The sequence below is a fragment of the Nymphaea colorata genome, chromosome 13 (genome assembly GCF_008831285.2).
Source record: "Nymphaea colorata isolate Beijing-Zhang1983 chromosome 13, ASM883128v2, whole genome shotgun sequence".
Classification (NCBI taxonomy): Eukaryota; Viridiplantae; Streptophyta; class Magnoliopsida; order Nymphaeales; family Nymphaeaceae; genus Nymphaea; species Nymphaea colorata.
Window position 1 is genome coordinate 4,534,151 of NC_045150.1, and position 288,358 is coordinate 4,822,508.

Genomic DNA, 288,358 nt, shown 5'->3' on the forward strand with positions numbered 1-288,358 from the left:
TCTCCTTCTTGAACTGAGATAATGTCGTGATCTTCTGGAAGTTCTAGACTCTCAAAAATTGCCGCCCTTTTTACATTTTTGTAATCATTGGGGCATTCTCTGGCAAAGTGGCCTTCCTCGCCACATAAGTAGCACTTGCATTTTTTGTTTCAAAGCAGGTGCTTTCTTTTTTCAATTCTTGCATGCGTTGGGTGTGGTTTACCTCTGCCGTATTTCTTTTTCTTTGTTTCTCTGTAGTAACCTGGGATTGGGATTTGGGAGCAAAACGATAAGTTCTTCAGAGATCGCTTGAATGCCGCATCCTTGCATTCTTGCTCAAGGTACTGATAAAGTAAATAGGATTCGAGGGGTGAGTCCTATTGTTACGCCTGGGTATTTGGCGTCACATCATTTGGTGCGAAGCATAGATAACACGTCTGAAAAAGGAGATTCAATACCTCAAGGATCAGCTCTTGATCAAGCATCTCTCGGATGGCCTTGAAGAACTCACTCTAGCAGACAAGAACAGGCAGCACAAAGGTAAAAACGTTCTCCTTACCGACGATGACTGTTTTATCCTACAGGGGGAAACTGCCATCGCAACCTCAGGCAGTGGGGGAAAGAACACATCAAACTGTTCTTGTAGGACCCAGTGAACTGCAACATCTGCTTGATTAGAGCACATGTTGCAGCTCCGACAAATGAGTTTTCAGAAGGCTTGACGTATGCGACTGCGGGGGACTCAATGGCGTTTGTGACTGACAGAGCCCTTTTGATCGCAAGGTTATCGTTCATGAGAGTTGCTTCTGAATTTGAGTGATCTTGGTTTCGATGGTTTGGGTTCTTCCTTCTAGAGACTCGACGTGACCTAAAACCAGACTTTGGATAGGGGTTTTTGATGGTATGGTGGTGGTTACAGGCTTAGCTTGGGTAACTAAGTTGGAGAGATGACTAACCTGAGTTTCTGGTTTGAGAAGGTGGTTTTTGAGGGATAAAAGTTTTGCCTGGACAACTGCAAGTGCAGAGAGGATTTCTGAATTTCTTCTATCTTGTCAACAAGGGTTTAGGATTTTGGGTTTAGTTTTCCAACATCTGTGCGCAACCTATGGTCGGTTGTAAGGGCTTACCTGATGCCTCTTTGACCTGGGTCTTTAACAAAGATTGTTGGCTTTTGGACTCAAAACCACAAACACTGTGATGAAATAGGTGAAAGGAATAATAGGAATCTTCACTTACTTGTAAATGTCAAGCTCTGATACCAAGAAAGCGTTGGTGTGGCTCCGAAGCAAAGGAAGCGAAAGTCCCGAAGTGGCTCCGAAGCGAAGGAAGCGAAAGTGTGAAACACACTAGAATGAAGGAAAAGCCTTTATTGAAAGAGGAAATCCAAACTTTCGTAGATACAAGTAAGGACCAAAAAAAAACTTTGGAAGAGAAAAACCCTTGGGATCGCCAAGATGTGTTTCAACTTCAACTTGTCATCTGGGTAGACCTCAGAACTAGCCCATTCTCTTTGCATTTTTCTAGCAAGATGCGTAGGTGTTTTGGATGCGCATCTTCTATTTCAGAGAAAACTAAGATATCGTCTATTTAAACCACAATGAAGTTTTCTGTCCCTTTGAAACAGTTATCCATCTTTCTTTGAAAGACTGCTGGGGCATTCTTCAGGCCAAATGGCATTACTAGCCATTCGAAGAGTCCTTGGGGTACCCAGAATGCTGTGAGGGGTACTGACTCAAGGTTCATCATAACTTGATGAAATCCACTCTTCAGATCAAATTTGGAGTAGATTTTGCTACCTGATACTTTTCTGATAATTGTATTAATACCTGGTAGCGAGTATTGGTCTTTTTTTGTGTTGTCATTAAGACATTTGTAATTGAAGACCATTCTCTCTTTCCCTTTCTTTACTTCCCCTGTTTTTGGATCTTGGGTGGTTCCAGAATATACGATGATGACTGTTGTTCTGTGTTGACTCTTTGATGGCCGGATCACTCCTAGCTTTAGTAGTGATGAGATGTGTCGTTCAAAGGAGTCCTTCATTTGTGGCGTGACATGCTTCAAGGGCTTGTCTTCAATGATAAATTCTGGATTTTTCAAGGTAATTGTACATGTTACCTTGTTTTTCGACCAATGTTTGAGGGGATCTTCTCCTATGTAGCCTGCTTCCTTAAGCCTTTCGATGATAGGCTGGAATTTGATCTTGAAATTTTGGGGTGTTGGTCCTGCTATGTATAGAACCGATTCCTGGAGTTGGATGTATTCAAGATCATCGATTTCTTCGGTAAAGGAAGAAATGGTTGCTTGTTGCTGCGTATTGATTGTAGTGACGTTTTTGTAGAAGGTGACAGTATCTCCTTTGATTCTTAGTCCACCTTGCATGGCCCGAATAAAGTTGCAGCCGATGATCATTTGAATTTCGCCTCCTAGATACATGGGAAACACATATGTGTAGGGGATTTTAAATTGATTTTCCCCTGTTTGCCACAATATGCAGGAAATCGAAGACATCATCTCCTACATCAAGAAGATAATGCAGGGGATTCGTAGAATCCATCTTTATTCCTTTGTAGGCTGAAATATGCTAGTCTGTACAAAATAGTCTCATTTTCATGCATAGTTAAAAGACTTGTAATTACGCTCACACCCTCTCCCTACAGCATAGTAGGAAAGGATGGCTCAAGCCCGCAGAATCTCAGAACCAGAGTGGGAAGGACCAACTTCTATGCAGCCAGGCCTCATGATCGCACAGGTACAGAACAGTAGCCCAACTTCGCCACCCCGAAGTCTCCGAATACTGGGGGTACCCTGTCAGTAAAGAATTCAGCATCTCCATACAAAGATGCAATGAGCTCGGACGTGAACTCGACAGCCTGGAAAATATCCTCTACAATCATATTGAAGATGATCTAGCCAGTCTAAAGGACCTACAAGGAATCAAGTTTTTGATCTGTTCCAAGTTAGCATCCTCTAGCAACTACTGGTCCGATATCAAAGGAAGCGTCAAAGCTATACTCGATAGCATCAGAATACTCTCCCAGTACATCATCAAAACCATACTCTCATATGCAAAACGATGCAGAATCTGACGGAAGCGTGTGGACCCATCTCAAGCAGTCTTTGTTTTTGTCGGATGCGTCGGCGTCTGTGCTACACACCTTACTTTATTCACGCGTCTTTGCTTTTGTCGGATGCATCGGTGTCTGTGCCATGCACCTTACATTATTCACGCATCTTTACTTTTGTCGGATGCGTCGGCGTCTGTGCCACGCACCTTACTCGGTGAAATAGAAAAATTAATCTGGATACAATAGAGAATGGAGTATCAAACCGAGTATGAAGCTCAGATTGCCACCGCCGATGTCAGCGAAGGCACTCAAAATATCCTATCACAAATGCGCAGGGTGTTCTCGTTGGAAGATCCCATACAAGGCAACGGGTATACAGGATCAAGCATATCGAGATCTTAAAAAACTATCCTGCATCAACGTAAAATATATCATTCAGTACATAAATGATTATCTCCGATTAGCAGCAAAATCCGGGAGAATGTTCATTAGCCCAGAACTTTCAGAAAAATACTGGATGAAAATGCCAGGGGATCTAGGGAACAGAATCAAACGGGCATTTGACGCCAAATACCCAGGCGTAACAATAGGACTCACCCCTCGAATCCTATTTACTTATCAGTACCTTGAGCAAGAATGCAAGGATGCCGCATTCAAGCGATCTTTGAAGAACTTATCGTTTTGCTCCCAAATCCCAATCCCAGGTTACTACAGAGAAAAAGAAATACGGAATACGAAAATCTACCACTTACAGAGGTAAACCACACCCAACGCATGCAAGAATTGAAAAAAGAAAGCACATGCTTCGAAACAAAAAATAGAAGTGCTACTTATGTGGCGAGGAAGGCCACTTTGCCAGAGAATGCCCCAATGATTACAAAAATGTAAAAAGGAAGGCAATTTTTGAGAGTCTAGAACTTCCAGAAGATCACGACATTATCTCAGTTCAAGAAGGAGAGGATCTCAGTGACGCCATATACTCTATCTCAGAATTGCCATATAAGGGCGGCAATTTTTGAGAGTCTAGAACTTCCAGAAGATCACGACATTATCTCAGTTCGAGAAGGAGAGGAGCTTTTCCCCTGTCGGGCTTGTTTTGCCATATAAGGGTGCAAGTAACCTGGCAAGATTAGGAATGAAATTTCTGGCGTAGTTTAGTATTACCTAACTAGGATCGCAGACCGGTTCTTGTTGCTAGATCTGCTTCTTGTTTTTCTACAATCCTTTTGATGATGTTGGGCTGTAGTCGTATTTCTCAATTACCGATAATGGCACCGAGAAATTCTATTTGTTTCTGCCCGTTTGTCATCTTGGAAGGCCTCAGAACTAGCCCATTCTCTTTGCATTTTTCTAGCAAGATGTATAGGTGTTTTGCATGCGCATCTTCTATTTTAGAGAAAACTAAGATATCGTCTATGTAAACGACAATGAAGTTTTCTGTCCCTTTGAAACAGTTATCCATCTTTCTTTGAAAGACTGTTGGGGCATTCTTCAGGCCAAATGGCATTACTAGCCATTCGAAGAGTCCTTGGGGTACCCAGAATGCTGTGAGGGGTACTGACTCAGGGTACATCATAACTTGATGAAATCCACTCTTCAGATCAAATTTGGAGTAGATTTTGCTACCTGATACTTTTTTGATAATCGTATTAATACCTGGTAGCGAGTATTAGTCTTTTTCTGTGACGTTTGTAATTGAAGACCATTCTCTCTTTCCCTTTCTTTACTTCCCCTATTTTTGGATCTTGGGTGGTTCCAGAATATACGATGATGGCTGTTGTTCTGTGTTGACTCTTTGATGGCCGGATCACTCCTACCTTTAGTAGTGATGAGATGTGTCGTTCAAAGGAGTCCTTCATTTGTGGCGTGACATGCTTCAAGGGCTTGTCTTCAATGATAAATTCTGGATTTTTCAAGGTAATTGTACATGTTACCTTGTTTTTCGACCAATGTTTGAGGGGATCTTCTCCTATGTAGCCTGCTTCCTTAAGCCTTTCGATGATAGGCTGGAATTTGATCTTGAAATTTTGGGGTGTTGGTCCTGTTGTGTATAGAACCGATTCCAGGAGTTGGATGTATTCAAGATCATCGATTTCTTCGGTAAAAGAAGAAATGATTGCTTGTTGCTGCGTATTGATTGTGGTGACGTTTTTGTAGAAGGTGATGGTATCTCCTTCGATTCTTAGTCCACCTTGCATGTCCCAAATAAAGTTACAGCCGATGATCATTTGAATTTCGCCTCCTAGATACATGCGAAACGCATATGTGTAGGGGATTCTGAATTGATTTTCTCCTATGGACATCTGTCTATGCTTCAATTTCTTGTTGGCGTTCTGTTTGGAATTGATGCCAGTGAACTGGACAGTGAAGGTGTTATCTTCCAGTGCTTCCCGGGGTACAGAGTTTTCGTCAATGTAGCAGGTTGTTGCGCCGGTGTCTAAGGTTGCTCTGACGGAAAATATTTTGACTCTGGGAATAGGGCTGTCAACTTGTCGCCTACAACAGATGCAAGTGGGGTTGTCAACTTGTTGATTATACTGCCATTCATGGCTGCAGGTCGTCTGTTGTAGTGGCAATTTGATCTGGGGACGGTAGCCTCCATACACCCAACATGGCTTTTGCCTACCAAATCAGCCATGTCACTGATTATCTGGCAAGTCATGGCGTAACAGCCATCCCAGGTAGAAGACTAAGAAACCAAGGTATGCAGGTTCTCAATTGGATTATCCGACCCTCAGCAGGATCCACCCCTATGCAACCAACTGAGATGGAATCTACAAATTTAGTTGACAGACGCATATCCCTTCGGTTTTGAGTACGAGCTTGCCACTACTGAAGAGGAGAATGACGTTGAAATCACAGAGCATACCATACTTGCCCTCCTCAACACGCATGAGGAAGAAGAGGAGGAGGAAGACGAAATGGCATATTACCAATACCTAGCAATCCAACAGGAAGCAGAGCAAGTGCCACGGTATGACACCGATAATGATTCAGACGAATTCCTAAATCCTTGGGCTTCTGACAAACAAGAAAAACTATTCGTTCTTGATGAATACAACTATCCCCAAATGAAGGAGTTATCATCAGTTATCGCCTCTGCAACATCAGGGACTACCACAGCACAGTCCCCATACAACCCTCCTGCGGACATATCCATGAGTATGCCAGGGTACGCCCCGGCCACAGGAAGGACTCCTCCCATCAAACCAGATGTGGACATCCCCTCCAGCAGCCGCATAAAATTCAGAGGAGGAAGAAATGACGAAATGTGGAATTTACCCACAACTGCGCAATCAACATGGGTAATTTTCATCATCCCAACACAAATAGGATTATTCCATGATGTGTATATGGCGTCACTAAGCTCCTCTCCTTCTTGAACTGAGATAATGTCGTGATCTTCTGGAAGTTCTAGACTCTCGAAAATTACCGCCCTTTTTACATTTTTGTAATCATTGGGGCATTCTCTGGCAAAGTGGCCTTCCTTGCCACATAAGTAGCACTTGCATTTTTTGTTTCAAAGCGGGTGCTTTCTTTTTTCAATTCTTGCATGTGTTGGGTGTGGTTTACCTCTGTAAGTGGTAGATTTTCGCATGCCGTATTTCTTTTTCTCTGTTTCTCTATAGTATATAGTAACCTGGGATTGGGATTTGGGAGCAAAACGGTAAGTTCTTCAGAGATCGCTTGAATGCGGCATCCTTGCATTCTTGCTCAAGGTACTGATAAGTAAATAGGATTCGAGGGGTGAGTCCTATTGTTACACCTAGGTATTTGGCGTCAAATGCCTGTTTGATTCTGTTCCCTAGATCCTCTGGCATTTTCATCCAGTATTTTTCTGAAAGTTCTGGGCTAATGAACATTCTCCTGGATTTCGCTGCTAATCGGAGATAATCATTCATGTACTGGATGATATATTTTATGTTGATGCAGGATAGTTTTTCGAGATCTCGATATGCTTGATCCTATATACCCGTTGTTCCTTGTGTGGGATCTTCCAACGAGAACACCCTGCACATCTGTGATAGGATATTTTGAGTGCCTTCCCTGCCTTCGGCGGTGGCAATCAGAGCTTCATACTCGATTCGATACTCCATTCTCCATTGTATCCAGATTAATTTTTCTATTTCACCGAGTAAGTTTTCCATGAACTCAGCTTTGTCCCTGGCGTCTGAGAATCCTTTTTCTGAGATCAGATTTTTGGTTATGGATTCCCATCGAGAAAATACATCATGGAATAATCCTATTTGTGTTGGGATGACGAAAATTACCCCTGTTGATTGCGCGGCTGTGGGTAAAGCTCCTCTCCTTATTGAACTGAGATAATGTCGTGATTTTCTGGAAAGCCGTCCCATTAAATCCTCTTGTAAGGATCAGATTTGCTTCCTCATTTCTCCAATTGGTGTACCCTCGGGTTTGGATGCAGATTTGAAAATGGCGGTAGAAGTCTCCTAAGGTTAAGATCGTGTCAGGAATGATAAAAATAATTTGATTTCCTCTTGACAGATCTACTTCCATGGTGGCGAATATAGCTTGGTCATTCTGCCGCCTGTTGTCAAGGAAGACAACCAAGGCTTGGGTGCCTTCGTCTCTCCTATGCAGGATTTGCAGCCGGACTTGTACTAGTCCGACGTGGATGAATCGGAAATTGCTTCGGTATAATGCCTGAAAGCTTTCTGGTTGGATAAACGGCCGGTCTACTTGCTGATCATCGAGGCATGAGATTGCTTCTTCTGATAGGTGTTGGTAGACACGGTGTTGGCTGGTGTTGCTACGGGCGGAGTATAGTACCTATGCCGGTACCATGTTTGCTCGCTCCCGTAAGGATCTTGCTAGCTGCTGTTCTGGTTGCAGCTGTTCTTCTAGGACCTCTTGATGATTACGCTGTATTATACAGTTGACTCTTCTTTGGAAATTGAGGCGTCTTCTTTGTCCCGTGCGGTAGTCTCGGATCTGATCCTCAAACTCTGGTTGTGAGTTTGAAACCTGATTTTGGGAAGAGCTAACGGATGGTCGTCGATCCATCTTTGATTTTCTTTTTCTCGTCTGCGAGGATGGGGTAGGGATCTTTGACGACGTGCAATTTTCCTTTCTTTTCAACTAGCTTGCCGATTGAAAGGTCCTTAAATTTCTTTCCGAGTTCGTCTATCAGAGAATCTGACAGAATATCTCCTTTTGAAGTTACCGCCCTGAGTATGGTAGAAAGTTCGCTCAACTTTGCTATGAGTTGTACTTGGTTGTCGATCACTTGGGTGACCAACTGAATTAGGGTATTGTTCTGCTTGATTAGAGCAGATGTTGTAGCTCCGACAGATGAATTTTCAGAAGGCTTGACGTATGCGACTGCGGGGGACTCAATGGCGTTTGTGACTGACAGAGCCCTTTTGATCGCAAGGTTATCGTTCATGAGAGTTGCTTCTGAATTTGAGTGATCTTGGTTTCGATGGTTTGGGTTCTTCCTTCTAGAGACTCGAGGTGACCTAAATCCAGACTTTCGATAGGGGTTTTTGATGGTATGGTGGTGGTTACAGGCTTAGCTTGGGTAACTAAGTTGGAGAGATGACTAACCTGAGTTTCTAGTTTGAGAAGGTGGTTTTCGAGGGATAAAAGTTTTGCCTGGATAACTGCAAGCGCAGAGAGGATTTTCTAAATTTCTTCTATCTTGTCAACAAGGGTTTAGAATTTTGGGTTTAGTTTTCCAACATCTGTGCGCAACCTATGGTCGGTTATAGGGGCTTACCTGATGCCTCTATGACCTGGGTCTTTAACAAAGATTGTTGGCTTTTGGACTCAAAACCACAAACACCGTGATGAAATAGGTGAAAGGAATAACAGGAATCTTCACTTACTTGTAAATGTCAAGCTCTGATACCAAGAAAGCGTCGGTGTGGCTCTGAAGCGAAGGAAGCGAAAGTCCCAAAGTGGCTCGGAACCGAAGGAAGCGAAAGCACACACTAGAATGAAGGAAAAGCCTTTATTGAAAGAGGAGACGATGCTCCAAACTTTCATAGATACAAGTAAGGACCAAAAAAAAAACTTTGGAAGAGAAAAACCCTTGGGATCGCCAAGATGTGTTTCAACTTCAATTGAAGCCTCCTTATATAGAGTTGGGGGCTTCTAATTGCACGCCGAGAAAGCGCATGGAGAGATAAGAGTGGTGTTGCGTGGCATAGACGCCGACGCATCTGACAAAAGCAAAGTCGCGTGAATAATGTAAGGTGCGTGGCACAGACACCGACGCATCCGACAAAAGTAAAGATGTGTGAATAAAGTAATGTGCGTGACACAGACGCCGACGCATCCGACAAAAGGAAAGACGTGTGAATAAAGTGAGGTGTGTGGCACAGACGCCGACGCATCCGACAAAAACAAAGACTGCCTGAGATGGGTCCACACGCTTCCGTCAGATTCTGCATCGTTTTGCAGATGAGAGTATGGTTTTGATGATGTACTGGGAGAGTATTCTGACGCTATCGAGTGTAGCTTTGACGCTTCCTTTGATATCGGACCAGTAATTGCCAGTGGTTGCTAACTTGGAACATATCAAAAACTTGATTCATTGTAGGTTCTTTAGACTGGCTAGATCATCTTCAATACGATTGCAGAGGATATTTTCCAGGCTGTCGAGTTCACGTCCGAGCTCATTGAATCTCTATATGGCGATGCTGAATTCTTTACTGACAGGGTACCCCCAGTATTTGGAGACTTCGGGGTGGCGAAGTCGGGCTACTGTTCTGTACCTGTTTGCGATCATGAGGCCTGGCTGCATAAAAGTTGGTTCTTCCCACTCTGGTTCTGAGATTCTACGGGCTTGAGCCATCCTTTCCTACTATGCTGTAAAATATGTTGTAGGGAGAGGGTGTGAGTGTAATTACAAGGCTTTTAACTATGCATGAAAGTGAGACTATTTTGTACAGACTAGCATATTTCAGCCTACAAAGGACTAAAGATGGATTCTACGAATCCCCTGCATCATCTTCTTGATGTAGGAGATGATGTCTTCGATTTCCAGCATATTGTGGCAAACAGGCTGGCGTGTAAAGCGCCAGTAATTGGTTTTGCTGGCTGATCGAAAAGTTGTCGTCCACTTCAACTCTTGGATTTTTTGGATGCACTCGAGAACTTCAAGGACACGTGTGAAGATCTCAGCTTCAATTTTAGATAGTTCTTCTAGCAGTTCATCCCGACGTGGTCGGGGTAGTTTTCAATCTTCACTAATGTCTTCTGGATAGAGCTCGTTAAGGATTCTTCTGTAACGCTCAGTAATTGACTCACTTGGTTGCACAGGTAGTGGAACTTCTGTTGCTGGGATGGCGGTCCCGGATGGTCCTGCCATTCCTGTACACATTGTTCAAAAGTTGTCAATAGTTGAGGCTTAGGGTTATTGAGTGGCGAGATTATCAAAGAAGTGATTATCCGTGAGAGAGAATCTGCTAGGATGTTGTCTTTCCCGTTGATGTGTTCGAAGGACACATCAATCCCTAGCCCTGTAATAAAATCTACAAAGGCTATCCATCTGACTCTGGAGGGTTTATTGATATTCGACTTGTTGAAGAAACTTATAATGGCTTGACAATCTGTCCGTATAAGGATTTCCTTCTGCTCCAGATAATAGATCTTTAGTGATTCAAGGCTGTTCATTACAGCAAAGATTTCTGCATCTGCGCCGGTGTCTAAGATTGCTCTGACGGAAAATATTTTGACTCCGGGAATATCAATAAACCCTCCACCTGAGGCTGCGTTGGCAGTTTTTCCCTGTAGGATAAAACAGTCATCGTCGGTAAGGAGAACGTTTTTACCTTTGTGCTGCCTGTTCTTGTCTGCTAGAGTGAGTTCTTCAAGGTCATCTATCAAACCAGATGTGGACATCCCCTCCAGCAGCCGCACAAAATTCAGAATAGGAAGAAATGACGAAATGTGGAATTTACCCACAGCCGCGCAATCAACAGGGGTAATTTTTGTCATCCCAACACAAATAGGATTATTCCATGATGTGTTTTCTCGATGGGAATCCATAACCAAAAATCTGGTCTGAGAAAAAGGATTCTCAGACGCCAGGGACAAAGCTGAGTTCATGGAAAGCTTACTCGGTGAAATAGAAAAATTAATCTGGATACAATGGAGAATGGAGTATCGAACCGAGTATGAAGCTCTGATTGCCAACGCCGATGGTAGGGAAGGCACTCAAAATATCCTATCACAAATGCGCAGGGTGTTCTCGTTGGAATATCCCACACAAGGAACAACGTGTATACAGGATCAAGCATATCGAGATCTCGAAAAACTATCCTGCATCAACGTAAAATATATCATTCAGTACATGAATGATTATCTCCGATTAGCAGCAAAATCCGGGAGAATGTTCATTAGCCCAGAACTTTCAGAAAAATACTGGATGAAAATGCCAGGGGATCTAGCGAACAGAATCAAACAGGCATTTGACGCCAAATACCCAGGCGTAACAATAGGACTCACCCCTCGAATCCTATTTACTTATCAGTACCTTGTATTAATACTCGCTACCAGGTATTAATACGATTATCAGAATCTGCCTACCCTGTCAAGTGTTTTATCATCCTGGAAACAGACGGATGTATGGAGGGATGGGGAGGTATATGCAAGTGGAAGCCTCAGAAATATGATTCAAGGAGCATGGAAAAGCCCTGTGCATATGCCAGCGGCAAATTCAGCCCACCTAAATCAACAATCGATGCGAAAATCTTTGCTGTAATGAATAGCCTTGAATCACTAAAGATCTATTATCTTGAGCAGAAGGAAATCCTTATAAGGACAGATTGTCAAGCCATTATAAGTTTCTTCAACAAGTCGAATATCAATAAACCCTCCAGAGTCAGATGGATAGCCTTTGTAGATTTTATTACAGAGCTAGGGATTGATGTGTCATTCGAACACATCAACGGGAAAGACAACATCCTAGCAGATTCTCTCTCACGGATAATCACTTCTCTGATAATCTCGCCACTCAATAACCCTAAGCCTCAACTATTGACAACTTTTGAACAATGTGTACAGGAATGGCAGGACCATCCAGGACCGCCATCCCAGCAATAAAAGTTCCACTACCTGTGCAACCAAGTGAGTCAATTACTGAGCGTTACAGAAGAATCCTTAATGAGCTCTATCCAGAAGACATCAGTGAAGATTGGAAACTACCCCGACCACGTCGGGATGAACTGCTAGAAGAACTATCCAAAATAGAAGCTGAGATCTTCACACGCGTCCTTGAAGATCTCGGGTGCATCCAGAAAATCCAAGAGTTGAAGTGGACGACAACTTTTCGATCAGCCAGCAAAACCAATTACTGGCGCTTTACACGCCAACCTGTTTGCCACAATATGCTGGAAATCGAAGACATCATCTCCTACGTCAAGAAGATAATGCAGGGGATTCATAGAATCCATCTTTAGTCCTTTGTAGGCTGAAATATGCTAGTCTGTACAAAATAGTCTCATTTTCATGCATAGTTAAAAGCCTTGTAATTACACTCACACCCTCTCCCTACAACATATTTTACAGCATAGTAGGAAAGGATGGCTCAAGCCCACAGAATCTTAGAACCAGAGTGGGAAGGACCAACTTCTATGCAGCCAGGCCTCATGATCGCAAACAGGTACAGAACAGTAGCCCGACTTCGTCACCCCGAAGTCTCCGAATACTGGGGCTACCCTGTCAGTAAAGAATTCAGCATCTCCATACAGAGATTCAATGAGCTCGGACGTGAACTCGACAGCCTGGAAAATATCCTCTACAATCGTATTGAAGATGATCTAGCCAATCTAATGGACCTACAAGGAATCAAGTTTTTTATCTTTTCCAAGTTAGCAACCTCTAGCAACTACTGGTCTGATATCAAAGGAAGCGTCAAAGCTACACTCGATAGCGTCAGAATACTCTCCCAGTACATCATCAAAACCGTACTCTCATCTGCAAAATGATGCAGAATCTGACGGAAGCGTGTGGACCCATCTCAGGCAGTCTTTGTTTTTGTCGGATGCATCGGCGTCTGTGCCACGCACCTTACTTTATTCACGTGTCTTTGCTTTTGTTGGATGCGTCGGCGTCTGTGCCACACACCTTACTTTCTTCACGCATCTTTACTTTTGTCGGATGCGTCGTCGTCTGTGCCACGCACCTTACTCGGTGAAATAGAAAAATTAATCTGGATACAATGGAGAATGGAGTATCGAACCGAGTATGAAGCTCTGATTGCCACCGCCGATGGCAGGGAAGGCCAAAATATCCTATCACAAATGCGCAGGGTGTTCTCGTTGGAAGATCCCACACAAGGAACAACGGGTATACAGGATCAAGCATATCGAGATCTCGAAAAACTATCTTGCATCAACATAAAATATATTATTCAGTACATGAATGATTATCTTCGATTAGCAGCAAAATCCGGGAGAATGTTCATTAGCCCAGAACTTTCAAAAAAATACTGGATGAAAATGCCAGGGGATCTAGGGAACAGAATCAAACAGGCATTTGACGCCAAATACCCAGGCGTAACAATAGGACTCACCCCTCGAATCCTATTTACTTATCAGTACCTTGAGCAAGGATGTCTTATTCAAGCGATCTCTGAAGAACTTATCGTTTTGCTCCCAAATCCCAATCCCAGGTTACTACAGAGAAACAGAGAAAAAGAAATACGGCATGCGAAAATCTACCACTTACAGAGGTAAACCACACCCAACGCATGCAAGAATTGAAAAAAGAAAGCACCTGCTTCGAAACAAAAAATGCAAGTGGTAGTCCCTGACGTTGCAGAGGCGATAACTGATGATTACGCCGTATTATAGAGTTGACTCTTCTTTGGAAATTGAGGCGTCTTCTTTGTCCGATGTCAAAGATGGATCGACGACCATCCATTAGCTCTTCCCAAACTCAGGTTTCAATCTCACAACCAGAGTTTGAGGATCAGATCCGAGACTACCGCACCGAACAAAGAAGACACCTCAATTTTCAAAGAAGAGTCAACTCTATAATACGGCGTAATCATCAAGAGGTCCTAGAAGAACAGCTGCAACCAGAACAGCAGCTAGCAAGATCCTTACGGGACCGAGCAAACATGGTACCGGCAGAGGTACTATACTCCGCCCGTAGCAACACCAGCCAACACCGTGTCTACCAACACCTATCAGAAGAAGCAATCTCATGCCTCGATGATCAGCAAGTAGACCGGCCGTTTATCCAACCGAAAAGCTATCAGGCATTATACCAAAGCAATTTCTGATTCATCCACGTCGGACTAGCACTAGTCCGGCTGCAAATCCTGCACAGGAGAGACGAAGGCACCCAAGCCTTGGTTGTCTTCCGTGACAACAGGTGGCAGAATGACCAAGCTATATTCGCCACCATGGAAGTAGATCTGTCAAGAGGAAATCAAATTATTTTTATCATTCCTGACACGATCTTAACCTTAGGAGACTTCTACCGCCATTTTCAAATCTCCATCCAAACCCGAGGGTACACCAATTAGAGAAATGGGGAAGCAAATCTGATCCTTACAAGAGGATTAATCGGACGGCTTTCCAATACACCCAACATGGCTTTTGCCTACCAAATCAGCCATCTCACTAATTATCTAGCAAGTCATGGTGTAACAGCCATCCCAGGTAGAAGACTAAGTAACCAAGGTATGCAGGGTCTCAATTGGTTCCCATCTTGGCCTCTAAGGTAGCTATTTTCTCCGTTCAAGTTATACCTAAGTTTGTCACATTGGATGACCTAGTATAAGCTCTTGCCATTATTTGATTAGGGCTAGATTGATCTAGATGTTGCCATCTTTTTATAGCCTCCCTCATAAAAAAAAAAAAAAAATCTTCATAGGCATATTGACAATTTGCTAGCGATATGCTCTATAGTTGTGATTCAAAACTTCAAATTGGATGCCCTAAAACTAGCCTTATTTCTTTTCTACTAAAGGATCAAAGAGAGTATTGGCTTAAAACTAGATTATTTCCAAATAATCTCATGTGATCAAATGGAAGAGAAGTTTTTGAATAAATATTTTCCCTATAGTTGGAAGATGTTTCTTCTAAAGAACGATGATGAGGCATGAAACTTATTTGAAATGCTAAGTTAGAAGTCCCTTCACCATATCCACCTCTAGCACCAACTGGAACACCTCAATGGGCTAGAAGAAAAGTGGGTTCTATTAGATTACACCAAAGCTCCGTGCTGTGTACCAAAGTTAAAATGCTCAATGTAAGGTTGGACCAATTAGTTTAAGGCCCTTGGTGCAACAGGTATGTACAAGGTGGATAAACTTCATAGCCTTGTATAATTTAGTGCAGAAATACCCTGAACTTGTTCAAAAGCAAGTTCAACTAAACCAAGTTCACTCTAACACCAAGAGGACCCAGTTTCCAATGATTGCGACTCTGGTTGGCAAACCACAAATTTTCAAGTTGAAATCTATAGAGACAAGCACTTGCAACTTCCCATAATTAGGCTATGCGTGACACGTACAGCCAAATCTATGCTTGGTCTAGCTTATCCAACTCTCATATAGTTAGTTATCTTGGCTATTCTTCAGAGAACCCTAGCAACCATCTTTTGGGAACAGAATGGCCATGGCTACTTGAAGGAATAATCATTCTTTAAATGAACCTGACATACTTTGTGGAACATTCTTGTTAAAATTTTACTGAAATTGTGTTATTCAAATTGCATTTGTTTCTTTCTTACCATAGCTGAAATCTGTTGGAAGTTGAGAACCTTAATTGGCAGTAATATCACAGCCTCTAAGCACTTTTATGGAGTTACATCTGTGGAAATTTTTCCTACCAATGGGATATTGTTTGAATTTTTCTACATGTTGGAGAATGCACATGATCGCAAGTCTTCAAAAATCTCAAGTGCAATTTTATTCTTCTGGTGCCACATTTTGATCTTGATTTATAAAATACGTGTGTGATTTTATTGATTAAATGAGTTTTCTGCACTTTTAGGTTATTTTCTACATGTTTTTTGCCTCACAGCTAGACATAGGAAGCTCATAGTGTAGATGATGGCTCAACTGCAGATAGTGCAATACCTTCATATAAGCACAGACACAAAACATTAAATAGTAAACCTAGTAGATGAACGAAAAGATAGTTGCATATGTTTTTGTGCAAGCATTCAATCATATTGTTTTTCTTTATGTAACCAAATTGTTGCAACACTAAAGGGATCTATAAATTTAGTATTTTTACTTGAAGGAATTTTATTCTATACGTGCGTTGTCTCAAAAAGCATTTTTTAAATTTTGCATTGACACTTTCTATGTTTTTGACATTCAAAGCTAATGCCACTATATGTATTCAAATTTAGTATTACGGTTGAGCTTTTGAAGCAATTTTTGTGTCACTATTGGATTTTGGGCAATTTAATTTTCTGTTACTCTTCTTTCATGTTAGTTCCATGACCTTGGATGTAGCATCACTAAAAATTATTTATGACAAAGTGAATCTTATTTTTAATGTAGATACTTGTTGACACAAATTGATACATAGTAACACAAATCAATGCTACTGATATCAAGCAGCCTATGACATGTACTTTGTGTATGTGAAGTTAGAGTTGCATTGTATGTACTAATTTATTGGCAGCAGTTTGACTAGTGTCACCTACTGTGACACTCAAGTAGCATCATCAAAAGTTATTAATGATCCTGCATATGCCATAGAACATGAATCCTCTTGTAGTAGTGGTAATTCTTTATCAAAACAAGTGTCCAATTTAGAGAGAAAGGATATGAAATGGATATCAAGCGTAAACAAGGTGGGAGACCAAACTACTCCTTTTAGAGTGTGACTGAAAAAGAAGTTCATGAAAAACTAGACAGATGCATTTTTTTTTTATTTTCACAAAAAAAACTAGGTTAATGCATGTTTAGTTGATTATGCACTAACTCGGCCACAACCATGATTGCATTAAATTGGTCATAACAATTATCAAGTATTGCCACTGCACTGCCAACCACCTTTACCTCATTTAGTGTTCATTAATAGCATAATGAACCTTGTTCCACTAAAACACATACTTGAAACATCGAGCTGCCTTGTAGCTCATCTATCCTAAACTTAGGAGTTTGATTGCCAAAAAGAGCATCATACATGTTCGTAGTAAAGTCATATAAACAACAAGACAACATAAAAACAGATGATGGGGAGAACATATGTTTCTAAACAAACATAAATGCGTGAAGGCATAAATGATGATGAATAGCACACTCTTACTTATAATGTATTATTAGAGCTAAAATAAGTCCTTACCTCAACGTTCACTTATTTAATTAATTTGGGCACCATTTGACTGGCTTATGCCATTTACTGAGGAACAGTATGAATTACCACCTTGAATTTATGTTGATCTACGACAACATGAGAATTTCCATCCATCTAGTAGAATTGTCTAGACATCAACACAAATATTTATTTGGTTACAAACTGCCAGAATGCTAAGGACAGAGGCATGGAGCCAAAAACAAAGGAACACTTGACTGAAAGTTGTACTTATGATTCCATTAAGAAGAAAAGAGCACATGTGTGCGATACTCTCCCAGGGCCCAAATTGGGAATATATTCCTGTATGCAGAGTACATGATCATGGAATGTTTGACGCCTACACCCATAATTTCCTAAACAATGACAAAAATCAATAAGTAAGGATCATGAAAGAATAAATATGTAATTGCATTCATGATGCTGGTGTAAGTGGAAGGATTAAGCAACATGGTAATGTGCATGTCATTTCATAAGAAGCTTAAGAATTATCACCGACTCAAATCCAAACGAGAAAGCATGAAAGGAAGGAAGGTTTGATAAACAAATTCTAGAAATTAAAAGCTCATGATATGGCATACCTGTTGTGGGAAATCACCATTATCCATTTGACCATTAATTAATACTTTTGCTGCACGATGCAATGGCTCTGGATCTCTCTCAACCTATACATAAAGTATTTCAAATTTAATCGATTAGAAAGAACATAGCATCATTTTAATAGTGAATAAGGTATAGGACAAACAATTCTCACTACAAGTTGTTCAGATTGTACTAAGAATTCAATCTTCTTGCTTTCACAAGCAAAGTTATTCATTTGCATCTGGCAGGAGGTTGAAGAAAATGTGTGAGCCATTGGTTGAGACCCTTATGGTAGAGAACCCTCGATTGAATGGAAGATCACTTTTGTGAAAATCAGCGATTACTGGATCCTGAGTGGAGACGGTGATGAAGGAGGCAGATGCTACAAATGGAGAGGATTCTGATCTTCAAATTGAAATGGTGGAGAGCAAGCAATGTTTGGTAATATCTTATGCTTATCTAGCTGTAATGAAAATCCCCTTCACCTATTCAGCGATTGGTTGTCTGGTGGGTGATTCAGAGATGAAGAGCATGGAATATTCTTTCATTGTGAATCAATCAATTGTAGAGCCTATGGAAAGATATTTGAAACCCTAGATTCTACATTGTGGGGAAAGGAATTTTCCTGGTTTCTGTTGGACAACGAGGAAGAGCTAAATGTGGTGTTGCAACAAAGTAGATTGGTGTGTAGGAGTAAGAATGCTTGTGGCAAATCGTTGGAAACCTGGAAACTCATTAACTATTGAGGGATCTTTGTGTTCCTCTTTGGCTAAGTTTATCAAACCTTCCTCTACTATAGTGGAACCGAAAAATTTTCAGGGGAGTGGCAGGCATGTTGGGAGGAGATCTGATAGAAACTGATGTTCACATGAAAACCGTAATGTGGGTAGGGTTTGCATGCATATGTGTTAATGTGCCCCTAATATTTTCCCAAAATGTGCCGATGAATTTGAGAATGGGGGGAAAATCTTCTCTCAAGAAGTGTGTATGAAAGAATGATTAAATTCTGCACTGACTGTAATGCGGATACCCATATGATAGAACAATGCAGGGCAAGGAATGTGGCAGTGACAATCAACTATGCACCGGCTGCAAGAACAGGAGGTTGGGCAGAGGTAAAAATCATTTTAGATACAAGACAAGAAAGGAGGCAACCAAACTCATTCTTGGTTCTATCAAAAGGGAAACAAGATCAACAATTAGAGATGGATGTCGTAGAGAAGTAAGATCTTGTTCAACAAGCATTAGAGGATTCTCATAGTACATTGCCAAGACTGTCAATTAAGGAGAAAGGAAAACAACATGTGGAAAACTTTACAATGTAAGAAAAGATTGATCAGGTTGATCAAATGAAGGAAGTGACAAGAACGAGACCAGGTATGCCACTTTGTTTCCCTATTTTTAATAAGGTTGCTAAAAATGTGTGTGAAGAATATAATGTGCTATGTGATGACACTTAAATGAATAGAAAAGAAGGGGTGGGGTGAAAGGTGAGATGGGAATGTCTCCTTCACCTCCAGGTTTCTCTTGCTCACGTGGATGAGAGTTTCTTATTATACAAGAAGGATCAAGTGGTCCAATTATAGATAATCGAACACCAACAGTGAAGGGGAGACAACACAGAAGAGCAAAATATGTAAGAACTCAAGGACCATACGGATGAGCCAACAAGAGAAGTTATAGCCCTCTCATGGATGTAACAAATATTAGTGATATGCGATCATAGCAAACAAATCAGGGAGAAGGGAATCAGTGCCAAGAAATTTTGGAAAATGAAAGCGAACCAGCCATAATAGAACAAGAGGGATGTGAGGCCAAGGAAGGCCACTCAAAATGCTTGCGTTGATGAAAGTACAATTTTGTTACATAAGAGGCCTTGTACGCAAGGGTGCACAAAGACACTTGGATGATTCCATAAAAAGAAACCATTTGGAGATAACTTTTTATGATTCTATGCTGACTATTGACCATTTTGAAAGCTGGAAACCTAAACATCCAAATTACAATGTTGAGGCTAACATTGAGGAGTCATGACAGCATGCCCGCATTATTGTAGGTGGCAATCAAAGCACATTCAAATTGAAGCAGTATCTAAGGACAAGTTTTGAATAGCAATAAATTGTAAGGATATATGATCTGAACTTTCTTTTAGCCTCGTAAGGGTGTATCTTCATACTCATATCATGATTCGCCATGAATGTTTTATTTTTCTATCCAAAATGATTAATGAATGCCAAAATCCCCTGTAATAATGGGATATTTTAATGTTGGAAGGGGGTTAGGAGACAAGCCGAGAAGATACACAGATCCCAATTCATGTGCCGAGTTTAACAACTTTCTATGTGATAACAATTTAGTGATTATTGATGATAGTGAATGCTCATTTACCTGGTCAAATAACAGAGAATGGGAGTGGAGTTCAAGTTAAAAACGATGGCCAGGTCAACTATCGATCATTGTGTGATGTTGTTTTCTGTTCTTGAAAGGAACACGTAGCTGTTTGGTAAAGGACTGCCTACATATTACAATTACTGGGCTTCATGTCCTCAATATGAAAAATAGTGAGAAGAAGCTGGTCTACTCAAGCTAGCAGATGCACAATGTTGAAGGTCCATAAAAAGTTTGAAATCACACATATATCCTTATCTTGGTGGAAAAATACTATGTGGGCCATTTTGAGACGAAAAAATATGTTGTAAGAGGTGAATTAGCTTGTATCTAGCAACAAAGAACAAGGAATGAACTTTACGAGTTGGGGTATGAAATTACCTTGAGGAAATAGTTGAATAAAATTATTGAGGAGGAGGAATACCGCTGGAAACAAAAATCTAGGGCAAAGTGGATGCTTCATGGGGACAAAAATAAAATATTTTTCTAATGTAATAAAAAGAAACAAAAGGAAAAACAACATATTTGTAGGATTGTGGTCAATAGGGAAGAAAAGGAGGAACCAGATCAGATTCATGATAGCTGTAACCAGTTTTTTCAGGAGGTTTTTGCAAATCTAGATGACAGTGAGCAAATGTTAGATCACATAAGTGATGGGCCATGTGTTTCTCTTGAAGAAAATTTAGAATTGTGCAGGTCTATTACGGTGGAAGAAGTAAAGAAGGAAGTCTTCTGTTCACCCAATGGAAAGTCTCCTGGGCTAGATGGATACAATGCTGAGTATTTTAGAACTTTTTTGTCATATTGTAGGTGATGAAGTGGTAGCAGCTATACGTGACTTTTTTTTAACAAAAAAAATTAGTTTGCCAAGTAAATAGAACTCATATCATGTTGATTCCCAAAATTTTAAATGCAGTAAATTTAAAAGATTTTTACATATCTCATTGTCTATTACAATCTATAAAATCATTACAAGGTTGATGTTGAAGAGAATGAAAAATATTTTGGCTACACCTATCGGAGCAGAACAAGGTGCATTTTTGCCCCAACAAGTTATTTAAGATCAAATCCTGTTCATACATGAAATGGTTCATAGTATAGAGAATTAAAAGAGAAAAATCAGTCTTACTGAAGTTAGATATTTCCATGGCATATGATAGGATAAGAGGAGATTTTTATGGAAATCCCTAGAAGTTTTGGGCTTTAATGAGGAGTGGATACTGCTGATCATGAAGTGCCTCACTTCCCCAACGTTTCTTTGGTGATAAATGGTAGACATGGTAAATTTTTTTAAAGTGCTAGAGGTATCCGTCAAGGAGACCCACTTTAACCCTACCTGTTCATTAGTGTTGTGGAAATACTTGCAAGAAGACATAAGTGGGAGACCTACAGGAAAAACATCTTGTTACCTAATATTCAATGGTCGGGATGGCTATTACGAGATTTATACTTCACAGATGACATAATTCTATGGAGCATATTGAATAGAAATTCTCTTGAGTGCCCAAAAACTGTTCTCAAGCAATTGGAACAAAAGGCATGTTTAAGTGTGAATGCTACCAAATCTGTCTTTGTGCTAGTTCAGTTAGATGCTCAAGAATGTAAGGTAACATCTTCTATCTTTGGATGGCAATGTGATTCCTTCCCCATTTCCTTCTTAGGTCTACGGTTACTTTTAGGACAAATGCAGGTTGCTCACTATAATGCTCTGATAGATAAGTATGAAAAATACTTGCTATATGGAAATCAAAGATCTTTTGGTTAACAGGTCACATATTATTAATCAAGTATGTGATGAACCATTTGGTGGGATATTGGATGTTGTCTTTTAGACTTCCAAATAAGGTGATAGCTATTATTGAGAAAGAAAGCTCGTACTTCTTGTGGGTTGAATCTGATGATGCTAAAAAATACCATGTTGTTGGGTGGAAGAGGCTTTGTGGTCCAACTGAAGAAGGTGAAATTGACTTAACTGATCTATATGTTGCTTAAAGTTTTTGTGGTCTAGCTCAAACTGGGCTATGTTCTTCAAAGAGAAATGTCTAGGAAGACATAGATTGTGGACCATTAAGACAAGTTCCAAAGGTTCATGGGCCTATTAGGGATTTATGTGGGGCTGGGAAAAAGTGAGCCATAGGGTGAAACAACATATCTGGAATGGAAAATCTGCAAAATTTTGTGTGGATAATTGGGGCTTCGGTATTCTAAAATATCTGGTCACAGATCTTCATACGAGCTGGTACAAAGGTTCAAGTGGTTTCACAATTTTTCAAATGATTTGTAGAGTTCTAAGAGAAAGGCAGCTGGCTATGAGGGCCCCTTGGATTGAATGTAATTAGACATACTTCTATAGAAGCAGAGGAGGATGTTCTGAAATGAGGAGATAGGGAGGCTAAAGCGATAAAGAGGAGGGAGATTTATAATTCTATTAAAGTGGTTAATCAAAAACAACCTTGGCAGCATGAAGCCTGGAACTGTGAATTCCACTCGAGAGGCAAATGGGTTTTTTTGCTAGCCTTGGATGACAGGCTACTAACCACTGAAAAGCTCAAGCACTTTGGTATCAGTATGGCAAACAGTTGTGCTATTTGTGAAAAAAGGGAAGAAACGACTGCTCACTTGATGTTGACCTGTGAAAAGGTTAGACCAGTGTGGTACAAAGGTACAAGTGATTTCACACTTTCCCAAATGATTTCTAGAGGTCTGAGAGGAAGGCAGCTGGCTAGGAGGGCCCTTGGATTGAACATGTAATTAGACATACTTCTCTAGGAGTAGAGGAGAATGTTCTGAAATGGGGAGATAGGAAGGCTAAAGCGATGAAAGAGGAGGGAGATTTATAATGCTGTTAGAGTGGTCAATCAAAACAACCTTGGCAGCATAAAGCCTGGAACTGTGAAAGCCCGCTCTGGAGGCAAATGGGTTTTTTCCTAGCCTTGGATGACAGGCTAGTAACCTTTGATAAGCTCAAGCACTTTGGAATCAGTATGTTGAACAGATGTACTATTTGTGAACAAAGGGAAGAAACAGCTACTCACTTGATGTTGACCTGTAAAAAGGTTAGACCAGTGGAAGCTAGTTGCATATAGGTTTAATGTATCATTAAACCTAAAATGTAGTGTAAAGGAGACTATGGAATGGTGGTGGGATTGTAGATTTCCATCAGTTCAAATTATGAAGTGTTAGAGATTGACATTCTCAACATTATTATGGAATGTCTAGAAATTGAAAAATGCTATTGTCCATGATCAGAAGACAACTTGTAGTAGAGAGATAAATAAATGGGTTTGGGAAGATGTTAAAACTGTTATAGGAAATGTGAGTTGGTGTTCAAAGTTTAAGGCCAATATTATTCCTTGGATGAAATCAGACATTCGACCAGATCCATGGCCATCGCTTAAAAACATGGTCATGATCATTCAGTCAATATGCATTTACTCTTGTGGATTTCAGAAAATAGCATTTCTAGTAAAGTAGAGCAAGGGTGATCAGTTTAGTTAGGGGTAAGAATTAGAAAATATGGAAAATGAGATAGTGATGATTTTATGAGTTTTATCTTGAGCATCAATTGGAAAAGTGATGAAACCATCTGCTTTGTGGGTGGGCCATCTTCATGGAGAAAGAGTTTGAAAAGAGCATAAGAACGACAAAATCAAAAGGATGGGAAGGAGTTGGAAATTATAACCATAAAAAATATATAATCTTCCATGACAATAACCTAGCAAGGGAGGTATTGGAGCTGATGTTGAAATTCTGGTTTACCAACTATAAGGTAGGAGTAATCATGTTTATCTAATTAGCATGATCCACAAGCCATAATTGTAGGCTAAGGTGGAGTGTATCATGTAATAATTGTATGATGTTCTTACGTCTTGCTAATAAAAAGGGAAGGGAGCCCAACTCCCAGCAGTCTTGCATCAGTCGGTTAATAGTGAATAGGGAAAATGAAGAAAAAGAAGAATTATGAGATGAATGGAAGAAAATTAACTTCTGATAGGCTAATGCTTGACTATCAAATGGACTTAAAAAAATAGGCAAGTTACTCTGTAGATTTTCCTAACCACTTTATCCTCAACTTATGTATAGAATAAACCATGACTGATTAATTTTTCAACAACTAACATTATGATTTCAAATAGAAAATATAATGAATTGGGATGAAATATCATCACTAGCTTAAATATTCTTTGCAGATAGTGTTCTTTTACATTGCTATACTTTTGATATTATATGTTTCGTAAACAAGGACTCATCCGCTTTTCTTGTGTTCTATTCATTTTCTTCAAAATTTATAAAAACATATTCAATTTGTTGTCATATAATAAAAATATGTTTAAATTTAATCTTAAAAGACACTTAAAATATTCAAACATTATCTATTCATATTATTCCATCAGAACCTGAGCATGTTAATTTCCTAAAGATGCTTGACAATTCTAGTAGCTACTGCAATGTTGTCACTAGCATCTCACCGTCACCACTTCCTCATCAGGTTATTGGCACTTCGCTGCCGCCATCATTACTATTGGTGATTTACAACCATTATCCCCATCATTGCCAAGATGTCAAGCATTGCAACTACAAGTATAGGCGATAAATGCTGGCTTTTATTATTTTCATTGCAACTACCGTCATCATAGTTGATGGAAACTTTTATTTGTATTCCTTAAACATGGGAGGAAGTTTGGTCAATATATTTCTCACTTTTGGGAAGCTGATTTTTTGAGAATGAAAACCGACTTCACAATTAATCATCATTTGCTTTTCATTTCTTCCATTGTGTTGTCCTTATTTTTCTTCAATGCATCATAATAATTCTATAAGATACTTGATTTCTTGTCAACCAGTACTTTACTTTTGATGCATTTTAGTTTATTTTAATTATTTACATTCTTTTGCTATTATTTTCACTCATACACCCTTTGCTTTCATAATTATTTGACTAGGATATATCTCTTTCTTGCTTCATGGATTCTTAATTTAAAGCTCATTTTCCTACTTTTTCAACATCCGTTCTCATCCTTGTGACTATTTGCACTACCAGTGTTAGAATGTTTTCTCAAGCTTGCCCGCATTGTCACTGCTACCATTACTATGAACACATGCTTATCTATGTTTTTATATTTTTGGTTATTCGTATGATCTATCCAAAAGGGTTAGTTAATTACATTATGGCCTTTGGCATCGTCTGCTAAGATTTGTGTTATGCGGGAAAACCCATTCCGGAGGCCAAGGTTGGATGACAAAAGGGAAGGGAGTTTCATATCAAATTAGTCATGTGCTACACCTACCCACTTCATGCTTTTGGTCTAGGTCTATCTATTTCCATATCTTTATTTCAAATAAAAGGAGGTCGCTGAGGCATTCAATCAATTGTTGCTGTCCTCTATGGTTTCTTTCCACTTTTCCATGTTGTGAATTCTTTTTTTAACCTTTTACCGATTCTAGTTTTGGGATCGTTATTATCTGTTTCTCCCTTCTTTTGTCTCAAGTGGGATGTTAAGATGTCCCACTCCCATATTTATTTTCATTATAAGGGCTGTTGGTTTGTCTTTCACTAATTTATTTTATGTCATGTTGGATCCCCACCTTTATGTCAAATACTTTAGTCTCATCATTTTTTTTTTTTTGCTTCTTTTCTATCTTTATGTGATTTTCATTTGCAAAATGAAGTCAAACTATTAAATTTTGTTTTGATGATATTCTTCTTTCATATTCCCACTCTAATTGTTAAATTTTATATCAATATGCAAAATTCTCATTTACTTGTTGCGAACCTTGTTATTGAATCTTAAATCAACATAAGAGTTGTTTACGAATGCTGATATGGTTTGTTCTTTTTACTATCTTTATGACAATTTCATACTAAGGTTTTAAAACCCAATGAGTCAAGACTCGACTTGGAGTAAATTGACTTGTGACTCATCGGATCAGCTCACTCACTTGGCCTTATTTTGATAACATCATATTTTGCGTAAAGTAGATTTTCATATGCATTAAATAACACTTTTGAGTTATTATAAGACTGGCGTGTTAGACATAACATGCATGTTAATGTATATTTATGTACAGTTCACAAATTTTAGTTATATATTTACTATAATTATGTGGAATTAATATATATACTATATATATGTAAATATATATACTACCTAAGAAATTGATAGAACAAGTGATTTTAGTATCATTTGCAACTATATTGTTATAATATGTACACTTAGATCATATCCATACATGACTTACTTAATCTCACCTCTGTCTCAGCCAGAACTCGAATGACTCGGCTGGGTCATCCCATGACTCGGCCCAGTCTTGACAAGTCCTGGTCTTTTTTTTTTTTTTTTGCCTGGTTGATGACTGAGACATTGAGTCAGCCAAGTCAACTCGGCTAGGTTTTTAAACATTGTTTCATACTACTTTTTGTCTGATTTTTTATTTCCTTCTGTGTTGTTAGTTTTCTATCCTTCCAAAACTTGCACAAAATTCTTATGTTTCTAGTCCTTGAGTTATCTATTTATCTCTTCCATCTCCATGTAGTTTTCTTTGTTTTTTTTTCTGTTTTCCTAGTTGGTGTCTAGAAAACCTAATGACTATTTTTTTAAACTTGGAATAAACATATCACTTTATTCATCAGGAGTCATGATCCATCTAGATATAAATTTAGGTGGCTCAGTTTGAGTTCTACCAAAAATTATTTCATATGAATCGGAGGTATATAAAGGTGTTGGTTACTTATACGAAAAACTCTAAATATGTTATACATGGATTAAAAAAAAATCAAGTTCTGGTTGCCTATCTCACATGTAACATGTCTTGAAAGTTCCTATGGGCACATTAGATGAATGTACAACTAAAGGCCTGTGGGATGGTTTAGTCATTACATGTTCTTAAACTACCAATCTAAAGTTGTGTTTCTTAAGAAAGAATTCAAAACCTCAAAAAGGAATCTTTGACCATAAGGGGTTGTTTGATTTATTTGAAAAGTTTTCCTATTGAAAAAAGCTTTTTAGAGTAAATTTTCTATGGAAAAAAAAAAAGAATTTCTCCTATTTGAGTGATGGAAAAAAATGTAAAACTTTTCTCATGTTTGAATGTGTTAGATGCAAGTCCTAGTGGAAAAAATGATCAGTTTAAACAAAGTTTTTCCGAACTTGATGAAATTACCTTGTCTAGAAAAAGCCAAAAAGGAACCCAAGTGAAAATTTCCTGCCCTGTGTGACGATAATAAAATCAACAAAGGGAACCTGCTGTTTTGGAAATACATTTGCCTTTATATGCTTTTGCTGGTTTGGTGCTTGGGCACAGTGTTTCCATATTCTTCTTTCTTTTAAAGAACTCAAGCCAAGACTATTTCAGTGTTAGACAAATCTCAAAACTATTACTAGAGAACATAGGGGCTATAGGGGTGGATCCACATGGGGGCATGTATGGGCAGTTTCCCACACAGTCCCATTCATTATATTTACTTTCACATAGGTGGTGTTCAAGAAATTGGTTATTTGTATATATATGTACCTTGTTTGCTTTGTGTCCTTTCATATTTTAATTATATCTAATATTTTATTAAATGAGTGCCCCTTGGCAAAATTTTTCTGGTTTCGCCACTGATAGGACATGTATGTTTAGACAATTTTCAAGATATCCCATTGGCCAGTATGACTAGAAGTCTAGAAGAAGAGGAAGGGAACGATATCATGGACATGGAAGTTGTGGAAGGGGTAAAAATCAAGGATGTTTTCACATTGTATTAACTCCAAACAACTTAAAGTCTAATATAATTAATATTTGAGGCAAAGGGTTGCCAATGTGTTATATCTGCAGTAACTTGGGTATTTTAAGTGAAAAACTTTTTAAAAGAAGATTCCAGCTATATTAAAAAAAAATCCAGCAATTCAACAAAAAGGTCAGAACCCTAACCAAAATTTGAGCAATTCTCAAGCTATAGTTGACAAATATTCAGATGATTTAAATGTGCTCCTTGTTGACAAAATAAACAAGGTGCTTGGTAACTTGGCTCTAGGCATCGAGTCATGTCACTTGCCTGCAGGTAAATTTTCAAGGACTCCTTATATTGGGAAAAGAATGGTAATGGTGGGAGATGGAATTAGACATCTAGTCATATACATCAATCTTGTTTATTGTTGTTCTCCAAAAATATAAATATATTTTTTTCTTTTAAGTATGTTTCCAACTTTGTTTCTGCTCCTTATTTTATGTAAAAAATCATCTTTATATGAACAAAACATATGTTGAAGGTGGGCAGCAAGGGAACCTGAACATTTTCAAGGAACACTGTATGTAGAAGTGTTGTCCATCTCAAAAAAATTGTTTATACATATAGTCAGTCTTTTTGATAATGTACGTTAATAGTATATTAGCCATTTTTTTCACAAGTTTCTTGAGTGTCTTCTCTCGCGTGAGTTAATTCCATGGTCTAATTTGGACCATCATTTAAACAAAAATTTATATTCTAGTAATCATTCAACAAACAAACTTCAAAACTTTATGAGATCATTCTCTATGACATTGGCTCCACCTAAAAAAACTCACTTTCTAGAAGCAAACACCATGTGTTTTTAGTTGATGATTACTCTCGATATTTTTTTAATATATTTTATAAAAGAAAATTTTGAAACCTCTGGCATCTTCTAGAAAATCCTGGCATGTGTCAAAACACGTTTTTCAATTATATGTTATATTTAGTTATTAAATGATGGTGGTTGATAGTGTAAGAATATGTGTAAATACTATTAAACTTGTATATAGATAGAACTGAATCATGTTTTGCTATTGTTATTTTTTTGTATTTCATCCTTTATCTGTTGAAATTTTCTATTTGATTCCAACTCAAGGCTGCACCAATTTAGTTGTTGCTTTGGTCCCAAGGGTAAGTTCTCTTGACATTAGGGACAAACCAACAGCTAGCTTAGTTGGGCTTTCTCTAAAAGTAAGGGCCTTTCCCTCTTGTTGACTACTCTTATTCATTCAATATTATTCCTTATCTTTCATTTTGTGCTTCATGGATCATTGAGCGATTGGAGTGAACCTAGTTTATGCCTTAGTGGACATTGAGTGACTGAATGATGGTACTTTCGAACCTTAGTTCTTGAGTTTTGATGCTCATCGTTTTCTTCTCTTCAAGATCCTGAGGTTCATTCTCAGCAAGTTGTTCTTTCAGTTTAATATTATTAGAACTTGCTTGAATTGATTTGTTTATCTTGAAGTGCAGATTTCATCCTTAATGACATGCCAGCCTTTGAGATCCTTGTGGGTCTGTCATCTAGAGGTAGCTTTGACACTTGAGGAGAAGTAAGTTTACAGCTACTCCATCTCTAATTGACCAAAGTTTAAGCAGAAATGATGGAGAATTGCATTAAGATTCTACTAATTAACATAGCATCACCAAGTAGTTTAAATATTTTACTTTGACTAGATTAGACAAAGTTTATGTTGTCAATCAAGTAGTTCACTTCGTCATATGCTAGGGCCTGCATAGGCTATAAAAAGCATTATCATAGTTAAAGGGTATCAAGTGATGAGAAAAAACTTAACCATTATATTGTTCTATTGGTGGGCTGAATAAAAGGTGATCAACATCTAGATTTTGTATTTTTATTAGAGAAAACATTGTTATATGCAGCAACAAGAAACAAAGAATAATTTTTAGATCAAGTACTGAATTGGAGTATAGAACTGCGGGATTGGTCAGATCTGAATTAACTTGAGCTCAACACATTTTTTGTGGAGCTTGGTGATGTTTTGCAGTACCTGTTTCTTATGACAACCATAGTGCAATTAAAATGACATTGAGCCTCATTCAGCATGGCATAACAACACATATAGAGAAAATGAGCATTATTAAAAGAAAGATTGGAAAGCAAGAGCTGAAGCAAGATATATTGGAACACCATATCAAATTTCTGACACATCCATAACTGGGTTGGTAAAACAAAGGCTCTAGTTTCTTCAAAAACAAGCTGAGATCATCCAATAACACACTCAGCTTGATGGTGGGAGCCTTACATGCTCATTTTTGTCTTTGATGTTGGCTATAGTCTAGATCCATTATGATGGAACTATATATTATAATTTGGTAGGGGCATCCTAGTTCTTGGTGTTCTATCCAAGGTTTTGCTTTATACAGAAGAGCCCATCGTGAATGCTAAGGCTGCTGGATTATAAAGCAAGGGGAGATTCAAATCAAATTGTTTCGTGCTTTTCTTGTGCACTAGAAGAAATTTGATCCATGCATTGTATGTTATCTTTCTTTTGTTACTTTTTATCTTTCTTTTGTTACTACCTCTGCCACCACAATCATTGCAATCATCATAAGTGCCATGACCACTATCACTCTCTGTCACTACTTCATTGTGTTACATCAAGGAGTTTTGAACAAGTCATACAACCATTGTACCTGCTACCCGATTTGTCTATATTAGACACTAATGCAAAGTGAAATGGAGTAGATGTTCTTTGGAGAGTGAAGTAAGACTTAATTAAAAACTAAGAAACCACTCAGCTGGAAATATAAAATGTAAGGAACTATTCTGTAGCACTTGAAAGAGATATGTCATGCTCTTGGATTAGAAGAACCACAAGGGACATCTTGCTATATGCATATAGTTTCGTAAATTCAAGTAGAAAGTTCAACAGCAATTACAACATGTTCTGACATAGAAAGAACATGAGAATAGCAGGAGTTAATAAAACTTGCCCTAAATGTTTACAGATGTTTTCCTAGCCATGAGACAAGAATGAAGTGGTTACTCAAATCTCTGAATTAATATGCTTCTCCGACAAATTTCCAATATAATCAACCATAAGCAAGCAACACTCCAGTGAATTTGTAGCATGGAAATCATACCTGTCCAGCTTTAATCAGAGCAAGCATAGCCCAAGATGTATTTACCAAATGTGAGTGGCTCCCCTCCAAATTTGTGTATATCTTATTCCGCATGTATCACAAGAAAAAAAAATCACATCAACAATATGCACAAGTTTATAAAAGAATGGTACTCTAGTCGAGTCACAAATAAATAATGAAGTTGCAGTTATGGTAAACAAATATGTATAGCTGCTCTGGATGCATATGAAGTAATGAAGCCTTGGGGTGTATTTAAAATATTGATCTTGATAAATGTGCATAGGGTTCATAGGATCAGAAAACTTCCAAAAACGAATGCTCTTGTGCACTAATCTCAACCATCGTTGTATTAGATTATGTACCTACAAGGATTGCATAGTCTATCAAATAAAAAAATTAAGTATCATTTACCTAATTGAAAAGTAATACTTTTGGGTGCCCATTTGCTAACCATTATTCGTCAGACAACTAAGGTCGGCCTACCCAAGTATTGCCTATATTCTGTAAGCTCTCTCTCTCTCTCTCTCTCTCTCTCTCTCTCTCTCTCTCTCACACACACACACACACACACACAGACACACACACTCACATATATATATATCTCTCTCTCTCACTCTCTCTTTTCTCTCATTTATATATAAAGTAATTCAAATTTGTCAAATTGTAGATGTTGTTGGTTTGCTAAAAATAAAAAATCTATTGTTGAAGATACCTTAAACCATTGGTAAAAGTGTCATAAGTGATTGCTGCACCATAAAAGATTTGCTAATGTTCCTGTGGTGACTATTTTTCTAGTGACAAATGTTTGCTTTTTTATCATCTGATGGCATCTAGTGTCTTACAAATTTGAACTTCTTATAGGCATTCACACACACACAAAACATACATACATACATACATACACATATATACATATATATATATATATATATATATATATATATATAACGCAAAACATATATATATATGCAGAGAGAAAGGGAGAGAAAGACAGGCAAAATTTTGTATAAACCAGGCCATTGGGGTAACGGACAAAAAACAGACCCATTAAACTAATTTGTTTGCAATCTAACCTATAGATATGATCCTAAGACTGATTTGGTGAGAAACATAAATTAAGTTAGTTGTTTTCAACTTAAGTAATATTTTTTTAATAAGAAGTAATTACTCTTATAACACCAAAACTTTGATAGTAGAAAGATCAAATTTTTTTTACAAGTATGACTTGAACTAAAGCAGATTTATATTAAATTATTATTTATGGACACATTAAAATGTTTATGTTTTGTTTAAATCACTTTTTAACAAGAATTTAAGAGGTCTGGCTTTTATCCCTTACCCAAGTGGTTTATATATATATATATATATATATATATATATACACATATATATATATATATATATATATAGATATATATAGGAAGTTCTAATTTTCTATATATTTGATGTGATTGGATGGTCGAAAAGTAAAAATCCATCTATGTGTGGAGTACATCAGCCATTGTGGGTGGACAAGGTAAAAGTCATTGATGATATTTTGTCCTATCGACCAATAAATATTCAACTCCTCGACCCCTAAGAACTGCCATGTTTTCCTTTTTTTTTTTTCCATGACTCATTGACTCTCCCCTTCCTCTCAAGGATACTGATTGATCATTCCCCTTCCCCATGAAGAAACCAAGTGGCCATTTCCTCAAAGAATCACCTATTATTGAAGATTTTCCATATGACGGTGTCATATGTCAATAAGAAGATTCACCTTCACGTCTTGCATATTTTCTTCATCTTCTAAATCACAACGTCATTCTCCATCTTTATCAGATTATCACACATTAACCACGACATTTGATTTCTCCTATTGGAACTCATTTTTGCCCAAAAACAACCATTAGAAGGGGGGGTACTTGTACAAGAAACTATAGCAATCACTAAAGAGAATTTTAGATGTGAAGAAACCAGCAAATCTCAAAATCAAGAGAGATCATTGTATTGACAAAGTGAAACTTCTTTTACTTGTTCATTATGGTTTGTTTGGTATTTAGATGTTAAAGTCATTCTTCTATTCATTCAGAATGCTGCTAATTGGTTCTTTGGGGATTTCCTTTTTCTTCTTTTCTTGGAGAAACAACATCCTGGTTATTTGTTAGGATAACCATGTAGTGCAGAGAACAACGAATCAATCATGAACTACAGGTCTTTAAATAATTTGGTATAAAATATTGGATATTCTTGAGTATGACTATACAAGATCTTAATAGTTAAAATGTAGGAAAAGTTTTGTTGTAACTTCGTTGATGGTGAGAAGGAATTCATATGAAAACTATTTGCAACCACTAGCTTCATAGCTGTGACCTGTGAGTAATTTTTCTGCCAAGCCTTAATTTGTCTTGAACTTTAAAATGAATATTGACTCATGATCAAGTATTGCATACTAGTTTGCTGTAACCTTTTTTTGTAAAGTAGAAAAGAGTTTGCATGACATTAGACCTAAAACTAAGCATGGAAAAGGGTAAGTACAAAAAATTGTTGATGGTAAACTACAACTATCTATGACTAAACAAGGAATTAAACAAGAACGTGCTCAGGTTGTAGTCTTACTGGGGTTAAACTTATGCCAAATTAAAATCCATTTTTCAATGATCAACACTTCCTTCTTCCTATTTTAAATCATCTGGGTTCTCTCTGTAAAAATTTGTGTTCTCTTGGAGAATAAAAATATTTATGGTTAATTGGCTCATTTCTTAAACATGTAAATATGGTTTCCTAAACATATATTTTGTTTGTTAACCAGTTACATGTGAAATTGTTCCAATTCAATAGTTTAGATGTGGATGCATAATGAGGGAGGTGTTACTCGAATGAATATGCAATTGCCAATTCTTCTTCTAAAGTGAATTGTTTAGTTCACATAGGAAAGAGTCGAAAAAGTTTACATGTGAACAATAGTCTATAAGGATAAAGGTTCCCAATGAAAACATCACTCTTTATGTAGGGTTGCACAATGAGTTGAGCCAACTCAGAACCAACTAAGATCACTCCTATTTACTTGACTCAAGTTCTAGTTGTTGAAGCTCGGATCAACTACGTAAATGCATCATCAATGAGAGTTCTTTTTGTTGCTAAGTTTTCTTTAGGGGATATTTGGCTGTAGAAGATGTGCACTCTTTCTTTGAATTTTTTGCTAGATTGTTGTTCATAGTTGAATTAGTTAAAAAAACTAGTTAAATGAGTCAAAAGAAACAATACAAGTTTACATAAATGAGTTAAGCGAGTTGAGCTCAAGCTCAATTCTGTAAAGTTGAGTTGAGCTCAAGCTTGTTCAATTAAAGCTCGACTTGAGTTTGAGCGAGCTTGAGCTCGAGTTTTCTGAGTGAAGTCTGTGGCTAAGTTTCTTTGGTGATGTTGATCTTCCTATGCCACTGAAAACCCAAACACATCTTTTGTTTACTCCTGATTGAACAAGTGCTATTATACCTTAGTTTTTAGAAATATGTTTTACTTGTTCACCTTCAACCATGTCATGAAATATTTGACCACAACGTGGTTAAATTTTGTCGCATACATGTGTGTTGCAGATATACATGCAGCAGTTTTCAAAAAACTTTAAATAGGTTCATCTGACAATAAAATTGTTGGATGCCTAATGTTGTCGGATGGCTAAAATTTAAAATATAATGGTAAAAAAGGTCTTTAGAGGGGTATTAACAATAATTTATGGTGCAACAATAGTTTATGATGTTTTAGAGATAATTTTTAATTTTTAGCCATCTGACAACATCTGATATCTAACAAATTTGAATTTTTATGTGTGTGTGTGTGTGTGTGTATGTGTATGTATGTATATAACATGTTCTATAACTACTTTATGGCTTCCTTTGTTACTCATTATATTTTTTAAATAAATGTTTATAACAAAGTTACTAAAAATTTAATTGTCGGCCCTTTTCAACAAATGAAATGATGGTAAGGATGACACAAACTCATTTTTTATGAAAAGAAGGAGAGGGAGAGAGAAAGAGAGAGAGGCATGAGGATGTTAAGTTGTGACTACTGTAAAATTTTGGGGGAAAATGGAAGAGAAATCTAAGAGAGGAAGAATGAGAGAGGGGAAGCAAGTTCTTTGGTGGTGTCATTACCTCATTGTTGCTAATCACAAGTAACTAGAGACAAAGAAATAGGAGGAACAAATGCCACTTGGTCACTAATATTGCTAGTTGGTAGTTAGTAGGGAGAGGCAAGAATGGTATCGATGAATCGTGATGAAGTGGTGAGGTAGGCCCTTTTTCAAAGGAAAAAAGAAAAAATTCAATGCATAGCTATGGTAATAGAAAAGGGTGTGCAGTTAACAGCACCCAACTTACATCTCACATCTATACCCCCACTAGCACCTATATCTCATTGCCATGGTGTGCACACTTATTTTGGTGCATCTGTGTAACATATCGAAAAATGAATGTAAGGTTAAAAAGAATATTTGAAGAAACTAAAGTGGAGAGAGATGTAGAAATTATTTATCCTGGAAGTAAGTGAAGATTACTTTCTTAGGAACTTATACATTAAAACTATTTCATAAATGTGAAAAAGATGAAACAAAATATATGTTTATTTGACTATATAGTGATATTACAGCTTTTAAAGTTTTTAAAGTATTGTGAGCTTAATATTTCAAAATGCCTCATCTTTTGTCTTCTTTACTAATGTTTTTTCAAGTGCACTGAAGGTCCTTTTTTTTGTGGTTTCATGAGACACAAAAGTTGGACGAGTAAATAAAGGTATTATTTGGTCATAGATTAAAATAGTAAAGAATATCATAATCATTTTATTAATTGGTCATTTTAAATATGCCAATGGAGGAAAAAAACCTAATGAATTTGCCGTGGCCAATGATGTTATAAATAAGGACTTGCTATACTTACAATGCAGTCATTGTTTGTGATAACCTTGAGCATTGTTTTTATTATCAGAGATAAGTTTCATCTTCATTTATAGCTACCATTGATAACATGTCTCTTGAACCAACTGATCATAGCATAACTAAATCGTTGATCATGATGCATCCACAATTTGGAGCTTAGGTGTTAGGTTAGGCAAAGAAAAGCATGTATGGTTCTATGGATACGCTCAAGGTAGATGATTTACTATGTTGTTCATGGAGGCCATGAAGTAAGGACTACATCCATGTTGTAAGCAGTTTATAAAATTAATTGTTTTTGGTTTGGCTTTGTCAAATAAATGCCTTGGTAGATGGAGAATCAAGTCGTTTCCCATATTGGTAGGAAACAAGTGCTTTTGAAAAAGAAAGGCTTTCAAAGCTAAATTATGAGACGAAAAGATTATAATAGAATTGGCTATTACTTATACAACGAACAATTCATGTCCCAACTGCTGCATGTTCAATTCGAATAATACTATTGCCAAAATCATATGGTGTTTGTGATGTATTAAGATGAAATAGTAGATAGATAATTTGGGCAAAACACAAAACAAAAATCACTAAAATTGTATGACATTTTCCTTTAATTCCAAAGCACCATAGATATGTCGTCCACAATGTACACCTTATATGAGATGACATGTTGAGAAACACAATAAGGAAAGCATTTGCGACATTTAGCAAATTCATTGGACTCAAAAACTTTTGATGTTTGACAAAGAAAGCCTACTTCAGATCCTCACCACTTTCGAATTTCGATTGACAATAAAAAGTGACGACTTGAACCATTTGCCAAAATAGTGCAACTAATAGCATGTGATCAATTGTTTAATTCACCATAGTATCCTCCTTGACATACATGAGGTAGCCCTTGTTCTGGCACTCATTAGTTATTTGTTGCAATATGGTGCAAGATATTGATCCATATTTCTTGATATGGACAAAAAAGTTAAAAGAAACAGAGAAAGTTTGTGCGAGGACAAATCATGCAAAAAAAATGGGGGTACTTCAGTTGCATATAATATTAATTTAGACCATTAATTATTCCCCAACATATGAAAGTCAATTTAGATGGAGCACTAAGTCAATTTTTATCCCGGTTGTCATAAGGAAATATCTTTTGTTTTTTATAGGTTTCAATAAATAGTGTTATATGACACATAGATAGTGGTTAGGAACAGTGTTTTAAAGTAGCCATTTAACTCGAACCACTCTAGCAGTCGTTTGCACGGCAAGGCACTTGACTCAGCCTCACTCGGGTTAACTCTACCTGACTCAGCAAAACTCAGTTTGACTCAGCTGAAACTCGGTTTGACTCAGCCAAAACTCATTTGACTCGGCAATCTGGTGATAAACTTCACATTGTGCACAATCAACAAGGGGTTGGCTATTTGCTACTTAATATTTTACATGACTTTCTAACTTATATTGGAACATGATATTTTAAAATTATGGCTCATTTATTAAATTTGCATATTGCAATAGAAAAGTTAAAGATGATTATGCTTAACTTCATCTTTGGTTATCTACTTATTTCAATTTTTAGATCATTTGGCTCTTTATCTTTTGGAATGATAGTTTTAGATAATATATACATACTTGTTCAGTTAGTTAACTATTGGATAGTTGTAGATTTTGCTAAACAGTTATGTTGAAAGATGCGACTGCAAAGTAGCAGCAGCAATTTTATTGTCTACTTTCTTGTTACCATATGAGTGGATATGACTTAATGATTACTTAAGTTAATTTATTTCTTAGCCTTACATATGTCCAAGTCATTTTGCAAATTTTTTTACATTTAAATGACAAATTAGATATTATTTTTCTTTCAAAAACAATAATTAACAAAACCCAAACTGAGTCACGGAGTTAACCTATCGAATCACGAGTCAAGGATAGATGAGTCGAGTCCCAGGACATTGGGTTTTACAGCATTGGTTACGAATGACTCGATAGTATCTTTGACATATATGCTTTTCAATAGAATCATATAATTGAGCATGCCCCTATAGGTTTTTCTTATTCAAAATTATTATCTATTTTTAAAATATCAATAACTCATTCAGACAAATATTTCCATATAGCACTTATCATATAATTGGAGAAACAAAAATATTTTGAAACTTCCCTTCATAACATCTTATGAAAAGACTTGAGTGTCATGCAAATTGAGAAAATATGCATAGTTATTTAATTGGGACAGTCAAATATAGAGGGAAATCAAGAGACTGTATATGTTTGACATGATCTGCAAGCAGACATTCACTATAAAGTACTAAAAAATATCAATGTTCTAACTGCTTATCAGCAAATCTCTTTTAATATGTGCACACACAAAAGAACACAAACCTTCAAAGTTAAAACACAAACTTTCACACTTAAGACTTGTGATTATCATACTATAATGTATCAATTTCTTCCACTAGCCATATGTCGATCATTGCCAAAAGTATGAACTCACTAATTATGGACTTAGTTTTTCCAAGGAGTTTCATTTAGAAATTTTATATGAAAATGAATTGAAAGGAATTAAGTGAGAGATTGTCACTGAGGCAAGTAACGACACCATTCATTCATGACATATATACAGATAATAGATAGGTTGTCAACTAACTCATTGCTTCAAAGTGTTTCTTACAAATTATTCATAAGTTTGGATAAAGAGGCAAATAGAATGTTTGTTACCTAAACATCTTTGTACATGGAAATAACAAAAAATAGAATAACAGATCTATCAAGTAATGTAACTATACAGCGAAGGCCCTTGTATATAATGAATGATGATGACAGACAAAGCAGTAATGCATATGACAGCATAAAACGAGGTTATCACCCTCAAGTTCTAAACACATTTAGGGTTATCTAATTTGATTTCTTTATCATTTTAAAAATCAACTTCCACAAGTGGATTGAGAAGAATGAATGTCAAACACATAGGAATCAAAGTGCCCTTCAATATCTAAACTTGCTCATATTTTCTCTGGCCCTATAATCTTCCGCTGCGACTCTTAATGCCTTCAATCACCGAATAAATTAATGACAAAAATCTTAGGCATGCAAAATTGCAATATGTTGTGATACCAGTTGAAAAGTCAAGATAAGGAAGGGAAAAGAAAGGCAGGGAGAGAGAGAGAGAGAGATAGCTAACTTGATTTTAGAAACTAAAATGGAAGTCTACAAGAAGTGGACCAAATAACACAACATAGAGAGAGAGCTAAGAAATGAGGAGATAGAATATAAGAAATAGTAAAACATTATGGAAATAAGGCATATGCCAGAAGGTCGCTAGGGAGAGAGAGGATGGAGATGAGAAGAAGCCTTGCTATCTTTTGGCTTGTAAGAAAGCCACTAGCTGAAGGCAGCCTGCAAACCGACCAAAACGCTAGCGACCTTCAATGCAAATGGTTGGACATCAAGGTAGGTGAAGAACATGTCAAACGAGGCTACTAGCAAAAGGATGGGGAGGCCTGTGTCTCAAACATGATGCACGAGAGCCACAAAGCAACACGAGCCCATTGTTCGCGATGCCGATAAATGACTCCGTTCACATAGTGATTGTAGAGGTGATGGATTGCATTACTTCCTCTAAATGGTGGATGTCGAACACCGAAGTGAGCTACAGTAGTAAGAAATCTCCAATAAATAAAGAGAACTCGTTGATGTTCTATACACCTAAAAGATCCTTCCACAAAGATGGAAGCGAGGTGGGAGAAGGAGAAAATGCAGCACTAGGAACTAGAGGAGACAGGAATGAGCAAGAAGGCTAAAAAGGGAGAGACAATATAGAGGAGTAGGCAAAGGGGAAAATAGCCTCACAACAATCGAAAGAGGAGGAAGACAAAGTAGAAAATAGAGGTTCAAGTGACCTCTAAAAAGGTCAAATAATCTGCACACATAAATAAAATAATGGGAACAATGAATGTAGGACAAAAGCAAGAAACTACAAAGGATGGGCAAAGCCAAAGGGAGTTGGCAAGGGCCTTGCCCCACCCCCTTACCTTCAGTTTTTTAGAAAAAAAATCTACAAGTAATTTCTGAAATCAAAAAATTCCTAGCTGATATAGAAATTTTGAAAAATTATATTTTGGCCCTTGTCATAAATTTGCAATTATAGTTTGGCCCTTCTACTGACAAATTTCTAGCTTTGTCCCTATGCAGAGCCAAAGAAAGCAAAGAAGCAAAGGAAAAAAATTGGGAAAGGAAAAACATTTCCGCAAGTGAGGTGTAAGAACATGAGAAGTCTGGTCACAAAGGGAAGAAGAAGGATGTCGTGAAGGAAGGAAAGCAGGAAGGAACATGAAGACTGTAATAGAACATGTGCGGTAGAAGAAGGCAGATGACAGCGTTCACCACTCCATGAATGAAGAAATATATTGACAGCAGGGACTGCAGGAGAAGGTAGGAGCATATAGAGAGGGTCAAGGGTTACATAGATGGAGCCAATGTAAATTGCATTGGCAGGAGGTAGTAAACGTGGCTTGGGGACACAGTATGCCACCATATGAATGAATGGGCGAGGAAGCCTGAAAGACGAACACGAAGGGGGAAACAAAATGAATCTTGTGTCCTTGCGGATGATCACGTCTACAATGAAAACATGCAAGTAAGGTGTGTTGGAATGACTATAAACAGCAGGGGCAATGAGAAGAGCATGAGCCATATAAAGATTGTCTGCTTGATGAATCGAAGAAACCAGCATTACAGGAAGGAAAAATGCCATTAGCGAGAAAAACCTCCAAAAATATGGATCTGAAGAAGATGTGAATGTCAAGCAAAGGAACAACTCATCAATGTATGCACCGATTGAGAAGGCAAAAAGATCTACGATGATGCCTTGTCGAATATGGAAAGGAAGCCTGGCTATGATATCCATTCTTTGTCGTGTCCATGTGAGACCCCACAAGTTAACATTGGCTGCCAAGTGCCACATGACCTGAGCATTACTTATGGTGGAGCGATGAAGGTGAATCCACCAAAATCTGATAGAGGCATGAGCATAGCGAGTATGCACCATGAGGAGGCAGAAAGACCGGAAGAGGGTGAAGTCTATGCACACAGCAATTGAAAGGGCAGAAGCAGATTGGTCAACACCAAAAGGAACCATTGTGGAGAAGCCTACCAAAAGGAAACATAATCTACCACTAACTAGGGTAACCGGGGAAAGGTCATCATCAAGAATGATACAAGATAAAATGTGGGGGAGGGAGATGGCGACCAAGGCAAAAGACAATTAAGGGTTGATAGCATAGGCCGGTCGGATAGCACTGTGCTTTAGGAACAAAGAACTGGGACAAGGGAAATGAGAACATAGGGCAAAATGTGGTGGGCCATGATATGTGAAGGTGTAGCAGCAATGGGAGAGATAGAGGGGGATACAACACCAGCAGATGGCAGGGTGAATATGGGGCTCCAGCTCTTAAGGGTGGCAAAAGTTTCATGGCAATGCAAGGCGACGAGGTGTGCTCTCAAAATAGCAACTAGAACAAAAAACTAGAGAAAAGTGAGGACAAACTAAAGTGGAGCGAAGGCGGATAAGCGGTGCATTCCATATACGCCAAAGGAAAAAAAAAGGGATATTTTGGTAATTATTTAAAAATGAATATCTTTTTTGTATTTTCATTTTTAAATTTTTTTTTGTCCTAGCAAAAAGTTTTATTTTTCTATTAACTAGAGGCGTTTTTGCACGAAAATCTCATGCACAGTAGAAAATACATAACCTGCTTCGGCGGATAGGAGGCGATTATTGCTGTGTCAAACTGGAGGAAGACAGCCTATGGTGGCTGGCTGGCAACAAATGGGAGGCAGCTAATCGTGGTGGGTAATGAGGCATAGTGGCGGCCTCGAATGGGAGGCGCCCAACCGATGGCAGCGGGCTAGGGGAAATGGTCTAGTCCATCGCCATAAAGCATGGTGCAATGGTTCAGTGCTTCTAACACACCCCCTTTTTCATATATATATATATATATATATAGACAGGCAGAGAGAGAGACATCATGGACTCATTAAGCTTAATCCCATTGTAAATGCCTATAAGTCAATAAAATTTCAGTGCCCACCTTATTTAAGTCACTAGTAAAAGGCTTTCATGAAGTTCAACAAAATATCAGCATCATCAACATAATGGTAAATAGTTATTCCAATTTGATCATCCGAATATTAGAGGGATGATCCCAATCAGAAATATGAACCCTAAAAGAAAATGCCCATTAAACCAATCACAAGAATAACCGCTATGTATCCGGCAAAGGAATCCTCTAGTAGTATGAGCTATTTACCTTCGCTCCCCATTACATCAAGTGGTCATGCTATAAACACAAACAATCATGATACCTATGGGTATGGCTTCTTTTCGAATGATATAAAAGAATTTTCCTTTTTTTCACTAAATTGAAGACGTAATGGGAAAATAAAATAAGTACAAAAATAAGTAATACCCCCAGTAGAGACTGGTACGACTGTTGAACTCTTTCTTCTCCTAGTTTAAATTATTACACAAGCTTTCCATTTCATTTAATTGAATAACATAAAAATTATATGATTCAACCACTTGGAAGGAAATGCCTCTAAAAGTCTACTTGACTAACGAATGCGAAGGAAAGCAACGTTCAACAAGATTAATATTCAGGGTATAAGCCATTATATAGATCTAACATGTATTCCCATGTAGAAAATGTATGGTTAAAAACCTCAATGGCTATAGTTTTCGTACTCATGGCCATCATTTCAGCAACATCACTGAGCCGTTTTCCTACTACAGTAGCATGATGATTGATTACTAAAATATTTCAGTGCATATTCTTGTTAAGTTCCTTTAAACAAGCCATAAGAAATATAAGTTAAATAGATTGTGATAACCTGCTGGATCGATCACTTAAATTATGACTACAGGTTCTTCGACATAGTATTTAATACTGGCCCGAGACCAAATAAATTATTTGAAATTTCCTTAAACTCTGCATGAAATTAAGTGTGCTAGAATATTTATGTCATACTCACAGCTGTTGGCCAAGACAATGGTTTAATATATAAAGAAAGAATCTAACCTGGTCAGTACATGAAAGGTAGCTTTCACCCCAACCTCCCGATGGTAGTTGTTTTGATAACAGAAATTTACATGCTTTGCGAATTGCAGAGCAGTCTTTGTAGGTCATGCCTGCAGCCACCAGCCCCTCAATCCCAAACCATGTGCCATAGGTGAAGCATACGCCCCAGTTGCCATACCTATTTGGAGAATATAAGTTCCCGTTGCTAAGTATTAAACTATCAAAAGCACTGAGAGAGAATAACTAGGAAGAATTAAAGAAGGTAAAACTATGTGCAATTAAAACACATAATTCACATTACGATGACAGATAACTTAGGCCTCCAGCTTCACCAAGATTTCAAAAAAACTGGGTGACTCTATTGCTGATATTAAATATATAGGTTGTCTTGTTATCCTTTATTATGGTTTTCAGGTCAAGTAATGTTTGGTCTTCTTAAGTGGGATAGATAACTTGAACCCTCATGCAAAATTTCGGGAAGGAAAGCCTTGATTTTACTTTTGGAAAAAACTAGAACAATACTTAACGCTTACAGTAAAATCATCAAACAAGTTTTCTGCATGAATTGATGTCTACTTCAACAAGGAGCTTTAACATATATATATATATATATATATAGCAATAAAAATCTCTAAATTTTTGAAGCTATCCTCACTGCATTTTTATTTTGTTAACACTGCCATATTTTAAAATATATCACTAGGAAATAAAAGTATCTTGAGGTTAACTATCACACTTTAAATCCGGAGGTACTCCCACTATTTTTTTTTTTCAGACTTTCAAATAGACTTGTTTCATTATATTTTGGAGCACGTGATTTTATTACTTTGCTTCTTTTCTATACTCAAAAAGGGTCTTTCTGTGAAGGAGGCAGTGGATGGTAAAGATGAGTCAAGGAGGGTCTGGAGGGATGCCAAGGGCATAGTTGATAGTTGTGATGTAGTTCTATCACAGGGAGAAGATGTAATCAGTTGGAAGGATGATGGAAGGGCCATTAGAAATCGGAGACAGGTCTGATAGAGTATAAGGGTTAAAGTGGGTGGATGCAAAATGGAGAAAATACATTTGCTTGACCAAATCCAATCCTAAAACGTGCCAGTTTGCCATGTTTGTAGTTTTCACAGGCCTCCAACTGAATCAAGAGCTCAAAAAGGGGGTGCAGACAGTGTAGGAGAGCTGGTAAAAAGCAGGATCACCTTATCTTTTCTTGTCCCTGCGCAACTAACAAATGGAAGTTTATTGTTCCTTGGTTTGATGAACGTAGGATCCCAGTTCGAGGGTTTGTGCGAGAAGAAGATTTGGTGGAATCAAAGGATGAGATCTAGTGAATAAATAGATTCAGCTATTCTGGAATTTATGTCATAGCTGGCAAAGTCATAACCCGACTGGGATTGACTGATGACTCTGTCATTGGGTCAGATAGTTGACTCAATGACTCAGCCATGTTAAGTCATAAATTTTTATAGTACATTTTTGTTATAAATGGATGAAGAAGGTAAATATATCTGGACTTTATATTTGGTTTTTTCATAAAACTAAATCTGAATAACATGTAATATGAGTATATGTGTATATTTAGTACAGTTGGTGATATTTAACAATTCAGAATATTACAAAATTCAATATTTAGCCATGCACGACAAAAAAAAAGGATATAATTACTTGACGATCCCAGTTGTCTCAGTTGGCCTTGACACATGACCCAGTAAACGCATGATCCTAGTCTCAACTTGAATGACTCATGAATCAGATCGACGAGCTTGCCAACTATGATTTATGTTTTAACATCATGATTTGGAAGGTCTTGTGTATGTAGAATCTAGCAAATGGATAAAGTGGTGAGGACATCTGTTGGTAAAGTCAAGGGAGAGGTGTGGAATGCATGTGAGGAGGCGTTCCTTAAGCAGGAACAGTCTTATCAAGCTGCAGTGGTGATGAAGTAACAACTGGCTCAAATATAGTATCAGGAAGCACAGCTTTTGGAATGAGATTTCATGAGTGGTATCAACAATACACTCAGTTGTTTCTCACATATTTTCATAGCTGAGATCAAGAATTTTTAGCCCATTTTAGTTGATTTGTGACATGAGTGGGTGCATAGTCGAAGTAGCTATGGGTGTTAGAAATAGAGCTAGTGTGTGTGTAGATGCGGTCTGGATTGACAGTAGGGTTGTACATTAGGAGCAGTGGACAAGGTAGAGTAAATGAAGCATTTTTGTTTGAGAGACTATTGCAGGAGGTTCCCAAGGGACTAAGATGGTGAGGATTAGGTCAAATAACTCCAGGTGGAGGAGCGAATTGAAACCCAAATACCTGGAGGCAGTTTTTTTTTGTCTTAAGGACTTAAATGTTTTGCTGCAATCTGGGTAAAGATGATGTGTCTTAATCAGTTTCTAGTTTGTGAAGTTGCATAGGATTTGGTTGCAAACCTTTAGAGGCTGGTTAGCAACAGTAACATGTTATTGTCTAATGAATCTGCCCCTAAGATTGAGGCAGGTTCATAAAACACTATAACGCAATGTTCTACAAACATGCCCCAATTCTTGGGAAAGATTTATGGAACAGTAACAAACTATTCACATTACCAAATGGCCCCTTAGGGTATTGATATTTTAGTTGGTTGAACATTTTTTTTATTCTTTTATTATTTATTAATAAGTTGAGGGGTGATCCCCCAGCCCTATTTTCATAGGAAGGTTGGATTGTACTTTTGAAAGATATCATGAAGCTTATCTGATAACCTTTTTGTCCTTTATGTTTCCAAGATATAAGACATTCAAGATTTTTTAAATACTTCATTAAAAAAAGCTATATTCTGGTGCTTTCCATATGTCTTTAGTTTAATATCCTTTTTTCAGAATTTAATTTAAAAAAAAAAGATAAAAATATCATCTACATGATATGGAACATATAAATTATTTAAAAAATAGTTTTGCTGAAGATGAAAGAAGAATTTAAGAGCCGAGAAAATTCAAACTATTAATTTTCAAATCCAATAAAATTTAATCTACACATATAAGAAAATATCTTTATATAGATGTGTAATCATTTCCACTTAAAGGTCACATGAATTAGGTGAATCATAGAAGAAAAGGTAGACTAGAATCTTAGATTTTAGCACGGTGTGATGTTTTCTAAAATCCTATATAGATATTATAGTTTTAAAAAAATCATGAAATATGTATGTGTAATTTAAATTTTTATGTATTAAAATTAACAATATTAATTCTCTGTAGATAATTCTTTCTTTTACAATATTTTCAATCATTTTGCATCCACCATGCAACTGCAATTTAGAAGAAAAAAACTACCTAAAACACCATAGTCAAATGTATGGAGGCATAGCATTTTCACAATCTGTTTTGCTAGTAAATACTTATAACAAAGGAAAAAACCTTTTGCATAGCAAATGAGCAAAACCACTTCCACACTAATTTTTTGCATGTTATATGCACATATAATGTCTCCAATAAATCATCCTAAGTATTGACATGGTTATGAAAGGAACAGCTTCTCAAAATAATTTTATTTAGTGAATAGCTTCAAAATGACATTTAAGCATTAAAAATAGTATTGTATCACTAAATATGATCAAGAGACTCTTTCATTTTTTGCTTTGTATGCACACGTGTGTGTATGCGGATGTGCATAGAAGGCAGAAAGTCGAAAGAAATAAATGCAAACAAAGACAAAAGTAATGTATAATAATGACTTCTGTCGGTGGAGATAATTAACAACATAAAGGTAGAGATAATATCTCATAAGTTCAAGATGACACAATTTTAAGTAATTTTCAAACTGTTTTTTTTTTTTCACTTCATGGCAGTGGCGGAACTAGAAAAAAATCCTAGAGGAGGCACTCTTCACATATTTTCATGTTTGAAGGGGCACTCATATATATAACATAACCAAGTTAACTAACTCATACAATTCATAAAGAAACCTTGAGGAGCTGGTGCAGTCAACTGCCCACACCAGCTCATATGTGGCTTGGTCTTGCTTCATGGAAATTTAATTGACAATTTGGCATACACATGGACAGTCCAATGATATATATATATATCAAAGGTGCATAAGGGGTACGCTCCAATTCACTTTAAGTCTACAAAAAGTACGCAGCACGCACCCAATGCATGTGGTTTGCAAGGAACAGCGGGCCTCTCCTACACCCGACAACTCACTGTGCATCACCAGGGCAGTGGAGGGGAAGCGACAGCCTCTCCCAAAAAAAAAATTGGGAGTAGAAATCTAGAAAGGAAGAGGAGGCCACGACCCCCCACTGCTGTATAAAAGAACTTAGCAGAAATTTCAGAATGAAGTAATTTTTTGCAAATAAAAATGATGATCACTAGCTTCAAACTTCACATTATATTTTAAATAACAAATATACATACTCATAATTATGGAAGAGAAGGAAAAACCTCACCATGATCCATCAGCTAACTGTTCCTTTTTGATGAAATTAGCAGCTTTTGAAATACTATCATTGATAACTTCCTTTTGAAGCCCAGGGTATGCTTTTTTAAAAGCTGTTAAAGCTTGAATGGCAGATGAAGTGCATTCTACATATCTAAGAAACAAGATAAAAAGACTTAGTGCATGTTGAATTATTACCTAGTACGTTTGTAGTTTGAACAAAGCATAAGAAAGTACTCACGGATAGTCAAGAACTACATTTTCAATTGCTTCAAATGAGTTGAGTAACTGAAAATGACACAAAAACTTCATTTAGGTTTGAGAAAGCTACGAATCCAACGCCAAAATTAGCTGCATAAAAACATACTAATCATCATGTCTACTATAACCAAGGATTTCAATTAACCTATTTCTAATTGAATGGACTTAACTTCAAGAACCTAATTCATATTTGATTGCTGAGAAAAACGAAATAAACCATTTTGCCATGCCTATGCTATTATCTCCTTGTAATATAGCCCATAGAGATGGATAAAGAAATTGATTCCTGTGCTACATGTGCATAGTTAGCATAATTTATATTTGTTTTACTAATAGAACAACAAGCTGGATCTATTAAACAAATATTGTCCATCAAGTAATATATATAACTAATGAGATATGGGAACCCCTTTTCTCATGTTATATGGCAAAGCAATCATTTGGATCCTTTCTTAATGCCATCTACAAAACCTAGCTTGCATAAATCAGGTTTTGAGGAAATTAAGTTTTCGCAACCTGATTTTGTGATATGCATAAAACCAAGTAAGATTTTTGGTTGGCAATCCATGTTATTGGTTTTAACAATGTCAACCATAATTTTGTTACTTTTCCTATAACTTTTATGTATATTGAGTTGCATAAAGAATACATGCATCTTTTTTAGAATATGTGGATAAATTGTTTAGATGTTAATATTAAAACAATTCGTCATCTATTAATTTGAACTTAAAATCAAATCCAAATATCATACATGAAATATCTAAAGGTATCTTACATAGTCAATTATGCCATCACATGTCATGGTACACTATTACATGGCCTTTCATATATTGAAATCTTAGCCATAATATTTATGGCCACAAAAGCCACAATGATTATGTTCCTCTTCAATAATTTATTAACATCACAACCACAACCATGTCTTATTTTATGGAAATTGTAACAATAGCTAATAAGTGGTGTATTTATGTCATCTTGGGGTCAGGAAGTTTAGGCTAGAAATTAAAATGAATCACAATAATCTACCCAGACCAGTAATGCACTAAATCTTTGACTTTATTGACAAAAAATATTCAAAATGTCTAGCAAGTAGCTATAGCATATGCAGTTCATTCTTTTATAAGCTTGTATGCCTAGATCATTATCAGTCCAAGAGCTATGCCTCACGTAGGAAGATCTTAGCAAAACTGACTCATTCACAATGAAGAAAAATAAGTGAAAAGCTTAATATGGAACATAAATATTAGGAAATACCAAATTCACTAGCATCACAAAAAAAGAGAAAAAAAGAAGTTACATGCTTGTAGCTGGAACAAAAATGATTAATAAAAGAATAAACTAATCAAATGTGATTATAATTTCCTATTGCACAAATGAAAGGACAACCAATGTAATGGGCAATGGGAAAACCAAAATGAAAGAAGAAATGATGCACTAGTAGAAAAAATACTACCTTTCCTAGAGAAAGGTTAAGATTCTAAACTTAAAATGATGTCAAAAGCTAAATTCTTCAGCTTTCCTAATTGTAGCAACAAATATTGGCATTTTCAAAATATTAGTTTTCTGTTTATATTGAATGAATAAACCTAGCAACCAAAATAATGTTAGAGAGAAAGAAGGATTAAATTAGGAATAATTATCATGTTTCTTTCACAAGTTTCTCTCAGTTAATTGTTGAGGCCTGCTAAAGAGAGTTGTTAAGTTAATGGAAATATCACCAAGTTAAACTCCACCCTATAAAAAGGGAACCTGATGTTGAAGCAAATTGGGTTGCAGATGTTCATGATAAAATTTGTAATTTTAGTTAAGCACACAACATAAAATAATAAAAGCAAGAAATTCTTCATAATATACAACTATATGTGGAAAGTGGGTCATCAAATGATATTGTGCTTCTGAGTGACTTATTAAGGGCTTTAGAGGATTTTCATTATGTGATACTCTTATACAAGTCATCTTTTGTATCTACAATTAATAATAAAATTTCTACTATATACTATGTATTAAGAGCTTCGGGTGATCTTCTTCTTGACTTCTTTGTAAAGTTGGACTTCCTAATCATAGATCCTATGCAATTACTGGCTAGTCCTCCATAAATTATTATTTATATAATTATTTTCTTCTTGTTCTCTGCCAACTTATATGTTCCACAACAAGTTTTTGTGCTTTGTACTCTTATAGGTGATGAACTTAGTCATACAATATTTGCTTTTATTATCAAGGAAATAATAATCTAGTGCATAGGTTAAAGTTGTTACCTCAAGCCATGCATATGACCTTTTTGGCTCATATGTTCCAAAACCACCACCATCATTCTATAACAAGACAACAAAAAGTGGTGAGATCATGGAAAGTACAATACAATAAAAAAACATATATAACAAATAAAAGCAAAGGCTTAATGAAAAAAAAAAGGAGAAGTACATGTGAGAATGAGTTTAATAACGGTTTCAACTCCATTTCAGGTAAAGTTCCTATTTGACTCTCACAAATGATCATGTTGGAAGTCAAGACACTTGTACATTCCAAAGGAAAGTTAGTTTATCAACATTAATTTATTTATAATTCCAATTGTAAATTTCAATTATCATCAATTGGAAGAAGTGCAAAGTTTGCATAGTTGATATGACCCACATAAATAAATTAATGTTACACTTAAAGTTTTTTGTTATATAAGGATTGTAAAAAAATGCTGCACAAATATCTATAAAAACTATGCATGCCATCATGTGTACAATGTCATACATGTCCTAGAACTATTGACTAAAACAATAGATTACATAATGCAACCATCCAATGGAATGAAACATCACACTGTAAGTAGTTTTGTGCAAAGCAAGAATAAAATAATAGCTTTGATGGTGGACCTTTTCTCTTTTTTCTCTCATATTGCTTTATTTGTTGTGAAAGACATTTCTATTATTATTATTTTATTTGTCATTCCTGTTGTCTATATTATTATCATTCTTTTGAATAGTTGATTTTGGGAGGAGAAACATGTCATCTACATTTTTTAGATTTGTATAATTAATTTCTTATTTAATTTCTTGTTTATTTTGGCTTCATGAAATGCTAACAAGTGAATGATTTTAACTTTATTTCGTTTTAACAGAAGGACACATGATCATACTTTTTCTCCTAACATTTGTTTCCATAAGTTGTATGATGCCATTAGCATGTAATCCATTAGACTCTCAAGATGGAGCAAGCAATGTTAAAGGTAATTACAGATTGAACATTTAACTCTTAGAGAATTTTGCATAAACCATCCAACTTGGTGTTGGAGGGACCTTCAAAAATGCATTGGGTATCACTATTACAGCTTGCCTCAATCGCAATCTTTGTCATTCCTAAATTAAACTTTTCAAACGTACAAAGTGCATAGGAAGTTTCTTGAGATACAATCCTTCTTCTATGCATCCATTATTGGACTTAAGAACCCAATTTCTTGCATTACTATATTTTTTGTGATACAAAGTTAATTTCTTTGTATATTTTTCTTTATAGCCGTATGTTGATATATGCATGTCTAAATTTCTTTGCATGTTTTTTGTCTATTTGGTAAGTCATGCTCCACATTTTGACCATAACTTGGTTTAATCCACATAACATGCGCAAATATAATGTTATTGTCAAGTTGCAATTATTTTATAGTCCTAGGGACAGTTTAGTTCACGGAAATAAGTTATACTCTATAATAAGAACTTAAGTTGTTCATAGCTACATTCAGTGACACATTACATGTGCTTCTTGTTTCCTCCTACCTATTTTATGTTAATCTATAAATGTGCTGACCTCTTTAGGATCTGACACTAAAAATATTTCAAGACATTAGAGATAGGTGTTGATCGCTTTCAAAAGGTATGCCTAAAGAGGTCAAAAAGTTGTTCTTCTAGTTAAATGGTTTTTTGTTTTCCCTTCAATACATATTTTATTCTAGATCTCTATCTTGCTCTTGTTTTACTGCCTGCAGAATAATTTATATTCATACAATAACACATCATTTCAATTTTGTGTTGTTCTTTAACTGAATTGATCTTCTTATTTTTTATATCAAATTATTGAATTCCATCAGTTTTTGATTCATTTTCTCTTGTTTGTGTTTTAAAATCTAATCTTATTTTGTTCATCATCTTTATGTTGGGTGATGTTGTCCTCACAGCAATATTCATATTTGGCTAACATTGGATTAGATTCAATTAGTCACAAAATATTCTATAAACTTATATTTAAAAAAATGAAAGTCCAAAAGATTGCTTTGCATGCTTTTGTGTCTACTTTACAAGACATACTCTAGATTTGGATCATATTTTGGTTAGAAGCAAAAATAAAAATAAATATAATGTGTCTATCATATTTTAATTATTTTATAGTAATTGATGTTATTTTAGTTCATGGCAATGCTTTACATGATATAATGAGAATTTGGAGTGTATGTGGCTTTTGCTACTACCTTACATGTTCTTCTCATCTCCTTCTATCTACCTTATGTGAATCTATAAATGTGGTGGCCTCTTTCTGACAGTAAAAATATTTTATGATATTATATCTAGATATGAATCACTTACAAAAGGTATGTTAGAGATCTACAATTTTCTCTTCCAATTAGAAGGTTTTTCTCCTTTCCTTGACTACATATTTTTTGTTGCAAATTTCCACATTCCTCTTGTTCTTTACCTCCTGAGTAATCTATTCAAACAACACCAGATCTTTTCAATGAGTTCTTGTGTTGATTTTGAATTGAAACCATCTTCTATTTGCAACATGCAATTGTTGGCTTCATCGATTCTTGTGTCAACTTTTGGCTTATTTTTCTCTTATTTGTGTTCTTAAGTACAGATTTAATTAAGATCATCATCTTGGTGTTCATCACCACTTTTTTACTTAACTGAGTACATCTTGGTTGACATCAAATTATATTCAATCTATCTTAGACTACATTATTTTGACTTAACTGAGTATATTTTTTGAAACTAAATGTCTAAAATGTTGCCTTGCATGCTCTATTTAATAATTATATTGTAACATTGATTTGTGATCTTTGGATGTAATTTGTCCGCCAATGAAAGTTACACTTTTGACCACTAGTCCATTCTCCAATTCAACTTAAATAGACAGTTAGAAATTATATTATAGTTACTTTAAAAGATATCAGATTTGAGGAAGTGCAATGATAGTCAATGTTATGTTCAAAGAAAAAAAAAAATCCTACCATATATACTAAAGAACATGGTTGAAGCCAACCTATAAAGAGATCAAATAGACTTCATCATCCAATCTTCCAGTCGATGAGTTATGAAAAATTCTCCATGAACTTTTTGGTTGTTTATGCCTCAAATTAAAACAACATGAAGTCATCAACTTCAAGCAGGCCATCAAACTTCATAAGCAGGTAGAAGCCATGAATAAGAAAATAGAATCACTTCACAAATATATGACTTAGGAAGAAATGCCTAAAACTCGATAAAAAAAATAGATTGTAGGTTCAAAGTGCATTTACAATATAACATTTTGTCAAACCAATGAAAGATATAAGAAAAAACTTGTGCCATACTATTCTACATAGAATCATGGATTAGGTAACAGACTCTTAGCACCATGGTCAAGCTGGAAATGATTCACATCATTATATTTTTCATAGTTATTCATGTTTGAAAATCAATTCAATTAGTTGTGAAAAACATTTTCCTACATGAAGACCTAAAAGAATAAGTGTATATGAAGCAATGTCATGGATGTGTAGAGAAGGACCCCAATACTTGAATGTATAAGAAAACTTATTTATATTTTGAAGCAAACTTCTCAATTTTTGTTTTAAGAGTTTCTCTTTCAAAATTCAGGGGTGCAGATTTTGCAAGTGTTCTCTTGATCAACTTTTTCATTTTTATGGATCACACTACTTTTTCTTCATATATGTACTAGGCATTTTTAGTACAAGCATTTTAAACAATCAAGGACAAGCACAACAATTGTGAATCCAGACTTCCACGATGAAGCATCCTAGGAAACAATGATACTTTCTTGGGGTTGAAGTAGATATATAAGGAGATGTTTTGATACTCATATGCAACATAAATATAGTTTTGATCTATTTAGTATAGAAAGTATGACATATTGTAAACTTATAAATACATCCAGTGTATTACATCAAAGGCTAAGCTCTAAAGGCAGAAACTTATATGATAGTCCCACTAGACATTGGTGCATTGTTGGAATGCTCTATTATGTTGTACTGAATTAAACATTGTTTATCTTATTAATCAAGCATCCCAATTTATCTATGGCTGAAGTACAAGTCATGTTAACATTACAAAAAGAAATTGGGATATTTAAAAGACACCATAAACTATAGGCACGCTATGAAAGCTAGTCATATAATAGAGGTTAAGGGATGACTAGTTATTTATATGCCTAACAAGCGATCAAATGGGAAGAGATATGTTTTATATTGCATATGCATTGGACACAATATTACATAATGGAATAGTCCAAAACAAAGATTGTGGCAAGGTCAAGTATAGAAGTTGAATATAGGTCCATGGTGGCAAGTGTTGTGAAAGTTACATAAGTCCCAGATCTACTAGGAGACCTATGAAGAAAGTTTATAAATTGGCTTGTTGTGTGACAATTAGAGTGTTATTAATATAATGTTCGACGTTATACACTATAGTTGCAAAATGCATGTTGAAATAGAGCACTTTACGTAGATGTTTGAAGACAAAGAAATCAAGTTATGTCAGGTTAAGCCATATTGTCAATTTGTTCAACAGAGCTCTAAGAATGGATGTATCCTCAATTAAAGAGGTGCATGATGTCTTACAAAATGAAGATCTCCATCAAACTTCAAGCATTGGAGGAAGCTTTTAATATTGTCTATGAAAAAAAGCAATTCTACTCAAAGTTCATGGCATTATAAATTGAATTGGGAGCTATGGGGGAAACATAAGGATAAGAAAATACTTGAAAAAAATTAAAGAAGCTTACTAGAAAAATATGATTTTACTATATCTTCCATAGAAGAATAAATCCTTTGTCAACTTTGTTATAATATAGTTGACGGAATCCCTCAAGGCATAGAAATTTATTGTGGACTTGAGTTGCATTTTAATCAGTATGTCTAATATTTTCATATGGATCATAACTAAATCATGTTAAACTATGGTTTAGAAGTGTGTATGGTCATCGCTTGCATTCTAGTGTTCTTAAACTATTTTTCATTAGTGAAATAAAAATAATAGGTCCAAATTTAGGGTCATGATAGCTTTAGTAGTAGAGCTAGTCTGATATAATGGGGGAAGTCCATTATCAACTGGCTTCATTTGTCAGTAAATTTGGACTCATTAAAATTTGTTGTACCATTGAGAACTGAGTTATGCTTGATTTTCTCATACATACATGGCTAACTAAAGTGATATGATTCAACTAATGTCTTAAAACTATAACCATGCAAGCTTATGATCACAAGATAGTTTCCTAAAACTACATATCAATGAGTGATTTGTATATTTGTGGGCCTCATCACCTCTACCTATCAACAATGAAGACACCCCACAAAATGTTGCATAAAGAATAGCATGACAATGATCTTTGGTGCAATAAGGTCAAAATCTAACAATTTCATCCACATGAAGTGCATGATTTCCTAGGATAATGAGGAGAGCAGCATAAGTCTTCCTCCACTGAACTACTTTCTCAAGAAAATGAAGGGTGTCACTAAACAGGATTGTGTGAAGTCAACAATCTTTATCTAGAGTAGAAGAGCTAAAACAGTGGTACCATCTAACCACTATTGCCAAAGGAATAAGAAGAGTAAACTCAGGTGGACAAATATATTAAGGTAAACCAAATCATGCCCATTAATAGTTAGCTTGAGGACAATGGAGACTTTAGCTATTAAAGTTAGGTATATATTTTGTGTTTCTAGTTCATTTATATACAAATCAGTTTTTTTTTAGCAATATGAATTGATTGAATTTTAATTTTTTTTCCTCGCATGTGAATGGGAGGCATCCATGGACTTACAAATTAATTTTGTTAGTTGATGTCTTCGTTTGAGATAGAGGAATAGCATTCTTATGAATGAATCATTTTGAAATATAATCAATTCAGTAAGATCTTATCTAGAAAATAGGTCTTTATATAGAAAAGGGTTAAAAATGTGCAAAATATCTTAGCTAAAAGAATTACCAATTATTTTGTTTTTCCTTTAATTTTTCAAAGAAAAACTTTCACTGAGAATTGCAAAGACTAATAGCAAAATAATGAATGCACAATGGAAAGGAGAAATAGGAAATGTGAGTCACAATAATAGTGATGCAGTGGAAATTTTTGCTAAACCTTACCATCTCTAAACGCAAATTTGGTTATGACTTACTCTATAATTTCTTAAAAAGACTCTTATCTGCTCCAACTTTAATTGCTCACATCTATATAACAAAGCAAGACTGCTTAATTTGTCATTGTTTGATCTTGAAATTTATACCCATTTAAAAGTCAAATAATGATAAAACGTCCAACTTGCCTGTAGAGATATGAGCAAATTCACAGCATCATTCAATTTGTCTACAGCCAAAGGATTTCCAACCATTGTTGATGGCAGTTTAGCAAGCAGAAGAGCAGCCTACAAATGACATGAAAGCATAGTTGAGTACGCTTAAATTAAACATTAACATTTATACTAAAATGTGACACCTTCAATGCTTCAGCTGTGCAATCTGAGACTTGCCATCTGCAATCTGCTGTTGAAAAAGTCCATCCACCTTTTGATATATGGCGATACCAAAAACTAAGGTCACCAGGGCAATTATCTTCAACCTTTTGAAGAAGGAACAATGTCACACTTTGAAAAACCAGCATATATCATTTAATGTATGGGCATCAGATGAACCTGTGAATTCTTTATGAAATCATGTGCTTTCTTGAGCATTAGTTGACAATCATCAACAAGATTAGTTGCTATTATTGATTGAACAGCAAAAGCAGTATCCCACAATTGACTGCCATTGAGACCCTGAAAAAAAATTGTCTTAAAACCTAGTCCCTAGGAATTACCAAAGACTTAACTCAACAAGTTTGAGCTATTAGATATTAAATCATGTTACCTTTAGTTTCATGCCGTCCTCTGCAACCCAAGGATAATCTGGTATTCTAGAAAGGTGCAATTTAAATGCTTCTGAATTTGGATCTTCGACCCAGCAACAAAGCATATTTAGTACCTATTAGTTTGATCAAACTTGTTAGGCATGACTTTGACTAATAAACTCACATAAGCTTAATGATGTATCATGAAAACTTATGATGCATCACATTTAGGAGGAATATCCCTAAACATGGGGTTGGTTTGAGTCAATGTTATTGTCAATCAATATAATTCAAGGCACACTATGTTGGCCTCCAACAAAGATGACCGAGCCCATGAAAGTCATGCTTTTTCATGTACTTTATTTCATCTACAAAAGAAAACACTATCTCCAAGAAACTATGTTTAGGAACTAACAATACGTCCGAAGGTATTTAAGGTAATGGACCTTGTGCACTGCAGTAATGCAGATGTATTGAGTATTTTCATCCTCATAGTGTATATGTCGCATTACTGTATTCAGAGCTTTCTCCCTCAAAATGGACATAGGCCAATGCGTCAAGATTGGTTCAACGATCTTTTGAAGAGTTGCCCAAAGGACATCTTGGATGAATGGATGTGCATGGTTGAGATCCTCCTAAAAACAATGAATAACACAATCTTTAATATATAGAGCTGCAAACAAAAATATAAATAAATAACCACTACAAATTCAAGTTTATCAAAATAAGCAGAAATTTCAATAAGCTTGATATTTGTTTTTACTAGAAATTTAGATATGTAACAAGCAATATGACAAATTTGAGTAATTTAATTCAAATGCTAGGAGACTACCTTTAACATGAAGATATTATATGTTCAAATGCATATAGCGGAAAATTTCTCATCACCATGAAAAAAAATTATTTCAAGAAAAAATAAGACATTAATTTCAAAACACAATAAATATAGTAATCTTTTATTTTTCATGTGTGTGGATGTTAAACAAGATTTAGTTGATATGTGGTATTTAAATGATAGGTGAAACAAACACTTTACTACCAAAAGGATATGCTTGGTCAAAATGAATGAAAAATACCAAATCAAGAGCAAGGTTTGGAGTGAAAAATTCTATTGAAGACAAATCACTTATGGTTATTACTATAAAATTAAGTTTATGTAAGTGCTTATGGTTATTACAACTAAATTAAGTGAATTTAAATCCATCCATTGATGTTCTTTTAAATTTTAGATTTAGCACAAATTATTTCATACATTACTTAGCATCTTTTTTCTTTAGTAATTATCAATATCTGTTACTTGATAATACAAACGAGAAAACTGATGCCATTTAATGATATCACGAAAAAGCTTTTCATCTTACAATAAGTTCTTTCAAAGTCAAGTTCTTAAAATAAAAAACCTAATAGACTTGAAGATTTATAACTTACAAATGTTTCCTATTGTATAAAGTTTATAGATCAATAATGCCAAATAATATGGTGAGAAAGCTTCCTCATGTAAATGACAAAAAGTGATATGTAAATGAGTCATATATTACAGATTTGAAGATTTACATTTCTTTCGTAGAAGTCAATTTGATTCATGCAAATAAAGGTGGGTCAATGTGAAGTGAGTCATATAAAGGGAAAGAGTACTTTTTATTTTATTTTTTTTTAAGAGTAATGTAGAATGATGTGACTGTAATTCTGCTTTAGTTAGAAGCGTTTTGCGTTTGAGCAGTTTAAAGCATATGAAAATAGGTGGCTTCAAGCTGAAAAATAGAGACCTACCTAACCATGGTGTACAATTGAAATAGAGTGCCTTACATTAAATAGAAACTTAGAATAGCCAAAAGTCCACAAGATGAAATTGCAGAATGTTATCTTAATGGACAACATTGAAAGGTTATCATAGAATGCTATAACATGGCAATCATTGAAGTTCCAAAATATGTTGAAGGAAAAACATCTTTCAAATTAATTAAGGATTGAACCTAAAAATATTTCTTTTCATATGAAGTAGGGCACCTGCTAAATTCATTCACCAAAAGACTCATTACGAAGCACAGTATGAATAAAAAAAAAAACCAAATAATTCAAAGTTTCTTAATTTTCTTATAGTTGACTATGTCTGAAAATTTAAAGAAAATTTTGATAAAAAACCTATATACAACATAGACTCTCATTTCTGCTGCTATGTCAAGACAGTTGTAGATGATTATAGTATTGAACATCACTTAAAGAACTAAAGAACTGCATATTAAGTTAATGCCCTTTTTTTTCTTCTGTCTAAATTCATAGTTAGTAAAGCTTGACTTAAGTCTAATTTTGTTTAAAAAGGGAACTTATTTGTTCTTTTTAACGCCATTTTATTCTACCTCAATAGCTCAGAAATATAGATTTTGTCTCATAATGAAATTTTAGTACTACAAACCCTCTTACTATTTGCTACTGTACTTATTTGTTGTTTCACTTTTTTGCTTGTAAATATGTTGTAGTTGTGAGATGTGAATGGTGGGTTCCTCTATTCAATTTAGTGAACCAATCCAATAATATAATATTGGTGTAATATTTATAGAGCTGAGTGACTAATCTTGAATTTATGCCCAAAAAAAATTACTTTTATGTAATTTTAAATTGGCTAACTTTTATTTGGTTATTCAAGAGATTTTAAGATTTCATTCAAAAATCAAGTTACATGGAAGGATGCAAAAGATGTCAAAAAATGTAAGATCTAGTTAAAGAAATTATCAAAATCCACATTCTATAACATTTTACATGTTCATAAAACTAAGACAATTAATTCTAAGAATTCTATATGATCCAGTATAAACATTGGATTTTATTAACTTTTTTAATCATATAAACTGAACATTAGGCATCCACGTTCTCCCAATTAGACATAGATGAAAAAGGAGAAGATTATATTTTTTCTGCCAACAGTGACTTTTCTACCACATAGATCTCTATAACTTCAACCATATGAATTAGCCACTTCAAGTTGACATAATATTTGATGACAAAATATAATTGAGTTGAGTTGGAACCTATAACTACTACCTATATATTAAAATGATTTTGATGATAACGAATTTGAAGAAAATCAAGAAAAAGTTGCCACAAATAAAATACATATTGACACATATTTGTAAACTTTCATGAAAAGGTTAAGAAAATCTTCAAAATTTATGAAACATGTGATGGACATTTTTCTCTGATGTCATAAACTATTAAATAAGTTATGCAATATGATGCTAAAAAAATGTTGTAACAACCTATCCCACTTCCACATGGGCCAAGGATCCTGATTTGATGGGTCCCAACCTGTCCACTAACTTATTCGGTTGCTGCCCCAAAGGCTAAGGACCAAGGCAATTAATCACATAGCAACCCCTTAAACTCTCAAACATTTCCATGAGTATTCAATGTTGAACAAAACCATCATAATTTATCCCCCATTATGGCATGCATGTCCCATCTTCATGGGACCCCATGTCCGAGTGATAAACCACCTCCAATATGAATAACCTGACTCACTCGCACACCAAGCTCAGGCTCCTAGTTAGGTAAATTCCAACCCATACCCTAGCGGCCAAGTTTCCTACGCAAAGACTAAAATCAAGGTAGTTACTCACTTAGCCAATTTCTTTATAATCCCTTGAAGGTTTATACAAATCTTTAATAAAAGATTAAACTTACATAATAAGGTGTTCTATGTTAGGAAAGAAAAATTTGCTATAGAGAAAAAATCATGCATGACAATTGCTAAAAACTTGTTACCCTTATTGCTTGAATGAGAACAACAATAATTGTCCTAGTATTAGAATAGGGTTCAAAATTTCAACCTACCAACTTGATATTAAATTAGTATTTTTAGATCAAAATCTCTAGTTTGGATAGGTTCTTGGATTTGAAAAGTGTATGAATGAATTACAAACTACTTGCCAATGCAACTTTATATGATTAATTAACAGAAAATATGTTTCATTCAAATTGTTTTCATGAAAATGATTGGTTGTTTAATTACCAGTTTTGATGTTATAATACCATTATAGTTTTTAACTGTTAAATGCACATTTAAACCAGAAAAACAATTGACCTAATATATTTTTCCCACGAAATCACTCTTAACAACATCGTCTTATAAATTTAGATTGCACAAAAATATATCTTAGTAACTATGTTCAAGATTTAATTTTTGTCCATCAACCTAAATGCTCTGGACCATGCATAAAGGAATGATGAAGACTCTTCATCATTCCTTTAACACAGCTTACATGTAATATGATTTTCTTATTACTCTTATTTTAGGAGTATTGTTGTGATGTATCCTTATTGTGTTCCCCATAAGTTAAATACTTAATATAATCTACAAATCAAAATCTATAAGGATTTGGAAATTAATCTTTTGTTTTTCAATATTTTACATTCATTTATGTGGTTAGACTTTCGAAGAAAATGCTTGAAAAATATTGTCTTAGAGCAATCAGAAAGTAGAATTCACATTGCCTACATACCAATTCATTTATTATCAATTAAACTACTGATATATCAGAAACCAACTTAAAGAGTCCAACACATAAAAGATGGTTCAACATCGATGTTTTAGAAGCAAAACATCATATGGTCCTGCAAGATGGCAACATCAACGACTCAAAGTTGAACCATTGAGCAGCTAAACATGTCGTCCTTGGTGTTGCCATCATTCTTTTGGTGTTGTTCCTTTATGACCTTTCATTTATAATTAGTCACCTTATAATTTGTAATGTAATTGTTCTCCATATAAGGTAAATCAAAGGACAGTGCTAAGCTGATAATGGTACTAGAGAACCCATAGGGCCTAGATAACGTGATGTTAGTAGCTAACCCTTTTTTTACAGTTGTTTTAGTGAGTGATGTTGGAGATGCAATGACTAACCTTGGCACAGAAATTCCGCACTCCATTCCAATCAACTTGTTCATAAGGTAAAGGAAGAAGCTCCATTTGTAATTCTAAGACTGTTGTCGTTATACGGCCTACAAACCTCTTCCCATACAAATAGGACATAGGTAAGTAAACCAGGCGACAGTGACACCACATCCTTCCTGCATGAAGAAATATAAAAAATAACCACCATAAACTCTTGAGTCCAAATTTTTAGATTGCTGCATTAAACTCTAATCTTTATTGAATGCATCTAATGGTTCGTTAGTTTTCATTTTTTCTTTTTTGCCAACTTTGTTCCCTTCTCATTAGGCATGTTTCTAGATTAAGGTTCATTAGTTTCTTTTCTTTTTTGTTAGCTTAAGTTGTTATTGACTTACCAAGCAAATCCCTTTGTTTCATTCATTTCTTATTTTGTGATCTATATTTCCTTATTTTTTATTCAAAATGAATAGGAAAAGCAGCATTTTTGTTTTGTTGTTCAACTACTCAGTTGCTAAGTTATTTCTTTTGGACTTTAGAAGCAAATAGAAAACTAAATTAATTTGGTAAAATTGCTGCTTGAAACCAAAATTTGGTGTTGTGGATTGATTGTCCAGGTCCACTAGAGTCTCCATAGTATATGTAAAAGGAGAAAAAGGAAAAGGATAATTAGGTAGACATGATTTGGCTATCTAACATCTTAGAATAAGTATATAGACATTAGGCTATTTGATACTTCAGAAGAAATTGTCTTCATTTTTTTTCTTACTTCTTTCTCTTTAGTCCAATTTAAAGAATTTCTGCTTAAGTGTCCTAAAAAACTTCAAAACACCACATTGAAGAATCCCATCTCCTTGTTTTCAACTTATCACATTATTTTTTTTCTTTTCTCATTTGTTCTTTCTTGCTGCTAAATGGTCCTCGTGGACACAACCTTGATGCTAGGTAAAAAAAAATTGGTGATATTTACTTTTTATTTGTATTTTTCTTCCTTTTAAACTCAATGCAACTGTTCTTTTTGTTTTGAGTCTACAACAAAAAGGCCCAGCTTCGAGGTCCTACCATTGGTTAAGACTAGCTATTTTCTCTATTTCATGAGTGTTACACAGTCCAAAAACTAAATGATTGTCTAATACAGGATCCAAATCCACCCTTGTAGTTATTCTCAATATGCTCTATGAGAAAATTTAAACCAAACACATAGTAGCATGGACAAAAGTAGATAAAACTTATCAAAACATTTAATATGAAAGCATTTTCAAGTCTTCCTTTCATAAGGTATTAAAACTCATTATCTGAAAAAAAAAACATGTGACTTACCATATTGGATTCAAAGTGACCAAAATCTATATTCACTTTGTTGTAAGACAGAAGTACACAAACTCTTTAAAAAAAATTCAATTTTTGAATATGAAACTATTCTCAATTGTTTCCCATATGTTGGGCATTATGATTCACCACCTCAATAAAAATGTTTTTTTATTGTTATGTCAGTAGGTTTTTGTTTTAAACTAGAGCTATGATATGAGTCGTAATGAATCATAATTAGCCCAACCAAAGTTGTGTGTGAAACTTGGCAGATCCAATCCACCACCATCATTGACTTTATTTCATCCTCTAAGGAAGTTGTAACCAAAATATATGGTCGGGTATGAGACACGAATATATGAACTCATTTGTAATAGTTTTGAGAATCTTCAATACAATGATTATTTTCAATTAATTTTTTCATTCACAAAGTATTACAGTTTGCGCTCTAAAAATACACTTATTTTTCATTATATAGCTTCACGTGATTGTAAAACTTGACTTGCTACCAATTTCAATAATCAATCCCAAGCAACCCAAATGTTCTATATGGTACCCTTATGCTTGTGCCTTTCATGCAATTTGAAACTTGCTTGATAAAAGAATTGCTACTTTTGAACTGTTTATAGTTATGGAAACCATTCTTTGGGGCTTTAGTCAATAGCTTCCCCATCATCAGGTCACCAACTTACTTGATCTTCCAATATTGGGCATTTATCAGCCTCCATTTATGGTTTTACAACTATGAAGACTTGGGTTTGATAACTTGTCTCTTGCCTAGACACTATGTCTCCCTTTGTGAGGGGCATCCCTTCTACCTAAGATACAAGTTATAATATTGAGTTCCTTAGAGAGAGTGTTGATTGCCCCTATTGCAACTCATCTGATACCGAGAGATAAAGCCAAAGGGTGTCATAGCTGTCTTTGGGTTATAAAAAATGAGACTAATAAGACTTAAGCTATTTGAAGAGCTCCCCTTGGCACCTCCTGCCCACTAAAAGTTAGAAATATGCATTATCACCCTCTTACATTTTTGTACACAACCAAATTTCCTTCAAAATGATTTTTCTTGTTGTCACTACCAATAGTTACCTTCTTTATATATAAACGTAGAAATAAAACTTGGTAATATAAGGCAGAAGTATATAAACCCTTCAAGGTTTCCACAATGTTCAATATATAATATATCTGAAGTTTGCCTATGCATGGTGGTTACAAGTCTGGTGTGGGATCTTTGTGCACAACTCCGTCATAAATCTAGAACCATGTTTTGATTATTTATTGTATTAGATTAGGATTCACTCATGTCCTTTTTTGTCTTTTCCTTGGTTTTCTTGATGTAATTTGTAGTAACAAACACTTCTACTCCTCCTAATATGATAAATACATGCATAGACATATTTAAATACATAATATATAAACCATATATATATCATATCATAGTATGGCCTTTTGCTTTCATGGTTGTCTTGTGTTTCTGGGTTATAAATATGATACATTTGATATGAGTTTAAATGTATATATATACATGTCTAAATCATGGGGAACTTTAATGGGGAATTGAGTTTGTGGGTTTCTTTTTTTTTTTTTTTTTTCATCTTGTTATGGTTAACAAACTGACCTATATAATTTATGTTTTATTAAACATTACATTGCATTGTCGGACGGTTTGTCCTTTCACGTTGATCCTCTTAGAACTTCTTAAATGGTGACTATTTTCATTGTGATCACGTTCCTATCTTTTTTCTTTCTCTTTCTGTTTGTTGAAACATCATGTTTCATTTGTTACTGTATCATCATATTTATCTACTATGCAATCATCTAGACAATATGTTGTGATTCCATAAAAAAAACATGCTAAAAAAATAAAAAAAGGCAGAGCTTCTAGCTCCATTCACTTGTTGATGTGAGCTCATTAATGATGAACCATGTTACCTTTTGAATCCTTCATTTGGTTACTTTATGTTCATTAACATGATATTAGAGCTTTGTTTCAACCTGTGATATATGTGATTTTCTCTTATTCTCGGATATCTTCCTGCATCAGTGGCTAACGACTCAAGCATCTCAAAGCTTGGGTATAGATGATTGCTCTCCTATCTCAAGAGTATCAAAAACATTGTTCTAGAGAACAACAAAAAGAAAGAAGAAATCACACATGACCAAGGTGTAGATATCGAAGGTTGAAATGTGAAAACGAAATTTTTCGCCCAAGAGGAATTTCCAAGGTCGAAGTCAAAAATTTCTTCCAAAAATTCTTCAAGGCCAATATTGTCAGATCTCATATGTCAATAAATCTAAAGGTCATGGTTTCACATTTCTTGCAAATGTTAATAAGGAAAAATGTGTCATTGATTGTAGAGCGACTGATTGTGTGACCAGCACTCTAAATCATTACTAAAAATTATTGTTTTACTAAAGACTCCTATATCTATTGAAGAAATTGGCAGCACAATTTTTTTCCAAGAAAATTGAAGTTTATAAGTTTTATATATTTCCAATATATCTTCTAACATAGTATATTTGAGCAACCTTACCATAAAATATAAATCTTGCGATGCCATATAAATTGCCTTGTTATTTTCTCCCTCAATAATGTGATATTTCAAAAAATGGAACAAAGAGGGAGAGTGGTAAAGGTTTGAAAGGGTCTTGTATTTATTGACAACTGTCTGCTTAAATTATATTTTTTGCTGCTTATGATGGGAATAAGTCTTACTAACATTGGCACTCACATCTTGGTTACATCTCCAAGGTGTTGAATAAAATTTGATACCAAAACTTCACCCGAATAATCATGCATGTCATGCTTGTGAACCAAAAACTCTACCACAACGCGATTTGAAAATTGAAGAAAATGTCTACATCATTGTTTGAACTAGTTCACTTATAATGGTGTTGAGTATGCAAATGATGTCTTGCTATGACGAATCAAGGATCCATCTCCAAGATACTTTTGTATGAACACTGCAATAAAATGGAATGGTTGAGTGGGGTAATAGATGATTAGTTAATATAGCTTGTTTGCTTCTACTTCTTATGAATGTCTCAGCTATTGTACAACAAGCTACTTTGCAAATTGGATCCCAGTTCTAACATAAATGACAAGGTACTATTGGAATTATTACATAGACAACCTGTTTCTATGTTAAATCTTTAAGTCTTCAATAAGTGTCATGTGCTTGTTCAAATTACCTATAGAAGTAAGTTAGAAGAGAGAGTAACTAAGTGTATATTCCTCACATCAGTTCTAATAAAGGGTATAAATGTTACACTAATCCCATCAAAAATTGGTTATTTTATATCATGTAAATTTTTTTGAAGAACAACCATATTTCTACAACCTAAGATAGGGATAGGCAACCTCTACCAAGCCTACTCATAGTGATCTTGTTTTACATATTCAAACCATGCCAACACCTACTCTTGGAAATGAACCACAAGCCAAGTTCCACCAACATGTACCCAGCCAAACTGAACCTATTTCTAAACCTGTTAGCCACTCACCTATATCAAAATCAAATCTTATACCTGGTTTACCCTTAAAAAGGTCCACTGGATCTACTTGACCACCAGGTTTGTTTTTGATGCCATCCCAACCATAAAGGTTACAGTCTTTGTCACAAAAAGGGGTGATTCGAGTTCCTTTGCACGAGTAAGAAACCAATGTATTTCCACTGGTCGCCCAATTGAGTGATTACCAACTTTTACATCTAAGACCACTCATCCTATAGAAAGCTACATGAATTTTTCTATACTGTCCAAAGACATATCGTACTCATATTCTTAATATCTACCTGCATCAAGAACTGATCAAATTTGAGGTTGCCAACAAGGACCCCAATGGAAAGCTGCACGACATAGGGACTATAAGCCCTCCAAAGAATCAAATATAGTTGAAAATGGTACCATATCTAAAGGAAAAAGGGTGGTAGGATGATGATGGACTTATAGAATAAAATACAATAATAATGGTAGTATGGAATAGTATAAAACCCTCTTCCTTGCAAGAATTCACAAAGGACATCATTACAATGAAACTTTTGCACATGAAAGCACGATCAACTCAGTCATGACATTCCTCTCAATTGCCTCTAACAAATATTGGAACCTTATGGAGCTTGATGTTAAAAACACCTCTCTTCATGAAGATCTACAAGAAATTTGTATGGAGTACCACCAATATAAAAGATGAACATGGTTATGTTTCTAAACTTGAAAAATCTTTGTCTAGTTTAAAAAATTTGTGCATGCATAGTTCTCTAAGTTGATTATGCTCTCATGAAGATTCATTTTAAGAGAAGTATGGCTAACTACAAATAAACAAAGAAATGGTATAGAACTATTGTGTTGCTAGTATATGTGGAAACTATTGTCATGGCAGGTGATGATATGGACTTCATGAAGAAAGTCAATCAACTCTTGAATGAGAAATTTGAAGAGGGACTCTTGGAACTAAAACCATTGAAACTCTATTAGAGATGAATTGCGAATTTCAAATTGATGAAAAGTAGAAGTAGAAAGATATCTAAAATTGGTTGGTCAACTTGTATACTCGACTACAACAAGGCCAAATATCATGTACACTCTGAGTGCCTTCATTAAGACTATAGCCATATACATATTATAACTGCATACTTACTTTAAAGGAAAAAGCATGCATTGCGTTTTAAATAGTATCTATTTGGCAAAGTTCTAGATTTTGTCAAAAGTCTTCTAGAAATTTTTTTAGTATAATAGGAGACACTTGTGGTTTCTATATACCAAAACATTGTGTAATTGGATGAGTCTATTATATGTATATGTGTACAATCATGGAGATGATGACCTACGAACATCAATGTTGTATTAGTTAAGTGCCCTCTTTTTCACATCAACGATTTTTCTTGTACTCAAAGGTGATGAAAATAAAACTTGTGCTTTGTGGGTAGTGCTTTTTCAATGACAACATGATCACTTTCTGAAGCATTTGAGTTAGTATTTTGTCACTAATTATCATAGTTAGTAATACTGCTTGTTTCAGCATCCATTAGAATGTATAACATACATTTAGCAATTAGCATCGGAATATGCAATTCCTAAAATAGAAGTGGTGTTGGATTGCTACTCAGACAAATAAAGGATATAAAATATTCTACTATATTACCCGTTAGAGAGGCCTATGACAATGCCATAGAGACTAAAATGGAAAGTAAATGGATAATGTTTTCATTAAATATATGCTAATTTTTTAGGAGAAGGATATGTAATTGATTTGTTTCATTTGCCTTTACATGTTTACAAAATTAAGATATATGGATCCTTATTCAACTTGTCATTTTAGCAAATTTCTATATTTTGAATGCAGTGATATATATTGTTGAAACACATAATGTGATGCTTGGAGTTAATTTTAGATTTTCTACTCCCCAAAAGCTTGTTCTATCTATTCAGGCTTTAGGTAGGGAGGCCATTGTGTAATAGTCATGGCAATCAATTACTAAAAAAATAAAATATATATCTGATAATAATGTGACCATGAGCAGTTGACGATTACCTGGATGCATAGGGATGAAGTAAGGAAGAAGCCATATCTCTGGAGGAATGGGATTGTTGCCGGACCAATCAATTACACCCAATACCTACAGTACGTATCAAATATATAAAATGCCACATTTTTTTGTGAAGATCAATTTTAACTTTAGAGAACAGCTATGAATGATGAAGAAAACCCTTTTGTAGAATATACTAATATAAAGAAAATTTCTTAAAGCAACATCTTCCCAAACACAACACCTAAAGTTTTAGTGTCAACAGAAAATGCACAGAAATTTTTTATATCGTGAAAAAACGCAAATACAAAGTTTTATACAAATGAACATAAACACATTTTCATCATGGTAACTTTGGCTTTCTTAAATTAGAGGCCTATTAATGAGTTGAAATCTTTACAACACCTTCTACTTGAATATTAAAAAAACCGATATTTGAAATTTTTTTAATATTTTTTTTTTGAAAAACCACATTTTCAAGAAAAAATGGCAAAAAAAAAACTTCTTGAAGAATGTTATTGGTGACTATGACAGTTAGCAATCAATATGTCAAAGCTTGAACCCACTCTTCTCTTTCACGAACCTCACCATTTTCTACTTTGTGCTTTATAAGAAAAAAAGGTTAGTCCCCACACTTAATCACAAACTTGATGGAGAACATTTTTAGACCTCTTTCTATTAACAATTGGGAACCAGCATGGACATGTTCGGTTAAGGTGAAGTTGGTACAAATGTCCAACAGGTAATAGTCGGGACACATAGGACAAGGAACAGCGTGCATAAAAGACCGAGTCATTCCAACACTTTTCATGGTTTACCACAAAGTAGTGTCTAAAATAGTGTCTCGTGGAATGAAAAAACAAGTACCTAATAAAAAGAACATGGTGTTTTGTTCTTAAAACCATCGAAAAATTGACAAAAAATACCAATGGCAGGATGAATAGGATAGGGGTGTGGTAGATAAGGCATCATGTCTATTGGACACATAGGACAAGGAACAGCGGGTATGAAAGGCCAATCATTCCAACACTTTTCATGGTTTACCACCGAACAATGTCTTGTGGAACCAGAAAAACAAGTACCTAATAGAAGGAACATAGTGTTTTGTTCCTAAAACCATCAAAAAATAACAAAAAAACACCAATGACATGATGGATAGGACAAAGGCGTGGCAGACAAGACATCATGTCTATTTTATTTAGAGGAACAGTTATCAAATGACCTTACATGTGCCCAAGTGGCTACGCATGCATCCATGCACTATAATGAGGTTATTGCATGAGTCACATTTTATATTCTCTATTGCATTATGACATAAAAAATGCATGATCTACTGTACATCTCTAGTTAAATATGTAGGTAACGAATAAGGTCATTTGTCCTTGAATGACATAAATACATTCCTGATGGAAAATACTTTTGAAAGCAGCAATGTAAACTTTCTTGTTGTCAATATGAAATAACTTAACGCAGAAGTCAACAGAAAGAAGGAACCAAAGGTCTAGCCCCATACCGTAAGCCACATCTTCCCCCATGATGGTATTGCAGTGACACCACCCCTATCGAGGATCCACTTTCGTGCTTTCTCCAATCGACCTGATTCCTTTCCTTCAAGCTTTTCACCAAATAATCGTAATGCGACATAGTTTAGTGCTGTACAAAACATGGTGCTGTGTCCTTCAATATGAAGGCCCCAACCTCCATCTTCATTCTAAAATCCACATCAAAACTCTTTCAAAATTCTTGAAAATTAAATCTTAAACAATATAAACAAGTGCTATCAACAATAAAGAAACAGATTATAAAGAAAAAGAGACAATGAGAAGGATGTATGTCCTTGCCTGATGGTTGTACATGTACCGACGCATTTCTTCCACATGCATTGAAGATAAAACGCTGTGCAGTGCTCCAATAACGTATAAAACGATCACCTGTAATATATCATGTGAGAACATCTGTCATTCCCAACCATTTCTTTTCTTGTGATGAAAAATAGATCAAACTCAAGCATGATTGTTTGTTTGGATTTTTATTACGCTGCATCAGCAAATATACAGATTTTTGTTTTTAAAACTCAAACAAAGATCTTCTAGATGTGAAACAGTGAAAGAAGATAATTTTAAGAAAAATTTATGAAAATGTTTATGGGTGAAATGCAACTGATGTTCAAAAGTTATTCATGTAACTATAAAATAATTAAAAATTAGGTGCCTTCCTGAAAAAATTCTAATCTTCGACTAGGCATTGGGAGAATAAGAAGCTGAAAATCTAAACGTTGGAAAATTAAACTTCAAATTGTGAGATGTTCAGGTGTCCTGTTCGAGTTGAGTATACACGAACCAAGCAGCTTGTCCCCCTTAGATAAGGGCAACCAAATACTCGTTGGACTCACTCCTTTGGCCATCGAACCTACTGAATGGGAGTTGTGCTTGGTAGAATGCGTGTTGTGCACCAACCTAGTGCATGCACAAAAATGCAGCAAAGGAATTTTGGGAAAATTTCAGCCGTTTATGAAAGAGAAATAGACATTTTGGAAATTTCATTTTTTTAGATTTCTATCTTTTGTCCTTATAGGGATGCATTACCTTCATTAGGCCAGGGGCATTCTAGTCATTTTATACTTTGCACATGAAAAGTCATTGCGTGCATATAGCCAGCTTCAAGGCTTGAGAGAGTGAGTTGTGTGCACCATGAAGATGCACCCAACTGATATGCACAAAAGAAAAGCAGAAATTTGGGATATTTTGGATATTGTTCAAAGAGATTTTTTTTTTGTTTTTTATTTTCACTTATCCAAAATATTTTCGATATTTTGTGTTTCACCCCTCATAAACCAAACCATTGTTGTTGTTGTAAAAAGGTATATTTTTTTTTCTCACCTTTCAGTTTGGTCCTTATAGTGGTGTGGTTTTAGCTTTTGTTTTAGGAGAATTTTGGTCATTTCAAGCACCAAGCGCTTTAGATGTGTCTACTCTAGCTATGGAATGTTAGGAAGGAGCTGGCGTAAATCTTGGTGGAGGATTTGGTTCTGTTGGGCTTATCTTGGAGATCATTTTGCCATATGAGATGGGAGTCTTTTTTTTTTTGTTAAGATAATCATTGTTATTTTTCTTTCCATCATTGTCTTATTTTCCATTGGCGAGTGATCTCCAAAGAGGCAATGCCTTTGTAATATGGTTCCATTGTATTCTTTAGCAATTAATGAGAAGATCACCAAGACAGCAACATGCTCCTTCTACCCTGGACGTAGGCAAATTGCCGAATCATATAAATGCTTGAGTGCGCTATTTTTCATTGTCTCACATTAGTTAACAACCTCTTAAATGCTTGATTGCCTTGTTTTTCAATATCATATTTGTTGACATGGTATCAGAGCCAAGTTGGTGTTTGTGACATTATATCTTGTGTAGTTGTTCCTTGCTGCTTTCTTTTTGGATAACATGGCTAGTTCTTCCAACAATGGTGAATTTTAGCAAGAAACCACCAACACCTTTCGGCGCAGTGGTGGTGACAATCAACAAGAGAACAATTCCAACACCCTAAATTGTCACTACCCAATTGTTGAATGAATCAAATTATTTGAGTTGGGCTAAAGCTGCTAGACTCTTCCTTAGTGTGGCAAAGGAAGATTGGGGTATATCACCGAAAAGATCAGGCAGCCCTCCTCCACCGATTCCAGGTAGGATGATTGGGTTTCACAAAATGATCATGTCATGGGATGGCTAATGAATTCCATGGAACCTCATATTGTGCACTCCTTTATGTACCAAGAATCTGCTCAACAGATTTGGGAATCCCTTAAGGAACTCTATGATGAGAAGAATGTTACGGCTCTAGTGTTTCAACTCCAGCAAGAAATATTTAAATGCAACCTGGAAGATAAATCTATCCCTGTGTACCTGAGCTTGCTTAAGGATCTCTGGGATGAATATGTTCAACATAGATAAGCGACATCTAAGTTTGACAGAAGGAGACTTGAACAAGATAAAAATTTTAAGGTATTGGCTGGTTTGGGAGATTATTATGAAAGGTTAAGGAAACAAATTTTAATGACCAAACCACTTCCAACATGTTGGGATATCATTAGACGACCCAGTCATGATAGATAGTCAGAGAGGAATTCTGAAAAGACCAATTGTGTGGCCAAGGAAGATCTAGAGAATTTCTTCTAGAAGTTTGCCAAATCAAATATTTTGACGTCTGCTAAAACTGAAGTAACGATTTTGTCTTCCTTACCAATGCTAAGCTAAGATGGGTGATTGACTCTGGGCTCACTGATCATATGACCAGCGTCGAAAATCAGATAGGTGATTTTTAGGAAGTTCATGGTAGAAGTGTACATACTGCCAATGGAACACCCATATTCGTTGAAGGAACAGGGAACAAAATTGTTTTCCCTGGATATCAAAATTCTGAAGTTCTTTATATTCCTATTCCTGATTTTTTCCTCCAACTTGATGTCTACCAGTAAGCTTACCAAGAAATATAACTGTTTTGCTATTTTTTCCCATAAGAATGTGATATTTCAGGAAGTGGGAACAAAAAAGGAGATTGGTAGAGGTGTGGAGCGCAGGTATGTACTCAATCAGGTTGGTGCAAACTTGCTCACCTAAAGAGAAGGAGAGTAAATCTTACTAGCATTGGCGTGCTCGCCTTGGACATGTTTCCAATAGTCTTAAATAAATATAATGCCTGAGTTAATTATAGATAATTTAGCAAGTGATGCATTTGAATTTTCTAAGTCTACCAGATTACCCTTTCCTAAGTCAGAGACTAGGATCATGTTTTGGTTACAAATACTATGTGACATTTATTGATGATAAGTCAAAAATAAGAACGAAGTTGCTAGGGCGTTTGAAGAATTTGTAACTCTTGTTTATATCTAGTTTAATGTGAAAATCAACTCTCTTAGATATGATAATGGTGGTGAACATGTGAATGATCTTATGCAAACTATTATGAAAAAGCATGCTATTCAACCACAAAATACGTGTGCATGGCATTGGACAGAGTAAGAATAGGCAGTGTCTCAATATTGCTCGGTCTCTCCTCTTCCACATGGATGTGCCATTGAAGTTCTGGTCTGATGTGATGGCCATTGCATGTTACATTTCCAACAGGATTCCTAATTCAAGTATAGAAGATCTTGTACCATTGGAAATTTTGTACAATAAACCTGTCTCTCTGAATCATTTAAAAACTTTTGGTTGCAAGTGCTTCGTCCATGTGCGAGCTGCTCTCAGAAACAAGGTGGAAGAAAGAGTTGTGAAATGTATAGTCCTCAGGTACTCCAACTATAAAAAGAGGTTTAAGTGCTTTAATCATGTCACTAGAAAAATGATTATTTCCTGCCCCTAACCCCTGAAAATGAACCTAATGGTGTATCACTTACAGCTGACCCTATTTCTACCGATCCCATACCTTCTGACCAGTCCTCGCCCAATCCTAGTACACCCACTGAAACTATCTTGAGAAGATCTATGCGTCCCACTCAGCCTCCTCACTATCTTAGTAATTACCAAACCTATGCCATTATAAAAATCGGTTATCCTATAGACAGCTTCATGACCTATTCTAAGACTTATAAACTGTATCAGACCCCTGTCCTAAACATGTACTCTCACCATGAACCTTCGAGATTTGATGAGGGTAACAAAGACCCCTTATGGAGAAGTGCCATGTCTGAAGAGATATCAGCCTTGAGAAAAAACAATACCTAGGATTTGTTCCATTTCCTCCTGGCAACAAAGTGATAGGGTGTCGGTGGATCTATAAAATAAAGTATAAGAGTGATGGCACGGTAGAGTGATATAAGGCAAGTTTAATTGCAAAAGGCTACACACAAAGGAAAGGAGTGGATTATAATGAAACTTTTACTGCCGTTAGTAAAATAAATTCTGTTTAGACACTACTATCTATTGCAGCTAACAAAAAATTAGCACATTATGCAACTTGATGTCAAAAATGCATTCCTCAATGGAGATTGACAAGAAGAAATCTATATGGAAGCACCTCAAGGCATAGAAAACAAGCACATGCATGTTTGCAAACTCAACAACTCATTGTATAGGTTGAAACAGTCCTCACGTGCATGGTTTTCCTAGTTGGGTGATGCTCTTATTAGGATAGGATTCACAAGAAGTATAACTGACTATACCATGTTTACGATTAAAAGGATTAAAGGAACTCTAAAATTATTGTTCTCCTTGTGTATGTGGATGAAATCATTCTCGCAGGTGGCAACAGTGACTTCATAAATAATGTCAAATCTTATTTGCATCTACTATTCGAGATAAAAGATTTTGGTAAATTGAGATATTTTTTTAGTATTGAAGTCGCTCTTTTGGATAAAGAATTTTTTTTTTTTTGTCAAAGAAAGTATGTGTTGTAGAAACCTCCTCAGAATTAAATTGTAAACTCAAGAGAGAGGAAAGAGAGGAAATTGACAAAGAATCGTATCAAAGGTTGGTAGGTAAATTAATATACCTTACCATAACTCGCCCTCATATAACTCACACCATAAGCTTGGTGAGCCAATTTATGCATAGTCGAAAGAGAAAGCAACTTGAAGCAGTTCAAAGAATGTTGCAGCCCTGGAAGAGGAATATTGATGAGAAGAAACAACTATCTTACATTGATAGGAAATGTTCATGCAACACATTTGTTGGAGGTAATCTTGTGTCATGGAAAAGAAAGAAATAGGGTGTAGTTGCTAAATCAGTGTTGAGGCCGAGTATAGAGCAATGGCTACCTGCACTTGTAAAATTGTCTGGTTAAAGGCTTTCTAAAAGATATGGGTATAGACATTACATGTCGAGTTGAGTTGAAATATGGCAGCCATATTTCTTGGGCCTAACCCAATATATCATGGGCGGACAAAACATATAGAGGTAGATTGCCACTTAGAGTAGGATCATCTCCGTACCTCATGTTTCAAGTGGAGAAAAACTTGTAGATATCTTTACCAAGTCATAAGTATTGAACGACATAAGATACTCACCAACAAGTTGGGGCATATTGAGATCTGCGCACCAACTTGATGGAGAGATTGTTAGGAAGGAGCTGGCGAAAATCTTAGTGGAGGATTTGGTTCAGTTGGATTTATCTTGGAGATTATCTTGCCAGATGAGATGGGAGTCTTTTTTCTTAAGATAAGCATTGTAATGTTCATTTCCATCTTTTTCTCGTTTCCCATTGCCGAGTGATCTCCAAAGAGGCAATGCTTTTATAATATGGTTTCATTGTATTCTATAGCAATTAATATGAGATTACCAAGAGAGCGACAGGCTCCTTCTACCGTGGACGTAGGCATATTGCCAAACCACGTAAATGCTTGAGTGCCTCATTTTTCATTATCTCACATTCGTTAACATGGAAGCTTTCCATACTAGAAACTCTCAAAATGCAGATGCCACATAGGAGGAAAACAGTAAAGCTTAGAAGCTCACCAGTGCTGGGATAAAAAACAGGTTGCCGCCAAGATCAGCAGGCCAATGCCCATCATGTGCCTGTATAGTTGAGTAGAATTTAAGAGCCCTTTGCAAAGTCACTGTCACAGCCTCCACTGAAGGATCTTCACCCTCCGATACGCTCACCGACGGCAGCATGGACAAGTCGCAGGGATTTTCTTTTGCAAACTGCATTAATTTCCCAAATAAAAAAATATTTACGAAGTTGGTAGATGTTATTCCAATTTATATTAAAAGGACAGAACGATGACCATGAAGTACATCAATGTTATTGGTGGGTTTAAATTTAAGAAGCTTATTCATATATTGAATTCAATTCTGGTTGTATAAGCTGAACTCAACTAGCACTATCCCTTTCACGACTTTGGAATGTAAGCTTGGAGCCGTACGAAGATGGAAAATTAACAAATGTTCCTCACATGAGAATGAGAGCGAGAGTTGTATTCTGTGATGAGGTCATCAGTCTTACATGAATGTACATACTCATTCAACTGCGTAATCATAAAGCATTGAAACTTTTCATAACGCTTCACCGATATTGACATATGCACTACCAAGTTTGATGGCGTTCAAGTTAATGTACTGTATTATTTTGAAGGTGAGATATGGAATGAATTTGCTGTCAGGAATATTGCACTGATTTTTATAAATTAAGCAAACAATAAAAGGTTATGCAATTTGCAAGTCTATATATGTTAGGCAAAATAAAAGTTCACAAATCTCCAAACTCCAACAAAATTGCATACAAAAATGCATCCCTTTGATGATATTAGTGAGCTCGTCAAAGGGGGTTTGATTGCGACCAAAGAAGCACAAAGAAGGTAAAAACTGAAGGAGGTCATGAGAGTTGTACTGCAGAATATGCCTTCTTGCCCACTGGGGCCACAGCCAAACAACTAACAAGTGAAACTGGAGCCCTAGCTGCACGTATAATGAGTTGCAGAGACTTGCCAACTGTTTGTGAGGGAGAAGGTGCAGAGATGGCTAAGAATGAAGTGCTGGGTTGTCCTTGACAAAAAATACGGGGCAGTTCTTCCTTGGCAGTCCAAACCCTCACTGTTGATGAACAGTTGCAGGCCATTGACATGATTCGTCCACGACCAGAGGGCCGACTGCTAAAAGGAGAATTCCCCGGCGATTGTTTATGCACAGAAAGGGATTTGTGGTTCCGACAACTTATCTCAAGAACGTGTCGTTAGAGTGATTAATCAATGAATTTTGCTTCAAGGGACATAGATAGCTGGCCGGACAGGCGGTGTGCCATCGGTTTTATTTTGATGGGTGCTATTTTCTTAAGACTACAAATGGTAGGATCATAACACCCCTTAAAGGCAATACTATACCCCACTAAGGTCTTCAATGCAGTCCAAGACCTGAAGCTCCGGTGAATTTCGGGTGGTTGAGAGCTTCCGGTTTCTTTCCTAAGTCGTGAATTGTTAAACCTCCCACTCACGTGCGAGGAATGTATTTTCTAATAACCAAACAAGTAATTAGGTCAATATTTCATATTCACATGAAGAAGCTGAATCTTAGTTAGATTAGCTTGGGGAGGAATGTCAGAAAGAAGAGTCGGCAAGTACTCGAACGCGTTTTATTTGAACATGAACAAATAGTTGCCAATGATTGGCAGAGATGCATGAGGTTGCCATATGTATACAATGCATGCCATGTCTGATAAGCATACCATACATGATCATGAAATGCAGGATCTTGTGATTTGTACAACATAAATCACAAATGGAGTGGCGTCATCTCCTCTACATGTAAGAAGAAAGCTAAAGAAATTGGACGTAGACGCTATCATCGAACTAGCTAGCTAGTTGCCTGGATAGGAGATGCCATCCCACAATAAATGAACTGAATCACATTGAGAATATTTAAATAAAAAGGGAAGAGTGGCGTATGAAATGGCATCTTTGGGGAGAGGATTTGAAAGCAAAAGGGAAGAAAAGAAGTTGGGTTTGCGAAACCAGAGAAGGCGACACAATTCTCAAGGTTATTAAATCTCTTAGATCGAGGTGCTCAAACTTGGTAAAAAAGTCAGTCTTTTCTCGTAAGCAAAGACAGGTAGGTCAGTCTTGAACTGGATCCTTGAGTGGTAGGGTTAGCTTCAGCTGGGTTATGCCCAATTTCCCACGCCCTTTTATTGAGCACATTTCATTGCAAGGACAGTCAGTTGTATGTACCAGTGTTGCATACGACAGCACCGGAAAAAAAAAAAGAAAAACAAAAAGAAGGGACGGCTGAGATATTTTTGTGGTTTTTTTTTAAAAAAAATTCAATTTTAAATTTTTTTTGTTCTTAAAAAAAACTTTTTCTCACCAAACATATTCTATTTATACCCTTGATGTGCATTTTTTCTTCTTTTCCACCGGACGGTATATATAACCAGCTTGACACACTCTTGATATATATGAACAAGTTATTGCATGCAACTGACGCATTTGCCTGATTGAAAGTGTGATGCACGTCATTTTGTGAAAAAATAATTTAAGTTATGTTGTTGAAAAGCTAAAAGTCTTTGGAAAACCAAGTTGTACGTTCTCTTTCTTTGTCAATTGATTAGTAACACGTTTCAAGACTTACTAGTCTTTCTCATGCATTCATGGCCATTTTCACGTCTCTGAGTCTGAAACACTCGGCTTTTTAATGCGAGGAGCGTGGAGTTTGTCGGCATATTAGTATTTGGCTTACCTTGTCTTTGAAGTGATACCCATGAGTAGTAGCACATAATTAACTACACTCTAATTCCTTAGCATCTCTTCATGACTATATATATATATATATATATATATATGTGTGTGTGTGTGTGTGTGTGTGTGTGTGTGTGTATAATCTCCTTTCTTGTTGATATTATCAAATTGCATAGTTAAGGAAATTTAGGTTTATTACACAAAAAATAAGAATGTGTTCCATTTTATTCTTCTAAAGTAAAATGGTAAATTTTCACCTATGTAACAGCTTTCTTAATTAACCATGGAAAGACTGCCGCCCGCGTGTGTTTAACAACATTGAAAGGTTAGCAGTGTTTTCTGTAATTGACAAACCCCAGCTTGGTGTTCTTTTGGAATGTTTTCCATTATTTGTTTCACTTATTTCAAACTGGTACACTTTGTTTTATTTTTTTGGGGAGCTCTAAATTTGTGATAAGTCAATATCAAAAATTTTCATAGAATCCAGTATTAAATGTTTTAGATTTTCTAGAATTTGAAATATTGATTCTGCATGGGACAGACCTAAATGTAGGATAATATAGTCAATCTAAAATTCAAAGACATTATAAATCTATATATGTGTTTTTCATTTAATAAGTTTTTTTAAAAAATAAAGTAATTAAAGTTCTGAAGAGCAGCTTGGCGACGCCAGCCGGTCACTCTGCTGCCTGTTCATCCCGGTCGTAACCGAGCCTTGCACATCCGGGCAAGTAAACTGGAAGATCAAGAAGCTACGAGGAAAAAATATCCCACTAAACTGGAAGAACTAACTGAATATCAACAGATACTAGGCATCGTCCGTCTCACAATTAGCTAGCTAGAAGAAAAAAATTCCCTGCATGCATGCATGATATATAGGAACAGGAGGAGATTATCTCTCTCCATCCTCACCTGCATTCTCATGATGAGATCGGAGCTGTGCTTCTTCTCAAACCGATGCTTCGTGAAATTCTCCCGTGCCTCCTCGACGGCCTTCCGATCTTCCTCCGACCCGAAATCGGGATCGAACTCCCACACGTCCCTCCCCACGTGATCGTTGGTCGTCCTCAGCCATGGATCTCCGCCTCCCTCCGCCACCTTTAGCCTCCACATCCTCCTTTTGGATGGAGAGAGAGAGAGAGAGAGAGTCTGTGATATACAGCAGTAGTAGAGAACTCTTCCTCCCAGCTCTTTATAGCGCAGCTCCGTGGGATGAACGGCCTCAAGCGGAAGAAAATTATGAAAGGAAAATTTTACAATTACACACCTAATAAATATCACAATAAGACTTTCATATAGAAAGGCTTTCTCCTTTAACCACTCGATATTTCAAAGCTTAATTATTTTAGAAAGCCCTCTTTTACTCACTTGGACTAGCAGTCTAGCATGAAACCATCTGATTTGAGTTCAGATGACTAAAATGTCCTTGAGTAACACTTCACTCTTCTCTCTCCTTTTTTCTCTCTCTTTTTTTTTCCATTGAGAGGGTGTTGTTTGACTGAACTCCTGTGTCTCACAATATTCCTACACGATCTATGTAACATAGGATCAAACTTATATTTATGGTGTTGCCATACTCATCCACATTGCCCCTTAAATCTAGTACGTGGTACCTGTACATGAAATTTCGTTCGCTAGTACACCTAATGATGAAAGTACTTTTATTTGATCGAAAAAAAAAAAAATTGTGATGACAAAAACGGAAATGAAAAAGAAGTAAAAGGACTCAAAAGGACAATTCTTTTTTAAACATTTCAAAAATGTCCCCACTACCATTGCGGTTGCACAACCCCTCAAGGACTTCATATAAATATATTACAAATTCTTGTGGTTGTACATACGTCTTGACTTTAGAGATCATCCATAATACTTATTAAAAGACTCCTAGATCCGAGATCCTTACTTTCCTATATGGTGCACGGATTCAGATCGTCTCTTATGTACCTTAAATAGAGATTCACATTCAAATGCCGGTTACAACTTGGTTCGTTGATGAGGGGTGGGTGAGAATTCATGCAGTTGGTTAGGGTAGTAGTGTTTTGGAAATGAAAAAACTTTGATGAGATGCATTGGAGCGAGCCAACCTGGTCATCTCTATCTCTCTCTCTCTCTCTCTCTTTCTCTTTCTCTCTCTCTCTCTCTCTCTCTCCTGCACGCATACACATGAAGGTGTCATGCATGCAGAAACCTGGTGCACTGGTGCGTCAAACTAACTTGATTGCTGATTCAGATCTCTCTCTCTCTCTCTCTCTCTCTCTCTCATATGCACGCAAACACGTGACGGTGTCATGCATGCAGGAATCTGCTGCACTGGTGCGTCAGATTAACTACTAAACGAATACGTGGGCATGCCTCCCGGGTCGATATGCAAGTTGGGGATGATTAAGCACACCTAACGCTATTGTTCGAGGTAGCAGTGCAGATTTATCGTTCCAGGTGCCAGTGCAAGTTGGGGGAGATTTATCATTTTCTTTCTTTTATTACAACTGCATAATGAATGGAGATGTGAACGAAAACCGACGTTCATACAGTTGCACTATCGATGCGGATATTAATGTTCTTTGTTCTTTTCTGTGTAACATTTGTCTCAGTTTTGAATTGGATTATGTACTGCTTGAGAAGAGAAGGTTAATTATCATCTGTGAAGAGAAGAGTTGACCACCTCTCCTTCACTTTGCTCGATCCCTTGGAAATTGTTGATGTCACTCCTAGGTCTGTTGGTTTGAACCTTTTCTCTGATTAGAAAACTTTGATCTTTTCATTATGCGGGAGGCATGGGCGTTCTAATGGCACCTGTTGGTTAGCGCTGTTTAATTGGCTAGAATATTTTTTCTTTGGGGTTCTTGGAGGATTGATAGTCATATATATAATGGAAAACTTTTTTACCTCCTTTTTAGTATATTAGGCATCATATCTTTGGGTATCCATCCAAACTTCAACATCTGGGATGGAGCTTCTTTCTCTTCACCGTATCTCAACCTCTCCTTCTTCTCCTAGATCTTCCTCCTCCTCTCCTCTCTTCTGTTCTACTTTTTCCTTCCTCCTCAAAGATTATCATACCTTGACTGAAGCCAAAGGAAGATGAGCAGCTCTGTGCTCTAAGACTTCTCCCTTTTCTCCCCATGAAAAGGAACTCTCTCACCCATACTTATCTCTCTCTCAAGTCTCTCCCCAGAAGGAGTTGAGCTCTCCTTTTTGGCTGAAACAAAAGGAAAACCCAGGCTAGATCAACCCCGGTCGGGTCCAGCACATGAATGATAGCTCTATTACTATTCTATTGTCTTCATTTAAGCTAGGTAGTTGCAGTCTAGAAAGAACTCTTCTGTGAGCAAACTACCCACAATAATTAAGAACAATTACCATGTCTATTTCTAACAAAAGTTTTTTTCTCTATATCATGCATGATGGAAGTTGAATTTTCTGTTTTACGTAAAAAAACTCCACCGATGAAAAATGACCGATAACAATGGGATCTTTTGTTTTCTGCATCCATGTAGTTGAAAAAGGAGGACCTAATCTAACATTAATATTCAACTCAAATATCCTATTGAAAGCAAAGTATATATCCTTCTTGTGGCCTTCTTACAGCTGGTTTGGATTGTAGAGGGAAATTAAATGCTTTGTTTGTTAAATGAAATTATACTTGTTATTGTTCACGATCATACCAACAATATTATGCGAAAATGAAAAATTAAAATTTTCCAGCATGGCAATTGAGAGAGGCGATAGAGGAAGCAAATGAAAACGAGATATTCCAATTAAAATCGGCAGTGGTAGAGGCATTATTCTAAACTGAATTAAATACTTTCCTTTATTTTCCTTTGTTTTCTTACATACAACTAAACAGACATGACCTTTTATTATATCTTTCATTTCATTCTCTTTCAATCCAAACAAATTTTTAGAACAGTTTCTTTCCTTTTCTTTCTTTTCCTCCTCATGGCTACTGTCTTCCATTATTTTCTTTTCCTTACATCCTTTATAATCTTTCCTTTCCTTCCATCCAAACATAGCCTTAGTTCTTTATAGGTGATTTTATAAGAACTGGTTTTCCTTTGTTAATCAGATAAACCACACCATCTTCCACTAGATCATCCTTAAGGTACTTGGTAACCGAATAAATTATAGTGGTGGTCTTTTTTTTTCTTTTTTTTTTGCAAAAAGCAAATTCTAACTTCCAAATTCATGCCTTCCAGAGGCCATAAAATAAAATATGTCAATATGTTTCAAAAACGATACGAAAGTTGATAAAAAATTACATATGTATTAGGCCTAAACTGGTTATGTGCACGCTCCTGAAATGTGCACAGCGGATGCAATATTGACCAAATACCTTAGTTTAAATTAAAAAAGAAAAACGAAACTTTTCAAAAGATGAAAAGGGACTGTTAAAAAGTAGAAAAAGACTAAAATGAACATTACTTTATAAAAAAATTTAAAAATACTCCAACCTTTTTTTTACTTTGGTGCATACTTCTTGGTGTACATAAATGCGCGTGCAATTTGATCTTGTACTGGAACTCCCTTTTTTTTTCTGTCAACTGACACTTTTCAGCAGTGTTACCAATGGTTCGAGGCAGACACATTAATAATGCCATGTGTCATCTTCTTCATTTTCCTGGTATGTTCAATTTTTTATTTGCCAATTGAATTTCAAAAATTTTAAAAGTAATATCATTTGCGGATTAATAAACCACTTCGATCTTATTCCATTCGATTCAACCAATTGACTGATTTTTTCTTTTTTCCGCAAGAGATCTCTATTCATAAACTGATATTCGTGATATTGTGTTTAAGGCCTACACTATAGGATAAGCCCTTCCATTGAATGCGAGACCTTGGAGAGCTACCAACCATCCAGTTTTAACTCTAATCATGGACTGGATGACGGGCACTCTAAGTTTAAACTTCAAATTGTAAGGAACACTCATATGTAATAAAACTAAAAATTAATAGTTTTTATTTGTTAGTAAAGTAAATTTTGTAGGCTGGTGTAGGCGTTCAAATACAAGGTAGCTCCATCACTGGACAGTACCATAGAATCAAGAGCTCTAAATTGAACCATTAAAAACAGCCTTGTTGACTTTAATCGGGAAACGTAGCTCTACCACTGGACAATACCGTAGAATTAGGAGCTCTTAGTTGGATTATTAAAGACAGCCTTGTTGGCTTTAATCGGGAAACGTGGCTCTGCCACCATAGAATTAAGAGCTCTTAATTGAATCACTAAAAGCAGCCTTGTTGGCCTTCATCGGGAAACCAGTGACCACTGTCGCAAATATTATTCCCAAACATCCACTATTGATTGTTGAATTACCACTTGACCTTCTTTTAGAAAAGTGCAACCACTGGTGTTCAGCTAGCCTAATTATATATTTAATTAGGAGGTAATTAAAGAAAGAGTAATGAATTTTTAAGCCTTTTTTTTTCTTAATCCTGGGGAATCTTGACCGTTCGTACATCAAGCATTATTAAGACAACGAAGCAAGGCAACATGCATGAAAGAAAAAGTATAAAATATTAATATACAAACTTTTTGAAAACGTGCAATCAACGAGAATAGCGTAGTTGATTGGGTTAGAAGTCTGTGAGAAAGCAGATCTCTAGTTCGATTGTCATAAGCATTATGATCTTGCATCTCAAGATAGTGAGACGTGACATTCAAATTAAAGGGTGCACCGCTGCCATTACCTCACTTGGAGCAATAGAGATGAACTTCTCACTTACCCAAAAACTTTCAAAAAATGTCCTAGAACTCCCTTAAAATTTGTAAAAGAAAGAAAAAAAAATGTGTCCCCAACACTACCAATTAAGGCACCAAGAGTTCTAGAAACTGGGCTTTAAAAATTCTCTCTAGGCAGTAAGTGCTGTACTTCATAATTGGGAAAATTTCTGCCGCTATTCTCGATTTATAAAGCTCTAAATATAATATGTAAAAAAATAAAAATAAAATAAAAAACAGGAGCAGACCTTTATGTAACTTATCTTATATTAATTTGTGCAGATATTATAAAGGTAGTAGAATTGATAGCAAATGCAACCAAACTGCAACTTGTTTTAAAATAGATATATTACCTATTCACCCCAGAATTTTCTTTCTTTGCTGCTGAGGGCGAGGGTGACCCATCAAGAGATTATGTGTATTGAATTCCTCTTGGCAGAGTCCGATCTGGGCACATGAGTTTATGCTTCTTGCAGCAAAATACACTTAAAGAAGGCAGCCATCCGTCTGCAATAGTACTTTCTAACAAAATCAAACCTCAATCTATTAAAATCTAAACACGAGGTTGTAGACCTGTTGGCCGGAGCTCCAACATCCTGCACTTGTGAACCAACTGTAACAGTCTGGCGGCCCTCCGCATTGCTCCGCCTTTCATTAAACTTGCTAATTAAGAGATATACATTTTCCAGCATTGAGCAGCATAGCTAGTTTGGGCTTCCATGCTAGTTTGGCTGATCAGTCGTTGGATTTGCGTTATAAATAACTTTTCCTTCCATGCTTTCATGAGCTTGTTGGGCCTCAATTCCGAAGGAGAATGTAATAGTCCAATATCCTTTAAAGCAAATTCATGTCCCAATCTATGAATAAGTCATAAATCTTTGGAATTTTATAAAATGATAATGATATCAACGTTCGTGATAGAACCAGAATATAAATTGACAATTTTCAACCATAAATATGTCGGACTTCAATAAAACCAATAATTTCAAAAGAAAAAAACTTGCTCTTAGCTGATATATTAAAATGGCATTTTGAAGGCAAAATGCCGTTTTGTCTCCAAAATGCCATTTAAGGTGTGTTTGGGAGACAGTCGAAGCTAGGTTTGTGAATAATATGATGCCCTAAGTTTTCCCCATAAAATGTTGTTTTGAGAATGTTAACACACAACAGGTTGCATAACTGATCAATAACAAGTTATTAAAACTTATTTTTACAATCTCTAGGCGTATACTTTTTGGCTTTTAATTTCTGAGTTTGCCATGCGTGGTTTATGTAGAGAAAACTAAAGGGTTGTCTATGGTAACTTCTTAGATTAAAATTCATGAAAGAAATTATTTTCAACATCTAGTTATGTGGCTTCTTATTAGTACTTATAGCTACAACTTCAATTATTCTGATAGTTGTTGGTTTAACACCACTAGGCTGAATGTATCAAAATTGTTAAACATTCTTATTGACCATAGGATCTTATATTGTCCTAAAGAGTTGTGAAACTTTGCTTTGATTTTGTATGTCCATTTACATCTAATGGCATGTTTAGCAACAAGGAACAAATTCCCAAGTCAAATTATTACTAAGTGTCTCTATTTCCATTTTGATAGCCATGACCTAATTTTAGTCTCTTTTGTTTCCTAAAAGATGACCTCTCTTTAGAAATGAGATTTATTTCCAGTTTTAGTAATGCATAATTATGCTGCATTATGGTTAGTAATATATTCACTAACACACAGGCCAATGTGTGTTACAGAATGGACCACATGGCCATGCGATGCCATGTCATCCATAGATGTACCTCATTTGTCAAGAATCCATGCACGCATGCATATATAGGAGATATAACATCACGTCATATTCATATCATGTAATTATATAGTCCATGCATCCATGCATACATGATATCATCATATGCATGAGCCATATGTCATCACGCATCACATACATCCATGCATGACATGTCATTTCTTCCATTCTCATCCATTATCCATATGCATGTGCACATATCTTCACACATATATACACGAATCTTGTGTTCATATCTTATGGTATAGCAAATGAATGTACGTCTTGTGTATTAATGCGTCCAGTATTCATCATCAGGATCAAAAAGCATCACAGGCATGTCATATATGCTGTGCGTTCACTCATGCCAAGTTTCATTGCATGTATGAAGAAGCATGCTCGCTAGGCATGCAGGCTTATGTGTTCTTTTCAGGTAAGGTCGCATTAAACATAGGCTGTTTACTCTATATTTCAGGTGTTAGTTTACCCATATCTTGGGTTGAACTCTTTATTATACAATTTTTATACTTGGTATGATCTGATTTAGGGTCAGATGAGGGAGGAGGAGGGAATCTGACCTTAAATCTATATATCTGAGATCCTAAAGAACTTGTATCACCTTGGATCTGAGATCCTAAGGAACTCGTATCACCGTGGGTGGATTTCATATCCGTAGTGAAACAAACACAGCCCTTTTGAACATAAATAAATATATAGTTTTCTGAATTAAAATGATAGTCTCAAAATATAAATGATGTTTCAATTCATAAAAAAGTGATGGATTCTTTGACGTGCCAGCTTTGTGAAGAGCCACAAATACGAGCTTTTGATACCATTGGCCCCCCCTGTCCAAGGCAAATTGCAGTAAGCAATCCTGAATTTCCACATTGCAAAAAGAAGGGTATTTTTGTCAACTATCTTGAGCACTTTTATACTCCTCTCGTGAAGTCCACAGGGTTATGTCTCTGATCTGATCTGAGTGTCTTAGGTTTAGTTTGAGTTAAGTGTACTGTCACTTTTGTCTCTCTTGAATGATGCATTTATCATATAGCTTGCTTCCCATGGCTCATCTATTGTTCTCAGGGTTAGGGTGGGGTGGCGTCCATTCATGTTGTTTATGTTATAAGTTTATCCAAAGTACTTACTTATATTATATATGCTATTTCTTCGGATCGTGACTGTGGTAAAGTGCTTGAGTTATTGAGAGGTTGAAGCCCGGATTGGAGTTCCAGCAAGAAGAACAGATAGGAGTAGTTTAGGATTGTGTCTGCCCATGTTGATCCTTCTATTTGCCTGTTTGAACTTGAATGAATGTTAATGTGCTGAATTGATGCTTTATCTTTGTGAGACATTCATTTTTGTTCGATCAATATGGTTAATTCTTTAGTGTTTGTAGAATTCATTATAAACTTTATTCCTATTCACTGTGGATTGACTATTGCTCACTACTTGATGAGAGTTAAGAAAATTGTTTTATTGGTGCATGACTGTTACTTGATTTAGAAATTAAATCCATTTTAAAAAAATATCTCATAATAAAAGGTGCGTCTGCTAGCCACTACCATAATTTTGTTAGTCATTCATAGATAGGGGAAAGGTATCTCTTCCGCCTCAATGGCCAGCATTTTGGAAACAGCTGTTGTCACTCTGTTATGCTCTGGCAGACTTTACTCTTGCGTCTCCTGGACCGGCGCTTTACTACTTACTGTGGCCATTTTGCTAGCCATCACTGGAGATGTCAACGTATCTGAATTGAATCAGGTATTCGTCTAAACTGTTCCCCAAAAAAAAAAAAAAGGATATGGAAAAGAATTTAATATCTGATTAAAAAAATAGATTAGATTTGGATTCAGATTTGGATCGGTTTAGTTTTAAATAAATATCACATATCCAATGCTCTTACATTTGAAAATCGGTCAAATTCGGTTCAAAGATTCGGATTCGGATATGAATGTAAAGAAATCGGATTTGGATTGTAAATTCAAATTTAGGGTTTAGATTGAGATGTCATTTTTTTTTATTCGTATTTGAATCTAAATATGTGAATATCCAAAAAAGTGAATATGGTTAAGGATATATCCAATTGAAATCAGATCGGTTGACAGCCTTACCTAGCAACATTGCTTTTTCTACACCTCATCAGCAAGCATTTTGCTACCCACAACTCCTGCTTTGCTTGTCATCATTAGCGAACTCTGCTTCTCCTATGCTCTAGCCAATGTTTTTGCTATTTTGCTACCACTCGCCAGCAATCTCTGCTTCTCTTGTCCCTCACCAGCCGATGCCTTTTGTAGTATCAACATACTTTGTTGCGGAAAGTTGGCCTTCCCGCAGTGAGGGCAACATGGATGGTGATGAAGCACTTCTCTATTGACTGGATATTTGCATTAGTCTATGTCAAATAATTTCATAACCACAGTCACAAATAACGTCTTGAAGTTTTAAACGGTGAGGTCTTTCTTAGGTATAATATGCTAAACTTGAAAAAAATAAAAAAATATAATCAATTTTTAAAAAATTTTAAAAACTAAAAATAAGAAAAAATAAAATAAGTGAGAAACTAATAACACAAACATCAAAAGATAAGTAGATTCGCAACAAATAAAAAATAGAAAATGAAAAATGAAAAGAAAACTGTCTCGCATTAAAAAAACTAAAAAAATAAAAAAAGTGAAAAAATGAAAAAACGCATTAAAAATGTGTTTTTTTTAATTTTTTTTTAAATGCATCTTTTTTTAAGTTTTAAACTACCATTTAATTTATCACGTTTTTTAGCATTTTTTTCAAAAAAAAAAGCATTTCTATGACTATGGTCTTAACTCTATCATGCCCTCTAACATGTCATGATAAATAAACTCCTCTGACTTCATCACCTTTCTTAGTCGTTTAATTCATCTTTTTCTGGAAGAGCTGCTGAGGATCCGTTGCCACCCATTTGGATCCTCTTATCTCTACCATTGCAGCCAACCTGCAAAATCTATAAAAGAGCGATTGGACAATCTCGCCAGCACGGTCGAATAGTCCTCCGGAAACCCCAAGAAAAACATACAAAAAAGAGCATACAAAAAGGGCAGATGAGGCAAAATCTCACAACGTTCTCACCAGAAAATCCTTTTACCAAGTTCTCATCGAAAACTAATTAATCACGTTCTCAATTTCTCTTTTTTTAATATTTATTTAGGAGAAACCGTTTCCTCCTTACGTGTAAAACCTTCAATGTCATACACTTACACCCCATGGTTTTAGCTTGCTGTATACAATCCTATGTATCTTAATATACACTAAAAAAAAAGGTGGATTCACCGATGAATGAAAGGGCAGACAAAGGTGAAAGCATTTTTACTGATGTCTAGGAAACTGTGTAAAAACAAATCGAATTTCACCGATAAAAATCAGCCTTCACCAATGAGTGACAAGAAAAGACATTGAAATTCAGTTTTTACTTGCAGAAGTTGAGAGGACGTCGATAAACACTATCTTTTCACTGACAGGTGTTGAATCTGGTGTGGGCGACCTTTGCTCCCTCCATCAGTTGGAGGGACAAAAAAAAAAAAAAAAAAAAAAGGCAATCGAGGTGTCACGCTTTCCACCGTCGATACCTTTAGGGTGAGTTTGATGCACGGGGTGAAATGTGTTTTTTTCGAAAAAATGGTACGCCCGCAGCCCTTCTCTGCCTTGCCCTGCTGCCTTCTCCCATTGTACCCTTCTCAGGACTCTCTCCCCATCGCCACCCACGTTCCCTCTGTGCGGGCGTCTCTTCCACGAGGAAGGAAGCACTAGCTCTTGCTGCCGTGGCCTGCGATCGAGTTCGGAGGTAAGCAGCTTTCTTCGAGAAGAATCGTGGGGATGTCGTGGTTTTGTGGTTCGTTTATGGTTTTTCTGTTGCTTTCCTGTGCGTAGGGGGTTAGTTGGGGTTGCATTGAATCAGAGGTTTTCGATTTTGGGGCGACGGAGAATGTTGGATTTTGGTTACGGGGTTTTTGGGTTTCACTGCCTTATGGGATAGGTGGGACGGATGAGGAATGAGTGCGTTTCGGGAAAGGTAGGGTTTATGGGTTTGGGATGTGGTTTTGGTGAATGTGGAATCGGGTGTGATGTCGGCATTGTGAATGTGAGGGGGTTTCGTGTTTCTTGAATTGTTTATGGTTTTAATTTTAGGGAGGGAATGCTAAAGGAAGATTGCAGGATTCTCAATTGATTGCAGGACTTTGCTGGGAGGGGAGACTCGGGAATTCAGGATACAGTGGTTATGGATAGTTGAAGATGTGAACATTATGGGAGCTTGTGTATTCTGGAACCGCGGGTGGGATTCAAACCTCTGCCCCTTTGAGTATGAGCTGCCTTGCCACTCTCACCCTTATTCCCACATATAAAAATTTGAAATCATACTTCAATTTAAATAGGTGTTTGAGCTAAAAATAAATCCACTTACCTATCTTTAGTGGGGTTAAATTGAGTTTTTGTAGTGTGCAAAACTTCGTCTGTATAGTAGATGCCATCAAGAAGCTAATTTGCATTTAGATATCCATATATAACAAAATCAAGAAAAGAAACCAACCTCAAAGTTAAGTTGATGGTTTTAGTTCAAAGGGAGGCCCTTTTTTGGGTATTAAACGTCAGTATACAATAGGCTTGGAACATATCATGTAAGGTTTACTTGGGTTAGGGGACGGGGAAAAGTCAAGATATGAAAAACATTGATGGTTGAGAAAGAAAACATTCCAAACTAAAAAAAAAAATTACAATTTCAACACAAACGATCAAGTTTATCCAATTTGATGAACACAAGATAAATGTGTTAATGTGTTATCCTCAAGATGCAAGAAAACCATACTAAATGTGATTCAAACCTACAGACTAGAAGTATGCATATGAGATCAAAATGTGCATAACTTAAGGACCTCATCCTGGGGTGATTGTCTAAGATTGTTATTGTTAAATAATTATCAAAATTCATTTTGGAAGGGTTTCAAAACAACGGAAAATGGATTCAAAATCTTGACTTATTCATGGCCTTCTGGCAAGGTTTCGTGGGCATCTATTTTGTGCTTTAAATATGTGCATTCTCCAGATCAGACTCCCTTTTAGAATTTTGCTAAATTCTGATTTCTAACAGTTTTTACTAGGAATCCCATTTGCCACATTTTATAAAACTAATTTAGATTATTAAATTGGATTTGAAAGGTAGCATCTTTTGCAACTTCTCCACATACGGTTTTGACATCGAAAGTCTGGTTCACAATCTTCAAAGCCTACTACAGGGAAAGAATTTTTAATTACTTTTTCATCTTATAAATGTATTTGTATTCACAAATTTTTAGTAAATCATCGGACATCCAAATAAATTCAATCTTGAAATTAGCTTTAGGACAAACTCAAATTGCACCATGTTGACTTTGAAAACACTTTCCTTGAGAAAATGCCTCTCGAAATGAGTTCAATTTCAGACTTACTTTTGTGTAATAGAATAAGTTCGGAAAATTATTAATAATGAGCTCTTAATTGAGAACTAGATATTTAATCCTTGACCCACAAAAGACCCTATATCAGATTTAGCTTTGTTAATGTAATATTTAGAGTTGTCCTTTCAGAATATACTGCATTAACTCGAAGTTTGTTTTGATGAACTGGCCTAAGATGGCTGTCCAACGGGAGCCAAAAATCCTACCTTGGGATCTTTTCTCGTTTTTTGGCCTACTATATGGTTGGCGAAACAATTTTAGGAAATTGTACATATCATCAAAATATTTTTGCACACTTTGAGAAGGGTTGTTGCACTAAAAATATTTGAATTATACATGCGACTTTTGTTCATATTGTCCAGACGTTTCAAACTATTTTTCCTTTATATGTTCGTCGAATTGGAGAATTTCAAAGTTCCTACCTTGTGTGTGGTGTCCAATAAATGAAGATATGGTTTGAACCAAGTATTAAAGATCTGATTCCACAAATCTATTATGGTTTAAGTTTTCCATAAACTGTGATTTGAAACAATAAATGTTTGGGCCGATCCTTGCAAAGAAATGATGGCTTGCTTTTACTCCTTTTGACAAAGAAAAATGTTTAAAAAATTGGAACCCTACAAAAATTGTATAACTTCACGTACTGATTTAGCGCTCACATAATTCTTGGTATGTGTTTCACCTAAATATGTAATACATTCCATTTAAGTTAAGCAAATCCTCTTGGCCATCAGGAACTATGCCAAGTATCTATGAGATTTGGAGGATATATCCAGTCAAATCTGATTGATATTTCATCCAAAGTTTGAAGAGCATAAGAGCAACTTCAGAAATCTGCACATACCATTTCGTTAGCCTTCGCACAAATTTCTGAAATATACAGCCTAGATTGTCAACACGGGAAAAAACGCATACGGTACATTGTTTGACCAACACCAAACAGTGCAACTTCCACACGTTCTCATGGAATGCCATGAGATTTTGCTCAATCTAAGAGGACAGCAAATATGCGCCCCATGGTGCATTAACGTTCACCGTGTCTACCATCACACTATAGGAATATGCACCGTTTGCATGTCCGACCATGTTGTTCACCATGTAATTTGCACAGATTGCCTGAGCACGCAATATGATTTGCCTGGATTAGGGAAACGCAAAATATTCGTTAAGTACTTAGTCATTATTTTTCAATCAAGTTTATCAGAGTTTAAATTTGATTGTTCATGATAGCAATCATTGCACTAAATTTGGTTATTCATTTAGCAATCACTCGTGGAGTCAGAACAGCCAGATCTTGTACCTGTCAACTAGTCTCATATCTTTGCTTGTCCAGCAAAACTACAAAACGGAAGTAAGTCATTTCAAAAGCATATTTCCAGAACTAATGAAAGCGCGCCCATTTCGAGTAAGTGCCTTCCCCGAAAAATTTGCAAGAGAGTTGGTAAAAACATTTCTTATGGAATTCATATGCCTACAGTTGACCTTTCCACTTGACGGTTTCCTCCAATTGTCCTTAAAACGTTTCTTTGGGTATAATTTCACAAATTGAAGGATTCAGTTAACATTTAGTTAAGTGGAACCGCAAAAACATCCGAGCACTGATATCTGATTAGGCAAAAAAACAGTGATTCTAATTTTAGCCAGAATACTCTCACGGTGGTCTGATGGGGAAAAAACTTCTCACGGTGATCAGGTACTCTCACTGAAATGCTGAAATAACATCTACCTCATGTAATTATCATTAATAAGAGAATCAGGTTACACTAGGATACACAAATACTCTACTGCAACTCTGAGGATGGAAGACAGAGACCTGCAAAATATTACTAAACTAAAAGCTAAGGGTGGGAATAAGCAACTTAAACTGTTTGATCTAAATTAAACCAAAACTAAAGTCCAACATGCTGAAAAGGACAGTAACTAAGAAGCTGAAAGCACACGGGTGCGATATTCTCCCAGGGCCCATATTGGAAATATATTCCGGTATGCCGCATAACTGATCATGCAGTTTCTGTTGAAAACACCAATAATTTCCTACAAGTAAAGAAAAACCAACCAATAAGGAGTAGAAGACTCAAAATAATTTTTTTGCATGTGTTACAACTAGAAACATCACCTAGCAGATCACATGATAAGATGTGAAAGAAGATTAAGAACCCATTTACTCAGATAAACATTAGAAAGATTACTAAAAATCCCCTTCACAAATAAGATATTGTAGAAAAGGCTCATGAGATGGCATACCTGCTGAGGAAAATCACCATTTTCCATTTGAGCATTAATTAATACTCTCGCTGCACGATGCAGAGGTTCTGGATCTCTCTCAGCCTAACTCCAAAACAAGTTCAGTTATCAAGTACTTCAAATTTGACACGATAATTTCATGTCAGAAAAATAAATGACATACATGTTCAAAGGTGAAAGCAAAAACAGCGAGGAAAAATGAAAGCAGTCTTTTCTTGAGTTGCAGTTCTTCAAACGGGCCAACATATGAATATCACGAAAGTGCCTTTCTAATCTATTTGATCATCAGTTATTGTAGAAATTTTATTGGCTGCATCATGCCTGGCCTTTATTTTGCATAAACCATGAACAAGTGTTGTTGATGACTTAATTCAAAATAAACAAGATTATCAATATTTTATGAATTCCATCCATGTCCTGGATATGTTCATAGATAGGAATCCTTCATATTAGTCAATTTTTGCATTTTGAGGTTTCAATTTTCTAAATGAAACTTTATAAACATTAGTAGAAATTATACATATTTCCATAAACTGGAAGAGATCTTTTTTTCCCACTTCTGTTAGTTTATCATCCTCCATCCACATCAACATATCCACCAATGGGTCCAAGCCCACCATTCTACTACTATCAGCCCTATCATAACCACAATCACTGGAATCACCTTCACCGCTAGCACCTTACTGATATACATTTGGTATATGCATGTGTGTTCTATATACCCACAGTATCTATCATATGTCTGTGTGTGTGAATACTATATTATGTGACTATACATTTTTCCCTTGTAATTCTTTTTTCCTTTGTTTACTTTTCTTTATTCTTTAGGTAAATTATTTTTTTTCTTTTTTTTTTTTGTTTTTGGTCAAGTATAGACTTGACCTTGCTGACCTGGTCGTGTGGCTAGACCAGCATCCCTTTGTTGTATATATCTTGAATCTCTTGCCTTTACTAAGCAATTTTATTCTTATTAATAAAGCTTTTATTACAAATATGTGTGTAGAGCACTCTCATTGCTTGTCTTGGGACTATTTGTCTAATTATATTTGTGGTTGCATACTATGGTTGAAGTATGTGTGAGCTTAATGTAAAGAATGCCTTTAATTTAACAACTTGCATGAGACAGTTTACATGCAGCAATCCCCAAGGTTTGAGGTTCAAGGGCAGTATAGCACGGCTCAAGTTACAAATGGAATATATAGTTTCAAACAAAGCCCTTGTGCATGGTTTCAAAAGTTGTCTGATGATATGTCTACAAGAAATGAAATGAAAACTGCAATGTGTCAAGCACATCAAAGTCAATAAACAAAATGTTAAAGGCACTGAGTTTAGCAAGGATTTGAGCCAGAGACTAAACAATTAGAGCATGTGTTCGTTTAACAATCATGCCCATCCAATAACTAGGTTATACTCTGAATATTATAACACTTGGACACTTTAACAAACACTATCAACCAAAGAGCTGAAACATGACTTATAGGATGAATGAACTAAAAAAAGTGAAAAATAAGTAATGGAAAATCTTGGATCAGTAGAAACACAAGAAAAAGCATTCTATATGCATAGAATGTCACCACACCAATCTTTAAATTTAAGCAGATAGGTCAGAACCAATTATGCAATTTTGAGACACAAAAATAGCATGGAAATGTTCTAAGATATATCTTGACCACTTAACAGGGTACAAGGGCTAGCAAGGAGAACAAGTTGCTGGTTTTCTAAACAACAACTAACCAGAATCACCAGAATAACAGAAGCAGTCAAAATATCTATCACAGTGAGCACATTCCCAACACAACCAATTATAGGAAATCTGTAACACAACTAAATCCTGAGTATAGAGCATACCTGTCCTGCTTCAATCAGTGCAAGCATTGCCCATGCTGTATTGACCACATGCGAACGGTTCCCCTTTAGATTTGAATACACCTAATTCAGTATGCATTATCCAGAAAGCTTCCATCAGTGTCTACTCAAATACTGGAGAAGGCACTCTTTTTTGCTCAAAGAAAATGAGAATTTTAAATTATGAGCCACCTATTGCACATAGGTATGGTTAGAGGTACGGACCATTTTCAAAAACTTGGGTGTGGGGTAATATATATATATATATATATATATACAACATAAAAATATCTATGACAAGTAAACAACATAGAAAACATATGTCAACATAAACAAGGAAACAACATAGAAGATATATACCAACGGCTCTTGCAGCAGTGTGTTTAAAAAACCTATGAAAATTGAAAAACTATAAGCTTATGAACAAATTACTTATCAATCTCAAAGTCATCTGCTGCATATATTGCAAAGTTGCAATGGGATGAGGCTGAGCAGCCCCTTAGACAGTCAAATACAAACCACGACTCAGCATTGTGGAACTGGAATCTATGCCCCAAATGCTGAAACGGAACAAGTCAGTTACAGAAAATAACATAGGAGCATGCACAGACACACGTTATCTGAAAAAAAAATGTGGTTGCATACAAATGTAAAAGAGAAAGGGCAGACAATATGATTTTCAAAGAAGAAAAAGAAGAACAGTTGATGAAGGTCATAGAAGAAGGGCAGACGATTCTAAACCTACCACCGGAAGTAAACGGATAGACTCTTGGATGACAGGAGACTGCCGGAAAAAAAAGAAGCTTAAGTATGAAGCTTCAACAAAAAAAGCCCAAATCAGTGGACGGAGAAGTCGCTGAACAACAGCAGCTGCATCGCTCTTCGCCGGAGACATTGCCTCTCGCCAAAAACTGCCGGAAACCAATTGACGGAGCAGCCAACGTCGCCAGAGAACTCCATAGCCACTGCTGCTGTGGGTAATGCCTAGAGCCCTTGATAAAAGTCAAGGTTTCTGCATTTTGTTTAAAAGTTCACAAAAAAAGGAAAACAGAAGCCCTAATTTAAAGACGGTTTTGGACTCGGTCAACTTTTACCGAGTCCGAAAAATACCAGAGACGTACCTGGGTACATTGATCGTATCCGGTATGGTCAAACACGTACCTCAGCCACACCCAATGCGTACCGGTACCCATAATTGTACTGCTCCTTGTGACAGAGTGAGCTACATAATTGGGAAGAAATTTATGTATCTGGACTTAAATTTCTCTAGAGACTCGCTTAACGAGAAATTAGGTCCTGGCAGACAGCAATACTTATGTTTGGCAGCCTAAATCACTCTATCGATATATTGTCGAGCTGCTTATATATTTTCATAAGAGCGGCTAATGTTTCCTAAATATCCTTGTCAGTTTCATTTTGGACAGTAAGCCAAAAATAGACCAGGTGACATGAAAAATGCCCTGCTGAGGAAAAATTGATTTAGGTACAAGCAAATTCCATATGAACACTTGTATAAGGAGCTTAAGGGGTTGCTCTTTTGTTGGAGAAAGGAAAAACTTTCCCTGAAAATGTGGGACCTATGCATTTGAAGATCCATAGTCAGATCATTTTCAGAAAGGCCCTTTCACCTGAAAAAGACAAAAAGTTTGACCCTCAAAAATGTTCACCTATATTTTGCCTAAACAGAGGCTCTTCCCATTTAGAAACTCTTGTCAACAACAGAATTAGCATGAAAAAACCATCCTGCGAATATAATTGCATTCACTGAGAGCTGGTAGTGAAAAACCAGCATTATGATATAAAACCTAGCTTGGTCAGTCCTATAATAACATTCCGGACAGTATCTTCCTCCAATATCATAGATCAACAGTGACGTACAGACAAATCATGAGTCCATAAATTTCAATATTGAAAAATTTGAAGTTATACAAAAATGAAATCTTATTTTCTGAATACAGTGAAACTAGAAGGTCAAACAAGAAAATTAGACTATTCATAGTATTAAACCACCTGCTGTATAGTCAACAACTATGGTCTACCTACTTAGGAAAACTCATCTTTTTGAGAGATCAAGCATATTCCTTGTACTTGAGCAACATAATTGTGTTATCTTTTTGGCATAACTAAAATCAATTTAAATGATTGACCATAGGAAAATAAGCTCAAATCATGCATACAGTAAAAAGTAATTGATTCTGTACTACAATTTAGGTCACCAGATTGAAAAGATAATTTCTGCCGTTGTATGCCAAATGATAGCCACGAATGTACTGATGGCTGGATGAATCATATGGAAAAGCCCACCAAATTATTCATGAGGTTAACTGAATAATCACAAGCTCTGGGACAATTCTGTCATATTCATAAGTCTTGGAAACATAACAATTAGATACACTTGATGTCAAGAAAGGATCTTACCTTGTCCTGGGAAGAAAGGTAACTTTCACCCCAACCTCCAGATGGTAGTTGTTTCGCTAACAAAAACTCACATGCTTTTCGGATTCCAAAGCAATTCTGGTAGGTCATGCCACCAGCCACCAGCCCCTTAACACCAAACCATAAGCCGTATGTGAAGCAGACACCCCAACTACCATACCTATATCATGAGTACAATTGATGAGTCTCAAATTGTTACGTTGGTAAAGATCACAACTATAAATTTCATCAAAAAGTTCATTTCCATTCCAATTGAAAAATGTTAACTACCCATTATTGAATGGTAGAGCGTTGTCACAAATATTGTGTTTTGTTCGAAAAAAACACGATAAATACATTAAATATAAGTCAGCTGTATAAAACGTCAATAAAACGCATCTTTTTCAAAAAGACGTCAGAAAATTTAAAAAAAAAAAAGCAAAAATATGCACTTTTTTCGCATCTTTTTTGCGCTTTTTTACTGGATGTTAGATTTTTTTTTGAAGTGTTCAGCCAAACTGTGAGTTTCTATCTTTTAAATGTATTACATAAGAGAGAGAGGTGATTAACCAGAACATTAAGCATAATAAAGAAGAGAGTGCTGAATGGTGCATGTAGTAATGAAGATTAATTATGTAATAAAGAGAAGAGAGAGATGGATTACAGAAAATTAGTAGCAATAAAGAAGAAAGGGAGAGAGAGCCCAGCTGCTCCTACGAAACCCCTAACCCATATCACTAACTCCTTCATTAACTCAGCCTTCATATCATGTCGCTGAATAAATTGGGTCTAGCATGGAGACCAACAAAATCTATTATTTCCTAAATCTTACATATGACTATTATTTGCTTTTAATGTACTACTTTTCACCCACATACTATCATGTTTATGATTTTATCTAATCACTTTTCAAAGTCTAATTATTAGTTTTTTTATTTATTGTACTTTTACATAATTTTTAGGATTTTTTAATTTACTTAAAAATTTCTCAAGATTTTCCCGAGATATATAATTTTTCCCTATTATACCCGAGAAATAACTCGCCGTATAATACCCATACATGATATATGTGACAATGGTAGAGAGACATTTTGAGGAAGAAAACTTGATTTTTCTTGTGGCCTTCTGATTCCATTACTTTCTTCTTGCCCATGCCATTTTTCTTTTGACAAATGTGACACAAGTTCATCCTTTTGTTGGAAAATTTTAGAAAGCACAAAAAATATTATTTTCCTTTTGAGAACTTAAACAACAGAAAATATAAAGGTGAATAACTTTTAAGAGGAAAGTTTTCAAACATTAAAATTAAAAAGCAGCACAAATCTTGTCCGTTTCTACAAAAGAAAGCTCTCCTTGCAAATCAAGATACTTTGAAAACAAAGAATGGAATAGTTTCATGTTGGCATTTTTTCAGAATATTGTGATTTTTTCCTTTCTGTTTTTCTTCATTTTTCGAATTTTCACTTTTTTTCCAAAATTGGTGATAAAAAGTAGTGAGAATCCCTGAAATTTATCATTTCAATCAAGTTGTTGTGTATGAATATTGGAGAAGGAACATTCATCAAACCAACAATATACACTCTGATTTTCAAAATTTCTTACATTTTTTATTATTTATTGAGATTTTTGTAAATGGGGGTAAAAATGGAATTTGGGGCCATAGGGGTAGCTGGGAGTGAATCTATACCCATCCATCCCAAAAACAGGTTTTTATGCATATAAAAATGCACACAAATTCCTAATTATAAATATTAGAGTATGAAGGCAAAAATGGAAATTTAGACCACACTGAGTCTAAATTGGAATAGATTGATGATTGATGAACCTTAAAAGCCTCGTTAAGGAAAAAAAATCAGATTTCCAGGTTAGGAACTAAAAAGAAGATTTGAAACTGTATATATATATATATATATATATAGACACACACACACATTTGTAAAAAGTATATAACATAAATATAAATAAATATATATATACACACACACACACACACATATAGAGAAAGGTCATTTTGAAAATAGATTTTTTGAAAAAAGGAGAGGCAGCAGAGGGATGTGATATAAATTGGTGCTTTAGGGAAAGTTTGAGATATTTTTCTGCATTGAGGGTGGAGAAAAGAAAAAGTAAAAAAAAAAAGAGAAGCTATGTTACGCTGTTGTAGCAGCAGCGTAGGAAAAAGAAGGAAAGAAGGAAAGGATAAAACAGAACTATCAGAGAAAAAACAAAAAGAAAGAAGAAAGGGGGACGAAAGAGTGAAAGGAGGGAGAAAGGGAGAGAGGGGGCTCTGACCTTTCAGCCATCATAGGGCAAGGAAAAAAAAAAATTAAAAAAGAGAGGGAAAAGAAAAAAGTGTGCTGCATGGCAGCAGCAGAGGAGAGAAGAGAAGGGGAAAAGAGAGAAGAGGGACAAGAAAAAAAAAACCAGAGAGAAGGAAAGTACATACATACATACCTACACACAGAGATCATAGCCACAAATATCATTTTTGGGTTTTAAATAGCAAGGTGTTGTAGGGGCATAAAACAGCAAAGTTCTTTTTGAGGGGATGAAAAGGGAAAAGTTTTGGTAAATTTTGAAACAATTAATCTTTTGACAAGAACAAGAAAGGTGGCCAAAATCTTAAAACTAAAATGCAGAAAACATGAAAATAAAAATCTGTAACTAAAAATTGCAAAAACCACAAAAAAAACAGTGAAAAAACATGAGGAAAAGGGAAAAGGGGGAAAATGCAAATAAAACGTGTCTTTTTCTTTTCTTTTCTTTTTAAATGAGTTTTTTGTGTTTCATTTTGCTTACTAGTTTTTAATGTTTTAGATGTGTCTTTTTAATAATATGTATTTTCTATGGCTGACTCTGACTTTGTGGAAGTCCACTGGACAGCCCATCAGGGCCATGGTGCTGTCCAGTTTTGAAATTTTTATATTTTTTCATTCCATTTTCTCTCACACCTAGCCTCTCTCCCTCCCTCCCACCGCCATGGTGTTCCTCTCCCCTTTCCTCCGCCATCAACGCATCCACCCCCTCCAACGGCCACGAGCCACCGGCCTCCTCTCACCAGCAGGCCATTGGAGGGGATGGGATGAATACCTTAATGGAGGAGGGAAGGGAAGAAGGACGCCCCCCACCCCCCTTCCAACCCTCTCTTTTCCCTTTCTTAGTTTCCCTCCTTCCTCCCTCCGTGCTATGGCATTTGGCCGCCTCCGACAGCAGTCGCTCTTCTGCGCCGGTACCGTCACCACCACCCTCCTGTTGTTGGTGTCCTCCTGTTGTCGAGCAGAACGTGCAAGGGGAAACCAAAAGAATCCCCCTCCCTCCTCCCCACCATGGCATCCGGGTGCCACCGTCCTCTGGCCGGCACCTACTGCCTGCTAGAGGATGGTGGTAGCCGTCAAAGGGTGGCCAGGCACCATCGTGGAGGAGGGAGGGGGAATCAGACATGGTGGTGGGAGGAGGGTAGAGAGGGTCAGGGAGAGGGAAAGCAATGAAAAATAATTTTAAAAAAAAATCTAGACAGCATCAAGGGCCATCAACTCAGATGATCAGACTCATTACACATACATACACACACATCACACTATATATATATATATATATATATATATATATATATATATATATATATATATATATATCTGTGATATGTGAATCTCCAATATAATATGCTCCACTGTAAAATAATGTTCTATTGTGCTAGATAGAATAGTGTTTTACAATAATGCACATCCCTCAAGGGTCTATAAGAGGGCTGGTTATCTGTCATATGATGAATAAGTTTGGGGACCTGTTGGGCTTTCAGGGACCTGGCCAAGGTCGGGCTGGGCTGGGGCCGTAAAAATGGCCTCAGGCCAGATTGGGCCTAACAAGAATTGGACCAGCCTCGAGCCCGAGTTCGGGTTGACATTGGACGGTGCCGAGCCAGGCCCGATACAAATATTTTTATTAATTTAAAATATGTTTTTACACATTTTTCTTACTATATATACATAACATAAATATTTTAAATTTTTTTATTAAAATTGAACCGAGCTGGGCCGAGGATCGGGCTGCCAAAATGGCCTGGGCCCAACTTCGAATCGGGCGGACCCGGCATGGCCAAGCCCAATGCCCACCTTCTGTTGTTATTTCATTTTCAAGTCCCAGTAACTTCGGGCAGGATAGCATATTGGAGGACACAGGTCAAATCTTATCGGCGAAGATTGTTTTGTGTGTCGGCACATCATTTTTTGTGTTCGCCTTTTGTTATTAACGTGAACTTTTTGAATACATTTGTTTTGTATGAAAGGATCTGTAGAGGCATGTTTGCATGTAATGAAACTGAAAGACCTTTGATCGAAGACTTGTCATAGCTCCAAGGGATCCGTTGCATTTTCGTGTATATATATAAAAAAAAGAGTTAAAATTTAAGGTGTGACAGAACCACTTGGCATCATGAGATCCCAAATACATTATATGAACAATTAACAAATTCTCTAAGAAATATACATCACATATATGTATGTACTTGTGTGAATGTGCATGTATAATAGACCTCTGGCTATTAATTATCATTATTTTACTTAGTTAATCAAACATATTTGTCTTAAATATCTCATTACTGAGTATAAACTTAGACAACCTTTGACGGGTAAAAAATACAAATAGGAAGTTTTAAAAGCACCTTATGGTTGGTAGTAACAGAAAAGGTACGCTGTTATTGTTATGAGCATAACTATCATAAGATACTTTCTGTTAAGAACTTAAGCCAGCTATGATAGGAGTGGAAAATTTTAACATGTTACCCTCTTAGGAATTGCAAGAACCACAACTAACGTTTGAACACTTTGTTTTTAAAATATCTTCAAAACACACAATAATAATGAGAGTTGAAACTTGAAACCATGCCTAATTTCTATGACTCTCAAAAGTGTAATGCTCACACGTACTATAAAAGAAATAGCTAAGTGATTTAGACATGATTGAACATGCATTAATGATATCAGATATACTTGAAGAGCTTGATGCAAAAATAATGAGGACAAAAACTTATTTGAGTGTATCGATCTATTTATCTCAGCAACTTAGGCTAACAATAACAAGGTTTCAATCAGAACAATAACCAATTACCTTTTGATAATGTTGATAGTTTAGTTGCTATAAATATCATCCAGGTTAGGTCTATCTTAAGAACCAAATAATGCTCACAAAAAAAAATAATGATTCTTTAACTTCAAGCCTCCTGGTATCTTAAAAACGAAGTGTGGAAGAAGTGGCAAGAACTCACCATGATCCATCCGGTAACTGTATCTTTTGTATGAAATGAACACCTTTTGAAATACAAGCTTTAATATCTTCCTTCCGATGGCCAGGATATACCTTTCTAAAAGCTGTTAAAGCTTGAACAGCAGCTGAAGTGCACTCTACATATCTGAAGAGAAACTTGAAGTTGTTAGCACACAATAAATTATTACCCAGCAGATTGTAGTGACCAAAACATGGAATCAGAAAACACTCACGGGTAATCAATAACTATGTCACCAAATGTTTCAGCTGGATTGATCAGCTGAAAAAGAGAAAGGATTCATCAGGTTTTTAGAAATCCTAGAATGTGAAACCAAACAAAAGCAAGCATACCATATTAATCACCATTGGTGATTAATATGGTATGCTTGGATTCACCATGATGTTACAACTAATAATTGCATGAGGCTATCTGTAACTGAACAAATTCTCAAGGATCCTATATTCCTATTTATATTTGTTAGCAAAAGAAAAAAAATTTACACCTTGCAGGTTGCCAACATACCCTAGGTAACACAGCAGAGAGCTGGAAAAAGAAAATACACCATTTCCTATGGCATACATTGATTAAGTTAAGAGAACTAATCTTTGATTAACCTCGAAAGAATCCCTAACTCCTCTTTATATAGACTAGAGGAGAGGGATAAGTTACAAGAAAGTCATTAAAAGAAACATTATTACACAAGTGCCCTCTCAAGCCTAATACTGAGTATAAACCATTGTCACAAAAAACGCCGTTATTTTATAAAAAACGCGTATTATACGTTAAAAACGTTTTTACCGTATAAAACGGGAATAAAACGCGTTTTTTTCAAAAAAACGTTTAAAAATAAAAGACGCGTATAAAACGCGTTTTATACCCGTCTTCCACGTTTTTTAAGACATATGTTTTTAAAAGAAATGGCACGCGTGTAATATTTGTAAAAGAATTGGTTTTTTGTAACTTGGATGCTCCTTTTAATGGCAAAAACGTCTTTTTAAAGGATGGCATGCGTGTAATATTTGTAAACGAATTGGTTTTTTTTAACTTGGACGTTCCTTTTAATGGCAAAAATGTCTTTTTAAAGGATGGCACGCATGTAATATTTGTAAACGAATTGGTTTTTTTAAACTTGGATGCTCCTTTTAATGGCGAAAACGTCTTTTTAAGAGCGAAAACGTCTTTTTAAGAGAGAAAGGGGCTTATTAACTTCCCGCCATCCTCTCCTTTTTCCGTTTTTGATTTTCTCATTTCCCGCCTCTTGCTGGAGTTCACTTGCGAGGGGAAGGGGAAGAATTTATTAACTTTAAACTTTATTTTCAATTTCAACTTTATTTTCAATTTTTAAGTTGGCAAATTGTTTGAGACATGTACCTAAAATTTGTTGCTTATCTAGCTATTTTCCAATGTTTTTTTAATTTCTCATTTATTTTATTTTTATATAATTGTTAGGATTTTTTTATTTATTTTTTAAAAATTTACCGTCTTTTTCCCGTTTTATTCCCGAGATTTTTTTCCTCGCCGTATTATACCCGTTTTTTTTCTCGCCGTATTATACCCGTTAACGTCTTATGTGACAATGGTATAAACACGTCTTAACACTCCCCCTCAAGTTGGAGCGTATATGTCAAACAAGCTCAACTTGGAACAACAACTTTGGAATGGTCCTCTTGCAAGAGCTTTAGTAAAAATATCAGCAGTTTGCCCTGTAGTTGAAATATGGGAGGTACTTACAAACCCCTTTTGAATCATGTCTCTGGTATAGTGACAATCTACTTCAACATGCTTGGTTCTCTCATGGAAAGCAGGATTATTAGCAATAAACAGAGCAGCTTTGTTATCACCTAACAATTGCATAGGAAGAGGCACTTCCACAGTAAGATCCAACATCAGAGATCTAACCCACATAACTTCAGCAGTAGCCTGAGCCATAGCTCTATACTCAGATTCTGCACTTGATCTGGCAACCACTGTCTGCTTCTTACTCTTCCATGTAACCAAGTTGGATCCAATAAACACACAAAACCCAGTAGTGGATTTGCTGTCAAGGTGACATCCCGCATAATCAGCATCAACATACACAGATATAGTGAGAGATGTACCATTTTGAAAGAAGAGTCTCATTCCTGGTGAATTTTTCAGATACCTGAGAATCATCATGGCAGCATCCCAATGGACTTTCTTGGGCTTATCCATAAATTGACTCACTCTGCTGACAGCATAGGCAATATCAGGTCGAGTAACAGTGATATATAGGAGCTTCCCAACAATCCCTCTATATTGTCTAGCATCAACATCTTCAGTATCATCATCATACAAGCGAGTATTGATGTCCATGGGTGTAGAGGCAGGTCGACATCCTAGCATACATGTCTCTTGCAAGACATCAGTAACGTATTTCCTTTGGCACATGATAAGACCTTTCTGATTTCTGGCAAACTCAATACCTAGGAAATAGCATAGCTCACCAAGATCCTTGGTGACAAAGTGTCGTCCAAGGACGCCCTTGATGTTGGAAATCCCCTGAATATCATCCCCTGTAACAATGATATCATCAACATAGACAAGAACTATCACTGTACCTGTAGAAGTTTTCTTGACAAAAAGGGAATGATCAGCCGAAGAACGTCTGAAGCCCTCATTCTCAATATTCTCTGATAATTTTTGAAACCAAGCTCAAGGACTTTGTTTCAGACCATAAATTGCCTTTCTCAATCTACACACTTTCTGACACTCTCCCTCAGCAACAAACCCTGGTGGTTGCTGCATATACACTTCTTCATGTAGGTCACCATACAGAAAGGCATTTTTGACATCAAGCTGTGATAGAGACCAATTCTTGCTGACGGCAACAGCGAGAAGAACCCGTAAAGAAGCATGTCGTGCCACAGGAGAGAAGGTATCATAATAATCAACCCCATAAGTCTGAGTATAGCCTTTTGCAACCAGGCGAGCCTTATATCTCTCAATGCTGCCATCTGCTCTGTATTTAACAGTAAATACCCATCGACAACCAACAATAGCTGCATCAGATGAAGGAGTAACTAGTGTCCAGGTGCCTCTAGACTGAAGGGCATCCATCTCTTCTTGCATAGCTGCGGCCCATTTGGGATCAGAAAGAGCGTCCATGGGAGTCTGTGGAAGAGCTACAGCCGACAGTCCCTTGACAAACTGTCGGTAAGTAGGAGTGAGTCGAGCCATGGACAAATGACCAGAGAAAGGATGCATAGTGCAACTGCGTTTGCCTTTCCTTTGAGCAATAGGCATATCAAGTTCATTAATATGAGGACCAGTAGCATGCTCTGGAGAGTCCCCTGTGGCATCATCACATAAAGAATGGTCAGCAGGATTTGTGTGTTCAGGAAGTACCTTGGGCATGCTGGGTGAAGGCACAGGAGCACAGGGGGCAGGTTGAACAGGTTTAGTGCGACGTTGGTAGATAGCCCCAAAACGCGAAGCAACGGGTTGTGGATAACTCATGAGAGGTAAAGGAAGGTGGACTTCATCACTAAATTCAGGCACCCTTAATTGAGTTCCATTGGGAGAGAAATAAGAGGTGGACTCAAAAAATATAACATCAGCACTCACATAATATCGACGAGTAGAAGGATCATAACAACGATATCCCTTTTGAGTGCGGGAATAACCAACAAAGATCGTTTTGATAGCCCGAGGGGATAACTTATCTCTCCCAGGACCAAGCAACTGAACAAAGGCAACACATCCAAAAATACGAGGTGCAACAGAAAACAATTCTCTGTCAGGAAAAAGAACAGAGAAAGGAATAAGATCTCCCAACACGGATGACGGCATGCGATTAATAAGATAGCATGCTGTAAGAACAGCATCTCCCCAATAAGAATGGGGAACATGGCTGTGTATGATAATGGTTCTGGCGACATCAAGAATATGGCGGTGTTTTCTTTCAGCAACCCCGTTTTGTTGAGAGGTATAGGCACAAGAAGTTTGGTGAATGATACCCTTATCCCTGAAAAATTGTTCTAAAGAGGAAGCACAGAACTCAAGAGCATTGTCAGAGCGCACAATCTTGACACAAGTATCAAACTGAGTCAGAATTTCATTGATAAAATTTTTGATTACATGACCCGCTTCAGATTTGTGTTTCATAAGAAAAACCCAACTAACACGACTGTAATCATCAACAGCAACAAGATAATACTGATGACCCTGAAGGTCAGGAGTACGACTCGGGCCCCAAACATCAAAATGAAGTAACTCAAACACAGAGTGGCTACTTCTACTAGACCGCGGAGGAAAAGATGACCGACGGTGTTTGCCTAATTGACAAGACTCACATTGAAAAGACGACTTATGAGACAGCTGAGGGAGAACATGCAGCAGTTTCTGAAACGGGAGATGTCCAAAACGTAAATGCCAAGTATAAGCCGAGGATGAGGACGACCCCGACGAGGTAGATCCAGCAAAGGGAAAGGAGTGCACTAGCCTGTAGAGACCTCCCTGTTCACGGCCACTGCCAATCACCCTGCCCGTCAGTATATCCTGAAACACAAGAGAGGAAGAGTCAAATATAGCACGACAATTTAATTCTCTGGTAATCTGACTGATAGAAAGTAGGCTATGGGGGAATTCTGGTGCATGAAGAACGTGCTGCAGCGGCAATGATGAAGTAAGTTGGACCTCTCCATGTCCAACAACTGGTGAATCTTTTCCATCTGCTAGAATAACCGAACGACCCGGTGGAGTAGGGACGTAAGAGGTGAATTGCGTCTTATCCCCACAGAGATGTGTCGATGCACCAGAATCAATAAGCCAATCTGTAGTGTCAGGAGGAGAGCAGACTGTACAGGCAGAATACATACCAGATGAAGAAGCACTCGCAGCGGTAGGAACAGTAGAAGTGGTCGGACCAGGGGATGGATGGGCGCTGTCGCCAATCAAGTGCCTCAACTGAGAGAGAATGTCATCTACATGCAACTCACTGGAGGAGGCAGTGTGCTGAGGCTTAGGCTGCTCAGGAGAATCAGTAGATACAGTCTGATTTGCAAAAGCTGGACGACCATGTTTCTGCCAACACTTATCCACAGTATGACCAATGCGGTGACAAAACTGACATACAGGGCGCGAAGGGGTATTGCCACGGCCACGGCCCCCTCGTCCTCTGGCAAAAAAGGGTCCACCTCTGCCACGAGTAGCAAGCATAGCAGAAGTGGTATCAGGAACAGTCGATGCAGAGATCGGAATTCTGCTGAGCCTACTGTAAGCCTCATCAATAGGAGGAATCGAGGGACTAGTAAGCATTTGGTTCTTTGCGGATTCATAAACAGAGTCTAAACCAGAAAGAAAGACCCCTACCATAAGCATATCTCTGTATGCCTTTTGTTGTTCACACTTGCATGCGGGAAAGTAGCTATTCAGTCTCTCAAACATGGACTTGAGACTAGAATAATAAGTGTGAAGAGGTCTGCCATCTTGTCGCATCTGATGGATATCATGATGAAGCTGCATAATGCGCGTTTCATTTCTTGCCTGTGAATAAGTGGCAGCAAGGGAATCCCACATATCCTTTGCACTGTCCTTGTGCAAGACTTCATTTGCAATTTCTTGTGAGAGAGTACCAACAATCCATACCATAACCAATGAATTATCTTTAAACCAAGTAGTATATTTTCCTACCTTCTGTACGGGCTCGGGCTCCAATATGAGATGTTCCTTCTCATGGGCGATCAAAATTCTTTTTACTTGCATGGCCCACATCTCGTAATTACCCCCATCCATTTTGGTGATAATGCTGGAAAATGGGGAACTCTTCATCTCTCCCGACGATACAAAGGAAGAGGTATTAGCGCCACTACTAATTTCAGACATCTTTCAACACAAAGGAGGAAACCGAGCCACGGAATAGGAAGTGCAGGCAAAAGAATACAATCACATATCGAAAGACAACATGCTGATCATGAAGCAATATGCAGTTAACGCAGGTAGCAATCCAGAAGTCTGATCGGCGAGAAGAGGCAACAGCAGAGCTGAACGAAGAGAGATACCAGAGACGACGCTGAGAAGAAAATCAGCGTGCAGAACCACGGGCAGAGCAGCGGCGGAACAGCGGCGGAGCAGCGTGCAGCGGAGGAGCAGCGTGCAGAGCAGCGGCGGAGCAGCATGCAGCGGAAAGACGCAGAGAGGAAAAATCAGCGTTGAGGCGGCGGTGAAGGCAGACGGGCGGCGGCGGCGTAGGCGGACGGGCGCAGGCGGACAGGCGCAGACAGACGGGCGGCGGCGGCGCAGGCGGACGGGCGCAGGCAGACGGGCGCAGGAGGCACAGGCGGAGGCGGCGATGGACAGCGGGCGGCAATGGACAGGGCGGCAAAGGGCGGCGGCGGCGACTGACGCCGATGAGGCGGCGGCCGGCGCCGCTCAGTCGGCGACAACTCGCTGAGGAGGAGACGGCTGGAGCTCTGATACCATGATGAAGTTAAGAGAACTAATCTTTGATTAACCTCGAAAGAATCCCTAACTCCTCTTTATATAGACTAGAGGAGAGGGATAAGTTACAAGAAAGTCATTAAAAGAAACATTATTACACAAGTGCCCTCTCAAGCCTAATACTGAGTATAAACACGTCTTAACATACATAATACTACAATTGTTTCTATGTAATATGACAGATTTCATGTTCTATGTTTTTCCTTTTTTCATATGCTCAACAACCACTTTTTCTTCTTCTTCTTCTTCTTCTTCTTCTTCTTCTTCTTCTTCTTCTTTTGGCTACACGAGTTATTTTCATATTGATATATCTTTAAGGAACAAGTTTCAGAGCAAAGCAATAAAATGCAGATTCATTGGGCGTGCAGATGAGTATAATGGATACCAATGTTATGATCTTGTTGCCAAGCAGGTAAAAATTTCTAGCAATGTGGGGGTTTCATGAACATAATGTTGAAGATTACAACAAGAAATGATGGCACTGAATGAAGAAAGCCAAGGGATGAACCATCTTTGATAAAAACAAAAGATTTGAAAGAACTATTTTGCAATTTGTAAGAATATATTTGTTTGAAGTCATATGAAAAGAGACACCTGGACCAAGACTCGATGAGCACATATTGGGAATTGATGATATAAATATAGAAGACCTCAGAACAGATCCATTGAGAAGAGGTTGTAAATCTTCGACTAATTTAGAAGGAGCTGTTGCAATATTGGTTGAAGATTATTCTTCTTTGTTTGGTGGGAGGTCATAGACACAGCCACCTTCTTCTTCCATTTAAGATTGTTAAAGATACAAAAGGGGTTTTCTGAAATATTAAGAAGTTAGAGAGGATCTCTTTAAATGTTTTGTTATTTTTATTGGACTTCCTTTGTAATTTCCCTAACCATAATCTCTTAATAGAGATTAGGGTCACGTAATGGAAAAACACTTTTCCGCCTCTTTCTCTCTCTCTCTCTCTCTCTCTCTCTCTCTCTCTCTCTCTCTCAACATGGTATCAGAGCAGGAGTTGGCGTCGACGGCAGGGTGCATTTTCCGGCGACCACATTCTCCGGCGACCACATTCTCCGGCGACCACATTCTCCGGCGAACAGCCAAGTGAGTTCCTTTTTTTTTATCGTCCTCTCCCTTGTCATCGCTACTCTTTATTCCCTCTTATCACCCAATAAGCAGACGGTGAGGGAATAGGGGTTGGGCGTGCCGTGTGAAGGAGGACCTGATCACGCATATGTGGAAGGCGTGATCAAATCCTCATATTGGTCGTATGAAGCAGACTGTTGTGAGTGCAACGTGACGTGTGACGCTGTGGTTTGTGGAGTTCGTGGAGGCTACTTCAACGGTGACTAGAACTTCATGTTCATCGTGTGAAGTAAAGTGTCGTGGATGCTTTGTGGATTCTATATGCTGCCTATAAACTCAGTTTTGATATGATCAGAATTTTTCTATAGATCGTGGTTAAAAATTCAGTAAAGTAAGGCTGCGTGAGGACTGCTGCTGATCCTTAGTACAATTTTTTTTATTTCGTGGATTCCTTTGACACGTGGACAAGAAGTTTTTATGAGAACCAGCTGCTGTTATTAGTCGCAGCAGTCTTCAGTCGTTGGGAGTTCATTCTTTTGTTTTCAGTCATCGGCTGAAACAGACCTGTAAGTGACTGAAACAGATCTGTAAGTGACAGTGATTTCCTACCCTCTTTCTTTAAACTTGTGCGTCAATCTGGTCTTCTTTATTTACTATGGCTGAAAACAGTAAATCTGAAGGGTCTATTGACTACAAGATGGCTGGGAATTCCTTCTCTTATGGAACCACGATTAAACTTAATGGCTCAAATTATGAAATATGGTCTAGGGTATTCATAATGTCGGTGGCTGGTCATAGGAAGAAATATATTCTTGAGGAAGATGAACCTATTGAGAAAAAAGGGATATATGCTGCGTGGGATGAAGATAATTATATTGTTATGTCTTGGATTATGAATAGTGTGGAGTCTCATATAGCCCCAACTATTGCATATTATACCAAGGCCAAGGATATGTGGTCTTTCTTGAGAAAGACATACTCGCATGCCACTAATGTAATCAAAATCCTACAACTAAAAGAGGAGTTATGCAACATTCGACAAGGGGATCAGGACCTATCTCAATATTTTGCTACATTGACTGCTGCATATGAACGGTTAAAGGCTCTTCGTCCACCTTGCCAGCATTGTTATGCATCACACGTTGAGACTGGTATGGTGGCGAAGTTCCTATCTGGCCTATCTTCAGAATACTCTGTGGCAAAGTCTCAAATTCTAACAGGCAATGAACTTCCAGATTTAGCAGACACGTATAATTGGCTGAGTCGTTTTACAGCTACTCTTACTCAAACTACGCATGACACACCAGTCTCTGCACTTGTGATATCAGGAGGACGGGGCCCTAGTTCTTTTGGAGGCACTAGGGGACGTGGTACAGGCCATGGTGCAGGACGTGGCAGATTTCAGTGCTCTTATTGTGGCAAAATTGGTCATCTAGAGGGTCGTTGTTGGGACAAACATCCTCACCTCAGGTCTAATTTTTCCTATGGACGTGGTGAAGGTAGAATCACCACAAGTAAAGGGCCTTCTTCATCCCAAGCAACTCATTCAAAGGCAACAATATCTATGGTTGAGTCTTCTACTGATCCTTCTATATCTATGTCATATTCTCTTAACTTAAGTAAGGATGAATATGATCGTGTTCTTACTCAGAGGTCTGCCTCTACATCTACCTCTACATCTACCAATGCTACTGTTATCTCTCATGCTGCCTTTTTTTTGTAGCATCACTCTATAGCTTTCTCTCTTTCTTCACCTTCAAGGACTTTAATTCTCCATTCTCTATCTTTGCAACCTTCGGTTTGTGTTTGGATATTTGACCCACAATCCTCCTCCCTTAATATGAGTCTCAAGAAAGCGAGCCCAAAGACAAGGATGTTGCTAGGAAGCCTCTTAATACCAAAAAAACAACAGAGATCTTATGATGGCATCCTTCATGAGGCAGCTTGACAATGCTTTCACAGCATGAATAAAAACCAATAGCTTGGACGCCATGTAAAAATAACAGCTCTAAAAAAGTTGGTGGAAAATAGACTTGTAAAAATAACTGCTCTCAAAAAAGAGATGGAAAATAGACTTGAAGGAACACTCAAGAAAGTAAACAAATGATTTCTCACTTCTCATAGATTCACAAAGAAGATAAATAGTGGGGGAAAGCATCCTCGCATTATATATATATATACATATATATATATATATATATATATATATATATATATATATATATATATTGCCTTACTAGCCATTGGGGCTTTTCCAACAGATCTAAAAGAGCTTTCAACGCCTCGTCCACTTTGCCAAAAGCCACATTTGACCAGACCAAGAAAATATAAAATAGAGAAAGTAAAACACAGAAAAATGCAGAAGTACAAAAGAAAATATATTACATTAACCCTAAATACAAAGTATAGTTAAGATATACATATGTATATATATATATATATATATATATATATATATATATATATATATATCTGTGTGTGTGTGTGTGTGTATAGATTCCATGTATATATACATATATATAAAGAAATTCAAAATATAATTAGTATGTACAATACAGACTATGAATTTAACAGGTAATTCCATAATCAAAACAGGGTAATGTTAAAACAAGTGGAAACTCCTGTTATCAATCTTTTCCCAAAACAAAAGATTTGTTGTCTAATAAAACTGCAACGATTTCCTTTTAACCAGGAATCAATAAGGGATATCTACAATGGACTGTCAAACTGAAGGCTGCGATAAGGAAAGCTTGAATTCGCAAAACACATTAAAGGAGATGATTTCAAATCAGAATACAGCAAAAGAAAAGAACACCAACTTAATCTGTTAAAGGAAATAACCAAGGAAGACAAAAAACAGTGTGCAAGATGTTACCTCCAACCATTCATATGATCTTGTTAACTCATATGTTGCAAAACCACCACCACTATTCTGTGACAAACCCCACAAAGGAATCAGCAAGTTAATTCAAACGTACTTCAATCAGAAGCGTAATTATGCTTGAAAACACAGTCCCCTATGAGAGAAGAAGTGGAAGGTTAGAAATTTAAAAGTTGCTTAACAATGTTAAGATTAACTCCATGTCAAGTTTGCTGATTGTCTTCCAAGAACAATGTAGTCAAGATATTTACATGTGCCGATAGGAAAAGGAAAATAATTGTTGTATTAAAGGATAAGCTTTCTTCTTAGGAATAAATCATTTTGAGTCACAGTCTTATGCAGAATCTAGTCTAAAAAATTAGAATGATCTCATCAAAAAGAATTAGCTGCTTATTCTTTAATTTGGAAGGAAAACTCATTGCAAATTGCAAAAAACTGGATCAAGAAATAGCATAATCCTTAATCACATCAAGTAAAAGAAACATTCTCATCTATACAGATAAGAAAGCTAATACGAGTTGCTGCATAATATACTGGATGGCCTACTATAATCTTCATCTGCATCCTTCCATGTCACATACCTCAAAGCATGAAAATGAAACTTATGATCATTTGAGATTGAAATCAATAATCCTTTAAAGTCAATTAATGGTAAAGGATCCAGCTTGCCTGCAGAGATAGAATCACATTCACAGCATCATACAATCGTTCTGCAGCCAGAGGTTCTCCAACCACTTTTGATGGTAACTTTGAAAGTAGAAGAGCAGCCTACAAATGAAAGAAGAGCCTAAGTGAATATGTTTGAGTTAAAAATTAATATTCAAGGCACCAGATTTTGTCACCTTCAATCCTTCAGCAGTACAATCTGAGATTGGCCATCCATGATCAGCTGTTGAGAAAGGCCATGCACCTTTTGATATGTGGCGATACCAGAAAGTAAGATCACCAGGGCAATCATCTAGAACCTTTAAAACAAGAGATAAAGCAGCAATAAAAAACTAGAAACCACAAAGTTAGCTTCAAAAGGTTAAAGAGTATCACTGAATGACATGACAGCAGACAAACCTGTGAATTCTTTATGTAGTCATGTGCTTTTCTAAGAGCCACATCACAATCCTCAAATAGTTCCGCAGATATTATTGATTGAACAGCGAAAGCAGTATCCCATAACTGACTTCCATTATAGCCCTGTCCAAATATATTGGAAACAAATGATACCCTTTACAAGTTATGTAAGGCTCCTGTCAACAGGATTGAACTATTAAACACTAATTATGCTTACCTTCATTTTCATGCCATCTTCAGCAACCCAAAGATAATCTGGTATTCTTGCAAGATGCAATGTAAATGCCTCTGAGTTTGGATCTTCGACCCAGCAACAAAGCATATTCAAAACCTGCCAATTCAAGAACTTGTTAATCATGTCTTTTTGTTAAAGAAACCAGTGTAACCTAAGGTTGATTGAATACTAAGGAACTTTAAGATGTCTTAGGAAGGGCTTTTTTTGGCATGACAAGGGATGCGAAGCAGGATTCCTTTGGAAAAATACACAATACAAAGATGGACAGGCATTTATTCATAAAAAAAAAAAGTATTCTGATTCTTATAGTAGGAAGACATTGTGCAATCTGGTAAATGTGTCTTTGTAGGAGTTTTGGAAATTCACATCCAGCAGTTCCAAAGGCAGGCATTTTTAGCAGTACGCATGTAGGAAACATGTGTAATTGCTGAAGTTTTTGTATAATGTGATTGTTATGTTTGATTGATGTGAACGTTATAAGCTTTTTATTTGTAGTGCCATTGGGCGGTGATGCAATTGAATAAATTTGAAGGGTAGAAGTATTAATAATGTATGACGGCTAGCTAAGAGTATTGACTGAATGTGTAACCCTCTTATGGAGGCCTTTTGAGGTATGGGTGTACTCGTCAACTCGTGAAGTGAACCAACCTCGTGGAAGCTAGTCTTATTGTGAATATGCCCTCATAATGATATTAAGAAAGAATAATTGATGGGAGACCAATGAGTTATGGCAATATGTTTGGAATGTGTCTCGTCCTCACTATTGGACTCGCCTACTTGGAGCACAGGCGATACAAAGCCCTAGGATAACGTTGTGTGATGTGCTTAGAGCGTTGGGTTTCCGCCTTCCCAACCTGGGTGTCCTAGGGAAGACTGAGCAACTCTCCTTGGAATTCACACATCCATAGATGATTGCTCTAACGCTGCAGCGTGAATAAATCAGTATTATTTCGGGTCACCACGAAGGTTGTTTCCCGACTGTAGGTCGTCCGTGGTGTGCACGCGTCTGTGTTTGCACCCACATGAGCTGTCAATTCACTGAATTGAATGTAAATGAAACGAATGTGAATGAAACGAATGTGAATGTGCTTAATTGAATATGATCTATGGATTGTGGCTATTGATAAGTCCCTACATATTGTGGAATATGTGAGCAACTCCCATGACAAGTCTTATGATTGCATATGCTTATCATGACAACGTAGTGTTTTTGTTTCTGTATATGTTATATCCATATTTGAGTCCTATAGAGGGTTAAGGATTCATCTGGTTTGTTGCCATAGAAGGCTAAGCCTTTGATGTTTATTTTTTTTTAGGTTTTGGTGTTGGCGCGTCATGTTTTGGTCTCATAGATGTTTTGTTTTTGTTAGACATCAATGTTGTAGTTTTGGAGCATTTTTGTCGTGTGTGTCATTGAGAAAGATGAAGTGATTTTGTATAAACTGAACTTGCTACATAATGGAATGTTTGCCCCCCATTGTCATTTTGATGTGCATAGCTCTTTTTAATTTTTTTGTCATCGCACCTTGACGTTTTACGTTTTTAACGAAAAAAATATTTGGAGGTAAAAGGGTTGGGGTGGGACACTTTTTCATCTACTAAACCAAAATATCCAGCTATGATGACTACCACTATGGAGATTGTTCGGTTGAGAGGTTTTCTCAATGACACAATGTGCATATTGAAGAGCCTTTAGAGATTTATGCGATCACAATTGTGCAATATAAAATCAAACATTTTTTAACTACATTGCAATTGAACATCACTAGGTTCGAGAAGAGTACCTAAAGAAAACCATCAGCCTATTTATATGCACTGAATGTCAGTTGGGATACTTCCATATCAAAGCTTTGGCATCACCTTATTTTTCTTTTGTCCCCGAAAAACTGCCCCATTAGACTGTATATTCAAAGTTGGTGTCAAAATACCTGGTTACCTAATTTTATGTATATACTATATATATGAGTAGTCTACATGTATATGCATATGACTGTATGTATACATCCAACATATGCACATGATTAAGTTCTGTCAGCTGTACTTCTTTTTTCATTGCTTCCTTTTGTTGATTTTATTCTTCTTTCTTTTTGGTTGATCCAGTGAAAGGCTGAACTAAGCTAGTTGTTGATTTGTAGCCATTGAAACTTGCTCAACAGCTAGGTCCTCTATCTCTTGTATGGATACACCTATGTCACACAGACTCAACCAAACAGCAAACCACCCGAATCGACACAACTCGGGTGCAGGTATGGGTGTGCTTCCGACACGGCAGCAGGTGCGGTCAACACAAAGCCGGTGTGAACAAACCACCTCAACGTCATTTTTGTCCTTTTTTTATTTTTTTTTTAAAGTAGCTGGTATGGGTGTGCTTCTGTTTTAAAGTTTTTTCTGTTTTGCTGCATCTGTTATATTGTTTTTAGTATTTGACTGCATACTTTTGTAGTTTTAATACTAGATATTATATGATTCTCACAACCTTTTGCTGTTTATAAGTTTTCTTAATCCAGGAACATGTTTTCTTGTGTATTAATTGCATAAATATTGTTAATCAGTTTTGTTATATATACATATACATATGCAGCTTATAATTTCTATAAATGTATTGCCAGTTTTTTAATCAGTCTTATATATGTTATTTGTAATATATATGTATATTTATGCAGTTATAAATTTATAGTACTGATATCAGACTCCAGAGTATATATATTACATAGCAGAAATAGAATGCTACAGGTTTTGGAATCTAGGATAACTCTGTTATACTGTATATATATATATATATACACACACACACACCACACCCTTGCAGCATCCGCACGATGTTTTTTTGAAATTTGCCACACCCCCCACCTGCATCTGCACCTGCACCCACACCCATGTGACATTGGTATATATTCAGACTGAGCACATCTGTATTATGTGGCTTGTGAAAAAAAATTTTGATGTTTATTGAATTATTATTTCATTCAGATTTACTTTGTGAGTGTGTTACCCTTGCTGAGCATTGTGATAATGCATTTAGGTTATTATGAACTTATTGCCAAGTGTGGGTTCATGTTGGATCTCTTTGTGGACTTCTCCATACCATGTCATTACACAAAGAAGACAAACTCAATTAATACGAAAGGCATAAACCACATTATTCAGTGTGACTCTCATTGCATTTTATTTAATTTCACATGCACACTAGAAGAAAAACACTATCTCCATAGCATCATGTTCAGGGAATAGGAAGACGGCATAGCATATTTGAAGTCTTTTCATTGTAACATACCTTGTTCACTGGACCGATGCAGATATACCGAGTATTTTCATCCTCATAGTGTATATGCTGCATTACTGTATGTAGAGACTTCTTCCTTAAAATGGACCCAGGCCAATGCATCAGGATTGGTTCACCGATCTTGTGAAGAGTTGCCCAAAAAATGTCCTGTATGAGTGGATGTGGATAATAGAGATCCTCCTGTAGTAAAAAATGACAGCAAAAATATTTAAAAAGAGGGGTGAACATGAAAATACAAAGACTAGAGTTTAAATAAAGCGAATGCTAGAATGCAGAAATTTTCTGCCTTTATGATTCGACTTTCACTAGAAGAGAAACACATGAGACACCCTTCTTAGACAACATGAAATTGTTGAGCTTGTACTAAAATATCCAGGACCTTACAAATTGTTGACATCTGTATGACAGGGTTGGGTCTGGGCCAGACCCGAGACTGTCCCTTAAATATGTCTTCTAACCCTAATTTTATGAAATGAATGAAGTTTAAGAGAGAGAAAGGGTGTGGCCGCAGCTAGTGAGCACTGTCCATTACCTTCTCGTGTCACGTGGTTTTTTACCCTCGTTCTTGAGGGGTTTTTCCACGTTACATCATGTGTTCGTGTGTGGTGCTTGTTTCCACATGGTATCAGAGTCTGCCATTGCCGGTGTTGTTTGTGTGTGAGACCACCGTCCGTCGTCTGCCTGAGCTGCACGGCGTCCTCAGCTGCCATCGCTGCTGCTGGAACTCTTCTTCCGAACCCCCGAGCCTTTGACCTTGCTCGTTCCCATCTACTGTCTGTTTGCTTGTTCCCTTCATCCTCAACTGCCATCGCTGCTGCTGGGACTCTTCCACCGAACATCCGTTGTCCGTATGCTCGTTCTCGTTGTCCTCAGCTGCCATCGCTGCGCCCAAGCCGTTGAACTCACTCGAGCTACCTGCCGCCTTCGCCTGAGCAACCGTTGCCTGAGCTACCACTGCCTTCGCCTGAGCGACCATCGCCTCAGCTACCTGCCACCGTCCGTTGCTGCCATCGCCTGAGCAGCAGACTACGTCGCCCGAGCTGTCGTCTGAGCCTTCGCCTGAGCCTGCTGCGTCGCCCGAGCATTCAGCCGACCCCTCTGCAGCCACCAACGGAGTCTCTCACCCAAGCCTTCTGCGCAGCTGTTGTCTGTTCAGTCATTGCCTGAGCCACCTCTTATGCTGCCGTGTGCGCCACTGCGTATCACAGGTGTACTCTCTTGGATTCTTGATTGTTAAGTTACTTGTGATGGCGGAATCAGACTCATCAGCAGTTAGTATTAACCGTGTAGATGTTGGGGTCTCCAAAACTGACAATATTTCAGTTCAAGTCACTACTATTAGACTTACCAAGGATAATTACACGCGATAGTCTGCTGCCGTTACTATGGGAATCACAGGTTGTGGACAGAGGTATGGGTGCATGTGCCGATGTCGGTACCGGTGCGGGTATGGACCATTTTCAGAAAACTTGGGTGCAGGGGTACGGCTGTACACACACACAGAGATATATATATATATATATCAAAAAATTACAAACTGAGTAGCATATTCATAAATAATGATCCAAAATTTTTAGATACTACAAGTAATTAACAAACAAAATATATCAGCTTCGTTGATTCTCCTTAGTCGCATCATCAAAATTAAAAGGAACAACAGGTTTCGTAAGGTCCATATTTAGAGCATGCAAATCATGTTCTCCTTCAAGTTCCACATCAATGTCCTCTAGATTAACATCCTAATACTTCGATGATCCTGAACTGCAAGTTGCAACAAAACCACAATATGATTTAAGTAAATATTAACTTTAAAGAACCAACATAATATGCATATGTATACATATCAAAGATGACAAAAAGAAAAGGAATACCTGTAATCATCTGAAGTATGTGAAAGTAAGCGTAGGTTGGAGTAGACATAAACTACATCTTTTGCTTGCTTACTAGTTAGCTTATCTCATGATGTTGTGAATTTAAGAATGAGTGCTCCAGTTTCTTTCACAACATGAAGAGGTTGCAGGATGAGATAATAACTTCAATGCAAATTGTTGGAGATTTGGTCTCGATGCTCCAAAACAAAACCACCAAGTAATAGGATCTTCTTCATTTCTTGCCATTACAGCTTGCAATGAATCACTTCTTCTACCAGAGAAGCTCGCAAACTCATTATTTATTATCTTCAACCTATGAGAATCAGAAAATAGTCTTCCCAAACATATCTCCCTATTGTTTGATATTTATGGATCTCGATTAGGAGAAACATGATTAGTACCTCCTGCCAACCATGTTTGTCCATAATATTTGGGATTTAAGGAGTGTGCCATACAATGCAAAGGGTTATTGCTTTTGTTTCATCTTCTTACTAAAATTTTATGCACAAAAACTCAGAATCATCAAGTGCAACATTCTTCTTCTCGTATCTAAAAATGATGTTTTGAATTTTTTCAATCATGTTATCCCACATATCGTAAACTCTATGAAGCATTGGCCCTTCTTTATCAGCTTCTCTCAGCATCTGCCAAATAGGCTCTATAAAGTGCAAAAAATATGTAAACCTATCCCACCATTCATCATCTAAAATACATTTTTTAATTTCTTGAGCCTTGACAATGTCATCACTCCCATAAAACTCCCAATGTCAATCACCATAAGTGTTAATTCATGTTTCACCTACTTTATTCTTTTCATCATTACAATAGTGGATGCAAAACGAGTCTCTGCTACCTTCAACAATTTCAAATCAGAATGTTTATTGAATATAGCAAGAGCATTGTGGTGGTTTACAACAAAATTTCTGATGTTTCTGACATCATGCTCAAGCTCTTCAATCCATGAACACAATTTGACAGTGTTCGCATCTTTTTTTGATAGGTTGCAAACACTTTTAAGTGCTAGATTTATACGGTGTGTCACACAAGGAGTCTAATATGTGACTATACTTGGGATCACTTGCCAAATTCATCCCTGCTCGTTGGCAAACTGGAGCATTATTAGTAATAATTTACACAACATTGTCTTCACCCACTTCTTTGATGACTTCTATGCCTTTTTAAATACTCTTCATTTTTATACTCCCCAGATGCATCAACACAATTCAAAAAGATTGGTCCATTGAGTGAATAAGCAATAAAATTTATCAGTGGTCGTCTTTGTATATCAGTCCACCCATCAGAAACAATGGATACTCCATATTGTGTCCATGAAAATTTCTTCTTCTCTAATGATTTTTCAATGTTTGCTTTTTTTCTGCAAGATTTATTGTTCTCAACTTTTCTAAACTCAAGGTACATAACCAACCAAACTTCTATTAGCCAAACCTGTAACAACACCTTCCCAGTAAGGACTTCTGGCTACATTAAAAGGAAGTGAACTTGCAAAAAAGAACCTTCCAATCCTCTATCCATCTCTGCCCTTCTTATATTTTTGAATGCTTGTGATAATGTTTTGGTAAGTCTCATCCCCATGTTTATTTTTCTTTTCTTTGAAGCATCTTCACCTCCTTCAATAGTATAAAGAGGAACAGATAGTTCATCTGACTTGGCTAAAGATTTTTTCATCTCGGGTGCATCTTGTTTTTTTTTTTCAATTGCTTCATCAAATCTTTGCTAATTCTTTTTGCAACCTCTAATTCCATGGCCTTTGATATGCAATAAATATGTCTTGCAATGCATATAAGAGCCAGTAAAATGTTTATGTTAAAAATTGCAAGAAAAAATCGTATTCCTACCACCACCAGTAGCTTTCGTAGTTTAGTCACATATCACCAAAGAGGCTGAGATGAATCCATCTCTACTACAGCAGCGGTATTATCACTACTATCAGCTTGCTATATTTCCCCTTCCACTTGTAGGCATCGTTCCTTTTCCTTTATCAACCATTGCCATATTTTCACTTTTACTTGTAGGCATTGTTCCTTTCCCTTTATCAACCATTACAATTTATGTCTAAAAAGCAAAAAACTATAACCAATAACTGAAAATACATATCAACAATTCAAGCACGTAAAAAAAAATTTGATGTAGCTCTATTGGTCTGTGGCTGCCACATGAAAACAGTGCAGTCATTGGAGTTACATCAAATAAGTGCACGCTCAAATTAGGTGACTAGAAAAACACAAAAATCAGATGATGTAACATACTAGAAAACGCATAACCGTCTAGACAAAAGTCGACGGAGGATGAAAACACATACTCGGGTATGTTGACCATACCCAATACGGTCAAACAAGTACCTGAGCCACGCCCAAGTGCATACCAGTACCTGTACCGGTACCGTGCGGGTACTACTCCTTCATAGCAGTACCTGTGTTACATAGCCTATATCGATGAAAGAAAGGTTGAACCACATGAAACAAATCATGCATGGGACACATGGTTTCTTGAGAACAATTTGGTTAAGACTTGGATTGTCAATTATGTGTCTTTGGGATATTCAGCCTCTTATCCTTCGTAAGAAGACTACTCATGACATTTGAGTGATCTTAGAGCAAATGTATGGTCAAAAGAAAAAGGATGTTCATGTGCTTTAGTTGATGAAAGATGTATATGCTCTGCGGCAAGGGGACAGGTTGGTTGCTGATTTTTATGCTGCCTTGATGTCTAAGTGGAAAGAATTAGACTATATTACTGATGATGTTTGGAGTTGTTCGCAAGACCATACTTTATACTGAACCAAGGAATGGAAGAACATGATGTTTGTGCTCCTAAGCGGCCTGAATGATGATTTTGAGGGCATAAGAAGCCAAATCCTCAATTCATGAGATATGTTTAGCATTGAAAATGTCTACTCTCGTATTGAAGCCAAAGAGCAGCGACGTTTTATCATGACTGGGAAGGAAGTGTCCAGCTCCTCAGGTAGTGAGTGGTCAGCACTGGTTAGCCGTGGTAGGGTCTCTTCGTTCTTCCCGAAAATGTGGTCACTGCAAGAAGACTGGTCATACTATTGAGTTTTGTTGGGATCTTCATCCAAAGAAAAAAAATAACCAAAAACAAAACTCTAGTGGGAAGAAACTAATCTTCAATTTTTTGAGACGACTGGTGGGAAGCCAAAAATTTCGACTGATCAAATCCATGAGCTTCGTGGTGCATACCTGAGTCACATCGAAACACAAAATGACGAGTCATCCGATGATGTGAAGGTCAACCGAGCTCTTGCTATCACTTGTGAAGAAGGTAATTCTTGTGTGAGAGAATGGATTGTTGACAGTGGTGCTATGCATCACATGACTGAGAATCTCAAGGTCTTCCTTGAGTATAAGCTCTCTTCTAGCAAGGAGATAGTGTCCCTTGTTGATGGACTATGGCTGAAAAAGGGAGTCTCTCACTATTGAATAAATCCTTGGTTCATAATGCACTGCATGTTCCTCACCTTCCTTTGAATCTTTTGTCGGTTAGCAAGAATACAAAAGAATTGAACTGTAAACTCATTTTTTTTGTTGATCGATGTGTCTTGCAGGACTTGGTGATAGGGAAGAAGATTGGGATTGGTTTGGCTTCTGATGGTCTTTATCGGCTACCCATGCATGTCGCTACAGCTCTTTTGACAGTGATCAATAGGACGAAGAGGAGTTTGGAAGATCATATTCAGCTCATTATGTAGTGGCATGAGAGGCTCGAGCATCTTCCATTTGCTTGGCTTAGGCGTTTGTTTCCTAATTTCTTTTCCAGTATTCATATGAACTTGTTATCATGTAAAGTTTGTCATTTTTCCAAACATATCCAAGCATCATACCCTGTCTCTGAAAGTTGTTCTAATACAGCATTTGCTTTGATACATTCCGATGTGTGGGAAACTTTTGGAATACCTTCTTGTCATGGCTTTCAATATTTTATTCATTTATAGATGATTATTCTCGGACCACCTTTGTTTACTTGTTGAAGGATCGTAGTCAAGTTCCTAGTGTCATCGAGACCTTTATCACACTTGTAGAAACGTAATTTTGTGCTTCTTGTTCAAATCTTTCATTCTGACAATGCACGTGGATATGTGTGTCACTTTGTCACGGTTTCCTTCAAAAAAAAAGGGATTATTCATGAAACATCATGCAGTTATACCCCACCTCAAAATGGGGTTGTTGAACAAAAAAATCGTCAATTATTGAATGTTACCTGAGCACTCTTCTTTCAAAGCCATATCCCAAAGAAGTATTGGGGGATGAAGTGCTGACCAGTGCATATCTAATCAACCGTATGCCTAGTCGAGTGTTGAATGGCTCTATGTCGCCCTGTGTTAGTCATGATCCTTTTCCCCTTCCACCTCGTCTATTTGGTTCTGTCTATTTTATTCACAATCATAACCACACTATTAGGAAATTTGACCCACGGTCCATTAAGGGAGTCTTCCTTGGGTACTCTCCTACTGAGAAAGGGTACAAATGTCTAAAGACTCTAAACCCTTCAACTGGTCATATTTATGTGACAAAAGACATCATACTTTTAGAACATACCTCCATCTTCAGTGTGAATCCTCTTCAAGGGAAATTGTCAAAGAGGAATGAAGAGTATTCTCCAAATCAAGAGATTCAATTTACTGATTTCCTTAGTTATAGAACTTAGGAATATTCGGATCCTAACATCAATGAGACATGAGCAGTCAGGTATTGAGGAAGGGTGTGACGATCACTTGATTCGTAATGAGGGGCAGCATAATCACTTGTTTGGGCAGGTATATTTGAGGAGAAGATCGGCTAGAGCAGAGCTTAAGGATGACCGTAATCCCAATCTTGAACCTTCCCCCAATGATCCAAGTCTAGCTTGTGAGGGGTTAGCTGAAGGAGGTCAAAAGGGAGTTGTTACTGAAGAGTTGCCCGTCGCTCTCAGAAAGGGTACCAGGTCATGTGTCCAACATCCTATTGGTAATTTTATATTGTATTCTAAACTAAATGGAAATTACAAATGGTTTATATCCTCTCTCTCTCTATGTCTGTGATTCCCAGGACTGTTGTTGAGGCTCAGGTTGATTCCAAGTGGGTGTGTACAATGCAAAAAGAAATGGAAGCATTAGACAAGAATAGAACGTGGGAAGTTGTGAGTATACCTGAAAATGTTCATCTTGTAGGATTTAAGTGGGTTTATACTTTATACAATCAAGCAATGTTATCCGTATCGTACGATACGGACGCGTATCGTACGATACGTATCGTATAGGTCAAGAAAACCTATACGATACGCTGTTTAAAGACGATACGCGTCTGTATCGTACACGTATCGCACGATACGTGCGATACGGGGGCCGTATCGTACGATACGGGCGATACACCCCCGTATCGTACGATACGGGCGATACACCCCCGTATCGTACGATACGGGTTAAAACACAAAATTTTTTATTTTTTAAAGTTTAAACACTCCTCCCTCTCTCTCTTCTTGTATTTAAAGACTCCAAGAAACGTAGGAGGGAGAGATTTTGCACATTTTCATCAAAAATAACCAAGGATTCATCGATTTGGAAAATATTATCGTTAAATCATGAAAGATGATAAGTTGATAACTATATGTTTTGAACTTATAAAATTGTGATGTAATATAAGTCCTAAAACTCAAAGTCCTAAGACTCTAAGTCTTAACTATAAAATTTTCAAGTTTAAAATTGTGATGGATGCTTATTATGTTATTTTGAATATCTAATTTCTAATTTTTGCATGCGTTGTTGACACACATGAATGTTCCTTATGTATGATGATCTTTTTTATATTTGAATATATTTTTCTTGATTTCTTATTTTTTGTTTATTTTTTCAGATTTTTAATAAATTTTCTCTATTTTTTCTGATTTTTAAATATTTTTTAAAATTAAAAAATTAATTTTACGATACGCTACGCTACGTTTACGATACGTTACGATACAGCGTATAGGTCAGCCCGACCGATACGCGATACGCTACGCCTTTTATAACATTGCAATCAAGTATAAGCCTGATAGTGGTGTGGATGGAAAAAAAGCCCGGTTGGTATCCAAGGGTTTTAGTCAGAAATATGGAATTGATTATATGGAAATGTTTGCTCCTGTTGTAAAGATGAAGACTGTCAGGGTTATTATTCTAATATTGGCAGTGGTGAAGGAGTGGCAATTGTACCAACTCGATGTCAAAAATGTTTTTCTGAATGGAGATCTTGAAAAAAAAGTATATATGCATATGCCTCCTGGATATGAGATAAGTGAAAAATTCTACAAGTTGAAGAAGGCTCTGTATGGACTCAAACAATCTCGGGCGTGGTTCGAACGTCTCAAAATTATAATGAAGAAGTATATATATCATTAGGGTAATGGGGATCACACTCTCTTTGTGAAAAGAAGGGGGCACAAAGTAGCTATTCTCCTGGTATATATCGATGACATGATTGTAACAGAAGACAACAAAGATGAGGTTGTGTGACTGAAGAAACTGTTCGCTACTGAGTTTGACTTCAAGGACCTTGGGAAGTTGAAGTATTTCCTTGGGATAGAGATTGCTCGATTAGGTATGAGTCTTGTTTTAAATCAAAGAAAGTACACCCTGGATTTGTTAAAGGAGACTAGGAAACTTAGCTGCAGACCTGCTCCTGCTCCTACTCCCATAGAAGCTGGAAATAAAATCAGCATCAAGGATGGAGAGCTTCAAGATGAAGAAAAAAGAGGGAGATATCGACGTCTTGTTGAGAAGTTGATTTATGTTACTCTCACGAGACCAGATATTACTTTTGCAGTTAATGTGATGAGTCAATTCATGCATACTCCTTGATGTTCACTTGAAAGCTGTAGATAGGATATTGTGTTATCTGAAGAAAAATCCGGGTAAGGGCCTTTTGTATGTTAAGCAACATCATCTGGGGATTGAAGGATACTTTGATGCAGACTGGGCAGGTTGTACAGATACAAGGAGGTCTACTACAAGCTACTATATTTACTTGAGAGAAAATCTTTTGTTTGGAGAAGCAAGAGACAAGATGTGCGTTCTCACTCGATTGTTAAGGCAGAATATCGGACAGTTGCTATAGGGGTCTCAGAATTACTATGGTTGAAAGTTCTGTTGTCTAACATAGGGATTGAAATTGACAGTCCTATATTGTGATAACAAGTCGGCCAAAAGCTTAGCCAACAATCTAGTGATTCATCAAAGGACGAAGTATGTGGAGATTGATCGTCACTTCATCCATGAAAAATTGACTCGAAGGAACTTGTACTCTCATACATTAAATCTGAAGATCAAATTGCCGATGTCTTGACCAAAGCCTTGTCATCCACTTTATTTGAAAAAATGTATTCAAGTTAGGCATGTTTGACTTTTATGCCCAACTTGAGGGGGAGTGTTGACGTCTGTATGATTGGGTCAGGTCTAGGTACCGAAAAGGGGTAAAGACCGTCGGCCGCAAGTGGACAGGCTGGCTGGTCGCTGGCCGCAGGAAGCAGGCTGGCCGCAGACGCTGGCAGTTGATTGCCGGCAATCATCAACAGAGGCTGGCCACAGAACACTAGCAGACACCGGCAGAGTCTGGCCGCAAGAGTCAGGCCACAGGCTGTAGGCACCGGCCGCAGGAGACAGGCAGGTGCCGGCAGAGACAGGCCGCAGCAAGCAAAGACAGGCTACGGCGGCAGGCTGCAAGGCTCGGCAGGGACTGGCCGAGAGTGGACAGTGCTGCAGGAACGGCCTCGGCCCGCCTGGCCGAGGGAAGCTGATGTAGGTGCTAGGGAAGAAGCCGAAGGAGCAGGCGAGACGGCCCTCCTGGACGAGTGCGATGGGAAGGTAGGCGACGGGCGCGGCCTGCCTGGCCACGCGCTAGGCTGAAATGTTAAGCTCAAGGCCGGCAGTAATGGTGTGCGCTGCTGGCTGGGTCCACAGGCCACGAGGTTGCCAAGGTTGTGGAGATGTTCACGGGCTGCCTTGGGTGCTAAGGTTGTGGCCGACCCGTGATTGTGTCCCTTAAATATGTCTTGTAACCCTAATTTTATGAAATGAATGAAGTTTAAGAGAGAGAAAAGGTGTGGCGGCAGCTAGAGAGCACCATCCACTACCTTCTCGTCTCACATGGTTTTTTACCCTCGTTCTTGAGAGGTTTTTCCACGTTACATTGTGTGTTCGTGTGTGATGCTTGTTTCTACACAAATATAAACCAAATAATCATAAGATAGATAAGGACATTAATGGCAACCATATCTGTTTTACACCTCTTTCATGCCAATCGGACCTGTGTAGATCTGAACTATACAGATCTGATGGCCACCACAAAAGTTCTGTGGAGGTACTGCAGATCCACAGCCTTCAAGTAAATTCTGTCTACTGCTAAACAAGTAATATATTTTTTTTTTCAACATATGTGAAGCAAACTTATCAAGGAGTTTGCTATTTGTACTATGGGGTAGGAACTCATGTTACAAAAGACAAACTTTTTCCTATTTGGATTATGGGTAGCAAAATGACCAAGGACTTTTCACTTGTTTCAAGATTTTCACTCTTCATTAAGAACCATTTCTCTGAAAACATTCAGCATTTCCAATCTGATGGTAGAGATGAATTGTCTTCCAGCAATTTTATTAGTTTCCTCCAAAGTAACAAAATAGGTAGAAGTGTCACTTGCTGACATACACCTCAACAAAATGAAATTACTGAAAGAAAGTACCAACATATTGTTGAGAGCACAATTAATAAGATGCATATCACTAACGTGCCTATGTCTTTGTGGACAGAGGTAATCCATCGTAGTATACATGTGATAAACAGGCTGCCTATGACCATTTTGAAGAACAGATCTCCATGTTTTTTCACTTTCTAGAGTTCATCCTAACAGCCATGAACTGTGTGTGTTTGGGCATGTTTATTATTTACATATGCTTGATTATTTTCGACATATCAAGGAATATAACTTTTAATGAACTAAACCTTTGATCATCAGCCCACAGATGAGTGAAGCTCTGATACCATGTAAGAAAACAAAACGGAGATACAAACCTATATTCTTAAGTTTTTGGAATTACACGAGAAACTGATATTGTCTTCTCACAATTATCACTCACAAAAGGAAGAAAAAGCAATGCCCTAAGGCATTAAAATAGTTCACTCAAATGGAGTTCAAATGGCGTCAAAAAAGCCTACATAGAATGGGACCAAACAGCCCCTTAAATAGACTAAAAGAAAGAGCTGTTGGAGACTAGACAGCTAGGTACTGGAGTCCCCAATAGCTCCTTCAATAGAGCACAAGAAAAGCAAAAAAAATTGCAGGAAAAATGAGAAAATATACAGGAAAAAATACAAAATAATAAAAAATACAGAAACATAAGGGGGGAGGAAATACAAAGGTAATACAATGATTTGTGGAGGAGAATATGATGATTTATGCAGGAAACTCTCACAGGATATGCAACCAGGAAGTAAGGCTAACTACTTAGTCCAATTCATTTGTTATTGATCAGAAAAGACATTTATTAGAAAGCTGATAAAAAATGCACCAGAAAAGAAAGATGAGGCTACAAATACCAATTTATCCAATATTAGCCACAGAACCCTTAACAGAAAGTGAATTGAAAGGGTGCAATATTGAACATGGCATCAGAAAATTTGGACTTGTGCTATTTCCTGAGTAAACAACCCTTCCGTCAGAATTACTTTACAATGAGATGGCTGAGATACATTCACCAACCTTTGCACATAAATTTCGTGTTCCATTCCAGTCCACTTGATCATAGGGTAAAGAAAGAAGCTCATTTCGTAGTTCTAAGACCGTTTCTGTAATACGGCCAACAAACCTCATTCCATATAAAAAGCACATGGGTAAGTACACCATGCGACAGTGACACCACATCCTTCCTGCATGAAGAAGCATACAAATAAATAATTTCCGCAGAAAGTCACAGTTCAAATCCTGCTGCAAACAGAACCTTTATGGAATGTTATTTTAGTGGCACGTCCACAGCGGAGAAGCAAACAGCTGATACTCAAATCCAAGACTGTTCAGAAATTCCTTAGCTTCTCTTTTAATGGAGTGAATAGACTTGCATGCAAAGTTTCCTTGTTATCACGTTAATTATTAAAGACATAATGGAGAGGGATCGAAAAATAGAGTGTTTGTACCACAAATTATTAACGAGACAATTTTTCTCTAGACATTGATGTGTTTAATGAATTTGTTCACACATTGTGACCATACCATTAAACAAATATCCTCATCAGGAAATTTAATTTCCAAGTATGCAAAAAAGGGTACATAAACTATTATCAATCAGATCCACAATAATTCCACTTATCCGTTTTAACCCAATCCTCTTTATTTTTTGGGTCCATACCAATATGATAGCTGTACGAGTTCATAATTTTAAATTTATTGAAAGTCCTTAGCCTTGTAGGCATAGTAGCTGTTCAGTCTATTGGGGTCAGCTGGGGCCTGCGCAAAGTGTTTCTGTCCCATTGTCAGAGATGCTTGTAAATTCTTTTGATAACCCTAAGGAATGATATGGCTCATAATTTTAATCTCCATTTGGGGATTCTTGGAGGCAGCATGTCCATCCAACAAGAGGAAGGCTAGTTAGCTTCTGCGTTCAGGTAGTCTGTAGCTACAGTAAGATAATTTCACTGATAAAAGCAATATACTTTTGGTTTTGATGGTTATACATGATTTAGAAAAAGTATGTAAACTTTACTGTTATTGTTAAAATAAGAATGTTTATGTTTTTAAGTGGTTCTTTGTAATATTAAAGAGTTATAAGATCTCTTTAATATTTTCTTTATTTTAGATTGATGTAATCTGTAAATCTTCTTTCTACCCTAATCTCTTTATAATAGAGATTAGGGTTAGTGAATTAAACGTGTTCTTTTCTTCTCAACTCTCACGTCTTCAGCCCCCTCTCTCTCTCTCCACGTTTCAAGGCTGCAACATGGTATCAGAGTGGGACGTGACTGGCGACGCAACTTGAACAGCCGGCGATAGGCTGCAGACGTCCGTGAATCTGGCGACGTGACGTGAACAGCCGGCGACCCTCCTTCTCCTTCTCAGGCTATCTCTTCCACCGTCTTGTTCTCCTTCCTCTTCTTCCGTCTCTTCCCTCTTCTCTTCTCAACTGTTCTAGTTGACTGATTTCCAGCAACGGAACTAGGTGGAGGAGTCTATTCACGCTAGGAAGTATGCGTGAATAGACTCCAGTCGTCTGGACTCTTATGGGTTGATGTGGTCTATGATCAAGGCAGCCAAGTGGAGGACTACTCTTTATGATTTTTTTTTTGTGGCAGTTTACGTTGACTACATTTATCTGATGTCATTATCCATGATGTGTGAAAATTAATGTGTAGTACAGCTGCGTTAGATACATAAATAGACAAGTTGTTGGTTGGTTAAGACTGGATTTGCTTGTTTCCTGCTGAGATCGTGAGGAGGAGCTGCCCTGCCCTGTTCTGAAACAGCCTGTGACAGGCGACAGTCCAGCTCCTTGCCTTGACAACGAGTGGACCTTAGGGTGGGCATTTGCCCCCCATCTTTTGGGCGTCTGTAGATAATCATCCCAGCAAGCTTCAGTCCATAATTCAGCTCGATCCGAGCTCTGGATGAATTTTGGCGGATTTTAGAAGATTCAGCCCTGTTCTGCCTTGAAGCTGCCTGCGACCAGTTTTTTTTTATTGCTGTTTTTTGTTGGCCGTGGGTTGCTGTCAACAGTTGGACAGCGGTTTGCTTGCTCTTGTGCATCTAACGTGGCTGTGTGGGATGTTTGGTCTTGCTGATCAGTCTCTTTTTCAATATATATATATATATATATATATATATATATAATTTCTCTTGCCTGTGGTGGCTGATCCCTTGTGGATAGATTTGCAATAGCTGAAAATCTCAGGACTGATTTTTCTCATAAGGTTAAACGTGGAGCAAACCCATTCTCTTATGGTTCTACGGTAAAGTTAGATGGATCTAACTATGATATTTGGTTTCGTGTGTTTATGATGTCAGTGATTGGACATGAGAAGGAGCATGTTATAGAAGAAAATGAGCCTGTCGAAAAGAGTGGAAAATATGTTTCATGGAAGGGAGATAATAATATTGTCATGTCACGGATCATGAATAGTGTGCAACCACAAATCGCATCAACTATTGCATACTATACCTCGGCCAAACAAATGTGAGATTTCTTGAAACAAACTTACTCAAATGACAAGAATGTTAGCAAGATATTGCAGGTGGAGGAGGAATTACTTAATTTGCAACAGGGTGATCAAAGTCTTGCTCAGTACTTCGCTTCCCTCAAGTTCATCTATGAACGACTTAAAGCATTACGTCCCTCATGTCCAACATGTCATAAAACTCATGGTGAATAGTCTATGATTGCGAAGTTTTTACAGGGTCTCTCCCCTGAATATGCTGTAGCAAAGGCTCAGATGTTGACTGGAGCATAAATCCCTGACCTAGCCGATGCCTACAACAGACTCAGTCGTCTTGCTGTGACCCTTTCTCAGCCCTCTAGTGACTTACAGGCTTCGGCCTTGGTAGCCTCAAGAGGTCGTGGACGTGGTTCATTCAGGGGGAGAGGCATTGGTCGTGGGTTAGGAGGAGGTAGGGGAAGATTTCAGTGCACCTATTGTGGTAAAATAGGACATTTAGAAAACAGATGTTGAGATAAACATGGTCGTCCTTCCGGTGCATCCCTAGGAAGAAATGTTGCATCTAAGCAGGGCAAGAATTCTTTACCATCTCCTATTGGGTCAGTTCAGGCAGCTTCATCAGTTGTAGATGGGTCTTTATCTCCTTCTCACCCTGAGACAGTGACAATGAGTATCAACAAGTCTGAGTATGAGGACTTCCTAGCACTCAGATCTTCCCAGCCATCGGCCTCTACTTGGACCCACACGTGATAAATTGGGAGCCCAAGCCATTAAGTGTATCTTTATAGGCTACTCCAAAAACCATAAGGGCTACAAATTCTTTGATCCCTTAACTCAAAAAGAGTATATCAGTGCGGATGTCACATTCTTTGAGTCTCAGCCTTATTATAGCTCTTCTTCCATCCTTCCTGAGATGCCACATCACCAGACCCACTACCTATTCCTCCTATTCCTTTGGAGTCGTTTCCTTCTGAATCTCCTTCTAATGTAGTCTCCAAGTTTCGTGATCCTCCGCTGGTCTACACACGTCGACAGGACCTGTAACGCTCGTTGGTTTTGGCAGGTCGGGTCGAGTTAGGGTCCAGACCCGAACCCGACCCCCACTCGCGTAAGGAGCCCGACGCGAGGCCCTTCTCCCTTGCCTTTCCCTTTTTCCTCCTTCGTCGTCTCCTGGTGGTCTCCCGTGACAGCGCAGAGGGAGGAGAAGTGGCGGTCGGTGTGGTGGTGGCTGGATCGGCATCGGCAACGGAGGTGGCAGCGGCGACGGCAGCAGCGGCTTGGTAAACCCTCTCTCTCTCGTGCGATTTTCCCTTCTCTGCCACTCATGCCCTCTTGTTTTTTTTTTCTCTGCCGCACGTCCCCTCTTCTTCTCTCTCGCCACTCTCTTTCCCCTTTTCCGTTGGTTCCCTACCGCTCGACCCTCTTCTCACTCACCCGCACTCCCCCACCTGCTCTTTCTCTCTTTTCTCACCCCCACTGCCGTTTTCCCCCTTGACCGAACTCCTCCTCTCTCTGTCTCTCCTCTCTGTCAACGTCCCTTTTCTCTTGTTCATTTCAGTTTTTCCCACTACTACCGTGGGTCTCTCCTAGCAACAAATTTTATGTTGAACTTTTTTGGGCGTGTGTTGACTCTTTCTATTGCATTTTGGGGTTGGATTGCAGTTTAGGGACGTTTATCCCCTCTTACCAGCTAGTAGGGCGTATGGTGAGCAGCGACAGCAAGTAATCTCGAGCATTGGCACTTGATCGGACGTGTGAAGTGGTTGCTAGAAGGGTTGTAACAGTTTGGACGTTTGTTTTGGGGTGAGCGATACCTAATCAAGCTCAAAGTAATAAATATTATCTTCTAAAGCATGTATAATTATTGTTCGAGCATGCTAGAGTTTAGAATTGATGATTTTGGGACGCATGTTAGTGATTTTGTTTCTGGGGGAAACTTAGGATTTGCGTTGGAAAGTAATGATTCATGTATTTAATGATCGTTTAAGCATGATGGATTAATTTTTGAAGCTTTAAGGAAGCATGGTAGAGATTGTGAGGTTGTGGGGAAGATTTAAAACCGTCTTAGGGAGTGTAGCGCAGACTTTTGTGAACACGGGTGTATCATGAAGTTAATTAGGGAAAATATACGTATTGAGATGTGACTTGGGGTTGATGTCTTACTTAAAGAACGTTATTGAGGAAGGAATTAGTGATGGATTAAATGATGGTTGAGGGTTTTGATATTTCGAGGCAACGTCAAGACGTAAAGGAGGAGGCCTATTGGAGAGCTTGTTGGTCGACACTACCTGTCGACACCCTCTTGAAGCGACGACACGTGCTTCAAGGATTTTATTTTTGTATTTGTTCGTTTCTGTTTGAATGGTGTAGGTATCTAGTAGAAACCTTATTCTTGTTTATGTTTGCAGGTGCACCGGGCACATCCCGTCGTCCTTGAGTTCGAAGCTTGAGGCATTTTGAAGAATTTGGTGAGCGCGCCACAGGTATGGCGACATTCCAGGCAAATCCCTGCCTGGGGCAAATGTTTGATTGTGTGTTCCTAGGATCAAGGGATCCTAGGATTGTGATGTTAATTGATTGACTGTTTTGTGAATGAGTATATGTATGTTGCTTATATGATATGAATGGGTTAGAAAGATTATTAGTCATTTGTTTTGAAAATGTTACGCATTGGCATGTGCATGCTAGAAATGATATCTGTTTAGGACAAATGAGGCGGGGTATCGAGTCGAGTGTCTCCTCGACCCCAATTGTGCATTAGAAAGCATCATAGAATGATAACTGCATAGGACAGCTACGAGCCAACCGTAGATCGAGACTACTCTCTGTGGATTGGCTAAGTTTTTCAAAAAGGTGATTGACGTGATTGATGAGGATTGATGTGATGATTGATATGAATGTGTATGTTGTTGCATATCCATTGCCATGGGCAATGATGCAAATGGATGCTTTGGAGGGTAGTTGTACCCGTATGGTATGACAGCTAGCAATGACTGTTACTTTATGTATAGACCTCATGTGGAGGTAATCGAAGGTGTGGGTGCACTCGTGAAGTGTACTAACCTCATGTGCTAGCCAGTCATCTTGTGAATGTGTAACTATAATGATAAGAATGAATAACTAAGAGATGAGAGGCCAGTGGGATGTGAGGCCAGTGGGAGACGTCCCCCTTATTTGCCACTGGTCTCGCCTGTCAGAGCGCAGGCGGTGCAAGGCCCCAGGGTTCTATTGTGTGTTGTGCTTGGAGCATTGGGCTCCCGCCTTCCCAACCTGGGTGTCCTAGGGAAGGCTGAGTATCTCACCTTGGACTTCACACATCCAGGGATGAGTGCTCTACCGCTGCAGCGGGTGAAATGGATCCATACTGTTATGGGCCACCACGAGGGTTGTCTCTCAGCTGTAGGCCGCCCGCGGTGTGCACGTGCCTATGTTGCACCCATATGAACTGTTAATGTACTAAAGTTAATGAAAATGTAATGTGTTTGATAGAATGCATGTGACTGACGTATATGTGATTGATATGAATGCAAGTGTTATGTTTAAGCATGCTTCGCATGTGACTGATGTTGTGTTAGTGTGGCCATCAAGTAGCTTTTACGTGTCGTACTCTGACAAGACATGACGATAGATGGGTTGATATTTGTTCTTTTATTTGAGCCTTACTTGAGAGGGTTTGGACTTTTCCTGGCTTGTTGCCATACTGCGAAGGCTAAGCCTTCAGTTGTTTTCTTTTTTTCAGGTTTTGGTGGACCCGGGGCAGCAGGCTGAGCAGATGGCTATACTCATGTCCTACTGGGGAGGTTTTGGGTTTCGGTTTCTGTAGTGCCGGCACGTCGGGTTTTGGTTTTACTGATGCCTTGTTTTTTATTAGGCATCGATGTTGTGATTTTGGGGCATTTTTGTCAAATGTACAGTTGAACTGAAATGCTATATAATGGAAAGTTTGCCCCATTGTTTTGAATTGTTTGGCTCATTTCTTTTTGAACTATTGTGTAGTCACACCTCGATGTTGGATGTTAGAAAAAAAAATGTTTGAGTGTCAAAAGGTCGGGGTGTGACAGGACCCTTCTCATAATCCTTCGCCAACGGTTTCTCAGGAGGTAAGTACATCTGAAGTGCATAGCCCTAGTCATTTTGATCCCTGTCAAGACTTACCTATTGCTCTTTGCAAAGGCAGGAGACAATGTATTTTACATCTTATATCTCATTTTGTGTCTGCTGATGGTGTTGGTAAATGTTGAAATTAGAAAGTTTGTTTTTAAATGTGGTAGTTATTTGATTATTTAAGAGTTAGGGTTCCTTTTTGTCCTTTTAATATTTTATTTGTTCTTCTCTTGTAACTGTCTCAGTCGTGCCCTAATCTCCCTTTAAGTTGAGATTAGAGCACGAGATTAATCATAAGTTTTCTTGCCTCTCTCTCTCTCTCTCTCCCACTCTCGTTCTTCCCTTCTTCATCACGTAACATGGTATCAGAGCCTACGTTGGTGTGATCGACTCAAGTTTGCTGGCGTGATCCTCTCGTGCCTTCCTTGCGGTATTGATTCAGTCTGCTGGTGTGAACCATTCATCTCAGATTTCTCGTACGTGAGCATCTCAAGTTGTTGCTGGCGTGATCGCTGGTTTCTCTTATTTTTCTTCTTGAGTGGAAGAGGACCTGATCTCGCCTATGTGGAAGGCGTGATCAGATCCTCTAGTGGAGTGCGTCGACAAGGTTATGGGCTGTTGATGGACGCTGTTGAGAGTATTTGAGTGGAACGTTATGCTATTAGTGGCTGCGGTGTAAGGTATGATAGAAGTTTTGGTGACGCATAACAGGTTTTGCTATTTTTTTTTACGAAAGATATGGACCTGCTGTTTAAGAGTTGAGGTTGGGAATAGTAGAAGCAGCGGCAGACCTTGTTTGTAAGGTTTTTTTTTTTCAGCAAGTTATTTTCTGGCGTGTTTTTCAGCAGGCTGTATTCCCTGTTCTTGTCTGACGTGTTTGTTCAGCAAGTTATTTCCAGCAAGTTGTTATTTTCTGGTGTGTTTTTCAGCAGACCATTTTCAGCAAGTCACTATTTTCAGCAAGTTATTCCCTGTCCGTTTCTGGTGTGGTTTCAGCAGGCTACTTTTATTTGCTGTTTGGGAATGTGAAAGAAACGTGTGCATGTTCCTTTGTTTCGTGTTATTCCTGTTGTCCACGTGAAGTTGCTGCTTATATACAGTTTATCGTGGTATTCTTATCCTTGCTGTGATTTATTATGGCTGAGAGCCGCAATTCCGAGGGTGGTAACGATCACAAAGGAGGTGGAAATCCCTTCTCCTATGGATCTACAGTTAAACTAGATGGACACAACCTATGTCACACGGATACGGCAAACTGGGTCGAGTACCGGTGTCGACACGCGGACACGGGGATCTCGACACGGCGATACGGCTGGATACGTTTTGGATCGGGTCTGGGTCAGACCCGATCCAAACCACTTGTATAACCGATTTTTTAACCCGCGTTTTGTTTTACGCACTAACATCTACCCTCGACGCTCGACCTTCGTTTACCCTCCACGGCTTCCGCAGCAGGCTGGCAGCACAGTAAGGCAATGGCGGGCGACGGCGAGCTCCGGCGATCGACGGCGACTTCCGGTGGCGTCCGGCGGCAGCCAGCGACAGACAGGTAAGTGTTTTGTCGATTATTTTCGATAATAGAAGTTAGGGTTTCAACTTTTATTTGGGGATTTTTTACATTGGGTATTAAAATCTGATTTGGGGATGTTTTGGTTTGAAGATTGGACGGTTTAGAATCATATTCTTCAATGCTATGTGCGATGTTTTCTTTTTTTTTGTTTGATTTTGGGATTTGGGGATTTTGCCGTTTTGGGTGTATAACCGATTTGGGGATTTTGCCTTCGCTGTTGTTCATGATGCTAGACAATGATGAATACGTGATATCTAGATGGCATTAACATATAATTTACCATTCGTGAATGTTCCTGTTCACTGTTCACTATTCACTTCAGCCTTCGCTATTGTTCATGTTTCTTTTAGTTTTAGGCTTTAACGAACTGCTTCTGTTCCTGTTCACTATTCAGTCTGGCAGTACTATCATTTACAATTCCTGAATGTTCCTGTTCACTATTCAGCCTTCGTTCTGCTTCTGAATATCTGAAGTTTTGTGACTGCAGTGCATGTTTATACTTTGTCAGTTTGTTGTATTGTTTTATTTCATAAATTTTATGTTCATTATACGTTTTTTCCATTTTTTTATTATGTTTAATCTAGTATGGCGAGCAAAGGAAAAACAGTGTCTCAGTCTCAAGACTCTCAACCTACAAGTTGTGGTTCTGGATCAGCTACACCTCAGCCACCATTATGGTCATACGTGAATCTAATGGGGAAACCTCCTGGAGGCGGTGGAAATGCTTTTTTTAGGTGTAATTTTTGTGAGGGACAGTTCAATGGATCATATACAAGAGTGAAAGCACATCTATTAAAAATCAGTCAAAAAGGAATTCAACCATGTAAGAAAATCACTAACGAGACTTTGGCTCAGTTGAAGAAAGAACAAAAAGCCTTTGAGAATAAGAAAAGCACATCATCTGGATCTGGTTTCATTGACATTGCTTCAATTTTACATGATGATATTCAGAATCCTACCAAAAAAAGAAAAGTTGTTGATGTTCATCAGAAATCAATTAAGGATTCATTTAGTTTACAAGGACGGCGAGAATTAGATCTAAAAGTGGCGACATTTTTCTATGCTAATTGCATACCATTTAATGTAGCTAGAAGTCCATATTGGAGAGACTTAGTTACATCTATTGCAAATTCTAACTTGACTGGGTATGTTCCCCCTAGTTCTGAAAGGCTTCGCACTGTACTACTAGAATAACAGATGACTCGAGTGAACAAATTGTTAGAGTCTCAAAAGTTCACTTGGGATCAACACGGAGTTTCTATTGTTTCTGATGGCTGGACAGATTTGCAACGACGCCCTCTTATTAATTTCATTGCAACTTCAGCAAATGGACCAATTTTCTTGAAAGCAATAGATGCATCTGGTGAATACAAAAGTGCTGAGTATCTGAAAGGATTGTTTATGGAAATAATTGAAGAAGTGGGGAAAGAAAACGTTGTTCAGCTAATTACAGACAATGCACCTGTATGTAGAGCAGCTGGTATTGCGATAGAAAAGGAGTACCCTCATATCTTTTGGACTTCTTGTGCAGTTCATAGCTTAAATTTGGCTCTAAAGAGTATATGCAATCCACCAAGTAAAGAGCAAGATCCTCATGCTTATGAATTATGTTCGTGGATTGAAGACTTGGAAAAGGATGTGAGGAACATCAGAAATTTCATAGTAAATCATCAACATGCACTTTCCATTTATAACAAGCATTCTGATCTAAAATTATTAAGAGTTGCAGAGACACGTTTTGCATCTCTAATTGTTATGGTCAAAAGGATAAAAAGGGTGAAAAGTGCATTGATCAGTATGGTGACTGATGATGATTGGAGTTTCTACCGTGCTGATGATGATGACAAAGCTCAAGCAATCAAAGGAATGATTCTTGAAGACAAGTGGTGGGATCAAATCTTTTATTTTCTTGCATTCACAGAGCCGATCTGGGAGATGTTGAGAGTTCTTGATTGTGATAATTCAACGTTGCACTGTGTGTATGAGATGTGGGACACTATGATTGAAAAAATCCAAGAGGTTATTTTTAAGCATGAAAAAAAAGTATTGCACTTGAAGATTCAGCATTTTTTGATCATGTGCATAGAATATTGATTGCAAGATGGGATAAAAGTAGCAATCCTCTTCAATGCATGGCACATACATTAAATCCTAAATATTATGGAAAAAAGTGGCTTACAGGGGGTGTTGGAAGAACCCCACCACATCTGGATCTAGAATTATCAACAAACAGAGTAGCATGTATTAATAGGATTTTCATTGATGTACATCAAAATCGCCGAGCTAATGATGAGTTTGAAAGGTTTTCTACTGGAATTGGAGAAGATGTAGGTGCAACTGTAGACAAAGATAATTATCCATCTTTATCTTGGTGGATTAAACATGGAACTGCTTATCCTACTCTTCAATACCTTGCTTTCAGATTGCTAGTTCAACCTGCTACATCTTCATGCAGTGAGAGAAATTGGAGTACATATTCACAAATCCACACTATAAAACGAAATAATCTCACAAGCAAACGTGCAGAAAATCTGGTTTATGTGCATTCTAACCTTCGGCTTCTATCACGGAACAAAGAAGAATATAGGTAAATTAAGTATATGATTTATTGATTTAGATGTTTCTCTTCTTATTCGCTAACATCATAATAATTACAATTTTTTTGTCTTGTAGGGAAGGAGAAACTAAATATTGGGACGTGAATGTTGACGACTTTAACTTAGAACAAGAGAATGAACTTGAAGTTGTTAATTCAAGATTCGAAGAACCTTGTATTCCCTCAACATCTTCTATTGTGGAAGAAGAGGAGATTGGGGAGAACGATGATTTGGGCATTGATGATGACTAGAATGATGATGAACAATGTTTTGTGATGATTGATGAACAATGTTTTGTAACTTTCTTTGAGACTTTCTTGCTTATGTCTTAGCAGTTATCACTTTTGAGATTGGTGATGAACAATGTTTTGTTTGAGACTTTCTTTATTATCATTTTTAATTTTTTTGAATATAATATTCGCCATATCCGCGTATCCTAAAATTTTGAAATGTCGTGTCCCCATACCCGTACCCGTATCCATAGGATACCCGTACCCGTATCCGTGTGACATAGGACACAACTATGAACTGTGGTCCAGATCCTTTATGTTGTCAGTTAAAGGTCATCGGAAGAGACACATAATTGAAGAGGATGAGCCTACTAACAAATCAGGGAAGTACATAACCTGGGAAGAGGACGACAGCATGGTAATGTCGTGGATTATGAATAGTGTTCAACCTCATATTGCTTCTACTATTACGTACTATACTACTGCGAAGGAGATGTGGGAATTTCTTAGACAGACATATTCTCAAGATAAGAATGTAAGTAAAATCCTTCAAGTTGAAGAAGAGTTGCACAATCTCCGACAGGGAAGTCAAGATTTATCTCAATACTTTGCCACAGTTAAAGCCACTTATGAACGTTTGAAATTCTTGCGTCCTCCGTACAAATCGTGTTATAAGTCACACTTTGAACCTACTATGGTTGCAAAGTTTTTTGCTGGTCTCTCTCCTGAATATGCTGCTGCTAAGGATCAGATGCTCACTGGAAGTGAAATTCCTGACCTCTCTGATGCGTACAACAGACTTAGCCGTCTTGCTATCAGTCTGTCTCAACCAGCTGGTGTGACGCCTGCCTCTGCACTTGCTGTGGGGGTGGTCGTGGTCATGGCTCCACCTATAGTACAAGAGGAAGAGGTATAGGTCGTGGAACTGGAGGCCGTGGGAGGTTCCAATGCACCTATTGTGGTAAGATTGGTCATTTAGAGGATCGCTGTTGGGATAAACATGGTCGCCCATCCTCTTTGTCACAGGGAAGAAATATGGTCACCAAACAGGGCAAGAGCTCTACTTACTCGTCTATGGAATCTGCACAGACTGCCACTCCTACAGTGGAGGACTCTTCGCCTAGTATAGCTCCAGAGACAGTTAGCATTGACAAAGTTGAGTATGAGCAATTTTTGGCACACAAAGCCTCACAGGATTCAGCTACTACAGCGGTGACTGATCGAGCCTTCTCAGCGGGTCCTTCCACGTCTGACTCAGGTACTTCGTGGATTATTGATTCAGGAGCATCGAGACATTTCTACAGCAGACCCGAGTCTTTTACTACTCTGCATAAATTTCCCCAGCCACGTCATGTAAAAATTGCAGATGGTAGACTGTCACCCATATTGGGTTCTGGAGATGTGAAACTTTCTAAGTCTATGACTATTTCACATGTTTTATATGCTCCTGAATTTCCATCTCATTTACTCTCAGTTAAACAATTGACTACTGATTTACACTGTCGTATTATTTTTTACTCTAGTTCATGCTCATTTCAGGACTTGCAAACTGGGAAGACGATTGGTGGCGGCTATGAGAAAGGGGGTGTCTACATCCTGTCGACTCCTATGGGCCTTGCTGCTACCTCCTCTACATCAGAGTCTACAGTCTTCCAGTGGCATCTCCAGCTTGGTCACCCTTCAGCACCCAAGCTCCGTTCTCTCCTTCCTAATCTCTCTATTCCAGAGTCTTTTCAATGTGAGGCTTGTCAACTGGGCAAGCACACACGTAGTAGTTTTCCTTCGAGTCTTAGTCCTTCCAGTCAAGGGTTATTTGATCTTCTTCATGTTGATGTGTGGGGGCCTAGCAGGGTTGCTAGCCGAAATAAGTTTAGGTACTTTCTTGTCGTTGTTGATGTTTATTCTCGAGTCAGTTGGGTATTCCTTTTGAAGGAAAGGTCTGAAGTTATTTGTATTCTCAAAAACTTGATTATTGAAATAAAGACTCAATTTGGTTCTGTGGTTAAGTGTATCCGCACTGATAATGCTCTTGAGTTCAAATCATCTATCTTAATGACCTTTTATGCTGAAAATTGTATCTCTCCCCAATTCACTTGTCCTCATACCTCACAACAGAATAGAGTTGCTGAACGAAAGCATCGGCAACTTCTAACTGTTGCTCGTACCCTCATGCTTCATAATCATGTTCCTGCATACTTATGGGGTGATGCCATACTCATGGCTTGTCACCTGACCAATCGTTTGCCGTCATCCTCCATTGACCACAAAGTACCTATCAAACTTGTTTATCCCAATCGAAGCTTGTTTTCCGTTGCACCAAAAGTTTTTGGTTGTACCTGTTTTGTACACATTCTTGGGCCTAAACGTGATAAACTTGCTACTCAAGCCATTAAGTGTGTGTTCATTGGCTATCCTCGAAACCAAAAAGGGTACAAGTGTTTTGAGCCGGTAACTCACAAAGAGTATATCAGTGCGGATGTCACTTTTTTTGAGTCTCAGTCTTACTTCAGTCATACTTCTGCCTCAACTGAAGTACCATGTCCTATCCCGTTACCTATTCCTCCTATCCCGTTGCAATCCTTTCCATCTCCTACTCTCACTATGAATAGGTTTCGGGATCCCCCATTGGTCTACACTCGACGACAGGACTCCTCTCATGGTCGACCATCAGACTCTTCTCAAGATGTAAGCCCCACTGAAATAAGTATACCTGGTGTTGTTCCTTTAGATGACTTGCCTATAGCCCTGCGCAAAGGCAAGAGACAGTGTACCATGCATCCTATCTCTCACTTTGTTTCCACTACCCATCTTGATGGTAACTTACAACAGTTTCTGAAGGCTATGACAGTTCATACTGTCCCAACTTGTCATCAACGGGCCTTACTAGATTGTAAATGGCGAACAGCTATGCAAGATGAGATGGATGCTCTCGTACAGCGTGGTACCTGGGAGTTGGTTGATCCACCTAAAGATTGTGACATCGTTGGTTCCAAATGGGTATTTACAGTCAAATATAATTCAGATGGGTCGTTAGAGCGATACAAGGCTCGATTAGTAGCTAAAGGTTACACTCAGACATACGGGGTTGACTTCTTTGAGACGTTCTCTCCAGTGGCACGATTGAGCACTATTCGCCTTATTATTTCTGTTGCAGTACACTCTGATTGGCCTATGTATCAGCTTGATGTGAAGAATGCTTTTTTGTATGGTGATCTTGAGGAGACTGTATATATGCAGCAACCACCAGGGTTCGAAAGACAGGGGGAGTGTAGTAAAGTATGTCGGTTGAAGAAGGCCATCTATGGACTCAAACAAAGTCCTAGGGCATGGTTCCACAAATTATCAGAGGTGGTTTCACAATGTGGATTTGAACGATCTCCGTTGGATCATTCCCTATTCATCAAGAAGACCTCCACAGGTATAGTTGTCATGATAGTTTATGTTGATGACATTATCTTGACAGGTGATTGTGGTCGAGAAATATCTACTACTAAGGTCTTTCTTCAAAAACATTTTGTCACAAAGGATCTTGGTCAATTGAGATATTTTCTTGGGATTGAAGTTGTGGAAAACAAAGAAGGTGTAGCATTGTCTCAAAGGAAGTATGTCCTTGATTTACTGCAGGACACAGGGATGCTAGGGACCAAGCCGGCTAATCTCCCTATGAACCCACGTATTCACCTTCATGATGATCAATCAGAACTAGTAGATTCTCGATCTTACAGGTCTCTCATTGGAAAACTACTTTATGTTACTGTAACAAGGCCAGACATAAGCTTTGCTGTTGGAAAATTAAGCCAGTTTATGGAAAAGTCTAGAAAAGTCCACTGGGATGCAGCGATGATGGTATTGAAATACCTAAAATCATCCCCAGGCAAAGGCCTCTTCTTTAAGAAGGGTGAATCTCTTGATGTTGTTGCTTATAGTGATGCTGACTATGCAGGGTCTGTTGATGATAGAAGGTCTACAACTGGCTTTTGTGTCTTTGTTGGAGGTAATCTCATATCATGGAGAAGCAAGAAACAAAATGTAGTCTCTAGATCAAGTGCAGAATCTGAATATAGAGCAATGGCTCAAATGGCGACTGAGATTACGTGGGTTAAATCTATGCTAACGAATATGAGTATTCATGTTCCTCTTCCTATGAAAATGTACTGTGATAACAAGACATTGCAAACAATCTTGTATTTCATTAAAGAACAAAGCACATTGAGGTGGATTGTCATTATATTCGTGACCTTATAAAAGAAGGTGTGGTGTCCACTGTTCATGTTGCTTCTGAAGACCAAGCAGCAGATATGTTTACTAAAGCTCTTCCAATTGGTGATTTCTCTAGATGTTGTAACAAGCTGAGCATGGTTGATATCTATGCTCCAGCTTGAGGGGGAGTGTTGAAATTAGAAAGTTTGTTTTTAAATGTGGTAGTTATTTGATTATTTAAGAGTTAGGGTTCCTTTTTGTCCTTTTAATATTTTATTTGTTCTTCTCTTGTAACTGTCTCAGCCGTGCCCTAATCTCCCTTTAAGTTGAGATTAGAGCACGAGATTAATCATAAGTTTTCTCGCCTCTCTCTCTCCCTCTCTCCCACTCTCGTTCTTCCCTTCTTCATCACGTAACAGTAAAAATATGCAACAGTTCATTCAAGCTCTGGCTGCTCATACAGTTCCTACGTGTCACCAGCAGGCTTTATTAGACACCCAATGGAGACGGGCTATGCAAGATGAGATGGATGCTTTAGTGCAGAGAGGCACTTGGGAACTTGTTGATCCTCCTCGTCGTTGTGATATTGTTGGCTCAAAGTGGGTATTCACACTGAAATATAATTCTGATAGTTCTATGGAACAATACAAAGCTCGGTTGGTTGCTAAGGGCTACATGCAGACCTACGGTGTGGATTTCTTTGAGACCTTCTCTCCAGTTGCTCGGTTGGAAACCATTCGTCTTATCATTTCTGTGGCTGTCCACCATGACTGGCACATGTATCAATTGGATGTCAAAAACGCCTTTTGTACAGTGATCTCGATGAGACTGTCTATATGCAACAACCACCAGGATTTGAACGACAGGGGGAGTGTGGCAAAGTGTGCAAGCTGAAGAAAGCTATTTATAGACTCAAGCAGAGTCCTCGTGCATGGTTTCACAAGTTTTCCGAGGTAGTCTCAAAGTGTGGCTTTGTGAGATCTCCTCTTGATCATTCTCTGTTTATCAAGAAGACTTCCAGAGGTATAACCATTCTCGTGGTTTATGTTGATGATATTATCCTAACAGGTGACTCTGATCAAGAAATTTCTGATGCAAAATTGTTTCTTCAAAAACACTTTGTGACGAAAGATCTTGGTCCACTTTGATACTTCTTGGGAATAGAAGTTGCTCGCAATAGGGAGGGTGTTGTTCTCTCTCAACGGAAGTATGTTCTTGATTTATTGCAGGACACAGGGATGCTATGAGCTAAACCGGTTAATTTGCCTATGAATCCACGTATACACCTTCATGATGACCAAACAGAATTAGTGGATTCTAGATCTTATAGATCCCTTATTGGAAAACTACTCTATGTTACTGTGACAAGACCAGACATTAGTTTTGCAGTGGGGAAACTAAGTCAATTTATGGAAAAACCAAGGAAAGTTCATTGGGATGCTGTTTTGATGGTGGTTAAATATCTGAAATCGTCACCTGGCAAAGGCCTTTTGTTCACAAAAGGCAAGACTCTGGAAGTGGAAGCCTATAGTGATGCTGACTATGCTGGCTCAGTCGAGGACAGAAAATCTACCACAGGTTTTGTGTATTTGTGGGAGGCAACCTCATATCATGGAGAAGTAAAAAACAAGGCATGGTGTCAAGATCTAATGCAGAATCTGAATATAGAGCTATGGCTCAAACTGCAACAGAAATGACTTGGGTTAGATACTTAGATCCATGCTATCTAGCCTAAGTGTGTCGATTCCACTTCCCATGAAGATGTATTGTGACAATCGTGCAGCCACATACATTGCTAATAATCCAGTTTTCCATGAGAGAATAAACATATTGAGGTTGACTATCATTATATTCGGGATCTCGTTCAAGGAGGAACCATTGCCACTATTCATGTCTCTTCAGAAGACCAAGCTGCAGATGTCTTCACCAAAGCTCTCCCTATTGGTGATTTCTCTAAATGTTGTGACAAGTTGAGCATGTTTAATATGTATGCTCCAGCTTGAGGGGGAGTGTTGAAATAAGAATGTTTATGTTTTTAGGTGGTTCTTTGTAATATTAAAGAGTTATAAGATCTCTTTAATATTTTCTTTATTTTAGATTGATGTAATCTGTAAATCTTCTTTCTACCCTAATCTCTTTATAATAGAGATTAGGGTTAGTGAATTAAACGTGTTCTTTTCTTCTCAACTCTCACGTCTTCAGCCCTCTCTCTCTCCCTCCACGTTTCAAGGCTGCAACAGTTATTTTGGCCATAACCATCGGTGACTTTCGTGGTCGCCCTCACTGAACCGACTTGAATCTGAACTATGATTCAGATCAAGTCTGACCGAAATTGGATTTCCTTTTCGTTGTCACAGAAAACATGTTGTATTCAAAACTAACGCAAAAAAAAAAAAAAAAAGTTAAAACAGGTCAGATGAAAAAAAAGAAAAAAAGTGTTCTTTTTTTAAAGAAGCCAAACTGAAAAAGCGCACAAATCGCATTTTTCCCTTTTTATTTTTCTTTCGTTGTTTCATTCTTATGCATTTTTTGACATTTTTTAATTACCAGATTTTTATTTTCACATTTTTCACATGTTACTTTTAGGATCTTTCCATTTTAGCTTTTTTAAAGCTTGTCAAGATTTTTCCTAGAAAAAACAATTCTATTTTATTATACCCGAGAAAAACCTCACCGTTTAATACCCAAAGAAGGTATGTGTGACAAGGCTCACTAGTAAGCGAGCAAAAGATTCAGTTTGTGTTCACTCCAACCTGCACTTACTTTCACGCACTTCGGATGGTTATAGGTATTGCTTTTAATTTTTATCTTTCATATGTGTAAATTTGTTTATTGGTTGTTTGAAGTTAAATATAAACTTGAATCATATTGTTTTTGTGTTGCAAGTTGCAATTCAGGATCATCCAAGCATTGGGATGTTAATCTAGAGGACATTGACATGGATCTTGAAAGAGAACATGATTTGCATGCTTTTAATATGGACCTTGGGAACCTATTGTTCCTTCTAATCTTGATTATGAGATTGAGGAGGATCAGTAAAGCAAATTATTTTTAATTTTTAGTATGTTTGTTACCTTCATACCTTGTTTATTAGTTTTTTCTTCATAATTTATAAATTTTGAATCATAAATGTGTTGTTTTGTTTGTTTGAATTCATATACATACATACATACATATATGCATACATACATACACACACACACACACACACACACAACGGTGTCCCCATACCCAAGTTTTTAAAGATGCTCCACACCTGTACCATACGTGACATTGGTTCCAAGAAATGGGTAGAAGCCATGAACGATGAAAGACAGGCCAATGTAGAACTTGAGAAATAATGTATTGACTGTCTGATATGAATGTGGTGAGATGCAAATGAGAATACAGAAAAACTATAAACTAAATGGGAGTGTTGAGAGATACAAAACAATTGAATTCAACTTCTATGGAAATCCAATCTATGGTTGGGAAGAGCAAATGTGAATGAATTCTTCAATATAGACACCAGCTATGGATATCAAACAGAGGTATTTGCTCACGCTTTTTCTTATAGGTTTGCTTGTGTGCAGAAAATTATACTCAAAGATTACCATCACAAAAGCAATTGAACCACAGGAACTACAACCAATTATTGCAAAACAAAGAAAAGCCTTGTATATCCCATAAGCAATTGAGACATCCAAACATTTGATAATTACCTGGGTGCAAAGGGATGAAGTAAGGAAGAAGCCATATTTCAGGGGGCAAGGGATTGTTGCCAGACCAATCATATACTCCAAGCACCTGTGATAGTTATTAATGAAACACCTCAGTTCCTCATCTCTAGAATCGTGCACGTCTATAACATACATCAAGGTTCACCAAAGACGGAATAGGGAGTGTGTTTGTACACTAACAACTTGGCAATCGAAGAATGTTATGCCCATTTATATATTATGCACTGAGTTTCTGCTGAAGCTAATATCCTCAAAGGCTCAAACAACTATAATGACTAAGGATTTTGCACGACATATGCAAACACAAAAGAAAATGCTCTAGTATAAATGTCCAATCTGGTTAAACACACTATATTTGTATTAAAATGACCTCTTTCAGGCTGGTTTTATTTATGATTTTCAATACAAACATTTTAAAGTAATTGGAAAGAGAAAATTAAGAACTACACATTTGGTGCTTTCTCAGTTTTATCAGAGAACTAGCAAGATCTAGAACACACTACGTGGGATTTTCTTGTCTTCACTTGAAAAGTAAACCCCCTGGCATATAATAATCTAAAGAATAAATATGGTTCATGGATTTCTTGATATCATCTTGGGCAATTTACCTGGATATGGAAACTTTGGTTGTTCAAAACGTATCTCACACCTTTACAAGAATTTATGACCTGCAATGTGGGCTTCTCTGCATCCATGTGCTGTGCATGCGTTTAGGCTCTATATGTAAATTGTCGTCACAGATGTCATTCTCAGGAATTTTCTAAGAAAGGTTTTCAGGGTTTCTTCCTTATATTTTTATTTTTCTCGATAAATTCTCAGAAATTCAAGAAAATAAAAAATATGTAGGAAGATAAATAGAAATATTATGAATTTATGAGTTTTCACCTAATTTTCTTGCAAAAATAATAAAAAATATCCAAACTAATTTGTGAAATTTAAAAAGAGAAGAACTAATAATAAAACGTTCAAGTTTTTTGTTGTAAAATCACAACAATTTTCAAATTTTCACCAGCAACTGTGAATGACATAATTGCACAAGTTCTAGTTTGTGTCCTCTGCTTCAATATGACTTGAGAAATCTATTGAGCACACAGTTTATGTTTACATAGTGTTCCTGACAGAAACTAATGAATGTGGTGAGTTTTCATGAAGGATCATGTGTGAAGTATAAACTACTTCTTCCAGCATCACTGGAGCAGCACAGCAACAAAAGCATATTGATAACATCAAACATAAGAAGTTATAGAAGAATAAAGAAAAAATATACCGAAAGCCACATCTTTCCCCAGGATGGTATCGCAGTGACACTGCCATGGTCCAAAATCCACTTTTGTGCTTTGTCCAGTCGACATGATTCCATTCCTTCAAGCCTCTCACCAAGCAATCTTAACGTAACATAGCTTAATGCCGTACAGAACATGGTACTGTGACCTTCAATATGCAAACCCCAGCCTCCGTCTTCATTCTATAATCAAGATAAGGAGATAAGTCCCTTCAAATCTTTTGACAATCTTAGAGAAAACATGCAAGTACAGCACCAGTAAATTGGAGAAAAGAAAAGAGAGAATAAAAAGGATATGTATAAGCTCATCCTTGCCTGATGATTATACAGGTAACGGCACATTTCCTGAATATGTGCTGAAGATAAAACATTATGCAGTGCTCCAGTAACGTATAGAACAATAACCTGTATAAATTATATAAAAACATATTGGCAATTACTTTTTCAACAGAAGTTACAGAAAATAATAGGTTACTTGGAATTTCATATCCCTAAGTTAACAAATGAGACCACTAAGATTACCTTGACACAAGACTGCTTATTATAAATTAAATGCTGAGTGAGAAAAATAAAGAATTGTGGATACAATAGAAGACAGACAATTCCGAAAGGCAAAGCGTATCTGTGGGTGGTACATAGTAGAAATTAGGCATAAAAGAACCTAGAAAACTCACCAACCCAGGCATAAGAAACATAGGACCGCCGTAATCACCAGGCCAATGGCCATCATGTGCTTGAATAGTTGAGTAGAATTTGAGAGCCCTTTGCAAGGTTGCAGTCACTGCCTCTAATGAAACATCCTCAGTCTCTCCTATGCTCACGTGAGGTATTGAAATGTCACAGGGATTTTCTTTTCCAAGCTACAGTTTTGAAAAATACAAGGTCTGAGCACAAGTCTGGCAGCAAAAACGCCATCACTAGGCTAAACAAGCAGGTAGAAACACAGATACTAAAAAAGTTATTCTTTCTAGGAATTTCAGAAGGCAGCCTAGTCCACGTTATTCCAATTTATTTCTTATTTTGCATGGTGAGAAATAAATTGATGAGTATGTCGATGAAAAAGCAAAAAAATGATCATAAAGTAAATGAAACACAAAAGATTGTATATACACTTCAAAACAGGCTAAGAACAATTCATTAACATCAAAACGAATTCAGCAAGAATGGTAAGAAAACAAACAGGACCATATGAAGATGGCTTTGTTACTCTCAAGTTTAAAAAAAAAAATATTACTGATTTTGTTCCGTACAGTTTGGTTAAGTATTAGTTACCCTATTTTCTGTACTAGATTTCATTTGTTCACAATCATAAATAATGCATTCTAACCTAAATCTCTCGCTTCTCCACTTCTAGTGTGTACATTCCACGCGTGAGATCAGAAGGTAATCATCAATTAAATGCCAAAACCAACAACTGTGGAACTCTTTTAATGCTCTGATAGCCTAAACCTACCACAAGTTTGCAATCAACTGCATTACCCAGTCCACACAATCAATAAGAATGACAACCTGAAAGGTCGATATCTAAGAGCAATTAGAGCAAATTCCCATCATTTTCCACAAAATACCGATTAAAGAACTTGACATCTACAAGGTATCTGCAATTCGTTGTGGTGTAAAAATTTACTAAAATCCTGGAGTAAACCATAACGAACAAGTATTTGCAGAAACGGGGGTTTACGTGCCCTTATCAATGCCATTCAGTGAATCAAACAGTCAAGGTTTACGACTATTACTAGAAGAACCACAGAAAGAACAGGCTTCTGAAAAACCAAAGATCGTCCATGCATGAAGGAATTCAAGATTAATCTGGTGACATTTACGCAATTCTCTAAAAAATAACATGAGACGCGCGGGAGTCGCAAACCAGCATTGTCATGACGAGAACACGCCACCTTAGGATAAAACCAAAGGACTAAAATTAGCAATAGAAAACATCGTCCAGCTCAAGGAAACTAGTCGAAGAAAGCCCTCCATGGATCCAAACAGGACCTGACACGATTATCCGCCAAAGAAACAAGCAAATCCTTACCTGCATTCTCATAAGGAGGTCCGAGCTATGCTTCTTGGCAGACCTATGCTTCGTGAAGTTTGCCCGTGCCTCTTCGACGGCCATCCGGTCTTCCTCCGACCCAAAATCGGGATCGAACTCCCACACCTGTCTGCCGACGTGATTGTTGACCGTCCTCAGCCATGGATTTCCTCCTCCCTCCGCCACCTTCAGCCTCCACATCGCCCTTCTCGATCGAACTACCTCCCACAGAGAGAGAGAGAGAGAGAGAGAGAGAGAGAGTAAATGTTGCAGGTTATACCAAAAGTCAGGAACGAGAAATGCTTTTCTAGAGAGACCGGGGCTCCCACTGGGACTGCCACCATGCGACGACAGATTGCAAGCAGCGACTGTTTCCAGGATATGAATTGGGAGGAGCGCGCTCCTGTCGTCTTTCGCAGGCTTTATTTTCATTTAATGAGGAAATTTCTTCATAATTTGAAAACACGAGCTTCTGTCAGTTTTTTTTAGATACGTGACTTATATTTTTTAACATCTCGGAAGCGTGGACGAACTGAAGTGGTCAGACTCAGACCATGGACCTGAATATGGAACTGAATATTTTGAGCTTCACACACACCGCACATATTCAAATGCAGACTGTAAAATTTAAGTCAATCCATTTTGATCTTCGAATATTCTATGCTTACTACCGAAGATTAAGGCGGATTGATTTCATTTTATAGTCTGCATTTGAATAATATTCTGACCTTAATTTGAAATTGAGGGTGGTAAAACCTGATTAACTGTAAATTTTGCTTTAAAAATTGGTGGATCTGGATCTTGATTTTGCATATTATTTCTTAATCTGCAGATTATACATATTGGTGTTCAATGAATAGAGCCAGTACGAGTTTACTCGAACTCGCTTGGCTAAACTCGACTCGTACTCAACTCATTTATTAAACGAGTGTAGTTCGCGACTTGCTTAAATAAATGAGTCAAACTCAAGTAGGTTCTCAGTTAAACTTAAGTATGATTGTGGTAAGAAGTAAAAACATAGCCAAGCGGTGCTCTAGTGAGTGACCTGGAGCCCAACTGGAGCTCGAGCCATGAGTTTTGAGACTCGAGCCAAGCTCAACCTGACCCAGCTTGGCTCGACCTCCGCTATTGTTTTCATAGAGGAATCTGCCTCGTATTGAAACGGTTATGGCCCAACCAAGCCTGCCCAATGAAGGATCGAAATCTTAAATTGTAAATAAATTTGTAATTTTATGTTTATGAAGTGGGTCAGATTCAACTTAATTGGATCTTTGTGTGGTCGGAATCAAATTTGAACTTTATTTTAGTACCAAATCTGAATCTGAATTTTACACCTTGTTAAGATATTTATATACCGGATCCGTTGGATAGACTAAATTTCAAATTTAGTTATGAAGCTAACTACTTAATGTGAGTCATTTGATTAAAAAAAGAAGAAGAAGAAGGAGGAGGAGGAGGAATCCCAAATTTGCCCACCCCCCTACCGAAAACCAACTTATACAAGGAGGGGTACTTTGAAAAGTGGACAAGTTAATCTATCCTAATAACAGTCCTAGTCTTAGTTGGTAGGTCTTCACTTGAATGGGATTCTAAAGTAAGAAGGATCTTTTTGTCCACTCATAAAAAGTTGATACATCCCATTCTACCACTTAATAAAAAGACCTAAAAGTGTTCACCACTTTTTTCTATCTTTAGAGAATACCAAGTTTTTTCTGTTGCTGTTATGTTTCAATTTACTTATCAATATTTTTTTTTTACAGCACAAAAAATTGATGAGTTGACAATTTAAAATGGAAACCAACCGTTTACTACCCTTCGCTCTGTTCTCATGAAAACAACTTTAACCCCTTAACAGCACCCTGGTGTATATGGACAAGCAAATACTTAGGAGCACTAATATATAAACAAGTGAATTTTGTGGGGACTGTATTGGTAATTTTCCACATGAAGTCTATACCTCCCTAGGAAAAAAAAATTATAATATAAAGTAATCATAACGCTTGGCAAAAACAATAAATGGAAAAGTGTATAAGGTTCTCATTTGACAACCTTTCGCAACCCACGCGTCTCCTGGCACAGGATCGCTTTTATTGGCACAATTAAAGTTTTTATGCATCGACATCAACGTCCCGATCGAATCCCATATGGGTTGCCGTCCAACTTAAATCCCAAGTAACAGTAATAATTTGGCCGGCATTGGATGTGGATCACTCGATGGCTAATAATTAGGTAACCGAAGGTTTTAATGTTCATCATTTATGCACGTCATGCTTGGGATTGTAGTTGGCAGAAGTGTAATTAGACTCACAGTCGATTTTGTTGGCTTCATCAAGTATTTAAATAACCATAATGTAAATCAGTGCAATTGAATTAGCGAGTTAGAGCCGAGTCAGGTTGAGTCCAGCCGAGTTAGGGGCAAATTGGGCCAAATCTTGACTCGTGGCCAGATTTGTTGGCAAACCAAGCTGACTCGAGAGTTAGCCCAACAAGTTTGCCAACTATAACTTGGACTTTTGAACTTGTAACGACATTTGGCTCCTCCAAACTCCACTTTAATGCATCAACTATTAACTCAATATTTGCTGTTCCCTCACTATGTTGAGGTCACGGGCAGAGTGAAGGGGGCAGCATGGGCCTTGGCCCTCCATAAGATCCTAAAAAACTTTAACAATTTATATGTAAATCTAAAAAAAATTAATATATATATATATATATATATATATATATATATATAATTTAAAAATTTCTATTTCAACTTCTATTAAATTTTGAAACTATAACTTTGCCCCTGCGACACAGTTTGAGGTGAATACAAAGGAAAAGATTTGAATGAAGGGAGATTAATGAAGGGAATAGAAAGGAAGGGAGGATTACTCGTTAGAAAAGTATGTTTGGATAAAAAAAAAGAAAAGAAAAAGATTTAATTTAATTTATGGAATTTTGTAGATATATTTTTTATACCAGCTAAAAACTATTTTAAATACCATAAACCATAAAAATATAATATTAGAAAATAACTAACTAAAAAATGATATGAAAACATCATAATTGACAAAACAAATTAAATATCTAATACAATATGCAACAATAACAAAAAAAATAATATCTTTGCTAAAAACTGTAAAAAAAAAAAAAAAAAAACTCAACCCTCCTCAACCCTCTGCAAAAACAAAGTATTTAGCTTATATAAAAATAAAAAATATATATATATTTTGGTCCCTATCAAAGTTTTAAAATTATAATTCAAAAAAATTTATAGCTCTAACCTTGCCGATGGACCAGCTGTTCCCCAAGAAAGGAGTAAGAGAAGCTATGGAAGAGATTAGAAGCAGGGAAGAGGGGGAAAGTAGAAAAGGTGGAACTTGGTTAACGAAGGAGGAAGGAAGGGCATGACTTAAGGAGGGAAATGAAGAAGACACGGGCCCGTCAGGTCACTGGCAAGCGCTGGCATCGAGGTTGGAGACCGACCATTTCTCTGGACGATTGCAACTGCAATTATGGTGGTTCCTAAGATTTTCAAGCCGCTATCTCCCTAACTTTATTTATTTAACTTTATTTATTTATATATAGGTGACCTTTAAAGGTTGTTTAAGATGTTCACTAACGGAGGGCATCTACCTAAAACATTAACAAATATGGATGTCAATATAGTTGATTTTGATCAAACATCTGATTGAACTGTTCTTAAAAAAATTATGTATGGAAAAAAAAAATCTAATAGTCAATTATGAAATCAGATCCGCTTCGGATTTAAGAAATGCCATTAAGAACATACATAAATATGTGATCAGACTTTGGTTCCTATCATATAAATAAATATCATATATCCAATGTCTTACATTTTGCAAATTGGCTAGATTTGGTTTAAAATGTGGTTTCAGATTCAGAGATGAATATAAAAAACGAATTGATATCAGATTTTGGTTTCAAATTCGGATATGACCTTTCTTTGTTAGTATTTTAATCTGAATTCGAATCCGAATATGTGTATGTCCGAAAAAACAGATGTGCTTAACGCCCCTACTAATCAAACAAATGCTAATATATACGTCCAAATAATTCACTTTATAACACAAAAATAAAGTATCTACAATATACAAAAATCAACTGCAAACATACATATAAAAATGAAGATCGTCATGTCATGTAAGGTCTCAGCTCTCCTTCAAGATCCAAGCGTGGATACTTCTGTCTTTTGAAATATTCCTTAGATCTGCAAACAATGCTTGAACACACTTAAAGCATAGATCTAATAAGTTAATACACCACAATTGATAAAACAAATCAACAGTAACACTAAGAAAAAGAACTAATCTAAACTGAATTTTGGTAAAGCTTCTATGAAAATTTTAAAGTTAAAACTGTCAAGAAATCCACATTGAATGATATTGGAAGGTGGCTGAAAATTCTGCTACTTTTTAATATTCAAGAATGTTATCAAGAACTTAATTCATGTACTATATCTAACAATACTAAAAGACGCACTATCACTAACCTAAATCCACGCTAAAAAATACGAATAAAAAATTAAAATTTACTGAAAAGGAAAATAATGTAATTGTGGTTTTTAACTAGCTAAAATAGAAGAATAAAAAGGTAAGAATAACAATTATTCTATTCTAATCTAAGAAGGCATCAATTGGACACAAAGAAAATATAATTCATGCATGAAAATGAAGTAGTTCAATGCTAATATAATATATGTGCAATTAAATAATCAAGAAGAAGAAAAAGAAATATAATTACCCAAATGCCTCTCTAAAGGGATGACTGCACCAACAAAGCCTTAACTATGCTATTATATCTGCACTATGATCTAATACTAGTATAACATCAATTAAGTTAATTTTAATTTCAAAGCAATAATATTATGGAAAACAGCAGAAAATAAAGATATTATTACTTCGAATTCAAAATTTTTCTAAAACTACAAAGAGAGACAAAGAGCAAAAATTTTACCCAATCCCTAGTGGTACCTACCCAAAGCCAAAAGTAGGTGGCCACTTCTTTCAGCGGGACCAACTAACTCGTTAAAGTATCATTAACTAAGGACAAAACAGTAAATAGCGAATATTAATTCTTAATTACCTAACTAGCAAAAAATTAGCTAACGTAAATAAATTAATAATTACCTCTGGTTTGAAAAAGGAAAGCAAAGATTAAAGTAAAAAAAAATTAAATCATTAAAGTAAAAAAAATTAAATCATAGTGGCCCCCTACAAGCTAATATATATATATATATATATATATATATATATATATATATATATATATATATATATATATATATATATATAGAGAGAGAGAGAGAGAGAGAGAGAGAGAGAGAGAGAGAGATATATGAAAAAAGAATACATTAAAACATGCAAAGAAATGGATGGCAAGTCGTACGAGAAACAAAAATGGTGAGTGAATCTACCAATAAATACGACATGCCAAAACGCCTTGGCAGTAGCAGTCACGTCAATCACATCAGCATACAGGTTAAAAATAAAAAAGAGTACGGCTCCTCTTTAAATAATACATTCTTTTTTGTGGTCCATTTATGGCAGACTTAAAAGGAGCGGGCCTCACCTCGACTTTTTTTTTTTAAATTATATGTAAATTTTTACTTATTTTATATAAAAATTTAAAAAAATAATATTTTGATCTATGTTAAAATTTAAAAACTTTAAACAAGCAGTTTTTGCACAGCCGTGATACATTGGACAAACCGCAGCAATTGCAACCATGCATTGAATAAATGTGATGTATAAGTAAAAGCTATTACCAACCTAAGGTCATGAGGGGGTTGGTATTAACATAAGCTTACTTGATTTGCCCCCATCACCCAACAACAAAGCATGCCACCTTTTCAAAACCATAGCAGCACCCTTTAAACCCCTTTCCTCATTGGGCAAACAAATTAATTCCCATGCCACACCGTGCCGCTTGGAGGTGGAAGAAAGCGGATTGTCCCATGAGAACGTCAAATCAATAGACTTTGGCACAAGTGACTTGCAACCAGTGGTAGAATCACATGGTGACTGGTGTTGGTAGTTGTCCACATCGATCTCTTAAAATTTTTTTATTTTTAAATAAACGTCTTTAAATATTTGTCCTTATATACATATAAGTGCTCCACCAGATATGAGTATTTTTAAACAAGTGCCGCTCCAACCAATTTTTCTGGCTCTGCCAGTGCTTGCAAGTGGCGATCACTATAACTACTTCCTAAACATTATGTAAATTGTTGTGAATCTAAATAAAGTCTAAACTATGATGCATTAATTGTGAAGTGGTAAGTACAATATGACATCTAAACTTATTAGTATTCTTACTGCCCTCTGAAAGTCAAAACCTCCATCCTTCCTTTCAATCCTCTAGTGTAGAAGGACTACTTTGAGTTCCTGGAGTTGACACTTGTTAATGTCACTAAATATCCTAAAGTTTTAATTAAACTTAAACTAGCTATTTTATTTCTAACATGCTCCTGAATGGGTCACCACTATGAAATATTCTATATATCTAACTTACTAAGAGGGCAGGTGGGAAAGAAGTTTGGGGAACGGCAGAGAGAATCAGCGAATGGATTGAAGTTTCCTTGAAGAAGTCCTTTTAGAGTCCAAGCACTCGCTTACAAAGCCAATTGACAAAGCACTCACAAAGCCTAAATTAGGCAATACATTCATAAATAAATGGTAATATAAATAAACATTCTATGGTAAATTACTCAAATAATTCATTGAATCGATTCTAAGCTAAAGGAATTTAAGTGAAATTAAGCTAAATTGCCTCTATTTTATTTAGGTTGTAGTCAAATAATTCCAAGTAGAATATGAAACTAAGCTTAAAAACTAACAAAATCTTTATTATATTTGGATGAAGGGAAATGAAAGAAAAAAAGGGGGAGATGTATGAAGAGGAAGAAGGAAAAAAAAAGGGGCAAGGAAATCAAATGAGAGAAAGATATGATAAAGGGTTATTTGTATAGAGAGGAAATGAAAGTAAATGAATTGTCTAATATCATGTTAGCTATACAAATGAAAGGAAAACACCCACCACTTTGTTTTTCTACACGCAACCCACACAAATCCCTCTCTCTACATTACATTTTTCTCTCTTTCTTGAATAATTTTTTATTAATTGAAATTATTTGATCATAAATTTCTCTCTCTCTCTCTCTCTCTCTCTCTCTATATATATATATATATATATATATATATATATATATATATATATATATAGACACACATACATACACACACACAATAAGTTGATCAATGGAACCATCTAGGATCCTTAGGATGACATCCAAAGATTTGGCCAAAGCCCAAACGCATCTCTCACATGACTGTTTTACTGACTTAGATGTGGAGCCCATACAGCATATTATTAAGAAAGAAGGCAAATTGGTAAAGAATTCATCCTATGATTCAACTATTTATTTGGATATATGAATGTGGAGCTATCGTACTGCTAGAAACTGTGACTGTGACTGTGACTGATACGATTCAACTATTTATTTGGATATATGATATGATTCAAATCTTATCTGTATACATGGTGTTAGTGAGACTGTGACTGATTTTACATATATATGCAAGCATATCTTTGATACCATATTGTTATTACATTTTTTTTTATTAAAACTATGCCCAAAAGTGTGAAAAAAAAGACTCCTGATTTTTAAGACCAAAACTTTTCACCATACAGTCCAAGACAAACATCCAATTTAACAAAACATGAAAATGACATATACAGATAAAAGCACACAAAGAAGTTATGTGAAAGATTGAATCAAAAATATTGAAAATACAAAGTTCATTTAATAACTCATTTTAAAAGAAACTCTAAAAGGTATAACACGCGAGTCTCTCTCTGTATCTTCCTTTTCTCTCTCTTTTTTTTTTCAGATTTGATTGCAGAAAGAGGCTGCATGGCAGCAGCCCCTTTCATGTTACTATCTTGCATTCAAGACTCGCCCAGTCGCCCAGTGTTAGGTGGTTGGGTCTTTTCTTTCATTTCCTTTTCTTTTTTCTTCTAGCCTTTGAGAAGGTTGGTCCAATAGAATTGATTAGAACTGATAGGTGACTAATCATCAATTATATTTTCGAAAGCCCAACTCTTTATGCTGCAAACGAGGGGTCACCTACACACAAGTTAAAGCATGGCAAGAGCAACATCTTGAAACACGGTACATGCCCTTTGTCCTAATGGGGTGTAAGAAAAAGGAACTAGCTAATTTATCTATGCCTAAACTACCCCCGACGAACCGAATATCCTAACTCAGAACTGCCAATAATGGCTGCCAACCTCTTCAATGAAGGATGTCAGCCACTATTTGACTTCTAATTACAACTATGTTCAAGCTATAGTTGATCATAGGAGCATCTTAAATAATTAGTCTATGCACTTCTAATCTAATAAATATATGATACGGCCACCAGCTGTTGCACTTATTAAATTAGAAAAGAGAAAACTCACAAAAGCAAAATGACATTCACCATAAAAAAAAAGAAGAAGGATTCATAACGCGCGTGTAAAAATGACCATCGGTACAAGTTAATTTTACCAACATCTAAGAAGTGTCAGAAATCGTGTATACACCAGCGCGCGCAGCAAGGCGTGTCGGTGAAATCCGACATTCTGTTCACCGATGACCTGTACAGACGTTGCTAAAAGTTTGTCGGAACGGCTTCCTATTTTTACCAACGCTTTTGGCCATCGGTCATCGGTGAATCCCCTCACTTTCGTTGATTTTTGTGACTCTAGGCAACTTTCAGATTACAACAAATTGGTGTTTAATAATCTAGCTAATATGGTGAAGAAAACGTTTAAACTCAATATTGAATCATAGAATTCCTAGGTAAAATAAACTAACGTCCAAGCTACTCAACTCTATGCTAAAATTCACTTGAAATCAAAGCTGAATATTTCTTCGAAAACTAAATTACATGACAAAATGAAATAAAAACTTAGCAAAATAAATACCAAAAGTAAAATAACAGATGGTGATTTTTCTACCACCAAAATTTTGGTCTTACAGGAGCGGTTAATTCTTATGATAATTAAACACATATTTGATATGCTTACTGAGATGTATAAAGTTCGTGAATATTTTTTTCTTGCAAAACTAAGATCGTGATAGACGTGTTTCTTATTGTGCCTTTGCTATGAATAGGCGTTTGAACCATTACTTTTAATTTTATATATATCGGTTAATTTTGTGGTGATTAAACAAGGACAATTTTACGGCTACTCAGATTTATGAAGTATCTGATTTATTTTTTTTTCTTTTCTGCAAAAAATGACATCATAGATGCGTTTATTATTGTGCCTTTGCTAAGGATGGATGCTAGTACCATTATTTATCATGAAAAATATGATTTTTGGGGTAGAATTTTTTATGGAAACTTTGGGTTTATGATATTTTATATCTTTATAAACCTTATGTACTCGTCGTGATAAACCAATATCAGTTTTGATTTTGCAAAATCGAACACTTAGATAAATTACTTTTCTGATAAATTGCCGACACCAGCTACAATGTAGCTCCCCTTTTCGGAAAAACCTTTTTTTCCATTCCTTTCTCTTTCTCTCCCTCCATCTAAACAGGCTGTTAGTTGTTAGTGACTATGGTTGAAGCTTTGCCTCATCGAGCAAGTAGTTGTATAATGGGCAAAAGAGCCACGGGCATGCACAACAAGGTACTTTCGAATTAAGTACAATGAAACAACAATCTAAAAAAGAAAAAAGCCTATCGCTGAAGTTGCTATCGAAAACTAGCCTCCAACTGTCACCACAGAGAATGCCCCTAGTTTTTTTCTTTCATTTGATTGTCACTATTGTCAAACGACCCCTCAAGGATCGATCTAGTGAAACTGGCGACCTCCTGGATCTTTTATTCATCAAGAGTTGCATTTATTTACATTAATAATAGTTATGGAAGAAGATCATGTGCTAATACTGTTGATCACATTTGCTAGCTGGGCAGATTTCATTTTCTTTCGAATGACGATGGAACCCACCAAGTATTTTTATGATGGTTGAATTTTCCAACCATGGAGGTCCAGGTTCACCAAGTCTTTTTCCGATGCTTAAAGGCAAAGCACTCTTCTTCTTCCAGTCCAAATTTTCTGTAAAAGGTTGTGCACTCGGGAAATTGAACTCGGGACAACTGTAGACCTCCTTCCACTTGAAGCCCTTCAGCCAACAAACTTAACCAGGTGTACACTGTACAGAGTACTTATAGGTCGAGAAAGGATAACACTAGATCCTCGGAACAAGTTTACATCATGATGTGGCGGTTCACTCAATCGCACAGCAAACAAGCATCATAAACAGGCGGCAGACGTGCTATACGTAGAAATTATGAAGGACTCAATCTATGTGTTTGTCTTTCCTCTTTTCAAACAAGTCTCCATTTGTAAGTGATTGACAAGCATATTTCAAGCACTACGGTAGCAGATCTATGAACTTTTCCTACATAACATAGAATTTTAATCCAAAACCAACAAAAGATAAAGAGTAGAGTTCCATCCTTGGTCTCAATATGCATATCCCTCCAGCACCCCGTCCAGAATTGGTCCCAGATTTTTGGCCGTTTGCACACAGAAGAAGCATTAGATCTTCCCCCAACCTTATGCTCCCTTTCCACACTTGATTTTCTATACACATGGCTTTGTCCTCCCTCCTTGAGTACATTGAGCCCCTCCCCATTAATTATCTGCCATAGGATGTGCCTATAATCCCGTCCTCCTTTTCCTTCACACTTTCAATCTTTCTCAGTGCTTCCCTTATTTCCAGTCTATACTCTAACTCCTCCTCACAACAAGCCAACCCTATTTGTAGCAATTTCATCATCTCACCTTCTGCACCTTCAGTACTCCCCATCTCTTCATCGAACACTCCTCCCTGCTCTTCCCTTAGCATCGATCTGACCCAGCCAGGCAGGTCTGTGCCTGTCCCTTGTCTCAAATAGGAGGAGGGAATCTTGCCTGTGAGTATCTCCAATACCAATACACCAAAGCTCCACACATCTGACTTGTTTGTAGCATGGCCCTTTGAGGCACACTCTGGGGCTTTGTAGGACAACATCAGCTGCGCCGCATGCCTGGTGTTGATGACTGGTGCAAGGCCATAGTCAGTGAGAAGGGGCTCATAGTCGTCATCCAGGAGTACATTGGAGGACTTCAAGTGGCCATGAGGAAGGATTATGTTGGGTAGCTCGGTATAAAGGTAGGCTAGGCCTCTCGCCACACCCTTGATTATCTTCAAACGCGTCGGCCAACTGAGTGCTGTGAAAGTTGATGTGTGCTTGCCTGTAAGGTAGTAGAGCAAATGGTTAGAAATATATAACAAGATTCAGGCCTCTTTATTGATTCGAATGCAAGTTGCATACAACATCATTGCATTCTTTGTGACAAGCACATGTAAGGATATTAATAATTTAGATTCATGATTGCATGCTTAATTAGATTCTGTTCCTAAGGAGGACTTTAGTTGGATCTAGGGCTTACCATTAAGTTGTTTGTAAATATACATTGGAGTCCAATGGAGCAAAGATTCAAGTGTAGGTAGGTACATATGTTACCGTTTGGCAACCATAACAAACTGATACTATCCCATTTAATCCACTTTGAAAACTAGAGCAAATTCATGGAACAATCCAACACAATGTTTAATGAATCTGCCCCAATTTTTTGAGACTGATTGATGAGACTATAACATTGCCATTGTCAAACGAGCCTTACGTGTCAGATCTTTTGAGCTAGTTGAATCCACGAATAACTTTTAGCTGACCCTACCAAGGTTAACTATGCTACATCAAAATAGACAGGCTTAGTCATGACTTATCTAGAACTTACTTTCACATTTGCATCTCTAGCTACATCTACTTGGTGCAACATGCTTACACGATAATGCATGTGCTCCTGTGTGCCATATATTCCAAAGAAGCATCTCAGATCTACTGTCATACTCTAAAACCATATCCTGTATTTTATTTTGTTTCTAATGCACAATGAGCTATTTTTTCATGGGTTGCTATAGAACTCGGAAAGACATCAACCATGAGACCAATCAGACCATGGCTGTCCTTTTGACAGCCATGACCTGCACTACTATGTGCAACACTTTGCCTGTTCGTTCATTGTACTCTCTTGTGGCAATGTAGCGGGCGACGTTGCATCGAAGGACCTTACCATGAAGAAAATAAGCCAAGCTCCCATTTTCAACGCAGTCATAGACAAGCAGCTTCTCTTCCCTTCTGTAGTAAAAAGCCAGCAAAGGTAGTACGTTCGGATGCCTTAGTCTCCCAAGTGCCCTCATGTGCTCTTGGAACTCTTCCCTTCCCAAGTTGTTCATCTCTTTGTATCTCTTCACCACCGTTGCACAACCATCAAGCAGCACAGCCTTGTATGAAGAGCCAAAATTCCCACTGCCCAGTACTTCAGCGGATGCTCCAAGCAGATCCTGCAGATCAAATGGTTTTCTGTCACTTCTAACAAAGATAAGGCCATGAGAATCACCCTCCCTGGATCTGTTCTTCTTGGCGCCACCGGCGCCTTCTGGTGCCGGTGCAGCTCCACCCATGCTGCTCACTGCTTGTTCACTGGATGACACCTTCTTGGAGCATAAGCGTGATGTGCACCAGCCGCGCAGCACGATCCCAGCTCCAATGGCTGCCACTAACGCCGCTATGACAATTGCAAAAGTAGCACTTGCAGAAACTGAACTAATGGTTGTTTGCTTTGCGGGATGTAGAGGGCATTCTGTTTGTAATGGTGGTCCACATAAGGCCTTGTTTCCTGCATACCCAGAACATGACGACAGAAAGCTTGTTAAAAATCCTATGTAGTAGGAAGGAACCTGGTTAATGGCAATTTTTTTGTTAAAGAAATACCGACAAGGGTGGAGGTTGGTGTGGGTACTGTGTGGGCCATTACCAGGACAAATCAATAAAAAATGCTTATTTTTATATTGGTACTTGAGGATAAATTTTTTTATTTACATATTGGTGTTCCTTAAAAAATTAAAATTTTTAATCCTTCCAATTCTCATTAACTATTCATTTCAAAAGCCTCTTAAATTTTGATTTGATTTGGTTTCAAGTTTCAACCAATCTTTTTAAACCTACAGATTTTTGCTGTGTGAGCTCATCCATGAAGCCACATTGAAAAAAAAATCAGCTTAAGTTGACAGACGAGTGTAAAATGTTGAGGTAGGCAATATATGCGTGCTTGGTGTGTGTGTGTTGCTGTTAGTTTTTTCCTGAGATAGTGTCACCATTGTATTACAGTAAAAGCTAAAAGATGAAATTGCCATTGTTCTTTCTTATCATTAAAATCATGTACTGGAGGATAACAGATAATACTGTATGTTTCTATGAAGCCCAGAAGGATGATGATGATGATTGTAATGGTGGATATGATGAGGATTATGAAGATGCAAGCAATCTTAACGACATTCATGCCCTTTTTCTTGACGTGCTATGTGAAACCATGGCCAAAAAAATTGAGTGGCTGACCTTCAAAAAAATGTGCACTCATATTTTTGAGGCCGGCTGGTATCTCTCCTTCCAAGTCATTGTTGGACACATCAACCATTAGCAAACGAGGCTGCCTGAAATCCGGTATTTCCCCACTAAAATTGTTATGGTCCAGCCTCACCTGCCGAAGCCGGGGACTCGATGCCAGAGACGTCGGAATTTGCCCAGAGAAGTTGTTCCCCGACAGCCACACCTTCCTCAACCATTCCATCCCAGCAAAATAATCCGCAGGTATCGTGCCGGAGAAGTGATTGTTCGCCAGAAAAATTCCTCTAATCGCACCTAGCTGCCGGAAGTCCGGAATCGGACCGGACAAGTTATTGTTCATGAAACTAAAAGCGTATAGCAAGGGGATGCCGGCAAGCGCATCAACATCAATGGTCCCTCCCAGACTGAAGCCTTCGAGTTGCAAGACCGTCACAGAGCCATTCACGCACCGGAGGCCGGTCCACATGGCCGAGTTGCCTTTACAAGGGGGCACGGAAGCATCCCAATCGGCCAGGGAACCGGTGTTGGCTAATGAGGCCTTGAGCTTCAACAATGACGGAGAATCTGATTCCGGCAACGCGTCGGTGCTCGGCATCGAAGAAGACGCGGCCAACCAAACTACGACGACGATGACGATGGCATGCAGATGTGCATTGGCACGTGCAAGGGAGAGAAGGGGAGACATGGAGGGGGGTTTGCACATGCCAGTGCTGCTCCCCCTCATGGATGCAGAGACCCAAGGTGGTGAAAAAAGGTAACGGTTCGAGATCTACGTGTTGAGCTTGATGATCGTGGTTGTATGGTAACAAGGAAAACCAAGTAATTTTGTGAATATTGGTGGGAAGAGGAGGTGGAGATGACGAGGGAGGGCGTTAGCGCCAACCATGGGACCTGCAACCTTGGGGAGTTTAAAGCAGTATCCTACATTTGGACAAATATTAGTTGGCCATGGGAGAGAGTCAAGGGTGACCATGAATTCTTCCTTCCTCTGCCTATATCTTGTTGAGCTCATTCCCAAGACAGTGTGGATCTTTTTAACGACACAAAGACCAGTAGCTCCCAAATTGGGCAACCCCAAACCGTGAAGCTAGGGAATGATAATGCGGCAAATAGGAATCTAAGATATGAAAAGTGCCTTGGGATGTCACAGCTGTTCATCAACCTATAAACGTTTTTGTAGCTTCTTTGTTCACATTGCTGGCATTGACATTTCCCTTCCTTTCTAGGTGCACTTACCTAACAATCAATTTATCTCTCTCTCTCTCTCTCATTTAACCATTTTTATTTTTAACTATTTTTATAAATATCATATAAACTCAAGCTGAATGGTGTCCAGCATCCTACCCAGGTTCTGATGCAGCTCAGAAAAGTTTTTTTCGGCAGTGTGGTTGTTAACCTCCTGCTTACTTGGAGACAAAAGCTTACAGTTCAATGCCTCAAAGCTGATGTCTAAATTCACCTCATCACATCAAACAACATTGTCATTCGGTTCAAATTTGAAAAAAGAGATCTTTTTCCCACTGAAACGAGACAACAGTCGTTTGAAATCGGAGAAGAAAAAGGACAAAAAGTGCCATGGAAGTATTTCTTGCAAATGTAGCCGTTGTGGAGAACATGAGTATGGTAAGGTGTTATTCATCGCTAAAATAACAAAAGGGTGAATTGACCTTAAAATGCCATAAATAGTCGTCTACATAAGATATGTACAGGATTCAAAACTATCCGCTAATCATCCTTTCGTTTTTCAAAAATGTCAACCCACCCCTTCATGTGTCTCGGTCCAAAATGACGGATAAAACTACAAAAGATTAGAAGGATGTAGGGATAAAAGCCTTCATCTAAATGAGGCGCAAGCGATCGCCTGGATTGTTTACAGTAAAAAACCAGAACAGTCAGAGACATTTCACAAGCTAGGATATGAGAGCCATTTCTTTCGTGAATTCCTCATGATAACCAACATCAACAAGGCAGAGCCCTTGTGGTGGCGCTGGAGGCGCCGTTGCGCGTCTGCATGTGGCATTCATGAGTTTTAATAGTGCATCTTCCGGTGCACCAGCTGCCGCCTCCCTAAGAGAAGTGGCAACAAGAACTCTTACCATCTGCAAGATAGTCGATAAGAAATGATCAGCAAAACTATAGGAAAAAAAGAAAATGAACCGACAAGTAAAATGTCAAGACAACAGTTTAAACCATTACACAGCCTAGATGAACAAGCGGTAGAAGGGAAGCCATGAAAGAAGTTAAGATGACCACTATAGATTACTTTCCATTCTGCAGTGCAAGCTTTTTCATGGTATCGGTTATCTTAAAGCATGGTTGTTAGGTTTCACCCAGAGAGGCAGCAGGTCTGGGCACAGTGCGGATTTGCCCAAACAGATCAACAAAAAAATGCTTCTCTTCATTTTAATACTTCAGGGTAATTTTTCTTGTTTACATATTGGTGCCCCTTAACCGCTGCACCCAGTGTTTCCTTTCTTGGGGATAAGCCCATTAGGTGGTCTTGTGTGTCAAGGATTTCTAGTCAATCTGACATCAAAACACACATTAAGATGGATCAGATCACCACTACTGACGCAGCTGGTTTAGAGTCTGATAATTCGTTCTTTTCTGGATCCATTTTGACATCAGAACCAATAGTTCAGGCCCCCACGACCATAAAATATGTGTCACCCAAATGGCTGAAAGAAGCCAGCCATCCATCATTCGAGCTAAACGTGAGTGGATCTTGTGCTTGAGCTAAAAAATTTAGCAGTAATTAACAGAAGCAGCTTGTCCAAAAGAGATGCCCATCATTCATTAAGGGCATCTATTTCTAGTCCATTAGACATGTTGCATTCATACGCAAGGGTTGGAATATTCTTTCATAAAAGTACGCAACCTAGTTCATTAGATATGCAAGGACATTCATAAGCAAAGGTTAGGAACATTCTGCCATTAAAGTACCTTCCGCAAGAAACGGTTTGCAACCAGTTCCACGCACAGAACATTGGAGCCCTCTTTGTGAGCCTACAAAAATTTGCTGTCAGTTCACAGACACACACACACACACACATAAAAAAAGACAGAAGTTTCACAGAAATCTATAACCTCATCATGTGATGGTAGCTTGGCTTCTGTAGCTCGAGCATGGTAGACAAAACACTCCGTAGGTGGGCCCCTGAAAATAATTGTGGTCAGAAACTTGACCCATCTAAAGAACCCACACACACACACACACATACAGCGAGAAGGAAAGAGAGAGAGAGAGAGAGAGAGAGAGAGAGGGGTGGGGGTGGGGGTGGAGAGAGACACAAAGACAATAGATCATGACAACTGAAATTGTGGAATGTCAAAATATTTTTCAAATCTAACACTGTAGACGTATTCATTATGGTTTGTTTGTTGAGAATGAAAAGATGAACTAATGTTTTTCTTATAAAAAAGAATGTCTTTTCATGCTAAATTATTGATAATATTGTCTTTTCCTGCTAAATTATTGATAATATTTTTGGGCCATTGATCTTCAAACTCTACATATTTATGCTACTTTAGAAAACCAAGTTTTGTTTCTTAGGAAATCAATCACATTGATAATATGTACATGATTACTTTTGCTGAAAAAAAAAAACTACAACTAAAATAATCTAGTTATATTAAAGTATTACATTTGACCATCCATTTTATGAGTTGTCTGGTAGCTGACCAGCCATTAGTTAGTTTATTCAAAAATCCAACAGCAAGGAATATGTTTTCAGAATGTTCACAAATGTATGGTTCCAAAAAACAATGAGGATTTTCATGTATAAGTCAGATTTGTTTACCTGAGAAAAACCTAAGACTGTTGATACTACCCTCATAAAATCTGATCTACCCATCAGCTTTTGGTGAATCCCCTTGCAAATTTTATAGATTTGAAACACATCCTTATGGTTGGGTTTCTGAAAAAACTGCAGAAATCCAATGAAATCAATGGACAGCCGTCATAGGCTAGATATATGGACAGCCAATATATATACATATATAAATATATATGTATATATATTATAAAGAGAGAGAGAGAGAGAGAGAGGGTCAGATAAAGAAATTTAAACAGCTCCCAGGATTTTATTTTTTATTAAAAAACATGTCTAATGAATCCAAACATGTAAAAGTAAAACTACCAAAAGAGAGAAAAGAAAAATATTAATTAACATGCGGATAAAAAGATTATTATAATTTGGAAATATAATAGAAAAATTTCTTCAGCTTTTGGCGTTCTGAGAATTGAAAAGAGGTCACTTTCCCATGATAATGGTCTACAAGACATAAACTAAGAAACCAGAAAAGCCTGTATAAAAAGCAAATGTTGTGGTCTCCATAGTTTCATTGGAAACATCGGTGGGAAAGGTATAACACTTACGTGCTCCTTGATGCCTTAGTGTCACGTGCAAACATCTTATATGAAAGGACCTTCCCTTCAAGCTGTTGCAGCATTTGATTAACCTTGCTTATGCTAAAGACTTTTGGTTTACTTCCACAATAGAATGCTTTGACGTCTTCGACAGCCAGGGATCCAACCGTCTCACCTCCATCAAGGATTGAATTTTCCTGCAATTTCCTTGCGCCTCTCAAATAGGTAAGAACACTCACCTTTCCATTGTTATGGTCATTATCATACTTCCCATGGCTGAGCGGAAAGATATAGAAATAACGTCTCCACTTTGCAGAGAAATTAGGATGAAAAACTCGAGAGACCTACATTTAAGGAGCACAAAATTAACATTCTTCTTAAGAGAACAGAGTAGTCTTCATAAAAACCTATTATTACATATCAAGGGTGCTTAAGAGCTACTGAAAACATAAGACTGGTGATATAGTTTCACACATTCAATAAGATGTGCAACAGATACATATAATAGCCAAACTCTGAATAGAACTCCTGACATGCACAATTAGCAGATCCATTGTATGTGCGCATGTGTATGCACATGCAACAATTTTTACATATTATTGTGCACTAATTGCAAAACCACCATGTTTACTGAGTGGATATAAGGGGACATATGTACCTGTGAAAAAACAAGATGTTGCTATGTATGCCAATTTCAACGAACCATAATTGCAGAAAAGATTGTACTCTCATGGTGAAATAGATAAATTCCTTTGAGTGGGATGAGGAGGCATAAAACACCACAATAACTATCTCTTTTCATGCCCATGAAAATTCTATGTATAGCTTTCCAGCAGATAATTGTGTGCTAATGGAAGAAATATGGACTTATTTAGCAACTATATATCACTGAGAGTTGGAAAAGTGCCACCTTCAGTAACAGCAAATACATAAACAAAATTTGTGAGAACTTCAGTTGTTTATTAGGACTATTACAGAAAATAAGTAGCTTATGAAGGGTGAAACAGGAAGAAAGATCTTGGTTTTCTACATGTATGTGTGTGTGGGTGTGTGTGTGCATATATATATATTATCTTATATATATATAGCGAGAGAGAGAGAAAGTCAAACATGCATTCTGTTCAACAAATACAATTTGACAAAGCAACTTAAATTTGTTCTACATTTATGAGCTCCAAACATAAGAATTCTGCAAAATCAAAGCAACCATGAAACTGAATAAGTATGACATCAACAACCTAAAAGTGACATTATTTGATAAGTTGTTAATACGCTAACACGAACACCATGTTGAGCAAAAGAAAACAAACAAATATTACTTTATGGTTGTTTGTTGTTACCTATTAATCACTACGAGCAGGTCTTTTGGATGTTTGAGTATAGAGGCACAAAATAACGAAACAGAATATCATAAAGGTAGTATAGAAAAACGACACCTTACCTTAACAACAGATACAACTCTAAGCAACCCTGGAACCATAGAGTTAACTGCAGCTTCAATATCTTCCACTTTCACATCTGTCCTCCATGTATCTAGAAGTCACAACATCTGAGTAAGATATTCATTTTTAATTCAATTTATTATGCATCCAACAAATAATAAAATTGAAAGAGAAACCAATAATAAGGTTAATGTGTTGCACTTTAGCTCTGAATAGTGATGCCTTGAAATATTTAGCACTTGAATAAATGTCTTGCACGATGTGTTAACAATTCAAACAACTTCCAGGAAAACCAAAAAGAAAAAAAAAGAAGAAAGTCAATGGGTTCAAATATTTAGCACTTTAATCTAGGGACTAGTTGGCCGACCAGCAACTAGACCAACTAGTCACATCAATTAATTAGCTACTATGTTCACGGAGGCAATACCGTTACTGCACCTGAGGAATTGTTGACAATAAATTCATTTTCCAGGACGACAATCAAGACATTGTATTTCAGAAGACATGTTCATCACAGCCCAGAGATATCAAATTTGTAGAGTGTCATCAAGTACAATACAGTGCTCAGTGCTCACAAGTTTTGGGTCCAATGCATTGACAATGCATCTCTTTCAGAAAATGAGCGACTTCCAACAGATCAATAAGTATGAAAAAGAAGAGTTTTCACTAATAAGTATCATAAAATTATACCATGTTTGATTTCACAAACAGTTATTTTTTCAAACTACTGTGTTAAAAACAAGAGCTTAAGGAAATACAAAAAAGAAACGTGAAAAATCAAGATATTCTTCTAAGAAACTCCAAAAACGAAAACATTGCGTCTTCTTGCAATACTTTTTCAATTCGTAAAAGAACATTAATTGATGTGTCTTAAACTTTTCATCAATGTTCTGTAAGAAATTAGAAAACTCAATGTTATATGATATTTTCTATTAACTGTTTTGCATTTTCTAATTTCTTGAATTCCTGAGACTGTCCCAGAAAGACAAACTTTCCGATTAATACATGAGAAGCAATTCACCAACAAAAACTCAAGAACAATACCTGTGACAATAGACTCATAAGAAAGATTTACAACAATCTGATGAAAAAATTTGGACTGGAGAACTTGGGGCAGGAAAAATGCAAATCTGTCACGCATGTATGCCAGTTTCGGTCTTGCATCATTGTTCAGAAAGCTACAAATATACTAAGTTGTCAAAACCAGAAATTTGGAATAGGTCTGTTCAGGACCCTAAAAAGTCTAGTGGAAGACAAATCAGTCCAAGTTAACTAACCAAAATTTAAAAAAATATACATATGTATATAAAAAATAAATACTGAAAGATATGTGTGTGTGTGTGTGTGTGTGTGTATATATATATGAACCCCAGGCCCAGGCACATGCATGGATACTCTCTCTCTCTCTCTCTCTCTCTCTCTATATATATATATATATATATATATATATATATATATATATACATATCGACATGTGAAATGATGCACACAATGCACTGTCCCACACACAATGTGCTTGGGCCATCTAAATGAAGAAAATTGGACAGTTAGTTTTTTTTTTAAAAAAAAAAGAATAAATAAAGGAAAAGAGGGACAGAAGACTACACCAGGCGGAGTCCGTCGCCTCCCCCTAGCAGCATCAGGGGAGAGGTGATGGCCTCCTCCCACAAAAAAAATTGCATCACCTCAAATTTTTTTTAAGGGAGAGGTCGCTACCTCTCCCTTCTGTAAAACAAAAAGTAGAGAGAAGTTGTCACCTCCCACTCGATGCTGTAGGGGATGGCCCCATGAGATGTTGCTGGTCTTGGCAAGGGGTGTGAAGGGAGGAGATAGCCTCTCCCTCCTGTGGATCAAGGAACTAACAGCTACCTGGCCCATCTATCCCTGTCTTTTTTAAACAAACTTGTGGGGGACGATACACTATGCGTGTTGTTCCTCACATTTCATTCATTGACACAAATATCATTTTGGGGTTTTCACTGGCGAGATTTTTCTCAGGTATTTTCAGCAAAATTGTTTTTCTCGAAAATTTGTTGGAAAAATTGTGGCAAACTTTATAAAATTAAAAAAATTCTAAACATTAAGTAAAAATAAAATAAATGTGAACCTAATAAGAAGATATAAATAAAAGTAGATGAAAGTGATATAAAAAATGTTTAAATATTAATGATGATCAAAATAATGAAAAAATAATTTAGTTTAAGTTTAAAATTGAATCCATGATGATATCAATGTTGAAGAAGATAAAACAAAAAAATCGCAATAAAAACATGATAAATTTGTTTTCCACGTTTTTCTTCAAAATATCGCGATTTTTCCTTTTTGTGTTTTCATTCTTTCTATTAATATTGTGATTTTATAAAAAATATTGCAATATTTGTGACACTGATATATATATATATATATATATATATATATATATATATAGATAGATAGATAGATAGAGAGAGAGAGAGAGAGAGAGAGAGTTTGTGAATTTCTTTGGCCAAGGCATGGCCATAGAAATCTCACGACCCTCACACACACAGCACTATGCAATGTATAGGAATGTATGCCTGAGTTAAAGATGCCCGATGATTGTAGTCCAGCAGTTGTGGGTGAAGTGAATTCCTACTGGTACCAGGGATCCCTTAGGATCCACCGATCCTAGGTGAGGAGGAGAGAGAGAACAAGTGCTTTTCGCTCTCTTTCACCTACTTTTCCTCTTTCCCCCTCTTTTTGCCTTTTTGTTTTCCTTTCCACAACCATTCTCCCCTCCTGAGGATTGGTGGATGATAAGGAGAGGAGGAGACCTGAGAAAACAGCGGAAAAATGGTATGCACGTATATGTGTGGATGTGTGTGTGTGTGTGTGTATATATATATATATATGCTGGTTTGATAACATAGGTCAGTTAACAATTGACTTAACAGACCAGTCAGGGTTTTGACATTTAAAGAAATGTATGCAACTTAAAGAGCCAGATCATATGAAATTTCACAAAGAATACGCACAATTTCAATATAGGCAACTTAAAAACGAAACATGTAAAACTAAACATGACTGACAGAAGGAACAAACTTGCTGAAGAGCTGTCACCCCTTTGTCAGTACGTCCTGCAACTACAGCACAGCCTTGGACTGGTAAAGACTTGTCCTTTAGCTGCATTGCCTTTTTCTCGTCAACAAACCTCCCAAGAGCATCTTCAATTGACCTATAAAAGAAAAAAGGGAGAGAACTGACATGTAAAGAAAGAAACAGCAGATTATATTATATATATTTTCCACCAGTTTCCATGACACAAAGTATCTAACTAAATCTGTCCCACATATCACACAAAAAGCTAACAAATCATAAGACCTCACAAGTGAATACAAGATCAAGATAAAAGTTATGAGGCAACAAGAGATCAAAATACCCCATAGCAAGAAACCCTAGACTCAGCCAATTCCTTCTGAGCATCAATAAAAGTATTGATTCTGGTGGAGTAGGTCTACATATCATACCAAATGAAGAAAGCATTTTTATGAAAGACTGTCATTTACAGGGATGGGACGTGCTTTACATTTCATAAAATGCAGAACCACCTAAAAAGTTGAAGGATATAGTACACCTTTTCTATGAAATTCACTGTCACTCAAACAGCCGTTTATACAGAGGACCATTTCAAGAAGTGGTAAAAAGGACATAGTATAGAAAGAGCACATACTTGATGGTTTACAAGGTGTCAAGGACGCAACCAGGTAGAATTTCGGAGGAAACCCACAAAGTTACATCATTGTAAAATGCACGAAAAAAGGACTTTGATGCTAATGGCAAAAGGGACATCTTAAAAATTGCCTTTGAAAGAGTAGAAAGATGCTTAACAAACTTCAATGTTTACCCTTGAACAGTATTTAGGTTTGGCTGCTTCTGCCATCCATCGAAAGATGCTCCATGATAGGAAACCACTATCTTAAAAGTTGTTCTTGCCCAACGGCCAGTCCTGTCTTTGACATTCATGTTCATCATAGCAGCATTCTCACAAGTTTCAGGCATTAAATTAGGATTCCCATTTAACGGCCTCTGCATGAAAGGTAAAAGAGAAAACAGAAAAGGAGAAAATGAGAACCGAAACAAATGTACAGAACAGTGGGCAACTTGGGAATGGGCATGAATATACACAAAGAAAATAAACATGCACATAGATGTGGAAGGGACTGCTTTTATGGAATTTTGCAGTAAGTACAAAAATAAAAGGACAGAGAGGCATAAAGAAAAGGAGAAAATGTAATATCAAGCCTAGAACAAGTTTAAAAAAAAAAAATGACTAATATGCAATTCATGCAAGCATAAAGTAGTCTTTCAGCACATCAATATCTACCACCAAGATCATTTACTATGTAATCCTTATAAGCAGAAACCAATGTATAGCACATGGATGTCTTCCACCAACTGATGAACTAACCCAAATATCTTGAAACTGGAAAACTAACATGTGTATTCGCATATATCAGAACCAAATCTCTTTCAAAACCTTAACACTTAACAGAGCTCAGCTTACTGGATGAAGAGAGAATCTTCCTCCCTCAAACAACAAAAGTTCCACTTGTTTTCTTCATTCTCCATTTCCCTTTAAAGGAACACCAAACATAGCAAGAAGCATTGCTTTTAACAAAGAGTTCTGTTTTATATGTGTTACAGCCGGCAGCCTTAGAGAGAGAAAACGTAACTTCATTCACTAACCCTAATCTCCATAATAAAGAGATTAGGGTTGAAGAGAGATTTACAAAGACATCAATAGAAAATAGAGGAATGTTTAAAGAGACCTCCTAACTATTAAATATTGCAAAGAACCACCTAAAAACATAAACTCTTCTAATTCAACACTCACCCTCAAGCTGGAGCATACATATTAATCATGCTCAGCTTGTCACAACATCTAGAATAGTCACCAATAAGAAGAGCCTTAGTGAAGACATCTGTAGCTTGATCTTCTGATGATACATGAATGGTGGTTATGGTTCCTCCTTGAACGAGATCCCGAATGTAATGGCAGTCCACTTCAATATGTTTAGTTCTCTCATGGAAAACTGGTTTATTCACAATGTATGTGGCTGCACGATTGTCACAATACATCTTCATCGGAAGCGGAATCGACACACTTAGGCTAGATAACATGGATTTAGCCCAAGTCATTTTAGCGGCAGTTTGAGCCATAGCTCTGTATTCAGATTCTGCACTAGATCTTGACACCACACTTTGCTTTTTGCTTCTCCAGGATATAAGGTTGCCTCCCACAAATACACAGAATCCTGCGGTAGATTTCCTGTTTTCGACTGAGCCAGCATAGTCAGCATCACTATAGGCTTCCACTTCCAAGGTCTCGCCTTTGGTGAACAAAAGTCCTTTGCCAGGAGATGAATTCAGATATTTGACCACCATTAAAGCAGCATCCCAATGAACTTTCCTGGGTCTTTCCATAAATTGACTTAGTTTCCCCACTGCAAAACTAATGTCTGGATTGGTCACAGTAACATAGAGGAGCTTTCCAATAAGAGACCTGTATGATCGAGAATCGACTAATTCTGATTAGTCATCATAAAGATGTATGCGTGGATTCATAGGTAGATTGGCCGGTTTAGCTCCTAGCATCCTGGTGTCTTGCAATAAATCTAGAACATACTTTCGTTGAGAGAGAACTACACCTTCCCTGTTGCGAGCCACCTCTATTCCCAAGAAATATCGTAGTTGACCAAGATCTTTCGTCACAAAGTGTTTTTGAATGAACAACTTTGTATCAGAAATTTCTTGATCAGAGTCACCTGTCAAGATAATATCATCAACATAAACCACTAAAACGGTCATACCCCTGGAATTCTTCTTGATAAATAGAGAATGATCAAGAGAGGATCTCGCAAAGCCACATTTTGAGACTACCTTAGAGAACTTGTGAAACCAAGCATGAGGACTCTGCTTGAGTCCATAAATAGCTTTCTTCAGTTTGCACACTTTTCTACACTCCTCCTGTCGTTCAAACCCTGGTGGTTGTTGTATATAGACAATCTCATCGAGATCATCGTACAAAAAAGCATGTTTGACATCAAGCTGATACATGTGCCAGTCATGGTGTACAGCCATAGAGATGATAAGATGAATGGTCCCCAACAGAGCAATAGGAGAGAAAGTCTCGAAGAAATCAATCCCGTAAGTCTGCGTGTAGCCCTTAGCAACCAACCGAGCTTTGTATCTTTTCATAGAACCATCAGAATTATATTTCACTGTTAATACCCACTTGGAGCCAACAATGTCACAACCAAGAGGAGGATCAACAAGTTCCCAAGCGTCTCGCTGAACTAATGCATCTATCTCTTCTTGCATAGCTTGTCTCTATTGGGTATCTAATAAGGCCTGTTGGTGACAAGTAGGAACTGCATGGGCCGCTAGAGCTTGAATAAACTGTTGCATACTTTTACCAACACCGTCAGTAGAAACAAAATGAGATATAGGATGCAGAGTACATTGTCACTTGCCTTTACGAAGAGCAATAGTCCTGACAGAGATCAGATGAACTAGGTATACTCACTTCAGATGTACTTACCTCCTAAGAAGCGGTTGGGAAAGGATCATGAGAAGGATCCTGTCGACGTGTGTAGACCAGCGGAGGATCACGAAACTTGGACACTACAACGGGAGAATCCCCAGAAGGAGACTCGTAAGGGAATGACTCCAAAGGAATAGGAGGAATAGGTAGTGGGTAAGATGACAGCGGCATCTCAGTAGAGGTAGGTGGGGAACTATAATAGAACTATAATAAGGCTGAGAATCAAAGAACGTCACATCCGCACTGATATACTCCTTTTGAGTCAAGGGGTCAAAGCATTTGTAACCTTTATGATTTCTGGAGTAGTCAATAAAAATACACTTAATGGCTTGGGCACCCAATTTATCAGGTGTGGGTCCAAGTATGTGAATGAAGCATGTGCAAGCAAATACTTTGGGAGCTACTGGAAACAAGGATCGTTGTGGGTACACAAATTTAATGGGAACCTTGTTGTCAATAGAGGATGAGAGTAAACGGTTGGTCAAGTAACAGGCAATGAGGATGGCATCTCCCAAAAAATATGCAGGTAGATTAGTATGAAGCATTAGGGAGCGTGCCACATTTAAAAGTTGGCGATGTTTCCGCTCAGCTACTCCATTTTGTTGGGAGGTATGAAGACAAGTAAACTGAGGAGAAATGCCATTATCAGAATAAAATTTCATTAAGGTGGATGCCTTGAACTCAAGAGCATTATCAGTGCGAACGCTTTTAACAAGAATACCAAACTGGGTCTTTATTTCAATAATAAGGTTCTTGAGAGTACATATGACCTCAGACTTTTCTTTCAAAAGAAAAACCCAAGTGACTCGAGAATAATCATCAACAATGACGAAGAAATAACGAAATCTAGACCTACTAGCAACTCTACTAGGACCCCACACATCAACATGAAGAAGATCAAATAGTCCACAACTGGACGGACTAAGACTCGATGAATAACTGTTATGGGTGTGCTTGCCAAGTTGACATGCCTCACACTGGAACGACTCTGTAACTGATAGATGATGAAGTAGGTGACGGAGCTTGGAGACAGATGAATGACCAAGTCTGAGATGCCACTGAAAGGAGGAGGACAATGAAGAAGTCGAGACGGCTGCAATACCCACAGAATCAGACAGGAAGTAGATGTCTCCTTTCTTACAGCCTCCACCAATCGTCTTCCCAGTTTGCAAGTCCTGAAATGAACATACACCAGAGTCAAATGTAACACGACAATGTAAATCATTAATCAATTGTCCAACTGATAAAAGATTAGTGGGAAACTTAGGAGCATATAACACATTAGGAATTGTCATAGACTGAGAAATCTTAATATCTCCATAACCCATAATAGGAGACCATCTACCATCTGCAAGTCTCACATGACGTGTCTGAGGTAATGAGTGTAGCACGATAAACATAGAAGGCCTACTACAAAAGTATCTCGATGCTCCTGAATCAATAATCCAAGTAGTACATGTATCATGTGGAGCAGTATCAACGGACATAGCATTGTCTATCATAACTGTAGAAGCCGACGGTTGAGTAGATCTGTGTGCTAAGAACTCCTCATACTCTGACTTGTTGATATTCACAGTCACAGTCTCAAGATTGAAAGAAGGTAAAGACCCCTCTACTACTGATGAAGCTGCCTGGATAGATCCAATAGGAGACTGGAATGAATTCTTGCCCTGCTTAAATGTAACACCTTTTCCTAGAGGTATAGCGGAAGGACGACCAAGCTTATCCCAACATCTGTCTTCCAACTTAGGAGCATCTAACTTTACAGTAGAGCCATAAGAAAAGAGATTGCCTGTGTTCTTATGCTCATATTGTGTCTCTGTCTTGCCTTCAGCGGCCATAGTGCACGACTTAACAATGTGATCTTAATCTGATTGCACTATGATACAATCAAGAGTATAGCGTGCAACAATCAACTTGAAAAAACTTAGGCAACACACACACACATATATATATATATATATATATATATATATATATATATATATCTTTTCTTGCACCAAAAGCAGTCCTTAAAATAGAATTTCCGTGAACTTGCTGCTCAGTAAATCAGTCCACCAATCACAGCAATCAATAAATGAACAAGAATATACGAACTTCTTGTTCAAAACAGGCCACCAGGCTTCTACGTATCCACATATGCCTATAAAAAAAAACTTTGTTGTTCAAATCAGTCCACCAATCACAACAATCAATAAATGAACAGGAATATATGAACTTGCTGTTCAAAACAGTCCACTAGGCTTCTACGTATCTACAATAGCATATAAAAAAAACTTTGTTGTTTCAAATCAGTCCACCAGATTATAAAACAGACATTCAATCTGATAAAAAAATATACCCAATGTGCAGCTACTCCACTTGCAGCCACTTTTCCACAGTCATCAAAAATATGATAAGAATATGGTCCACGTGCATTTAATCTTCCACGAGCCCAGATCTGAACTGAATCCACATGCAGCTACGCTTCCCATGAGCTTAGATCTGAATAATAATGGAGTCCATGTGCTGCTATTCATCCACGAAGCTAGATCTGACTTACAACTTTCCACTGCAACTCCCACACAGTTGCTTACGCTCCACTACATCCATGTTGGGGACCTAATCACAAATACCTTTCACATGTGATTAGGTTCCCCTTTCATGCTGCTTCACTATCTTTCGATCAGCAGAGAGAAGATAGAAAGGAAGGATAGAGGAAGAGAAGAAGTGGGAAGAAATGGGAGAGGAAGAGGAGAAGGGGTCGCCGGAAAATCACGACAACCGCTGGCGGAGAAGGGTGGAGATCGCCGGCTCTAATACCATGTTACAGTCGGCAGCCTTAGAGAAAGAAAACGTAACTTCATTCACTAACCATAATCTCCATAATAAAGAGATTAGGGTTGAAGAGAGATTTACAAAGACATCAATAGAAAATAGAGGAATGTTTAAAGAGACCTCCTAACTATTAAATATTGCAAAGAACCACCTAGAAACATAAACTCTTCTAATTCAACAATATGCAGTGGAGTATTTCATTGAAAATAAACTATGGATGGGCGCCGGGCTGGGCCGTTGGCGGGGGCCCGGTACCTAGCCAGTAACGGGCCAGGGCCCGGGCCCGAAAAAACGGGCCCGATGGAGCCCAACCCAGGCCTGGTAATATTAAAAAATATATATTAAATTTTTTAATATAAATTGTATTTTAAATAATAAAATATATATTATTAAATTTAAAAATATTAAAAAAATTATTTTATAATTTAAAAATTATTCTTTTATTATAACCGGGCCAGTGCGGGCCGGATTCCCGAATATCGGGCCGGGCCCAGGCCCGAGTTTCGGGCCGACCCGATGCCCATCCGTAAAATAAACTCAGGGCCCTATTATGTGAAGTGAAGTAGGGTATCCGCGAGACAACTTGGAGAAGAGAAGCTTTGAATGCATAGTCATAAAAAAGGCTCTATAGTGGTCAAATTCAAAGACTAGCTTGCAGTCATCACAACTCACTCCCTGCTGAATGTCGAGCTCCAGAAGGGCATTAGTGTTCAGCTTCTTCAACTGGTGCACCACACCACCATTGGTTCTACTGCAGTACATTCTGATCTCTTCTGGATAGCAAGAGACAGATTTTTCTTCTCTGCCACTGCCAAAAAAAGAACTTATCTGACAAGCTAGAGATAGACCCATATCTTTATTTGTCTTGAAAATAAAAGATTCATCAAAAAATTGTCAAATTCATGGTGTAAACATTTTTTTTTAATTTACAATAGCTCTTAACTCTTGTGTATAAAATGGTATTCTTCCTTTGATTTGGGTGTCTAGATCCCAACTTAAGTTTCAAAATTTCAATGTGAAAGGGACTTTCTGCATATGGTTTTGCCTACAAATTCCACTGATCATTAATTAGCTTTGTTTCTGCAACTATTGACAAAGAGAATAGCAATCCACGACCTAGCAAAATTACAAGGTGAACACTGAACAGTTGGATATGAATAGAGACTCTACGAGGATATTTGATTCAGTTCCTGGAATACATGATCCAGGATAACCTCTTTCTCGAACATGTGTTCCAGGACCGCAGCATCTTTTGTTTGATATTTCACTATGACCTCCTTCATGATGGTCACATGAGACGTGTGCAGTAACTAGCAAATCTCTTTGAGCTGGTAGACTAGGACAACCTTCCCCTCTTCCTCTACTGCAGTGCCACAATGTTGATCATCTGAGTTATCTAGTGTGCTTCCACTACTCTCTGACTTCAATCTATCCTGACAAAGACAAAGATGAAAGTGGCGACAATGGTTCTGGTAAATGGGAAAACACCTAATCCTACTCGATTCCTCTTTAAATGCCCCAGAGGGCCAGAGATAAGTAATTCATGATCAGAGACCTTAGAACATGATTGTTTTCTGTCAAGGAGAAGGAAATTATGCGTCCTTTTGTTGTTCTGATCTGGTCTGAGGGAAGAAAGAATAAACTATCTACACCCAGAACTCTCTAGATCAAAACGACAGCGACAGGCAAGCCAAGAAGAATATGTGTCTATGTGTGTGTGGGAGAGAAAGAGAGGGAGGGAGCCATACAATTGCGAGAATACAAAGTTCAAGCAACCCTTATAATGCAAATCTGATTCAACAAGGGATTGATTTCACTATGTTTTTGTTAAAGTTCACTAATGATAATAAACAGATTGCTTCTTAAGGAGGTCAAACAGGTAAATTTGGCCTTGATGACGAGAAAAATTGTTAAGAAGAGAAAACTATAAAAAGGCCCATCTAGATACCAATGGAGGAATATGAAATTTTAAACAACTAAAGAATCAAACCATGCGTGCATGACATGTTACAAATATAAAATAAAATGCCAACTACTAGTTTAGCAAGAAGTTGCTTGAACAAGACATCTAAAAAATGGTTTAATGAAAGCAAATAACCACACAATTGAGCATACCAAATATGCAGTCTTCTAGAGCAAAATCAATTATACCCACCTGAACACCCAATATACTTGATAAGCATAGTTGTCCATCCACCAGTTGAGCATAGAATTTCACAACCTGATCCCAAGGTCTCCCATACATGAAGCAGTAAGCTTCCCTATCATGTTGAAAGATAAGATATTGAAGGAAAAAGTTGAGTACACAGTACTAAAAAACACAAGCTAAAGAGAGAACCAACAGAACTGCTATGCAAGATCCCAAAATGTTCATCAACATTGTGCCAATTACATATTAAATAAGATCATTTAGGGAAAAAATCTGCCGGCTTCTCTCTATTTTTGATTATTTGAAATTTGTATAGATTTTTTCTCTATGAGAACACCTCTTCAGTTCCAGAAGCAAACTGGACAAAAGATAGTATAAATGAAAAATGTCCCTGGCCGGATAATGCTAGAAGCAATCCAGCTAACTAAATATGGAAAGACATGGAAAGAACCAGGCCTGGAAATCGGGCCGGGCCAGGCCAGGCCGACCCGATAAATTTGTGTCGTTAAATACCTGGTTCTGGACCAGGCCGGGCCAGGTACCGTGCTGGGTGGAGGATGTCTGAGGCCCGAGCTGGCCCGTTTTAAACCGTTAAATGGGTCAGGCCGGGCCCGGTCGGGTCAGGCCATCATATACATGGTGATGTTGGAAAAGAGGAGCAGAAGATGGTGAAATAGGGGAAACGATTGGCGGTGGCTGACGTTCATCGGTGGGGTTATGACTGCTGGTGAACTGCGCCCTCTGGTGAAGATATTTGGGCTGGGAGATGAACCCCACGAGATGGCGAAACAAGGGCTGGACCAGAGTTCGAAGGGGAGCAGTGACGGTGAATGACAGATGAACAAGGGTGAATCAAGTACATGGGGGTGGTATTACAGCCAGTTAGACGCCTTAAGTTAAAGGCTATATCACCATATTCACACACCTTAAGTTAAAGGCTATGCATCATGGAGTCATGGACATTTACAAAAGTTTTGAGTTGCCAGTGTTGGACACTTAGAGACACAAACACGGCCATGACATGCATCCATCTGGGAGGCAGATTAACATGTCAAGATGCTCCATGACTTAAAGAGTCAGACCGACAACCCTGACTAGATTCATCATTGATGGTGCATGAAAGGCAGTAAAATAATTACAGAAAGCGGCTCAAAAATTTTAAGAATAACTTTTAGTGAAAAAGAAAACAAGGGGTTTCTACAAAATATACCTTTCTTCTTCTTGGTGTCATGTGTCTTTTTTGTACTTTTGGCATGATCGACCTCCACAGCCCCTCCCCCAGCCACCCCCCCCCCCCCCTTCCCCGCCTTTTTTCCCACTTTCTTTCTCTCTGGCATGGGACACTAATATCGGCATCAAGGAGTCCATTCATCTAGGGCATAGGGTATGATTCTCTTTTTGCCTTCTCTTTCTTTACTTTTCTCCTTTATTTTATGCAAAAGTGGGGGTAGGCCAAATATACAATATTCAATGATGTTATATATATATATATATATATATATATAGCTCATCATGTCTAAGACAATGTACCCATCTCCAACACCAATACCCATCATATCCGTGTTCATGCAATAAAGGTTAAAGAACAGTGGAAAGGATCAAATTTTGCAAAACTATCCATACATGAAGTCAAGACCATAGCATAAATAAGACTAGTTTCTGACCTGATTGCAGTAAAAATGATCCAGTCAAATAGAAACAGTCAGAGATGGAAAGAACCAACATACTGTTAAGGACAGTACAAACTAGGAAGGTATGGAATGTTGCAAAAGTATCCAGACATAAGTCCAAGATCACAGTGAAATAAAATAAGGCTTACAAACACTTCTAACTTCTACAGGAAAAGAGTGGCAAATAAACCAGGATATATTTAGTTCTTGCTAGTCAAACAAGAAGAAAAATATGCATTAGATTCAACAAAGAACTGAGGAAGAATGATAGACCACACATATATTTATTTTGGAAGAAATTCTTTCAACTTTATTAGTATAGAAGAAGAAAGTATAAGACAGAAACCTGAAGGTAGAAGCTTTATAAGCTCAAATGGATTCAAAAGTTCCAAAATTGACAACTAATGCCTAAAAGATCAACTGTTAGACACCTGCAATTAAGCTCCATAACGAAAAGGGTTCATAGAAGAGAATCATAACTGCTATTATCATGCATAGGAATACCAAGGGAAGATACTTTAAAAGATGCTCAATCAATACTTGTCAGAAGGGCTTAAAGTTCACAAAAAGCCTCTTTGGCAAGAGATTGATGTGTTGTTTCTCTGACAAAGAGGAAGATGTGGTATTTCCGTGGATCTAAAGACATGTTATCATTAGGAGAGAAAAGGACCATAACGTGGACGTTATCTCAGCATGTGTACCCCTTGTTCCAAGGTCATAGTTAAACAAGTTCGAGACACAGTCAACACTGTCACTTTAACTTTATCTATTTCAATTTTTAATTCATATTTACTTACAGTATTCTTCCCTTAGAATATGTCATCAACCATATTGAAATCAACGTCGTATTATTGCATGTAGCCAAAGATATTCATTGCCTTGTGTAGAAGGGCCTTTCAATACCTTAACAGCTAGTCACTCAGGACTTTACAATCGAGAAGAGTGTGTGCGTGTGTGTGTGTGAGAGAGAGAGAGAGTGTGTGTGTGTGTGTGTGAGAGAGAGAGAGTTTCTTAAACATCGAAATTCGTAACATCAGCTATTCAATCAGGACTTTAAAATCGATACGAGATCTGAACAGACGGTCAACTAAACTACATTAACGTGCTCCAATTTCTGTTTATAAGCACGGTTTCGTTTACGCAATATTCACAAATAATACGACCAAGCAGTCTTACCGAAAGCTATTCAAAACCGCGACATATGATAAAAGTAAGAAAAGTTTCCGAATGAACCAAACATTCAATCATCTTGCATCTGCTAATTTCGACTAAATTGGCATCCTTCAGCAAGTCCCGTACTTCAAATTTCTTCCAAGAATGAGATAACCCTCGCCAATCACAACTAACAAGAAACTCAAATGTAAACTGACTATAACAGCAAAAGAACTAGGAGACCATGTCCTCGTTCTCAGAATGCACTCAAGAGAAAAAAAAAAAAGGTAAAACTTCGATGAACAAGGAAATCAACGAAGCCTTTTGAATATCCAAGTCAGAATCACTTCCCAAAAAAAATAAAAAAAAAACGAAAGTCTATGCATCAAAATTACATCGTAAAAAAAAAGGCGACAACAACAACCAAATTCGCAAAATCCGATGAAACCAACCATCCAATCACGAAGTTAAAAATCGTACCACGGCGCTAATCGCACATGAAAGTAAAGACATCTACCAAACAAAAACGAAAGAGCAAATGACCAAGCTTCATGAACTAAAGATGTCAAATCAGTAAGATAATTTGACAATCCAAAAGAGGAAGGAACCGAAGGATGAAGATTCAAGAACACAGTACCTGGCCGTCCAGCGCATGGACTCAAGCCCGTCATTGTGATCATAATGAACATGGATCTTCTCGCCCGTTACTGGTTCCATTCTAGCGATTCTCTCTATAATTCGAGGAAGGATACACGTCCGGGTTATAAGCTTCGCGGCCGCGTCAAAGAGAATGGCGACCATGTCCACAATCTTTACCCCTTCCAGACATGCGGGTTTCGTTACTTCGTAGGACAGATTTGTCCAGGCTCATGGCGGGGTCATAAATGGACTAGTTTTAGATTTACCTCATTCGATTGGATTTGACGGTGAGTTGCGTCACGAAGTGGGGACGTTTGCTATAGAGCATTATGTCCTCGTTCCAAATTTATGCTTAGTTTTTTATGAATTCACCCTAATTTTTAGAAAAAAATCAAAGCGAATTAACATAATTTTTTTGGCTATCAAATACCCCGTATATTTAACAAAATGTATACAGCCTACTTTGTTAAATCTCTTTCTTTTTTCATGCACTTTAAATATTTTTTGCTGAATACCAACAAATATGAGCATTAGTGTGCCTGAGTTTGAGCAAAATGATGGGATGGTATAACCATGTAAGTTCAAAATCTCCTCTTGTCAGAGCAAGAGGTAAAACTGGCAATTGTTTTCAAGGAGATGCCATATAACAAGCAAAACATTGATGTTTAAGTTTTAGAGAGGAGTTTTAAAACTCACATACATTTGAAAGTGGGAGATCTATATGAGATGACCTGACCCGTTTCATGGATGTGAGGTTTGACCATGAAGAGCATCCTTATTATGCGAAGTATAGAAGAAGTACTTGTAACGTGGTTCAACTCTTGGGAGAGTCTACATCCACGACGGAAAGAATACTCTCTCAATCTCTCATCCATTTTCATGAGATAGAGAGGTTCCATTTAAAGAGATTTTCTTGTTTACATTTGGAACAAATTCATTATCAGTCAAGGTTACAATTGCCGATTTTGCAGGGATTGAGTTTCCCTTGTGCTGATCCTCTTGAGATTTATTTCTTTTGATGGTGGTCTCATCCTTATCTTGAGAAGTGCATCCTTGATTTGTACGCATGGTGCCCACAGTTTCATGTGTGATAGACATATCCTTAACACCCCCCTCATATTGAGCATGGAAGGCCGAATGCACAATTTGCTGCCAAGATCCTCAAATCCGACTATGGAGAGTGGCTTAGTAAACAGGTCAGCAATTTGATCTAGACTTGAAATATAGCGAACTTGCAAATGGCTTTTGGCAATGTGATCTCAGATGTAATGAACATCAACTTCGATATGTTTAGATAGATGAGGAAAGACATGATTGGCCAAGAGATAGATCACACTGACATTATCACAAAAGATAGTGGGCACTTGTTGAGAAGAGATTTTCAGGTCTTGAAGTAGGTATGTAAGAAAAAGAACTTAAATGGCAGCGGAGGCAAGAGCCCAATATTCAGCCTCACTGCTGGATCTGGCAATAGTTGCTCGCTTCTGAGCAGACCATGAGAAGAGAGTGGCCAAGGAAGACTACAAAACCCTTAGTAGATTTGCGATCATCAACATTACTAGCCCAATCGGCATCGGTATAAGCAGTCACATGTAAAGTGGTGGACGGGGGAAGGAGAAGACCATGTCCAAGAGTATGTTTGACATAGCGAAATATTCTTTTGACTGCAGCCCAATGCGAATCACGAGGAGCATGCATATATTGACAAACTTTATTCACTAGATAAGAGAGTTTAGGCCGAGTAATAGTGAGATATTGAAGTGCACCAACAACTTGATGATAAGGTGTAGGATCAAGCAGAGGGGTACCGTTAAGAGTTGAGAGAGTGTTGGACGTCATAAGGGTGGATACCGGCTTGACTCCGAGCATGTTATGGCGCATACATAGATCAACCATATACTTTTGTTGTGATAAAAACCGTCCATGAGAGGTATGATGAACCTCTATGCCAAAAAAATAATGTAAAGGGCCAAGATCTTTGAGAGGAAAGCGAGCAGCAAAGTAAGATCATCAAACATACATATGGAGCTCCCTGTGAATATAATGTCATTGACATAAACAAGTTGATAAATAAGAGAACCCTGTCTATCATAGACAAACATCAATATGTCAATCTTGGAGCTAGTGAACCCAAGATTCTGAAGGAACATATTAAGTTTGTGAAACTACAACCTGAGAGCTTGTTTGAGACCATAGATGGCCTTGCGAAGTTGACGAACATGATTAGGAAGTTGAGGGCCAACATAGCCTTTTGATTGAGTCATATCACAGCTTTAGACAAGTCCCCGTGTAAGAATGTGTTTTTGATGTCCACCTGCTTGATGGGCCAATAGTGCCTATTAGCAATAGTGAGCAAAAGGTGAATGGAAGTATACTTGGCAACTAGACTAAAGGTATCAAAATAGTTAAGGCCGGACTCCAAAGTGAAACCTCGAGCAACCAAACAAGCTTTGTGGTGCTCAATGGAGCCATCTAGTTTGCATTTGATTTTGTAAATCCATTTGGTATCGACAAGATTATATGCTTGAGAATGACAAACCAATGTCCATGTCTAATTTTGTAGTAAAGCTTGAAACTCTTGGTCCATAGTTTGACATCAAGTTGCATGTTTTCATAGCTTGGGAGAAACAAGTAGGTTCGATTTCTTGATGAAGGTGTGCCTCAAGAGCAAGAGGAATGGGGTGTAAGAAAGATGCATAGACTTTGGGTTTAAGAGAGCTGGTTTGGGACCTAGTGATCATGTGATGTGATGGAGAACTAGAGGAAGTCAGTGGTGGAATAGGGGTGGGAGGGGTGGTTCCATCTAGTTCAGGTGATGGTGAAGGTAGGGAATCGTTGGGGTGAGTGTGAGTATGAAGATTAGATGTATGTTGTGGTATAGGTAAGGAGGTCGGTGGTTGGGGAATTAACGCTGATGGTGAAGGAGAGATGGGTAAGGAAATGTGTACCTGGATGGTGGGTGTAGGAGGATCAAAAGAGGTGGAGGTCGAGGCTGCTTTAAATGGAAAGACTTATTCATCAAAACTCACATTTCGGTTCACCATGATTTTCTGATTTTGTCTATCTTAGCACAAGTAACATTTGTGTTGACTGTTGTTGTAGCCCAAGAAAATACATTTGGTGGAGCTAAATTGCAACTTGTGATCATTATAAGGCCTAACACATGGGAAGCATGCACATCCAAAAACCTTCATGAATTTGTAATCAGGTGGCCACCCAAATAAAAAGTGACAAGGTGAATGCATTTTTTCAGTAAGAGAAAACATTTTATTAATAAGGTATACTGTTGTAGTGAAAGCAAAATCCCAAAATTGTTGTGGGATACCAGCATGAGCAAGGAGTGTAAGCCCGGTTTCCACAAAATGCCTATGTTTTCGTTCAACACATACATTTTGTTCATGAGTATGTGGACAAGAAATTCTATGTTTGATTCCTTGGATTTTGAGTTAAGAGCTTAATGATTGATATTCCCCACCCCAATCACTTTGGAAAGACTTAATTCTACAATCGAACTTGTTTTCAGCTTGCTTCTTAAAAGTTTGAAAAACAGGCAACACGTAAGATTTATTTCTAATAATAAAGATCTAAGTGTACCGAGAAGATGCATCTACAAAGGTAACATAATAGTGATATCCATGTAATGAATCGATTGAGGCAGGTCCCCAAACATAAAAAAAATATTAATTCAAAAGGTGCTTCCTCTTTATTTTCAGATGAATTAAATGGTAAGGCATGACTTTGACTTTTCCTAACTGACATGCTTCACAAACTTTATTAGAATCTTGACGAAACACATGCAATCCAAACGTAGACAAAATATGACTAACTACTTCCATGGATGGATGTCCCAAATGATGATGTCAAGTATCTATAGTAGTTCTTTCTACTACTAGAGCCGTGGGTATACATGACGTCTTGTGTAGTTCCACTTGATAGAGACCACCTCTAGTTTTTCCTTGAAGAAAAACTTGCCCAGTCTTGCAATCCTTAACAAGACATTTGTCATAGTGAAACTCAAATATTGCATCATTATCTTTAGTAAACTGTGAAAGCAAGTTTTCTGAAATAAATGGTACATGTAAAATTTGATTCATAAAAAAAATCTGTATTGGAAGCCTTAAGACATGAATCTCCAATAGACGATATGAACAAACTTGTCCCGTTACCTATTTTAAGTTGATCATTGTCTTTGTAGTTTGAATTTATTAATAAGTTGCCCCAGAGTCTGGATACCCTTCACTATCTATCTCTTCAGAATCAACTATAGCAGCATTGACCTTTGGTGAATCTTCCTTGAGAAAATGATACTCTTTGCAATGCAGAGCACTGTGACCTGGTTGTCGGCACACTTGGCAATTGGTGTGGCAGTTTGCAACCATGTGACGTGGGTTGCCACATCTGTGACACACTACTGAATGGCTCGTTCCAGTTTGGCCATGACTTTGGTTTCTATTTCCACGACCTCGTTGGTTGAATGATCTGTTTGAGTTGGCACCGTTTGCTTATTAGCTGCCATATGCAATATTGGTAGTGGGGACTGTGTCTATTTGAGGTTCGTTTGCTTTGCATTGAGCTTCATGAATCAAGAGAAGACTAAGCAGTTCCTCTAGTTCAATCTGTTCAACTCTAGTGTTCAACGAAGTCCTCAAAGCCTCCATATTCATGAGTTGGTAAGCCGGCAATAAAGATACTAGATCATCATTCTTTACTGATTTAGATGCCAATGCCAACTGATGTGCAATGTCCTTATGAATTGAAGCTGAGTGCGAAGTCATTGTATCCGGGAACGAGAGTGGGCTGCGTACATACATCTCAAAGCACTCCATACTTCATGAGACGTTAAACCAAGAGTGTTTTGATTTGCCATGGTAGAGATAGAGGATAGTAGTAGCAATGTTTCAGCAGAATCAAGTTGTTTGCTTTGATACCTTGTAAAATTTTCAAGGTATAGAGGAAGTACTTGTAGGCAAGAAGTTTTAACATGGTTCAACTCTTGGGAGAGTATACATCCACGACGAAAAGAATACTCTCTCAATCCCTCATCCATTTTCATGAGATAGAGAGGTTTCATTTAAAGAGATTTTCTTGTTTACATTTGGAACAAATTCATTACCAGTCAAGGTTACAATTGTCGATTTTGTAGGGATTGAATTTCCCTTGTGCTCTTGAGATTTATTTCTTTTGATGGTGGTCTGATCCTTATCTTGCGAAGTGCTTCCTTGATTTGTACGCATGGTGCCCACAGTTTCATGTGTGATAGCCATTTCCTTAACATGAGTAATCAAAATCAAGCTTTAGAGCGGGCTTATCTCACTTAATCTCATTAGTATGGTGAGTCATGAAAATGTTAGCCAAAAGACACCTTCATGATGCATTCCCAAGTAAATGTGAATGTGAGTTCATTTTCAACATGATAATGAAATACGTCTAGCATGAGGGGAGTATGCATTTGGCCTTCGAGAAAAAAAACTAAGAGGAAAGTGATTACTATCAAATCTTCCCGCATCATGAAACTCTATGAGAAGCAAACAAATAAATAAATTTGCTTATCTTGAAAGGGATGTTTGAGTGCTAACTCAAGATTCCTCCTATAGAATAAAAGTGAAACACTTTCATTTTGAAAATGGTAGAATTTGGAGCGCTATATACCCATGTGGGCTTTTCGATATGATGAAATTTCATTTTTCATGAACCTCAAATAATCAATGTCGGTAAGCTTTTCTATTGTATGTCCTTGATTTGATACACTTGTTTTCTTGAAGGAATGTAATTTTCTTCATCCAAGGAAACCAAAATATTGGTCGAAGGTCGAAGGTTGGACTTTTAGAAAATTTTGAGTTATTCGGACTACAATGTCGGTTTCATGAGAAAAGAAATGAACCACTATTTTAGATTTCACAACTTGTTGCATCAAACCTTATACAGATGCATACAAACCTTTAGAGTGATGTGATTTTAATTTAGGGAATTGGGACCAAATGCATGTTCTTGATCCAACAAGTATATAACAGTAGTTGAGCGAGACGAGATAAATATTGCAAAGATGACTAGTTTGGATGATGACTCATTCCTTCCTCTAATAGCATGTTAACCTCGTCAACTAAAAAAAATAGTTGGAATACCCAAAATTGACACATTCTTGAAAGGTCATATATTCCTTCTTGGTTGGGTGAACCCATCATATATTTGATACTGCCAGACAATGTTTGAAAATAAGATAATTGTGTCTTCAATATTATTCAATCCCGTTTGGGGGAGACAATTAAGCTGCCCTATCTCGGTTCTCACTTTCAAGTCCTTGAAGTCTTTTCAATGCCTCTTCCTTACCGGCAATGCACACTAGATAGAGAGTAAGAAAGTTACCTTGCATTCTAAGTATCTTTGTCTCCTATAATGCCTCCTTGGTAGAAGTTAATGAAGCTTACCCTTTGGGTATAAATTCCACAGACAAGGAAGGCCTAATTTTTATGGCATGAAAGCTATCACTTCTAGAATGAAAGCCACCACCACCACCCACCCCAGGTTGGGTAGGCCAAGCTCTAGTATATTCTTTTGGACTAGTCTAGACTTCAAGTGCAGCTTTTATTATCAAGAGAAAGTGGTGGATCAAGAGTCGTCCCTTCCATCTCTAGGGAGTTGGGTATGCTTTAGTAACTTAGAGTTGACCACGTTTTTAGTTCATGCTTCTTGTGGAAACATAAGCATCTTATACGCTCGCTTTTCACCTAAGTTTCCACATAATGTACTCATCCTCTTGATCTGCACCCAAGATTTTGGCTATTTTGTTTACTTCTGGCTAAAGAATATAAGCTCAGTAGCTAGATTTATGGAAGTGGGCTTTGCCAAGCAGGTTTCTCCTCACTATTTAGGTGATGTGCCCTCTCTTAGGAGATAGGCGTAGAGCCCCCTAATGTTGGATGTGATCGGGCGATGATGATTTCCATCAATGTTCATACAATCACAAGGTATAGGCAATGATCCTTTGACCATCCCCTTGTCTCTAGGATTTGTGTTTCTAAGTGGGAAAGTCACTCTTAACCCAGATTTCTAACTTGTTAATCACTACAAAAAAACATGGAATCACAGATGCATGGCTTGATGGCCATTAATGTCAACGTCCATCCATGAGTGTCGGTGAAGATGTACGTTCAGTAAAAGGCATTGATGAACATCGGCCACCACCCATGTGGGTCGACAATATGTCGGTGAAAGTTCACAATCACCAATAGCCAAAAGGTGGCCGATGGTAAAAATAACAATTTAAATGACATCCTACTATTCATGCCATTGCGAGAGTGTTGCGACCCTACTGCCGAGGGCTGCTGAAGGCGGCCTGTATGCGGTCGCTACCCAAGATCATGATCAACACCAATCGGAAGGCAAATCTCTGCGCTCCTGTGTTCTGCCGATAGCACCTTCTTCAAGCACAGGGAGTGAACATTCACAAAATACCACGATCCAGGGGGGAAACGCGATGGATGATCGTGGAAAGGATATGGGAGATGCGGATGATGCTAGATGATTTGATGGAATGAAGATGGGATGATTTCGGACGGTGAGAAACCTGCTGGCCAATGGAACAATAACTAGTTGGGTTACTGCGGAGTCATAGGCACAAGGAAGAGTTTGATCAGTCAGATGGCGATCTTCGTCACTAGCGATCGCTTAGAACTACATAGCAATACGTCAAATGTCATAGGGATCGGAGAGGCAAGAGTCCACCGGTGAAGAACTATGTCGCCGGAAGATCAAGCTTCTGTGCGTCCGTCGGTGAAGAAGAGGAAGAACCACGTCCTCTTTGTCAAACGTCGGATTTATGGAGTTTTGCTAGAACACGCGAATCGACCATGGGTGGCTGTTTTGATTCAACTGCCAGCGGAATGTGCATCGCCGGAATCATCTCATTATGAGAGATTTACCATCTTCGTCAAAAAGCACAAATGAAAACGTTGTTCTCCCTTTTAAAGCGTAGGGAAGAAGGAGAAGAAGAAAGACTTGCTCTGATACACTTATCGAACCGGGTCGATGCCCAAAAATCCGCTCGACTACATGAAGAAACCCGGTTCAGCGGTAAACTCAGCAAAAGTGGATCTGAGTCTCATCCTGGATCCCCCCAAAACAATAAGCAATCCAATCCGAAGCCTTTTACCACTCGGACCAGAAATACAACGCGCGGGTCCAACCCGCCAATTCAATCCAGACCCGTATGCAGTTCCCATTGCCCGCTGTGTCCCGCCAAAGTGTCGCCGGTCGCTCGGCGTGTCCCGCCTCAAAACTCACCAGTAGTGTCCTGAGTGTGTCCCACTCAAGTGTCCTCTGTATCACGGCATGTCTCGCATCACCTCTTCCCGTGTCCCGCTTTAGAACGTCTTGGACGCATCCCGGGCTCGCCCTTCTTGTTTGTCCTTAGTTGTCCTTCATGTCCCAACCAGCTGTCCCACGCGTTTCAGTCTGAACCCAGCTGTACCTTGTCAAACCTGATCGAGATCCACCCTGGGCCGAGTCTCCCCTCGTCTATGAATGAACTTGCTGCACGCTAAAGCTGAATGGCCTCAACCACACCGAGCCATCTGTGCTGGGGAGTTCGACCCATTTGGCCGAGGAACCGAGGTTAACCTCCCTTGGCAAAATGTTGCCCTCTCGACACGGCCTATGCCTCAACCTCTCTCGCATAATCTCCCTTGATCGCAGGAAGGCCTCTGTAGTAAGTGAGTCTTGGCTGCGTTCGCCCGACACTGCTGCGCTACTACGAAAGGTCCACTGTGCTAACCTTTCTCGGTTGCCGCCTGATGAACGCCCACACAGACCGCCGTGATGATCACCCACACGAATAGTCTCACTCGATGTCTGCTCGAGGTTCTTTGATAGGCTCTTAGCCTCACTTGATTGACGCCCTTCTCATTGGGGTATAACTCTTGCACGGATAGTCTCCCTTGCACGCAGAGTGGCCATAGAGAGTGACCATGTGGCGCTTTAGCCTCCCTAACACATGGATGGCCCTGATGAATGATGAAGAGCTGCCATTGCCCTGGCCTCATACGGCGTGGATACGAGCTGCCCTCAGCCATCATGGCCTCGCGGAGGTAGGCCCGTATCAGACCTCCCCCTTAAAATGGAGCCTGCCCTCAGGCTCCGTCGAGGTCCTCTTGAGGTAGTCTATCCCCCTGGGATCCCAAGAAAAGCTATCATCCTCTATCGTGGCCGGCGTGTTCATACTAACCAATGGCATCTCTTTCGGCTGTAATACACATAGCAAAAGCTGTCTCACAACCTGCCAAATGTTTCTTGTTGCAACTTTATACTCCTCTGCCCGATCACTAGTTTTTGGTCCTGAAAATTTCATACCTCTCTCTTTCAGACCCTTATAGAAATAGTCCCAACTTGAAGGAAATATCGAGTGCTCGTGGAAGGGCTTCCGTGGAATAGTCAGAACCCTAGCATATAGGCATTCTATTTTCTCATGGTTGATCTTCTCAAGAGTAGCGTTGGCAGTCCTTATATTCAGCTGGCTGAGTTCCGAACTAACTAGCAAGTAGTCACTCGTGGTGGATAGTAGGCTGCCTCCCTCTCTATCGGCTGATTCAAACCACCCTATCAAGGATCCATAGAACCCGTCTATCGATACATATGTGGGGTAAATGCTGTCATGGGTTATGGAGAAACATTGGAGGTGAATCAAATCACTGTTGTCCACCTTAGGTGTATGCCTTCCTGGTTTCTCTTCTTAAATCGGGTAAGGTCTGCCGGTGTATAACCATCCACTTTTATATTGCCTTCTTCATCGGCTGAACTTCAGCCTTTTGGTCTCCTTTATTCTCAAAAATATTATCGGGCACATCATGGTGTCTTCATGGGGATGCTATTTGCTGCGCCAAGACTCCAAACAAGGACTGCATATTTGATGTGTTTTGGTTGTCTCTTGCTGCCCATGTTAAGTGGTTCATAGCAGCCCCTTTGTTCCCAGCAAGAGCTTCTTGTTCATCCTCCTCTTCCTCATCAGCCATGACCTGCCATTCCAAGCCCATAAAAATCTGTTTGTAATTGGTCAGGCTCTCAACTTGCGCAAGTGAATCAACTCCAACTCTAGGTGGTAACAGTAGGACTGTTCGCCTTCTGACCCGATCGGTACGATGTAGGGGATTAGCTCTCCATTTGCGGGTTTCCCTAGCTGTCCCTCTTGGGATTTAGTCTTTACTCGGCTGGGAATTCTTCTTAAACAAGCTATGGAGAGTTTTCTACGTCTTGTGAGACGTATTCTTATAGTTCGGGCCAACACTCTTTGCTTTTCCACATCATTGACCAAGGCTGTAACAACTGTCTTACTATCTTCCAAGGTCTGGTTTGCGATCTTAAGGGAAGTACCTGCTTCAGTCTCAAGGGTGGAGGCTCTTGCACATATATGCCCGCATTCCCATGCCTTTTCACACTTAAAACACTGCCGGTTCTTGATGCATTTCTTCCTTTCTTGGCTCGTCAAGGAATAGCCTTAGGAGGGACTGATTGTATTACCATCCGAATGACAGGTTCAACAGGTTTTGGATCGCCCTTGTCTAGGTTGGACTTGGGCATCTCTTCTTCTTCACTATCACTCTTTGCCTTAAATGTCCCTACAATAGTTGTTGGTAAAACTCCCCTTTCAAGAGGCACGAAAGTAACTTTTCCGCCGGTTGTTGCGGTAGTCACCCCTCCACAACAATCATAAGCATTTGGGAGTTCTCCCTTCGGTGGGTGTTCAATAGGAATCGACACTTCTCTTCCAACAGAAAAATGATTGCTGACAGTCTTGTGTGGCTGTTGCAAACTAAGATGGACAATGGATTGCAACTTTTGGATTTCTTGCGCAACTTATACCTTGCTGGTTGTGAATCTACCAACAGAGGTTTTGAAGATTGCAGATTCTGGTGCTCTATTTTCTATGGTATAGGGTGTTTATCTTCAGCACTTTGCCCTCGGTTACCCCGTAGAGTGCAAAGTATCACTTTATCCTTGGCAAAATGATGTTGTTCAGTTGGAGGGGCAAGAGAGCTCACCTTTTGGCTGTAACGTGATGACCTCCTGCCCGGTTCGTACCTCCCCAAATGGTCAGCACCTTGTCTGCCCCTTTCAGCCTCTCTCGTATATCGCTCGGTCCGATCATAATCAAATTGACATGAGCTATGGCTGTGGAAAGATCTGGCTTCATAGCCCCTATCATAAGACTCATTTCCCTGGTAGAAGGGTTGGCCCATGTATTGATTTTCTTGCCTACGGACTAAGCGACTATAGGGAATGCCTTGCTCTCGCCGAGTTCTATTCCCATTTCTCTCCTTTTGATTTGTGTGCTCTTTATAGGGAGTGTTTAAAGACTTCGAACATGACCCGCCCTCTAAGTATAGTGTAGCTTGTCTCTTGACTTCCGGGCTCCCAAACATCTTGTCCAACCTAGCAAGGTAGGATGCATAAGGTCCCTGGTAGGCTTCCTCATGCCGACTCTTGCCCGCTTGGTCCTTGCCTCGTGGCTGGTTTTGGCCATACACAAAACCAGTTTGGCTGTAAGTAAAAGACCCCCTTTTTGCAGGGTATTCTCTCCCATGTCTACTCGCCACACTCTGATTTTCTTGGAAATAAACCGATGCATAATTAGTTTGCTCTTCGTCATCCTCCTACCAAGAAGAGTAGCAGTCATGTTTTTGAGTATAGCTTGTTCAACAAGCCTCTTGGGAACCATAGGGTCTGTCCTCTCGAATAGGATAATCTGCTGAGTAATGAGACTCAGCCTGCCCATTCCCTTGCCCAACCTGGTCACCCATCTCATCACGGTGGCACTCGCCCTCATCATAATCGGAACCTTCATCACTCTCTTGCTCTTCTCAGTCGCTTTCAGATTCGTGACTATATGTTCCATGACCCCCTTGAGCGGTATACGCCTTGTCATGATCGTACTCATGATATTCAGCTGGGTAATGGGACTCGTCTGGCTCATATAGTGGTTGTTCTTCATAGCTGCTCTCTCCCGATCCTCATAGTAGTCTTCATAACAGCTTTCTTCGTCATAATAATCTTCAACCGGTGAGCTATAACCGTAGGAAGAACTTCCATCGCAATCCCGGTCTTCCAAATCAGCCATACTTGAAGCTCGAAGATGTTGAACTTGAAGACGCATGGCTGTCCACAAGAACACGTTCAACCTTCCTCACAAGGGTGGCTAGTACAAGAGTTCTCGGCCTGCACAAAGACCCTAGTTATCCCGTGAGGATGTATACAATCAGCCAGCCCAAACCTCACCACAATTTCTCATATTTGCATAAAAGGAAAATTGTTTTAAAGTTTACATCAACGCAGTGATACAAGACATAAATCTCTCCCAACTTACTCATCAAACCATGCCTAACATCGCTTCAAACCATGCCCCAAGTATCCCACGGTAAGCCCTTTCCACTATAGGGTTGTGTCCACTACAATGTGTAGTAAGATGAGCCCAAAAACAGGGGTGCTAGTGGCAGGTTTGGAACAAAATCAGCACCCTTCCCTCGCAGCTATAGGGTGGCTCAAGATGTACCTTGCTAGAGCTTGTCCAGCAAAAGACCACCAAGGATGAAATGCCAAAAATCCTTGGTATTCAGCACGTCATCTTTACAAGCGAGGCACCCGTCACCAGCTGGTCGATTGGAGTCCTCCTTGCTCAAGACAATAACAACACAATCACTGCAATTGATTTCAGTGACGGAACTGGGAGAACGGAATGCACTTAGTTATAAGTTTCCGAACTCCTAGTGCACTGACGAAGTAGGGGGAAGCAAGCGCTGACAAGGTGACAGTGTACACCCTTCTTTCTCTCGAGATCAGCTCAGCTCACGGTTGTTGCCGCTGCTCCTTCTTCTCGGAAATAGGCACCAGAAAATAAACCAAGAAGATTACTGTCTAATATAACAAGGAAACAGTGTATTTCCAAGTATTGTTAGGAGACTTTACCGTGATTTGTTTAACCCTTGTTGTATGTTGATCTTAGGGGGAAGCAAGCACCGCTTAGCCCAGCATAAGCTATGTCTCCTAACTGAACTCAAACAGGTGCATTCCAGCTCCTTCCGCCCACAGTCAGCTCCTAGCTTTCTGCCGTAGGATAACCTCCAGCAAGAACACAATAGTCACCACTATGATAATAGATTGAACAACAAAAGCCTTATGAGGAAAAATGTCACTAGAATGAAGAATAACCCCAGGAGCAAACGTTGATTGGGGTGAGCAGGCACTGATTGATGCCGGTGCACGCACGCTGCTGAGCAGCTTTACGCTCTTGGCTTCTCCTTCGTCTCCTCTCGCTCAGTCCAATGATCAACAAGAACAGAGCATCAAAATCATGGATTAGTACAAGAATTAACTGGAGAGGGTGGAGATCGTCTCTGAATTTGAGTGAAAACCCAAGCTGATCAACAAAATTGGGGAGCTGGCAAAATCCCTCTCGCTAGTCTGGATTCTATCCTCTCAGGCTTAGAAAGCACTCAAAAATCTGCCAAAAATCAACCAGAGCTCCGTTGGATCTGAAATTTGGTCCACAGCACCTTTAGATGTGTATGAAGGGACGCCCAAAAGATGAGCCCAGAGCCCTCTAGGTAGGACTCGTTGCCAATTGAAGACGCCAAACTATCGCAGGTTTAGGTTCAGGCTGAGAACAGTAAAATTGTCTGTGGTTCACAAGGTAGGGCGAGCTTTCAAAAATCACCACGGATGATCCCAACCTCCAAAAATCATGAAAATTGGTCGGTAGGTGGCTGACATCCCAAACAACAGATGCCCAAAAGATGAAGCCAAAATAAGAACCCCAGATATGACTCGTTGAAGGGTTTTTGCTTCAGCAGGTCGTAGGTTGGCTCATGTCATGAATAGGGCAGACTGAATGGCTCGTTCACAGGGCATGCAGATCTTCTAAAAATCACCAAGGTCTACTCCAACCTCCACAAATTCCTTGGCAGTAGGTAGCTAACACGTCCAGGGGTGGACGCCAAGCAGGTCAGCTTCTAGCAATCACTCTTGAAGAATTGCATGAAGTCCCGGCTCTAACTGCTCCTGACAGCTTCTTCCTATCAACCACTAACCTTTGTTCCTTCAAAATTCGATAACTTCTTGCAGGCTGGCCCCAAATTCATGAAACTTGGACAAAAAAATAAAAAACTTTTCCAGGAATCCAACGCCTCTACATTCGTTTTCAGATTCAACCCACAGAAAAATCGCATCAAGATGGAAGTCACACCTCAGCTGCTCAACCGTAGCCTGAACTCAGTTCCAAGAATTCGCCCAAAGTACTCGGCACTCGAAAAATCGCTGCATCTTGGATTCAAATCTAAAAAAATCTGCAAATTGGTGGGCTGAGGGAAGAGATGAAGACGATTCTTTTGGTCCCTTGCTTGACCAAAATGGTGGCCAAACCGAACAGCACCGGCCGTCAGAAAATCGATTAGTTTCTGGTTTTCCACCGGCTAAGAAGAGGTCTTCAGGTGGAAATCGAGTGGTGTCCCGACACATGTTAAAATTGATGGAGACACGCTGACATGTTGTCACCCATGATGAAATTTTTAGGACTTGTGTGACGCGGGACTCGGTGTTTGATGAGAACACTCTGGAGCGGGATTCGTAGTGGGACACGTCGAGCGTCGAGGTCCCTGTTGCGTCAGACTTGACAGGACTCGTGTGTCCGTGTGATCAGCTACTCTTTAGAACACTGTTGCACAGGATTCTGCCAGAGACTGAAGAACACGACGCGGCAACCTTCGAATTCGCCGGAATGCTTCTTCGTCCGCGGAAAACGTAGGAAAATGCCCCGTGAACTTCAAAATTCGATTCTGACCTCGTTTCTGGGCCAAATCAGTCATTCTTGGGCTCGATTTGCTTGGAAACTCGTCAGGAATCTTCTGGTATTATCATCCACACGTTTTGGATTATCGGTCTTCCAGACACAACGCCGAAATGATAAGTGGTCGCAGGAAATGGGGAAGAATAGCGCTTGAGAACCTACGCCTCTTCAAAAATCGATTCCTCGCCGACCATAGCCTCAAAAATTTTGAAAATTTTCTGGGAGATGGTTGAGACGTAGACGAAACCACTGGTCTACTTTTTGACCAGTAAATCATTCCAGAAAATTAACGCCAATGATTTTCGTCACTGCATTGTTCTGTCTACCTTGGAGAAGACGATATATGTCGACTGAAACTTCGATTTGCCGCCGTGAGCGTCAGCTTTGATACCAACTATTGCGACCCAACTGTTGAGGGCTGCCGAAGGCGGCCTGGATGCGACCGCTATCCAAAATCATGCTCAGCACGGGCAATCAGAAGGCAAATCTCTGTGCTCATGTGTTCTGCCTATAGCACCTTCTTCAAGTGTAGGGAGTGAACAGTCACAAAATACCACGATATAGGGGGGGGGGGGACGCGATGGATGATCATGGAAAGGATATGGGAGATGCAGATGATGTTGGATGATCTGATGGAATTAAGATGGGATGATTTCAGACGGTGAGAAACCTACTGGCCAATGGAACAGTAACTAGTTGGGTTACTGCGGAGTCACAGGCACAGGGAAGAGGTTGATTAGTTGGATGGCGATCTTCGTCGCCAGCGATCGCCTAGAACCATAGAGCAATACGCCACGTCGTAGGGATCAGAGAGGCAAGAGTCCACCGGTGAAGAACCATGTCGTCAGAAGATCAAGCTTCTGTGCGTCCGTCGGTGAAGAAGAGGAAGAACCATGTCCTCTTTGTCAAACGCTAGATTTATAGAGTTCTGCTAGAAAATGAGAATCAACCATGGGGGCTGTTTTGATTCAACTGCCGGCGGAATGTGTGTCGCTGGAATAATCTCATTAAGAGATATTTACAGTCTTCATGAAAACACACAAATGAAAACGTCGTTCTCCCCTTTAAAGCGTAGGGAAGAAGGAGAAGAAGAAAGACTTGGTTCAATACACTTATCGAACCGGGTCGACGCCCAAAAGCCCGCTCGAGTCCATGAAGAAACCCGGTTCAGCGGTAGACTCAGCAAAAGTGGATCTGGGTCCCATCCTGGATCCCCCCAAAACAATAAGCAATCCAATCCAAAGCCTTTTACCACTCGGACCGGAAATACAGATGGGCGGGTCCAACCCGCCAGTACAATCCAGACCCATATCCGGTTCCCATTGCCCGCCCTGTCCCGCCGAAGTGTCGCCGGTCACTCGGCGTGTTCCACCATACATCCCCACGTGTCCCGCCTCAAAACTCACCAGTAGTGTCCTGAGTGTGTCCCGCTCAAGTGTCCTCTGTATCACGACGTGTCCCGCATCACTTCTTCCCGTGTCCCACTTTAGAACGTCTTGGACGCGTACCGGGCTCACCCTTCTTGTTTGTCCATGGCTGTCCTCCATGTCCTGACCGGCTGTCCCACGCGTTCCAGTCTGAACCCAGTTGTACCTTGTCAAACCTGATTGAGATCCACCCTAGGCCGAGTCTCCCCTCGAGGATGAACTTGCTGCATGCTAAGGCTGAATGGCCTCAGCCACACTGAGCCATCTGTGCTGGAGAGTTCAACCCATTTGGCCGAGGAACCGGGGTTAACCTCCCTTGGCGAAATGTTGCCCTCTCGACATGGCCTATGCCTCAACATCACTCGCATAACCTCCCTTGATCGCAGGAAGCCTCTGTAGCAGGTGACTCTTGGCTGCTTTCACCCGACACTACTGCGCTACTACGAAAGGTCCACTGTGCTAACCTCTCTCAGCTGCCGCCGTGATGATCGCCCACACTGATAGCCTCACTCGATGTCTGCCCGAGGTTCTCGCATAGGCTCTTAGCCTCACTTGACTGATGCCCTTGTCGCTGGGGTATAACTCTTACGCGGATAGCCTCCCTTGCATGCGGAGTGGCCGTAGAGAGTGACCATGCGGCGCTTTAGCCTCCCCAACACACGGATGGCCCTGATGAATGATGAAGAGCTGCCATTGCCCTGGCCTCATACAGCATGGATACGGGTTGTCTCGGCCATCATGTCCGCGCGAAGGTAGGCAAGTATCAGAAAGCTTTTCGGCAAACAATTAGCGGCATCTAGAATGATGTTACTTACACTTTAATCAATGCTCTGTGGGGTGCTTGAAAAAATTTAGGTACAGGTGGGGCGATGATGTTAATATATCTATGTGTATTTGTATATAAATATATATAGTACTATAGTTAGTTTAGCTAGTTATATGTACACTTAAAATGGTCAGCTTTTGCTTAGTTCAGCTTACCGAACCGGATGTGTTGTGCTGGAGAAGCACCAGCACTAATGTCAACACGAGTGCAGCAGCCATTTAGAAGCACCCATATGGCATAGGCGAAAGAGCTTTCACTTCAAGACTTTCACTGATGTTTTTAAGTTATATCTTTATCAATGTCCAGTTTGTAAGTTATGTCTTTATCGATGTCCAGCACATGTCGGTAAAAGCTAACTCAATTTTTTATTTAATGTCTGGCTGAAAGAGGAAACCCTCACCCTTCGAACACTTTATGTTCAAGTTACCTGTCATAATTCGAAGAGGAACACTTTATGTTCAAGTTACCTGTCAGTACATGTGTCCCGTAGCTCGAAGAGAGCTTGAAACTTGAACGCTGATTGCCGGCCTACCAGCCCCTGTTCCATCCTTGTTTGTGCAATACCAATATCGATTGTACCATCCCCTTGGGATATGTCAGTTGTGCGTTCATTTTTGAACTCCATGCCAGCGTAATCGCTGTGAGTGCTCAACATTCGCGTTCAAAACGAGTATGTTAAGCTCTGCTACTGCACTTTAGCTTGAGGCAGTCAGGCAGGCAGAGGGTTACGGCAGAGAGATTCTCCGAGCCACCACCCTCTCGTAAAACATTTTGCTCGTTTTTTCTTTCGTCTGTGATAAACGCAAGGATAATAACCGTTGTTCGGTTTCATACTCGGCATCGATCGAACCGTTTTACATACAGAAGGAAGAAACGGAACAAGTCGTCCATTAAACAGAAGGATGTTTTTCACTTTCGCGTTTACACAGGACAAACGCCAAAAGAAGATCGACAATGTCTCTCCACAAGGGAAGGCACAAATCCTCCGTGTCATCCCCCGTCCCATGATTGACACGTGTCTCCCCTATCCAAAGAAATCCTGGACCCCCTTCCCGGCAAAAACCCGATCGGAAAGCTCAGCGAAGACGGCGTTGACGGTGAGAAGAACGACGGAGGACCCGGCGATGACTGACAGGACAACCCCCGTCGTGCCGAGGACCTTCCCGAACTCCGGCCACTCGATCATGCGGATCTCCTCCAGGACGCCGGCTAGCGTCTCGCCGGTCGCTGAGCCCTCCTTCTTGTCCAGCACCGTCGGTGGCTCGGCTTCCTTCCTCTCCCCCTCCCCTGGCTTTTCATCCTGACGTGAAATTCCCTCCGCCTCCTCCGACGATCCCTCCGGGCTTTCCCCGGTGGAGGACCGCGTGAGCGGGCGGGCTGGGGTCCGCGTGCAGGGAAAGAGGACGCACCGGTCGGAGTTTCGACGGCGGAGGGAGATTTGTGGGGAGACGCACACGAGGGAGCTCGCGGGAGGAGGGGATAGGGTTTTTCGGCGGGGAAAGGACCGCAGGGAAAGGTAACCAAGACCGAGGGCACACTCCATTCTTCGCCGATGTCGGGGCGATCGGAGGGAATTGACACCCCGAACACGCCACTTATCAATGTGAAAGGAAAATTTCTATGCAGGACTATCATTTCCATGTATTTACCAGCAGCCACCATCGTTAAAGAATGGCTAGAGAACGTCATTGTTCGCAAGTAATTGGATAGCAAACTTACGCTTCTTTCTCCCAATCATTGAAAGCAGGCATAGTAATTAAAATGAGGGAATGCAAATCTATTCCACGAATCATCCCTCCCCACAAATATGAGATAGTATTGTTCCTGTAAAATGAAATTTATGTGGTTGATTCATTTTTTAACATTTTTTGAGCATTTTCACATGAAAATAAACTAGGAAGCAAGTACCTCATTCTGGGTCTTTGGCAGGTGAGAGTGCAGAGTTGCTTCTTCTGAAGCCTTTCTTAAGTTTGGGGCATACACACACACAAATATGCAAACATGGTGCAACATGCATGATGCATGCATAGTGTATCAGATTTACCTTTGCAATTGGTGAATAGTGTGTCACGTCTTACGACACAATAATAAAGCAGGCGCAGCCAGTGTAATCGATGCATACCTTAAGCCTTGACCTGTCCTGCGCATATATGTTTTGTACTCTTATCAAAGTAATGGGTCAATCGGTGTACTGTGCAAAACACACATAGCATGTGTATAGCCCGTAGCCGGAAAATAAATATAGATAAATCATGGCACAGTAACTATATAAAAGTGCATGACATACTTCAAAGGCTCAACATCTGTTGTTTCTTTTTTGTCAGGATTCAATAGACCAAGGCAGCAGGTTGATAAGAGGGTTTGGCTCACATCATACTGAGAAGTTTTGTAGATCGTCACATCCACTCGTAATTGTCATCTATTCAATAATTTAATTAAATATGTTGTAGAAGCTGAAAATCAAGGTCATATTTCTAGGCCTTTGTCTTATGAGAATGTGGATTAAGAAAAAGAAGATCTTTGACCATTGCATATCTCTCTCTCTCTCTCTTTATATATATATATATATATATATATATATATATATATATATATATATATGTCCCATCAGTTGCTAGAACATGGTTGCATGAAAACAAGTACGCATGATGGTGATAGAAAATGATTAAACGTGAAATTCTTATGATGGTGATAGATCCCCTTCACAGAATCTTGACAGCCATCAAAGTTATGGTCTTTGAAAAGCAAATATTTTTCTAAATGATTAAACGTGAAATTCTTCATGTCCTTAGACTTTAAGATCATCATCTAACTAAGCTTACAAAATTAGATGTTCTTGATGAAGCATAAATATGACTTATAAACTATGCCATATGGAATCTTCAAAAAAGGGGCAACACCCACGTTGACGCGATCACCGGTGTGGCCCCGACATGCACCTCAACCGCACCATCATATATTCACTTTCAAAATTTTGTCCCTTTCTTATTTTCTTCTCTTTCTTAATTTATAGTAATAAAAGTTTAAAAAATGACAGATTAAACTCAACTATATATATATATATATATATATATACACACACACTATCGCTGCACACTTACACCCAAGTTTTCTGAGATGTGCTGCACTACCACACCCTACACCCATGTCACATAGCTTATAAAAATAATGAACTGCTTTATAGAATCAGGTTCCGACACAATTTTGGCATCAATGCCAACTGAAGGGGGATCTAATAAACCCTTACTGTATCATAGAATAGTATAATGCAAATGCAGAAAGTGTGATGCCATTGGTGTTTCAAAGCGTTAAATCAATTTAAATCATCAAACAAAGAACCGTAAGGTTGTATTAGGGAGATTTAAAATTTCTTGTTTTGAGAGCACATAAATTACACTTCGGGATCCTAGCTGTACTGTTGATCACAATTCGGGATCCTAGAAGAAAAAAGACTTACATGAATAATAATGAGTGAAAACAAATGCAAAATAAAAGCCACAATTTGAAAAAAAAAAAAAATACTTCAGTGATTCATTCAGTAAATACACAACTAAATCCTCCTCCCCCTTTTTCAACCAGACAAGTAAAGACAAAAGCTTATTGCACTACAATACTCACGTAACTAACCTTCCAATAGCCTATTAAAACTAATTCTGAAATCAACCCTTCAAATAACTTATGAGTTCTGATCACCCACTTCTTTTCTTTCTCTTATCTTTCTCAAGAACTTAAGGCATTTGAGAAGCAGATGAAAAGAAAATGCCAAATAACACCTCATGCCACTTGTGCAGCCCAAAAATAAAATAAAAGAATACGTGATAGGCAAGACAAAAATCACACAAAATAAAAACTAAACCAACTGTAACCAACAAGAGAAATTATATGCACAAACCTGTACACAATTGTATGTTAAGAGTGGGCTAACGAGTAGGCCAAAGGTTCACGTGTCACGCACCTGTAACCAACCAGAGAAGTTATATGCACAAACCTGTACACAATAGTATGTCAGAGTGGGCTAACGAGTAGGCGAAAAGTTCACGTATACGCACCTGTAACCAACCAGAAAAGTTATATGCACAAACCTGTACACAATAGTATGTCTTGAGCTAACTAACTAACTAGTAAGCCAAAGGTTCACGTGCCATCCGTTGTGCGTGGTAGGTGAGAGGCAACACAAAAATCATAAATACCAAAAAGAGAAAAATACCTAATCGTACAACAGACGTGCTGGATTTTTAAGTCAAAAGTGTAATTAGAATGTATGGGAAACTTTCCAGCATATACTGAATAAAAATAGTAACTAGCTTCTTGATAAATTTATTAACTAAAAGAACTTTAACAAATCTGCTGATCTTAAAAAATAAATAAATAAATTACATACTCTTTTTTTATTTTATCGGTACCCTCCATGCTATAGATATTAAACCTTATTTTTCTGTTGGTAACATTCAAAAATATGTTTATAATCGCAGATGATAGTAAGCCCCGATTAGTTACCGAGGAAGAGGACGATTAACAATGATCGAGCACCCACTAGACAGACCGGCTGACGCTAGCGGCATCGTTATATGTATATACAGAGAAGAAGAAGGAAGGGGGAAGGGCGTGCTGCGTGGAGGGTGAACATGGCTGCACAGAACCCTAGCGCAGAACCAGAAGAAAGTGGAGGAGAAGGAGGCGGAGAGGAAGACCTGACGCTAGTTGAGATCCTCGAGGACTCCGTCCCCATCGACATCGCGAAGCATATGAGGTTCGTGCGTCACCATAGCTGCGGTGCTATTGCCACCTTCGCCGGAACCACCCGTTCGACGTTCGCCGGCAAGGCCGTCCTCCGCCTCATCTACGAGGCCTACGCCCCGATGGCCGTCAAGCGTCTCCTGTCCATCGCCTCTGCCTCCCGGTCCCGCTGGCCCGTCCGATCTGTATCCATCGCCCACCGCCTCGGGACCGTCGCCGTCGGCGAGGAGAGCGTCTTCATCGCCGTCTCCTCCGTGCATCGCGACGCCTCCCTCGCAGCCGTCCGATTCATCATCGACGAGATTAAGGCGTCGGTTCCGATCTGGAAGAAGGAGGTCTTCGTGGATGGCGAGGTGTGGAAGGAGAACTCGGAGTTCTTCCGGTTCCGGGAAACGGCCGGCGAGGGGCAGATAGGGTCTGACGACGGAAAGGACAAGTCAGTAAATAGCGATAAGAGCCGGGGATGTAGCTGCCACACCAAGGTAAAAGTCACAGAGTACAGTTAAGGCAAAGTAAGTGGGGGACTGTTCGGCTCTTTTTTTTGTACTGGATGACTTGAATATCCTCGTTTATGCTAAAGTTTGCAAAATGTTCGGACTCCGACGTTATAGCGTACCTCTATACAATAACGTGAATAGAAGCTCAAGAAGATGCCAAAATAAATTTTGGTTTTCCGGGTTATCCTAAATTATTTTTTCTTTCCAAAAATTTCTATTTTTGAGCTTATTGTTGAATAGATATAAAAAGAACAGACATCTTCATGTACATTAACCATTTAGCGTGGGCACATTATAGTTCTCCCAAACTACTCTTCGTCCCGTTTGTCCTGATAGGTCTTTGTTTTCTTCGGCGATCACCTTCCTTCTCTTCCTATACACATTTGTATATTCGAATGCAAGCCTACCAATCACAGTTTCTTCAAGACGTTCAGAAGCATATCATCTCAAACTCTCTCTTGGTTTTCCCGAGAAGGAGAGGGCCAAACAAAGGAGAAGAGGTCCTGTTTTACTTGACAACCAGGAGGATTTGATCCCTCTCTTTAAGTTCTTTTCCACCTCTGGTCTACAGCTATACCTGTCTCGTATACGACTGTGGTTGCCGAAGCTCTGTTTAACAACCAACGAAAGTCTCACTCTCCATCATTAAGAGCTACCGCAAAGGAGATGGAGACAATATATACAAGTGAACTAATGTTGCATGTAAGTAGGAATGTCAAACAAGGTTCGACGAACATTTTTTAATAGGATATGGAAAAAAAAATTGACATCCCATTAAAATTCAGAACATTCGATTGGATTTGGATTCGGATTTAAGTAACTATTGATTGGATGTGGAATCAGATAGTTTTAAATAAATAACATATGTCTATAGTATGGCTTGGATTCGGTTTAAAACTCGGAATTTGATCAGATGTTAATCTAAAAATTGGATTCAGATTATGAATTTGGATAACAAATTTAGACATGGTATTAGATTTTTCTTCGCCCGAATTGGAATATGAATATGCATCCGAACATATAAATATCCAAAAAGGTGATATGTTTAGGTACTTATTCGGATCTGATATGTTGACGTCTCTATACAGAACTCCAAAACAAGCATTGAGCTTTAGGAAATCTCAATTAAGTCAATTATGTCTTTTACAAAATTTTTAATTTAAACAACAAAAAAGACCATTATGCCTCGTTAGACTATTTAACAATACATGAACCGAAGAAGTCGAACCTGAATCATTTTCCCTATGAAGGAAGGTCCTTATTCTTCACCAATGATTCTAACCAGGATTTTTGCATCCTTCCATGGATGGTTTTGATTATGAATGCATTAATAGAGCTGCGGAGAAAGGCAATATGTACGAAGTTTTCAACTTTGTTGACCCCTAAAACGTTGGAATCAACACAACTGAGTTGGTTGCCCTTTTTAACTAACTAGCATTTTGAAGAATTTTTGAACAACTGCACACACGTCTAATCCAATAATATGGTAGAAATTTTTGAAAAATCCAACATTAAATCAAGAGGGACCTCGACCTTAGTTGCTTTTGTTGTTGAAAACTGCTTTTCGATTTCCTTAGAAATGGAGGTCGTAACATTCCGTTCTCAAGCTCCGACTCGGACGGGCCAATAAACATATCGTGGAGAGGGAGACATCAAGATTCAAGACGAATCCCTCTCATAAAAGCAATAACAATATTCATTGCAGGCCTCTAAGATCCGTTTTCTCCCCATTGATGTGATGGACAAACATTTTGTTCTTCCCTGCCTACTCTTGGAATTGTTTTATGTTGCCAAACTCTACTAGTTTTTCAAGTTTACTAAACTCTTCTAACAGATAACAAGTATAAAGAATGAGCACGATTTTGCTCGATTGATTTGACAAGTAAAAATATGACAAAACCAATAATATTTGGAATCAACCCCCAAAGGGTGTAGCATATGTGATTGGACTAGCAGGCCAAAAAAAACTCAATTCTTATAAGTGTTATACACTGCTGATGATGAATGAATGTCATTTTAGTTGACAAGTATCTCACTCTCCACTCAAGTTTCAAAATATCCCTGAACCACAATGGCAGAGGAAAATGGAAAGAGGTTTTAACCTCTTTAAATATTTACGGTGCTCCCTCACATTCAAATAATAAAAATTTAAATAGTGGAAAATTAAATTTCAAAAAATTAAAATTTTAAATGATAGGGAAAGTGAAATAGGACTGCTTGTTTTCTAGTTTTACAGAAGTGATATTACATTCTTTTAATGCTGAGAGAACCAACTACTTTTTCCTCGAAATGATAAACCACGAGATACACATTCAAATAATAAAAATCAAAATATTGCAAATTTAAAATTGCATAGTTAAATTTTAAATGATAGGAAAGTGAAATAAGACAGATTATTTTCTCGTTTTGCCGATCCTTGTCAAATTCTGGTAGGCATCGTTTGACAGACTAATGGGGGCATTGCGGGTTTTGTTTGGCAAGCACCGTTTGTCATACGAAGGGTGCCCTGTGATAGCGTGCGTGTCGCAAATAAATGGAATGGCGACCGACCACCAGCGATCTAGATTACCAGAAAAAAATGGAAAATCGTTTTCTTTTCCATCACAAAAATCGCCTTTCAGATAGGTGACTCGCCGGTTGATCCAATCTGCCGGAACGCTTTGAAAACCTGCTAATTAGGTTCCATTGTTTGCCTTGTGTTTACATTTATTTTTCGGTCAATAAACGGTTGGCGGCCTTAACCGCACCAGCCTCTTCACTGCAAACCAACTGCATTTGCAGCCATTTAACAATAAGCATCTGCTTTAACCCGTATCTTCATATATCACCATAGGTTCACAAGGATGACATAGATACCTTTGTGAAGGCATCGGCCGGAAATAAACCGGTGTTTCTCAGGTGGTACAGCAGAACCCGCTCCTAAACCTTAAATAATTACTTCAGAATGAGAAGCGGACCTTGTTGATCGGATCTCAACAAACACTGCCATATTAAGAAAGACATAAGCAGAATGCCACTGTGCCGATTATCGTACAAATTTCAAAAATTGGTCAGCTTCAAGTGAAGCCACAAAATGGGCGCGTAAAGAATCAACATTACAAGTTAACCCCGTCAAAGGTGTAACATCTATATGAACGCCACACAGGTCCTACTCTTTAAGCTTCCAGTTCTGCTCATTTTTCAAATTCAGATTCGAAGTGCTCTCCCACCCCTCTCGTCTGTAGCCAATTTCAGGTGAAACGGACACGAACCAGAAGCTGGAGAATCACTTACCACTTATCTTTCTATATAAAAATGAGAGATGCTCACGATAAGAAGCCACGCTCCATGCTTCAGATTGTTCGACTGTTTAAGGCCTGTGTTACTGGCTCTCGTCCATTTTATCCTCCCCACCATGTCTTTGGGATTGACAGTCCATATTTGCATCCATGTTTGATTCGCTTGCAGCGACTGAACTAGACTCCTGCATCCCATTCTCAGGATCCAGGTTCTTTGCTACCGAGTCTTCGAGTGCCTCAAGAAACGAAAGTACGGTGAATTTATCTGCAAAATGAAATGTCAAAAGTAAAATAATTGGAGAATCATAACAATATTTAATGAGCTACGGATATGAGAAACCAAGCATATCCACACTCAAATCCTTTACAGTCAATATCGCGCACAAGATGCTGAATGAAAAGAACATGCCCGAGGGGAGAATGAGCAGCTAATATATGTGGTACCATAGCAACCGATTCCACACAAATGAAAAACAAAAAAACCCAGGATCCAAAACTGGTTAGAACCCTCACCAAGTCGAGGAACATCTCCAGTTAGCATCACAAAGCAGGGCATGGAAAAACATGGCAGCTGGCCATCTCACACTGAAGCTAGTTCTCATCATCACATCACAACTCACTCAAATCCAAGAGGAATCCAGGAAACTACCCAAACAGAAGTTAATCAAACATCCCCACAATCCGTTAACTTGGATTCACCTCTTTACATCGTATCCTAGGTCACAGGAGTGGAATCAACATCTGACAACAACATAAAATCCAGTACAAATTTGGAGAAGCCAATAAAGCAAATCTAGAATTTGATAGACATAGACTTCAAAAGCCACCAAATCAACAGCAGTTCTGTTTTCTCAGATCAGGAGAAGCAGTGCACAGAGCTATATAGTCAAGATTACGTTTCGAGATTGAGACTAGAATGACTGGAACCCAAAAGAAGACCAAACACCATCCAACACCGGTACCTCCTAGATGCTTCATTACTGGAGACTCCCTTCAAAAAAGGAACCTTGACAAGGAAAGCTACGACACCTCCCTTACTGTATATCACAACCAAAGAGAATTTACATGCTCAGAAGTTTATGCAGAAGAACGTATCATTTGAAGAAACGAAGTCATCTTTTTTATACTTCCATAGAATGAATAAGGCATTGTAGAAAAAGGGGGAAATAATTCTGACAGAGTAGATCAATGTAGATTGTAACTTGTAAACTGAATTGACAAGGATGTGTCAAGATGAAAAAAAAACAACCCGAGGATTGCCAAACACTCTGATACCCCCTTTAAAGAAGTCGGCAGCTAAAGAATAGGTGCACCACAAATTTTTATGCAACCTCATCTAATAAATTCCTCTGAGCTTCCATGGCTTTGGTGAAGGAGAGGGCTGTGCATCTAAATTAGCTCTGTTTTGTCTCCCTCTGTTTTCTAGGGCTCTCAACGATGCTCAGAAGGCATGATCCTTATACATTTCCAGCAAATTTACATTTGTTTCTCCTTGATTTCTCAGTCCTTTCAGATTTAAAAGAATGCTTCTATTAAATCAGACAAACAAATTCCCAATAAATCAATCACATATGGGAAAAAGAAAGAACCAATTTTTCCATGTAAGAAACAAAAAAGACACAAGGGAAAAAATATTGAAATACAACAAGAGACACGCATATGCTTACATTTGCTTGGATCAATCCCAAATTGCTGCAAATCAACTTGACCTGTTCGAAGCACCTACAATGACCAACAGACATTTATCATGGGATAGAACAATCAAAGGAAAACAAGAGGGAGAGACAGAGACAGAGAAGGCTCCCCACATAAGTAAATGATTCAACTTGTTGCCGAAATGGGGGACTCTGGAGCAATTCAATCAATTCATCAGGAGTCCACTGGCCCTGGAACAACACACCGTTAAACACCCAAAAAAAAAGGAAAAAAAAAACAGACTTGTAACACACTTATTTGAATATCTAGTGGCAATGTAGCCTACCTCAGGCAAGTATGCAGAAAGCCGCTGTTCCAGTGACAAAGAGTTGATCATTGGTCGAAGTAAATCGGGTTTCAATATGTCTCCCAAGCCCAATCCTGAAAGCCAATGACAAATGAATTCTTAAAAGAAAAAACAAATAATTTCAAGTTATCAGCATTCAAAATTGTCAAGCATACCAGCGTCTTGAGGGCCTGAGTGCCACAGCATCAACCGAAAAGGAGGTGTGCATTTTCAGGACAACCATGAAAAGGGATCCTAGTCAATATCCATGATATGTACTTCAGGGACAGACAATAAGCAGCATAGCAATACCTGCGGGCTCAATGCTACTTAATATTCTCTGCAGATCTGACAATTGTACAGGTCCAGATGACGATACCTCCCCAGCTGTTTCTGCAGTCATATTTGTAGTGTCTAGGTTTCCATCTCTATAAGAAGTTGGGGACAGAAGAAAACAGAACCATATTAAACATTCTGACATAAACACAGACAAGACAAGCTAACATAGATTGGTCCCCTTGCCAATCTGAAAATAATCAGTTTACAGGTAAACTTGGTATCTCACATGGCATACATTCTTCTGAGGCCCTTCTATAACTCCAAAGTTTAGTTCACGATTGTGACATAGATTTAATAGGTACTCAACCTAAGAAGCACTCTGCTTGAACTTTGGGAAGAACATTAGATGTATGACTCAGCATTCCATGTGAAGCCATCACATCACCAGGTAAACAAAACTGGGGTTATTAGACAATTTGTTCAGATTTAGTCATTCAATTTTAATACATTAAAGCCAAAAAGGATGATTCCCTTCAGCAATACTTTCAAGTGACATAAAAGAACAAAACTGTGATAAAGTGCATACCTTGATGTTACCTCATTCCCAATATCTTGTGGTACTTCTGAAGTTTGAAAAGGAGCTGAAGCTTCAGCCTCATCATCTGGCAGGTCAGCCAAATAAAAAGAAATTATACGTACAAAATAAGAGAGGGTGCAAGCACTACAAAGTGAGAGGTATGGGGCAGCCAAATTGAACCTAAAGGTCGATTAATATGGTAGTTCACCAATGTACATATACGAATATCACCATCAGACTTGGGCTCCTGCAGTAGATAGATGGTAATGTCATACATCAAAGAGAGCAATTATATATAAAAAAGAAGAAAAGCATAAAATGCCACTCACCTGCATCCAGAAGAAGAATTTCCTATCATCAGTATTGAACTTCAAAATATAAACCCTTCCAGATGATTGCTCCACCTTCACAAGCCAATGAGAAAGGAAGGGAAATATGTAGTAATGAATAGGCATAATTCTAACTTGGATAGGATAACAATGACAGAAAATACATACCTTTTCAAAAACAGCTTCGTCAGGAAACACGATTTGATCCTATAATATCTTGTGTCAAAGAAAACATGAGATTTTCTCACAAAAATGACAAGGTAATGCTCCCAAATTTAGATGGCAATAAATAACACAATCTCATAGATGCGAGTGATAACAAGATAAATCACATGATTAAATAAACTATCCTGGAGGTCAATATGGATACATCTTCCACCACATTTTGAGCCCGATCAAGCCATTGAAAATGGACTAATCCTTCTTCTCCCTGAAGGAAACAATGGAGAAAGGATAAATTTCATGTTCAAAAGGATAAATTTCATATCCAAATTCAATTCATATAAAATATTTTAACAGAAAAAAAAAAATTATCTTCCAGATTTCTCGAATCCATAAAGGCATAAACTCTACCTCAAAAGACCAAGACATACATATCTATTTCTATATGTAAATTAAACAATCATTTTATAAGATCTTGAACATCCACGAATAAATGGTAAGGTTTTCGTCCAAGCATACAATGCCCATTGCCTAAAAAGTTATCTTCCCCACTGACTGACTAAAAGGACAGGAATGAGACCATACCTGACCAAGCAAAAAAGAAGTAGGAGGCAAGGTGCAGCACAGCATGGACCGGATTAAATAGAGTGAATTTTCCTCTTTGAGCAAGATAAATGGACTAACTAAAATGTCTAATACTGTCAGACGGAATCAGATGACCACGTTTTTGCCTATGTTGTTAAGGGTGCAGGGTACAGCCAAGGCAGTGAGTTGAACTTGAACCCAAAGCCTGGTACGGGCCTAGGGCTAGCTGCATTAAGTGATCCAACAAAAGAAAAGGCAAAAAATAAAATGCAATATTAGTTTTTAGAATTAACAACAAACCTAGAGTATATTAGTTTTTCCAATTACCAATAAATCAAGAGCATTTCTCGATGGAAGACCTATTTATTATCAATTTATAACAAATAACAATTTAAAATGCATGACAATGTTCAAATTCAACATTCCATACAATGAAATGAACATAAGTAAATTTTGGAAGAGAAAATTTAATAAAGTTCAACAGTTAAAAGTTTAAAAGTTGTACAGCATAAAGAAAGCAAGTTTACAATTTTACACCTACTTTCTAATGTTTTAAAGTAATGAAAAAAATTCAAATTTCCTATGAAAACTAGATCTCTTAGTTCTGGTTTATAAAAATCAAAAGCCAAAACTAAAGCCGAAAAGTACTGAGCTAATTTGAGAAAAGAAAAGTGAACAAAAGGAAACAGAACTCAAAATAATCAAAACTTCCGCACTACCAGTTCCATGAAGCTATCTTCTATACATGCATACATACGTAGTTATATCATACATTATCATAAACACAAAAAACTTTCTCACGTTTTAAACGGCAAGGTTTTTCTTGGATATAATACGAAAAACTTGAAAAAAACAGGAAAAAATATGGGAATGTATGGTAAATATTTTAAAAATCAAAAAACTAAAAATGGGTGAACAATAAAATAAGTGAGAAACCGATAACATGAGCATAAAAAATAAAGTATCTTTGCAACAAATAAAAATTAGAAAATGAAAACAAACAGTTTGGTATTAGATAAACGCCAAAAAATGACTAAAAAACATTTTTTAATCATTTTTTGTTTAAAACGGCTAATTTATTTTTTTCCATTTTTTGTTGAAAAAAAAGTGTTTTTTGTCACTATGGTACATATTATATACCATAGTCACAATACCGTTCTCGAGTTTTTAACAGCTAGATTTTTCTCGAGTGTTTTTCAGCAAAATTGTTTTTTACGAGAAAATCTCGGAAGAAACTTGCAAAAGTTTAAAAAACAAAAAATAGATATAAATGAAATAAATGGAAAACTAATAAGGAAACACAAATAAAACTATATAAAAGTGATAAAAAATGTTTTTAATGATGATAAGAATAATGAAAAATAATTTAGCTTAAGTTTAAATTCTGAATCCATGATAATATCAATGTTAAAAAATAGAAAACTGAAAAAATTAAGTAAATAACGTAATAAATATTTTCCCATTTTTTTCAAAACATCCTGATTTGTTTCCTTTTTTGTTTTACTGATTTATGACGTTAATATCACAATATTTTCGAAAATATCATAGTACATGTAACACTACTATGTGTATAAATATATACCGTAGCCACCTATGTTGCATAGACATGGATATAGGTGTCAAACACAGGTATGACAGCAAGCTTCAAAAGATTAGACACTTGGTGTAATGCTCCAATGTCATAAACAACAAAACACGAAAAGGAAATAGATGCAAAGTCTATATTTTTTGTGTGTAGTGGAAGCAGAACAATCACACACCTATGTAGTTGGCATAGGCCTGATCGGTCTAATGCATACAGATCACTTGCCTGCATAATTAACGCACGGCACAATCTGTCCTAGCAGTAATGTTGCTAAGAAAAAACACCTATTAATAAAAACATTACTTTATACATATGTTGGAGAGCCACAACTTTCTAAGTCTTGGTTTCAAACACCATAAAGCTGAACAAGTATGTACAAACAAAAGTGCATAGAAAATGTATATGACATTATCGCATTACTTCCCAGCAATCCCCATCCTTTCAGCTGCCCAATCAACGAGCATCATTTGTTACATAGTGAAAATCTAATGAAGGCAGATAGTCATAACCAATGTTGTAAAAAGTGTATCGTAAACCGTATCAATCTGGCTTTAAAATACGTTGTATCGTAAAATATCATAACGTATCGTAACCATATCGTATTTAAAGAAATAAAAAATAAAAAAAGTCAGTAAAAAATCAGTAAAAATCAAGAATAATATGTTCTTCATAAAAACATGTTTTACAGAATGATAAAACTTGTTATTGCTACGAAGTTACGATTCATCATTCATAAACATCATAATTCATAACAATATCATTCTAGAAAGCACAACAAGGAACATAACATAACCTAATGTATATCATAATTTCATAACCATACATTCATAACTCATAAGGTCCATAAGTCTATGAGATAACACATCAAAAAACAAATTTCAATGTCAATACATATAAATGAAAGCACTCTCGACTCTCATTCATAATCTTCATCATCTTCATTCTCATCTTCATCTCCTTCATCAGCAATTTCTGTTGCTTCAACTTCAAGGTTAAAGCATTTGAGATCATCATCATCAAATATTGTAGTTGGTTTTTCCTCAATCCATGGTTCTAGATCATCAATGTTTTTTAAGCTGATAGAATCAAACTGAAATGTGTGCCTTCTTGCTGATGTTTTTTGTAATTGTCTATGTTAAATAAGAGAAAACTTGTTAATAGATAATTTTATATATATATATATATATATATATATATATATATATAACAAATGTAAATATTAAGTTGTTTAACCTGCATACAACACCCCATCAAGTTCGATCAGTTTCACCACAAGAACCACTGGGGCCACCTAGACCGATTCCTACATTTCAACATGGCCAACAGGGGCAACCTCAAGGATACTAGTTGTAGCATGGCCGACAGAGGCAATCTCAAGGATACCAGTTGCAACACGGCCAGGCTCACCAAGAGTGCTCATAAATGAAGACAAAGAGTTGGCCACACAAGCAACACACCAACTGTGGTGACGATGTGTCAGAGATTATAGATTTTGGAAATGAGGCTTTTTGAAACGAGCATCCTCTTGAACCGGTGGTTGACAAACGTTCAGAGTTGTGTGAGTTCACAGGAAAATTTGATGTAGAATCATTCTTTGACTGGACCTACACAATGCAGTTCGCGTTTGATTACCATGATGTTCCAGTGCACTAACAGGTTCCTTTAGTCTGCACCAAACTACGAGAACTTGCTTAGATGTGGTGGATCAAACTGCAGAAGTCAAGGATGAAACTAGATAAGAATCATACATTTGTCAAGGTGCAGCAGATGATCCAAACGAAGTTTGTCCCTTCAGAGTCTAGACTTTGCCGAGAGAGCATAGTAAGAATATCTCGAGGTTTGCTAAGGGTTTAAGACTATGACAGAGTACACTACAAACTGAAAAGTGACCCCATCCTTATAAGTTGTCATGGTTTAAGAAGGAAAATGAAGTCCCTATCACCCATAAGTGTTGTGTAAAAATTTCCATGGGAAATTACTACAAAGATGAGATTTGATGTGATGTAGCCCCTATGAATGCCAATGATATTTTATTAGGGTGTCTATGGCAGTATGATCGTACAACTATTCACAATGGCCACAATAACAGTTGTACCTTCAAATCTAAGGGTAAAGGCATTGTTTTGTTGCCTAATAGGAAGTCTAGTTCTACTAAGGGAAAGGATTTTGATAAGGCCTCCAATATTGTCAGTCTGTCTTATAGGGATTGTCATGGGCTGATTTACTCTCCTCTTGTAATTCAAATGAAGCAAAAGATTTACAGCAAGCTCAAAGCGATCATATACCCGACGAACCCTTGTCGGCAATGGTTCCACCACCGAATGTGCATGCCAATGATGCACTTCCAACAAGGGATTTTGTCTCACTCCTACCTACCTTAGCAAGCCGATGACACTTGTATACCTATAGCACGATAGCACCATCTTCGTCAAGAGCCGAAATTTTCAACCCAAAGAGATTGATGCAATGTAGTTTAGAGTTAGATCTGATCTAAGAATCGGATCCATTTAAGATTTGGATTTGGTTTATTTGGTTATTTATGTTCCCTCTTTTTCTGTGCTTTTCCTTTCATTGTTTGCTTTCTAATGCTTTTCCTATAGAGATTAGAACTAAGTCACACAAATGCTGCTATTTGGCAGCCGCACCCGAGTCGTGCACCGGTGCAGGTGCGGACACAAGTACAGCCCAGATTCGCACCCAATGAAGGTCAACAAGAGTCGACTGCGGTCAGCCGCACCCAACCAGTTTCGCCCATTTTAGACACGCACCCAACCATTTTCGCCCATTTTGGACGTGCACCCGACTCGTGTCAAACGTGAGTTGGGTGCGGTCACAACGTGTCAAGCTTATTTCTTCATCTTTTGACATTTTTATTTTTAAAAGTTCCAAGCAAAAAAGAAAGGGATTAGGGCACGATCAGTCTCCTTCCCAATGTGTCCCTCTTCTTTCCAGCAGAGACTGAAGATTTTTGGCAACTGAAATCTTCAAGTGGGTCGAACGACGGCTTGAGCAATGTGCGACAGGTCTCCGAGTAGAACGGCGGTTTCTCAGCCTTATTTCCGATGGAATAGCAGTGTCTCAGTCGTCTTTCTGGTGGTTACTCAGCCTTATTTCCGGTGGTTTATTTGTCTATTGTTTGATTTCTGCCGTCTGCACTTTTCAGCCTTATTTCTCAGCCTTATTTCATTTTCTGTTTTTCCATGTTCTGTTTCTGTTTTTCCATGTTCTATTTTTCTGTTTTATGCTTAAATCAGTTCACGTTATTAAGTTATTAACTTATATGTACTGTTTTTTGCCGTTTCTCCCAGTTTATATTTGCTGTTTTTCCGTGTCTTATTTTTACTTGTTTAGCATGACTTTAGTTTCATTTTATTAACTTATATTTGCTGTTTTCCGGTTTATATTTTGTTGTATTTTTGTGTCCTGTTTTTGCTTGTTTAGCATGACTTTCAGTTTCAACTTTCATGTTATTAAATTATATAGTTATATATTTCCTTTTATAATAATTAATAATAATAATTACCATTGCCACACCTAAATTCTTTGGGATGTGCCGCTCCGGCACCTGCACACGCACCCCACACCTATGTGACATAGGATTAGAGTGAAGAACTCTAATCACTGCGCTTTATATATATATATATAGAGTGAGAGAGATGAGAAATAGTAAATTGTACAAAAAAAAAAATCTAAGATCTATTAGATAATATAATCAATTAATTGTTTAATAACTTTATTTGTCTGTCACTGAAAGTACAGAGAATCAACCCAAACAAATGAGAACATCGAAATGATCCTTGAAGGAATTATCCCAACTGCAATTCAGATCATCAAGCTTCCAGTTTTCAGACAGTAAATTATATCATTCTGCAGAATAGAAATTCACAAACATACATGTACCATAAGCAAACACTAAGATAACCTATTGAATCCTTTCATGTGTGCCGCACACATATGCCTGAAGTATGCAAAGACTTTTATCTTGTAGAAGATACCTTAATTAAACGAACAAGCCCCTTACGTGTATCTGGAATCACTCGCTTTCCCTCTAAGAACATCTTACCAGCACGGAACTCCAACAGTACCTCCTGGTAAGAAAAGCATATGAAAACATAGGACTATAAATGAAAAGGTGCATAGCAACTCTCAGAAGAAGCGGCAAGTACACATGGCTAACAGTGATTAAGTGCATAAACTTCCAATCCATAACAACTTAAAAAGATACTCCTATTGATGCTAAACAGTAAACAAGCATTGAGAGAAGGCAAATAGTATTCTCATTTTCTTTTCAATTAACTAAAAGCAATATTTTATTTTATTGGTGCATAAATGAGGTCCGGAAGAAGGTTGGCACCTATGTCACACGGATACGGCTGGGAAGGTCAAGTACCGGCGTCGACACACCGACACAGGGATCCCGACACGGGGACACCGCAGGATACGTTTTGGATCGGGTCTGGGTCAGACCCGATCCAAACCAACCCGATTTTCTTTTAAACCGTCGTTTTCTCTTTACGCGACTTTACCCTCCGACAGTCGACTTTCCTTACCTCGACGACTTCCACGGCAGCACAGTTCGGCAATGGCGGGCGACGGCGACGGCGACATCTGGTGGCGTCCGGCGGCAGCCGGCGACAGACAGGTAAGTGTTTTATCTATTATTTTTGACATTAGAAGTTAGGGTTTCAACTTTCATTTGGGGATTTTTTAGATTGGGTATTTCTTACCGATTTTGGGATGTTTTGGTTTGAAGATTGGATGGTTAAGGATCCTATTCTTCACTGCTATGTGCGATATTTTCTTTTTTTTGTTTGATTTTGGGATTTGGGGATTTTGCCGATTTGGGGATTTTGCCTTCGTTGTTGTTGATGATGCTAGATATGTAGCCTTCGTTGTTGTTGATGATGCTAGATATGTAGCCTTCGTTGTTGTTGATGATGCTAGATATGTAGCAGGTTCAGCTACATAGTCGATCGCAGCTAGATATTATAGATGAACTCGGCTGTTGTTGGGAAATTAATGATTCTATTGGCTTCTAGCATGCAATCTAGATGGCATTAACATATAAAATGTTAATTTTAGAAGTTTATAACATGATAGTATGCATATTTCCTCGGCTGTTTTATTTCAGACGTTTTATGTTCATTATATGTTTTGTAACTGCATGTTTATGTTCATTATATGTTTAATGTAGTATGGCGAGGAAAGGAAAAACAGTGTCTCAGTCTCAACCTACAAGTTGTGGTTCTGGAGGTTCTGGATAAGCTGCGTCTATTGCACAGCCACTTTGTTTGAGACTTTCTTGCTTATGTCTTAGCAGTTATCACTTTTGAGATTGGTGATGAACAATGTTTTGTTTGAGACTTTCTTTATTATCATTTTTAATTTTTTTGAATATAATATTCGCCGTATCCGCGTATCCTAAAATTTGGAAAATGTCGTGTCCCCGTACCCGTACCCGTATCCATAGGATACCCGTACCCGTATCCGTGTGACATAGGTTGGCACTGATTACAATCATCATAGGCTATGTCACATGCGTGCGGGTTCAGGTATGGGTGCTGTTTCAGGCACAGGTGTGGACCAACTTCAAAAATCATGGGTATGTGGGAATGGCCGTAATTATATATTTATATATATAATAATAACATTTTAGCTGAATAAACACATAAATTCATTGCTTATATTATAAAATATATTACTGAAAGGTACAAAAATACTAAAATATACCCAAAAAGGTAAAGAAATAAGGTTGCCGTGTCCAGGCCCACACCCGTGTCGACACAAATACTTGGCCTGTTTAGCCGTACCCATGTTTCACAAATCACAGGTATGCACATAAAGTGGAAGGCACTAATAAACTAAAAGATTTCAAAAAAAAATTCGAAGAGACAAGACACAAAAGCACATATTCAACGGTCAAGCATTTCAAACATAAGCTGCATGGGGGTAGAATCCCAGCCATTTTATTGACCAAAAATAGGGGATGTATTTACATTCGACAGTTAAGTATTAAGCCCGTTTCTAGTAAAGTGGATGGTTATTTTCAAAAATAAATTTATTTAATACTAACTTTCCAAGAATGAATGACATATAGATGACGTCTCCAGTTCTTAGGTCCCAAGAAGTCAAGAACTAAGGAACCAAAAAATCAAATAAAAAAACATTAAAGCCAACACAAAGATAGCATTATTGATTAGAGATATTTCAAAAAATGATTTAAGTAAGAAATCTACAAACCATATGCTAGCCTGATAAGAATAAGTAGCTCAAATACAAAGACCACTTAACACAAACAACAGCATAGGAATCAAAAAGGTGGAGCGAAAACAAAACGGACAAAAAAGCCATGCACTAGGTTATAAGGGGGTGTCTGCATGCCTGGATCAGTTATGGACGACTTTTCTAGGAAACATCCCAAGGGGTGGCACAGGGCCAGTGGGTTATCCGAGGATGATTCAAGTTGTATTTGAACATGAAGCATGGCTTACTGAGGTTTTCTGCGTTTGAAGGAAAAGAGACACAAAGATGCATATCATGCACAAAAAGCATTCTTTGGCTTCTTCTTAAGGAATTGAAGATAACTGGTGAGGAAACATTCTTGCTTAACTGGTTTCTTGGAGCTGTAATGATGTTCATTCACTTTAATTTGCTTATAGGGGTGCAGTAGTTCAAGGTTGACAAGCTAAAATTGATGCTCACAAACAAACTCCAAGTTACAGTTCGGATTTAAATGGATCAAAATTGCATCAAGAGTAACAAATTGTTAAGAATGCCAGTCTAGATTCAAGATGGACATGAAATATAGTGGTGAAAATTGATAAATTATTGGTTTGGTTTAAGATTGGTTGAATTTGCATCAATAGAATGAATCAAGTTACAAACCAAAAAGAAGAAAGTAGATGAAAATAATAACAAAATCCATGACTAATGCAAAAAAAAAAAAGTAGATGAAAACATGTGAGAAAATGCAAAAAGCAAATATTTGACAGTTCATCTCCATACTGTAAATAATGGACCCATGGCCCGCGGTCAATGTTGAGGGCACTGTTCTAAATTCTAACAGTTGTAAGTTGTAACTATGTTGCCAAGGCCTCGTCTAGGCATGGACTAAGTGTGAGTCCACACCCGTCGCCTAAGTCCACCACCTAGGTGACGGGATATGTGTTGGCGCCTAAGCTCGCCTAGGCTGGCCCAGGCTCCAACATGCCTAGTCCATGGAAAAGTGAAAAAGTCACATTCCCTTTCAATTAAAGTTTCTTAATTGAGTATATATTGTTATGTACTTTGTCGTATTGATTACGTATTTTTATTTAGATTATGTTGTTATATGTATGCATTATATGTATATACTGTTAGTCACTTAGGCTGTTATATAGTATTTGGATACCTCATACCTGTTATATGTATACATTAGTAGGGTTATGTCTTTCTTTAAGTACAAACGGATTAAAGCCTTATCGCAGATTTACATTCCTTTTTCTAGAGATTAGATCTAGTTTTTTTTTGTTTTTTTTATTAGAACACATTTAATGAGTAATGTTAAATTCCTTCTATTGATTTTGCATATTCAATGAAGTAAACAATTAAATTTGATTGTTTAAGTTGATTATGCTTGTTATATTACTACTTTTCATATTTCAAATATTAGTAGAAGTTAATTAAAATAACTTGACATATTAACATACCTAAAAAAAATTGGTCGCCTTTTTAGCCTAGGCGTCGCCTAGGCAGCACCTGGGCTCCTTGACAACATAGGTTGTAACTGTCAATTTTTTCCTTACCTTCAAAACAAGCTTCTTGACTTCCATCTGATCTAACGTCTTTTCTTTTTTTTTTATCTCCTAATAACCTACTTTCTTTCTCTTTCTAAAGCTCTCTAGTGACCCATTTATCTCTCTTTCTAAAGCTTTGTGTAATCAAGCATCAGGTTTCTTTCAGTCAATCCCTTTATCTAAAGCCCATTTATCTCCTCGAGTATTCAACACAAACTTCTTCTCTTCCATTTGAGTCTATAAATCTGCCTTTTCTCTAATCTTCTATTTACCTATGTCTCTCTCTTTCTAAACCTTTTTACTACATTAATTCTCTGTATCTTTCACTAATACCTGTACCTAAAGCTCCATTTGTCTCCCCAGTGTCTTGCTTCTTTATCATTCTCATCAGCACCAGAGTTTCTCATGGTTTGATAAGATGATCAGTGACGACCAGTAATGCCCATCTCGGTTTTATGTTGCTTTCAATGCTGGGGGGGTCCAATATGGAGAAATCAATGTCCCATTAATCATCATTGCAGCTTCGGAGTCAGACTCAAGCTGCTGGATGCTGGAGCTGAAGGATGACAGAAGGATGCTTTTCTTGAAGGTAGAGACTGGATGTACAACATGAGACAGAAGCTCTTAGTCTGTCCACGTGAAAAGGTCCGGCCTGATGACGCCAACTTTTCTCACCCTAGTTTGAGGTATATGGGATATGTATATCCAAATATATTTTTGGGCGTTGACAATGGCTCCAGGTGTCCTCAAAACCACAGAAATTCTCACCCTTGCGACAATTTCTTCTCACAATTAAACATACATCCTAAGATGAAGGAATGGCATGGTGGTGTTTGGGGGCTGTAAGAGTGGAAGATTGGAAAAGCATATGAAAAATCTGGAAGGATCTGATGGATCTTCTTTCAGGCAAACAAACATTTTGGTGAGACGTAACCAAAAACCCTGGAGCTAAACTACTGTCAAGTTTAGAAAAACAATACAGATGTTACCTGTACTGATGCAAAACCATCTGTTCCTGACGAGTCCATGCCCTCCAGCCTGAATCCAAAATAATAAGAATAGTAACACACACCTCGTGAAGGTAATTTGAAAGAATAAAACCTAAGATAACTTGTTAGTTTACTGTCTAATCATACAAAGTCGCAATATCTACAGTCTTATAGCCCCAAACACAGGATATTTACACTCTCAATCCTCTAGAACAATATCGCATGCTTGACTCAAACTGATGTGCCTGTTCTTACAGATAATAAGTACATTACATGGGGGCACCAATACCGTGACTGTGAAACCACAATTGTCAATTTCACTTGGATTCAAAAAATATAAATTGAAGTCTCTCAATCAAATTCCAACTTCAACGTCCAGAGAAGAGTCAGCAATGTCAAATGTACACCATAATATAATTATGGCCTTAAGATATCATAATAATATGGCATTATTATGTTTGATCAGCACATTTTTTTCTGATCATTGGATGTCTCATATTGTAATTTTTAACAAATGGCTTCCCTAAAATTTCATGAGAAAAAGCATGAAGAAACTTATGCATGTCTTAGATGGCTATATCCAAAGGAAAAAAACAGCTAGAAAAAATAACAGTCAACCCAAAATCTTTTCTCACCATCTTCCAAAAGGCACCTCAATATCTAATCAACACACCTACCACAAAAGATAAGAGTCATAGACAATAGTGTCAAGAAACTATTAGTCTATTGCACCTCCAACAGCAAAATCACGGCATGAATTTGTATATGCCTATGCTTGCTGTCTTCTAATCCATAGACAACATTATTCCAGTCACTAGGACAGTTAATGATAAGCAAGTTTCTTCTCTAACATCCAACACCAATTTTGTTTACAGGAACCCAGAAACTAAAACCCAAATACCAAACTGTAGAAGTCACAGATCATTGCCATCTAAAAATTAGTGATAACACCAACTAAAAACTAAATAATTTCTCTAGCATCCTGAAAACAACCATTAAATCTCACAGGTTAACAAGGACAGAAAAATGATGTCCAATGCGCTTCCATCTGCAACAATGAAGAAACTCAAACTTCAAAATTGATTGGGAGCAGGGAAAATTTTGCACTGTTAAAAAATGGATCACATATTTCATCATATTTCATACCACAAATCTTTCTTAATGTGGTCAATGTTGTGAGAAAATTTTACAAAGTGGAAAATTTTACACGTTGCAGTGAGAAGGGAGTAAAAAGTAAAGCTCAACATAGGCCTGGCTCGTTCGACCTCCAAAATGTGAAGCTTACTCAGCCGGACACAATGCCTAGGACAATATGAGCGACACTTGTAACTTTAAAGGAATCTGGAACCAATCTCCGCTACCATGAACGATTTTAAATTAGCAACTCACGATCCGAGTTCAAGCTCCATTGGGAGTCAACCTTGAACCATCCATATATCTGATGAACCATAGATAGGGAAGGTGTAGTAACGACACATCCAAGACTTCGCCCCCTTTATGAGAACTTCAGAATGAACCCGACAGCATGCCATTTCAAGATTTAAGAGTCAAATTCGCAATTCCTCCAATACAAGACCACCATGACCTCCAAACACCCAGAGGACAAAAATGTTTCTGACAAACAGAACCCAACTATTTAGTTGTCATTTCCGACACCTCCACGGACGACTAGCTTGGCTTTCTTTTTCTACTCCGTTCCTCGGGAGGGAAGTTCAAACTCCTATATTCCCAACGACGAAAATCAACCAAAATTTAAAGGACGAGAGGACATAGAAGCAGGAAGATGAACAAGAACGCGATGCAGTAGTGAGACCAGTAAGGAGGAAGATCAAAAGGAGCAAAATAACAAAAAAGTAATATCGGAAATAGCTTAAAAAGGAAGAAAGGATTTGGAATCGAGAAAACTAAATGTATCGCTCACCCGGGAGTCCCCACCCCGCGTCTCGCTGGCGATCGCCAGATATCTCTGCTCTGGCCGTTGCTTGGCTTGCCCGGAGAGAAGCCCTAGCCGGAAGAGTCGATTTGGAAAGACCATCTGAAGCGCTTTCGGAGACCAATAAAAACGACGGATTTCTTTGCAAAAACAACCCTTGATTTTCATATATTTCATGGACGACGGATTTCTTTTCAAAAAAGTCTTTATATTTTCATATATTTCATTTCCATGGCGGATCCTTTGTCCGAAAATAAACAGGGCCAGCCTTCCCTTTGTTAGTTGTCACTCAATGTGAGTGGTTAAGTGCGCGTTTGTAAACAAGACAGATCAAAAAGTAATTTCATCAATGATGCCAAGCATGTCAAAAAAAATTTGGATGATTCCAAGTGTTAGCCGTTTAGAAATAATTTAATCAGGGGCGCACTAGATATCCGTTGTTTGATTACCTATATGATACCATTTTATGCGGCAAAGTTCGTGGAATATTTTCAGGGTAAGGACGACTTAAACATGCTACGAGATAAGTGCATGAGCTGCTGCGTGTTAGGCCCATAACACGCGGCATGCGTTTAAAAAAAATTTGTTCCAATATTATCCGTGAATGGAAATAGATCCTAGTTAATAATATGTTTGGATAGAGGGAAAGAAAAATGAAAAAGGAAAAGTAAAAGGGAGATTAAGAAGAAGAAAGGGAAGGAGATGAGAGGAGAGGAAAGAACCTATTAAAAATGTTTGTGAAAATATTTGTTTGTATAAGAAGAAATCAAAAGAAATGAATTGTTATAAATCCTATTTGCTTAGTTATATGATATAAAGGGGAAAAAATTTGTTTGCTTAGAACAATACCCCTAAAACTCTCTCTCTCTCTCTCTCTATAGGGAATTATTGATTCAGGAAGATGCTTTACGCACCATCAAAATCGTGAACATTTTGGAAAAACTAATTCATCCAGAGAGAAAGCACGAGCAACAATGTACCAACCACCAACTAATGAGTCATCATACGAGGAAAGGAAATATTCATAGGTTTGTAGACTAGCCGAGTCGAGCTCCAGCTCGGTCAGCTCGCACTCGAGTCATGTATTGGTTGGCTTGATTCTGAGTCAAACTGTACAAGGTCCGCTCGAGCTCAACTCATTTAAGCACCTTTACCAACTCCCATTTGATTTGAACTTTTCTCGGTTTTAAGTTCGGAGTTGGTCTTGGTCCGGTCTGCAGTTGTCTGTGCCACAAGTGTTCTTCTTTTTCCTTCTTTATTTTCTAGTATTCTACTTTCTTATTTGCATGTCTTAGTTATTTTCTTGTTTTTCTCGTTTCCTTAGGATAGTTTATATTCCTATTCTAAGAACGTTTGTTTTATGTTTTATATTCCCGCATGTATATTAGTTTATTCCCTTATGAATGCTATAAGTAATGTATTTCATGTTTTTCTATATAGATCTAATTTCAATGTCTCTAAGATAGGGTGTGGAGATCAAGTATGCCTCCCTCTTCCTTTTCTTTTCACTCCCAATTGTTTAATTTCAGCCTTACATTCTTTTAGTATCATGCATATAGTTTCCCTTCTTTATATTGCATAAGCATGCATCAGCATATGATTCAAGTAAGCACTATGGTCTACATGTGTGGCACACATACCACCACAATAGTTGAGGCATGAAAAACCCTAACTTAGCCTAGCCTCCACTTGCATGCATTTTACAAAATGATCCCAAAACATGTTCCCTTTTGAAAAAACAGTTTTTGAAAACCGCAGGTCATGCTTGATTGAAATATAGCTCTGGACCTAACCAGGGCCCAAGGGGCGGAGCCAAGGTGGGTCCAACATGGACCCTAGCCCCACTTCATTTAAAAAAAAAAATACATGTAAATTTTATAAAATTTCACTTGTTATATATAAAAATTTTGAAAAATGATATTTCGATCATAGTCAAAATTTAGAAACTTTAATTCGGTTGGCCTCACGAAAAATTTTTGCTCAACCCCTACCTAGACCAATCTTAGAACCTACAACTTAGTCACTTGTGCTTATAAACCCCATGCCAACCCTTCCACGAGTCTTAACTTCAATGTCCATTAATGATGAAGTATTGAATACCTCCACATAAAACCTTAAGGCTGCGTTTAATTGCAAGGAAGAATTTAACGTGGTAAATTTTTTTGGAAAAAAAAAACAGGATGAAATTTAACCCACTTTCGATTTGAGGTCCTGTTTGATTGCATGGAAGTTTTTTGCATAGTAAAATTAACTGTGTTTGATGCACATGGTAGTTTTTTGCTGGGTAAATTTAACTGTATTTGGTGCACATGGTAAAAAAATAGGTAAGACTTTTTTTCTAACTATTAGAACTTGTTATATTGGATCTCCTCAAATCAGAAGAGGGTACAAAATGAAAGATGATGTAAACAAATACCATTAACACAACACTAAAAACTCGAAACCCCACAACATTCATGCATCCAAGCAAGCGACATATCAGACCTTACAAAAACTAGACCAAACAATAAACAACCCCTACATGAGACAGCGACGGAGAGCAGTTTGATTGCAGACGGAGAGCAAGAGACATCGATGCCTTCAGGCAGCTTCGGCAAAGAGGAAGACGCAGGGATGAAGAGCAGAAGGCAGAGAAAGAGAAGCAGCGCAAAGGAGGAAGAGGAATACAGAGGCCTTCGATGGAGAGCAGGAGAACAAGAGGCAGCGACAGAGAAGAAGGGAGCTTGCAGCGACAGAGGAGAAGGGGGCTTCAGGCGACAGGGAAAAGACGCGAGGGTTTCGACAGAAGGGGAAACCGAGAGAAACGGAGGAAGAAATTTTGAGCCCTAACGGCTCAAAATTTTGTCTGCAGAAAAAAGTCGGAGGTCGGACTTCCGACTTTTTTCTGCGGATATTTTACCCCCGTCGTACGAAGAATTCGCATGATTTTTTCACGCGTTTGATGCTCCCATGGTACGGCAGTTGAAATTTCAACCGATCGTATACTTTTCAACCGCTCCTCATTTTTCCCCCTGCAAGCAAATGCAGCCTAATTCTTGGCCAACCCTAGGGTTATCCTCAACCTGAAATCATCTCTTATTAAGAGATCAAGTCATAATGGACTTGCATCTCAAGAATCTGGATTGATTGGATCTCTAAGACAATCGGATATTCCACTTGGGTTGTGATGATAATGAGTCTTAGAGTGGCTAGATTACGATCTATTTTGATCTTGGGGAATTTGAATCTTATAAACCTTGGATTTCCCTTAGAACTATGATATTGGATCTTGACCTAGATAATTTGATTTAGATTGTTTAATTTGGACCATGATGTTGGATCCTTGGAAACTAGTTCGATCAATCGAACTCTTTGAACTGGACCTTAATCTGGACTCAGCCTGGCTCATTAGATGTTAGATCATTATTTGGATCAATAACATGAACTTGAACTGGATTGCTGGATTTTGAATCATATATTGGATTCGTAATTGAATTGATCTTGAATTAAAAGGGCCAAATCTCTAGGATCATGTCCCAAAACATGAAACCAAGTAGAATTCCAACCATTAAACTCTAGAAACCAGATTTTGATCATGTGTGCCATAGGATATGAATCATGTTAGTATTAGGCTTGCATTGTCATGGACTATGATGAATATGAGAATGAACCATGTCTTGCTTTGAAGTGAAAAGCTTGCTTGGGGGTTAGAGCCCCTACCTTTATTCCAACAAAATGAATATATACAAGGGAAGGCCAATAAGGATCTTAACACCAAACAAAAACAAAGGGTAGCTTCAGCTTATCTCTATTTCACAAAAATCCTTTCCTCGAACTTACCAAGGAACCTAGTCCAGCCTGCATTTGTCCTTCTTCCTTCAAGTGTTTGTCTTGTTTTCCTCACCTAATCTTTAGTTGGGAAGTCTATAAAGTAATCTCCACCATATTTCTTATGAAGTCTAAGGATGCGCTCCAAAACCTCCATTTCTCCCTCTTGAATCCTGCCCCTATCTTTAATAATCACCACACAACCCATAAGCACGTCTTGCTTTGAGCTCTATTATTTGTAAATGATACTCTCCAATGGTCTACCTAGATTTCTAAAATTAGATTCTGACATTTGTTTTACAACATTTAGAACTGGATGATATTCAATAACCTAGGCATTAAATCAATGTAGTCTAGTCATTGGTCTGATTACCCTTATTAAAGCCACCAAGAATGGTCATACCTTATACTGGTAAGTCCAGTCCCAGCCACGAGGTTATCTTGCATAACTATTCAGAGACGAGTTACAAGTTTTCCCTATCTATAGTTTACATGTAAGATGTTGCATATAAACATATGGCGACACTTTTCTTAGTGATAGACTTTTTATTTTTATCCATCTGGCACACACACACACGAGGAAGGGGCAAACACAATTTGACATAGGGCACACGATGATTTTACTTTTAGTCATATGTGAATGAAATATTTGACTATTTAATTTATGTTGAATGCATGGATGAATGATGTGAAACAATGTTAACTCAAGTGGGATGCGTATTCAACTCATGAAAGATCAAACGTGCACCTCTGAAGGCTGTTCGGAAAGAGATAGTGGTTTCGCTCAATATTGATTTATAGGAACTTGATGTTATGTATTTGAAATATTTTGTTTATGTTAACTTATTGACAGGTTTTTATTGATCCACAATCTACTAAGAGGCCCTTGAAGTTTAGATAAATCAGCAGCCACATAAAAGGCATCAACTAACAAAGAAGATGAAGTATAATGCACGATATGCTCTGAGTGAATTACTATGCCTTTTAAACTTGACATTTTGGGAATTTGATATTGTTGATTGTATGGATGAATTGTGTATACTAGATGTTGGGTTGACTCTCTTACCTAACCGGCTCACTGGAAAATCCAAATTGAGCAACTAAAAACAAACATATATGCATAGCTATGCATGGGTGACTGAACCCTTGGTACGCTTAGATCAAATGCTTCTAGTGTAATGTGTGATACACTTAATCAAAGTTGAATTGTATTTAGATGGCCAACCTTGGACTTGTGGAGATGTTGGTCAACTAAAAATGAACTTAGTCAGGTCCCAATTCAGATGGATCCAAGGATAATTGGGTTGAGTTGAATCACATCAATGAAATGAATTTTGGATTTCCATACTTTACCACCCTAGGAAGGAAACCAAAAATTTTGGAGAATCTACCTTGAGTTCTACCCCTATCAATTGACCTCTTAAAAGATGTACTCAGATGTAAAACAAAAGTAGCTAGAAAATATGAAATGAACGGAAAGGGAAAAGAACTAGAAGTATATATACAAACAACGTGGTTAGAAGAAAAGGTGACAACCATAGATTAAAGGCATTGCTGTTTCACATACGCAAGAAAATACTGACGGGAGGGAAGAGAGAATGGAATTTGGGGGGCAATCCAATCTATGCTTTTGTCTCCTCAGCAGCGTACAGAGCTTTGATTTCTTCAATATCATCATAGCTTCCAAGAAAAATGGGGGAACGTTGATGGATCTTGGTAGGGACCATATCGAGTGCCTGTAGAAATAAGTAGCAACTTATCAAGACTACATTAACAAGAGAAGCTAAAGAAGATAAAGAGTTGTGTCACATTCTTCAGATATGAAACAGATGGGGAAAGGAGGAGGGGACCTATCCCGCTATCCCCTAGCAAGGCTGATCAGGACATCACACAGAAGTAACTCAGGAACCAATTAACTTCCAGTTTTAGGTTGCTGCTGCATTCAGCGGGTTCCCAAACCCTTAGCTACTGAACAACTGAAGCACCCGAGCTAAAGAAAAGGTACATTTTCTACTCATGGGTATGAAGCCCGCAAGTATTGAACATTTTGCTTCTTTATGTGACTACATATCCAGGGACTCAGCAAATCCGCTTGTGGGATGTCTGGACTAAATCCAAATGGTGCCAAAAATAGGCTACCAGCCATGATATTTCTTTTCATTCTGAAAATTTTTGTTAAGAACTGACATCAGATACATTTGATCACCTAATGTCAGTATGACAGTAGTGATTCTTTGACCAAGGACACCATAAGGCGGCTGACAATCTCAGATCTGGTACATTCCCAATCAGATCTTAAATCAGGCGTTTCGAAAATGAAGCTCTTAAAATGCGACCTTAAATCTAAGGTCGGATTACAAACTCATTGTTGGAAAAGTTGGATTTTTATACAGCTCCTGCTCCATCAATTGAGGCTACCAGCCTACCCAACAAGCCCTGAACTATTTCGCATTCAAGTTACCTATAATATGAAAGTGGTGACAGTGATGATAAAATAAAATCTTGTTCATACCCGTTCTTTGCCAGTGAAAGCTTGGCCTCCAGCTTGTTCCATCAAGAATGACATTGGGAATACTTCGTACAAAACACTGGTCCAAACAGGAAAATCAATACTATGCCAAGAAAAAGCATTTCTTTACATGTCATTATCAGACTATCTACACAGGCACATAGAAAAGAAAGTGATAACTTCGTTCCCACACAGACAGAGGTCTGCTATATACAGTGCCATGGCATTTTATGCGGACAGCAGGCCAAAGTGGCATTTAGACTCTTGTTGGAGCTAGTTCCTTATATATTGAAAATACTGTAAAATCTTTAACAAGTTTTAGAGAAAAAAGAAATTGTTGTATACATACCGCAACTTTCCGTTTGGACTCTTTTTATCTGCAGGATACAAGAAAGAGCCTCCATAAAGCAATGTGCGGTGAACATCAGCAACCATACTGCAGAAATTATACAATGCGTAAGAGAGAGGGAGAGAGATACTGCACAATTAACAAATGCAGAATATCCTGTCTTATAAACTATAAGCCATAATAAGAAAAATTAGAACAACTGGCTGCAGTTGAGAACCCAATAACTAATTTAAATTCTACGCCAGAACTGGTTACATAATAATAGAGTTTAAGCTCACCTCGAGAAACATGGCGTAGCTGGTGAGGTTAGGGGCTTTTGAAGAAGAGATCTCTAGTTTAATTCTTATGAGTGCTACGCCTCTGCATCTTAAGTGGTGGAGCATGGCACTTAAATTGAATGGTTTATTCTGTAATGCCTATGCAGCCCAGGACCCTAAAGACAGAAGGAATGTGGTTTTTTTTAATTCAGCAAGACAAGTTCCTGCATCCTATTTTCCTTTGAAACTTTTGTTTCTTACATCTGATGATGTGTCTAAATTGCCCGTGATGATGTGTCTAAATTGCCCGTTCAATTTCATTATGAATGAGACAGAAGACACGAACTGTTTCGAGTTCGAAGTATTAAAAAGCAGAATTAACTCTTACCTTCCAATGTATCTCAATGACTTGGGAGGCGATCCATCCTTAGGGAACTTGCATTTCTCGACATACCTGGGGATACAAATTATCAGCAAAATGGACCCGAGAAGCTGAAAAAATCGTATAGCAGTTCATGACTTCCTATTGAAAGTACTTGGTAGTTGGGACATCCCAATTCTTTGCATTCCCTTCATTCACTGAATAGATTTTTCCCTTCTTCGGAATCTATGGCAGCACAATAATGCAACAGTTAATTATAACTAGGAAAGGTAGAAATGCTTCGAAATCTTAGTATTGCGCTTGCATAATTTCGAGAATTATTTGTCACAGATGAAGAAAGTAGGAACCAATTACACAAGCAACTCATTGGCCCTTCTTCGGTCATGGAAGGAGACCTTCTAGTTCAAAGAAAAACTTTGCCTATGTAAGATAATAAGCTTTTCTCAACTTGCATCATAGATGGACTATTCCACTTTAAAACTGACCAATGGGCAAAAAAGAGTATATATTAATGCACCTTGATATCGGGATGGGTAAGTATGAACTCCCCAAGGGAAGGATCAAGCGTGAATCCGTTTACTCCAGCTCCAGTGCTTAATACAAGCTGCATTACTAAATTCGTTAAGTGAAACAGAGCTCCTAGAGAAGATAATAAAATAGGAAAAGAATTTCACACAATAAAATAGGCAATAAAGCATGAACCAGGAGTATGGTCACCCTTAACAAGGGCGGAGGCACATGTGGAAATGTGTAGGCAGTTGCCCCTACAGTCCCACAAAATTTGTAAATTTATATATCGGTGGACACCAACTATTTTATTTATTTATCCATTCATGCTCTTCAATTGTTTAGTTATTACTTATTTGGTGCCCCTTGATAAATTTTAAGGGGTCTAATTTCTTTTTTTTTTTTTCACAGGGTAAGATGAATGTTACATTTTCCTGTTGACTTTTGATGAATTGTCAATCTTGGTAAGCTTCTAGTCTGTACATGTTTGCATATGTGTACGCGTGTGTTTGGTTCCTAATACATAAATAATGTCAAACAAGAACATTATAAATAAAAGGTTATAAAAAAAATTGTGCATTTTTTAAGATAAGACGTAATATGTTTACTTTTCTTGCTGGAAACATTAGCTACAGATAACCTAAGAAACATATATACACATATTCTTTAAATTATGTGAGTTATTTAATGCACAAATCTCTCTCTCTCTCTCTTATATACATATATATATATAAAAGATGGCAAACTTTTTCTCTGATATAATACGGTTAAGTTGTTTTCTTTAGAAAAATCTTGGTAACTTTTAAAAATAAAAAAAATCTTGAAAATAAAATGAGAAAAATGAAATAATGGAAAATGAAAGACACGTTTTTTTCGTTTCTTCTAGGATTTTTTTTTTTTGGTTTTGTAGAAGCACCAGTCATTTTACAGTTTTATACTGGTCACTTACTTTTGAAGTATAAAATGAACCGTTTATGAAATTATATAGATATATATAACACGATATGGAGCACTTTGCTGGCTAAAATATGCAACTTTCTCTACTTCGTCCTCTGAAAGAAGACAAATTATTACCGTGCAAGAGCTGCCGTACATACAGTAACCGGCAGCCACCATATTCTTTCCTGGCAGCAGCACATCCGATAAACTGGGCTCCGCCGAATCTTTCACCGCATAAATCCCAAAAATCTGAAAGGAAATGACGCAAGAAGAAGCACCATCAGTCCAACTGCCTCAAACTCTCACAGCCACCGCATCCAATGTGAATTTTTTTCCACATTTAAGTCGCAACCAAATAGAAAGTAATGAGTTGCATTAAGTTGTCGCATTAATATACATATCGAGCAAAGTCTTAGGAATGTTATGGTAAAGAGAAATACTGTTCCAATTGAAACGCCACAATCAATGTTGGAAGAGCCATCCAATGGATCAAAAACAACACAATACCTGCACTATTTGCAACAGTTTGACAGTTAACCAGATTAGTATACTAATTAGATAACTGCAATCCAAGCAAAAGTATGCAATGGACAGAAACAGACTTTCCCCTTTTTGATGGCTCAACGAAGATTGCCTCTTCATCCTCCTCGGAGACGAGAATACACTGAAAAGGAAACAGAAAGCTCTCAATTCTTTAATACTGTTTTATCCCTAATAAATCAACTAAAAGGCCAAGGGCAATGTTTTTCGTACAAAACATGCCATTAAGCTGCATCTAAGAGCTTACCGTTCGCCCACTGCTTATCAAAGCCTTGACAAACACTTCATTGGACAGCACGTCCAACTTCTTTTGTTCTTCACCCTGCACGGTAGATAAAGGCAATCATCTAAAACCCTACAACAAACGGACTTTTCTCTAGAGAAGGAAACTGGCACATGCTGGAAGACTGGAACCAATGTCCTCAGAATTGTGGCTCGAGATGAAATGTAAATCTTTGAATCAGTTTGCCGTTTTTATTAGGTATAGTACTTATAAAAACTGGCAATTATATAATTGACGATAACTGCTAATAAGAAGACGTTTAGATTCAGTAGTCATAAATAATTACTTTCTTAATTTCTTCCATATGCAGAACATTTTTTTTCCAGATTTTTTCTTTATTATTAATTTCTAAAAGCAGCTTTTAAAATGGACACGATATTCGAACATAGTTAGCAAGCCGCAGGCGTGAAATACTACCCAATAAAAGCTAAGAGAATCCGGGCAGTACTCTTGCATGCGAAGTTAAACAGCTAAAGGAAGAGAAATTCTTGTTAAAATTATAATTTATAGACCTGCAATGAGAACATTATTATGAAAAATTAAAGACCAAATGAATTTGGGAATTACCTGTACGTTGGTTTCTCCCGCTAGACCAATTAGCTTTGCAAGACCAGCCTGTTCAAGAAATGGCAATGTCACATGCACAGACACAGAGAGGGGAAGGGATTAAGGGGGGGCGGGGGAGAGAGAGAGATACATATAGTGTCAAAAAAAAGAAGAAGAAAAAGCAGAACATTAGCTAGAATCTACCGGACTCTATAGAATGTCTATAAAAAGTCGACAACTATTCGGCCGTCCATTTTATTGCACGTCTTGAGTCTCGTTCATCCATAAAGCACAAAGTACGCTGTTTTCATTAATTCAGCCTTATCAATAGATTGTGCATGTTCAAGAATGTAAGATTCCAGAAAAGATCATGAGTTTTAGATACATAGATCAGATAATATAAGAATTTAGGAAAGCAACGATCGTTGCTTTGTCACATCATAAAATTTGATTTGGACATTGTTACACACACACACACACACACATATATATAACATAAATTTGTATCATGTTTCAAAAGTTCGGTATATTTGTTCCACTCGCAGGAGATGTATTATGGAGACGGGAGGGCTGCGACGGACCATGGGCCCCCATGAGCTTTTGAAAAATAGAAATGACGTGTTATAAAGTTGGGAAAAAAAAATAAAGTTTTATTTTAGTCCTGGTCAAAACTTAGAGAAATATATTTTAAAAATTTTCTTCTTCTTTTTCTACTAACCATCCAACGTTTGATTTAAATCAAAGGCTTAAATCATTAATAATGTGTCTAGCACGGATGAATCATGGGTTTTTTCGTGCGTGTGTACAAATACTAAAACACAATTTTTCGAAAACATTCTAACCTCCAAAAAATGTTCCTCTTCGTTAATTGCGGACAACAATGAAAGGCATCAATATGGAAATTTTCGAAAAAATTTCACAAACCTGAGTCGTACATACGTAAAATTATTCATACTTCACAAACGCACGTGCCCTGGCATGCTGCGCAGCGGGCAAAGAAGATCGCCAACGATAAAAGAACGTTCATACCAAGCTTCAGTGTTGGGAGTCACGTGCGGGGCGAGGTTGGCCCGTTCAGACTTGTTAATTTGTCGGTAAAGTGGGTGCAGTTAGGTGCTGAACCCAGTCAAACTGCGAGCTGCTGCTGGGTTCATTGGGCCGCCCCGGTCATCATCCCTTTATACTTCTTCTGAAGGTGGTTGTCATTGAGAAATACATGGACGTTCCCGTCTATTTAGTGGGAACACAGTAAAGCCTAATCCGAGAAGAAAGCAGATTTCGTGACTTCAGAAGAAAAAGGAAAGCATATTAGAAACAGAATTTGTAAGCACGTCCCTGATCAAATTGGCCAATTTGCTTAAAGGGGATTCGGCCTAGTTGGTCGGATCAGATCTTTTTTTTTTGGCCCGCTGCCTTTTTACGTGTAATTTCAAGCACGCTTCATATTTTAAAATTTTTTAGCACATCTCACTGTTGCTGGCCAAAAGGAAGCTCGAAGTTATATCATACGTGTTGGAATACATGAAAAATAAGAATGTCCAATATTATCTTTTAAGTAAGAAAGCCTTACAATCTTTTTAAGTCAGAAAGCCTTTGTCGGGAAAAGAAAGTATTATTGTTGATTTCATCTTCGTGACTCACGAGTCACGTCTCAACTTGAATTGGAGGAGTGGTAAAGGGATGTCCTTATTTGACAAGTGAGATTTTTGTGTTATGCTGTCAAAAGTGAGATGCTGCCAACATGGGAAACGGTGTTCCTATGGGTTTAACTCGAGGGATAGTTAGGTAATTTTACAAAGATATTTTTTATTTATTCTCTTTTACTCTTGTAGGAGGCTTTTCCATTTAAATAGCACAGATATATATATATATATATATATATATATATATATATATATATATATATATATATATATTATTTATCATTTCTAGTCCATGACACACCGTCCTCTTTTATGGGCTGTCTGTACTATATATAACCTGCTACATTAAAAATAAGAGAAGCTTGGCTTCAAGAGTTATAGCAAAGCTGATTAGGAGCTTGCCACGAGACCAGTCGCCAGTTTGATTACCATGGCTGATTACCATGGGCACTCTTGAGTAGTGGGACACAATATCTAAGTTAAAAGAGTATATATACCATTGCCATCGCTGATGTCTGATGCAACTTACAATCCTAGAGGTGGGGAGAATTTCGGGAGAGGAGGAGGGCATTTGAACCTCTTTCAAACAGTGGATTGTTATTCTCTTGTGCATAAAAAAAAAGTGAAGCATTTTCTAAAGCTTTGGTCAAAAGGGAGACTCTCAAATAGAAATTCCCTTTTCTTAATGCTTTTATCACCATCCACGAAATCAAGCTACTACGCTTAAGATGTCAATACATCCAACTTAAAGTTAATATACGATTGAAGTGCTTTTAGAGAAAATGACAGAAAAAAAATAAAACATCTAACCAGATTCAGATATAAAAATGACATCTGGTCGGATTTAGCTTCAGAATATAAGTATTTGACTGGATCCAGTTTTGAATAAATATTTTATATCCTATATCCCATGTCAAAAGCATGTTTTTAAAATATTGTAATGTAGTTCGAAATGGATTTTAATCGGATTCCAATTATGAATTCAAAATTCAGGTTCCAATTCGGTATATAGATTTTCAAGTTTTCTTTGAATCGAACCCAATTATGTAAACATCCGAAAAAATAGATACGATTAAGAATGCCTGGTCGAATTCGATCCATCAACACTTTTTTCTGAAAGGGACGACACACACACCATCAGTTTCATCACGTACTACCAAGGTGGTTAGTGCCCTCATTGAAGCTCTATCGCTTCATTGAATCATAGCAAAATGGGCGATATCATCCAACATCTTATGGAAAGCTAACTGAAGCTAATTGAAGAGTCCCCCCAAAAAAAAAAAAGACAAGCAAGATTTGTATAGATCTGTCTCAGGGCGAGGAGCTTACACGAACCGAGTTGAGTAATTCTTGACTACCACCTTTCGAGTTAAGAAATTACCGAGCTCTGCCGGCGTGTTGCTTTTCTTTCTTTCACAACGGCCGTGTTAAGGGTATTTTGGAAATCAAAAAGACTGTTAGATATATTATTGTTTTGAATATATACATATATATATATATATATATATAATAAAGGTTAGGTTCCATTATCAATCTCTACGTTAATAATACTAAAAACAAAATAGTCTACTTGTGCGTTACGCCATAATATGGATGGCCGTGGGCCCGTGAGAAAGCTTCCAGACCGCCCGTCCCTGCTAAGTTGCTAACACCAGGCCCGGCGGGCCTGTCATCAGGAGGGTGGTCTTTTATGCAAGAGGGCCATGTATGTAACCTGCTCTTGAATTATAGACGCAAGAGTGCAAGACATTTCATAGTAATTCTATCACAATAACCGCAATTTTTCGTTTTGGCTGTGAACTAGCGGCCCTGAGTTCAATCACTGCCATACGAAGACAAACTTGTACATATATTTTATTTTTTAATTTAATAACAGAACAAAATTAAATTTAAGAAACCAGTCCTTTTAGAATAAATTAAATAAAAGATTCATATAAGGCTGCGTTTCCTTTTACATGTTATTTGTTATATTCTTGGGTAGAAGAGCGTGAAAACGAGACTTTCTTGTCAAGATGCAGTTTGTACTTTCTTGACAGTCGTCAATGAGGTTTATATTAGAAAAATCAGAAATATAGATTCACAATTGCGATTGTTACGAAAAAATGATCAAAGGAAAAGTTTTCCCAAACTAACTTTTGGTACGTCTAATTATGCAACATATCCATATAATGAAAATTAAATGAAATAAACTCATATTGTAAATCAAACAGCCCATAAGGTTTCTGTGTTAGGCCGTAACACAGATTATTGTGTTCCCACGGCTTAAACCTAAAGGGTATTTTAGTTATTCTATGGGGACATTTTTCGATTTCTCATTTTTACCGTCATAAAGAAATCTTCCATTTAATTAGCAGGGTTCTTTTGGTCATTTTAAATTTATAACACATGATATTTTGTTATGAGCCATAACATATAACCTTCTTTAGGTCATAATAATGAGCAGCTTCACTGATAACAAAATCTAACTTGCTTCCCCGCTTTATGGTTGTCTCATTTAAGTAATACCATAGTTACAAAAACACGTTTAAAAAAAGCACGAAAAAAGAATAAATTAAATTACCGTTTAAAACTAAAAAAATACACTATTTGAAAAAAATTGTTAAAAACGAAAAAACTCGTTCTAACGAAAAAACGTGTTTTTTTCTTGTTCTTTTCAGTTTTTTCATGTCAAACAGTTTTTATTTTTTATTTGTTGCAAATCTACTTATCTTTTGATGTTTGTGATATTAGTTTCTCACTTATTTTTCCTTTATTTTTAATTTTGTTTTTAAAAAAAAATTTACCATATTTTTTTTGTTCTTTTCCTGTATTACACCCAAGAAAAACTTTGCTCTTTGAAACTCAAAAACATTAATTTGTCACTAATAATCCTCACTTTCAAGACTCTCCACTGAAAGGGAAGGAAGAGTGCCCTTTTCTCCCCGAGCTTAAAAGCCACTGATTTCATGGCCAGCTCCTTAGGATTGCATTCGGATTTAAACTGCATCAGTGGCGGAGTTGGGATATTTTGATTGAGAAGTCATCAGCCCAAGCCTGATGTACATGCTTCATATAATTTTTAATTCATCATAATGTAATTTTGAATTATTTTAATGACAATTTTGTTTTGGCTGGTAGGGGCAATAGTCACACCAGTCCCACCAATAAAACTAAAAAACATAGCACCGGTAAGAATTGAACTGGCAACCCATTATCAACGTGGAGAAAAAAACAAAAACGGCTTTCCCATGAAGCAGCCGGAAGCTCAGACGTGGGATGTAGGGTCTGCAAAATCTGACTACGGGACCCGGAACCGAAATATCAGTTACGCAAATTGGGTTATAGTTGAGATATTTACATCTCAAACTGAGTTGGAACTTTGAAATACGATAGGATGTGGCCAGATTATACGTAAAAACTCAAACCTTACTCCTATGGGTTTGGGTTCGGTTTCTAAATTCTAAGTCCAAATCGGACTAAGAAATATATGATTAAATCGGATACGGTAAATGGTAGGTCCGACTTCATTAAAAGAGTCAGCATGGGTCCCATGGGAACGTGGTGGTTTTCACAGGAAGAGCTTTCACATGAAAGGTGCTTCCTCACCTCCACCTCCCTATCGAAAAGAGGCGACACCTAGAGCTTTCCCCGAAAATTCTCAACAACCCTTTTAATCAGTCTTAGTCGGATTTAATTTGCTCTTTAGAATCGTTTTCCGAACCCACTGCGTCAGTGGCGCCAACTTCACTGCACCTGCGCCTCGAAATTCCGATGAAAAGCGACGGTTGCGAAACTGTCTCCGCATCTGAAACTCTTTCCCTGTCGATTTTCCTTCCCCCTTTCCGTCGTTCTCAGTTGTAGATGTTTTTTAGATATTCATGACGATTGACACGCGCGCGACTAATGAGAAACAAAAACGACAGTTTTTTGGCCTTTCTAATTTTTCCACAGAATTCGGATAGGTGAAACTTTGCTTTTACGGTGTGGATTAGTGAGGGAGAGTTTTTTCATCATTTCAGATGGAAGCGTCCGGAAACGGCACCGGGAAGAACCCTAGGACCATCGCCTTTGAAACCGAAAACTCAAGGAGAAAGAGAACGCAGTTCGGGAGTAGTGATTCGCGTTTCTCTTTTAATCCACACTCTACGAAGAAAAGAGAAGAGAAGAATTGCCAGTTTTGAGAAAAAAGAAGTGCCGACGAAATCGTCGGTCGGCACGGCCGATGAAGAGCGGAACTTGTTGAAATAGCAATACAGATCGGCCAGCTCGTAGAAAGGGAGAAACCGAACACGAGGTTCGCGGAAATTCCTCGTAGAAAGTGCTAAAAAGAAGACGAGTCCATCGAAGCGGCGGGAGGAGAAAAAAAAAGAAAGAAAAACGAACGGAAGGAATGTGTAATTGGAAGGAGAGACGAGGGAGGTCTCACCTTGTTGACGGAGGAGCAGACGAACTTGCAGCCGAGGACGATGTGGTTGAGAAGGATGGTGAAGTCGCCTCTGGACTCCGGATGCTTCGACTGCTCGTTCAGCACGAACCTGGTGATCGTCATCAGATCCGTCCGGTGCGCCTCTGCCGCGTGGTCCATTCTGACGATGCAGGGAGGGAGAGGGAGAGAGAGAGAGAGAGAGTCTAGAGGAGCTAAGGGTTTAGCTTCTCCTCCTTTTTTTTCTTGATTGCTCTGTAGGAGAAGGAAGAGAGGACGAAGAAGAAAGAAGAATATGGACAACAGGGAGAAAGGGACGAGCTCTCCTCCTCTTTTCCGCTGGTGTTGGAGTGAGCCAAAAAGAGGCCAAGTAAAAAGCAGAGAGATGGAGGCGCCCCAACGCAACGGCCGAGGCCGAGTGGGTGACTCCGTGTGAGAGAGAAGATAGCGCTATCTCCTTCTGATGGGGCGCTTCCGGGACACGTGGCAACCAAAGGACGGAGGGATTGGTGGTGTTTGTTACGTGAAGGGGAGGATAACGATCTTCTGGCGCCCGACGCCGATGAAGCGCACGAACTTCTGTGATTGCATGGATCCGAGCCGACGGAGCGGCTGACTGGAAGGTCACTGGGCCCCGCGCCCCCATTCATGATAAAGTTACCAAGCTGGTTATGTATCGTTCGTGCAAAAACGTAGAAAAAAGAAAAGATAATATTCTTTTTTTTTTTACGTTCATAAAATTAATGCTTCAACGCATTTTAAACCAGAAAAGGGGAACCAAGAGAGCAAAATTCTGGACATAATTGAAAAGCAAAAAAAATACTAGTAGCCAAGAAGCTAAACGATTCTTGTAAATTGATTTCAAATCAGTGAGTTACCCGTTTAAAATCCATATACAAGTAAATATTATAAATTGTGCATTTTATGGTTTTGATAATACAAAATAAAAAAAATAACCATGAAGTAATAGGGCTGATTTTAATTCCTCTAAGTATCGTATATCTAGGATTTGTTGGAGGGACTGATCCTTTTCTTGTTTACTTCATATCACGATATTGTCCTCTTTTTTAATTTTTTCTGCTTGGGTTATTTGTTGATGATTTGGTGAAGTAAGGAAGAGAGAATCTTAGAAGGCGAGCGAATGCAAGGCGTTCGTGCAAGTGGACGGACGTGGGGTTCGAGTGGTTTGAGGCGAGGCGAAAAGGGGAACCCTTTCGCTCTCTGATGCTTTCCTTATCAAAAGAGAGGAGAGGAAGGGGTGCCAAAGTGGGCCCGACCTTGATTCTCCGCCCAACCTTAGTGGGGAACCGACGGAGAAGCATATTCCTTGGCGCGGGTTCCGGCGAGCTCATGGCTTCAGTGCGTCGGACGATCTAGGCCGTCCATCCGGAAGGTCGGTTGTTGAGTGGGATGCCCTGACGTGGCCGTGACTGGAGAGGAGCGGAATGGCACGGTAAGCAGCCGCATGACGTGAAGGACTGGACATCGAGTCGGATTTGGATGATGAGCTGCATGACTTCCGTCTTTGTTCTCATCTTCTCATCTCTGCTCCCTGCGGTTGAATTTTCCATGCTTCCGACACCATTGACGGTGTCATTCATAGATTTCCACTGTCCATCCATGGGTGTGCATGTATATACCTACCATTGATGGGATCATCATACGCAATTGCTATCCAATATATATATAACGGTCGATTAAAAGAAATACAAAGAGAAAACTGATAGGTATTTTTTCATATGGTATTTGTTCACACTATTTTTTTCTTGTTTTTTTTTATCAACAATGCTTCAGATGACTGATTCTGATTAGATGAATGAGTAACTCTAAATCACCAGAGTCATCATTCAGTCACTATATATATATTCCCTTATGAGAAAGGAAAGTGACTTTTCACTAGATCGGGTTCTCCATCGAGGTTTCTGCTTTAAGTAGAAATCAACGGAGCTTAGACGGGATAACATCACGTTAAAATGAAAAGGAAAAAGGAAGAATCAAATCTATTTGATAAAACTGAATAATGTTCACCTGTATGTAAAAGTCATTGTTTTGGATGTGACCTGTACCAAGAAAGTGCCGGCCTTTGACAGCCCTTAAACGGGTTAAATTTGCTTTGGTTGTAAACATGTGAGAGCGTTTTCGTGTAGGAGCCAATCACATATTTACTGATTCGAGTGGCGGCTATAAGTTCAAATGGAAAACCATAGTCAAATCTGAAGCGGACAATTCCTATATGTTTTCAATGCTAGGGAAAACCAAACACTATATGGATGGGATTTGCTCCGCTATTCTCTCGAAATACAATGTACCACTGACATCCCGAAATAGTGGTATATGTTGTAGAAATGCGAGTCATGAGACAATTGTGTGTGCTTCTAAATGGAATGAAAACATGATCTGGTTTTGGATCCTTAATTTGGATGCCAAGATCAGATTTATGCTTGAATATGAATCCAGTTAGCCGGATTAAGTAGAGAAAATATAATCTACTTAATAATCCTATTTAGATGCAAATGAAGCTTTTCATGCAAGTCCCAACAAAGCTTCTATCAAATCCAAAATCCAAAATCAAACAACGCATATGTCATTATGCCCCCCTCTTAAAAGTCACTTCCATGTTCTGCTTCCAAAACCAAGCGCTGGTAAGTCATACCGAATGGAGACAAACTTGCAAGAGCCCAGATTTAAGATACGTATGAACATGCGACTTAGAAAACCTTGTAGTTGCCAAGACAAGGTTCCAAGTTTGTCAAACAGGATAAGATTTTTTGAAATGGAATATATCAAGGCTCCAGGCTTTAAAACATGGATGGGCCGAAGCTTTTGTCGACCTTGAAGAATCAGTGTCTAAAAGGCCTTGTAGGTCATAACTTCAGTAGAATGCAAATGGAATCGGAAGGGTTTGACTCAGTTGGTGGAATCCCATGCAGTGAATCCTATACCTGCATTAGGTGAAGAATAAGAATTTATTCGTTAACTGTAACTTCACCCCGCTTCCAATGCGGATGTATACTGTCCGTGAAAAGGTGAGGCCTGCAAGGTGGGTCTGAGTTAAGGCTTTCAGGTTGAAAGAGGAAAACTTTGACACCAAGCTAAAGCAACAAAGGGAAGACATGCACGTAACACGTTTTATACTAAAGAACAATGGATCAACAATGGAGGCGAGGGGAGAGAGAGAGAGAGAGAGAGAGAGAGAGAGAGAGGTGCCTATCTGTTTGGGATATCCATGTGCAAGTGTGGACGTTCATAGGAATGCAAGCACGAAAAATTGAAATAAAATGATTACCGCTATAACAGGATGAGTTTTTAAACTTTATGACACTAAAACCCATCACGAACAGTGTATTCCATGATTAAAACTATCGCCAATCAACAATCATCACGTAATGCACTATGTGGGATGAACTTTAGTATTGCAAAATTTAAAAAAGCCATCCTGCCATAGAGGTTGCCTGGCTGATTTCAATTCATCATGCAAGTAGATTGTTGCCATCCAGACCACCCGTAACCAGAATGGCTTTTGAAACTACGGTGTACACAACTTACTAGAAGGTCCACAAAACTGCTGCCGAAACGCCACTCATCTTATTTGTCTAGTAAAAAGGGTCGAGACCATCATTTTCCTTTCAAGAGCTCAATAGAATTAGGTGAGCAGAAAGCACATACCAAGGCACATCTGTAAGCAGAAAGTACATACCAAGGCACATCTGAACAATTTTAGAAAAGTTTCCAAGTGGGCGGCCCCGCAGACAAAGGCAAAACAATATTTGGCCACCAAATCCTACGGTGCAACAGCTCTACAAACCTTCATTCTTTAGACGGTTTAATGGTCAAGTGCCTAAACACGACAAAGACAGATAACCACCCACGTACAAACGGAGGGTGTTTTAAAATTTTGATTAAAGATGATGGAAAAAATTGATTAGTTGACAAATCAGGATACCATTGACATAGGTCGAATACCAACCACCAGGAGCAGATACCACCATCATTTTGGTTTTCGTATTCTTTTCGGTGAAACCTTCCAGAATTTCCTGATTTTTCCTGCACCAAGTTTCTCCATGTACATATTAGAATCACATGGTTAAGTTAGCATAACTAGGCAAATTCTTGGTCAAAAAGTGGCCACATAAGCATATCATAATGAAGGCTCACAAGAGAAAAACAACCATTTAATGGGGAACCTATCATTTGCAGACAACAGAGCACAACTGTTAATATAATATAAATATGCTATACACATTGATCTTCTACCAACCAGACCTCCAGCGGCATGCAGCATCAATCAGCTTGTGTTCCCTATAAGTACTGCATAAAACACTAAATGATACTCTGCAATGGTCAATCAAAATCCTTGGAGAATTTTACATCCACGTTTAGGTTCTCATTTTCAGCAACTCCTACATTAAGTCTTTCACATATCCTTACAGGTTTCCCTCCATACCAACGACAAGAATCAGCAATAAACAAGATTAAACAGAACCCCATACCTCTACAGCAACATTTTCCCCAGTTGTGTTCCAACATACAGAATCGCACGCGGTCAAGCCTATTTTTGCCTTTCATTAAATCAAACAATTTAAGCTAAATGTTTATAACAGACCATCTGTGTCTGAAGGATCGACAGATAGGAAAACTGCACAGATGCTGTCACATACATTAAAATATTGGACACAGAAAAGTAGAAAAGCACATGCGGTGATATCCCCGCAGAGCCAACTTCTACAGATATTAGCATTGTGCTCAGACGCCTTGAACCATGGGCTCTGTGCCTTAATGCAAAATTAAATTCTATGGTTTCTTACCCGTACATGTTTATCCTCACTTTGCATTGAGAGCGGGGGTGAAGAGATAAATCATAACGAGCTCCATTCTCCAAGCTAAATTAAACACTGAATATCAAAGCCAAAAATGTGAGCAGACTACTGAACCTGCAGCCTGAATTAACTAACTCCTCACATCCCTGGCCATCAATGATCATCCAGGAACTGTTGATGGATGCCATCCAATAGAGCTGCAGCTCAAATTGTCAATCAAACACACATGCAATGCCAACTGATCCTGAAAATTCAGACAATGCTTGGTGCATCACCGACCCAACTGCAAACCGCGAGTGGCCAGCGGGTTCTAATACAGTCCACCAATGGAGCATGCTGAGAACGTTCAGGCTGATCCACTTCAACATTGCCATCTTTCTCGCCTTGCTCATTGCTCAAGTCTGGGGTCAGCTCAACCAGGAACTCCTCAGGTCTCCATCTTGGAGGGACGGTAACGCTAAGTTCAGTAAGTCTTGGCCTTTGTTGTAAGGTCTCACCTTCAGTTAATTGATTACCATTTGAAACAGCCTTGGCAATCCCATTAAAGTGATATAGATCAAACTGCTTTTTCCCAATCAGCCCAGTTGCATCCTTCATGCCACCCAAGCTCTTGTCAAGCTGTAACAGGGCGTGCCAGAATTCACTCCAAACAATGAAGGCCGTGCTAGCAAGATTTTCAAGCATTTCTGGTGGCATGTTGACCTTTGTTTCTCTAAGAACGTGCTGAAGCTTTTCTGAGCTTATAAAACCGCCACCACCACTTTGGTCTTGAGCATCAAATGCTCTTCTGATCTCTGCTTCTCGTTTTTCAAATTCATTCTCATCCTGTACGCTGGTGTCAAGTGCAAATACTACAGTGTAATGAGATTCACTTCCGACCACCCAGATAGGCCACTTGGGGCACTTCAGATATTGACCCACCTTGCAGAGGTTGAGTGATTCGAGAAGACTAAGGAACCCAACTTCCACAAATGTTGGAATACCCTTGAGGAACATACCACCACCCAAATCCATTCTACCATCAAATACATTTGGTACAGCTTGACCACAAAGAAGCAGGTTTACGATTTCCTGTTTAGAATAAGACAATGTTAGAAATCCATTATGAGAGCATTGCATACCAACACGTAAATATCTTCAAACACAAATATTGTTGCATCATCCGTTATGCTCTATAACATGAACACAATTATTTTTTTTCCACCTTTTACACTTCTCCTTTCCATGATGCAAACATGAAAAGTTTTACAAAAATCTAATTTTGTCCCTTGGTTAAGACACCAATATTTTTTTCGTTATTCATAAAAAACCTCAAATATCTGATTTTCATGGAGAAGACAAACTTTAATTTCATGTTAATCTTCTCATCATGAAAATCATTGTGAACCCCTTGCAATATTGGAAAGATAACATTCATGGAATTGAATAAAATTGACAGAAGCATCTTTTGGTATATCAAACTAATCATAGAACTACAGAAAGGTTCTCATTTCTCAACGATGGTTATATATATAACTTTGTTGCCTGTGCAAAAATATATTCAGTATCTTACGGCATACACTTGTCTTCAGTACTTAAAACCGTGTTTCTGCAAGCACAAGCAATCAGGTCATGGACCCTAACGCACAGGTTCTCTGAATAAGAAACTTCACAATTTTGCACTGGAAATCGGGACATAAATTTGTACCAAATGTATAATTCTCAGGTGAAATTTACTAATCTGTTGACAGAAAAAGTTAGTCTAACATGCACCACATTGACAAGGTTCACACAATAAAAAGAAAATCCAAATTTAGTTTTGGCATCCCACAAGACATTGACTTCTCAGGTCACAAGGGCTTCTTCTACGTTTCCCTATCTAAAAGCAAGAGAAGAAACATTGCACAATGGGAGACATAAAATGCTGTGATATATGTCAGAGACAATGCTTATGTGGTCAATGGCCTTTCAATTTTGTTGTTAATAAATGTACTTTGACAAAATTATACATGAAACATTTAATAAAAATTTTGTGCTTGGTTGCCACTCACAACCATGTGCTTCATGTTTCCTATGCACGTTATCTTTGTGCCGGTAGAGTATGCACTCCTCCATACCACATGCTTGCATTGTAAGCAAATGTGTTTGGGCACACCTGGTTGATGCTGATAGATGGCTGTTCTCATACAAAGACATGCCATAACTGCTACGAGTCATCATAAAACCGAATTTGGACCTCGACCAGTCACATATTCAGAATCACAGTTCAAGGATTCTTAGTACCGTAAAACTATGCCCTTGTGAATAATATAGCAATGATGACTTCAATAAGATTAAATGTAGAAATTCAAGCATGTCTCTAGCGGGTTGTCTATCATGCATCTCGTATAAAGTTACTTTGTTAAGAAGAATCAGATATTAACAATTAGAAACGACAATGATCATATGCGATTGTATGCTATCATAATTTAACTAACGATATTATGGTGTTTATTTCATGGATGTTGTATCATGGAATTTAATTACTTGCATACCTTATCAGGCACTAACAATAAAAAGTTTTTTGGTCCAAGCATATCAAGTTTCTGAGTCAACCCAAGAGTCATTATGAACTGATTGCTTTCCACAGTGACTGGCTATTCTTGCGGTGCAGCAAGCATAAGAATAGTTTTTGGCTTTAAATGGTTTCTCCATTTTCTGTTGTACCATTACTAGGACCATAAGCCAATTCTGAATGGTACTGTAAATTTAGTATCAAAAGCCTGTCATTGTAAAGAGGCTGGAATGCCTATGTGCCCAAATCAAACATTTTTTTTCCTTTTTTCCCCTTCTGCTTTACCTTTTTCATTTATTTACTTGTGTTTTTTTCTTCATTTTTTTCCTTCTCCTTCTCATTCTTCTTCTTCCTTTTTTTTTTCATCTACTGTTTTTGTTCCACCTAGGCCTTTTTGAAGGTACACTGCTACGTCACAGGGGTGCGGATGCGATACGGGTGCGGATACGGGGATACGGGTGCGGATACAACAATTTTCAAAATTTTCGGATACGCAGACACGGCTACATTAAATATTCTAAAAAATGATAAGATTAAAAAAAAAATTAAATTAATAGTTCACTCTTACAATCTTGTGAGAAAATGTGTTTTATCACAAAAGTACTGAATATTTGAAAGGATTGTTCATGGAAATAATTGGATGCATCACAAAAAATTGATAAAATGAAAAAAAACATTAAATTTTTATTTTTTATTTTTTATTTTTTGCCGTGTCCTAGCCGAGTCCCGTGTCGGCGAGTCGACATGGGTACGCGGCCTCTTTAGCCGCGTCCATGTGACATAGGTTCACTGCCTAGGCTCACCAAACGTTTTGACTATTAAGACCACTATAAGGCAACATCCACGGGGAGTGGAGACCATTTGGAAATGGAAAAAAGAGAATATCAGCATTTCTAAAGCAAACAACAATAACAACTTCAATATAAACACGTCATACTTCAGAGAAAAAAATATTTTCAGCTTTGCCACCTATGCTGATATAAACTGCACATGCAGAGGAAGCAAAACCACCAAGATGACTTGTAAAATATTGAAATATTTTCAGAGCAGAATCACAGAGATTTTTCTTAACATGATTTCAGAGTCAGACACTATTCCTCCTTTCTTCATATTTAAAATAAGGAGACATCATTAGCCAATTCACAAATACTAGAAAGCCAAGACAGATGGAAATAGCTCAAAGCCAGTAACATGAGAAACACAAGTGTAACTTGTAACGTGAAGACTTGAGATAACGAAACATTTGATTTGTAAAGGCGGCAGTACATACCTGTGAAGCATGACCGAATGGAGCAGTGACTAAAGGGAGGCTAGGATCGTCTCGGTCCGCTTGTATATGTTCCTGCAACAACGAAATCTCCTCACCAACAGGCTCTCAAAATTTTTTTTTGATGAAATCAAGAAAAATCCTTTCATTATATATATATATGTGTGTGTGTGTGTGTGTGTGATTGTCCACACCCCACAAACAACAATATTAACAAATTATGATTCTATGAATGGTTCAAAGAAAAATAAAGCAAATTGCAAGTTGCCGCACTCCCCTCAGTGATTGTCCTAAAGAGTCCGTGTTACTTAGTCAAAAACTATAAGATTAAAAAGAATCATGAGAAGTGCAAAGCATGGATTGGGTTATTGGGTATTATAAGGATTTGAAGATTCAGATCTTAGCTTTCTCAGCTGCTAAGACCCCAACTAGGCATCGGATTACTAAGATGATTTCCCCATTTCCGCAATTTTAGACATTCCACATCCATTTATGCGGTTGCATTTGTGAAAAAATACTTAACAATACCAGAGCCCAAAGGTGGACAGCTATGTCACCTGACCGCAGGGGCGGATGCGGATGCAGCAATTTTTCAAAAAAAATTAGGTGCAGGTCTGGCAAGGGTGTATATATATGTGTGTGCATATATGTATGTAAATCATTTGTTACGTAGTTATTTAACTGTTTAGTAGCCTTATTTATATATATTTATATATATATATATATATATATATATTGTATTAAAGATAAATAGATAATTTAGCTATGTGCACATTTAAATGGTCAGTTTTGACCCAGTTCGACTGACCAAACCAAATGTGCTGTGTCGGAGAAGCACCAGCACCAGCATTGACACGGGTGCAGCAGCCACTTAGAAGCACCCAGGTGACATAGGTGGACAGCCAAATCTTTTATATGTGTGGGTGTGCATGCACACTTAAAAAGATGCTGCACCCATGTCGATATGTCGCAGAGGAGGATGCGGCACCAGCATGGGGAAAAAGGCAGTCGACATGTGAGTCTATTGCAAATTTGTAGTCAACCACAGCAAACTATTTTCGTCTGAACTCAGTGAGCTCCTGACTCTTGTTAACCAAAGAGTTGGACAAGGCTAACTCAAGTTGGGAACTCGTCAGCTTATTTCAGTTCAGATTTTGGACTTGGTCAATGTTGACCAAATCTATAATTTCTTGAAACTCCTTGAGTAGCCGACTCTTGAGAGTTGGGCATGTTCAACTTAAGTCAGGTGTACACTGGCTTATTTTTGTTTAGATTTTAGACTCGGCCAATGTTTACCATGTCTATAATTGTCCATTGTTAGCACTTCAAACATAAAAATTGAAAGAAAGGAGTTAGGGAACATGTGCTCCCACTTTTGTGCCATTCTCTCTCTCTCTCTCTCTCTCCTCCCTTTCCCGCTGATTGTGTCACCTGTAAATCTGCTTTCGTGAGTAGCCTGTAAATCCATTTTATATTTTGTACCGGAAGACATTTTGATTAAATGTTGAAACTTGAAACTGATTCTGTTTTCTTCTGTGGCCTGTGAACCTGTTTTTCTGTGGGGCCTGTAAATCTGGTTTTATGAAGCCTACACTAATATATTTTAATTAAAATTTAAAACTGAGTCTGTTTGAATGGGTTTATCATAATCTAATTTTGGTTAGTGCTGAACATAGTCACAAATTATGGGTGATACTCGAAAATACCATATCTTTATCACCAAAACAACGGAAGCCATTTTTAAAATAAAATCTCATGATATTTGTGAAATATCACCAAAAGAGTATTTCTCCCAATAACATTGCACCATTTTCCTGCTTTTTTATTAAATCTTTTTCCAATGTACTTTAGTGCATGTTTTCATTTCTTTTGTATTTTTAAACTATTCTGAACCTTTGTAAATATATTTATAGGATTGGAAAAAATCCGAGGTAGATCAGATATTATAAAATGAGTTCATTTAATGGTCTTAGATTTGCCAGCTCATAAATTTGATGTACACATTGGATTTTTGTGAATTTCTTTTCATATCCATAGGCATTTCAAGTGTATGTGGATTCATTGGAAACAATTAGTCAATTACAGGTATCCAGAAAAGAAAGAGCCATCGTCATAATCTAGGTAGCTATGTACCACTTGGATTTGACTGACCATCATTTGACTTTCTGTAATATAAGAGAAAGGGAGAGATAATCAAAATCTAATGATTGAACAGTTCAAGCATGGATCATTGTATAAAAAATGGGACCTCAAACCTAATCCTGCATGTAATATACCTGCAGATATACAAATATAACTGGGAACAAGTAAACAAAAAAATATAATTAGAAGAGCAGATTATCCTATACCAATCCTCTTGAAAGCAGAGCTGAGAAAAGGAACAGCAGTGCCCCCAGACGGCTTTGAAAGACAGGAAGCATAGCCTTAATTTGATGAAAAGTAGCCATCTGTGAGCTATGTGTATAAATTCGTAAAAATGTATGCAAGTCCGAAGCTGATTCAATTGAACAACCGTCCAAGGCTTTTTCAACCATCTGCAATAGTAAAAATATGTATAATATCCAAAAAAAAAAAGACAAAAAACATGGAGTTATGGAAGTAGTTCATACTATAAACAACTACAGCTGCAATGGATTTTACCTCAGATCTGTCGGTATCTACAGATTCTTCACCAGAGTGAGGATCAACAACACTCAATGTTGCAACAACAGCTTTTTTTCCATTGCCACATGAAAATAGAATTTCTACCATACTGAGAACTAGTGCTCTGATTGTTAAAAAGTAAAGGAAAAAAGTCAGTATCTTGGGCCAAAGAATTGTATTCAGCTTCTACAGTTGGTCAAACATTTAAACCAAACTTCAGGGCATAGTCACAACTTCTCAGGAATTCTCAAAGAATACGAACATAATTTTAAATAATTCTTTGGAAAACGTTCTTTTTTCTCTTCTTTTTTTATTTTCCTTCTTTCATCCTTTTTTTGCCTTCTTTGTTTCCATCCTCTATTCTTTCCTATTCATTATTTTCTCCTTTTCTTTCTTCCGTCACTCTTTTGTTTCCTCATTTCTTCAGTATTTTCTTTTCTTTGTTCCTTCCTTCTTCTCTTTGCTTCTTTCTTATCTTCCTTCAATCCTTTCTACTCTTTCATTCTTCATTTCTTCCCTCTTCCTCTCCATCTTTCGGAATAAAACAAGGACCAGAGAGGAACAAATATGTCACAATTGACAAAACACCTTTAAAAATTTCAGATAGGTAGATCTCTGTTTTTCTAGAAAACAGATTGTTGACAGAATATAACTCACAATGTTATTGCAATAAACCTTTTACAAATATTTTCAAGATAAAGCAAGATTTTTCTTTTCATTTTTTTTTCCTTTTCCAATTTTACCTCAACATTGCAGTGTCTCAGATATATTTGTGATAAACTGATAATGCTTCAAGCAAAGATGAAAACAAAGCAAACAAGTTAACAACCAAAAGATTTAACCAGCAGATGTGCTTGAAAAACGAATTAATGCACGAAAAAGCGACTAGCTTGGTCCAGAAAGATGGATCATTTGTCGGTTACTATGAATCACTTTAAAAACAAATTTTCAGATGATTTGTTTCTTGGTCAGACATTGAATCTATAATGCAACATCAACAGTTACATTTGCTTTAAGCGACTATTACATGCCATTTTTCAGCAAATAACAAGCGCCTCCCCTGCAAAATGGCTGCAACAACTAACCTAGATACTAGATTAAAAAGAACTCAATCCAGATCTCAAAAATAGATCCAGATGCATACTTCAATCCTGATTCTAGGATACATATCCTTCAAATGTGGATCAGCCACATAAAAAAAATCAGATTGATTTAGACACAGTATGGTCGATGTGCCAAAATACCCACATGACCCAACCATTTGCAACCCAACCTGATTGTGTCTTGTCCTCAGTCTGTATTAACAAGTCGGGGACATAATTTATCAGGACACAAAAGGATGGGCTGACAACCAATACAAGAAGCAGGGGAACGATAAACAGACAAAATGATGACATGAAAAAAGTGGGATCTCTGTACATTACAAGGCCATATTACAGTGTTAAAATGATTTGAAGTTTATGCAGCCAAATACTGATGCTAATCCCAGGTCTTAAAGAAACTGGGTAAACACCACCACTTAAAAAAGAAGAATAATAAGGGGCTAAGAAAAAAGAGCCTTCCATCTTCCAATCAACTTACAACACTGTGAACCTGCATACAAAATGCAAACAACTAAAAAATGACTTTGTCACATGGAGAAGAAATAAATTTGTCATATATGTCAAGCGGTGATAATGAATAATAATTTCTCCATGTAGTCTTTGAGGGAGACAGATCAGAATCAAATTGAACAGGTACTGCAAAAGTATGCAGTAAGCTGCCAAAAGCATGGTATCATAGCTCTGGGAGCAGAAACCAGACAAACCTTGAAGAAAATGGTGTTTATCTCAATTCAATCAGTTTCTGTTAGGTATGCAATTCAATCACCATATTCAGCAAATTTTCTACACTCAAGTTCACAAAATGGCAGAATAATCACCTAGTCTTTTCACCTTCATTCAAAGAAGAAAAATATTCCATCGGTGTACAAGATTTTTGAGAAAGCTTCTTAAGAACTGTACTGTTTGGTCGTATATTGAACCCCGAGGTGCATAATTCAACTGTACAAAACAATAGGTATTTGAGGATGAATGCCTGCATAACCAAACATAAATTATTATTATTAGAATATATGTTTGCAGAGTAACGAGCTTCAAAATTTATACAGTCATCAACAGATGCTAATGAGGTTCAGATCATAATAGACAATCTGAAGCATTAAACGAAAAGCCTTGCACTGTTTTGCTAGTGTTGGATTTAAGTAAACACAAAACCTGGTCCCCTAGACCAGTAGAAAAAGATACGGCCACAATGACCAGTTTGGACAAACAATTTCATGCAGTGACTTTTGCTATAATCACAAAGCAACAGTTTCTGCAGCAAATAAAGGAAAGCTTAAGAGTTTGCCAACATTCTTCCAAAAAATCACTACTATACACCAGATACTCTCTCATAGTAGGATAGTAAAGATGAGAAGTCTCATGCTTCCAGGGAGCATGGGGAGCGCAGTCACGTTAAACTTAGCATATTGTTCTTCAGATACTTATTTTTAAAATTTTACTGGTCCAAACATGACTAAATATCTTGCCAGGCCAAGACATCACATGTTGAAGTCAAAGGCATTGAAGGTCAAAATCTCTGACATGAAAATTAGTTGAAGCATGTAATGCAGGGTGTTCACAAAGACACATACACATTACCTTGCTGAAGGGGGAGTTCGTCAAGTTATTTGGGTATTGGTGAAACTCCTCATCATCAAATAAATAATAATTAATTTAATTACATAAATAAACTGAACTATTTCAGATGCTAAAAGGAGAACATCAAACACAATGTGGGAATAACTATCTAAGCTGGGATAGTAAAATGGTACTAACTTCTCAAATATGGAGAGGCTCAAATCCTTGTCATCTGGAACAGATAAGGATAACTATCCCAATAAATATTTTACTTAACTGATTTCGAGAAAGGCCATAACACAATTTTCACTTTTAGAAAATTGTTTAGACTACAAGCATAAATAACTTCTGACAAAGAACTAAGTGCCTGTAGACAATACAAATTCATGCAATATAGCTTATCTATGGTGGGCATTGCATAAAAAATAAATAAGTGGATAAGAAGCAGCAGATGAAGGCATGGGCACAGCTTAAAGAGATGTCATTTGTTGTTATAAAGACGAGCAAAATCTTATACTTTGAGATGCAACTTTTTATCACAGACATGGTGGACAGTGTCAACAACATCCAAACACCTCATGCTGAAGGTATACCTGGATAGGTGCCAGTACACCACATGGTCCTCCTTCATGTTGCACAAGACCCATAGAAGTCTCAGGGTCAGGGCTAAACCTACAAAAAACATAAATACATGTCACAAAATATTAGCTAACAAAGGAAGTAGAGGATAAAATTCCTCAAGGACGTGAGCTACTGTAAACTCAAAGCAGTAAAAAATGAAACCACGTCAGTTCAAAAAGAGCTTTCAGAAATGGTGCAAGCAAACCCTTTGAAGATACAATGCAGGCAAGATACGAAGACTGCCTCAAGAGAAGGCAACTAACAAGATATTCTTGAATGGACCAGAGGACTAAATGCCTTTTCAACAGTAGTCCAGCTTTATACAGGCTTGAAGTATGCTGGCAAGCATGTAGCTGCATGCATCTCAGATCCACCATTTACCAGGTAGGCAAGAAAATATGATAGACAAATTCAAAATATGCAGTAAATAGAAGCTGCACAGGGCAAAAGAATGATAGATAAGTATGATTACATGAGCAAGAATAGAAACCAACTGTGTGTGTGATTTAGGAAACATGAAACAAGTGTGGATCAGCTTGGGGAATGGACTAGGCGGCAGTAGAAGGAATTTTTATACAAATTGAGTAAATTAATGATCTAAAGAGAAGCTTTTACAGATGAGATCATGATCACAACTGTTACATACAATAGTAGCACACAAAATAACAACATGATAGGTTAATTCTGTAAATATCAAAATAACATGCAAATCAAAGGAATAACTATGTCACATGGGTGCAGGTGCGGGATGCGGCAAGTTCCAAAAAAAATTGAGTGCGGGTGCGGCAAGAGCATATATATAAATATACATATATTATGTACATATATATGTTATTTGTTATGTAAGTAATTTTATTTGTTTATATTTTTAAACTTTGTTTTTTTATCAAGGTTACCTTGAATCGATATATCAATGAAAACTCGGCCAAAACATTTTTCAAAACGGCCAAAATTCATTTGACGCCGTGTCGGGCCGCACTAGCACCCACGCCGATGTGGGTGCGGGTGTGCCACCATAGTTGACACACCCGTGTGACTTATGGAGTAACATATGCATGTTATATCCATCACCACAAAATCTCAGCAATATTTGAAAAATATGACGATCTTATCACTAAAAAAGGAAAACAATATTATGGGGAAAATATCTGAATACTTTCAAAATACTACCAAAGAAAAGATACTACCACAGTCTTTTAACCTATGTCACACGGACACGGCAAAATAGCCCACGTATCCATGTCGACACGCGGACACGGGGATACGGGTGCGGACACGGCTAGGATACGGCAAAAAATAAAAGTCATTAATTTAATTTTTTTTTTCATTTTATCAATTTTTTATGATGCATCCAATTATTTCCATGAACAATCATTTCAGATATTCAATACTTTTGTGATAAAACACATTTTCTAACAAGATTGTAAGAGTGAACTATTAATTTAATGTTTTTTTAATCTTATCATTTTTTATAATATTTAATGTAGCCGTATCCGCGTATCCAAAAAATTTGAAAAATGCCGTATCCGCACCCGTATCGCATCCGCACCCGTGTGACATAGCTTTTAACCTTTTTTTAAAAAGCCTTTCTTTATATATGAAGACAGTAAAAGTACAAAACAAAGAAGAGGAATGAATAAAGGAAAGCAAGAATTGAAAGAAAAATAAAATGGGAAATTATGCTTCACCTATCCCACCCAGAACTTGGAAATGAAGGGTGAGATTGTTCTTGAGCCACTCTTGTGCTAAGTCACATGGATGAGCATACAACAGTATGGGTCTCAACATGGCAAGATTTTAAAATGTAGGCACAGGATACAAAGATTCAAACAAAATAGTTTTTAAGTAATACATAATTCAATGTAATTGAATTCAGAAAAAAATGAAAGCCTTAAAAAAGACGGCTTGAATTTGGATCTGGTCCAGATCCGAAGCTTCCGAACCACGACTTAGCTGGTACACTATATTTACCCATGTCCCTAAACTACTGTATCAACAGTGGTACATTACCTAAGATGGAGGACTAGCTCTTGTGTGACTGGGAAATCCAATACGGATATATTCACAGGTTTAATATCATGTTTTTTGACTTTTTCTTTTGCTATCCTTAACTGAAATTTCATCAGGGTATATGAGCTGCTTGAGGAGATGGGTCATGTCCCAGATTCCTCAGATGGGTCCAACAGCAATACTCCTTCATTGGTCCTTTTGTTAGTCCAGGCCAGCCACAGAGAGTATTTGGACCCTTCGACCCCTTAACCATCCTTGTTTGAGATCCCTCTTCTCTAGCTGACTGGTCCCAACCTAAACAAGTCCAATAAAATTTTTCAAACCCAACCAAAACTTCCAATTATTCCCTCCTTGTATCCATCTGCGACAATAAAAAATGAGAGGAAAAGGGGTTCTGTAATGACCCTACCCACACTTGGGATCGTCCCCTGGTCCAACGGATCCCAACCCACCCTCTAACAGTTTCGGTTCCAACTCGAAAAAAATAAAAACCAAGACAATTAATTACTTTAACAATGCCCTTTATAAGCCCTTGAAGATCTCTTACAATTTCAATACGGGATTGAACTTTTGGGGTGTTACAATCCACCCTCCTTAAGGCACACGCACCCTTACGTGTGGGACCCCAGGTCTGAGTGTTGAACCATGCTTTGATACCACTATAACAACTCTACTCACTCTCAGGCTCGGCCCCTGGTTCGCAGATCCCAACCCACCCTCTAACAGTTTCAGTTCCAACCCAAAAAATGCTAGGAGAACCAGGAGCACTAATCACTTTAACAACCCTTTTATAAGCTCTTGAAGATATCTCACAATCTTCAATATGAGACTAAACTTTTGGAATGTCATAAGTTCTTTGCCCCACTATAAAAGTTATCTCCTCCATATACAAATCCACCTGACAGTGGATATGTTTTCAACTTTTCATCAAAATCTCTTCCTAATCCATGTCGTACATTCTTCTAGTAGAATACTTCATCTTCTATACATTGCATCAAGATCAATCACAATATCCTAGAACAACTGAAAGAATAACCTAGGAAAACCATCTGGCCAAGGGCTCAACAAAGGAGGAAATAAATGAAGGAAGAAAGGGGCAAATGAGTCAAAAAAGAATGGAAGAAGGGAGGAAAATGAAGGGAAAGAGAAAGAACAGAGGAAAGGAAAGAGACAAAAAGGAAGGAAGGAAGATAATATGGAAGAAAGAAAGAAAAAAGAGAGGAAGAGAAGGATTCTGCATCTCTTTTCCTTTTTTCATCTAATTTTAAGATTTCAATCAATTACTGGGATATTCCATGAAAGAAGAAAGGGGCAAATGAGTGAAAAAAGAATGGAAGAAGAGAGGAAAATGAAGGGAAAGAGAAAGAACAGAGGAAAGAAAGAGACGAAAAGGAAGGAAGAAAGAGAATATGGAAGAAAGAAAGAAAAAAGAGAGGAAGAGAAAGATTCTGCGTCTCTTTTTTTTTTCTTATCTAATTTTTAAGATTTCAATCAATTACTGAGATATTCCCAAGAAAAATCACCTTTCACAAAAGAAAAAGAACTCCCCACAAAAGCCTCATAAGAATTTGTATGGATGATATTTTGCAGCTACCTTTATACCATAGACATATCTGCAACCTCAGGTAAGCCTACAATTGACTAATTGTAACAATGCGTACAAAAAAATATAATGATAATGCTTTACAGAATGATACTTGGAAAATTGTATCTAATGCCTTTAATCATCTACTTAGGTAATAGCACCACAGGTCTAAGCATCAGACATCAAAAAAGCTATTCCACAGAAAAAGGGGGAAAAGAAAAAAGAGCAAGTTGAGGCAAGGGAGTTTGGAAAACCTCCAGCTAGGTCAATATACCACAAGACAAAACAAAGAAACTAAAATTTTAGACATAAAACTAAAACATCAGTATTTTTTGGTTTGGACCACTTAAGTACCTAAACGTAGGCACCTGAGGTCAACACACCTTAACTACAAAGCCAATCCAACATAGAACGGCAATTTCTTGATTCCTTTCTGATAGAAAACAAGCTTAAGAGGCTAACAAGATGTACCCCTACTTTCTTACAACATGCACCAATTACACAATATCAAAGCACCAATGCATCACTATGATCTCACAAGACACAGAAACTACATGGTTGCTTTTCTTATTATAGGAAAATATTTTTCATCTTTTTTACAAACAACTCATTTTAGGATTAGTTACACATAAAAGCAATGTTGTTCACTGGCGTATCGTATCGTGTATCCATCAGACTGACCTCTACGTTGTATCATATCGAATCGAAATGTACCGCAACGTAACGTAAAATTGACTTTGTAATTAAAAAACTAAAAATTAGTAAAAAAACAGGAAAAATCAAGAAAAATAGCCAAAAAATCAGAAAGACTAAGAACAATGTATTTCATATAAAAAAAACTCATCACACATAAAGAACATTAATGATTCATCATTCATAAACCATAGGCATATATAACAAAAACAAATTCGAAAAATACGAAGTAAGACTAAAAGATTCAAAATAACATATTAAAACATTCATGATCTATCACAAGTTTAAAGAGCATATATCACATACAAGTTTAAAGAGCATATATCACATAAAGAGCATATTAAAACACTCATTTTTCTTTAACAATCTGCCTTATGGATGTGGCCTTGAACCCAAAGTGTTACGAGTCTATGAAAAATAATAATATTTTTTTTAAAATGTAGATAAGATTTTCATAACATTTTAACATCAACAGTCTGAATTTTTTTGGCTTCTAAAACTCATTTTACATGTCAAGAGAAACATGCCTTTTATGTCTATCCTGCGTTTTAAGCATGCAAATCCCAACAGAATAATTGTTTTTACAAAAGGAGAATTAAAAGTTTAGGGTCTGGTCAGAACAGTACCAAAATGGAAATGGCTTTAACGTTTGCTAGTGTGCAAGCATTTCTTTGTATGCTAGTAACCCGACATTCAGTGGTTGTCAATTTGTTGCTCCCATATGTTCCGCCATAGTTTCCCTCCATTCATGATAGTTTTCTTGATTATTTTCCTCTGATGTGGTCTTTCTATCCAAAACGTTATGATTCTAGAACAACATTATGTTTTTAAATGTTTTGATAAGAGTTCATGATATTTTAAAATCAGCAAGGCAAGGTGAGATGCTACTTCTATTTACATCCACTACACCCCTGAAAATACCAAAGTCCTCACATGGTGGGAGGATAGATGAAAACCGTGCCTCCATGAGTTCGGTTGGATTGGTTATTCCTTCGTTCTCCCGGTTTATGTTCTTGCAGTCTGAACTTTTCTGGCTTCTAAAACTCAACTTCCATAGGACCATATCAGTAAAGTAAAACATGAATTTTATCTGATGTGGTATTTTCATCCAAAACATTATGATTCTAGAACAACATTATGTTTTAAGTGTTTTGATAAGAGTTCATGATATTTTAAAGTTGGCAGTCTGAACTTTTCTGGCTTCGAAAACTCAACTTCCATAGGACCATATCAATAAAGTAAAACATGAATTTTATGCTGATTTTCACGTTTTTAAACATGCTGATTGCTGAGTAAATCTGTGTATGCTGTTCACAAAAAAAATTGTTAAAAGTAGGCTCTGGTCAGTGAGTCCCAAAATGGTACTGCTTTAACTTAATGAGTGTGTCTTTGTGTACATGTGTATATTCTTCTAATGCTAGTAATTGAACATTCTGTGCTGTCGTTGTCAGCTTTTTCCCATAAGTTCAGCATTGTTTCCCTCCACTCATAATAGTTTTGCCAATTACTTTTACCGAAATGTTGATTCTAGAATTGATGGAACCAGAAATACAATTCCTGATTGCAAACATGATTCGTGTTTGATTAAATGGTTTTTCGTTTCTTGGAAGCCCATTTCGGCATTTGATGGCCATGGACAGATCAAAAATGAAATTAAAACATTTGTTTTGAAATTTTTTCAAAGGTCGTGGGTTGTTCATATAGAATTTTATTAGTGATTAACAATGTTCCTAAAAACTCTAAAAAGTAGATGAACGTCAAGGTAATTTTTAAAAAGACGCACCACCATTCTAAAAATAAATTCATGGGGCAAACTTGAAAATTTTCATAAATCACAATAAAAATATTCAACAATTTCATTTTCATTTTCATCTCTCTTCTTTCAAATCTTCACTTTCGCTCCTCTTGGTGAGACAATTCTGACAACCCATGATGAGTTGGAATGGATGATTGATCGGGACAGTGGCACCAAAGGGTCGGAGGAGAAAACTCGTCAATGGAGGAAGTGGGCTTCTCATTTTTTTTTTGTTTCAATTTTGTTGTTCTTTCATTATTTTTATGCCAGAAATAAAAACCATCGGCTGCTGTGGTTGTCGGAGTTCTTCGGCCATTGTTCTTTTTTTTTTTACTCCCTCTCCCTCAACCATCGAGAAAGGCCCTCTACGACTGAGGGTCTCAGTCGGGTGACCGAAACCCTAGACGCACAAAGGGTTTCAATCATTCAAAAGCCAAAACCCTCTGCATCGAGGGTTGGGTTTCCGCAGATACCTTTAATCCAAAGGGTTTTGAATGATTGAAACCATATGTGCAACGAGGGTTTCAAAGCGCTCTCTCTCTCTCTCTCTCTCTACCCAAGAGGGTATTTTCAATACCAACCTCAAGAGGGAGAGGTTTTTTGGCAACAATAATAGTGTAAGCTCATTAGATGAATCTCTCTCTCTCTCTCTCTCTCTCTCTGAAATGCATCGTTTTTTTTTTCTTTTTCCTTGATCAGCACGAGTGCTTTTTATGGTTTTTTCCAACCACATGGGGCTGCTGGAGCAGCACCTGTTCTTGTCATTGCAGCGCGACATTTCAACTGTCGAGTTTTCCATCCGTGGATTGTCATCCAACCCCTGTGGGTGGGATGAAATTTCCGGAATGAAAATTCCAGATTCACAGCCAACGGCTGCAATTTCTATGACTCTATCCTTAGTGAAATGAGACCGAACCTGAATTTTGAATTTTCATTCCGGGGTGACCAGCAGATTTCCAGGCCTTCAAACACCCCCTAATGCCCTAACCTGGTCTTTTGTGATTCTTTTACAACTATAGATGCAAATGCAAACATAGACAAATACCACAAGAATATTTAACCACGATAAACTAAATTATTAAAATTTTACGCCTTTGTACAAGTGGAAAGCAGCGAATTCAGGGAAAAGCTAAGCAATGACGCAGAAAACGATCATGAAATTTCACATACAAGAAATTAACGGAAACAGCTTACTTGAAGAGATGGTTAAATTAACGAACACATCTTATTTGAAGAAACATGGTTCAAAAGGAACATCTCTGCCTGATTTTGCGTGTGCGCAGCGTGTGTTTGTGTGTTGTCAGAGAGAAAGTGAGAGAGAGAATCGTACTTGATGCCCTGCTTACACCAATGCTCGATTATATCTTTCGAAGCCCCCTCCCCAAAAACCATCGAGAACAGCCCTTCCGCATCAGCTGGCGATAACTTTTCTCCATGGTCTCCTACAGCAAATTTCCCCACAGCGGCAAGCCTTTCCGGCGTTCCTGCAGCCGCCGGCACTACAACCCTCGCTCCCGCTCCAGCCGGCTGTTGCGGTGACCCAGCCGCAGTATGACCCATCACGATCCTCCTCTCGGCAGCTGCCGCCAGGGTCTCCCTCCGGATCCGTCGGCTCCTCGCCTCTGGCGACTCCTCGGCCGCGGCAGCAGCAGTGCTCTCTCTCGGTTTGCTCCGCTTGGGCTCCGGCGCATGCTGCAGGCTCATACGGAGGGCCATCTGCAGATCCTCATCCTCGTGATCCGCCATAGCATCACCTGCTGCCCGTTCCCTCCGCCACTCCGCCGGGAGGGATCTCCCCCAAAAAAATATGAGTTAAGACTGGGGTTAGGGTTTCCAGGTGACCGAGAAATGCGAGAGGACTGTGCCAGAAGAGACGAAGAGCATCGCTCTCCCAAGGGCAACAGCCCGGAGGGATCTCGCCGGAGGCCGGTCAGACGGCAAATGAATCGAGCAAATGGAAACTGGAAGACCGGGAAGGGTCATCACAGGAGGCTATCCCTGGTTTGGGAAAGACGGGATTGAAAAATCAAATTATTTTTTATTCTGATTTATGGGAAAATTCTTACGCAGGGTCATATCATTTTATAGTTTTTCCAAAACAGGGCAGATTATTCTGAAAAAGACGTCTTACGTCAATTTTGCTTCACCCAAAAACAAATTCACTTTCTACGATGTAAAAAAAAAAAAAAAGTCCAACCACTTGTTTTTTTACGGTATGATGGAACCTTTTAAGGTAGAATTAAGGTAGAAGGTATGCTTTGATTCTCAACATTCTTTTGCATTTCAATAGACACGTTGGTGCCCCTCGGCCGTGGTTTGTAATATTGAGAGTTGATGCTTTAAAGATTCAAAATATGAACTACCTGCCTACCTGCCAAACCTACCTCTGACCATTGCGCCAAGTCCCTACAATTATTTAAAGAAATCCACTCGTGAATCAGGTAAAATAATATATATATATATATATATATATATATATATATATTGAAATGCCTATAAGGTTCTACATTGTGCTTGCAGTTATGACCGTTCGATCAGTTTTGCCAAACATCTTTAAAAACTTTGGTTTGACGCTAGCTTGAACTCAAGTTGAGCCCAACCTTGCAGCTTGGCCTCAGGTTGACTTATCCAAACAACGCTCGAACTTGACTTTGGTTCAATTAATAAAGTTGACGAGTTGCTTTTGCTGCCTATTTGAGGTTTAACCCATGCATCATGCGAGTCAACTTGGGCATGGCTTGTTAATGGTAGGGTTCAAAGGATGAGCTCAAACCAACTACTGCTTCATCTTGCTGGTCAAAGCTCGAGCCCAGTGGGTCGACCCGTTTGAGTTACTCGACTCCTTCTGCCACGACCAAGCTGGTATATTGAAGAAAAACACAGAACTTGTTAATGAAATATGGTGCAAAATTGGATCTCACAGGGAAATTAAATTATGAGAAATAACGACTTCACTTGACTTGCGTTGCAAAACTAAACCGTGGTTGGTAAAAGACTTGAGACTTAAGAGCTAGTACCCCTACCTTTGGGGGCGTTCCATTCACTTGGAACCAATGGAATTTTTGAGTCACTGTTTTTATTCTTTATAAAAGGAAATTGAGTTCGAGTGAATTCCATGATCAAAATTTTGGAATAATGATCCCGGCCCTTAAGGGTAGGATTATGATTCTAGAATTCTGAAATTTGTTTCTCTCTCTTTCAAGCATAATACATGAAGATCTTTATTCAAGAATTCTAAAATTTTCTTTCCCTTCTCACCAAACAAAATCAAAATTTCATGAAAAAGGAAGATTGGAACTGGAATTTCATTCGACTGAAAGTTGAGATCGAAATTTGATTATGGAATTTTGATTCCAAAATCTAAATTCTAAAACATCAAACACCCATTTGTTTGATTTACTTGGAAACAAGGGATATTTAGAATCGTTATTCTCATTTCTTAAAACTGGGAATTGTGTTAGCAAACAAATAATTTTGACTCTAGAATTATAGGTTCATTCAAAAATCAAAGTTCTAGAATTATGGTATCACCCTAGGGTGCATAACTATGAGTCCAGAATTCTAGAATTTTCATCTCTCTCTGGGGCAGAAGGCATGAAGACTTTAATTGATAAATCTTATAGTTTTAATTCTCTTAATCAAACAAGCCCTTTTCATTTTAGAATCAAAATTTAACGAAAAGGCAGCCATAGTTATTTCGTCGAGTTGACACAGTTAACATTGCCCTGCGGATAAGTTTTAGCCACATTAGATACAGCCGTCGTTGAACTTAATTATGCTTTCGCCACGGTAAAGAGCATGGCTGAAAGAGTTGTGGGACATGGTCTTTATGGCCTTTACTCAAGGTATCAATAGTAGCTAATGAACTACTTTTGAAGTGTTATTATTGGCTTTGTTGTACATAGTGGTACTTGAACTACCTTTTCTTGCTAGATTATCATATGCTCAAGGTCAGCTCATTCATATAGTACTTGATGTACACAAAACCTGAGCCAAATTTGGAAACACTGAAAAAAAAAACATGATTTTTACTAACGTAAGAAAATACCCATCTGTAAAAATGACTGAAAGTATGCGCCCATTCAATATGTTTGAATGCAAATTCCTGTCACCAATCTTAGTTTTAGAAAGGTTTTTTAGAGCTTTACTATGGAGATGAAACTTTAGTTGAGAGTCAGTGAGAAGTTCCAGTTACAAACATAGAACTTTAGTGTTGGGAGTTTTGGAGCCACTATGAAACTTTAGTATCGGGACAAAGTGGAACCTTAATGCTAGAAGAAATGTTTGGTCCGTTAACTTCTCAACCCTTGGAACAGAAGTTCTGTGAAATCAAACAAATAGGGTAAATTGAAAGTAGCTGGAACAAAAAATCCACCAAAAAAAGTACTTGATACTAAATACTCAACAGTTTCAAGTCCGGATATTTAGTTCCAGGTATTTGAATGCGATCCAAAAGTACTTTCTGGCTAAGTGTAGGAAATTTATTTAACTTTGGAGAAGATTGATCGACTTAATATGAGCAAGGAACAGAATGACATAGCAACCAAAGCAAAAGAAGCGCTCACTAATGATCAAGGCGCCAAAAAATTAAAAGGGGCGAAAGAATAGTACTATAAACTATAAAGATATGAATTTATTTACATTCAGTTTAACGGTTGGCCAAGATATGAATCAAGTACTATAGATAGCATGACGGAAAGGCAAATCAAAATCAGGGAGCTGGTTCACGATCAAGATCAAACTTGATCAGGTCAATTAATCAGTGGCAACAGCCATGGCCTTGTTCACCAATTCTGTGAACTCCTGGTCACTAGTCTTCAACATAACCGATATAGGAAGCTTAGTCCCAGCATCCTGTATCTGCCTGTGCCTGGGCTTTATCCTCTTCTCCAGGCTAAACGCAAAATACTGAGGAAACCCCTTCAGTTCTTCCAGGCTCCCCTTCATCTCCTCCAGGTAGTACTCGAACTTGGGCTTGAAATTGTTCTCGACGCTGAAGGTGAGGAGACTCGGGCACCTCACCACCATCCCCACAACATCCTCATAGCAGAAACCCAGGCTCGTCAGGAACCGGATCTTGGGGATCAGCGTGTTCTCGACGCTGGAAACAAGGAGGACGGGGTCCTGGTACGCCAGCGCCTCGTTGTTGTTGATGCCCAGCCTCTGCAAGTAGATAAGCGCCGGCTTGAGTTGGTTCCGGACGCTGGACACCAGCAGCCGGGGGCACTTGTTGATCACCTTCCTGAAGCTCTTGTCCGGGACATGGAGGTCGTCGGATAAGAACTCGAAGACCGGGTTCAGGTCGTTCTGGATGTCTGACGTCAGAATCCGGGGACACATGCCGAAGATCCTCGCCATGTCCTTCTGTTGGATGCCCTTCCTCTGGAGGAAGGAGACGATGGAGTGGATGGAGTCGAGGGAGGCGGAATGGAGCGAGGGGTTGACGGACAGAGCCCTGCCGGCGTCCACTCCCATGAGCTCCAGGCACAGCACCTTCTCTTTGAAGTTGAGGGGAATCTCCTGGAGCTGCGGGCACTGGAGCAGAGCGGGCTTTGAAGAGAGATTGAGCTTCCTGCTGCTCAAAGACGGGGACGACGACGGTGATGATGATGCCTTGGGCGTGAAGAGGACAAGGTACCGGAGAGCCGCCGGCATGGTGGCGGAAAAGTTAATTAATTCTTCAAATTTTCAGCAGATCACTGGTTTCTGTTGGAGCACGAGAGTATCAAAAGGGAGGTAGTTTCTCTTATCCTCTCTTTTAGGAAATGTGGTAAGGCAAGGACGCTGATTGGTGGAGAGCTACGTCTCTTAGATTTTGGTCTGTTCGAGCTGTTGGCATCCGTATTCTGACCGGACGCGTGTCTTGCGGTACGCACTGGCCCGCCTTGGAACCGCGGCTCAACCCGGAGGGTGTGGTGGCAGCGGGACTCGATTCCTAGAGTGTGGGAGGATTTTATTCCTTTTCTAGTGGTTCAAAAGAAAAGCTGGACCAGATCTTCTTGAAAGTTTGGCAAAAATTGTATATTCGATGTTTGGTAGATTCATAAGGCAATAACAACTTCTTACTATTGCCAAATAGCCCACAGGTATTGTCTTATAAGGAAGATTGATTTCCAAAATACCCTTATGAATATTCCTCAATGTCCCGACTATTCAAGGAACGTAAAAAGCTTGAAAAAGTTGAAGATTTTCTTGGGAATCCTTTCTTTTTTTCTTCGACAAATGGTTAGAACTTCATTTGGTTTTGGATATTACTAATTATTCATTAGAGATAAAAAATTGTTGAAGGAATAATAAGACGCTTTTTCTTCTGTCCCTTCCAACACTGCCTCTATATTATTAAATTTCGAGCTTCTTACAATCAAATGTAACTTCACAAAGGCTACCTCTCTCTAAGGCACCAAGAAAGTCAATTGCTACATGAAGTTAGAAAAGTACCCGGCCTTGTCGCATATAGACCATGATGAATATGCTTTGAGTATGTAATAGGAACGCCAGAAATTTGACTCTATCCATTCTAAAACGCTTGACTTACAATGAAGCTCCTCCATTTTAGGAGGTACAGCCCTTGGAAACCTATTTACTATCTATCACAAGAAGATCACAATAGAAAACCCAATTTTTTCAAATGAAGAATTTTAAAAGTGCCAATAAAAGCAATTTAACCTGCTACTGATAAAGCAAGGGCGGAGCGCGGAGGTAGGTGTTGGCTACCTGTGGGCAATTTAATTTTCATATTGACATTTATGAGTAATTTTTTATTTATACATTAGTGCCCCTTAAAAGTTTAAGATTTTATGGTAGTGCCCCTTAATCAGACTCCACCCCTGGGGTGAAGTAGTGATTGATATGAGCTTCTTTCAAAGACAATGTAATCAGTCCCCTTGAGATAGTTTAGTTAAAGGCCACAATAGGAGATTCTTGAAGCTTTTGGGTAGGCTTAAAAAAGGTTATGTAGATAGGGAGGAGATTTTTTTTACTTGAATGCTCTTAGTATATCTTTTTTCCTAAATGAAACTAAGGAAAACCTTAATATGTGACTTAACTTTTCTCTTGACATGTGAGATTGCAAAAAAAAATAGGCAAGTTTTGAAAGAAAAAAAGTGTTCAAGTTTTAACACTTTTCTTAGAAGGGAAATTCATGAATTAGCGTTTGGCTCTCAAATATTGAATTCTATGTGTGCTTTGGCAAGTGATTTTGATCAATTTAGTCTATTTTTGCAAATTAGGTGATCACAAATTAGCTATCGTTCAATATTGCCAAGGATAATAATTTAAGAAACCCTTTTCAAAAAACAAGTGCTAGATTGTAGCAGCATTTTGAAAATAAGTCACTTGGTGGATGTGAAACTTTTTAGGGTTTTTGAAAGGGGCTTTGGATAATGAGAGGGGGTGATCTTTACAACTTTATTTTTTTTTATAAGCTACAATTTGCTTGCCACTATGAACAATCATTTTGACGATTTAGCACATGATTCCTTTTTCCATAATTAGTTGGCGAAACACTTTTTAAATTTTGTCAAGTTTATCAGATTTGTCAATTTAATTCATTATCCTTTTCCATACCAAGGATTTGACAGTGAATTAAAAACTTTCCGTTCTCAATATTTCTATAAGTAAAAATACTTTTTCTCCAGTTGGCAGGTCTTCAAATGATTCAGTAGCTTAAAAAATTGCAAGAAGGCCGTGCTTTGAAGATTAATTGTTTGGAAAGTATTTTTGATGATTGGCAAGATTTTCATATAAAGGAAAATAACTAATTTTCATAGAACTCAAAATATATTATGCAACTGTGGATCTTGAAATCCTTGTGGAAATTAATTTTGCACTAAGTGTATTACTTATTTTCTCAAGTGAAATTATTGAACATAAAAATGTTCTTTCATGTAGAAAAGAGTTTATTTCAGAAGACTTTAAATTTTACACAATGTTGATAATACATGAGTTTGCGAAGTCTTGAGAGAGATACATACTTTTTCTGAGTAACCTTTTAGTTAGTGAAGGTAATTTAATAGTTGACATAATTTTCCTAAACTTATTGATATTTAATAGTCCAAGTTCTTAGCAAAAACCACTCATGTCGTCAGTAATTGATTCTTCATTGTCTTTTAAAGGGCCCAAGGCTATAGTGATTGTTTGCAAACATGCATCCTAAAAATTTTGAAAAGCTGGGTCAAATAGAATGATCTTAGAAAACCAAGGGTACAAGTGTGAAAAATTATTTTTTAAAAGATAAGAAGGGTACGATCCATATAATCAAACTTGTAAATTCTACATGTTCCTATTGGCAAGATTTGTTATGTAAAGAACTTCAAGACTTCTTCTTTACTGGAGAAATGCATAGAAAGGGTTAAAGCATCTTTGCTGAAAATACATGGCATGAACACAAGTTTTCCTATATGGTATTGCTGGCATGAATTTATCTTTGGTCATCTACTAATGTGCTTGTCTTAGGAGCTTTTCTTTGGCTTGTTTTGACATAATTGTGGAGCTTTCAAGTAAGTTTAATACTTTCGGTAGCAAAACTTTTTGACATAATGGTTGATAGATTTTCATAGCGTGTCCATCGCAAAGGAGGGGTTTCGAAAGTACTGAAATTGCCTAAGGAAAACCTTTAGGTTGTGTTTGATGCCTTCATCGCAAAGGAGGGGTTTCGAAAGTACTGAAATTGCCTAAGGAAAACTTTTAGGTTGTGTTTGATGCCTTCGAATCTTAGATCCTTGGGTTGATTTTGGATTCTCAGATCTAAGGATCAGAAGTTTTTAAAATCTGACCAGTTTTGATAATGTGTTTGGTTTTTGGTGTTTTTTTTCCTCTGTGAGCCGGAAAAAGGGGTTTGAGTCCCTCTTATTCTAGAAGGAAAAAAGAGTCAGAGACCTCATTTTTGGCCAAAATAAGAGGGACTCAAACAACAATTGGATGAGGGTTTTGGTTTTATAAGTTTTGAAACCCTCAGTAGTGCCAAGGGTTTCAGTTTTGAAAGTTTTGAAACCCTCGGTCATTGCTGAGGGTTTCCTTTCTGAAAATTTTGAAACCCTTGGCAAATGACCGAGGGTTTCATTTAATTTTGAGATTGGTTTTGAAACCCTCGGCCATTGCCTAGAGTTTTTTCTTTTTATTTTTTCAGCAAGCCTTTAATAGAAGGTCACAAGGAGAGAGAGAGAGAGAGAGGGAGAGACGACATCAGAGGAATCTTCCTGCCATGACCTCTCCCGCAGAGATGAGATCCATGGGAGAGGTCGGATCCCCCCTTTCAACCTAAAATCTGTGGACTTCAGGCGCTTCATGGATTTGAAATCCGTGAATGCTATAATCAACATTTGTTAATGCTGTGGATCTCTCAGGTAAATCCGAGGTCGGATATGAGATCCACAACTATCAAACCTTCTCTTAAATGAAGAGAAATGCATTGGCACCATCGTTGCTGGTGGTGGTAGTTTTGCCTAAGCTGGTCCTTCCAAAAGTTGGTTTTAGGGATATAATTGAGCATGTTATGAATGAAAAGTTATTACACTGTGTGAAGAGCCTAATAATTTAACCTAACCCTTTCTTCAATTGGGCATCTATGAGGATTTGAAAAGGCTTGTGTTTTATAGTTAACAAAGATTTGAGAAAACTTTTCATCTAGCTAGGTGTATGGCAGACATGGAATTGAAAAACATAATTCTTAATTATGCACTTATAAAACATTTTGAGAAAACCAATTTGACAAACATAGATTTGAAATAGGGTATGCTCTTCAGTGTCAAGATATTGAAGAAGTCAGTTTCCCAAGCTCATTGTTTGGCAAACAAAGATTTAAAAAAAGTTTTAATTTTCTTTAATTGGGTACTTGTTATCACCCCAAATATTTTCAAAAATACTGTATGCGGATTTAATCTTTGGATCCTAAGCCCAATTCTAGACCCAAAATAAATTCGCGACTATTCAATCCGAAATGAATTTCTAAACCCTTGTCCGAACCCAAACACAAAATTCAAATTCATGAATTAGCGTTTGGCTCTCAAATATTGAATTCTATGTATGCTTTGGCAAGTGATTTTGATCAATTTAGTTTATTTTTGCAAATTAGGTGATCATAAATTAACTATCATTCAATATTGCCAAGAATAATAATTTAAGAAACCCTTCTCAAAAAACAAGTGCTAGATTGTAGCAGCATTTTAAAAACAAGTCACTTGGATGATGTGAAACTTTTTAGGGTTTTCGAAAGGGCCTTTGGACAATGAGAGGGGGTGACCTTTACAACTTTATTCTTTTTATAAGCTAAGATTTGCTTGCCACAATGAACAATCTTTTTGACAATTTAGCACATGATTCTTTTTTCCATAATTAGTTGGGGAAACACTTTTTAAATTTTGTCAAGTTTTTCAGATTTGTCAATTTGATTCATTATCCATTTCCATATCAACGATTTGACAGTGAATTAAAAACTTTCCATTTTCAGTATTTGTATAAGTAAAAATACTTTTTCACCAGGTGGTAGGTTTTCAAATGATTCAGTAAGCTTAAAAAATTGAGAGAAGGTCGTGCTTTGAAGATTAATTGTTTGGAAAGTATTTTTGATGATTGGCAAGATTTTCATATAAAGGAAAATAACTAATTTTCATAGGCTCAGAATACATCTTATGCAAATGTGGATCTTGAAATCCTTGTGGCAATTAATTTTGCACTAAGTGTATTACTTATTTTCTCAAGTTAAATTATTGAACATAAAAATGTCCTTTCATGCAGAAAAGAGTTTGATTTCAAAAGACTTTAAATTTTGCACAACATAGAAAATACATGAGTTTGTGAAGTCTTGAACGAGATATATACTTTTTCTAAGTAACCTTGTAGTTAGTGAATATAATTTAATAGTTGACATAATTTTCACAAACTTATTGATATTTAGTAGTCCAAGTTCTTAGCGAAAACCACTCATGTCGAAAGTAATTGAGTCTTGATTGTCTTTTAAAGGGGCCCAAGGCTGTAGTGACTGTTTGCTGGAACATGCATCCTAAAAATTTTGAAAAGCCCGGTCAAATAGAATGATATTAGAAAACCAAGGGTACAAGTGTGAAAAATTATTTTTTAAAAGATAAGGAGGGTACGATCCATATAATCAAACTTGTAAATTCTACATGTTCCTATTAGCAAGATTTGCCATGTAAAGCATTTCAAGACATGTTCACTACTGGAGAAATGCATAAAAAGGGTTAAAACATCTTTGCTGAAATATAAACCAATATACGCAACCTTACATTAGGGCCCGTTTGATGGGCGGGTGAAATTTAACGCGGTAAGTTTACCAAGGTAAATTTTTCTAGAAAAATTTAGTGGATGAAATTTCACCCTCTTCCAAAACGAGGCCCTGTTTGATTGTCGGGTGAAATTTAACGTGGTAAATTTAACCCTGTTTGATGCACAAGAAAAATTTAACCTGGAAAATGTTGTTTTTTTTTCTCCTCCCCAATCTGACGTTGGAAGGAGTATGAATGTGATCTTCCAAAACAACAAAAGATCACCACTCAAATAAATGCCACAAAAGCTTGTGTCAAGAAGCCGAAACATCTAATGAGAAAGATCATCACCTCATTACCGATTCTTATATGTATAGATTACCCAATCACACCACCAAACGAGAAAGATCATCACCTCATGGAACCACCACCAAGCCAAAACCAATAAACAAAAAATGGACGGCAGAACCCATATATTTCTTCATGAATCATCCCAAAACAAATCACCATACAACCAGTTCATTAAGAGATGGCCATTCACACGATATATATAACAAAAAGCAAAAAGAAATATCCAGCAACACATTACAACAGAAAGCACCTTCTTGAGAGCATCTACAACTGCAAAAGTTATATATTTGTTCCCAAAAACATTAAACAAAAATTGTCCACAAAAGTTACATAAGTACGAATCCACAAAAGGGTGTACTTTCTACTAAGAAGAAAAAAAAAAGTTTAATGAGTACATATCCAACAAAGAAAACATGTAATCACAAAACAAGTAATCCAACATTTGTGGCTGCACTTTCATTCTTCAAACTTCGTGTCTTCTATATCTTGCTTTGCGATGACATCTTCAATGAGTGGAGACCTGCGTACTTGCACACCATACTTGTTTTGGAGATACTCATGCATGTGATTTTCTGCTACTTCTAATGAATCAAACGATCTGAAGATGACACCCTTGTACCGATAGACTAATGGTTGGCACCGCTCCCAGCTGTCATATATGTCTCGCTCACGTCCTTCGAAAACCACATAGTACTTTTGGCGGAGCATCATCTTCGTTGTCCTGTTGAAAAGAAAACAAATGTCAGACAATCAAACTGAAGAAGTTGTCAACATTTATAAACAAACTTACTATTCAATTGATAATCTGTAAACATTTGAGATGATATAGCTGCTCTCAAAGCATTGTTGCTTCCTCGCTGATGTGTTTGGCTTGCAATTTCAGGTTCGCTTAAGACGAAGTTATCAATCAAAGGTGCATCTTCATCATCAAATTGCTCGACATTTGGATTGTGTTCAATTATGAAGTTGTGCAGTACACATGTAGCAAGAACAATTTGAGCTTGTTTTTGGAAAGGATACTGAACTTGCATTTTCAATATTGGAAAACGACCTTTCAACATGCCGAAAGTTCTTTCTACTGTATTTCGGAGTGATGAATGCCTATGGTTGAATAATTCTTCTTCTGTTCTTGGTGACCGTGCTCCCCGAGTGTTAAACTCAGACATATGATAACGATGTCCTCGATAAGGTGTAAGCAAACCAACAATGTTTGGATACCCCCCATCAGCCAGATAAAATTTGCCTACAATTGAACACAATTTATTTATACATTGATACATGCTTCTTAATAAAAGACTGAACTGGTTGGTGGAACTACGTACCTTCTGGGACAACAAATGGGTCTGTTTCATGATCTAGTGCATTGTACAATGCTCTTGAGTCTGTTGCACTTCCTTCCCATCCAGCCAAAACGTAGTGAAATCTAGTATCTAGGCCGACTACAGCCATGAGGTTTTGAGAAACGAAACATTTTCTATTGCGAAACCTTGCTTGATCTGAAAAAGGGACCCAAGCAGCTATATGTGTGCCATCGATTGCTCCTAAACATTCAAACCTCCTCCGGATTTCATGCCAGGGATGCGTGACTGCTCCACAAGAAACTGGACTAAGTAATCCATTTGTGGTTCAGTCCACGTAAGATTTTCTCTTGAAGGACCGCTGTCTTCCATGGTAACGTTTTGTATAATAATTCTTCACAGTAACAGTAATATAAATCTAACATGAAGAACAGTTGTACGAGAAACAACCACAAAGGAGCATCAGAAACCAAAAGCAAAAGCATGACATAAAGTTCCCACCATAGCCAACTAAAAGGATAACTAGACCTTTGATACACAGAAAAGAAAGGAAATTCATCTCAAAATTAAACCTATATAAGAAAGCATCACAGAGTTTATAATAGGCACCAAGAAAACATGCTGGGACATGTGCATATGTTTATAACTAGTGAAGTTTAACAAGGGTGTGGAGGAATTAACTCAACAAAATGAAGAAATGCTGGGACATGTGCATATGTTTATAACTTCATACTTTATATAAAGTATAAACATATACATATCTGTAATTAAAAAATCTGATAAGATCCTCTGTTACTTCAACACTGTAATATGCATATGCATGCTTGAGTTATATTTTTGTATTTGGCGCTTAGGTCATGTAACTGTTGGCTAAGTCTAGTTAGTTTCTTTCTGCTGGAACCTGATTTACTTTTTGATGTTGGAACTTGTAGGTAGAAATTAACGTGAAAATCAATTAAACACTTGCTGCCCACCCAAGAATGTGGGAAGCAAAGTAACCACATGCTTGGGATTACATCAAGTTCATTATTTTTCCATGATCTACGAAGTAGAACGGGATGAGAAAAATGGTGGAAACAAGTTCTAATGATTCTTTCATCATAAACTTGGACCAACTCCCTTTGTTAACAAACTAAAATTGATTATGCTATGGAGAAAAATAATCCAAAACATGAACTATTGAAGCCTAGCATAGAATTCAGGATAGGGAGAACGAGGACACCATTTGGTCTGTTTTAGTTACAAACAAATTGTAAATAGACAACTAAACATATTGTAATAAAAAAATTTACAAGTTACGGACAGAGTTACAGACCATATAATGAAACAGTATTTCTATAAGCATTATGACAGTAATGAAATGGCAAACAATTTAAAGTCATGGGGGATGCACTTGATCAAGAAAGACCTCCTTCGACGCTGGTGGACAATGACTATATTAACCAAGGCTCACCTCCTTCGAGAATTGGCAGCAGCTCGTCGAGAAGAAGAAGCAAAAAGCAAAGTCCCTTGTGAAATAACAATGTAAACGCCCAAATCAGTCGTCGAAGTTCCTCAATGGGAGAAGAAGCGGAAGGCAAATGGGTCTGAAAAATTACAATGCCAACGCCCAAAGCAGACATATGATAATCAATGGGAGAAGAAGCGGAAGGCAAAATCCCCCGTGAAATTAATAAGTCTCCATGGTTAATTTATATTCTTCTTCTTCTTCTTCCTTTTCTTCTCTTGTAAAATCCATATTATCCTCATAAACTATTTTATGTTCTTAGGAGTTAGCTGCTTTCTATTTCTGTACGTACAAATAATTTTTGGGCACAAGAATTTCCCAACATCCATCAAAGAATCTATACTTTTGTGAGATTTTACTTTAGCAAGATATAGCTTGGACCTATTCATTTCAATAGCACGATGGTTTAAACAGGATATAACAGGCAAAACCGCTTGCAATCCCATGGATGGAGGAATATATCAAATAACGCAGATTATGCAACAACATGCTGGTCCTCTGTGCTATTGTACTCGACAGAATGATGCAGTTTAACTTTCAGACGTATCAACCACACACTTGAGATGCACCATCAGCTTTATACCTTCTATGCTTTTCTTCCTCAAACACTAGGACAAAACCACAAATTTTTGTCTATAAGAGCTACAAAGATGCCATCGATCTACCATCAACCTAAACAGTAAAAAGCTGCATTTAAGGCCCTAATAGTCCTAGGAATTAAATCATACCATAGCTATGATTAATTAAACAGCCAAATAATTTCTCATCAAAACTGCAAGGCACAAGAACGTGAATCATTTTCACGAATAGGCACAAACAATTGGTCCCCAGAACGCAATATCAAATTATTTTTAATAGAAGTTCAGGAGGAAATGATCGGAACGAGAATCCACTGTAGATGAATCACAAAAACAAGAGTGCACAGATTCATCTTTAAATTTACTGAAAACAAATGTTCCCAAATCGATTTGGGGGTTCTCATGGCTTTTCCTTCGCCATCATTAACTAGTCTTTCATTGACCACTAACAGGTTCCTTTATAATGACAAAAAGTCTGTACAGAGAATCAGGAACTCTAGATTGGTTCTCTCCCTTCCAACACAAAGACTGTATACAAAATCAGGTTGTGTAGTTTTTTGTTCATTGCTTTATCCACACTTACACTCTAAACCATAACAACTGCATACAAAATAGGGTGAGTAGGCGCGGACGATGAGGCACAGAGATAACTTCAGCCACGTATGGTTTCAGTCTAAGAAGTTGCGACTGTGAGGCAGAAAGAAAAATGGGGAAAAATGTCCGTTGCCGGGCGTTCAAGGGGGGAAAAAATGGGGGCGTTTGAGGGTGCTACCCAGCACAGACAAATATAGGTCGCTGAATGTTCCAGGATGCTGCGATGGCGGCCAAGAAAGGGGGGAAATGTGGGCAGCTAGCGAAGGGGAGATATATATATATATATATATATATATATATATATATATATATATATATATATATATATATATATATATATATATATATATATATATATATATATATATACCGGCTGAAAAATGTCGGACGCCGGCCGCTTGAGGGTGTTGCGACAGTCGACGGTGAGACCTGGTTCTGCTCTAATTCGAGTGCGACAGTGAGAAGGCACGAGGGAGGAGGAGCTGCGGAGGGAGGTCTACGCGTTGCGGAGGGAGGTCGAGCGCTGCGGAAGATTATGTGCCGATGGGTATATTTCGAGCGGGTGAAATTTCACCCGCTTCCTTTTCGGTTAAACGGGTGGAATTCCACCCCGTTTGATGGGTTCTCAACCGGGCGGGTGAAATTTCACCCGCCCGTACAAATTCTTCCTCTCCCGCCCACTTTCACCCGCCAATCAAACGGGCCCTTAAGAATACATGGCATGAATACAAGTTTTCCTATATGGTATTGCTGGTATGAATTTATCTTTGGTCATCTACTAATGTGCCTGTCATAGGAGCTTTTCTTTGGCTTGTTTTGACATAATTGTGGAGCTTTCAAGTAAGTTTAATACTTTCGGTAGCAAAACTTTTTGACATAATGGTTGATAGATTTTCATAACATGTCCATAGCAAAGGAGGGTTTCAGAAGCATTGAAATTGCCTAAGGCAAACATTTACGTTGCGTTTGATTCCTTCATATCTTAGATCCATGCGATGATTTCAGATTCTCAGATCTAAGGAACAGAGGTTTTTAAAATCTGACCAGTTTTGCTAATGTGTTTGTCCCCCCCCTCTTTGTGAGCCGGAAAAGGGGGTTTGAGTCCCTCTTATTCTACAAGGAAAAGAGAGTAAGAGACCTCTTTTTTGGCCAAAATAAGGGGGACTCAAACAACAATTCGACGAGGGTTTTGGTTTTATGAGTTTCAAAACCGTCCGCCATTGCCAAGGGTTTCCATTTTGAAAGTTTTGAAACCCTCGGTCATTTTCGAGGGTTTCCTTTCTGAAATTTTTGAAACCCTCGACAAATGACCGAGGGTTTCATTCAATTTTGAGATTGGTTTTGAAAATTTTGAAAGCCTCGGCCATTGCCTAGAGTTTTTTATTTTTATTTTTTCGGCGAGCCTTTAATAGAAGGTCACAGGGGAGAGAGAGAGAGAGAGAGAGAGAGAGAGAGAGGTGACAACAAATGACTCTTCCTGCCATCACCTCTCCCACAAAGATGAGATCCACGGGAGAGGTCTGATCCCCCTTTCAACCTAAAATCAGTGGATTTCAGGTGCTTCATGGATCTGAAATCCGTGAATGCTATAATCAGCATTTGTTAATGCTGTGGATCTCTCAGGTAAATCCTAGGTCAGATCTGAGATCCACAACTATCAAACGTTCTCCTAAATAAAGAGAGAATGCATTGGCACCATTGCTGCCGGTGGTGGTAGTTTTGCCTAAGCTAGTCCTTCCAAAAGCTGGTTTTAGGGATATAATTGAGCTTGTTACCAATGAAAAGTTATTAAACTGTGTGAAGAGCCCAATAATTTAACCTAACCCTTTCTTCAATTGGGCATTTATAAGGATTTGAAAAGGCTTGTGTTTGATAATTAACAACGATTTGAGAAAACCTTCATCTAGCTAGGTGTATGGCAGACATGGAATTGAAAAACATAGTTCTTAATTATGCGCTTATAAAACCTTTTGAGAAAACCAATTTGACAAAAATAGATTTGAAATAGAGCATGTTCTTCAGTGTCAAGATATCGAAGAAGTCATTTTCCCAAACTCATTGTTTGGCAGACAAAGATTTAAGAAAAGTTTTAATTTTCTTTGGTTGGGTACTGCTTGGCCTATACATTTAGAAGTCCTCCTTTCTATCAAGCACTTTGGCCCAATAAAGTTTAGATAAAAATCTTTTTCCTTTTTGGGCACTTAATTTGTCAAATAAAGGTGTTTTTCCTTTGTTAGATGCTTTGTCAAAAGATGATTTCGTGAGGTCCTTTTTGCAATTAGGGATTAGATAGACAAAGATTTGATAAAGTGTTTTCCCAAAGTAGATGCTTTGGCAAATAACAATTTGATGAGACATTTTCCCCAATTGATCACAAACATAGGTTTGAGAATGTTTCCTTCCTAACTAGGTGTTTTGACAAACAACATATTGATAACCTTCTTCAAAAGAGGTATATTCGTAAAAAAAAGAAATAAATTATAAAGCCTTTAATAAATCACAAGCCTTTTATAAATTAGGTGTTTGGCAGATAAATGTTTGAGAGAGCTTGCATATCCATTTTGTTATTAAATATTTAACATTTTTATTTTGGGAGGAACTTATGGAAGTTATTTTTTAGTTTTTCCTTAATTGGGTATTTGGCATTTTCTACGAAAGATTTCATTTATGTTGCATATCTAATAAGGAGTTAGACTTTTGGAAAGCTTGAGAAAAATTTAAGCTGCTTTTGATGAATTAATTTTTGAAAATAGGTGTTGATTGGTTCGAACTATTGAGATTTACAATTATCACCATATAAACTTTTCCAAAATCTATACAAATATTAGTTCTTACCTTCAATTTCATCATGAAAAGGGAGTCCTAAGACTATGTATCAATTGGATTATGAATTGAAATAGGATTATGAGATTTTATTTGTTCGAACTTTATCTTGTCAATATTGTCAAACTTGCTTGGAGTATGTGGCATCCATATGGTCTTCTCCATTTTGATAAAATAAGGTTGGATTCTTGTGTTTACTTAATCACTCAATCATATACTTATCGCCTCTAGTTCACTAGCAAGGGAGCTTGTTTGGCGTAATACTTTGAATAAAGAGTGACTTGACACTTGCATAGTTTTTTATACATAGATTTATTGTTTGAAAATAAGTTCTAAGTGATAATGGAAGAGTTTTCCAAGGTTAATAGAATCATTACAAGCAATTTGTGTAATCACACGTATTGTTATAAAAAATCCAAATTTTTATGTTTTCTACAGCTATTGATGTATATGCTTACATGAATGTAGATGGCTGCATGACCAAGGCTCACTCATGTTGCATTTTAACATTAGGGGGCATTTAAGAGCCTTGGATTTGAGACCAGATGCAATTTGAGATTATTGAGAATCTTAAAGATATGGACTTAAGGTCAAATCCTCTCATATCAAACCTCAAATCTAAAGTTTTGGCCATAAATTGAAGATCTCAAATCATGTTTATTTTTCAAATAGTGGTAAAATATCTGATGTTTGTTTACTTGTAGGTCCCACATAAAAGGAAACTTAGATTAGCCTCCAATCTGAGGCTACCAAACATACCCTTATATAAAATACCTTGATTAAGTTTGAGAACATGAGTCTCTTCATGGCTGCCAATTTCTTAAGGATATGGCAAAAAATTTTCTTCTAAACTTCTTGCCATCAACGGAGGTCTCCTACTCACATTGAACAGTTCAAAAGTTTTATACTTATCTTGCTTTTATTTGGAGGTACAAGGAGATCCTTTCAGTTTATCAATATGAAGTCTAGCTATTTTGGGTGCCCTTATTAGGTAAAAAAGTTTGATGAAACTAAGTTTTATGCACTACCAATAATTAAATGGGATGAAGATTTTTGTGCAAGCTTTCAAATTTAAATTCAAAACGTCCACTTTAAAGATTCCATGAATGACATAGTGATGCACGATGTATGGATATATGAAGTAAAGTTACATTAATTATGAGTCAATTTATACTTATACCCAAACAAAATAGTCCATGGTTGCCTAAAGTCCTAGACCTTTCCTTTCACTACATAGGAAGAATTAAATTTTCAAGACTTAAAAAACTGTTCGGAGATGAGTGTCTAGGAAAAATATTATGCATTGGAAAAGATTGTCAAAATTCTTGACAAATTTTTACTTCTAAAAGAACCAAACCTTGAATGTTCTGTCATCCGTTCGTTATGCTATACACATTTATTGATATATTCTAAAGATAGGATATATCCTAATTATTTTAGGCAACATGATGTTCTATTTGTGGTGCATGTCTCCTTTAGCAAATTGTTTTCCTTGAAATACTACTCAATGGTATAAGAGCATTTTTGACCTCTCAACTTTTTTGTAAAATTGATTAATGAACCTTTAGGTTTTCTTGTAAATTAGGTAGATGGATCTCCCAACCATTTGTAAATTGGTTTTCTAGACCTTTTCATGTCACTATTTTTTTCAATTATTTTGTAAATTAAATTGGTAGGTTTCTGGTCATTTTGTAAATTGGACAGATAGATCTTTTTATCAATATGAACACCTCAACGGCCTTGAATAACATTAGGAAAGAGAATGAGAGGGAACTTTTGACAAAGGGCTTTCGTGAGGATTGGGGAAATATAAGCAAGACGAAAGATTTGGCTTTCACTGTTGTTCTTGGGAGTTTGTGTTCTCAAATACAAAGGAGTTGTTGCTTTTGATTGGGATGAAGATTTGGAGATGTTGGATCTTGCAATTTGGGAGATTGAAGGCAAGAGGGCTTTGGTCATTCCCATGGAGGGCATGAAACAATGGTTCAACCATTCAAGTGGAAGGTGATTGCGACTCTCTCTAGTAGGAATACAAGATTGAAAGTCAATTATGCTGTGATTTCAAGGAATTAAGGGAGCAATGGGCATACCTAGTGCCAACTAGATTGACAATATTGCCAAAGGATTGTTTTTGTTCGTATGGCTTCAAAGGCCGACATGCAGGAGGTTCTATTGCATATGAAATGGAAATCTAAGGGGTGAGTTTTTCATTGGCAACAAATGGGAAGAACACATATGTTCAAGATTAAAGTGGTCGCGCAAGTCCCAATTTGGAGCCTGCTTCCCAACTTTCTTATGCATATGTAGAACCAAAATGCTTTTATTGGCATTGCAAAATTGATCGAAGGGACCCTCGTGGACGCTTATTGGTTGACTAAAGCATGTTGTTATGGTTACACCCGATTACTAAACTCCATTCCTTTTAAATTTTCTTCCTATGTTTTCCATCTATATTGTGGATGGTGAATCAATGGTTGAGTAAAACAGGGAATACAAATTCAGGATAAGGTTCTATGTGTTTTGTGGAGCAACTTCATCTAGAACAACTTCTTGTCTTAATATGACAACCAACATATCAATCCAAAATGATGAGACCTAGGATGGATGGGTTGAAGTAAAATTAGCAAGGCAACAACCAAGATTGAATGCAGGGATGAGTCAGAGACAAACATCTAATGAGAACCAATTTTCTATCCTTCAAGGAATGATGAAGGAGTAGGTTCAAAGAATAAGATTCAAGAGAATCTAGTGGTTAAAAACAAATTAGTATAGGTTATATGACATTGATGGCAAGGATATGACGATTCAACTTGCATAGGAGCTGTTATGTGATGATATGGAAAATGCAGACTCAATATTGGTTTGTTTTCTACCTAGATTTTTGGCTGCAAAGAGAGCAATTCTGATTTTGGGAGCAATCACGGCTAACAAAAATTGTTCAACAATTATATTGTAAGATTTTAATTCGATGAGATCAAGTTCAAAAAATATGGTTGTCCCCCTTGCCTTTTTCCATGTATGATATTAAACTCATTTGCTTAGCTTGCAAATCTGAAAAAATTAAAGTTAGAATGATTTTTTTGCGTGGTCCAATTCTTGCCATTCATTTGCATAAAGTAAAAAACAAAATCAACCAATGTTTTAGAAATAAGAATTGAACAAATTTGATGGAAGGTGATAGCCAGCCGCATGCAAAAGTGAATGGAACATCAAATCATGGTACTCTTGTCTTCTCTCACAATTTTAGCCAGCATCAATACTTTGAGGAGAGTATTTTAGGTATTTTCAGCATTTGGAGAAACAATGGAGAAAATTTGGTATAGGGAATGTGGAGACCAGATTTGAGTCTCTGTTGGCAGGAGCTGTATAGAGCTAGCACTCTTGACCAGGAAGAGAAAGAAAGTAAGGTATGTCACTCCCATTCAGAGAGTCTAGATGAAGAAGAAATTACATTCAAACAAAAAGTAAGAGCCTAATGCCTCAAGGCTAGAGATGGTAATAGTGAGTTTTTGTGCTTTTGTTAATGACATAACTGAAAAGAAGCATATCATTGAAATAGAAAGAGAGAGGGAATATTTGCAAAAGCTAATGAAATTTATGTCAAAATTTTTTTTGCTAAGGGAGAATGGATAGGCTTTATTTTGTCAAATCTTGAATAAGGAAATATGGTGATCACTAGATAGGAAAATGAGTATCTTTGAAGCCTTGTGTCTGAGGAGGGAATCTTTTGGGTTTTGGAATCCAGTTCAAACAGCTCTCCTACTCTGGATGGATTCTCTAACAGTCTTTTCATAAAATAATGGACTTTAGCTTCATGTATTTACAACAATCGAAGACCTTTTTTAGTAAAGGGAGATTGTGAAGAAGCTTGACCAAAATCATAACGTTTTGATTCCTCAAAAAGGAAAATTAAAATATATCACAAATTACAACCCAATTGCACTTGGGAACAATAACTTCAAATTCATCTCTTGTGCATTGGTATTTGAATGAAAAGAAAAAATTCTCTATTTAGGGTTATCGAAGGCCTATAGGGAGCTTTTTTTTTAGGGACAAAAATTCAACAAAAATATCTTTTGGCTTGTGAGGTGAGGTGATACACGTGATGTCAAGTGTAGGGCAAAGATTGCTGTAATTAGATCGATCTATCCAATGCTTATGACAGGGTAGATTGGTCATTTCTAGAGGCTGCACTCAGAAATTTAGAATTTGATTCTTGTTGGATCAAAAGAATTATGACTTGTGTATCTACAACTTTTTATCGATGCTCATAAATGGAAGGGAGAGAATAATTTGACAGCAGATGTGTATGAAGTAAGGGGACCTACTGCGCCCTTACCTCTTTTGCTTGTCATGGAAGTTCTTGCAAAAAAGCTTTAATCAGCTATAATAAATGAAAGATTGGAATCCCTAATACAGGCCTTGGGATTCAAAGACTGTCTTCCTCGAAGTATGTAGACAATATTTTATATTTATTAAGACATCTCAAAGATTAGTTGATAATCTGGTTAACATTTTATATGAGTTTGAGATAAAAGTAGGTATGAAAGTGTATGCCAAAATCTTGTCTCTTTGCCTTTTCAATGGATGATAGAGAAGTAGAAAAGATATTTTTATTCACTTTGAATGCATCAAGGGGACATTCCTACAAAATACTTGGGTCTTCCTCTTTCACTGATAAATTAGCTACAACTGACTGTAAAGTAGTTGTTCCAAAAATGCAAAATAGGCTTCGCCATTGAAAAGGAAAGCCACTTTCATATACAAATAAACTTTGTTTGA

The 288,358-nt window shown here is 37.8% G+C and overlaps 12 protein-coding genes across 19 annotated transcripts; 3 read left to right on the forward strand and 9 right to left on the reverse strand.

Annotated features, from left to right (window-relative positions):
- Positions 1 to 17,521: 17,521 nt before the first annotated feature.
- LOC116266870 (cycloartenol Synthase-like) lies at positions 17,522 to 79,902 on the reverse strand. The gene is made up of 18 exons (XM_031648313.1): positions 79,702 to 79,902; positions 76,076 to 76,264; positions 70,469 to 70,558; positions 70,141 to 70,338; positions 68,633 to 68,717; positions 61,801 to 61,967; positions 57,350 to 57,538; positions 56,924 to 57,037; positions 56,710 to 56,832; positions 56,514 to 56,636; positions 56,344 to 56,442; positions 50,081 to 50,137; positions 47,803 to 47,849; positions 47,572 to 47,715; positions 43,146 to 43,323; positions 31,170 to 31,250; positions 17,920 to 18,003; positions 17,522 to 17,694 (listed from the first exon to the last, which is right to left on the reverse strand). The coding sequence occupies exons 1-18, from the start codon at positions 79,900 to 79,902 to the stop codon at positions 17,581 to 17,583; spliced, it is 2,283 nt and encodes a 760-aa protein (XP_031504173.1). The 3' UTR covers positions 17,522 to 17,580.
- A 9,994-nt stretch (positions 79,903 to 89,896) lies between these two features.
- LOC116267213 (uncharacterized) lies at positions 89,897 to 90,816 on the forward strand. Of its 3 annotated transcripts, none has more exons than XR_004175532.2 (2): positions 89,897 to 90,104; positions 90,449 to 90,816. XR_004175532.2 is itself a non-coding variant. In XM_031648821.2 (2 exons), exons 1-2 carry the CDS (start codon positions 89,920 to 89,922, stop codon positions 90,661 to 90,663), a joined length of 354 nt encoding a protein of 117 aa, XP_031504681.1. In that variant the 5' UTR covers positions 89,897 to 89,919; the 3' UTR covers positions 90,664 to 90,816. The 3 variants fall into 3 exon arrangements, 1 of the variants encoding a protein (XP_031504681.1); XR_004175533.2 differs by having other exon boundaries at positions 90,476 to 90,816; XM_031648821.2 differs by having other exon boundaries at positions 90,495 to 90,816.
- A 2,639-nt stretch (positions 90,817 to 93,455) lies between these two features.
- LOC116266909 (cycloartenol synthase 2-like) lies at positions 93,456 to 152,700 on the reverse strand. Of its 4 annotated transcripts, XM_031648386.2 has the most exons (18): positions 152,310 to 152,699; positions 150,952 to 151,137; positions 150,593 to 150,682; positions 150,263 to 150,460; positions 148,978 to 149,062; positions 130,135 to 130,301; positions 118,515 to 118,703; positions 115,223 to 115,336; positions 115,006 to 115,128; positions 114,783 to 114,905; positions 114,610 to 114,708; positions 113,935 to 113,991; positions 103,749 to 103,795; positions 103,517 to 103,660; positions 98,260 to 98,437; positions 95,845 to 95,925; positions 93,997 to 94,080; positions 93,456 to 93,786 (listed from the first exon to the last, which is right to left on the reverse strand). In XM_031648386.2, the coding sequence occupies exons 1-18, from the start codon at positions 152,508 to 152,510 to the stop codon at positions 93,673 to 93,675; spliced, it is 2,280 nt and encodes a 759-aa protein (XP_031504246.1). In that variant the 5' UTR covers positions 152,511 to 152,699; the 3' UTR covers positions 93,456 to 93,672. The 4 variants fall into 4 exon arrangements, with proteins under 4 accessions (XP_031504246.1, XP_031504248.1, XP_031504249.1 ...); XM_031648388.2 differs by lacking the exons at positions 93,456 to 93,786; positions 93,997 to 94,080; positions 95,845 to 95,925 and adding exons at positions 95,933 to 96,833; positions 96,963 to 97,063 and having other exon boundaries at positions 152,310 to 152,700; XM_031648389.2 differs by lacking the exons at positions 93,456 to 93,786; positions 93,997 to 94,080; positions 95,845 to 95,925 and adding exons at positions 96,715 to 96,853; positions 96,963 to 97,063 and having other exon boundaries at positions 152,310 to 152,700.
- Positions 137,507 to 141,225, forward strand: LOC126410683 (uncharacterized). Of its 2 annotated transcripts, none has more exons than XM_050081198.1 (2): positions 137,507 to 140,836; positions 140,923 to 141,225. In XM_050081198.1, exons 1-2 carry the CDS (start codon positions 140,382 to 140,384, stop codon positions 141,095 to 141,097), a joined length of 630 nt encoding a protein of 209 aa, XP_049937155.1. In that variant the 5' UTR covers positions 137,507 to 140,381; the 3' UTR covers positions 141,098 to 141,225. Both variants share the same exon structure in this region; 1 of them encodes a protein (XP_049937155.1).
- Positions 152,701 to 162,207: 9,507 nt separating the features above from the next.
- On the reverse strand, positions 162,208 to 166,964 carry LOC116266609 (pollen receptor-like kinase 4). Its single transcript, XM_031647883.2, has 3 exons — positions 165,820 to 166,964; positions 164,495 to 165,100; positions 162,208 to 163,612 (listed from the first exon to the last, which is right to left on the reverse strand). Exons 1-3 carry the CDS (start codon positions 166,550 to 166,552, stop codon positions 163,014 to 163,016), a joined length of 1,938 nt encoding a protein of 645 aa, XP_031503743.1. The 5' UTR covers positions 166,553 to 166,964; the 3' UTR covers positions 162,208 to 163,013.
- A 506-nt stretch (positions 166,965 to 167,470) lies between these two features.
- Positions 167,471 to 186,848, reverse strand: LOC116267346 (uncharacterized). Its single transcript, XM_031649034.2, has 9 exons — positions 186,627 to 186,848; positions 183,174 to 183,279; positions 175,502 to 175,683; positions 174,687 to 174,832; positions 171,639 to 171,730; positions 170,207 to 170,541; positions 168,916 to 168,985; positions 168,772 to 168,834; positions 167,471 to 167,927 (listed from the first exon to the last, which is right to left on the reverse strand). Exons 1-9 carry the CDS (start codon positions 186,788 to 186,790, stop codon positions 167,739 to 167,741), a joined length of 1,347 nt encoding a protein of 448 aa, XP_031504894.1. The 5' UTR covers positions 186,791 to 186,848; the 3' UTR covers positions 167,471 to 167,738.
- A 17,712-nt stretch (positions 186,849 to 204,560) lies between these two features.
- LOC116267118 (preprotein translocase subunit SECE1) lies at positions 204,561 to 205,296 on the reverse strand. The gene has a single exon (XM_031648695.2). It carries the CDS (start codon positions 205,249 to 205,251, stop codon positions 204,733 to 204,735), a length of 519 nt encoding a protein of 172 aa, XP_031504555.1. The 5' UTR covers positions 205,252 to 205,296; the 3' UTR covers positions 204,561 to 204,732.
- A 2,946-nt stretch (positions 205,297 to 208,242) lies between these two features.
- On the forward strand, positions 208,243 to 209,048 carry LOC116267113 (molybdopterin synthase catalytic subunit). The gene has a single exon (XM_031648687.2). It carries the CDS (start codon positions 208,277 to 208,279, stop codon positions 208,949 to 208,951), a length of 675 nt encoding a protein of 224 aa, XP_031504547.1. The 5' UTR covers positions 208,243 to 208,276; the 3' UTR covers positions 208,952 to 209,048.
- A 2,896-nt stretch (positions 209,049 to 211,944) lies between these two features.
- Positions 211,945 to 228,537, reverse strand: LOC116266882 (26S proteasome regulatory subunit RPN13). 2 transcript variants are annotated; one of them, XM_031648333.2, is made up of 15 exons: positions 228,404 to 228,520; positions 227,489 to 227,530; positions 226,483 to 226,531; positions 221,714 to 221,806; positions 215,757 to 215,816; positions 215,555 to 215,593; positions 215,387 to 215,461; positions 215,238 to 215,304; positions 215,067 to 215,142; positions 214,514 to 214,629; positions 214,378 to 214,392; positions 214,202 to 214,296; positions 214,029 to 214,106; positions 213,888 to 213,942; positions 211,945 to 212,485 (listed from the first exon to the last, which is right to left on the reverse strand). In XM_031648333.2, exons 3-15 carry the CDS (start codon positions 226,519 to 226,521, stop codon positions 212,304 to 212,306), a joined length of 990 nt encoding a protein of 329 aa, XP_031504193.1. In that variant the 5' UTR covers positions 226,522 to 226,531; positions 227,489 to 227,530; positions 228,404 to 228,520; the 3' UTR covers positions 211,945 to 212,303. The 2 variants fall into 2 exon arrangements, with proteins under 2 accessions (XP_031504193.1, XP_031504192.1); XM_031648332.2 differs by lacking the exon at positions 227,489 to 227,530 and having other exon boundaries at positions 228,404 to 228,537.
- A 5,201-nt stretch (positions 228,538 to 233,738) lies between these two features.
- On the reverse strand, positions 233,739 to 245,010 carry LOC116266960 (fructose-1,6-bisphosphatase, cytosolic). Its single transcript, XM_031648498.2, has 12 exons — positions 244,583 to 245,010; positions 238,556 to 238,603; positions 237,953 to 238,027; positions 237,768 to 237,829; positions 237,606 to 237,672; positions 237,301 to 237,414; positions 236,237 to 236,323; positions 235,874 to 235,944; positions 235,726 to 235,791; positions 235,081 to 235,167; positions 234,735 to 234,810; positions 233,739 to 233,958 (listed from the first exon to the last, which is right to left on the reverse strand). The coding sequence occupies exons 1-12, from the start codon at positions 244,739 to 244,741 to the stop codon at positions 233,845 to 233,847; spliced, it is 1,026 nt and encodes a 341-aa protein (XP_031504358.1). The 5' UTR covers positions 244,742 to 245,010; the 3' UTR covers positions 233,739 to 233,844.
- Positions 245,011 to 249,105: 4,095 nt separating this feature from the next.
- LOC116266768 (uncharacterized) lies at positions 249,106 to 267,226 on the reverse strand. Its single transcript, XM_031648105.2, has 7 exons — positions 266,534 to 267,226; positions 259,093 to 259,171; positions 257,761 to 257,915; positions 255,837 to 255,963; positions 255,545 to 255,730; positions 253,200 to 253,271; positions 249,106 to 250,467 (listed from the first exon to the last, which is right to left on the reverse strand). The coding sequence occupies exons 1-7, from the start codon at positions 266,947 to 266,949 to the stop codon at positions 249,649 to 249,651; spliced, it is 1,854 nt and encodes a 617-aa protein (XP_031503965.1). The 5' UTR covers positions 266,950 to 267,226; the 3' UTR covers positions 249,106 to 249,648.
- A 2,564-nt stretch (positions 267,227 to 269,790) lies between these two features.
- LOC116267028 (transcription termination factor MTEF1, chloroplastic) lies at positions 269,791 to 271,155 on the reverse strand. Its single transcript, XM_031648576.2, has one exon. It carries the CDS (start codon positions 270,856 to 270,858, stop codon positions 269,959 to 269,961), a length of 900 nt encoding a protein of 299 aa, XP_031504436.1. The 5' UTR covers positions 270,859 to 271,155; the 3' UTR covers positions 269,791 to 269,958.
- Between the last annotated feature and the right edge of the window lie 17,203 nt (positions 271,156 to 288,358).

Coding starts and splice junctions, on each gene's coding strand:
- LOC116266609 (XM_031647883.2), bottom strand. CDS start 166,552: ATGAGGGGGAGCAGCACTGGCATGTGCAAACCCCCCTCCATGTCTCCC. Junction 165,101..165,819: donor GAGTGCACATTTTTTTGAAG/GTCAGCCACTCA, acceptor CTGGGTATGCAG/GAAACAAGGCCTTATGTGGA. Junction 163,613..164,494: donor CTTGGCTTATTTTCTTCATG/GTAAGGTCCTTC, acceptor ACTACCTTACAG/GCAAGCACACATCAACTTTC.
- LOC116267113 (XM_031648687.2), top strand. CDS start 208,277: ATGTATATACAGAGAAGAAGAAGGAAGGGGGAAGGGCGTGCTGCGTGG.
- LOC116266960 (XM_031648498.2), bottom strand. CDS start 244,741: ATGGACCACGCGGCAGAGGCGCACCGGACGGATCTGATGACGATCACC. Junction 237,830..237,952: donor TGATAAGCAGTGGGCGAACG/GTAAGCTCTTAG, acceptor TTTCCTTTTCAG/TGTATTCTCGTCTCCGAGGA. Junction 237,673..237,767: donor GAGCCATCAAAAAGGGGAAA/GTCTGTTTCTGT, acceptor CAAATAGTGCAG/GTATTGTGTTGTTTTTGATC.
- LOC116266768 (XM_031648105.2), bottom strand. CDS start 266,949: ATGGCGGATCACGAGGATGAGGATCTGCAGATGGCCCTCCGTATGAGC. Junction 255,964..257,760: donor AATGAAGGTGAAAAGACTAG/GTGATTATTCTG, acceptor TTTAACAATCAG/AGCACTAGTTCTCAGTATGG. Junction 253,272..255,544: donor CTCTGCTTTCAAGAGGATTG/GTATAGGATAAT, acceptor TCGTTGTTGCAG/GAACATATACAAGCGGACCG.
- LOC116267346 (XM_031649034.2), bottom strand. CDS start 186,790: ATGGTCGCCATTCTCTTTGACGCGGCCGCGAAGCTTATAACCCGGACG. Junction 171,731..174,686: donor TCAGCAAGTTTGTTCCTTCT/GTCAGTCATGTT, acceptor TGTGACTTCTAG/ATACATGGAGGACAGATGTG. Junction 168,835..168,915: donor AGCTACCATCACATGATGAG/GTTATAGATTTC, acceptor AAATTTTTGTAG/GCTCACAAAGAGGGCTCCAA.
- LOC126410683 (XM_050081198.1), top strand. CDS start 140,382: ATGGCACATACATTAAATCCTAAATATTATGGAAAAAAGTGGCTTACA. Junction 140,837..140,922: donor CGGAACAAAGAAGAATATAG/GTAAATTAAGTA, acceptor TTTGTCTTGTAG/GGAAGGAGAAACTAAATATT.
- LOC116266909 (XM_031648386.2), bottom strand. CDS start 152,510: ATGTGGAGGCTGAAGGTGGCGGAGGGAGGAGGAAATCCATGGCTGAGG. Junction 150,683..150,951: donor TGTTTCTTATGCCTGGGTTG/GTGAGTTTTCTA, acceptor TAATTTATACAG/GTTATTGTTCTATACGTTAC. Junction 113,992..114,609: donor ATGTGATTCTATCTCTGCAG/GCAAGCTGGATC, acceptor GGTTTGTCACAG/AATAGTGGTGGTGGTTTTGC.
- LOC116266882 (XM_031648332.2), bottom strand. CDS start 226,521: ATGGACTCGTCAGGAACAGATGGTTTTGCATCAGTACAG. Junction 215,305..215,386: donor AATTCTTCTTCTGGATGCAG/GTGAGTGGCATT, acceptor TATCTACTGCAG/GAGCCCAAGTCTGATGGTGA. Junction 213,943..214,028: donor AAGTTGAATCATTTACTTAT/GTGGGGAGCCTT, acceptor TGGTCATTGTAG/GTGCTTCGAACAGGTCAAGT.
- LOC116267028 (XM_031648576.2), bottom strand. CDS start 270,858: ATGCCGGCGGCTCTCCGGTACCTTGTCCTCTTCACGCCCAAGGCATCA.
- LOC116267213 (XM_031648821.2), top strand. CDS start 89,920: ATGTGTTTTTTTCGAAAAAATGGTACGCCCGCAGCCCTTCTCTGCCTT. Junction 90,105..90,494: donor GCCTGCGATCGAGTTCGGAG/GTAAGCAGCTTT, acceptor AATTGATTGCAG/GACTTTGCTGGGAGGGGAGA.
- LOC116266870 (XM_031648313.1), bottom strand. CDS start 79,902: ATGTGGAGGCTAAAGGTGGCGGAGGGAGGCGGAGATCCATGGCTGAGG. Junction 68,718..70,140: donor GGGGGAAGATGTGGCTTACG/GTATGGGGCTAG, acceptor TACGTACTGTAG/GTATTGGGTGTAATTGATTG. Junction 31,251..43,145: donor ACCTTTCATGTACTGACCAG/GTTAGATTCTTT, acceptor ATGCGGAATAAG/ATATACACAAATTTGGAGGG.
- LOC116267118 (XM_031648695.2), bottom strand. CDS start 205,251: ATGGAGTGTGCCCTCGGTCTTGGTTACCTTTCCCTGCGGTCCTTTCCC.